The sequence below is a fragment of the Lemur catta genome, chromosome 1 (assembly GCF_020740605.2).
Source record: "Lemur catta isolate mLemCat1 chromosome 1, mLemCat1.pri, whole genome shotgun sequence".
In the NCBI taxonomy this organism is placed as follows: Eukaryota; Metazoa; Chordata; class Mammalia; order Primates; family Lemuridae; genus Lemur; species Lemur catta.
Window position 1 is genome coordinate 163,392,832 of NC_059128.1, and position 288,358 is coordinate 163,681,189.

The 288,358-nt window shown below is 37.6% G+C and overlaps 3 protein-coding genes across 10 annotated transcripts; 2 read left to right on the forward strand and 1 right to left on the reverse strand.

The window, feature by feature from the left end:
- Nucleotides 1-8,564: 8,564 nt before the first annotated feature.
- On the forward strand, nt 8,565-185,183 carry ANKRD28 (ankyrin repeat domain 28). 4 transcript variants are annotated; one of them, XM_045538353.1, is made up of 28 exons: nt 8,565-8,974; nt 71,546-71,629; nt 105,264-105,342; nt 121,612-121,682; nt 126,875-127,075; nt 128,706-128,793; nt 136,063-136,205; nt 139,533-139,745; nt 145,853-145,931; nt 146,872-146,986; nt 148,123-148,205; nt 149,964-150,027; nt 151,437-151,505; nt 153,519-153,659; nt 160,141-160,252; nt 161,195-161,221; nt 161,581-161,655; nt 164,613-164,814; nt 167,752-167,839; nt 168,058-168,175; nt 168,887-169,106; nt 173,859-173,946; nt 174,039-174,122; nt 174,754-174,899; nt 175,547-175,629; nt 176,057-176,139; nt 177,188-177,279; nt 181,975-185,183. In XM_045538353.1, exons 1-28 carry the CDS (start codon nt 8,948-8,950, stop codon nt 182,259-182,261), a joined length of 3,162 nt encoding a protein of 1,053 aa, XP_045394309.1. In that variant the 5' UTR covers nt 8,565-8,947; the 3' UTR covers nt 182,262-185,183. The 4 variants fall into 4 exon arrangements, with proteins under 4 accessions (XP_045394309.1, XP_045394290.1, XP_045394299.1 ...); XM_045538334.1 differs by lacking the exon at nt 8,565-8,974 and adding an exon at nt 68,767-70,435; XM_045538343.1 differs by lacking the exons at nt 8,565-8,974; nt 174,039-174,122 and adding an exon at nt 68,767-70,435.
- An 11,680-nt stretch (nt 185,184-196,863) lies between these two features.
- Nucleotides 196,864-226,329, reverse strand: BTD (biotinidase). Of its 3 annotated transcripts, XM_045538409.1 has the most exons (5): nt 225,909-225,955; nt 214,584-214,809; nt 204,595-204,859; nt 199,367-199,516; nt 196,864-198,375 (listed from the first exon to the last, which is right to left on the reverse strand). In XM_045538409.1, the coding sequence occupies exons 3-5, from the start codon at nt 204,841-204,843 to the stop codon at nt 197,203-197,205; spliced, it is 1,572 nt and encodes a 523-aa protein (XP_045394365.1). In that variant the 5' UTR covers nt 204,844-204,859; nt 214,584-214,809; nt 225,909-225,955; the 3' UTR covers nt 196,864-197,202. The 3 variants fall into 3 exon arrangements, with proteins under 3 accessions (XP_045394365.1, XP_045394354.1, XP_045394373.1); XM_045538398.1 differs by lacking the exons at nt 214,584-214,809; nt 225,909-225,955 and adding an exon at nt 225,979-226,329; XM_045538417.1 differs by lacking the exon at nt 214,584-214,809 and having other exon boundaries at nt 225,909-226,012.
- On the forward strand, nt 225,969-259,260 carry HACL1 (2-hydroxyacyl-CoA lyase 1). Of its 3 annotated transcripts, XM_045538368.1 has the most exons (17): nt 225,969-226,352; nt 226,558-226,662; nt 231,546-231,586; nt 234,051-234,131; nt 235,583-235,655; nt 237,601-237,678; nt 239,191-239,285; nt 241,057-241,169; nt 242,943-243,078; nt 247,228-247,333; nt 248,761-248,844; nt 249,792-249,893; nt 252,383-252,537; nt 253,325-253,483; nt 255,346-255,453; nt 256,723-256,909; nt 259,106-259,260. In XM_045538368.1, the coding sequence occupies exons 1-17, from the start codon at nt 226,140-226,142 to the stop codon at nt 259,136-259,138; spliced, it is 1,869 nt and encodes a 622-aa protein (XP_045394324.1). In that variant the 5' UTR covers nt 225,969-226,139; the 3' UTR covers nt 259,139-259,260. The 3 variants fall into 3 exon arrangements, with proteins under 3 accessions (XP_045394324.1, XP_045394341.1, XP_045394331.1); XM_045538385.1 differs by lacking the exons at nt 225,969-226,352; nt 226,558-226,662 and adding an exon at nt 227,771-227,774; XM_045538375.1 differs by lacking the exons at nt 225,969-226,352; nt 226,558-226,662; nt 231,546-231,586 and adding an exon at nt 233,441-233,843.
- The last annotated feature ends 29,098 nt before the right edge of the window (nt 259,261-288,358 follow it).

Consider the following 288,358-nt stretch of genomic DNA (forward strand, 5'->3'; position numbering starts at 1 on the left):
CCATATTGTGGCATATGGCAGGATCCCCTCCTTTTTACAGGATGAATAATATTCTACTACATATATATATACACACACACATATATCACTTTCTTTATCCATTCATCCACCAATGGACACTTACATTATTTCCATATCGTGGCTATTGTGACTAATTTGTTTTCTTTTTTTTTTTTTGAGACAGAGTCTCACTTTGTTGCCTGGGCTAGAGTGCCATGGTGGCAGCCTAGCTCACAGCAACCTAACTCCTGGGCTCAAGCAATCCTCCTGCCTCAGCCTCCCGAGTAGCTGGGACTACAGACATGCACCACCATGCCCAGCTAATTTTTTATATATATATTTTTGGTAGAGATGGGGTCTCACTCTTGCTCAGGCTGGTCTCGAACTCTTGAGCTCAAACGATCCACCCACCTCGGCCTCCCAGAGTGCTAGGATTACAGGCATGAGCCACCGCGCCCGGCCTATTGTGAATAATTTGTAATGAACATGGGAGTGCAGATATTTTTACAAGGTGGTGATTTCATTTCCTGTGAAATACCCAGAAAAGGCATTGCCGGGTCATATGGTAGTTCTATTTTTGTTTAGAAACCTCCATACTGTTTTCCACAATGGCCATACCACTCTACATTCCCACCAACTGTGTATAAGAATTCCCTTTTTTCCAACCCCTTGTCAACACTTGTTATATCTTTTTGGTAATAACTACCCTAATTAGTGTGAGGTGGTTATCTCATACTAGTTTGATTTCCATTTCCCTGATGATTAGTGATGTTGAACATCTTTTCATATACCTATTAATCATTTTGACATCTTCTTTGAAGAAATACCTATTCAGGTCCCTTGCCCATTTTTTAATCCGTTTGTATGTTTTCTTGCTATTGAGTTGTGTGAGTACTTCATAATTTTTAGATATTAGCTCCTTATCAGAGATATGGTTTGCAAATATTTTTTTCCCAATCTGTAGGTTGCCTTTTTATTTTGCTGTTTCCTTTGCTATATAGAAGCTTTTTAGTTTGATGTAGTTCCATTTATTTATTTTTGATTTTGTATCCTAAGCTTTTGGTGTGATATCTAAAAATCATTGCTAAGGCCAATATCAAGGAGCTTTCCTCCTGTGTTTTCTTCTAGGAGCTTTATGGTTTCAGGTCTTATGTTCAGGTTTTTATCCATTTTGAGTTGATTTTTGTGTATGGTGTAATATAAGGGTCCAATTTCTTTTCTTTTTTTGCTTGTGAAAATCCAGTATTCTCAGCATCATTTATTGAAAATACCATTCCTTCTCCATTGTGTCTTCTTGGTGCTCTTGTCGAAAATTAGTTGACCATGTATGTTTGGATTTATTTCTGGGTTCTCTATTCTATTCATTGGTCTATGTTTCTGTATTTATGCCAGTACCTTACTATTTTGATTATTATAGCTTTGTAACATAATTTTAAATCAGGAAGTTGGATGCCTTCAGCTTTGCTTTTTTCTCAGAATTGCTTTGCCTACTTGGGGTCATTTACAGCTCCTTAACTTTAGATTTTTTTTTTCTGTTTCTGTGAAGTATGCCATCTGGATTTTGATATGGATTGCATTAAATCTGTATATTGCTTTGGGTAGTATGGACATCTTAACAATATTGATTCTTCTGACCCATGAGCACAAGATATCTTTCTAAATAGAAATAATATTTGTGTCTTCTTCCATTTCTTTCATCAATGTTTTATAGCTTTTAGTGTACAGGTCTTTCACCGCCTTGTTTAAAATTACTCCTAAGTATTTTTTTTCTGTTAATGTAAACGGGATTGTTTTCTTATAAAATCTTTACATGTGATGAATTGTCTATTTCTCTTTTCATTTCTACCAGTTTTGCTTTATCCATTTTGGGGAGACAGTTTTTACATAACATTTATAATGGCTGTATTTTCTGGTTGTATTGACCCTTTATCAAAATGTCTCTACCGGCCGGGCGCGGTGGCTCACGCCTGTAATCCTAGCACTCTGGGAGGCCGAAGCGGGTGGATCACTCGAGGTCAGGAGTTCGAGACCAACCTGAGCAAGAGCGAGACCCTGTCTCTACTAAAAATAGCAAGAAAATCATATGGACAATGAAAAATATATACAGAAAAAATTAGCCGGGCATGGTGGCGCATGCCTGTAGTCCCAGCTACTCAGGAGGCTGAGGCAGTAGGATCGCTTAAGCCCAGGAGTTTGAGGTTGCTGTGAGCTAGGCTGACGCCATGGCACTCACTCTAGCCCAGGCAACAGAGTGAGACTCTGTCTCAAAAAAAAAAAAAAAAAAAATGTCTCTACCTTAGCCGGGTGTGGTGGCATATGCCTGTAGTCCCAGCTACTCAGGAGGCTGAGGCAGGAGGATCACTTGAGCCCAGGACTTTGAGGTTGCAGTGAGCTATGATGATGCCACTGCACTGTAGCCCACGCAAGAGAGTGAGACCCTGTCTCAAAAAACAAACAAACAAATAAAATTGTCTCTACTAATATTTTTAAGTTTATATTGTCTGATATTAGTATAACCAATCCAGATCTCCTATGGTTACTGTTTGCACACTATATCTTTCCCATCTATCACTTTCAACCTACTTATGTCTTTAAATCTTATATGTATCTCTTGTAGGCAACACAGAGTAGGGTTTTGCTGTTTTATTCAGTCTGATATTTGCCTTTTAAGTGGTGGTGTTTAGTTTATTCACATTTAATGTACTTATTGATCTAGTTAGAATTTCTTTTCCCATTCCAATAGTTTTTTTCTATATGGGTCATGTCTTTTTTATTCCAATGAAGTAATGGAATCATCAAAAAAATTAAATTTATATAAAAAGCCAATATACCTGGAAACTACTTAAATGATTTCTCACTAAAGAAAATATGCAAAATACAGAAACAGAAGAAATAACTTATATTTCTGTCATTCAGACATAACTTCATTTAATATTGTGGTATACTTTCTTCTGGTCTTTTAGTTTTTTCTATTAATAGATAATTATTTTTTGTTTGTATAGAGTTTATATCATACTATGTATATAATTGTTGCATATTTTTTCTTATGCACTCTATTATATGTATTTTCCATATATTTCAAACACAGAAAAGCTGTCACAGCAGAGAGATACTTGTAGCAGTTAAGTAGAGATCCTCTCAAAAAAGCTTTTGTGCGGTGGTGGGAGAAAGCTTTTGAAGAAGTGAAATGGGTTCTGAATGGGCCTAATGTTGAAATAACTGCACTTTCAAAAATTGGATGTCCAAGGTTTGGGTTGGAACACATGGTGTCTGAGAAGCATCTGCTGCATTAGGAGTCTTGGTGCTAATATGAATACATTTGGTTTTGGTTTTTCTACTTTGGGAAACAAAATAAAGGAAAAGCATTTTTCTCTCGTAAGTTTGATAAAATTCACCTGTAAAATGGCTGGACTTAGTGTCTTGGGGGAATGGTGTAGACTTCTTTTTTTTACTTTTGATTATATATGTGTGTGTGTGCATATAATCTCACATGATATAAAGTTTATTGATTTTATGGTATTCAACCCTTTCTCTGCTTGTCTATTAGTTTTGATGGTACATTTGCCAATTTATCTAAGTAGCTCAATCAAATTTTGCTTTATGTGATTAAATACACACAAGTTCTTGACTGTCTATCTTCTTGGTGGTTCTTTCTTTTATGATTACTACATATTACTTGTTTATTCCTATAAATATTTCTTGCCTTAAATTCTTATGTTTGATATTAATATTATTTAGACGAACAGTCTTTTGGTTAATATTTTCTTAGTATATAGTTCTTTTTTAATCCCTTCCCTAAACTTTTTGACAATCTATTCTAAGCACGTATCTCATAAATAGCACTAGCAGTTTTTTTTTTTTTTAAATCCAGTCTGAATGTGTTTGTCGTTGTCACAGGTTTTGTAGACAGATCTAGTCCATTTTTATTTATGGTGATTAACAATATACTTGGACTTCTTTCTACAATCCTACTTGAGTTTCCTACTTACCATGCTGTTAATTTGCTTTTCTTTTTCTTCTTTTTTCCCTACTAATCCATTAACTAAGTTTTCTATAGGCCATTTTCTTCCCTCTGTTGGTTTAGAAGTTTTACATTGTATTTTTCTTATTTTTGTGCACACCTTTAAATGTTTAACATGCCTATCAGTAAAGGACTCTGTCACATTCGAGGTTGCCATGATCTTTTAAATAACCCTTCTATATTTGGGATAATTCCCTGGATATAGGTCCTTTCTCCCTGGTATAGAATCGAGATTTAAATTTCCTGCCTCTCTTGCAGCTAGGATGCAGGACTGTGACATAGGCTCTGGTAACCAGAAGCACGCATGGAAATATAAGGCATGTGAGGACACAAGCTCTGCACACAGCTTCCACTTCCCTGGTTGCAAGTTCCTGACACAGAATTAGTATTGATCCTGGCAGCAGGGGCAAAGGAAGAAAAGGTGAGTTTCTGATATTTGGTGCTTGATGAGAGCAGCAGCAGTTTCCTTATCATGCTAGTTTTGAAATGTTTAGGGCATTTTTTCTAGTTTAGCTCAAGCTTGTTTTTCTAGTTCTTCCAATGACTGTTATCATTTTAAGAAATTCCTGCATGGATTCCGTTATTTACAACAAAGAATCTTAACTAATAACTTGTCAAGTTCTAAAGTTAAGGAATATTTCAGTCCTTCTGAATAAAAGTCTAGAATACTTTAACTCAGAACTCCCTCCTCCCATCATCTACATATTTTTAAGGCTTAATATTTTAATTTCACCTGGTTTTTAAATTCCAAAATGCTAACACTTAAAAAGTACTGATTTAGATTCACCAAAAATTTGCTAATTTATTTATCCTTTCTTCTCCCATTTTACTTCTTTCTTTTGGGTTCAGCTTTTTTCTTGCTGGGAGTATATTCTTTAGGATTTCTTTTAATGGGTATATGTAAGTCCAAATTTTGAAAATGTGTTTATTTTGTTCTTTCTCTTGAAAGATGATTTAGCTAGGTATAGAATTCTAGTTTCTCAGTAATGGTTTCCCAGTAGTTTGAAGATATTTTCTATCATCTTCTGTCACTTATTGTTGCTGATAAATCTGCTGGCAGGATGAGAGTCATTCCTTTTAGAGTAAAATTTGACTTCTCTCAGTGGTAACTTCTAACTTTTTTTTTTATTGTTTATTGTTCTGTAATTTCACTACTATGTACAGGTCTCAATTTTTAAAATTTATTCTGTTTGAGACTTAGCATCTTCCTTTGATCTGATTACTCATGTTTTTCTTCAAGTCTGAAAAATTCTCAGACATCATCTCTACGGATATTGCCTCTCCTCCGTTCTCTATTTTCTCTCCTCCAAAAACTCTTTTAGATATATGTTGGGTTTTCTAATTCTATTCTCTAAGTCCCTGAACTTACCTTTGCTGCTTTGGCAGTCTATCATATGCATTTTCTATGTATTTCAGGCCCTTTGTAAAACTCATTTTTATAAGATAGATTTTTATAAGATTATCTGGCTCAAAAGCCCTCGACAGTTGTCTATTTCCTACCACAAAAGCTACTCTACTGGCTTTCAAGGCCCTTATGCCTCCAGGCCTGGCCATTGATTAACTTTGAGAATACCAGGTAACTCTGGGAACACTTAACTTCTCTGAGTCCATTTCCCAACATAAAAAGATTAACAAAAAACATAAATGAAGTAAAGCAGATAAGGTGTTAAGCAAGTACCCAATATGTAATAGCACAGCAAATAAAATTTGGTGTGGCTGCCTGGCTCACAGTAATTTCCCTGGTGGCCACATTTGTATGACATCTTTCCTTCTCTTTCTCCTTCATGTCTACCTTTTAGACATGAATTCTGAATGGAGGGTCTTATCAACTATAGTACCTTGCAGTAATTATTGTCTGAGGTATGGGCACATGAGTCTAGCCCAAGCAATTAGTCATTACTTGAGATCTGTCAGGAATATTGGCTCATTTCTTTTTATGATTGCAGAGTACTTAAAATGTGTGAGTTGAGCTGCTGGCTGTAGTAAGGGTGAATAAAAGTGACATGCAGAAAATAGGAAATAGGTAAAGAGGGAGAAAAACAGATTACTGACAACATTTAAGTTTCTGGCCCCCCTGGCTTTGATGATATGGTCATTTTTTGTGCCATGGATTCCTTTAATATTTGAATATTTTATAATAAGCAGGAATAACCTTATAATAATGATTTTAAAATATTATCAGAATTTGAACAGGGTCCTTATTTTATTGCTTGATTATATAAACTTTTTATTCCTATTTTTCAAAATAAATAGCTGTTACCCTCTCACCAGCTATGGAAATGTAGTTGCTGTAATAATAATATTAAATTTGAGTGGTACTTCAGAGTTCCCACAGCCTTTCATATCATTATCTTATTTGACTGTGTAAGATGAGTAGGCCAGGTAATGTTAAACTTAGTTTTTTCTGAATGGTGAAACTGAGACACAGAGAGGTTAAATGGTGTTCAGGGTAGAGAAGGGTGAGAACCCAGCTAGGTCTGAAGCATCCTCTATCAGGAGAGCTCAGAGCCTACTATAATGCAGAGATGGTACACTATGAAACATTTCCACTAATTTTTGTTAATTAGAAAATTTCAGAAGAGCCTTGAAGTTTCATTAGCTTCAATCATAAAACCTATTAAAATGCATATTCAGTCCATAATTTAAATTCATACTCTCAAAAGCACTTGCATTCTCCCAACAGTTAATCTTTGCCATGTTCCTAATCAAGTTCCTGTTGTGCTTTTAAATTCTAAATTTTAACCTACAGGACAGATTATTGGGGTGGGGGAGTATGTATTAATTCCTAGCTCAAAATCCATAGTGCTTAACAGGCTTAGGTATGAATGACGGTAAATTCTTACACTCCTTAACTAAGCTAGAACTCTATTGGATACAGCACATGGGTAATCATTTACAAAGGTGACTTGTAATCACAAAATAGTAATATCACAACACCTTTGTTTTAGAGAACTCAAACGCTTTCACATTAACTCATTCAGCCTCACTGAACTGATAAGGAGTGGGGTGACAAATAGTATCCCTATTTTATCTGTTGGAGTTGAAGTAAAGGGGAAAGAAGTACTGAAGAGAATGCAAAGAGCACTGTGACTTCCTTTTTATCTCATAATGATTGTTAGCCCACAGTTATGGGAATTCCTCCATTTTAAGTAGAAGATATCATTTATGATGAGGAATATAATTTTAAGAAACTGTTTCAATAAAATCATAGCAGGTGTATGTCAAAGAATATCTGAAGGGTTGCAGTATTTAATATTAGTTAATCAGCAATGTTTTTGATCTCTCACTCTTCATTTTCACATGGTTACAAACAAGTTTTTTGTTATAAGTGCAGCATTACAATAAACTGACAGTCCTGACATAGATCCCCATTTCTCTAGACTGCCATCAGGCTCAGATCGATTTTCTAAATAAAGTCTGTCCCAAGAGACACAACTGATGTAGCAAAAGGGGGACTTTTAAAACCAAGCCTGACGTCACACGTTTGCTTCCTAACCATCTGTACCTTTTATAAACCAGGGGCTGGAGCCGCCCGGGCGCACAGACAGGCGCGCACCACAGTCTTCTCCCACACAAGCCTGGAATGGTAACAGCGCGCGGCTGCCTGAGAAAGAAAAGCCGTTTTAGAGCTGTGGGGTGGCGTGGGCGTGTGTGGGGCAGGGTGAGGGAGTCATTCCTCTTCTCCTACATCCAAGGATGCTATTTATTGGAAATCCTGTACATCTTTTTTTAAAAAATTGATTCTCTCGAGTGGGAGGCAAACCCCTTCAGAAGCCAAAGAAGAAAGAGGGGAGGGGCAAAGCAACCCTAGCAGGATGGTTTTCAAGGGGAGAACCACACACAACCTTGCTTCCGATTGCGACTGCAGGCAGATAAAGGCTCCGGCGTCCACAACCTGTTCAGCTGCAGAGACGACGCCCTTCCGCCCAGAGTGCCGACATCACCCGTCCTTCCCCTCCAGCCCTGCCCGCCGCCGGGAGGGCAGCAGCCCACCCTGCGACCACATCTTACCCCTCTCCCTCGGCTCCTTCATCCTCCCCACACCCAGGGGCGCATTCTTACTCTCCCTCCGCGTGCGATCCCGCTTCACCCCTCTCCCCTCGCCACTCCCAGGAAGACAGCAGCCCCCAGGTGCCCGGCTCTCACTTTCCTTCCGGCCCCCAACCTGGCTCCTTAATCCTCCCTGGGCTTCGGGAAGCGTCTGCACTCTACCTCCACGTGCGAATTCCCGGCCGTTAGCCGCCTCTCTCCCCTTTCTGTCCCCCACCTCCAGCCCCGGGCTCCGCCCACCACGCCTGCGGCGCGCGCCCAGGAGCCGCGACACCTGGGCGCCCCTCCCCGGGCCGCGCTCCCCTCCCCACTCCCCCGCCCCGCCCGCGCTGCGGCTCAGCGCCCACCCCTCGCCGCTTCCTCCTCCCCGCCCCCTCCCTCCGCGGGAGGGGGGCACGAACGAGCGCGGCGGCGTGGCCAATGGGCGCTCGGCTTACTCTGGCCTCTCCCCCGCGCGGCCGCCAATCGCGGCGGACGGTGGTGGTAATATTGTGGAGTGGAGTTTGGATGCCGCTGCTGCCGCGGGCTGGAACGGCGCGGCCGCGGGGGCTGCCAGGGTATTTCGGGAAGGGGGCGTGAGGAGGCGGCGGCAGCGGCGGCGGCGGGGGCTGCGTGGCTAGGCTGCCGAGGGAGAGAGAAAGAAAGGAAGGAAAAGGGCGGGGAGTCCTCGGAGGAGGAGGAGGCGGGACCGGCCGGGCTCCTCACCTCTCGGCGGCGGCGGCGGGCGGCCGGGGAGGCGGCGCCGCCCCCTGCCCGCGGTCTCTTCAGGGCAGCCGGCCGCCGACCCGCCGGCCCCAGGCAGCGGCCGAGGCTACTGGGGCGGGAGCGGTGGGCCGGGCGGCGGCGCAGGCTGGAGTGGGCACGGAGGCGACCGCCATGGCGTTCCTCAAACTCCGCGACCAGGTAGGTGAGGGGCTGCAGGGCGGGATCGCGCAGCCGGGGGAGAAAGGGAAGCAGGGCGGAGGGCAGTGTGGGCCGCCTGAGCGCCCGCTCGGCGGGGTGCGTGCGAAGGAATCGGGGGTCCTGCCCTCCGGCGCTAGGCGGCGGGCCGGGGGCCGCGGACGACCCGCCTGTCAGAGCAGCCGGGCCCGGGTGAAGCCCACGTGCCGTCGGGGGTCCAGCCACTGCAGCGAGAGGGGCGGGTTCCAAGCTAGCCGCCCTCGCGTCCGGCGAGCTGCTGGGTAGGCGCCTCCTCTTTCCTGCCAGGTGAGGCTTTGGCCTAACAGGTGGCTTCCCGCTGCTGGGCGGGAGCGGTGCTGGCGGCCGTGACCTAGGGTCACGACCTTGCTTTTCTGTTTGCTTCGCTGGATTGTTCGAGGCACACTCTCTCCGGGTTAAAGGCAGTTGATTCTGCTTAGGGAGTAGTAACTCAATGTGCAAGTTCCGAGACTTGTTTTCGTTTGTCATTTTGTGCACCATCTTGGTTACTTTTCTTGACTTAAAAAGAACTGGTCAAAAAATACAAAGTGCCAGAAAGACTTGTGACACTATGGGAATGAAAAAATACTTTGTGTATAGGAACAAAATCGCAGCTATATTTGAATGATTCGTACATCTGAAAACAGGGTAGATAGATAATAAGGCTTTCAGGAGGCGCAGAAGCTTCCAAACATGGTTTTCTCTCCTTTAAGGAAAAGGAAAATTAACGTGTGAAATTTACCAAGTCGCGAGGAAATTATTAGTACAGAGAACTTATTTTTGCCATTTGTTTTTCTGAACAGAAGATATTGAACAGATTTGAAGGGAAAGTAACTTGCATGCTTTGGGAAACTGAGTTGCTGAAAGTGAGTACCCCTTTTGCAAAAACAGTGGGGAAAAACTTGAGACATACTTTTTATATTATCTCGGTAAATATTGTACCTTAAATTCTGAATCTAATATTATAAATTTTCATTTCATAAGTGAATTTTATTGTATGTTTAGGCTGATCGTTGACTTTGTGTATCATTTGGTATCAGGAGGGTTTTAGCTGGTTTTAATATCAGGGCATGATACTTTCAAAAACTATTCAGTCGAGTTTATACCTTGTATTTGAAATTATAGAACTGTGCTGTCAAATAGCCACTAGCCACATGTGGCAATTTAAATTTAAATTAATTGAAATTCAGCTTAGTTCCTTAGTTTTGCTAGCCACATGTCAAGTGTTCAGTAGCCACGTGTATCTATTGGCTATTTTATTCAGCAGGACAGACATTAGAACATTTATGTCATTGCAGAAAGTTCTATGAGACAGCACTGGTAAAGAATAAAAGGTAAAGCTTAGTTAAAGCATAAACCATATCCTGCTGATCCCTGTACTATTAATGTATGTTATACTCTTAATGGTGTGAAACTCGAGATCTAGGTTTTCCACTAATCTTTACCAGTCTGCTTCCATTATTAATGATTGACGTAATGATTGCTTGTTTTCCTTTTTTTCTAGTCCTACATTTTTGAAAAAGTTATTTTTGTGATTTACATTACTGTGCATAAGGAATTTGGTGAACTTTTAGGGAGCATCCTGTTTCATTCACCATCAGGTTTAAACACAAACAGGATTGTTTTCAGTTGGACATTAAATCTAGTTGCACCTTTGCATTGATATATTTAGGAATTTAAATTATGAAGCAATTATGGTGCTACTCCAGTTTTATATAATATCCATTAATACTTGGGTAATATTGAGCTTTAAAAATGTCACTTGTAAACTCGAAGATACTTGGACAAGTTAATGAAAGAGCATGGCTCAGAGGAAGAAAAAGAACATTGAGGTTTACCTCTAAACTACTAAGTAATTGGCCCATCTGGTCTGTTTTTTTGGAAAACTGCGTGATGAGTTTGGTTTTGCCTAGTTTAAAGGGAATAGCTGTGTTTAGAAGGCATCTTATATGTTGATGTTTTGTTTGCCATTAGAAGTGATGGTAAAAATGAAATGGAATGCAAATACACTTAACCTTTTCCATCTACAGGAAAAGCAGTTCAGCTAGATGAATTACTTTATTTGGAGTAAAGGAGAAGATCTGGAAAAGTACACAGAATTTTAAAGCTTGAGGTACTTAACGTAGCTTTTAGCTCAAAAGCCTTATATACACTTGAGATAGGAAGTAGTAAACTCTTACTTTTCAAGGTCTATTTCCGTATTTACCTTGTATTTTGTTTTCTTCTAGCTTTGCAAACTAGAGTTTAATACATAGAAGCTACAAATGAGAAGGGGTTGGTTTTTTTTTTTTTTTGCGTAAACATCAGGAAAGTTCTAGATGGTTTAAATATAAAATCATTGATCAGTAAATGAAACAATTTGTTCTCATATCCAACCAATAACTTGAGTTTTTTTTCCTGAATTATTTCACTTTAGTTTATGCAACATGAATTTGTACCAATAGCAGGGTTTTTTTTTAAACAGGTATCACTGTCATTTTTGTCTTTGCAGTTAGTAGAAATGTAATGATCCATGATTACATTTTAATTTATCAGCAGTACATCCTAATAAGAAAGTTAGAAAGTCTTTATTTAGATTAGGGATCACAAACTCACAACTGGGAAGCTAAATGGCAACTGACACTTGGCTTCAGTGTTTAGAAGACAATAGGGAGGGGTAGAAATCATGGCAAATAGGATCAGGTATGTTAGTTGCTGCTCAGCTCCAGGCCATTGTTGCAGTGCAGGTGTGCCTAGTAGTTTTAGAAACAAGTGTGTTTGATTTTTTAGAAAGTCAGAAATCCAGATTGTTATGCAGCATCTATCATTATAGGTGTTTGTAAATGTTTGCAAGTTGGTAACTACAATTGACAACAATTAACACTGTGGTTTTATTATTATTATTATTATTATTTTTTTTAGAGACAGGATCTTACTCTGGCCCAGGCTAGAGTGTAGTGGTACAATCATAGTTCACTGTAACATTGACTTCCTAGACTTACGTGATCCTCTCACCTCAGCCTCTCAAGTAGCTGGGAGTACAGGCACGTGCCACCATACCCAGATAATTTTTAAGATTTTTTGTAGAGACAGATTTTCACTGTGTTACCTAGGCTGGTCTCAAACTCCTGAACTCAAGTGGTCCTCCTGCCTCAGCCTCCCAAAGTGCTGGGATTACAGGTGTGAGCTACCACGCCCAGCCAATACTGAGGTTTTAAAAAAGGGGGCTAGTAAGGAACCAGTTTGTAACTGCTGTTTTAGATCAGTTTGCAGAAACAAACTACAAAATAAGATTTCCATTAAAAAGTTTTCTTTGAGATAAAATACCCAAAGAGGTCATATACTTTAAAAAATTGAGGTAACATTTACATACCATAAAATTCACGCTCCTAAAGGGTACAGTTCAGTGGTTTTTAGTGTATTCACAGAACTGTGCAACCATTATCACCATCTAATTCCAGGGTATTTTCACTACTACAAAAACAAACCTCTTATCCATTAGCAATCACTTTGCATTTCCCCTCCCCCCAGATCTTGGCAACCACTAATCTACTTTCTGTTTCTATGAATTTATCTATTCTGGATATTTCTTATAAATGGAATCATAAAATATAAGGCCTTTTGTGTCTGACTTCATTCACTTAGCATATGTTGGAAGTCCACATTAATTTATTAAATAGCTGTAATCAAATAAGGCCATATTCAAGAAACTTCAATTAGATATACTTCAAAATGTACATTATTTTGTAACAATCTAACTTACTATGTACTTAATTTCAAAAAATGAAAACTATGTTAATTTTAAAAGTAACCTTTTAATGACTTTGTTATGTCTGCTTTTTGTTGGAAAACATTTGAATATTTGGTTGCAGCATGGAGGTCTGCAGTTTCAATTGATTCTCTAGATGGGGATCAGTCATTTGTGACTTTAAGAATGTCTTGATTTGGGTTAGGTAGGAGAATGTAGATTCGTAGCAATAAGTGGTTGAACGGCAAGAAAGCATTTTTTGGGATATATTGTCAAAGGTTTGGGTATTCTGCATTTTTCCACATTTCAGTTGGATCTTTCTTAGCATCAAAACAATCGCTTTAAAATGTCATCTGCCTGCAATAGCCAGCTCACTTTAGAATGATAAGGCAAATCCGCACTGAATACCTCACAGTTCAATTTTAGTATGCTACTAAACAATGACGCAGTGTTGCATTTGCAGGAGTATAGTTAACAATACTTATAACTTGTTGCAAAGTGTCACTTAAAATAATAGCTTTAGCACAGAGATTTTGCTGGTGCAAGATAAAATGAAAAGAAATGAGAGCATCTGGATCTGTTAATATTAATACTTTTTTTAATCTGTGCAATAAACCCTTCATATTTTCCTGTCATGGAAGGTGCCCCATCTGTACATACACTCACTAAATTTATCAAATTCAGTCCAAATTCATGACATTTATCTTGAAAGTTGTTGAAGGTATCTATTTCCCATGTTCTGTTTGTAAGAGTGCCCAAATCGAGTAACTCTTTGTAGCAAAGAAAATCTTCTGTTATGACCAGAATGAGCCAAGTTACTATCAGTTGATTTGTCCAAAGCAATTGAATGATGTATATTTTCCTTTTGAAGTATTCCACGAAGTTGTTCTGTTAAGTGGAGGCCTAATTCATGCTGTTGATCATTTATGGTTCTCCTTGAGAGAGGCAGTTGTTTGTACTTTGAAATGTTATCAGGGTCTAAGCATCCTACAACTTTGATGGTGCATTTTTTTCACAACTTCTACATCACTGAATGGCTTCCCTCCGCCCCCTCCCCCCAGTATATAAGCTACTTTATAACTTGCTTCAGTGGCATCATTTCTAGGTCTTATTGCTGCTTGAAAGAATTGTCTTTGCTTTTCATCTTTTAATTTCTGCAGTACAACCTTTTGCACCACTCCCTCTAATTTAAAATATTTGTGTTCCTTAATAGTGTTACAATGCTGATGAGCATTGACTTTCTTTAATATTGATACTGCAGTATCACAAAGCAAGCAAATCATCTTATCTTTAGCAGAAGCAATATAATACTGCAATTCCCAATCCTCATTAAAAAATATTTTCTTCAGCGTTCTCTTGGTTGTCTTTGACAGAATGGGCTGTTAAGGAGACAATTAAAAAATACTGTCGAGCTGGGCAACTGTTCACAAATTCCTCTTCAAACAGAAACACAGTGCGCTGTTGTCAAAAGCTGAACAGACTGGTGTACTCGACCCCAATAAACTCTTGCCAACCAGCCTCGTGCAGTAGTGGTGCTAGTCAGGTGGGGGAAGTTAGAACTAAATCATGAGTGTAGCAGCCATCAGTTTAGTCCTTATGGTTTACTAATGTTCTGATTGTGCTGGTCAATCTGGGAGGATTATTTTGTTGAATCTTATCTTATTCTTTGGTATTTTAAATACATTCATTTAAAAAATAAAATAAAAACATACAAAAGTATATTCATAAAAATAAAAGGATTTGTTCTGTAAAATTTGGATTTGTTCAAAAGGCTACACTTAAGGACCTAGAAGGCCACATGTGGCCTTAAGGCTGCAGGTTCCCCACCGCTGTGCCAGTTGCAAGCCCCAGGCTGTTTTACTTGTGCTTCTGATGAGTGGCTATAAATTGGGGTTCCCATTACCCTATCCTTGGATTTGATGAATTTGGTAGAGCAGCTCACAGAATTCAGAGCAATGCTTTATGTTTACTCATTATAAAGGATATTACAAAAGGATACATATGAATAGCTAGATGGAAAGGGGTGCATAGGGTGAGGTATGGGAGAAAAGGCAGGAGCTTCCCTCCCTCTCTGGGCACACCATCCTCCAGGAACCTCCATGCATTCAGCCCTGGAAGCCCCCTGAATCCAGGCCTTTTGGGTTTTTATGGAAGTTTCATTATATAGATGTGATTGATGAAATCATTGGCTATTGGTGATAGGCTTAACCTTCAGGAAATGGGGAGGAGGACCAAATATGTTTCACAGTATCACCATTACTGAGTTGTAGGAATTCTTTATATATTTTAGATACAAGTCCCTTATCACATATGAGATTTGCAAGAATTTTCTGCCATTCTGTAGGTTGTTTTCCTACTTTCATGATGGTATTCTTTAAAGCATAAAAGTTTTAATTTGTTGAAGTTTAGTTTACATATTTTTTCCTTGGTTGCATGTGCTTCTGCTGTTATATCTAAGAAATCCTTTCCTAATCCAAAGTTAAGAAGCTTCTGTGTTTTCTCCTAAGAATGTAATGGTTTGAATAGTAGCTCCCCCAAAAGATATGGCCAAGTCCTATCCACTGGAACCTGTGAAGGTGACCTTATTTGGAAAGTGGGTCTTTACAGATGCAATTAAGGTAAGGATCTTGAGATCATCCTGGCTTAAAGCAACCTCTCAATCCAAACGGCAAGTATCCTAATAACAGAGACAGAAAAGGAGAAGGTAGACACAGACATGTAGGGGAGAAGGCCATGTGAAGATGAAGGCAGAGATTGGAGTCATGCTGTTCCAAGCCAAGGAATTCGTGGAGCCACCAGATGCTGGAAAAAACAAGGAAGGATTTTTCTCCTAGAATGTTTTAAAGGACACCTTGATTTCAGACTTCTGCTTTCCACAATTCACAATTGTGAGAGAATAAATTTTTGTTGTTTTAAGCCACAGAATTTGTAGTGGTAGCCCTAGGGAACTAATACAAAGATTTTTATAGTTTTAGCTCATACATTTAGGTCAAGTGATGCATTTTGAGTTAAGTTTTCTATATACTATAAGGTGGGAGTTCGAGTTCATTTATTTTGCTTGTAGAAATCTTGTTGTCTCAGTACCATGTGTTGAAAAGACTGTTCTTTCCCCAGTTGAATTGTCTTGGCATCCTTACCACAAATCAGTTGGATATAAATGTGAGGTTATTTCTAGACCCTCAGTTCTATTCCATTGGTCTGTTATGTCTGTCTCTATGCCAGGTACCACACTATCTTGATTATTGTAACTTCATAGTAAGCTTGAAATTGGGAAATATGAGTCCTCGTACTTTCTTCTTGTTTTTCAAGATTTTGGCTTTTATGGGTCACTTGCATTTCCATATTAATTATAGCGTCCACTTGTCAATTTCTGCCAAAAAGAGAGTTGAAATTTTGATAGGTGTTGCATTGAATTTGTAGATCAGTTTGGGAAATGTTGCCATCTTAACAATATTAAGTCTTTCAGTCCATAAACATTGGATGCTTTCCCTTTGTTAAGGTTATTTAGGTGATATTTTTCATTCAGTGATAGCTTGTAGTTTCCAGAGTACAAATTTTGGACTTCTTTTGTGAAATTAATTGCTATTTTTTAATGCTATTTTATATGGATGTTTTTTCTTAATTTCATTTTCATATTGTTGATTGCTAATGTCCAGAAATATAGTTGGTTCTGTATATTGCCCTTGTACCCTGCAACTTAGTTGAGCTTGTTTATTAGTACTAATAGTTTTTTAGTGGATTCCTGAGGTTTTTCTATATAAAGATTATATTTGTGCCTTGAGATAATTTTTTTGTTCTTTCCAAGCCAGATGGTTTTTATTTCTCTAGCTTACTTGCCCTGACTAGAACCTGTAGTATTAATATGATGTTGGGTAGAAGTGGTGAGAGTGGACATCCTTGTCTTGTTTGTGATCATTTGTCTTTCAACATTAAATATAATGTAGCTGTGATTTTTTTCATAAGCTTTTATTTGGTTGAGGAAATTCCTTTCTTTTCCTAGTTTGTTGATTGTTAGTTTCTTAAACATGGATGTTAAATACTAGTCCTCATCTTGGGCAGTGTAGCTATTTGAGTATAATAAAAGTTTAGGAGGAAAAATCCCTGGTTTCAGCCAAAGATGGTATTATTGTCAGCAGTGCTTCATTCTCACGATTTCCAAAATATTGTTTCTTTTATGGTGATTCCTAAATCTGTGGCTCAGGTTTTGGGTTTTCACCTAAACTCTAATCTCTCTGACAGTCTGTTTGATAGTTCCAGTTAGCTACATGTGTGTCATCCCAAATGCAACATAACTGCTTATACATTCATTTGACTGACTCTGATTTTATTGTGCATCGAGTGCCATATCAGACTCCAAAGGATGAAAGAATGTCTTTGGAGAACTGTCAAGAAGTAAATATAGTGGCAACACGGGAGCTTGGAGTGTCAAGAGATGACCCTGTTGGAGAGAGGGCCCAGATCATGAAGATCCTGTGTGCTGAATTCTAAGGAGTTGGAACTTTATTCTGAAAGCAGTGATGAGCCGCTGAAAGATCCAAAGCAGGGAATCAGTGCCAAATTTGTATTTTGAATGAATTCAGGAAGATAGTGTAGAATGTAGATTGGTGTTGAGGGTGAAGCTGCAGGAAGGGGAACTGGTGGGAAGTTCTATCCATTCGAAAAGAGAGGGTTTGACCTAAGACACTGGCAAAGGGGATGAATTTCAGAGATATTTAGGAGGTAAAATTGTTGGAACTTGCTGACTGGATTATAGGGGCTGAAGGAGAAGAATGAATCTTTAATGACTCCTAGGGTTTTGACTAGAGGGTCTAAGTGGAAAGAACATGCTAGAAGAGGAGCTGGTTTAAAGGTGAGATGAATTCAGTTTTGGATATATTGAGGTCCTAGTGGGACATCTAAATGGGGAAGCATTGTTATAGTAGGCAGTTAAATGTGAAGCTGGGCTCAAAGAAAAGTGCTTTTAGGTGGTAATTAAAGCAAACGATGTCACTCAAAGAATGATAAAAGCTCATAGCCAAGCAGGGTATAATGGAGAATATGGAGTAAGTGGAGGAAAAAAAGCCTGAGAAGAAGCTACTGGAGTTAGGAGGGAGGCCATGAGTGACTGCTATCACAGGCCAAAAGCAGGAAAGAATTTTCCAAGTTGCACCTGTATTCTCTAAGGCATGAAGCCTCACTTTCTCATCACCTTATAGTTTTCTTTTTATCTAATATATTGTTTTAAACTTTTCCATGGAATTGTTTTTCCTGTTTGCCCCAAGCTCTTTACTTTCTAAGCCACTATTTCCTAACTTGGGTGTATGGTGGAATCACTTGGCAAGCTTAAATAGAGATTCTTGGGGTCCCATTAGACCTGCTGAAAGAGGATCACCTGGGGTAATGCCCCTGCTTCACAAAGCTTGTTTCCTTTTCTCCCAGGACCCAACTCACATTTACCAGCCCCTCATTTGGGATAGCCATATCATTGAAATCTGGCCATAGGATATTAAGCAGGAGTGTTGAGTATTACTTCAGCTTTGGCAAATACAAACCTCCCTTGAGAGATCCTCAATTTTCCCCACCTGCTGGTTAGGTGGTGTTTGCCAGAACAACTCTGGAAATGGTAGACCAAATAGAGCTGAACTTCTGTCAGCCTGAGTTGTCTCTGGCCGCCTCACTATCCCAGTTGATCATTAATATGGATTTCATGGACTTCATGTAAGCCTGAAATAAAAATAAACTGTTGTTTTGGGCTTTACCTATTACAAAATCCACTGTTAATCAGTGCAGTTCCATTATACAATGATCAGAATTTGGGAACCACTGCCCCTGGTTTATACTATTTATATTTTTAAACTCTATGGTAAGTCTTCAGCTGTTGACTTCCAGACGTTGTATATTTTGTTTTCTTTCTAATAATTTGAATGGGAATGGTTGTAATTAACATCCTGGCTATTTTATTACATAACGAATATTTGCATATTTGCTACCTGCTGGTCTTTGATACTAGGGTTACATCTATATATATAAAACAGGTCTCTGCCTGCTAGAATGGAATAAGATAGAATTCTTTTACCTGTGCTTTAGGAGCATCAAGGGAGAAGTGGCTAATTGAACCCAAGGATGAATTTGGGGGTTCCCTTCTTGAAGTTTATTTTAATGGGATTTTATTTATCCATATTCTTCTTGTGTAATATTGTTCTCTCTCATCGATGGTGGATGGGAGGCATATGTAGCCTATATAAAACATCCTTTTTATTTTTATTTTCATTTTTTAGAAACAGGGTCTTACTCTGTCACCCAGGCTGGAGTGCAGTGGCACTAGCATAGGTCACTGCACCTTCAAACTCCTGAGGTTAAGCGATCCTCCTGCCTCAGCCTCCTGAGTAGCTACAACTACAGGTGCGCCCCACCACGCCTGGCTAATTTTTTAATTTTTTGTAGAGACAGGGTCTTGCTATGTTGCCCAGGCTGATCTCAAACCCCTGGGCTCAGATGATCCTCCTGCCTCGGCCTCCCAAAGTGCTGGGACTACAGGTGTGAGCCATGACATCTGGCTGAATATCCTTTTAGAGAAGCTAAAACTGCAAGTATGTTTTTAGTAGATTTGTGTTACATGGAGTATTTTGTTTTGAGTGTGTGCTTTTTTTAATCTCTACCATTAAGAGAGAATCAAATATGTACTTTATTTAGAACTGCAAATCTTAGTCTTGATGCAGATTATATTGTTAAATTTTTCCTGTGGTTAACTAAAGTTTTTTAAAAATGAAATATCTTGTTGATTGCATTTCCTCTTTCCCTCTTTTCAGGGAAATTTTGGATTAGAAGTGGTGAAAGAAAGGACTTACTGCCTTTAGTATTGTACTCTTATCAGTATAAATTAGGGTAAAATCAGATAATTCAAACAAGACTTCATTTTGTGTGTGTGTGTGTGTAAATGGGTAAACAAGAACCTTCTATATTGGATAGTTCTCTGAATGCTGAGGAGTTTCCTTGTTTTTTGAAAGATTATATGTTAGGCAGTGTGTAGTTCCAGAGTATCAGACTGGATCATGCCCAGAGTGAGGAGTGTTTGTGTGAGAACTATAAATAGCAAGGCAGATGACAACCACATCTTGGAGAAATAGGTATATTCTTAGAGTTAGCTGGACTTGAGGGTTAATAACAGGTGGCTTTTAAGGGATATATAAGCAACCTTCAGCATCAGGGTGAGCAGTGAAGTTGGAACCAGTTGAATAAATAGATCAGAATAGCAAGTGTGATATTAGTCAAGTAGATCCGATAAGTAGCCTAATCCAAGGTATGGGCAGGTAGTTAGAAGCTAGCATGTCTGTGAGAGCCTGAGTGATTCAGATAGAGATGTGTGAAATCAAGAGACTTCGATAGATAAGGCCAATGATCTGTAGCCTTCCAGACATCCTTTGGTGCTGTAGAAGGGACAGTGAGGAAACCTGGTTGGAGTATTTCCCAATTGAGAAGCTACTCAAGGGGAGAAATGAAATATGGTATAAATGTACTGTACAAATGTTCTAGAAGATTGTGTATATGGTAAGTAACAATCTACTAACTTAATGGGCAACTTTACTATTAAGAAATTTATCATAAATTATTTTAAAGAGTCCGTTAATAAAGCAAATTCTAATTCAGCTTATCTTTTATCATAAAACTGAATTTCTGTATATCCCCTTCACTTAAATTTAAATGTACTGACTCCCTAACTATTATAGATGATCAGTACAGATATTATTTTGCATATCTTCGTGTATTACTGGTTTCAGAACTTCCTATGTTTTAGTTATTGAAGTATTGCTTTTTAAATGTCACTAATCTGTCTATATTTTCATCTCCTTACTAATAATATTGCACCATCTCAACCTTCCAGATTCTATTATAAGGTCAAATGAACTTACCTGCTCATCTTGTTCCCTTAGCTCCTAGGAGCCATAGTTTTGAACTCGAGATTTCTTTTTTCTGACCACAGCTGCTTTTATTGTTGATTCTCCCACTTCGTCACCTACAGTGAGTCTGAACTTTACCACATATTGATTGACACTTCCTTGTTCCCAGTTCAGATAGGTGGTAGGTATGGTTATCCCATGCCTGCTTCATTCTCACTTCCCTCTGGCCTATTTGGGGGTCTCCAAGCTCACTCTTCAGCAACCCTTCATATCAGCCATTCTATAGCTTTATTCTTCAGTTTGTTCTCTTCAACACCCATTCCCCTTCCCTTTAAATATCACCCCACTTCTACCCATCTTTTAGCTTTCATTTCTGCTTTTCTGCCTCATCCTCCCTTTTTTTATAGTCCTTTTGGCCCAACCTCTTGAGCCTTAATTCCTGACTTATACATACCTTCAATTTCCTCCCCTTCATCTCAGTCTTCTCTGTGCCTTGCAACTTGCCCATTCTTTTAGTCTCCCCACTCCCTAATTTACTAAGAAAAGAGAAGTCTAACCTACTCATGTAAACTTTCTTATTGATCTCCTTCCTTGCTACAGATTATTTATTTCTACACTTTGTTTTCTGTCTCTTTTTTTTTTTCCTTATTTTTGGCTCAAACTGTACTCCTAATCCTATCCTTATCTGAAATTTAGATGTATTATTTATCTCTTATTATCATTTTATTGATTTTTTTGCACTTCTCCTCCTGCCCCTACATATTGTTATATTAATATATTGGTGTCTGGGCCGGGCGCGGTGGCTCACGCCTGTAATCCTAGCCCTCTGGGAGGCCGAGGCGGGTGGATTGTTTGAGCTCAGGAGTTCGAGACCAGCCTGAGCAAGAGCGAGACCCCGTCTCTACTAAAAATAGAAAGAAATTATCTGGACAACTAAAATATATATATAGAAAAAATTAGCTGGGCATGGTGGCGCTTGCCTGTAGTCCCAGCTACTCGGGAGGCTGAGACAGTAGGATCGTTTAAGCCCAGGAGTTTGAGGTTGCTGTGAGCTAGGCGGATGCCACGGCACTCACTCTAGCCTGGGCAACAAAGCGAGACTCTGTCTCAAAAAATAAAAAAAAATAAAAAATAAAATATATATTGGTGTCTGAATGGATACTACCTATTAGGTAAGACTCTAATACTCAGATCGGGCAAAACCAGGTAAGCAACACACATTATAGAATTTAACCTTAGCAAAGCTTGTTTCTGTTTGAGTGTCATATATTACAATATAATTTTTAAAATCTTGTTTCTGTCAGTGCAAAACAATAAATCAAAGTCATTTGAGTTGAATTTGTTTGATTAGATTAGCGAAAACATTTTGCTTTCCATTGTCATATGTCAAAAGTTCAGATATATGCAATGTTCCAAAAAGCAAAGATTTTTTTGTTCATATATATTTTTTATTATTAACCCTGGAGACAGAAATCTGACCCACTTTTCAGGTAACCTTCTCTCTGAACCACATTGATTCTAAAATGTGCTGAGCTTATATAGTTTTCATTGGTTCCACATTCCTATGTGCCTAACCAGCCTGTCAGAAAATGTTTCCTTTTACCCAATTTAGTTCTCTCCAGCTATACTTCACTCATTCATTTTCTGTTGTGTTGTCTACAACTAAGATCCTGGATAGCTGATCAACCTTTCAAGTTGGATTAAGGGAGTTTATGATTGGTTAGACAAATCACTTTTTTGTTTGTTTAAATTTATTTAGGTATAATTTACGTACTGTAAAATTCACCTGTCTTAAGGGTACAATTCAGTTATGTTTAGTAACTTTAAAGAGTTTTGCACTCATGATTACAATCCAGTTTTAGAACATTTCCATTATCCCACAAAGATGCTTTGTGCCTATTTTGCAGTCACTCCTGTTTCCAGCCCCAGGCCACCCTTGATTAGTGGTCTGTCTACCTTCTCTGGACATTTCATAGAAATAGAATCATATGTGATCTTTTTGGGTCTGTCCTTTTTTCATTTACTATAAACGTTCAGGTTTATTCATGTTGTAATGTGTTCATTTTTCATTGCTGAATAGTATTCCATTGTATGGAGATACGATATATTGTTTGTCCATTCATCAGGTGATGAAAATTTGCATTGTTTCTGAAACATTTTTAAGAATTATGAATAATTCTATGAATATTCACATACAAGTCTTCGTGTAGACATGTGTTTTAAATTCTCTTTTGAAGAGTCCTGAGAGTGGAATTGCCAAGTCATACGGTAAATGTTTAATATTTTAAGAATAGCCAAACTGTATGATTCCTGTTGTATATTGTTGGATTTACTTTGCTGATATTTTGTTGAGGATTTTATATCTCTGTTCTTGTGACGTCTTTGTTTGGCTTTAGTATAAGGGTTATATTGACCTCATAGAATGAATTAGGAAGTGATTTCTATCCAAATATAGAGATGTTTCTCAAGGGTTAATATTGTTTCTTTAGTGTTTGGTAACATTCACCGGTGAAACTGTGGGCCGGGGCTTTTTTTTGTGGGAAAATTTTAATTACTAATTCAATTTCTTTATTTGGTATAAGTCTATTCAGATTTTCTATTTCCTCCTGAATCAATTTGAGTAATTGATGTCTTTCTAGGAATTTGTTTATAGCTTTCTAAGTTGTTTACATTTGTTGACATAAAGCTGTCCATGGTATTCCCTTAAAGTCCTTTTAATTTCTCCAAGGTCAGTAGTGATATCCTCTCTTTCATTCCTGATTTTGGTAATTTGTGTCTTCATTCTTGGTTTGTTTTTTTTTTTTTTTCTGTTTAGCTAAAGGTTTATCATTTCTTGGTCTTTTCAAAGAACCAATTTTTGGTTTTGATTTTCTCTACTTTTTCTTTTTTCTGTTGTATTGATTCTTCCTCTCATTTCTCATTTCTTTCCTTCTGCTTGCTTTGGGTTCTTCTTTGTCTAATTTCTTAAGGTGAAAGCTCACTTGAGAATTTTCTTTTCAAATATTGGTGTGCACAATTATAAATTTCCCCTCTAAACACTGTGTTAACTATATCCTGTAAGTTTTGGTATGTTTTGTTTTCATTCGGCTCAAAATATATTCTAAATTCCTTTATGATTTCCTCTTTGACCCATGAGTTATTTAGAAATGTTTAATTTTCAAAGATTTTTGGATTTCCCAAATTTCTTTTTGATGTTGATTTCTAACTTACATTATGATTGAAAAACATTCTTTGTATCATTTTAGTTATTTTAAATTTAGGACTTGTTTTATGGCCTACCATATGGTCTATCCTGGAGAATGTTTCATGTGTGCTTGAGAAGAATGTGTATTCTGCTGTTGGTTAGATAGAGTCTTCTGTAGATGTCATTTAGGTCAAGTTGGTTAAGAGTGTTGTTCAGATGTTCAGTATCCTTGCTAATTTCCTGCGTGCTTGTTTATTCATTATTGAGAATGGATTATTGAAGTCTCTAACCATTACTGTTAAATTGCTTATTTCCCCTTCATTCCTGTCATTTTTTGCTTTCACTGTTTTGGGGCTGTTTTGTCAAGCACATATGTTCATATTTGTCATATCTCCCTATTGAATCAGTTTTAATATGTTAAAATATTTTGTATCTAGTAACATTTTTTGGTTTAAAGTCTATTTTGTCAGATATAATGTATAGCTACTCTGGTTCTCTTATGGTTATTCTTTATGTAATGTATCTTTTTCCATTATTTCAAACTATTTGTGTCTTTGAATTGAAAGTGTTTCTTATAGACAGCATATAATTGGATGTTGCTTTTTAAAATCCAGTCTAACAATCTGTCTTTTTAATGGACTGTTTAATTCTTTTATATTTAATGTTGCTTTTGAAATAGTTGGATTTGTGTCTCTCATTTTCTATTTGTTTTCTATACATCTCATGTCTTTTTTGTTCCTATTTTATCACTTTTTGTGTTTTCTGTTTTTAATTTCTTTGATTTAAGAATTTTTTTCTTCGTGTTTGCTCTAGGAATTATAGCACGCATCTGAATTTATCACAGTCTACTTCAAATCAATACTAATAATGTTCTAGTATAGCCCCATTTTTCTCTCCTTTGTGCTATTACTGTCATATATATTATGTTCATTTACGTAATAAATAAACCCAATAGTACAGTGTTTTAATTATTGCTTTGTACAACGTATCTTTTAAAGAAAGGAGAAAAAATATTTATAGTCTTTTATATTAGCCTATATATTTACCACTTCCAATACTCTTTATTTCTTCTTGTGGATTCGAGTTACCATCTGGTGTCATTTCCTTTCTCTAGTGTAGTTCCATTCCCTTTTCCCTTTTTTGTGCTATTATTGTCATATTATATCTTTATATGTGACCAGCTGACAATACAATTTTATAATTGTTTTATATAGCTACCTTTTAAATCAAGAGAAGAAAAAAGTTGAAATTATATTTGTATGGTCTTTTATGCTGTCATTTTTCCTTTACCTATAGTTACCTTTACCAGTGCTCTTTATTTCTTCATGTGGATTTCATTTACTATCTGGTGTCATCCTTTTGTCCTGAAAAACTTCATTTAGTATTTGATTTTAATCTGTATCCCCTGAAGAATACATGTTAGAGTTAGCCAGCTCCCCCCATCTTCTCAGTTGGGGATCATATGCCTTACGATCTTGTACATGGTATTAGTTGAGTGAGGATTAAGAAAGGGATGGCATGAAATGAAGCTGGAAGGGAAGCATACTCTAGGCCAATTCCTAGAGTATCTTGTGTTGCAAGCTATGGGACTTGAACCTTATTCTTATAGCTGTGGAGCAACCATTAGAAAATTTTATACAGAATTCTGTCATCAGATTTAAGCCTCGAGGAAAAGACTTTTCAAAGACTGGATTCTGAATGCTTGTTTAGAGATGGTAGCAACAAACCACAGGATCCAAGAGGAAGATGATGTGCATTTTTCTCTGTAATTCTTCCTTCTCTATTCTTTTGGGCAATTAAAAGCTGTTTATATCTAAGTAGCTACTTCCTTGCAGGCATAAAATATTTACAGATTTGTGATGGAGTGCTATATATTATAGTTTGTAGTGGGAAGCATGGGAGCTCTCTGAGGTTTGTGAAACAACAGTTTGAGAACCATTGTTACAGGATGAACAGATTGCTTGCTCTTTGTGTATATGGAGTAAGGTGGTATGTATTGAAAGATTAGATAAACATCCTGGCATCTGACCTTTCTTTTTTTTGTGTTTAATTCTTAAAGGAAGGCTTGGGTATGTATCACTAGTGCTTTTTAGCATTTTTGACATTGACAGGGAAGTGTTTGATCTTTTTTTTTTTTTAATTATTTGGTACCCACAGCTTTATTATTATTTTTTAATCCATAGAAAGGATATATAATAGACTTTATTTTTTTGCTTTTTATGAAAAATTGATGAGCAGAACATTTATTTCTGGATTTCGCTACTATTATGGCTTTTCCTAGAAATGTAAAATGAAAGGGAAAAAAGTCCCCTTCTCCACTCTTGCTGTGAACAGTTCTTGTGATGATTAGCTTGTCAATGGATTTTCTTTTTCTTTGAGTGACTTCTGTAGGAGAATACCTTGTTTCTGGACTACCTTCACTTATTGCCTACAATTGCTTTTGGGAGTACAGAAGCTATTTTTATTCTTACTCATAAAATCATTAAATGCTTGTGTTTCTTGAGTTTAGCATAGTGTTTTCTTTGAACTGATGGAAGTTAGAATTGAAACTCTGAGGTAATTTACCTATTAATATGTTTATGGTCTTCCTCTACTGGAATATGAGTTCTTAGAGGGCAAGGACCATGACGTTTACTGCAAGGATCTGATAGTTGCTGCTGTATTCCCATGACCCATAACAATGCTTTGCATATAGTGGATACTCAGTTACTGGATGGATAATGAATTCTGATTAGGTGTGTCTAAGATGGGACCATAGCACCTATATTTTTTTAGAAATTACCTCAGGTTATTTTTATGTGCATTCCCAAGGTTTAGAAACACCATCTTCTCCCTGTGGTGTGCAGTAATGTGCATAGGATACGGAAGGATACATATGTATCCTTACTGAAGTATCATTGTTAGAGGCTTCCTCTCCCCTCCTTGAAACTGGGTATCTGATTGAGTTCCTTAGAAAGAAGAATTCACCACTGTTATCCAAGTATTGTTTGAAAATAGGACTCAGAATGTACAATTGCTTTCCATCATCAAATAACTTTAGGAAAGGTGGTAAGATAGAGCCAAAAATAAGTTTATTCCTTTTTTTGTAAAAGAAAAAAAGTCAAGGTTAGACCCTCCTGGATGATTTTCCTTAAAAATAGTGATTCTCAATGTTGGGGGAAGGGGGATTTTGCTCCTCAGCAAATATTTGGCAATGTCTGGAGACGTTTTTGATTGTTAACAACTGGGGAGGAGGTAGGATACTGCTAGCATCTATTGGATAGAGGCCAGGGATGGTTTTTAAACATTCTACAATGAACAGGACATCCCTCCATAACAAAGAATCATCTGGTCTAAAATATCAATATTGCAGAGATTGAGAAACCCTGCAGGCTTCTTGGAGAAAGGGCTAGTGGTTACGGGGCAGTGCACTCTGGATCTATGCATCCTGCGCATACACCCTACCCCGCCCCCATTTTGGGCCCTGGGAAAAACTGAATGTCTTGTGTAGAAAAACCTGTAAGTGGGGAATTGGCTTTTATTTACTCAAGAGTCTCATTGTGACTAACCTTGTGTGGTTTGGGAGATTGTGCACTCTCAGATTCAATAATTTGCTAGGAGGACTCACAGAATTCATCAAAGCAGTTAAATTCCTGGTATGGTTTATTGCATCAAAATGATACAGATTAAAATCTGCAGTGGGTAAAAGTGCGTAGGGCAGGGTCCAGCAGAGTTCCAGGCACAAACTTCCAGTTTTGCTATCTTGAGAGAGGTGCAGACAGTACTTACTTCCCCCAACAATATATGGTAAAACACATGGAGTATTGGCAACCAGGGACATCAGCCTGAACTTTGGTGTCCATGGTTCTTATTGAGAGGTCAGTCACATAGTTATGGCTGACTACTCCAGTGGCTGATCTTAGTCTCCATCCCATCCAGAGGTCAAGCTGATACTGTGGGGCCTAGAGACCCCACTATAAATCATTTTGTTAGACTATCTGGTGTGGACCGAGACTTCCAGGTAAACAAAGATTCTGTCAAGCAGGACATTCCAAGTGCTTATAGGTACTTCCTAGGGGCTGAACAAGGGCCAAACCTTTCTTGGGCCAGTTAATCCATTACTGTACACTTTGGTCAAAACTTTTCTTGTAATAATAATAATTTTTTTTTTTTTTTTACATTTGCACAATGGTACAAATGGTACTTCTGATATCTTATTAGGAATCAAGACACTGGCACCAAACTGTCTAGTAGTAGTCTGTGTTTCTCACCGCTCTGTACTCATAGTTAGGTGGAAAAAATCCTATTTCCCTTAAGACTGTATTTAAGTATAAATTATTTTTATTGCACTTGACCCTTAGGTATCTGTATGATAAAGTATGTGCTACACAGAAAAAAAATTGTGTGATTGACTTACTAGCTGAACTAGACTTTTAAATACAATACTTTTGACTTGAAAGAACAACTGACAAACTATGATTATTCAGACTTGGACATTTGGCAAACACTTTCTTGAAAATGTTGCTTGAAAAGGAACAAAGTGAACTTGTCACTTGAAGGAAAGCAACTGTAAATATTTGTTACTAATGATAAAATTCGAGTTTTCAAGCAAAAATTAAAATTTGTGAAAATTGGCCTTGGCCACCTTGAGCTTGATAACTAGCTTTACGTATTTAAAGACTTTCTTGATGATACCAGTTAGTGATATTAATAAATGTGACTATTTTGGTTATATATATAATGAAATATGTCAATAATTGGAAGGCCTGCATAACTTAGTGAACCAGCATTTTCCAAATGACTGATACATGACATTATAAAATCATAGTTGGGTAAAAGACCCATCCAAAATGCAAGTGAGACCAATGGATTTTAATGTGAAAAAGTATGAAAAGTTCACTGATATGGCTTCCTATTTCACATTACAGTTAACTTTTAAGAGTTTTGATGTAGTGCCCAAAGAGATTATCCACAATATTCTAAAAAACCTTTTAAAATATGCTACAATTTTCTGTGTAGTTATGAGTACAGATTTTCTTCATATACTTGAATCAGGATAACTTATCACAGCACATTGAATGCAGAAGCAGGTATGGACTCCAACTCCTTAAATTTCTTTTTTCTTTTCTTCTCCCCTCCCCGTCACCCAGGCTGGATTGCAGTGGTATGATCATAGCTCACGGCAGCCTCAAACTTCTCAGCTCAAGCTGTCTTCTGACATCAGCCTCCCCAGTAGCTGGGACTGCAGGCACATTCCACCATGCCTGACTAACTTTTTTATTTTTTGTAGAGACAGGGTTTTGCTGTGTTGCCCAGGCTTGTCTTGAACTCGCCCTAGCGATCTGCCTGCCTCTGTCTCCCAAAGTACTGGCATTGCAGGCATGAGCCACCACGCCCATCCTATTTTCTATTTCCTATTAAGCTATTTGCTATTTTCTATTAAGCCAGATGTGAAAGAAATTTGTAAAAATATAAAATAGTGCCATTCTTCTCACTTGATTTTTAAAAATAATTATTTTATAGTTATTTATATTGATATGTACTAGATATATTAAGTGAATTAAAAATAAATACTTAATTTCTCAGTTTTAATTTTGAATACAGTAGTCACCAACAGAAATAACCCTCATAAGCAAAACTCTCTGGGCTCTTCAATAACATAAAAGTGTGAAAGAGCCCTTAGACAAAAAGTTTTTAGAGCAGATAGCCTCCTAAGATTGGTCTCTCAGATATCATTGAGCCAAAGTTTGTCTTTTTTGTTGGGTTAGGCTACCACAGACTAGGAGATTCAAATTCCTTGAGTTTTGATGAGAAGTTCTGGCTTTACATTTTGGACCTCTGAATATACCTTTAATGTATAAAATGTATGGCAGAATTTAATATGATGGTTAGATTTTTGACTTCCTATGGCTAGAAAAGCATTACTTGTACATCAGTAAGTCGAGAATTATATCTGAAAGAATGACAAAGAATTGCAGGAAATGGTAAATTATTTTCTAGAGGTCGAAATGGGCAAACGATTGTAGAAAAAGCATTATCTTTTAAAGTCTTAGAGAAATGATGAATTGTAACAAACACCTTAAATGTAAGAGATTGCATAACTAAAAAGGGGGTATGGTATGATAGGAACATTTTAATAATTCACACACTACAGCTTTATTTTAACCTTAGAGAAATAGATTATTTTCTGCTTCTATAAACCCTGAAAATAAGCTCTTTGGGTTTGAATGAATTGGTAGGTACTATGGAAGTGATTTCGGGCAACATTTAGGAAAGACTTACTGAAAGTGATTTAGAGGAAAAGAGACTTTCCACGTATGTTTTCTTACACATACAAAATTCATCAGAGTTGCCTTGATTTAGTGTCTTGGTCTTGGTTATACCTTTGTAAAAGGTAAATTTGGTTTGTGTTTAGGTAAGGCTTTGAGAAACATCTGTGAAGTCATTGACCAAGTGCAAGGTGGGGCAAAGCAGTGGAGGATCCAGAGGAAATCAGGGAAGAAAATTTGTCAGGGATCAGGTTTGAATTGTAAAAGTAATGATTTTACCCACTCTAGATATTTATATTGTTGTTAAGCTGATGTTGTAAATATACTTTTTTATATGCAGTACGTTAATCCATGGGAGCCTTATAACCCATGGTCACTTTATGGGGAAAGTTAGCAACCTAGAATATTTGAAAAACACCATAATTTTTAGTTGTGTTTTTTTCAAATGCTAGAACAAATACTACTTACCATTGATACTTGTATACTTGAGTGTTTTTCACTAGTTAAATGCAAAGAAGTTCTGCTTAAAAACTTGCCTTGGAAACAAGATTTTTTTCTAATCACCAATGTACTTTTTGAAACATTTAAGTAAATATATTTATCTTTTTAAATTCCATGTTAATTTTACTAGCTTTTAATCTCTGCTTTCCCTGTTTGAGATCAAATGATATATACCTTCATTCATATTCTATATGAACAGTGACAGATATTTAGGGGCATAGGGCTTCATAAATTTTTTTATATGTGTAATAGAATCCATTGGAACACTGCTTTACCTGAGGTGTTAAAAATTTTCATCCTAAAAGTAATCAAACAAAAATATGTATTCTAAACTCTAAATTATCCATTTATGTACTAGGAAAAATATTTTTGTTAGTTTTTTTATTGTGGTGAAATTTAACATAAAATTTATTATTTTAACTGTTTTAAGTAAATAGTTCAGTGGCATTAAATACTTTCAGAGTGTTGTGCAATTACATTACCACTATCCACCTCCAGAACTTTATCTTCCCCAAATTAAACTCCATAGCCTTAAAACAGTAACTCCTCCCTCCCCCACCCCCTAGCAACCATCATTCTACCTCATAAGTGGAATCATATAATATTTGTCCTTTTGTGACTGGCTTATTTCACTTAGCAAAATGTTTTTAAGGCCCATCCATGTGGTAGCATGTGTCAAAATTTCCTTTTTAAAGCTGAATAATATTCCATTGTATGTTTATACCATGTTTTATTTATCCATTTATCCATTGATGGATACTTGGGTTGCTTCCCAAGTGTCCTTTTGGCTACTGTGAATAATGCTGCTATGAACACAAGTATATAGATATCTATTTAAAGTCTTTGCTTTGAATTCTTTTCGGTATATATCCAGAGTGTAATTGCTGGATCATATGGTAATTCTATGTTTAATTTTTTTGAGGAACCACTGTAATGTAATGTATGCATTAATGGTCATTTTACATTTGCACTAGCAGTGTGTGTTTCAGTTTTCCCACCTCCTTGCTAACATTTGTTATTTTTTAGGTGTTTTTGTTTTTTTAATAATAGACATTCTAATGTATGTGAAGTGGTATTTCATGGTTTTGGTTTGCATTTTTTTAATATATTAGTGATGTTAAACATCTTTTCATTTGCTTATTGACCATTTGTATATCTTTGGAGAAATGTCTGTTCAAATCTTTTGCCCATTTTAAAATTATTTTGTTGAATTGTAGGAGTTCTTTCTATATTCTAAATGTTAATCCCTTATCAGATATTATTTGCTTGTGTTTTCTTTCATTCTCTGGGTTGCGTTTTCACTTTGTTGATAGTATCCTTATGCACAAAAGTTTTAAACTTTGACAAAGTCTAGTGTATCAATTTTTTTTTTCTTTTGTTACCTAGGTTTTTGGTGTCATATCCAAGAAATCATTGCCAAATCCAGTGTCATGAAGCTTTTCCTCTATGTCTTCTTAAAAGAGTTTTATAGTTTTAGCTCTTACTTTGAGGTCTTTGATCCATTTTGAGTTGATTTTTCTATATGGTGTTAAGGTAAGGATCCAACTTCATTCTTCTGTATGTGGATATCTAGTTTCCCCAACACCATTTGTTGAAAAGACTGTTATTTGCCTCATTGAATGGTCTTGGGACCCTTGCCAAAAATCATTTGATCATTTTTTGGGCTCTCTATTCTATTCCATTGGTCTATATGTCCATCTTTGTGCCAGTTCCAGTCTGTTTTGATTGCTGTAGTTTTGTAGTAAGCTTTGAAATCAGGAATTATGAAATCTCCAAGTTTTTTTTTCTTTTTCAAGATTGTTGTGGGTATTCAAATGCCTTGAGATTTCATGTGAATTTTAGATTAGATTTTTCTATTTCTGTAAAAAGCATTCACTGGGGATTTTGATAGGGATTGTATTTAATCTGTAGATTGTTTGGGGCAGTATTAACGTCTTAACAGTGTTAGGGCTTCCATTGGGTGAACACAGGATATCTTTCCATTTATTTGTGTCTTTAATTTCTTTTGGCAGCATTTTATAGTTTTCAGTGTACAAATTTTTTGCCTCCTTGGTTCAGTTCATCCCCAAATAGTTTATTCTTTTTGATACTATTGTAAATAGAATTGTTTTCTTAATTTCCTTTTTGGATTGTTCAGTGTTAGTGTATAGAAACGCAGCTGATATTTGTGTGTTGATTTTTGTATCCTGTAACTTCGCTGAATCCATTTATTCTAATACTTTTTTTGTGGACTCTTTAGGCTTTTCTACATAGAAGATCATGTTGTCTGCAAACAAATAATTTTTCTTCCTTTCTAATTTAGATGCCTTTTATGTTTTTTTTTTTTTTTGCTTGTCTTAGCTTTAATTCATGGAGAAATTACACGGTTTTAACTTTGAAATTTGTTTATCCAAAGATTTACTATGGAAAATATACCTTGAAATTTTTTCATGTTATTCTCCGGAAAGCTGTGGGATTTTTATTTACAAAGTAATAAAAGATGCTCTACATTGCAATATTGAACTCACAGTTTCTAGATTTGTAACAGGCTTTTTGGGGGGGCCAGGGGAGCTGTCTCAGAATCACAGATACAGTTTTCTTGACACTGCAAGAAAACTTTGAGTGCCTTTTCTTTCTTGACACTGCATGCCTTGTGTGTTTTCTGTTGCTTTAGAAGGTAATTTTTACCATTTAACTTTGGAATTTTTGTTGTTAAAGATGTGTGTTTAAGAGATGCCTATAGTTGACATTATAGCCATATAAAATGTGAAGTCATTAAAAACAGGTCATATACTGGAAATAAATTTTTAGTCATCTAGTTCAAATCTTAGATGAGAAAACTGAGGCCTGGAGAGGATTTAACTTATACAAGGTTCTACAGTTATCATCAGATCCAGGACTAAACCTTTTTGGGGGATTTGTCTTAATTTTATTGTCTTATTTTATTGATACGTGAATCATGTTGAGTATGTGTTTACAGATTTTAGTTTCTCCGTATGTTGGGCACCTGCTTGAGATTATCAAGGTAAAAAAAAATTTAGACTACTCAGATTTAAGAAGCTTGCATTTTTGTATTGTACTTGGAAAGTGGGAAACTTTAAGTGTTATCTTTTGTATAATATGATCCATTTATGTATTCAGAGGATCTACCGTTCAGAAACCTTCATGTAGATCTTACCTGACAATTTTGTTTGTGTTTGTTTTCTAATTTCAGTCCTTCTCATTTTACTCTGCATGTTTTTTTTTATATTTTCAGTGATTATATAAATAATGGCTTCAAATCTTTGTGTATCTTGACTCTCAAACTTAAGATCCTGGATGTCCCTCTGCTTTCTAGACCTCTCTTACTGTATGTTTCATATAATCCTCAAACTTGACATGTCCCAAGTTGAATTTCTGCTCCTTCCTGAAAATTGCATTGTCCTCTGTGTTTCCCATCTTGGTGAATGGTCCTGTCATCTGCTCAGTTTCATGAATTGTAAATCTAGGAGTCATTCTTAACTCTTATCTTTCCCTTATTCTCCCAAATTCAGTTTGTCACCAAGTTCTGTTGATTCTCTTTTACCATGTTAGAAGTCCTTCCCTTTTTCTCATCTTTTCTGCCTAGCTGAACCATTGATTACTGCAACAGCCTTTTAACGGGTATTCCAGACTTCAGGCTCATCCTTTGATCTATCTTGTTACTGGATCCAAAGTATAATATTTCTAAAATACAAATTTGATTGGTCATACTCATGTTTAAAATTCTCAATTATTAACCATTACCTTCAGGATAACAGTAGCATTAGATATAGCTAAGTCTATTACTTGTGTTGTCTGATTTAATTTTTCAAACAATCCTTTGTTATTTTTTTAATGCCACTTTTACAGATAAGGAAAATGAGACCAGGAACTAACCCCAGGACTGATTTCAAAGTTTATGTTCTTAAGCATTCTGTTATACTACTTAAGTAGGGCATTCAAGACCTCTTGTGTTGTGGGGCTCTTACCTACCTCTGTAGTGTTCACTTGATATTTTTAACTGTTCTTTGAGGGTAGAGATCATGTCCCAGACCAAGCAATTGCCTAATATATAGTATTTGGTAAATGTTTTTCGAATAGATTGTTAGCAGTGAATAAATAGCAGAGGACAGTGAGAATAGCCCACTGAACATTACATGCATATTATTTCTGAAGGAAAGGATTCCTCTAGCTGGCCACGTTCATAGTCGGCCTTTGGGTTAGAGCAGAATAATGAGAGGGAAATGAAATACAGAGGGGTGCTTAAAGATAACAGCTGCTTGTTTCTTATTTGAATGAATTATATCCTAGGGTTGTAAGAACTTGAAAATGAAATTTCTAAATAACTTGTGTTTTTAGGCCTTGTGGAGTTAAGGAGAGATGTGCCTGAAGACTAGAGACAGGGAAGAGTTACTCCATTATTCAGAAAAGGGAAGAAAGTAGATTATAAAGCTTGATGTGGCTCTCAGGTGAGATTCTAGAATAAATTATTTAAAGGGTGTTTCCTGGAGAGGTAAAGCACTAATAATTAAAAACTAGCCTGAATTCATTGAATACCAACCAAAACAGCCTAACTTTTATTTTTGTGGATGGAACTTGCTATCTTCAGTGGATTACATGAGATTTAAGACATATTCATTAAATCTGCAGATGGCACAGATATGAGAGGAGTAGTATATTAGCCAGGAGGAGCTAGATTTTGCTATAGTAAATAACTCTCAAATCTCAGTTGGTTAAAAACAAAAGTGGTTTATTTGTCATTCATACTGCATGTTCATTCTTAGGTCAGTATGATGCTCTGCTCAGTGTTGTCCTCACACAGGAATCCAGACTAGAGATTTTTACCTTCTGGAACATTGCCTGTATTCGTGGCAGGAGAAAGGGAACCTGATTAATTGCATATCGACCTTCAGAAACTTCTGTCACATCACATCAATTCATGTTTAACTGATCAAAGCAAGTCACATGGGCACACTCAGCCTGGGTGTTGGATGGGTAGGGAAGTATGATTTTACCATATGCTTGAAAGGAGGAGACCCAAAAATATTGGTGAATAGCATTATTGACTACCTAAGATAGTGAATACTTTGGATGACAGATTAAGAAACTAAGAGGATCAATTTTGATAGGCTTATATGGTCAGCTGAATCTGACAAAGGGAAATTGAATATGGAAAAATGTAATACCCTGTCCATCCATCCAAAAACTAATTCCAGTAGCACGCTTTATGTACTTAATAAACATAAATCCTTCCCCATCTTTCTTGGTGGAAGGAGGGGCACATCTTGCTGGCTTAGCAGCATGTGACAAAAAGAATTGTAGTGGTTAGTACTAGGGTAATGACAAGGATGCTTCTGTTCTGATTATTCCACACCTGAATTATTACACTTACTTCTGGTTGCAGGTTAATATTCAGAGGGAAGATACAGTTTGAAATCATGTTATATGGAATGATTAAGGCAATTAGGAATGTACATTTGAAAAAATTAGCCGGAGGGGGGGACATCATGGCTGCCTTAAATATTTTGAGGTCTATCATGAAGCAGGAATGGACTTTTATAATATGTCAAACTAGGAACTAATGGATGAAACCTACAGGAAGTGATTTCAATTCACTGTATGGAAGAACTTATTCTAGTATAGAGGTGGCATAGAGTACTTCTGTGCTGGAGATAATCAAGCATCAGATTATTTCAACTGAAATTTTATGATTCTGAATAACAGAAGAATGCTTGTTCTGTACCAGAAACTTTCTTAAGCATTTAATACAGTGAATGTGAAAACATTTAAATAATTATTTCTAACTTTACTGGTGGGGGGGAAAAAGAGATTGAGTGAATTTTGGTGATTTAAAAAACATTTCTACCTTTATGCCTGTTATATACTGGAACTATGCTAAGAATTTTATGAAATTTTTCTTCTAAATCTTATATTAGTCTCATTAGTAGATGAAAAAAATAATTCAGAGATTATGACTTGCCCAAGATTTACTGCTGGTTAACTGATCAAGTAAGGATTTTAATCAAGATCCCCTGGATTCCAAAGTTGCTTTTTCTACTGTCCCACTATAGTAACAGTCATATTGTTTTGCCTGCCTACTATGTTTTTGTGTCTTATGGGACAAGTACGCCTTCCTTCGTTTAGGATTCTATCTCTTCATCCCTCTATCCCTTCCCATTTAGTTCTAATGGGACCTCTCAAATTCTTCCATTACTTGGTCATTCCCCTATCTCCCTTCATATAGGCAAGGCCAGTTAGAATTCCCTGGAAGTTTTTAACTGAAACTGGAGAAGAGAATCATCTCTCTCTGGTGGTAGGTGTGGTAAGGTATAGCACATGAGAGTTATCCATGGTCATGTTTGCCATTTCTTGTTTATGAGACAGCCCCAGTAGCTTTCAAAAAATTCCCCTTTTGCAGAAGCAAAAGGATCAGGTCTTGAATAGTATTGGTCACTTTTGACAGATGACGTGTGCGTTATGTGCTGGGCAGACCCTCTGACAGGGAAGAAATGAGCCGTTAAGGAATAACCTAGTGGTTCTTGAAGATGCAGTTTTTGTATGTATGTGTTTGTATTGGTGAGATTGTCAATAATGGCAACTTTTCAGACTTCATTTTTTAAAAAACTGTCGGATCCATTTTATCAAATACAATCTTGAGGTATACCAATGTCTTATGACAAAGCATAACTGTTCTGGTTGAGTGATGTTTGGAGCCTGGGCCTCTTCTCCATATACCTCTTTATCCCCAGCTTCTTAGCTACTCCCCAAGGCCACCTTTCTGTGATTTAGAAAGATTTTTTTAACTTGGTGAGTTTTACTCTTCTGTATTGGTCCTTAAAGACTAAAGACACAACATCTACTCTGGAGAAAGATAGGGAAGGATTTGTGTTTGTTAAGTACTTAAAGCATACTAAGTGCTTTATAGGAATTTGAGGTAAGTGGCTTTATTCTTATTACACTTAAGCAGATTCACCCTCAGAGAGATTGAGTCACTTTACCAAAGTCACAGGACTAATTCTGGATCTGCTATAACTAAAAAATGTGACCATTTCATGTAACTACTAAAGAGTGTGTTTACCTGTATAGTTTTTGTATGTAAGAATAGAGTTAGTTGTATCTGACTTTAATAAAAGACAAAGGCAGAGCAAAGGTTAGAAGCAGGAACAAAATAAGAAAAATAATTCTATAAAGGACTAAAAAAAACCCAATAAAAATGATGGTATGTCAATATTAATAACTGATTGAACTGTACTCAGTAGTACCAATGCCCAGAAAGAGTATCTATCACACCACTGAACAGTGAATCCTGGGTCAGCCAAGGAGCCCAAGTTATATAATACCTACATCTTTGCCTCTAAAAATGAATGATTCCCAAGACTGTAGAAAACTTTTTTTCTACCTCAGAGTTAACAGAAACAAACTATTTTTCCTTCTCCCAAATGTAATAAAAAGATGTGTTCAGTTTCTCAAGGGCATTACCTTGGCATTACAGACTGAAAAGCAGTTCTGTATAAGCACAAGTAGAGCAGAGGGTAAAGTGAGTATATTTTTCTTTCCTTTCCTTCCCTTTCCCCCCCTCCCTTCCTTTTCCTTTTCTTCTTTCCTTCTGCCTTTCTTCCTTTCTTGAGTAAAGTCTCTCTTAAGCAGTTTACTCTGATAAGCAAACAAGTGTTCATTTCTGAAAGTTGCAGTACCTCAGTATTTAAAAAAACAAAACTATACATAAAAATGGCTGCAGAGACTTAGCATATTTTTGGAAATTGTCTGAGAGCAGTAAGTTTTGTATGGTGTTTCTCAGCATCCTAGGGTCTTTTCTTTGCTTTGTGATAGGAAGTAAGGTAATGATTTGGTAGACCTCTTGACCCACATTCTCTCCTTAATCAAGGCTGGGTCTGTTTGGGTTGTCATCTGTCTCTGTATATTCTCATGAATGTTTGTGAATATATATGCATGCACATATATATAAGATGGAATAGTTTGAAGTATTCCTTTTAATGATAGGATACTCTCAGATTCAAATTACATGTATCAAGACGTTGTTTAATGGATATTGTACATGTCTTTTTGGAATTTGTAATGTTTTTTTTACCTGTAATTCCGTTTTGGGTCTAATGTTAATGACTATTGAGACCCAAGTTTGAGCTGCTGTTATGTCTGTAGAATTCTTTTCAGGTGATGACTAGAGATGATGAATTTTAGACTTTGTTTATAAGCTGACAGCTTTAATGTGATAACACAAATAGTGGAAATGACAATTTTGGTGTAGGCTGACAAGGACATGCCTTTGGTCCATTGTGTTAGTATAATAATACACACATGATAATGCTATGAATCAGATTTAATAATAGTACTGCAGAATTTCTGGATGGAGGTTCCTCAGGCTTTGAGTTTTATTAATTAATTTTATAGAAAGGCAACCTAATTTCACTAACTATAGAAAGTGATGTAATTGAACTTGAATTTTTTGAGAAAACCCCAAAGTCGAGCTGACATGGGGGATTTTTTTTTTTTTTACTTAACTATAGTCACCATGATGAACTGTAGAGCTCTTGAACTTATTCCTCGTAATTGAAATTTTGTATTCTTTGACCAGTATCTCCCCAGCCCCTAGTAACCACCATTCTATTCTCTGCTTCTGCAAGTTCAGCTTTTTTAGATTCCACAAATAAGTGAGATCATGAGATATTTGTCTTTCTATGCTTGGCTTATTTCATTTGATGTTGTATTCTCCAGGTTCATCCACGTTATCACAAATGACAGGATTTCCTTCTTTAAGGCTGAATTGTATTCCACTGCGCGCGCGCGCGCGCGCGCGCGCGCGCGCGCGCGCGCGTGTGTGTGTGTGTGTGTGTGTGTGTGTGTGTATGTGTGTATCACATTTAGTTCATCTGTTGATGGACACTTAGGTTGATTCATATTGTGAATAATGCTGCAATGAACATAGGAGTACAGATACCTCTTTGACATACTGATTTCATTTCTTTTGAATACATACTTCATAGTGGTATTGCTGAATCATGACAATTTTATTTTTAATTTTTTGAGGAATCTCCATACTGTTTTCCATAATGGCTGTACTAATTTACATTCCCACCAATTCCACATACTGGCCAACACTTAATCTTTCATCTTTTTGATAATACGGCCATTCTAACAGGTGTGAAGTGATGTCTTGTGATTTTAATTTGTTTTCCTGCTGACAAGGGATTTTGAGCATTTTTTTCCCGATATACCTTCTGGCCATTTGTATGCCTTCCTTTGAGAAATGTGTAATATAGGAAGATGACCCACAGGCATACCATATTTGCATAACTACATGAAGAATTCTCTAGTCCTAATTCATATGTATGTACATAATATTGATCTTTCTCCTTCACATTTTCATGGTTTTAGTTCATGCTACTGTCATTTCTTACTTAGATTAATGCAGTGTTCTCTGACCTGTCTACCCTTCTCTAGTCTTGCCCTCATTTCAGTTCATCTTCTACACTCAAGCCAGTTAGAATGATCCTTTTTGAAAAATATGTTTTTAATTAAATTGAAATGTTCAGACACAACAGGATAAAATAAAATATAATTCATTAGAAACCTAAGTGTCTATCACTCAGAATAAACAGATGCCAATATTTTGCCATATTTGCTTTGTGTCTTGTAAAGAATAAAATATTTACATATATAGCTAGAGCTCTACCCCTCTCTTTCTCTAGGTAATCATCTTGAAAGTTGGCTTATATCATTCAGATTTTTTCATTATACTATATTTACATATATATAAACAGTATCATAAACAATTATGTACTGTCATTTTTAAAGTTTTCTAAAATTTTAAATGATAGATTTTATGTACCTTTATAACATTGCTTTTAAATTCTTTTTTTTTTTTTTTTGCAACAAGATCTCTTCTTCAGGCTAGAATGCAGTGGTGTCATCATAGCTCACTGCAACCTCATACTTCGGGGCTCAAGCAATCATCTTGCCTCTTAAGTTGCTGGGACTACAGAGATGTGCCACAACACCCAGCCATTTTTTCCTATTTTTTGTAGAGATGATGGGAGTCTGACTATATTGCTCAGGCTGGTGTCCATCTCCCAGCCTCAGGCAATCCTCCTACCTAGGCTAATACTGCTTTTAATATTTATCTATGTTGATACATTTGGTATAATTGCTAGATAGCTCATACAGGTAAACCAGTTTATTTCTTCAACATGCTGCAGTTATAGAAATTCTGGTACAGTGTATATCTTATGTACAGTTTCTCTGATATTGATATGTGTAAGTAGAGTAGCTGGCATAGAATATGGCCATGTTCATCTTTACTATGTAATTTATTTTCTTCAAAGTGGTTTTACTGATAATATTGCCCCAGCAGTTGTATAAGAGTTACTCTTTACTCTCATACTTGCTGATAATTTGTTTTAGTTTGATTTTAATTTTTGCAAACTTATGTGAATGAATGGTATTTTAATTTGCATTTCTCAGATTTCTAGTAAGATTATATTTCCATATATTTTTGACCAATTGGTTTTTTGTGTGTGTGAATTGCCCATTTTTTCCTTACATTGCAGTGATAAATATATATCTATATCTACCTGTATATAAGCTATGAATCTTCTTTTGGTTTTGTTACATTTCTCAATATGTGGCTAGTCTTTTCACTTTGTTAGGGGTCTCTCATCCAGAACTTTTAAATTTTAATCATACTTGTCAATATTTTGTGGGGTTTTTTTTTCCTTTCTTGTATAAGAAACTCATTAAAGTCCTAAAAATATATTTCTTCTAAAGATTTGAAATTTCTTTTTCCACTTAGTTTTTTCAGTGATCCAGAATTTTATTTTTGTATGTGATGCCAAGCTCAACTTTTTCCCCCCAAAATTGGTCCTTTGATTGTCTATATCATTTTTTTTTATTTCAAAGTACCATGAAAGCTGTTGAGCTTAACTGGTATTCCATTGAGATTATGGATTTAATTTGGAAACTTGACATTGTACAGTATTGAGTCTGGAAAAACCAGATGATTCTAATGCAACAGCCACTTCAAACCTTATACCTGGCCTGTTTGTGCATTTACTCACACTTGCCATCAGGCAACAACAGCTTCTCCTTCTCTTCATTTAATCTTGTATGAGTGTCCCTCAGTGGCAGACACTATCCTTCAATCAGTCATGAAAAAGAGATTCTGGGAAATGTAGCTCGAGGTTTCTGTGATACAGAGCCTAGAGAAGCAGGTAATGGTGATACATATTTTATAATAGACAAGCCAGGCATATGCAAATCTATTCTTATTTCCCCCCATCCTTTTAACACACAAGCTGGCTTATTTGATTATTGTATACTCCTGCCCCCTCTCCCCCCATTGATATATTTTGGAGAGCTTTTTCAGTGGGATAATTTTGCTGGTGATTGCCAATTGCCTTCCACATAGGCTATGTTAATTTATATTTCCTGCAGTGGTGTGTCACTTTCTATTGTGCTGCATCCTGCCCTCTTTATTAACAATGTCTTTTTACCAATGAGTTTAGCCAGTCCTTATTGTTTAAGACTATTAAGTCATTCTGGCAGAAGTGGTAACTGATAACATGCATGTGTACATGCACATGCACACAGACACATTCAGTCCACTCTACTGGAGTGAGTTAGATGCCCTTTCTCTATGATTATATAATGTGTTTCATTATTTATAAATATTTTCTTTGTGTCCCTTTCTAGGCCTAGGCTTTCTTAGTAAATTATCAGAGCTATTTTTTCTCTAAGTGTTATTTCTGGTGCTTTTGGATTGTACATTGCTAGTGTATAGAAAGACAACTGATTTTGTGAATTGATCTTATATTCTGCAACTTTGCTGAATTCATTATCTTTGATAGTTTTTTAAAAGTTATTTAGTATTTTTATATATAAGATCATAGCTGCAAATAGAATATTTTTGTTGTTCTTTTGTTTTGTTTTACTACTTCCTTTCCAATTTGAATGGCTTTTATTTTTCTTACCTAGTTGATTTGGCTAGAACTTGTAGCACAGCGTTGAATAGAAGTGGCAAGAGTGGCATCCTTTTCTTGTTCCTGATGTTAGGAAGAAAACATTGAGTTTTTTGCCATTAACTATGATGTTAGCTATGGGTATTTTATAAGTGGTCTTTATCATGGTAAGGGAGTTCCCTTCTCCTAGTTTGAGTGTTTTCATCATGAAAGCGTACTGGATTTTGTCAAATGCTTTTTTTCTGCATTGAGATCATCATGTGTTTATTCCTTTCATTCTATTCATGTAGTATATTGATCTTTGGAAAAATGTTGAACTACCCTTACATTTCTGAGATAAGTCCCATTTGATAATAGTGTATAATCATTTTAATATAGTGCTGGTGGTTTGCTGGTATTTTGTTGAGAATTGTTATACCTATAATCACAAGGGATATTGGTCTATAGGTTGCTTTTCTTGTAAAGTCTTTTTCTAGCTTTGGTATCAGGGTAATGCTGGCCTCAAAAATGTGGATATTCAGTTGTCCCAGCACTTTGTTAGAGGTAGTGTTCACAAATTCCCTCCTCTTGTATTTTGAGAAGAATTGATGTTAATTCTTTAAATTTTGATAGATTTCATCAGTGAAGTAAGTTGGTCCTGTGCTTTTCTTTGTTTGGGAGGTTTTTCATTATTGATTCAGTCTCTCTGTTTGTTGTAGGTCTGTTTAGGTTTTCTGTTTCTTCTTGTGTCAGTTTTGATTGAATGTTTCTAGGAATTTTTCCATTTCGTGAAAATTATCTAATTTGTTGGCATACAATTATAATCTTAATAACAGTAGTAACCTTTTTTTCTCTATAATGTCAGTAGTAATGTGCCTACTTTTCTTTCTGATTTTAGTAATTTGAGTCTTTTCTCTTTTTGATTGGTCAGTCTAGCTAAACATTTGTCAGTTTTGTCAATCTTCTTGAAGAACTAGCTATTTTTCATTTCAATTATTGTATTTTTCAGCTCCAGAATTTCTATTTCGTTCTTTCTTGTAATTTCCATTTTTAATTGATAATCTATTTGGTGAGATATTGTTCTGGTTCCCTTTAGTTCTTTGAGCATATTTAAGACAGTTGATTTAAAGTCTTTGTCTAGTAAATCCAGTATCTGGCTTTCCTCTAGGACCGTTTCTATTAAACTTTTTTGTTATGAATAGGATATACTTTTGTTGTGTTTGTGTGCCTTAAGGGTTTTTTTTTGTTGGAAACTAGACATTTTTAATATTATAGTGTAGTTGGAAATCCAGTTCTTGCCTGTCCCCAGGGATTATTATTGCTGCTTGTTTTGAGTTGTTACTTGTTTGTTTAATGACTCTTCTGAACTATTTTTGTAGTCTGTATTCTTTATTGTTTGTGACCACTGAATTCTCTGTTCCATTCTCTTAGTGGTCCGCTATGATTTGGCAGAGATTTTCTTAAATGCCTCAATCAAAAAACAAAACAAAAACAACTCAGACAAAAACCAAAAAGATTCTCCTGGTCTTTGCAAATTGATTCTTTGTTGGGGTACTCAATGCTTAGTCAAGCCTTACTACTCTGCCTTAGCCCTCACTCCCTGCTTCCACAGAGCTGAAAGATGAGCCAGAGGTGAAAGTTTAGGGTCTCATGGAGTCTTTTCTGAGTATATGGCCAGTCCTTGGCATGCGTGTGGCCTTCTAGATTTTGCAGTGTATGTGGGAGCTTTGTAAAGCTTTTATTTCCTCAAGGATGTCTTTCCACAGCTTCTTCCTTTCCATGCTTTTTTAGGTCTGCCAGTTGCTTGACCTAACTGTTATCTCTTATCATGCATGGCTGTGGCTATTTACCTTTAAATGCTTTTGACAGACACTACCTGGGAAGCTGCTTCAGGCCTATGAATCTTCAAGCCAGGTGGAACAAAGACAAGCCCTTGAGCCAGTCCTTCAGGGAGCCACCACATAGTTCCAAACATGCAGCTACATTCTTTGAGAATAAGGTCCATGTTGGTCTTTTTGGTACCAACAGTGTACACCACTGTGGACTGCTATTATTGTGGCTATGGCCATGTAGGGGACTTAGGAGTGGTAGGCAGGTAAGTTAAAATTCCATAGGGCTTTTTAACCCAAAACTCAGCTTTTTTCTTTATTACGTGTTCCCTTAAGATTTTGATTAGATTCTAGACTTATGAAAATGTTGATTCTCACCATTTTTGCCAGCTTACTCATTGCTTTTTTTTAGAGAGAGTGTTCTAGAGTTCCCTATTCTGCCATATTTTGAGATGTCATTCTCACTTTTTTGAATGAGCAGAATATAAATGGATATAATGTTCATTATCTTGAATCATCTTAAAAGCTAATTTTTTTTAAATATTGTGTTTAAAAATAAGGAAATGCGCATATTTACATTTTTTAAAGATAAATCTTTGTTCATATATATAAGTATTGGTGTTAAGATGGAGAAAATACCTGTCTGTTACTACCTAGTCTAATGCTGCTTTATTCAAGTTGTTTTTTACCAGATTCTGAGGACCATAACCACTAGGTTCCTTTAGCTTTTTATTTTTATTATTATTTTTTTAGAGACAGGATCTCTAAAACAGGTCTCTTGTCAAGCTGGAGTGTGGTGGTGAAAGCATAGCTCACTGTAACCTCAAACTCCTGGCCTCAGGCAGTCCTCATGCCTTGGCTTCCCAAAGCACTGGGATTATAGGCGTAAGGCACTGCACCCAGCATTCTTTTGCTTTTTGTAGTAAACTCACCATTCTAAGAAATCATTAATTTAAATCAGTGTTTCTCAACCTGGGGCAGTATTGCTCCCCACGGGACAATTTGGCAATACCTGGAAACATTTCTAGTTCATCACAATTTGGGAACAGATTATGCTACTTGGCATCTAGTGGGTGGAGGCCAGGGATGCTGCTAAACATCCTCCAATAGATAGGACTGGACTCCACAACAAAGAATTGTATGTCCTAAAATGTTGGAAGTGCCAACATTGAGGAACCCTGATTTGGATTTATCAGATCTCCCAGATTCCTTAAATTGGCTGATGTATGTGTTGCTGTAAAGTTTAGTGACTGAGTTAAATTTGCATTACTTTCTCTTTGTGAAACATCACTACAAATTGATTTTAATTTTTAATATAACTTAATTCTTAAACTTTCAAAGAGAAAAGACTTTAATAAACCTCTATGAATTGATTACCCAGCTTCAACAATTATTAACATTTTATCATTCCCCAATGTTTTTGGAGTATTTAAAGCAAATTGAGTTTTCATTTCATTTTCATTTTCTTTATGTCAGATGTCTTTTGAAGGTTAGTTTGTTAGACTAGATCTAAATAGTTTGAACATTGCATGTGATTAAGTCTTTCTATAACAGGTTCCCCCTCCCTTTTTAAAAATCCATATATTTGTTGAAGCACTTGTGCCATTTGTTCTGTAGAATGTCCGACATTCTGGCTTGGCTGATTGTATCTTTGTGGTATCATTTAACATATTCCTCTTCCTCTATTTTTCTCTGTAAATTGGTAGCTTTAGAGATTTGATTAGATTCAGCTGGGTTTTTTAAAAGCAAGAATGTCAGTATAATAAAGCAGGTATTAACACACATATAACCACCTATCACTTTATTCTATGTCATGTGTGTTATAGGTTGATAATATATGTATATAATAGATACAAATATGTAAACATGAACATATACATATATAGATCCACAGCAGGTGGGCACATAACAAGTTCCATTCTTAATAATAATACTGATCTGTGCAAATGTTGTCAATTTGATCCATCATGTTTCCATCAGTCTTTTACCTAATGTTTTCATTGATGATTATCAAAAATGATGATTGGTCTTAAATTATTTCCTCTGTAATTCTGTGTGGCCAAATTAATATTCCATGTGCAAATCACTGTATCTTAATCTTTTGCTTTGTGCCTTTGAGGGCAGGGGATTTTTTTATTTTGTCAGCTCAGCTTGGCTAGCATAGTACTTTACACATGCCCTATCAGTGATTCTAAACCTTGGCTCTGAATTAGAATCACTTGTTTAAAACTATGGATTCCCAGGTTCCACCCCTAGAAATTTTTAATTTAATTGGTCCAGCAGCCTTTGTGTTGGAGGAAAATAGACTGACAGAGTAAAATGAACCTGTCTTTATACATTTGAGCTATTTATTGAGCAAGCATTGTTCTAAGTACATTAGTATGCATCTAATTCATCTGTGTAATAAAAATTTAATTTTAATAGGAAATCTTATGGTTCATGATTTAAAAGGAATAAAAAAGTTATAAAGTAAAAATTCTCTTCTACCTTTATCCATATCATCCCCAAGTCATCTGGTTCCCTTTACTATAACCAATCAAAATTATTTTGTTTATACCTAGAGATTTTACAATATTTGCTTATATGCAAATATTTTTGTTACTCCCATTTTCCAAATGGATTATCCATTTGTTCCAGGACCATTTGTTGGAAAGATTATTCTTTCTCTGTTGAATTGCCTTTGTACCTTTGTCAAAAGTCAGTTGACCAAATATATGTAGATCTGTTTCTGGACTTTCTGTTTCATTCCGTTGGATCTGTATGTCTGTCCTTACTCCAGAATCACTACTGTAGCTTTCTAGTAGCATGCATCCTCCAACTTTATTCTTTTTCAAAATTGTTTTGACTCTTCTAATTTCTTTGCCTTTCCATATAAACTTTTGAATTAGTTTATTTTTATAACAAAAAGCACTCTGGGATTTTGATTGGAATTGCATTTCACCTATAGATTCAATGAGGAAAAATTGACATTTTAAGAAAGTCTGGCTGGGAGCAGTGGCTCACGCCTGTAATCGTAACACTCTGGGAGGCCAAGGCAGGAGGATCGCTCGAGGTCGGGAGCTCAAGACCAGCCTCAGCAAGAGGAGACCCCATCTCTACTAAAAATAGAAAGAAATTAGCCAGACAACTAAAAATATATAGAAAAAATTAGCTGGGCATGGTGACGCATGCTTGTAGCCCCAGCTACTTGGGAGGCTGAGGCAAAAGGATTGCTTGAGCCCAGGAGTTTGAGGTTGCTGTGAGCTAAGCTGACACCATGGCACTCTAGCCTGGGCAACAGAATGAGACTCTGTCTCAATTTTTTTTTTTTTTTAAAGTCTTCCATCTGCCAGTGTGGTAGTTCCTCCTTATCCAAGTTTTTGCTTTCTGCAATTTCAGTTACCTGTGATCAACCATGGCCTGAAAATATTAAGATATTTTGAGAGAGAGACTATATTCACATCACTTTTATTACAGTATGTTGTTATAATTATTCTATTTTATTATTACTTGTTAATTTCTTACTGTGCCTAATTTATAAATTAAACTTTATCATAGATGTGTATGCACAGGTTGAGTATCCTTTGTCTGAAATGCTTAGGAACAGAAGTGTTTCAGATTTGGGGTTGTTTTCCCCCAACTTTGGAATATTTGCATATATATAATGAGATATCTTGGGGATAGGACCCAAGTCCAAACACAAAATTAATTTTATGTTTCATATATACCTTATACACCTTGCCCAAAGGTAATTTTATACAATATTTTTAATTTTGTGCTTGAAACAAAGTGTGTTAAGTACTTAAGTGTGAAATTTTTCACTTGTGATGTCCTGTCAGTGCTCAAAAAGTTTCAGAGCTTAGGCCGGCTGCAGTGGCTCACACCTATAATTCCAGCACTTTGGGAGGCCAAGGTGGGAGAATCACTTGAGGCCAGGAGTTGGAGACTAGGCCAGGCAACATAGCGAAACCTGTCTCTACAAAAAAAAAAAAAAATTAGCTGGGCCTGGTGGTGCGTGCCTGTAGTCCTAGCTATTTGGCAGGCTGAAGCTGGAGGATCATTTGAGCCCAGGAGTTCCAGGTTACAAGTGAGCTGTATCCTGCCACTGCACTCCAGCCTAGGTGACAGACCAAGACCATGTCTCTTTAAATTAAAAAAAAAAAAAAAAGATGAAGATCTTGCAGCATTTCAGATTTTGAAATGTATAGGAAAAAACATAGTATATGTGGGTTTCTGAAGTTTCAGGCATCTGCTGGGGGTCCTGGAACATACCCTCTGCTGATAAGGGGGACAGTTGTGTCTCACGTCGTTTAAATTGTCTTTGATTTCTCTTGCTGATATTTTGTAATTTTTGGCATACAGATTCTGTACATGTTTTGTTAAATTTATTCCTTAGTATTTCCAAGTTTTTTGCTTGGAAAAGCAAATTATAACTGGTCCAAACTATTATAAATGGTGCTGTTTTAGGTTTTGATTTCCAGTTTTTCATTGGTAGTATGTAGAAATAATTGGAATCTATGACTTTGTTAAACTTACTAGTTCTAGGAATTTTTTTTTGTAGATTCTATGGAATTTTCTATAGAGACAATCGTGTTGTCTGCTAATATAGGCAGTATTCTTTCCTCCTTTCCAAATTTGCATATCTTGTATTTAGTCTTATAACCCTATTACAGTGCTAGATCTTTCAGTATGATACTAAATAGGAGTGGTAAGAGCAGACATTCCTGCCTTGTTTCCCATCTTAGGAAGAAATCAGTCAGTGGTTTTCCTGATACTTTTATATCTTTCTAAATATGTAAAGCTCAGTATAGTGACCTCTTAGCAAAGGAATCTTATTTAATTTTATTTTCCAGGTTGGTCTCCAGTTTTTCTCATATCATTTGTCATATCATTGAGAACCTATGGATCAAAAATATTATACCTCCTCTCCATCTATAATTTACAGTGAAAAAAACACTATACACAAAAAATTAGAGTAAGGAAGTTTTATTTTTTCTATTATGATTGCCTTAATGTCTTTCTATTCTATTTCAATATCAAATTATTTCAAAGGACAAATGTTTGGTGTCCTTTATTTACTACCCTGTATATCTTGTACCTGGTATATCTTGTAATTCCTAACATACCAGATGCATTAGAAATCACAGGATACACTGTGTATGTCTGTCTCCCTCTCTCAAACACACACACACACACGCACACACATACATACACACACATGTGAACTTCTGTGAAATCACTGATTGTACTACTTCGTTTACTTTTTACTTATCTTTCTCCCTTACTAGACAGTGAGCACTTAGGGGAATGAGACATGGTGCCTATCCTCTGCTAACTTATGTTGTAAACAAATGATACTAGGTTGGACCATGTGAAATTGCCAATGTTAATTTATAACCTATAAAATCTTGTATCTAATTAGAACAAAAATAAAAAAGGAAAAACCCATTACTTCTGCTGACAAGATACAATCATTAGTATGAGAAATTGTTCATCACTGTTATGTGTTAAGCAAAATCATAGAGCTGAATATACTGACAAGGTGAATGAGACATAACCCCTACCCTTAAAGGAGATGTTCTCTGTGGAAGACTGGACCTTTACAATATTCAGATGTGTTTAACTCTGATTAATTTGTTGATATATGTACAAATTTAGTCTCAGTTTGAATCCACATGTGATGGTGCTTCACAGTGTCTTGGACTATAAGACACTTTGGCAGTAACTTCTATAGATAAATTAAGTTTCATATACTTTGTTATGTGATACTAGTGTGTGAAAAGATGCTCTATTAATACATACATTTTTCACTTTTTGATGTAAATTAAATATTTCAGTCACTTAGTATCTAGTGGGTTGAATAAACAGGGTAGTAAATAAAGGACACCAAACATTTGTCCTTTGAAATAATTTGATATTGAAATAGAATAGAAAGACATTAAGGCAATCATAATAGAAAAAATAAAACTTCCTTACTCTAATTTTTTGTGTATAGTGTTTTTTTCACTGTAAATTATAGATGGAGAGGAGGTATAATATTTTTGATCCATAGGCTCTCAAGCTGGTCTTTACTACCCCATATTACAAATCTGGGAAAAGGAAATAGATGAGAGATTTTGTGTAAGTTCCATGAAGCCAGAAACGATTTCTCATGTTCAATGCTGTATTCCTTACACTTAGCACATAGTAGTATTAACAGACAGTTGTTAAGTATTTGTGGAGGTATGAGGCTAGGTTAGCTGGATTTGGTTGACATAAGAAAATGTAGGCCGGGCGCAGGGGCTCACGCCTATAATCCTAGCACTCTGGGAGGCTGAGGCAGGTGGATCGTTTGAGCTCAGGAATTTGAGACCAGCCTGAGCAAGAGCGAGACCCCATCTCTACTAAAAATAGAAAGAAGTTATATGGACAAATTAAAAAAAAATGTATACAGAAAAAATTAACCAGGCATGGTGGCTCATGCCTGTAGTCCCAGCTACTCGGGAGGCTGAGGCAGAAAGATCACTTGAGCCCAGGAGTTTGAGGTTGCTGTGAGCTAGGCTGATGCCATGGTACTCTAGCCTGGGCAACAGAGTGAGACTGTCTAAAAAAAAAGAGAAAGAGAGAGAGAGGTAAATTTTAGTTAATAAAATTAAAGTCATTGCAATTACATGTTGCTTGATAAGCATCAAGAGTCACATAGTTTGAGGCAATTAAATTGTTTTGGCCAATGCTATTGTTACAGAAGGCTATTTCAGTCAGAAATTTGTTCATGATATTGTTTTGAGCTTGACCTTTAGTATAACAAGATATTAAAATATAATTATCAAAACCTCCTCTTTCGTTTGAAACCCTTGTTTAAAATACATGACTCAGGGAAGACTTTACATTTGTATTGATAATACAGTAAATAGAAGTGCTCAGGAAATTTATTTTCTTTTGTATTTGCTGCCACCAAATGGCAAATTATATTACCGTGTCTGTTATATGCTGTAGAACACACATACTAAAAATAATGTCCCTTTAATATTTTTTGATGAGGTTGATTTGTTCATAGATAATATTGACAAGAGGAGAAATAACAAATTTTATTATGTTTAGAACTACAGCTAGCCTTCTTCCACCAGAATGTATAAGATAGTTTATATCTTCTAACATTTTGGAAAGGCATATTAGGACAATAAGAGTAATTACTATGATAAAGATGATGATAACTGATGATTCTTCCAGACTAATAAGAAATGTGGTTGGTAGCATACTTTATATAGGGAATTTAATTCTGACATTTGTTCTTTCTAGGTCATTGCACCTGAGAATTATGGCTCCATAATTTTTTTATTTTTTTATTATTTATTTATTTTTTTTTTTGAGACAGAGTCTCGCTTTGTTGCCCGGGCTAGAGTGAGTGCTGTGGTGTCAGCCTAGCTCACAGCAACCTCAAACTCCTGGGCTTAAGCGATCCTACTGCCTCAGCCTCCCGAGTAGCTGGGACTACAGGCATGCGCCACCATGCCCGGCTAATTTTTTCTATATATATTATTAGTTGGCCAGATAATTTCTTTCTATTTTTAGTAGAGACGAGGTCTCGTTCTTGCTCAGACTGGTCTCAAACTCCTGACCTCAAGCGATCCACCCGCCTCGGCCTCCCAGAGTGCTAGGATTACAGGCGTGAGCCACCGCGCCCAGCCGGCTCCATAATTTTTTAGTCCTAATTTTATTTATTTGAAGACATACCATTTCACTAAAGTTAACTGATGAGAAATTTATTTTTATCCTGGGAAAATTATTGTATAAGAATATATAATATTCTTAGAAAAAATATATAAGAATTTAAAAATAGATGAACCCAAATTTTTAATCTTAGGAAATTGGCTAAATACGATATTACTTTCAAGTGGAATTTTACATAGTCATTCAAAGTGTTTTAGAGGAATGTTTAACGACATGGGTAAGATCCACATTAAGTGGGAAGAGATGGGGAGAAGCAAGTTACTAAATAATATATATTATTATATTATCCTAATCTTTTTAAAAGTACATATATAGAAAGTAATTATCAGAGTTTATCTTTGGGAGATAGAGAGATTTCTTAAGTTTATATATTTCTCAAATGAATATGTCTTACATATTCAAAAATTATATAGATTGAATATTTTATATTTAGTACTTGAATATGTTATTATTAGTGAATATTTGAATAGATTTTGTATCTATGTTGAAGATTTACAAGGGCAACTTGTTGCTAGCAATTCTAAGAAACAAATCATATTTTTTGAGTCTCTTCTGGGAAGCCAATTTTGTTTCATATATAAAAAGCCTTTAAAAAAAAGTCTTATTACACAGACTAGTAATTTTTTTTTCTTAGCAGAAGGATAAAACTAAATTCCAAATTAGTAAAATCCAAAGTAAATGCTTGAATATCATCTAATAATTCAATGTTTTGTCAAGGTGTACTAGTTATTTATAACATAGCCCTTCATTTCTAGGATCAGCATATTCTTGCTTTTGATATGTGTTTTCTGCCACAGGGCTGTGATTGGGATTGAAACAATACAACTACTGCTTCTACCAGAGGAAAATAGTATGGGAATTCCTATTATGGTAGGTTATTTTCTAGTAGTCTCTCTGCAGTAATATAGGCAGCTCTTATAATACATCAGTTTGTTGCTATTTATGCCTCCTCATACCTTAAACTTGACTTTTATGTATAACTGTGAATAAATACTTAGTGTCAGCCAAACTTCTTTCTTTACTGTAGACATTTTGTTTAAAGTAGTGGGCCCTGTGTTAGAGAAAGACTTAGTATAGCAAATCAATAATTCAAATAGATTTCCAGGGGAAGGGCTTATAAATCTGATTTAAAATCACTGTTTTGGAGAAGAAAATATTAAGTAACTGAAAACAATGGTATTGTAACTAGTTTTGTGCTGAAAAACTAATAAATTACTAGATGTTTTCATAGATTTGTCCAGTTACATGCATCACTTTGCTCATGGCTCATTCTCTTACATATTAAATGTTTGTGGTACACACTTTAAACATTATCAGCATTCAGTAGTCACTGGGGAACTTCAATTATATGAGTGACTCCTATGTTTTTAATGAAAGTAGTTTTTAAAATCTCATAAACCCTACAGGTGTTGGACTGAAGACACTAGTTGAAGACAGTATAAGCTTGTTTGATATCATTAGTATTTGTTAGACTACTTATTTGAAATTCAGACATATTGAAAGATTCTAGTGGTCCCCAGCCTTTTTGGTAACAGGGACTGGTTTCATGGGCAACAGTTTTTCCACAGATGGGGCAGGGGTGGGTAGGTGGGGGGAGGTGGAGCTCAGGCAGTGATGCAAGTGATGGGGAGCGGCTATAAATCAGATGAGGCTTCCTTGACTCACCCAGTGCTCACTAACTGCTGTGCGGCCCCCCATCTCCACCCCTGGTTCCTAAGTTTCATGGAAGACAATTTTTCTGTGAGGGGAGAGAAGGAGGCGGGGCACAGCAGAGCTCTGGGACCTGGTTCCTAACATGCCGCAGTCCGGTAGTGGCCTGGGGGTTGGGGACCGCAGTAAGGAAGAAAACTATGGCCCAGTAACTGTTTTACCATTACCAAGCTGCAATATGCTGTACTTTTTGTTAACTAAATATCTTATGATCCCAAATAGTAATACCATTTGATACTAAGTAAAGTGCATTGGTGGTATAGTGGTGAGCATTGTTCCCTTCCATTTGATACTAAGATTTGATGCAAAGTTGTTTCAAAATGAAAAATCACCCTTACTGGGTTTTTGTTCTGGTTTGTTTTTAGTTGTATTAAACTTTTAATTAATTTATTTATTTTAAGGAAGAGGAAGTGATTAAAAAGCTGTTTTGTTGGAAACTGAAAGATTTTATCCGTTTTCTGGTGGGAGAGGAGGTTATTGGAAACACACTATTTAGCTGGTCATTTTCTTTAAATTGGAGTAAATATGATCACATTCAAGATTCATATTTCCTTTAGAAATCCTGCATTCTGTATGAAACAACTGATTGTGAATCTTTACCTGGCTGTTTTTCAGGAAGATCTAGATTAATTACCTACCAAATGTTCACTTTTTTCTTTTAAGTACATAGGCTGACTCATTTATTGTTACTTGGGGGATGGCTGTTGGTGACTAGAATTCCACTGGAAATTCACCCCCTCACACACTATATTCCTGATCTTTATAAACCATTTTCTAGCCTCTGACTCAGTAAAAGCTTTGGATGCATCGTAGTAACACTCCTATCCTAATTCTATTCTCAATCAAGCATTTGGGTAATGGGGTGGGCAAGACATGGAAACAAAAAAATGCCAAACATAAGATAGTAAGGATAAGATTTGATTAGGAAAATGGTGACAATTAGCAGAGACCATCAACATTATATAGCCCATTTATTTTTTTCTCTCCTGATAATGTGCATTGGGGAAAAGGCAGAGTCACAAAACATTTAACAACTTTTGCCTTTATCACAGTATAAATTGTAATTATCATCTTTTGCCACTGGATGGTGCTTTTGCATTGGTTACTGCAAACTCCTTCTAAATTTACATAAGGGAATCATTTGAAAATTCATCATAAAGAACAATGAAATTCCGATAGTGGTATAGTTGGACATACAGATAGGCAAATTCAAACTATTAAAACATAACTATCACTTGTGATATAACATGCAAATTATATATTTTTAAAAGATAAATCCTTGTATATGAATAAAATTGGTTAAGAGCTATACCTGGCTGTATTTTCTAATATAATGTTTTGTTGTTATTGTTGAATACTTAGGTCTGTAGAGTTTATTTGAGATTATAACAAGATTATGGAGATCTCAATTCAGAGAAATAATAATCTCATGTAATAAAATATTCTCTTTTTTTTAAAGAGCAAAATAAGTACAGACTCTAGAATATTAATGTTCCTTAACAGCTTATTCTGAGGCCTTCTTTCTCTAATTCTGCCTGTCATTATTTTCTTCTCTGCTCTTCGACGTGTTATTTAGATAAAAATAAAGTTGTAAAAACAAGCATTTTAAACTACCTCCTTCTTGTAGTCTGCTTTTCATCACTAGCTATTTTATAGCTTTTTATTTATGAATTTAGAGGCTGTTGTAGCCCAGCAAGTTTAAAGTCTCAGCAGCTTTGGTCTGCCTTCAAGACCCAACTATTCTAGACTCTGAAGAGCTGTGGGTTAAATGAATTTGTCTTTGCACATTTGCTTCTTGGCAGTGAGTCTTCATTGTAGGCAGTGTTCAAGTTTTGGTCATAACTCTCTGAATGTGAACTTTTGTTGTTTAACCTCCCTATGCCTTTTTTTTCTTACCTATGAAGTAGTGATTGAATTTAGCAAATAAAGATCTTGGTTAAGGAGTAATGTTACTCAGAAAAAAAGAAATATGTGAACAAATTACGCATAATCCTACCTCTAACCTAACAGATCTACTTTGCTGCTTTAAAAAATTTTTAAACCCTTTTATTATTAACATAATTAAGATTATGTTGTATGTAGTATAGTGTTGTGTTCCTCGTAACATTTTTATATTATCCCATTTTTTAGAAATTCTCTAAAAATTTGGTTTCTAAATAGCAGATACAATTTCACTATATGAGATATACTATATTTTAAATCATTCTTTTGTTCAACATTTAGGTTTTCATGCTTTTGTTATAAATGATGCTTAAGTAAAATCTTGATAAATATATTTTGTGAGCCTCACATTATTTCCTAATGTTTACATTCTTGCAAGTGGAAATGCTGTTTAAAGAGTTTGAAATGCTTATCAATGCTATTGATAGCTATTGCCAAGTTTTGTTTTTTTTTTCCTAGAGAAGTTGTCCCAATTTATTCCTTTCACCACCCCAAGTGGCCTGTGGCTTAGACTATTGCAATGGCCTACTAATTGTTTTCTTTGCCTTTAGTATCACCTCATTTTTAGGTCACCCTTCATGCCACATCCACAGTGAGTCCTCCAAAATATGTCTGATTTTGTCACATTTTGACTTAAAATTGTGTAGGTTTAAGTGTATATACTTTGATGTGTCATTGAAGGCCCTTCATGATTTGGCTGCTGTCTAATTTTCCACCTTATTTTGTGCAACCCTACTGTATATTTTGTGAATAAGGAGGTAGGAGGGGAATATTCCAGGCAGAAGGAACAGAATATATTGATACAACGACACAGCTGCATGAAATGGCATGGTGTATTTGAATTGCAATAAGCACATTGATATATGTGAAACTTAAAGTGATAGAAGTCTTTAGTGTACTTTAATAAAATTTAGTTGACTAAAAGTAGACACACAACATTTTATCTGTGATTTAGAAAAGTACTTGGTAGTATAGAGAACTATTAATCAGGATTGTTGGTTACCAATGATGGAATTCCAATTCAAACTGTCCTACACAACAAAGGAAATTTTTTAGCCAGGCAGTGGGGATGGTCAGGCAGAGTTAGATCCAGGACTTGATGATAATGTATTCCCCATCCTCCCCACCCTTTTTAAAATGTGTCTTTGTGGGTTTTTTTGTTTGTTTGTTTGTTTTGTTTTGTTTTTTATCTCTCCTTCTGCAGGCAGTTTAGCTTACTGGGATTGTGTCCTTATTCACAATCAGAAAAGAAAAGAGTATGTTTCCTGATAGCCTTGGCAGGAAGTAAAGTCCTGAGGAAGACCTTGTCTGGTTTCAGTCATGTGCTCATTCCTAAACTAGGCATGTGGCTAGGGGTATGTGGTACTCTGGCCAGGCCTGGGTTTCTTGTAAGTCTCTGGACCAGAGGCACTGCTTAAAGGAAGGGATTCTTGTGAAAGAACCTGTATCTGCTACAAGCATGGATAGAACTAAAGGGAGAAAAGTCAAGAGTTAAGAGACTTGTTAGAAGGCAGATAGAATAGCTTAGGTGAGGACTGAAGTGGGTTTAAATTAGGTCACTGTGAAGGAAGAGTGTTCATGAAGCATTTAGGTAGAATGAGTAGAACTTGGTGACTAAAAATGGGAGATGAAGTAAGGGAAGGCTACTGTGTGTTGGGTTACTGTTCATATGGTGATGCCATTATTGTTAACCAATGTGAGAATTCAGAAAAAGAATGCTTTGAGGGAGTGAGCTAGAGATGATAAATTGAATTTTGACATGAGATTGTCCAGAAAAGAGAGAAAAGCAGTTGAAGAGAAAACAAGTGTTTTTAAGTATGGGCGGTACAAGAAAAGCCACGTGAAAAGAGCCAAAAAAAGATTTAGAAAAATAGGTGAAAATTTTATGGAAGCAACAAGAAGAGAGTTGGATAACACCCCTCTAGCATGCTTAGATAAAGCACTGCTGTGAGGACCCAACGGGAAAATAGATGTGAAAACATTCTTAAACTATTAGGAAGTATTGATGCTAATGGAAGGAAGTAATACTTCATTTTTAGCATCTTAATTTTGAACAGGACTTCAAATCAGATGATATTTGGTTCTTACCAGCTCAAAAATCCTGTTTGCTTCCTTAACAACTGCTTTTTAGGTATGTCATATGTGGGAAGAGTTGGGGCTTTGGAGATGGATGGGCCTGGGATAGAATCCAGTTTTCCTTACTAGTTAGCCTTATGATTTCTAGTATTTAACTAGTCCAACTCAGTTTTTTGTTTGTGAAATTGGGGTTAAAAACTACTTTGTAGGCATGTTGCTAACAATTAAGTGAGTGTGCATAAAGTGCTTACAACCATAGTAGCTATTTAGGTTACCTGGAATGTTCATCCCTACCGCAAAGAGTAGCCAACCTTGTTACATCTTCAGATTAAAAAAATGCTGGATAAACGTACTGTCTGATATTGAACCAGATTTTGTCTTCCTGTGTGTTATTAATTGCTTCTAGTTGTTATCTCTAGAGCTGTGCAGTTTGATATCTCTTCACAATGACAGCACTTCAAATATTTTAAAGCTATCATACTCTCCCTAACTCCTTTTCAACCAAAACATCTTCAGCTTTATCAACCCTTAACGACATGGTTTCTAGATTATCCATTATCCTGGCTGCCTTCCTTGAATTTGTTCTAGTTTCATTACTCTAGATGTGATCTGCCCAGTGTCTAGTAATTAGCCTTTTCATAGAGGAGAAAAGTGAGATTAATAGGAAATATTTTGGTGGTAAAAATTTCATTTTAACTGGCCAAAACTAAGATGTAATTTTACTGTTTCATATTCTTAAGTATATTGTTTTCTTATGTTTTACGTGTTTCTTGTTATATCAATGCCATTTATAAAATGATTTAGTCTATTTTAAGGTGGATTACTGATTACTGATTTTTTCCCCCTTTTAAAAATCTCTAGGGCTCTCAAAGTGTCATCTAGTACTAATATGTTGTGATTAATTTATAGTGATGGGAAAATTAAATTACTGTAAGAAAATGCCAAGGTTTAATTTTTCTATGTAACACTACATAGCATCTTGTTGATTGTCTCGTTATGGGCCATTACCCTCTTCCTTCGTGCATGCTTACCCCCAGTTTTGTTTGGGAAATCATGACTAGTCTAAGCTAATCATGGTAAAACTGTTTTGCCTAGTACTAATTTGTTTGGGAAGGGACATGTGATCTCAGCTTGACCCTTTGCATGTTAGGGAAAGTCAGCAAACTTCTAGTAAAGTCTTCCTTGCACCTAAAAAGGGACAAGGAAACAGAAGGAAACTCCCACTCCTACTGGATGACAATATATGTTTTACATGATGCCATGAAGTATGGTTAAGTATCTTGTGACTATTAAGGGAGTTATCCTAAGGTCCATGCTGAGTCTGAAAGAGGAAAAAGCTGAAAGAAGGCTAGGTCATATGTGATAGCATTGAATAACTGAATCAGTCACCCTGTTTGTGATGATGATCCTTTTACTGTTGAAGCCAGTTGAATGTAACATGTTACTTTTATAAAATATTTTCAATTTAAGATAGCCTTAATAGTAAAGAACAGATATATTTAATAATCTATTACATATTTTGTGGAAGGTTCACTAAGATATAATGATGAACCTTATAATTTTAAGATCAGCATATTGGGTTAAAAGTTTTATAAGTACTCTTGCAATACTGGATGTCCTGAATATAAACAAAACAAAATTTCTATAATACATATGGTTTGTAGGTTTAGCAACCCTTGTTAGTCAGGAATAGGCTAGGTATTAATTCTGACAGGGCCTCTTCTTCACATTTAAGAAGTTTAAAATTGACTACATCTAAAGGGATTGACATTGTTTTACTCTGGATTAACATTAAGTTATTAGCATGTTTTTTTTGAGGTTTATCAAGGGCATGAAAATCTATTTATACAAAAAAGAAACTCCACATCTGAAACATATTAGAAACACAGTTTCCTTCTTTCAGCAATAGAAGTTGCTATATAAAAATTACAGCACTCTTTGATAAAAGGAATGAAGGAATATGAAAAATGTTCTAAACTATGAGTCATTACTTGAATTTTAAAATAGTTATGTTCATTCTTTTTGTCTCCACCCTTCCATGGTTCAGAAAGACATGAGTCATTTTGTTTAGTATTTCCCAAATGATAGCTACTTTGAAACGGAAGTGATATATGCAGTCAGGTTCAATATGTATATGAAATAACCAGTATGTACTTCAGATACTGATCTTACTGTACTTGTGGGAGTTCCTTGGATGTCTCATGTAATTATTGCTTATGAAAGTAAACATTGTGTAACTATAGCAACTTATTTTTAAATTGAGAATTTTCTCCCTTCAGCTTTTAAAGTGCAGTAACTTGATACTACATTTACCCCAATGTCACCATATTATAGAAACCAGAATGAATTGCAGATAATTTTTCCTCAATCTATTTTTTAAGAAGGGCAAAAATTCAGCCTGTTTAAAATAAAAATTTTATATTCCACTGATTTGTAATATGTGCGCTAAGTTGTCTTTAATACAGTTGCTGAAAGACAGTTAACTGTGGAAATAATAATATAATTAGATTTCAAAGAATGTGTTTATCCTGGGCCTGATAGAACATAAATCATATGCCAGGGATACCGCTAATCACATAAATCCTGGCTAAAAAAATTATACTAATAACTGACAGATTGAACAGGATATTTGAAAGTAATACAACTTCCAAAAAAAAAAAAACACCATGCCCAGCCCTCAAACTACTTTTCAGAGTAATCAAAATTATGAAGAAAATCTAACTTTTAAAAATATTACTTAAATATAGTACTACATTCTTGCTAACAGAGTAGTTTTTCCCCCTTTTCTTCTTAGTTTTGATATATTAGGTATATTCTAGAAAGCTAACCTATATGTTGGGCTTGTTGAATTTTTTTGTGTATATTCTTTTGAAAGGAAATAGTTCTTTCAAGACTCAAATCTGAAAATAGTCATCTAAATACTGATTTAAACCTTACGTTCTTATGTATAACTACATTGCCTCAGAAAGTCTATTTCATCTCCTGAACTAAAACTCGATATTTTTATAAGTACATGCTTCTCCAGAGGTCTTCTCAAGTGTTAGCTGTTCCTTTGCTCACATCCAGTATATCTTGGGAGTGTGTGTGTGTGTGTGTGTGTGTGTGTGTGTCTGTGTGTTGGGAAGAGAGTGGAGGGAGCAAGTCAGCATTCTATTCCCCCATTATAGTCTTAAAATGTTACTAGTCTATCTATCTATAAAAACCTTCCTTCTTTTGAGTCACATGCCATCTGGCTAGGTGACCCTTCTATTTCTTGTTGCTATCATCTATCAAATCTCACTCTCCAGTTCTACATCTGGATCATATTTGTCTCAGTCATCCAGGGGATTTCATTTCTTCATAGATGACATTTGGAACATCATACTTAACTCCACACTGGTGCTCATCTCTACTTGGCTTTAACCACGCCAGTGACTACATCCACAACTTGAATCTCGTCTGCTGAAACTACCTTCAGTTCTCTTTGTTCTTATGCAGCCTAGACACCATGATCACTCATACTCTTTCTCAACTTAGTCTTTTCTCTTCTGCTCATTAATTTACCCACACAACCCTTCCATCTGATTTCAGAGAAAGAAGGTTCATAACTCAAGATAATTCTTCTACTGTAAGACCCACCCCCCTTTCCTGCATCTTTGTGATTTTCCTTCACCAGTTTATTCCCCTTTCCTACATCTTTTCTTTTTGAAAATAAGTTCATTATCCTTCAACAATGTTCATCTTCATCTTTAAAATAAACTTTTAGGGAGGTGGGGGTGAAAAAAAAGAAAGAAAGAAAATAAACTTAAAAAAAAACTTTTCTTCAACAATTGCTCAATTTATTCTGCCTTCATAGTCAAACTTCTTGTGAAAACCTAATCTGTGGTCACTACCACCTCATTTGGTACTTCCCTTTTGTTAATCAATCTACTCTTAACAGAGAAAAGGGACATAAACTTAGAAAATGCTAGAACTGAAAACAAATAGAAAAATAATTTGATCAGTTTCATTTTTAACAATAAAATGAAGATACTTTAAAAAAATGAAATAATAGGCTAGCAGATAGGTAGCTGACTTTTGTTAACTTCAATTTATGAAACCTATATGGATCCCTAATGTATGTGAAGAGGCAGATCCCTGAATAATGAAGAACATGTTGGCTATGAAATTGGTGCAGTTTGTTTTGTGAGAAAATATGGTGTCGCTCTCAAGCCATGGTTAATGTTGTAATAAAATTTAAAAGGGGTGTGTGTGTTTTAAGGGAAGACACAAGAGAGGGAGAACTAATCAGCCATTCAAGTTAGGGGAGAAATAGGAAAACTCAGCTAAGGCCATTAGTTGCTAATGTGGTTATTGTACTATAAAGTGATCTAACAGTGTATATTCATATCATTGACTTTGGGCCACCATAAAAACCTAAAGCATGCTCTTTTCCTTGAGACAGTGATGTAGATAGCACATTTTAGATTTCTGTCTTGAACAGTTAAACTTTGAAAAAGTTGGTCCTTACAGGACCAGTCATTGTTGTGCAATATGATAGTTACTACTGGCCAAATGTTGATAATTAATGTAACTGAAGAACTGAATTCTTAATTTTGTTTAATTAATTTAAATTTTTAAAAAATAGTTGATAGTTATTGGAAAACTTGCAAGTATGTTTGGAACAACTTGGGCACATATGTGTACTTCCTCAACTGTAAATTTTATGAAATCTAAATACAGATTAGTTATGTTCAATGAAAATATAATATTCATGTTGAGATATACAATAAGTGTAAAATACATAACAAATTTTGAAGACTATTAAAAATGTAAGATATATAATAACTTTATATTGATTATAAGTTGAAATAATATTTTGGATATGTTGGGTTACGTAAAATATTGTTAAAATTAATTTCATCAGTTTTGTTTTACCTTTTTAAAATGTAGTTACTAGAAGGTTTAAGCTTATATACGTGGCTGTCTTTATACTTCTAGACCATACAGATCTAAACTTTGGGTAGCTAAACACATATTCATGTATTATAAATAATAGTTTTACATTTTCAATCATTTTCTCAAAAATATAATCTAAAGTAAGATTTGATATGAAATGTTCTAACTAGGAGACCATTGGTTTCTTTGAGAAAGTATCTTTCCAGTTTTTCGAAAGAGGAAAAAGTAACAATGAAGTTTATGGGTAGCTTTATAAAAATGTCCTTTTTTTTTTTTTTTTTTTTTTTTTAAAGAAAATGGACAGTTAGAGGTATCTTTATATGTCAATTACAATTAATAAACTTATATGCTGCACTCTTTCCATGATGGAATTAGTGGCAGACATAGTCTATATCTAGTATTTAGGCCTTCAGTATACACTGCCTTTAGTATTATATCTTTTGTGCCCTTACCTTGTGCTGGTTAAATTTTTTCATGTGTAATATAGTGCCCTATTTAAGTTGCATAAGGTCTTTGAAGGTGATATATGATACTTTATAATTCCTTGACATGGCATGCATAGTAGAAATATGAATACTAAATGTTTGCTGAGTCAGTGCTGTGGTATTTTTGGTGAATGTTTTAAAAATAAGGTATCCTTGCCAAAAGGTTTTTAGATGATTTTGAAGTACTGGACTGAGTAGAATTGAGCTAGGTTTCACCATTCTTCATGAACTTTTTAATCTTCACCTAGGTTTAGGCAACATTGAAATTGTTAAACACTTCATTTTGAAATCATGAGGGTAGATGCTAAGATACGGGCTTGGATTAAGATTTAAAACCGACTTCTAGACCTTGAAAGGAACCTTAGGTATTGATATAACAAGTCACATTCCTTATTATACAAATTTGGAAACTGAAAAAGGCCCAGAGGGAATTGTTTGTGGTTATCATCTTCTCCCTCATCAGCGTGTCCTATAAATCCTATTTCTAAAATATGTCTCTATCTTCCCATCTACATACCCAGCATCCTAGTTCAAATCACTCTATTGGATTACTGCAATAGTCTCTTAACTAGTCCCTTGGCTTCCATTCTTTTACCCCTTTAATCCATTCTTTACACTGTAGCCACATAAATCTTTTTAAAGCATAATGCAAATCATGACTGCCTTACTTAGAAATCTTTAATAAGTTTGCAATCACTTAATAAAAATACAAACTTTGTAACTTAGCTTATAAGGCTACTGTATAACATAACTTTACCTGTTTCTCCAACTACATGTGTTATTGTCTCTCATGATTCCTTGCTCCAGCCACATGAGCCTGCCTTCAGTTCCTTGCCCTTCAGAAATTTTTTTTCTTCTAGAATTTATCAGTTTGCTGTTAGATAGTATTTATTTGTGGTCTATTAGAACAAGGATTGACTGTGTATTCATAATTGTGTTTTCTCTGCCTGGCACAAAGACTGGTACATAGTAGATGATGAATGAATACTAGATGAATGGGTGGGGTGGGTAAGTGATTGGGTGACTGGATGATGCTGAGCCTTTGTTTGCCATATATAAATTAGATAAGAGTACCCACCAATGGTGGCTAACAATTCATTAAGAATATTTGTGATAACTATTTCCTTTTCCTTCCTCTGATTTCGTTCACTTACCCAGGATAATACATGAATTGTTTTCCAAGCAGATTTCTGGTCAGTTACTGTTTCTGGTACAATTTGTTAGAGCTAGTGTTTCTAATCCATCTTACTAAAAATTTAAGTAGCTATGCTGTACTGGAATATAGATGGTGGAAGAACAAGGCAGGAGGGATATATGCCCACTCATAGATAATTAAAGGAAAAGTAAGATTATCGCTTAAAGTTAGGTTCAGCTCCAAGTCCCAGAGACACAAAATTACAGTGACTTAAATAAAGCAGAAGTTTTTATTTCTGTCTAACATAAAAGTCAAAAAGCAGGCAGACCAGGACTTGTATGGCAGTTCTGTTCCGGTCCTTTCTAGCCTTGTAGTTCTACTACCCTAGACTTGGTTTATGATGGTGGCCAATCATCTGTGTTCCCAGAAGCAGGCTGGATATACCAGTTGGCCTTTAAGGAAGTTTTCTGAAAGCCACATAACACCTCTGCTTAAAATGCTGATCAGAACTTTGTCATGTGGCTCCTAGCTACAAGAGAGGCTGAGAAATGTAGTCTTTATTCTGTGAAACTCTGTATTTACCTAAAAGCTGATTATTATAGTTCAGTGGAAGACTGGAAGAATAGATGCAAAATACAGATCTTTGCAAAGAACGTGTGTAACATTAATGTGTGCTAGCGATCTGCAGAATACAATAATATTCAAAGGGTTAACAATGTATTACCATTGTAACGTACTGGTGGGATCTTCAGATAACATTGGTTATTAACAGTTTTTGAAATATGACTGGGTAAACATTTTTTAAAATGTCCTAGGTCATAAATATATTACATGTAGAGAGTTAAATCTGATCTATTTTGAGGATTTTGTGTTCATTCATTGTGTTTTAAATATATAGTGAATTCTTACAGTGGCTCTGCTAATCCTGTAGTTGCATAGCTTCTGACCTGTAGCCTAGAATGCAGCAGCTATTTCTTGATTTTTCTTTTTCCTTCTCTTACTGTCCACCTCATTTTCTGTAAGCTCTATTCATAAGACTTTTTTACTTAAAGTATATGGATAGATAGATGAAGCATAGCTCAAGAAGATTGTTCAGGATTCTTAATCTACCAGAAATGTTTTCTGAAACATAGTTTGAACCCACTTCGTTATCTTTCACCACAAGCTTTTTATTTTTTAATACTCAGAGACTAGTGTGGCACTTTGCACAGAGAAGCCACTTAATATATCCTAAGTAAAGTATTTTATTCTATGGTAATCATTATGGAGCTCACAGATGCGTAAGATATAAGGTGAGGTTTAGGTTGAATCTCAATGCAGAAGGGAAAAATCATTTGTGTCAAAAAAAGGAATTTTGGTGTAACAAAATTAGGAACCTAAAAAGAATCTTTCAGAGCTTTGAGGTTTTTTTTTTTTTTTTTTTAATCAGTAAAGGTTTAAACTGGCATAGCCATTATGTAATCCTATCAATAGTAGAATAAGCTCTTGGTAGGATACATTTTAGTATAAAGAATGGAAGGATTATGAAGTTGTCAGTGGTGAACTTGTTAATTTATTTAAAACTTAATCTAATTTGGCCTAAAAGAAATAAATGCCTAAAATAAAAACCACATCTTTTTGCTATTTCTCTAACTGGGAAAAAAATGTTGAACTTCCAGTTTTTACAATCTTTGTCAGTAATTTTTCATCTGAGGTACTTTCTCCATTTTTAACTTCTTAAATAGTTATTTACCTCTCTCCTTTTCCTTTAAGATGTGAGTTCCTTTGAGGGTAGGGGCTGTCTTAGTAGAAGTTAAGAATATACAAAATAAGGCTATATGGTGCTGCTAATTTAAATAATTAAAAATGGAAGTCTTTCCCATCTATTTTTGATTTTATAATATACCATGGGCCAGTAATTTCTACCCTTTTTCTCTCCCTAAACTGTAAAATACAGTGAGTGTGGAAGAATGGAAAAGCTTGTAGACCTTCTTGCCTGAATTTAATGCGCCCTGCCCGCAATAACACTTGTCTGGTTACTAGAGTCTAAACCAAGCTTCTAGCAATCTCTTTAAAGAAAGGCTCTATAAAGTGTGGGGACTTAGCAACTGAAGGGAACTCTAGACACTGGTCTAAATTACCTCAATGGTACAGGGATTGGGAGGAATTCAATAGCCTTTTATTCATTTACTGGCTTCACAAGTGATTTCATTCAACTACCTGACATATCCATAATATTATAATCTTGTTTAAACTTTACAACACTGTATTCTGTTAATAACATTTAATAGATGTTGAACACAGAGAGGTTAAATAACTTCTTCAAGGTCACAGGGTTAGGTTAGTTAGTGGGGAAGTCTCGATTAGAACTCCAGGCAGTTTGACTACAAAGCCTCCACTCTCATGCACTATGTTACTGTATTTCTCCTGATAAAACTTTCTGGAGATGATTATTCTTGTTTTGTAAGTGTCAAGGAATTTAGGCTCAGGGAATTTAAGTAGCTTACCCAGGCATACATCTAGGAAATGATAGAATCAGAATTTCAACTTCAAGCAGGCTGATTTCTGAGCCCTTCATTTTAGCCATCACTTTATATCCTGTCAACTTCTGAATTTTAGTTGTTCCCTTATTAAAGGTACAAAACTCAATTTGTTGCACCATAATGCTTCCTATATTTTCTGATTAAAGTATATCAACACCCCCCCTCAATTGTTTTTTATAATTCTGCCACTCTATTCCAGAGTCTATGACATATAGAATTCATTTCAATAAAATTATTTACAGGCGGAAGAAAATGGACAGAAACAATATGTATGTAACACGGTCCGTGCCTTCAAGGAGCTTACTTTCTGGTTGGGAAAGACCTAAGTATGGAGGTTGACCTAGAACAAGAAACAAGATACACCTGCTTAAATCAAAGTGGTTGAATTTATGCACTAGATACTTTGGAACAGGATTGTCTATATAAAAGATTTTGTTTTGGTGGGGTGGGTGGACCCTGAAGATGGAATATGGGATATTGTTGCTGTAGTGGTTTCATTTTCAGATATTTCAGCTATTAAGATGATATTTTTGATACAGTCATGTGGAGATGAATAACATCATTTGTATATGTTAAAACATTTGCATACCTTAATTTGGCTTAAAAGCATTTTATATATTTTAAAATATAACTAGTGAATTGTTAGCATATTTTAGTTATCTTGGTACAGATAAACTAGGGTTATAGCTTTCATGAATTGATATACTGTAGCTTTCAGTGTTTTTTTGTTCATAAATTCTGGCATTCTTATCTATATCATGCTGGTTTTTTTTTTTTCTTTTTATGGTTTGATAAACTAACTTAAACACATGAGGTAAGACTAGCTCTAACATAACCATTTAAAAATAACGTGTTTTGGAATATTGCAATAAATAATATATTCCTTTGTTACTGAAACTTTTCATAACTGTTTAGGGTACCTGTTAAGCTCACTTTTACAAGCTAGTTTTATAGGTTGCAAAAGATCTGGAGAGTGTGTGTGTACTCAGTGGGAGCAGAATAGCTTAGAAAGAGCATGTGTTTGGAATTAGATACAACTTTACTAATTTGCATAACTTTGAGTAAAATACTTCATTTCTGAGTTTGTTTTTTCCTCTAGTAATATGAGAATATAGCAAGGTTATTGTATTAGATGAGCATGTACAGCACCTAGCACATCATAAATGTTAAAAAAAAACTTATTGATGAAAATACTAGTTAATAGAAGAAAGAACACAGATTGAAGGGGGACCATGGTATTTTCTTTGTAAGTTTTCTTTTGGGAAATATCCTCATTGTTGAGTAAACAGAGAAAAGAGGAAAAAGCCAACTAGAAAATGATTGGTTTTGACACTTATTTGTAGCTTTGGGAAAATAATTTTATAAGGAGGGAGGTTTTTTGTTTTTTTGTTTTTTTTTGGCATTACCTTATGCCCTTTGACATATAAATAATTCAGGACCAAGGACAATCATTTCTTGTAGCTATTCTATAGATTTTTAAGGCTTTATTCCATATCCAGATGGGAAGGTAAGATTATTTAATTTATTCACTGAAAATTGTAGAATTTTGGTTACGATTTCTACATTATGGAATTTTTATTTTTCACTTTAAAAATATGAATCAATGATTGGCTAAATGTACCAATTTAAAAATTGTTAGAAAATCTTAAAAGTGTCTTTGCATTCTAGAAAATAACATCTGGCAGATTAAAAATGGTCTTGGTAAAAATAAAACTCAAACCATAACTTAGTTCCATGATTTTTATAATCTCATAACATATTTCTCTTTCGTTTCAAAATCTCTTTTTGAGTTCACTGCACACGTTCTTAACTGCATTTGTCATTATAGGGTTAAACATTTGCTATATTGTAACATACGAAAGCAGTTAAGCTGTTTGGAATTGTTTACTTGCTAAAACCGGTGTTAGTCAGCAGAGGCAGTACACCAGATTTCCTTGTGGCTTTTAGTGGAAAATCTTAAAAGCGCACTCATTTTTCAGTTATAGAATTTTTCAGTTTGATCTGGATTAGTCACAGAACTGGCATGAACCTTCTAATTGTGAAGGCTGTCCAAATGCACTATTTTTTTCTTCTGCTAGAGGAAGTTACATCCTGAGCAGTAGCTCAGATCTCTGGTAAGTGTAACATGTGAGCATTACTAGGCATTTCATCCTGCGGGTCTGCAGTCGTCTTTGCTCTTCAGACTGTTGCTCAATTGGAATGCTTCTGTGGGTCCGATCCTGAGGTTCTATAGATATTTTTAAGGATCTACTCACTCGGGAATGTCAGTGGCGTTTTGCAAGATCATCTGATGAACAGGAAAGCATCTGAAATCTACTGAAAAAGGATAACTGTAGCGGTTTTCACAGGGGAAGGAAACTATATTGGCACAGAAGCAGATGATTGAATAAAGTAGTTGGCCCAGAAGATGCACAGTCTGCTGTTTTTTCCTCTGAATGAAGACTATTTAATGGGAGCTGTATTCATGTGGAGATCAAAGGAAACACTGGAATGATAAACTACTGGGGTTTTTTTTTCTTTCTCTCTCTCTTTTTTTTTTTTTTTTGAAACAAAAAGCTGAAGCAGTAATTTGAGCTCAGATGCCTTCTAATTCCTTCGCAGCCTGCTTGTTGTATTAGGATTCTCCACTAACACCATTTCTGCCTGGTGCCTGTGCCCTTTTGCTGGAGCAGCCACAGACAACTGCCTGAGGGAGAAAGAATGAACGTTCTGCCTTGCTTTTGCTATCGATGGGAATAAAGCTATCTGTGTTTCTTCTATTATATTGGAAATCTGGATTAATCAAGCTGTATTCTAGTACCAAGAGTCCTATTGTCTCTTGTGGTCTGACTCATCACATGTAAATGTACTGCAGCTTTGCTATTAATGCAGAGTGCTTTTTTTTTCCCCTTTCCTAAACACAGAAAGAATTGTCAACCTCTGAGCTTCATTTTCAGGATTTGTGCTGAGCTCTAGATCTTTTTTTTTTTTTCCTGGATACTATCTGTAATAAACCAGTGAAGCTAAAGGAATGAAGACAAATTAGAAGTGGAAACAGAATAGTGAGATTTCATTTTTATTTTCAATTATAAGCAAGCCAGCTTCTGGTAACTATATGACCTTGCGGGCAAGAGTGGGTATAGCTGTGATCATCTCTGTCACAGCACTTATTTCTCATTTCATTCTTCATCGGGTGGTGTTTGGGTCATCAAAAACAATAATCATTTTGTCAAGTAAATTTCAAAGATAGAGCAATATGACTATTTTGGTAGGGAAAAATATTTTTAAATGAGCTTATACTGGACTCAGTTTTAATTATTGACATATTGATGTGAAATTTCTTTTAAGTATTGCAGTAACCCAATAGAAAAGAATAGAATTTTACTATTTTTAGGAAGTTACAAGTTATGTAGTCATAATTTTAAACTTCAGTTTTTCCAGTAGTACTTAACTTTAAAAAACCAGCTGCGCTGTTCAGAGAATGTTTATAAGTATTGTACAGAAGAGGAAAAACTACTTGTGCTCTTCCAACTGTGACTTTTATCACATAGCTTGGAATTTAGCATTTTAAAAGAACGAATGAGTCGAGTGTGTATTGTTGTTTTGGAGGAGGTAGAAGATGAATCTCCTGCATTCATTTCTAAATTGCCACAGGAAAACAAATCCCTACCTTCTCCACCTTCTGAAAATGTATTGGTAAGATATGAGAGTTTATGTTATTGTATTCTGCTGAATTAGTGTTAATCTTATTTTTTAACAATAAATATGTTTCCACTAGTTTCATTACAGACTCAAAGCAATGTGTGTGTGAATATGATGCAATATTATTTGTGTATAAAAAGCACACATTTTTTTTTTACTTTTTCAAATGCTTAGATAACATTTCAGACTTTACTATGTCTTAATCTCTTAAGATTTTTAAAAAATAATTTGAGAAATAGTAGTTACAGCAACCATGTTTCTGTTTTCATTTTGTGGTTTTAAAAACTGATGTAACAAGAATCAGGAACTCTGCATATTTTAGGAAAAGTTGCCCACTACTACTACTACTTGGCCGTTTCTGTAATGAATTTTATGTATTTGCATGTAAGACTTTATATGAAAAAGAATCTTTATATGATTTATTCTTCATCCATAACCTTGTTTTAATGCTATTGTCAACTGGCTCCTTACTTGACTAGTATAATATGATACCTTATCAGAGAAGCTGTGTCGTTGATTAGGAAGTTATATTTAGACATGCATGTGTTTGTCTTCATGTTATTCAGGCATGTAGTATTTTTTGATCTTTTAATAGTAGTTATTTTCATCAACTGCCAGATTTGCTTTCTTGGGATTTATGTCTTTATACATGTAATGATAATCCATGCAAAGTTATTTCAGTGTGAACAGACCTTTTCAAAGGGTCCTTTCTTCATGGGGTGGGAATTTCTTGACAAGTTCTATCTCACAAGTAGATGTTGAGATGTCACGCTTGTATTTGGAACAGTCTTTCTTTTTACCATATACAAACAAAAGACTTCCACTTATAAGAAATAAAATCTGATCGTGTTTATTATGCTACCGAATTTTGGTCAAACTGAATTGATTTTTTTTTTTTTTGTAAGGTTAGGTCCTCTTTTTTTTTCCTAAGGAGGAATCCTGTATTGTTATATGATTTGGCTTCATGAAACTTCTGGTTAATGTCAAAAAGTGATTATTGCTGCAGGGAAGAACACTTTTAGATTTAGAAGTTATATATAGAAATATCTTTAGAATCATCCATGTGGGGTGACTTAATGTTTTTATTACTCTCTTATATTTTAGCCATCCCTGGTCCAAGCAATATTTAATGGAGATCCTGATGAAGTTCGAGCACTAATATTTAAGAAAGAAGATGTTAACTTTCAGGTAAAACAGTTAATTCACTACTTTTTAAAATTCTTTCCTAGAATCATGATTCTTGTTTTTAAAAAAACGCACAATTTTGTAACAGTTGTTTTAAATAAGGACAGAAGGGTATTGAGATAAAAAGGAAAGCATTGGACATATATTCAGGGTAACAACTAAAAATATAAGAGTTCTAGAAGCCAGTTAGGTTCCTTTGTTCTCCCAGCTGTTTACTTTGAAAATTTTCAAACACAGGAAAGTTGAAAAAAATACTCTTGACTACCCAAATACCCTATACTTAGTTCGGCTTGATAATATTTTGCCATATTTGCCTTCTCTTATATTTACACAGATTTTACATATATGTGTATTTTTTTCCTCTTTTTCTTTTGCTGAACCCCACTTGACAGTAAATTGAAGAAACCATGACACTTCACCATTAGTTCAGTGTGTACTTTAGATGAGAGTTCTTTTTGAGTTAAAACATATTTAACTTGATTATTTATAAGACAAAATTTGCTTTCTGTGAATAATCATGGTGAGCGTTTTGCAAAAACTCTTGATTAATTTTTGTCTAAGTAGTCTCAGTGTATACATATTGTTTGAAAAGTTTTCAAACCTAAAGATATAGTACATTTAATATTTAGGACTGACATGTGGGACAGTTTTGGAAAGAGTGGATATATGGATAATCTTCTCTTTTATATGTTTATTCAGTGGCCAATAGTTTCTTTAATTTACTAAACTGTGGCTGAAAGTACTTAATTTACTAATGTATATATTTTTTACTGGAAACAAATGTACCCCTGAGTTACTGAGGGGATAAAGACTCATGATTCATAAAGTTGCTATAGCAACACCAAAACAAATGACAGAAATGACTGTAGTTCTAAGAAAGCACCCCGTGCAAGCTCATTTTGAGCTCTCATCTTTCCTCCTTATTTTCATACAATACTAATGTGACCATTTAATGTTAGGTAGATATAGAAAGTTTTTACCTTATTTTTAAAATATGGATTATGTGAATAGATTTGAATCGTTGGCTGAAATAGTTAATTCTAACATTGGGTAGTGACCAAAATGCTATCATTACATTTTTTTTCTTAAAACTTTTCTAAGTGAATTGCTTTTAAGTTTATATTTAGTTGGAAACATGCACCTAATTCAGGATTTATTTATTTGAAATGGATCGCTTTACCCAGGGTGTCCTGGAGAGTCTACTTTTCTTAGAACAGAAAATAGCTACAGGGGTATAGATTTATGAAAATATGGAAAACAGGCTTTCTGTTCTGTTTAACTCTGGGGGTTTTTGTTTTTGTTTTATTTTAATAGTACTAACAAATTTTATCCTGGTGAGAAAGTTTGAACTATGATCCCACCTACCGGGACTAATTTCTCCATCATTACAGAGTTCATTATAGTCAACATTGCTTTTCTGCTATATTTAATCAAATTATACTAAATTTTAAAAAAATTATTCCATTATTTGAGCATCACTTTATTCATCAGTAGCACCTTCCTGAGGGTAACCTTTTGATAGTTGTCTTGGGTGGTGATAACAGGTTTTTGACAGATAATTTTATGATTGCTTTTAGGCCATTTCCCTTGTGACTCTTAGTAGTTGAAAGTATTGCCATAATGTTAAGATTTGTTAAATCTTTGGTCGTTCTTCTAATTTAAGATGGCAAATTTTTTTCCGTTTTAGTCCTCCATGATAAGGAAATTATGGCATTTTAAGAAGCAATGGGTGTTTGGAGTGAAACTTACACTGTTTTGTCATGTAAAATCCACTGACCAGTAATGGATAATAAAATGTTAAGCTTTGTCAGTATGATGATACATTTTTTTCTAAAATAAGTTTATTTAAATAAGTATTTGAATAATAACATGACTTTGAGAATCAGCTTTCTCATAAGTTTTTTAAAGTTTTTATAAACTTTTAGAATGGATATCAGTTCAAATTTGTTTCTATATTGTTAAATAGTCATTATTTAATTTTATATTCTTTTCTTTAGTCAAATCCTGAAGTTTTGAATTTTGTAAACCACTAAACAGCATTTTTCTTATAACACAGCTGATTTTTAACAAAACTCTAATTTTTAAGATTATCTTGCTTTGTATGAGGCAAAGTCTTCTATTGTAGAAGTTAGGTAAGATGATTTCACTAGAAAATACTGGAGTTTTATATTTGGAGGCTTTTGGTCACAAATAATTAACTACCTGACTAAATAGAGATTTATTGCCTGTGTAATAATTCCCGTTTAGGGGTTGGTTAAGATAGAAATATCAGAGCTTCTTTGTGAGACTCTTGGCTTTCTCCTCATGGTAAAGAGATGACTTGGCATCATGTAGTTATGTCAAACAACCAAAGAAAGTGGAAAGGGGACTCCTATACATTTCCTTTTTTTTTTTTTTTTAAACCATGAAAAACATCTTTTCCAGAATCCCCATGAAACTTCCTCCTGAGGTTTCATTGATTACAGAATCAGTCTAAATTAATCCTCCAGCAAAGTAGGATGGGATTAGCTTTTTGCTAGATCAGTCATGGTTCATCACCTGGTTCATCCCTTGGAGCAGGAATAAGGGTTCATCTTCGTTGACTATATTGTCAGGAGTAAATCAGGATTTTCATAGGAAGCAAGAAAGGGAAAATAGTTGTTTGGATAGGTAACCTAACAGAGGAAGATTATTGGTTGCCTAAAAATAGTGATACAGCAAACTTTTGGAAAAATAAGTCACCTTGGATGTGGGGAAAGCACTATAAACCAAGAAGGGGAAATATAATCAATTTTTGAAAGGTAGAGTGGTATATATGATGTAATGAACAACAGTTAGACTATAAATTGAAGGGCCTAGGTTTTCATATTTCCTTTTTGTGTTTGTTTTTATTTTGTTTTTTGAGGCCAGATCTTGCTCTGTTGCCCAGGATAGAGTAGAGTGGCATCATCATAGCTTACTGCAGCCTCAAACTCTTGGGTTCAGGTGATCTCATACCACAGCCTCCCAAGTAGCTGGGACTGCAGGCACATACCACTGCACCCTGCTAGTTTTTCTGTTTTTTGTAGAGACAGGGTCTCACTCTTGCTCAGGCTGGTCTCAAACTCCTGACCCTAAGCAATCCTCCTGCCTCAGCCTCCCAGAGTGCTGGGATTACAAGCGAGAGCCACCATGCCCAGCTGGTTTTCATATTCCTTAGCCTTGTATACAGCTTGAGCAGATCCATTTAACTGCTTCAGCACTCATTTTCTTTTGTTGTAAATATATGGGTTTAAATTATCTTCAGGGTCTTTCCCCACCCCAAATTTAGGGTGCTATAAAAGTTCTCAATGACCTTGAATGACCTCCTGTCCCATAAGCTTTCATTTGTGTTTCTAGATTTATTTGGCCAAAATAATAATTAAATGCCTTTCCCTAGGATTTACTAGAACTTAATGCTATGTAATGGAACCCAAATAATATAATGTGAAATATTAATGATCTCACATTTCTTCTTTATAAGAAAATTATTTTCTATAAGTAGAGTCTTTTTTTAATCCAGAGTGATAGAAATTATTAATACTTCTGAGATAGACATATTCATAAGCCTTTTTATGTTACTCAGTTTAACTCATAGTACAATCTTGTAAAGTTAGTAGGTTAACATTTCCATGCCATCAGTAGGTGACAAAACTAAAATTCACAAAGGCTATGTCTGCAGGATCAGTAAGTATAGTAGAACAGGAATATGAACCCTTGTCAGACTCAACAGTAATTGGGGAAATAAAGCATATTGTTGAGAGGAAATATTTTTTCTTGTGCTAAATGATACTATCAGTAATCATGGTTCAAATACTGATTTTTTTTCCCCCTAAAAGTTATGTCTATGCCCTATGGACACCTGTCTTTTAACTGTGATACAAATGTAATCCTAATTTTCATAATACCAAATGCTGTTAAATTTTAACATCGGAAACAAGGGAATACCCAAGACTCCCTTAATGCCATATTTTTTGGGTGGATAAATAAAAGTCATTCAAAGTAGTATTATACTAGGGATAATTATAATCCAGCCAAACTGTTTTTAGTGTTTAAACAAAGGAAGGCTTAGATTTTGAGTGACCCTTTTTGAACTCAAAAGAGTTGATTTAAGAGCTAGGCAGTAGATCTTAACTGTATCATATAACTTAATATTTTTTTTGAAAATGCTACCTTGTATATTTTGCTTATTGGCTTCTGAATTTATATGTACTTTATCATTCAAGAATGTTTTGGGATTGCTTTTGCCCAAGTAGTTCTTCAAATTATTACCATCCCTTAAGTTTTCAAAAGTGCTTTCTGGGATCATTTTTCAGATGAAGTGCTCAGCAAATATATTCATGAATACGTACGTACATGTATGTGTCCAGTATCATTAATTTTCATTTTTACTGTAATAGTATTGTTGGCACTTAACATATCGCAGTAAACCCTAAGTTTCCACAGGTTTCCTTAGTGCCACTTACCCTCATTTTTCAGAGTCCTTTAGCCTTTTCTGAAAATTAGCAAGAAGTACTCACCAGCAAATCTTTCTTGGTGACCACATGTCACTTCTGTTGGCTGTCAGGATACCAAGCTGTTGATGTTTCTGAGCTCTTAAAACCTTTTCACTCATTACTTGAGGTTATGTGCACTCTCTGTGCTATAACCATACGTGTGTACATGGTCTTCTCTTGTAGCTATTCACAGCAATTAATATTGGAGCCCACAGCCCTGTATCCCCATGTCAGGTGTATCCACCCAGCTCCCAACTGGCTTGTATGGAACATGGAGTGGTCCATCAGGAAAGAAATAGCACCTCTCAGCAACTGTACCCAGTGCCTCTAGATTCCAGCTTCAAATTTTTAAATTTTCTTCATCAGTGTTCAGGTTTTCCTCCAAGATCAATAAATCGGTGTATGTTATTGTGACTAAATGACTATGATGGTGGTCCTGAAACGAAGAAGATGTTATTCACTAGGACCAGCAGTTTTGGCAGCTAGAAACTGATGATGACTTATTTTTATATTCCATTCATGTATTTTTTAGTTATCATGTTATATGTGTGTTCTGCATTTTCCTTTTTACATCCCCAGTATATTTTAGGAGTCAGTCCATATTAGTCTATTAGGGACCTTCCACATTCTTTATAGCTACATAGTATTTTATTGTGTATTTATGCTAAAATTAGTCTTTTAGAGAGCATTTGATTTGTAATTAATCTTGTTCATTGGTAATAAATGGGATATTTTCATTAAGTAAACAAAAATTCTGTTTCAGTGGACAAGCAAAAATTTTAGAATGTTTGTATTTATTATGAATTATTAACTTTGTTACCAATTTCCCAGATAGACTATGTGTCCTCTAGATTCTGTGTTTAAAGTTGTTTTAGTGGACATGTATATACAAATTGGTGGTGGGTAAATAATGGCATTTTTATAGAGATCAAGTATCAATACTTGCATACTTAGAAATACTGATAATTATGTTTATAATAATATGTAGATAGTGATAGTTATGTAGTTTAGCAAAAATACCATAAATTATGTACTAAATTTCGGACTGAACTGAAGTTAATTTGGTCTGAAAGGTCTCAGCACCTCAGCCTATTTTTTAACACTTTTATTGAGATATAATTGACATAATAAATTCATATATTTAAAGTATACAATTTCAAAGTTTTGATATATGCATATTATCTGTGAAACCATCTCCACAATCAAGATAGTTTACATTCCCATCACTCCCAAAGGATTCCATTTGCCCCTTTGGAATACTTTCCTTCCTCCGCTCCCCTGATAACCCTGACTTGGTTTATGTAACTATAGTTTGTATTTTCTAGAGATTTATATAAGTAGAATTTTACAATATGTCCTTTTTTGTCTAGCTTTTCTTTTTTAATAGGCTTTATGTTGTAAAGCAGTTTTAGGTTCACAGCAAAACTGAGAGGAAGGTACAGAGATTTCCCATAACCCCCTAGCTGCCACATATGCATAGCCACCCCCATTATCAACATTCCCCAATAGAGTGGTACATTTGCTACAACTGATGAACCTACATCAACACATCATTATCATGCAAAGACCATGGTTTATTTACATTATGGTTCATTCTTGGTGTTGTACATTGAATGGTTTAGACAAATGACTTATGTATCTACCATTAAAGTTTCATACAGAGTAGTTTCTGCTGTAATAATGCTCTGTGCTCTGCCTGTTCATTTCTCCCTCCAATCTCTGGCAACCACTGATCTTTTTACCGTCTCTATAGTTTTGCCTTTTCCAGAATGTCATATAGTTGGAATCATAGTGTGTAGCCTTTTCAGATTGGTCTCTTTCACTTACTAATATGCATTTAAGTTTTTTCTGTGTCTTTTAATGGCTTGATAGCTTATTTCTTTTTAATGCTGAATAATAGTCTATTGTCTGGATGTACCACAGTTTATCCATTCACCTACTGAAGGACATCTTGGTTGCTTCCAAGTTTGGGCAGTTATGAATAAAGCTACTATAAACATCCATGTGCAGGTTTTGTGGGGACATAAATTTTCAGCTTCTTTGGGTATAGTCAAGGAGCATGACTGTTGGATCATAAGATAAGAGTATGTTTAGTTTTGTGAGAAATTACCAAAGTGGCTATACCAGTTTGCATTCACACCAGCATTCACACCAGCTACGAATGAGAGCCCCCTTATTCCTTCACATCCTTACCAGCATTTGATGTTGTCAGTTTTCTGGATTTTGGTCATTCTGATAGATGTGTAGGGGTATCTCATTATTATTTTAATTTGCATTTCTCTGATGACATGTGATGTGGAACATCTTTTCATATATGCCATCTGTATATCTTCTTTGGTGAAGTATCTGTTAAAGTCTTTGGCCCATTTTTTAAACAGGTTGTTTTGTGTTCTTATTGTTGAGTTTTAAGAATTCTTTGTATATTTTGATATATCTTTGATATATCTAAAAAGTCATCACCAAACCCAAGGTCATCTAGGTTTTCTCCTATATTATCTTTTAGGAGTTTTATGGTTTTATGTTTTTACAGTTTTGGGCACAGGTGCCTGCCATGGGGCTGAGGGTTGGGGGGATACCTGGCTGCTACTGTGCTAAGAGCTGAAATTGACTGAAATTAGTCACAATTTACCATGACCAAAATAAATCATGATTTACCTCTGTAAGTCTTTCCCTGACAGTTTCAGGCCTTCAGTAGACTACAGAGTTTCAATATAGTTACTTTGGGCAGATTGTGCCCATATAATTCTTTTCTAGTTGGGGAGACAGATTCCTTGTGCTTTTCAGTCCTGCATATTCCCAGAATCCTTTTCATCCGTTTACTTCTAACCTGTCTTTATATTTAAAATGGATTTCTTATAGAAAACATATAGTTGGATGTTGTTTTTTGATCCAGCCTGACAAGCTTTGCCTTTTAATTGCTGTCTTTGGACCATTGACAATCAAAATGATTATTGTTATAGTTGGATTACAGTTTATCATTTTGATACTGTTTTGTTGTATTATATTTGTTGCCATTGTCCTTTGTCCCTGTGTTGTCTCCTGTTCTTTTTCTGCCTTTTGTGGTTTTAATTGAGCATTTCATGTGATTCTATTTTCTTTCTTAGGATATCAGTTATACCTCTTTTAAAATTTTTTTAGTGTTTGCCCTTCAGTTTACAATATACATTTACATCTTTAGAAGTCTATTTTAACATAACACTATACTTCTTCATGGGTAGTGCAAGGACTTAATAACAAAATAATGCTAATTCTTCCCCCTCATTCCTTTTTATCATTGCTGTCATTCTTTTCACTTATATATGAGCTTATTGAATTATATTGCTGTTATTTTGAACAAACATCTGTTAGATCAATTCAGAATAAGAGAATTATTTATTTCATCTTCACTTATTCCTTCTCCAATGCTCCTGCTTGTTTATGTAGAATGGAGTTTGACTATAACATTTTTCTTCTCTCTAAAGAGCTTCTGTTAATATTTCGTGTGGGGCAGTTCATCTGGCAACAAATTCTCTCAATTTTTGTTTGTCTTAGAAAGTATTTCTCCTTTACTTTTTGGAGGCAGTTTTGCAGGATACAGAATTCTAAGTTGGTGGTATTTTTTCTCTCATTACTTTAAGTATTTCACTCCACATTCTTCTTGATTCCATTGTTCCTGAGGAGGTCAGGGGTAATTATTATCTTTGCTATTCTATGGGCAAAGTGTTTTTTTCCTCTGGCTTCTTTCAGGGTTTTTTGTTTCTTTTTTAATTTTCTGCAATTTAAATATGATATGCCTAGGTATATTTGGGGGGACATTTTTCTTGCTTAGTTTTCTCCTGGATCTGGTTTGGTGTCTGACATTCATTTGGGAAAGTTCTCAGTCATTATTGTTTCAAATATATCTTCTCCTTTTTTCACTCAGCATAATTATTTTGAGATTCGTTTATCCGTGGTGTATATTAATAGTTCTTTCTGTTTCTGGGTAGTATTCCATTGTAATGATATACACAATTTGTTTATCTACTCCTCTTATAAGCATTTGGGTTGTTTCTCTTTTTTATCTATTACAAATAAACTTAGTATGAACATTTGTTTAGACATCTTCATATGAACATGTGCTTTCCTTTTTCTTGGGTAAATATCTAGTAGTGAAATTGCTGGACCATATGGTATGTGCATGTTTAACTTTTTAAGAAACTGCCCAACTGTGTTTTCCAAATTGGTTGTGCCATTTTGCATTCTCATCAGCAGGATATAAGAATTCTAGTTTTTGCACATTCTCACCAATATTTTGTATTTTGTATGACATTTTAATAAAAGCAGTATCTCTTTGTGATTTTAATTTACATATCTGTAATAACTAATGATGTTGACCATCTTTTCATGATCTTCTTGTCAATCTGTATATCATCATTAGGGAAATGTCTTTTCAAATATTTTTTGCCAGTTTTTTTAAATTATTTTCTTGCATTTTCAGTGTTCTTTAGATGTTGTCCATACAAGTTCTTTTGTGTTTTCGTTCTCTTAGTGTTTTTGAAGAGCTCAGGTTTTTGTTTTGATGATGTCCAATTTAACAATTTATTCTTTTATGCATCTTGGTTTTGGTATTGTATCTAAAAAATCTCTATCCCATTGTCACATAGTTTTTCTCGTACCTTCTAGAAGTTTTATAGTTTTAAGTTTCATAATTGTTAACACATCCACTGAAAAGGAATTTATTTTAAAAAGGAAAGAGATTTTATTCCATTGAACAGTTTGCAAATGTGGGAGAGGCATCCTTCAGTACAAAACAAAGGTGCATTCAGAGAGAACAAAGAGAGGGTTTATCAATTTATCTTTTATAAAGTTCTTGTCTGTGTTCCCACTCTGGTCGCTTATGCAAAGGAGGCATACAGATTTGCTTGGTCCTGATTGGTTGGTGCTTTTTGAGTTCTGATGGTTTGACACATGTCACAGTCTCTATTGGTTGATTCAGGCAGCATAAACAGGAACAGACAACTATGAAAGTCTCAAAGTTAAGCAAATACGGAGATTTTCCAGGAATACAGAGTACATGTGTGACCTCCAGTCAGCAAAGGGCCGCTAAGCTCTAGTTTGAATTCAGGCCCCATCTTGAAGGGGCTCTTTCAGGGTTCACATGTATAAATATACAGTCATATTTTGACTTAATATTTGTATATGATGTAAGGTTCATTCATTTTTCTCACCAATATTTTGTAGTTTCATTGTGTATATCTCGTCAGATTTATCTGTATTTTATAACTTTTATCCTAATGCAAATATTAGTTTATTTAACCTAAATAGCCTAATTGGCCAGGCATGGTGGCTTATGCCTGTAATCTCAACACTTTGGGAGGTTTAGGAGGGAGGATTGCTTGAGGCCAGGAGTTAGAAACTAGCCTGGACAACATAGCCAGACCCCATCTCTACAAAAAAAATTTTTTTTAATTAGCAGGGCACAGTGGTGCACACTTGTAGTCTCAGCTACTCAGGAGGCTGAGGCAGGAGGGTGACTTGAGCCCAGGAGTTCAGAATTACAGTGAGCTACGATCATGCCACTGTACTCCAGCCTGGGTGACAGAGCAAGACCCTGTCTCTTTAAACAGAAAAAAAAAAGAAAGGAAAAAACTAGCCTAATTATTCTCCACTATTGAAACAAGTTTCTCCTGAGTAGTCTACCCCATGCTCCAAGTGTTGAGTTTTCCCTGCCTAGCTGATTAGAACAGGGCACTTTGTTCCCTGTGATCCATCCATTCTCATTGGAGGTAGTATCACTCCCAACTGAGCACAAATAGATTCTTTGTGGGCTTATATGGATGAGACTAATCTTACATTTTCCAATAAGTTCTGTCCCTCCAAAGGGCCAAAGTATATAAATTAGAAATACATTGGCATTAAAATTTCATGGGGAAATGATTAGGAAAAAAATTATCTAAAATGGATAATAAGGAAAAAAGTTTGACAAACACTACTGTAATTCTTTTAGGATGATTCTTTCACCAGCTCAGGTAGTATTTTGACACACAAGTCCTAACCAGTACTCAACTGAGTACTTGGGAGATATTCTACAAATCTTTGGAATTCTCTCCTTACACTACTCTCTCCTCTCTGTTACTCTGTCCTGAGAATTCTAGCTCCTTTGTTCTCTCCAGATTGTCTCCTAAACTCAAGGAATTAAACAAACAACAAATAACCAAAACTTTGTATAGAGCATTAAGAATTTTATTGATTGAAGCAGCTGAATGAGATTTCACCGAATGCTTTCAGACCTACAGATTACATATTTTGTGAAATGGCAATTTTCTGTTGTACTCTAGCAGTATTTTTGAAAAAGAAATTCTGTACGTTAGCTTTAAAATTATCAATATTGCATTTGATAATTAAACTTGTCCAATCATAGGTGGCACCACCTCTACTTTTTTTTTTTTTTTTTTTTTTTTGAGACAGAGTCTCACTCTGTTGCCTGGGCTAGAGTGCTGTGGCATCAGCCTAGCTCACAGCAACCTCGAACTCCTGGGCTCAAGCAAAGCAATCCTTTTGCCTCAGCCTCCCAAGTAGCTGGGACTACAGGCATGTGTCAACACGCTGGCCAGTTGTTTCTGTTTTTAGTTGAGATGGGGTCTTGCTCTTGCTCAGGCTGGTCTCGAACTCCTGACCTCAAGCAATCCTCCTTCCTTGGCCTCCCAGAGTGCTAGGATTACAGGCCTGAGCCACTGCGCCCAACCTCTACTTCTTATTCTTTTATTATTATTAATAGTTGACAAATTGTAATTGTATACTTTTTTTTTGAGAAAGAAGTAACATTTTAATGTGGAGCTTGGTAATCACCTAGAATGAATGGATATATGGTTTACTGCATCCTCTAATGTGCAAAGGGGGCAGGACGGCAATACTCATTACAATCTTAAGCAAGCCAGGAATGTGCTAAAAAAGGTGGGTGTTGGCTAAATTCAAAGGGGGTGGGGCCCAATTCACTTGGTGGCAGGCTCTAGATGACCAAGAGGAAGGGAAAGAAATCCTTTGGTGGGTGCAGGCTGACTTTAAAGGCAGAGCCTGTGGCAAGTGTGTCCTAGGCCCGGAAAATCTAGAAAATCTACCGTGGGGCTCCACGGGCTTGGGTAAATAAGCCCTTCAGGAAAGGGCTCCCCGAGTGCAAATCGTTCATTTTGTGACTAACTGTGGAGCCCAGAAGGAGCTGAGACTATTCACCCTGTGGCCAAATGTGGAAGGGAAAGGGAAAGTGGGCTACGGTGCAGAGAGGAAAGCTCAGGCAGTAGGTTTGGCCTTCACAGGCTCCAATTGGGCCCACTGGTTTTCGAGGCCTTAGAAAACCAGAAGAAACCCAAGCCTTGTGCCCAACCTCTCCCTCAGTCTACCCTCCCCACCCTAGCCCTTTGGCAGCTGTCCCAGCTTTTCCTTCTTTCCTAGCAGAGGTACCCTGTCTCCTGTTTTCCATGTGGTGTTCAGGGGCATGAATTCACCGGTACTGTTTTTCACGGCCTTGTGTGATCCAGGTTACAAGTGGGCTCCTACACCACTTGCCCAGGAGTCTGGTTCCAAAGCACCTACTCACACAGGCTGCAAAACCCATAATTGTATACATTTTTGGAGTACAATGTGATGGTTTAGTATATGTATACAATGTGGAATGATTATATCAAGCACCAACATCTATTACCTCACTTAACAGTTTTTGTGTTGAGAACTTTAAAATTTACACTCCTAGCTATATTGAAATATACAATATTAATGAGAGTTGAGATATCTCTTTGGCATATTGATTTCAGTTCCTTTTTTGTATATATCCAGACAATTGATAGATCATATGGTAATTCTGTTTTTAACTTTTTGAGGAACTTCCATATTGTTCTCCATTGTGGCAGTTTAACAGTACACAAGGGTTCCACTCCCACATCCTCATCAATACTTGTTATCTTTTACCTTTTTGATAATAGCCATTCTAACAGGTGTGAGGTGATATTTCGTTGTGGTTTTAATTTGCATTTGCCTGATGATTAGTGATATTGAGTATTTTTTCGTGAGCCTATTGGCCATTTACATGTCTTCTTTTGAGAAATGTCTGTTCAGGCTTTGTATTAAGCGTTCTCCAGAAAGACAGAACCAATAGGCTATATAAAGGTAAATAAAAAGGGATTTATAAGGGGAACTGGCTTACATGATTATTGCATTGAGAAGTCCCACGATAGCCTGTCTGCAAGCTAGAGAACCAGGGAAGCCAATGGTGTGTAACTCCAAGTCCAAGACTAAAGTCTCAAGAGAGCTTGGGGACCACCTAGTGCAAGTCCCAGAGTCTAAAAGCCAGAGAACCCAGGGTTCTAACATCCAATGGCAGGAGAAGGGTGTCCTGGCTCTGGAAAAGAGAGAGAGAGAGAATTTGCTCTTCCTTCACCTTTTTGTACTGTTTAGGCTTGCTCCCATAGAGGGTGGATCTTCCCCACTCGGTCCACTGACTCACACTTCAGTCTCATCTGGAAACACCCTCACAGACCTACTCAGAAATAATGCCTTACAGCTATTGAAGTATCCCTTAATTCAGTCAGACTGATACCTAAAATTAATTATGATGGGTCCTTTGCCTCCTTTAAGTGGGTTGTTGTCTTGCTATTGAGCTGAGTTCCTTTATATATTAATATTTTGGACATTAACTCCTTATCAGATACATGGCTGAAAATATTTTCTCCCACTCTATGGGTTGTCTTGTCACTTTGTGTATTGTTTGGAGTGTGTTTAGTATTTTTGCTGTGCAGAGCTTTTTGGCTTAATGCAGTCCCATTTGCATCTTTTTGCTTTTGTTGCTTGTGCTTTTGGGGTCATACCTAAAAAATTATTGCCTGTACCAATGTGGTGGTGCTTTTCCCCTGTGTTTTTTTCTAGTAGTTTTACAGTTTCAAGTTTTACATTTAAGTATTTATTTTGAGCAGATTGATGCATATGGTATGAGATAAGGGTCCAATTTCATTCTTTTGCATCTGGATATCCAATTTTTCCAACACCTTATATTGAAGAGACTGTCCTTTTTACACTGTGTGTTTTTGGCACCTTTGTCAAAAATAAATTGGCTATAAATGTCTGGATTTATTTCTGGACTCTGTCGTGTTCCATTGATCAATGTGTCTGTTTTTATGCTAGTACCATGCTGTCTTGATTACAATACCTTTATAATACATTTTGAAATCAGGAACTGTGATGTCTCCAGCTTTGTTTTTCTTGCTTACTATTGTTTTGGCTATTTGGTGGGTCTTTTATAGTTCCATATGAATTTAAGGATTGTTTTTTCTATTTTCTGTGAAAAAATGACATTGGAATTTTGATAGGGGTTGTGTTGAATTTTTAGATTGCTTTGAGTGTACAGACATTTTAACAATTTTTTTTTAGTCCATCAATAAGTATATCTTTTATTTGTGTTTTCTTCAATTTTTTGCATTACAGTTTTTAGTATACAGATCTTTCACCTCCTTGGATTTATACCTGAGTATTTTTTGTTGCTATTATAAATGGGATTATTTTTTTAATTTCCTTTTTGGAGAGTTTGTTATTAGTGTATAAAAATGCTACTGATTTTTTTATATGTTGATTTTTATATCCTACAACTTAATTTGTCAGTTCCAACAGTTTTTGGTGGTGTCTACAGGATTTTCTATGAAAGATCATGTCATCAGCAAATAGTTTTGCTGCTTTCTTTCCTATTAGGATGCCTTTTATTTCTTTCTCTTGCCTAATTCTTCAGGCTAGGACTTTCAGTGCTATGTGTTGAAAAGAAGTGGTGAGAGTAGACATCCTTGTCTTGTCCCTGATCTTAGAAGAAAAGCTTTTAATTTTTCACCATTGAGTGTGATGTTATCTATGGGCTTGTCATTTATGGCCTTTGTTGTGTTGAGGATATTTCTTTTATACCTAATCTGTTGAGAGCTTTTACCATGAAAGGGTGAAGAATTTTGACAAATGCTTTTTCTGCATCCAGTGAGATGATCATATGGTTTTTAATCGTTCATTCTGTTAATGTAGTGTATCACAGTATGCGTAGCACATATTCCTTTGCATATATTTGAACTATTTTTGCATCCCATGGATAAATCCCACTTGATCATGGTGAATTTTTTTTTCTTCTGAGATAGGGTCTCACTTGCAACCCAGACTGGTCTCAAACTGCTGGGTAAAGCAATCCTCCTGCCTCAGCCTCCTGAGTAGCTGGACTACAGGTGCACACCACCATGCCGTACATGAATGATTGTATTAATGTGTTGTTGAATTTGGCTTGCTAGTGTTTTGTTGAGGATTTTTGCATCTGTGTTCATCAGGGATATTGGTTTGTAATTTTTCTTTTGTATTGTCCTCATTTGGCTTTGGTATCAGTGTAATACTGGTCTTGTAAAATGAGCTTGGAAGTACTCCCTTCACTTAAATTTTTTGGAAGAGTTTGAAAAGGATTCATATTAGTTCTTTAAATGTTCGGTAGAATTCAGCAGTGAAGCCATCAAATTGTTGGCTTTTCTTTGATGGGAGACCTTTTATTTTTTAATTACTGATTCAGCCTCCTTTCTTGCTAAATGATCTATTCAGATTTCCTATTTCTTTATGATGAGTCTTGGTAGCTTGTATGTGTCTAGGAATTTGGGTGTATAGTTGTTCATAGTCTTTCTTATGATCTTTTGTGTTTGTGTGGTATCAGTGTAATGCCTTCTCTTCCATTTCTGATCTTGAATCTTTTTTTCTGAGTCTAGGTAAGAGTTTGTTGATTTTGTATATATTTTTTTTAGAAATCTCTTAATTTCGATTTTTTCCCTCTATTTCATTTATTTCTGCTCTGATTTTTATTTCCTTTCCTCTACTAACTTTGGGCTTAGTTGTTCTTTTTCTAGTTCCTTGAGATGTAATGTTAGATGTTCACAGTTTCTTGTTTGTTTCTTGTTTTCTTGTTTTGTTTCTTTCTTTGTTTTTGATATAGGCGCTTATTGTTACAAATTTCCTTGCTAGAACTGCTTTTGCTGCATGCATTAAGTTTTGGTATGTTGTGTTTCCATTTTCATGTGTCTCACAGTATTTTTTTATTTCCTTTTTGATTTCTTTGACCTATTGGTCATTCAGAAACATGTTGTTTAATTTGTACATATTTATGGATTTTCCAAGATTTCTCCTGTTATTAATTTCTACTTTCATGCCATCGTGATTGGAAAAGATACTTTTTTCTTTTTTTAAGAGACAGCCACAGAGATATGAAAGAAAAGATACTTGATATGTTTTCAATCCTCTTAAATTTGTTGAGACTTGTTTTACGTGATCTATCCTGGAAAATGTTCCATGTCCACTGGAGAAGAATGTATATTCTGTTGCTGTTGGTTGAAGTGTTCTGATATGTCTGTTAGGACCATTTGGTTCAAGGTGTTATTCACCTCCATTGTTTCCTTATTAATTTTCTGTGTAAATGATCTATCTATTGTTGAAAGTGGAGTATTGAAGTCCCCTACTGCTATTCTATTGCAGATTATCTCAGATCACTTGGTAATTATATATTTAGGTGCTCCCATGCCAGGTGCATATATGTTCACAATTTGTATATCATTTTGATTAATTGACCGTTTTATCATTATATAATGATCTCTTTTGCTTCTTTTTATTGTTTTTGTCTGATAAACTATAGCTGATACAAGTTTTTATTTGATATAAATATAGCTACACCTGCTCTCTTTTGGTTCTGTTTGCATGGTATATCTTTTTCAGTTCCTTCACTTTTAGTCTGTTGTATCTTTTTTCCCTCTTAAAAGACAGGGTCTCACTTTGTCACCCAGGCTGGAGTGTAGTGGTGTAATCATAGCTTACTGCAGCCTTGAACTCCTGGGCAGAAGCTACCCTCCTGCTTCAGCCTACCGTGTAGCTAGGACTACAAACATGCGCCACCAGGCCTGGCTAACTTTTGTTGTTGTTGTTTTGTAGAAATGGGGTCTCACTATGTTGTCCAGGCTGGTCTCGAACTCTAGGCCTCAAGTGATCCTCCCGCCTTGGCCTCCCAAAGTGCTGGGATTATAGGCATGAGCCACCTTGTCCAGCTCTAGGCCTGTGGTCCCCAAACGCCAGGCCACGGACTGGTACTGGTCTGTGGCCTGTTAGGAGGTGGGCCACACAGCAGGAGGTGAGCAGTGAGCAATCAAGCGAACCTTCATTTGTATTTACGGTTACTCCCATTGCTTGCATCACTGCATAAGCTCTGCCTCCTGTCAGATCAGCTGCTGCATTAGAGTCTCTTTTTTTTTTTTTCTTCCTTCTTAGGAAACTGGGAAACCATTAGATTCTCATAGGAGCACGAACCCTACTGTAAACTGCGCATTCAAGGGGTCTGGGTTATGCACTCCTCGTGAGAATCTAATGCCTGATGATCTGAGGTGGAGCTGAGGCAGTGATGCTAGTGCTGGGGAGCAGCTGCAAATACAGATTATTATTAACAGAGAGGTTTGACTGCACGGTAAATGTAATGTGCTTGAATCATCTGGAACCACCCCCCACCTCCGTCCATGGAAGAATTGTCTTCCATGAAACTGATCCCTGGTGCCAGAAAGGTTGGGGACTGCTGGCTCTATATGTGTCTTTACTAGTAAAGTGAGTCTCTTGTAGGCAGCATATATTTGGGTCTTGTTTTTTCTTCTTTAGCTATTCAAACACTTTGTGTCTTTTGATTGGAGAATTTAATTGATGGTAATTATAGATAGGTAAGGACTTGCCCATTTGTAATTTGTTTTCTAGTTATTTTATAGATCCTTTGTTTCTTTTTCTTTTGTTGTCCTTTGAAATTGGGCAGTTTTCTGTGCTGGTATGCTTTGAATTCTATATTTTAGTGTTTTGTGCAATTACTTTAGGTTTTTGCTCTTTGGTTACCATGACTCATACTGATAACAGGCTATTCTAAACTGTTAACAATTTCACTTTAATTGCATACAAAAACTACACTTTTACTCATATTTTATGATTTTAATGTGAAAATTTACATCTTTTTGTAATTTATATTGCTTAACAATTTATTGAAACTACCATTGTTTTTAATAGTTTTGTCTTTTAACCTTCATATTAGAGATAAATTGCTTTATGTACCACCCTTAGAGTATCAGAATATTTTGAATTTGACTATGTATTACTTATACCATCAACTATTTTACTTTCTTATGTTTATCACCATTTCATTTTAGCTTTAAGAACTCCTTTTAGGCTGGGCACGGTGGCTCACGTCTGTAATCCTAGCACTCTGGGAGGCCGAGGCGGGTGGATCGCTCGAGGTCAGGAGTTCGAGACCAGCCTGAGCAAGAGCGAGACCCCGTCTCTACTAAAAATAGAAAGAAATTATCTGGCCAACTAAAATATATATAGAAAAAATTAGCCGGGCATGGTGGTGCATGCCTGTAGTCCCAGCTACTCGGGAGGCTGAGGCAGTAGGAACGCTTAAGCTCAGGAGTTTGAGGTTGCTGTGAGCTAGGCTGACACCACAGCACTCACTCTAGCCTGGGCAACACAGCGAGACTCTATCTCAAAAAAAAAAAAAAAAAGGAACTCCTTTTAGCAATTTCTGTAAGGTAGGGCTAGTGATGGTGAACTTCCTTAGTTTTTATTTCTCCCCCATTTCTGAAGGACAGCTTTGCTGGATAACGTATTTCTGGTTGGCAGGTTTGGTTTTGTTTTGTTGCTGTTGGCACTTTAAATATGTCATCCCACTCTCTCCTGACTTGCAGGGGTTCTGCAGAGAAATTCACTGATAGCTGTATTAGGACTCCTTTGTATATAATATATTTTTTATCTCTTGGTGTTTTGAGAATTCTATTTTTTTTTTAGTTTTTGATAGATTATGATGTGCCTTGGGGAACTCCTCTTTGATTTGATTTTGATTGGAGAACTCTGAACTTCCTGTACTTGGATGTTAGCATCTTTTCCCATATATGGGTAATTTTCAGCCGTTATTTCCTTAAAAATGCTTTCTGGGTCTTTTTCTCTCTTCTTTTTTCAACTCCTATTATAGAAAAGTTAGTTCTCTTGATTGTGTCCCATAATTTCCATAGTCCCTCTTCATTCTTTCTCTTTTATTCTTTTTATTCTTATGACTGGATAATTTTAAATGTCCTGTCTGTGAGCCCAATATTTCTGCTTGATTCAAGTCTATGAGTGAAGCTTTCTGCTGAATTTTTCAATTAGTATTGTATTCTTTATTTCTGTGATTTCTATTTGTTTTATTGTATTTTTTCTATTTCTTTGTCCACCTTTTTACTTTCATAAATTATTGTCAAATTTCATTTGATTTTTTATTTGTACTTACAGTTCTCTGAACTTTGAGGCTTATTCTGAATTCTTTGTCCTTCCTTTCCTAGATCACCATTTCTTCAAGGTCTGTTATTAGGAACTTTATTAGGTTCTTTTGTTAGTGTCATATTTCCCTTATTCTTCATAATTCTTGCATCCTTGTGTTGGTATCTGAGCATTTGAGGAAACAGACACATCTCCCAGCCTTTGCAAGTGTTCTATGCTGGTGATAGATCTTTAGTATTTAGCCTGGGATTCTGGATAGGGCAGGTATTAGCCACCATGGGCAAGCAAATCCTGCTGTTGGGTTCTCTATTGGGCTGGGCCGCTTTGGGACCTAGGGTATAGGGTTAAGTAGAGCTGCTGGCTGTGTTCTATGGTCTGGTGACATGGAGCTACCAGCTGGGCTTTGTGACCACCTCTGATTGGCCAGAGTTGCAGGCTATTTTCCCTGGCTGAGTGGTACTGCTGTTAGGAATCTGTAGTTGGGCAGGGCTGCAGGCTGGGCTTTAAGGCTGGGTGAGGTTTCTGGGGGTCACTGCTCATCCATTGGGCCAGCCAGGGCCACAGGCTATGCTCTACAGATGTGTGGATGTGGGCTTGCCTCTTGGCCTGAGGAAGCCTTATATAGAGCTCCAAGGTTGGGTGGGGTCCCTGCTAGGCCCCTGGGTTCAGACAGAACCAGATGCTCCACTATGTAGATATTTACAGCCATTAATTTGCCCTCCTGGTCTGGGATAGCCATAAGCAGAGCACTGAAACTGGGTGGATAAGCTGGCTTAGGGACTCAAGCCTGGCAGATCTGTTAAACATGCTTGCAGAGTGATGCTGTTGGCTAGTCTATCTTGCGGAACACCTCTGTTAGCCAGAATGCAGAGAAATTGCCAAAGTCCTCATGCTTGTTGCTGTGATGTCCATCCCCCTTCATTGTAACTGATCCAGGTGATCTAGGCTTGTCGGTACCCCCAGTGTTCCCCATGGGGCAAGACAGAAGTCAACCTTCTGTGACAAATCCCAAGATGTTGGGAAGCTGGATGTTTGCCTCCAGCTCTCTTCCTACTGTAGAAACCATGGGCCCAGGAAAATCCTTTCTGTGTGGCACTGTGCCAGCTTAAAGGAGAGGCGATGTAGTCAAAATGAAACTGTTCCTCTTCTAATGTGCCTTTTCTAGCTCTGTGGTCCAAAGGAATGTCTCAGCCTCACTCCTCTGAGTTTTGGGATATTTATTAATAAAAAGATATTCTTGTCTATGGATAGTTGCTAGTTGGGTTTCTGTTGAGGGGGACTGGAGCTGGGGAACTCCTATTCCACATTCTGACAGATGATACTCCTGTTTCCTCTTATTCTTCCAGGACCTGTTTTTAATGTATAATTTTGGTGTTTTATTTTGTATTGTAAGAAGTGAGTAAACCTTAGGAGTATCTACTGCTAAATTTGTAGAATGGAATAATTTCAGTACTAAAAATAGGATGCTCTGTATTTGTCTTTTTAATATTATTAATTATAGAGCAATATCTAAATTACAACATGAATTAATAACTAGATTCTAAAATGCCCACATGGATTTGTCCTAGGGCAAGAACCATACCTTTCATTTGTAGGATTAGCAGCACTGGAAAGCAATCTTAGAGATGAGGTAGTTAAATCAACTCTATTACAGATGAAGCAAAACTAAGGCCCTTGGAGTTACTTGATTTGGTCACTTCCATTTAGCAGAGATCTCTTGTAAGAGCCCAATTTTCTTTTGGTCAAGTTTAATTTTCTGTCTATGTTGTAACCCCTGGCATGTCACCTCTAAATTCTGTGTAGTAGCTTAGCATTATAAAAAATCTCTCATCTTTTCTCTTGTAACTATAAGCATATAAGCTCTTTAGTAAATACTTGCTTGTTTAATTTGGTACTTTGATTCATTCTGACAAATAATATACACCAATTACCATGTTGGATCCTGGGATGGCAAGTCCAGTCATACATACCAGCTTTCTTCCACCTGCCCTTGGATGTTATTTCCTTACCCCAGATGTCATTTACACCCACATTTTCTCCAACTCCTTTGCCTCATCTTAAACTTCTGTGCATTTTTTCAGGCTGCTGCTTATGGTAGGCAGAATTTTAAGATGGTCCCCTATACAAGTTCTGACACTGTAAATATCATGGGATAACATTCCCCATTATGTCATCGGACACAGCACATAGTTTACTTCAGGAGAGTGAGATTATCCAGATGGGCCTGCCCTAATCACACGAACTCTTTAAATCTGAATCTAGAGTCAGAAACAGAGAGAGTAAGAGATTAGAAGTATGAGAGGGATTTGATGTGAAGGATATTCTCTGTTGCTGGCTTCAAAGATGGAGGGAGTCACGTGGCAAGGGCTTGGGCAGTCTAGTCTCTAGGAGCAGAGGATGACCTCTGGTTAACAGCCAGGAAAGAAAGTGGGGGTCTTATTCTTAGAACCACAAAGAACTGAATATTGCCTGAATGAGCCTCAAAGTAGATTCTCTTTAGTCAGGCCTCCAGGTGAGAACACAGCTCTTCAGCACCTTGATTTCAGCTTTATGGTGACCCTCAGCAGAGAACCTAATCACACCATGCCTGAACTTCTGCCTTACAGAACTGTGAAGTAAAAAAAATGACTGTTGTGTCTCATTAATTTGCAGCAGTTCTTTATATATTCTAGATAAAAGCCCTTTTTGAGCTATGTGTGTTGCAAATACCTTCTCCCATGCCAACTTCCCTTTTCAAAACTCCTTATGGTTTCATTGAACATGAGGTCTTAATTTTAATGTCCACGTTTTCAGTGTTTTCCTTTATAGTTAATGGTTTTGGTGTCTTAAGTCTTTCTCTAACTTGAGTCATAAAGATAATATCCCATATTCATATCTGAGAGCTTTAAAATTTTGCTGTTTACATTTAGCTTAATAATATACTTGTAGTTAAATTATGCATATAATGTGAGGTAGTGGTTTGGAGTTTGTTTTTTTGTTCTTGGCTTTTTCTTTTCCAAATGAGTACCAAATTGTCCCAGCACAATTTAATTTCCCATATTTTGTTACGTGATTTTCTTATTTTTGAGTTTTGAGAGTTCTTTATATATTCTGAATTCAAGTTCTCTGTCAGATATGTGATTTGCAAATATTTTCTCTCAATGTGTGTTTTATCTTTTTATCCTCTTAACTGTGTCTTCCTCAGAACAAAATTTCATTTTGATGAGGTTTAATTCATCAGCTTCATGGATTTTGCTTTAAGTGCTACAGCTAAGAACGTTTTGCCCAACCCACAATTTTCTCCTATCTTCTAAAAGTCTTATAATTTTATATTTGGGAGTTAGGTCTATGATCTCTTATGAGTTAATGTATAAGGTGTTAGGTAGAGATTGAGGTTCATTTTTTTGGCATATAGATATCAAGGATCATTTGTTGAAAAGATTATTTCTACATTGAGTCACCTTTGTACTTTTGTCAAAAATCAGTTGATCATATTTGTGTGTTTATTTCTGGACTCTATACTGATTATGTCTGTCCGTTTTCTCATATCCTGCCTTGATTATTTCAGCTTTATGTTAATTATTGAAATCACACAGTGTGAGGCCCCCAACTTTGTTCTTTCTAAATTGTTTTGGCCATTCTGATTTCTTTGCCTTTGGACATAAATTTTAGCTTTTTCATATCTATAAGGAATCCTGCTGGGATTTTGATTGGGATTGCATTGAATCTATACATCAAATTGGGGAAAATTGGCATTTTAGCAATAATGAGTCTTCCAATCCATGAATATGGTATTTCTCTCCGTTTATTTAGGTCTTTGATTTGTTTCATGCATAGTTTGATTAGTTTTCAGCATACAAATCTTGCAAGTTTTTGTTAGATTTATACTTAAGCAATTCTTTTTCTTCTTTTCTTTCTCTCTCTGCTTCTTTTTACACTTTGGTGCTATTGTAAATGGTACAGTTTTTAAAATGTTTGACTTCCATTTGTTAATTCCTAGTCTGTAGAAATCCAATTGCTTTTTGTATATTAACCTTGCATTCAGCAACTTTTCTAAACTCATTCTAGGATTTTTTGTCAATTCCTTGGAATTTTCTAATAACATGCCATTTTTTACTAGAGGCAGTTTTATTTCTTCCTTTCCAATTGATATGCCTTTTATTTCTGTTTCTTAACTTATTTTACTGACTATGACTTGGAGTGACAAGAGTAGACATCCTTGCCTCATTCCTGGAAGGAAAGAATTCAGTCTTTCACCATTAAATTTCATGTTAGCTGTAGGCTTTTGTAAATACCCTTTATCAGTTAAGAAAGTTCCCTTCTAAAACTGGATAGCCACATGTAAAAGACTAAAACAGGACCCACAGCTTTCACCTCTCACAAAAATCAAATCACGGTGGCTAACAGGCTTAAATTTTAGGTGAGAAACTATTAGAATTCTAGAAGAAAATGTAGGAAAGACTCTTACACACATTGGTCTAGGCAAAGAATTTATGAAGAAAACCCCTAAGGCAATCACAGCAACAACAAAAATAAACGAATGGGACCTGATTAAATTAAAAAGCTTCTGCACAGCCAAAGAAACAGTCACGAAAGTAAACAGACAGCCTACAGAATGGGAAAAAATTTTCACATACTGCACATCAGATAAAGGTCTGATAACAAGAATCTATTTAGAACTCAGGAAAATCAGCGAGAAAAAATCAAACAACCCTATCAAAAAGTGGGCAAAGGACATGAATAGAAATTTTTCAAAAGAAGATATAAGAATGGCTAACAAACATATGAAAAAATGCTCAACATCCCTAATCATCAGGGAAATGCAAATCAAAACCACAACGAGATATCACTTAATTCCAGTGAGAATGGCCTTTATCAAAAAGTCCCAAAACAACGTATGTTGGCATGGATGCGGAGAGACAGGAACACTCATACACTGCTGGTGGGACTACAAACTAGTGCAACCCCTGTGGAAACCATTATGGAGATACCTTAAACAGATTCAAGTAGACCTACCATTCAATCCAGCAACTCCTTTATTGGGCATCTACCCAGAAGAACAAAAGTCATTCTATAACAAAGACACCTGTACCCAAATGTTTATAGCAGCACAATTCACAATTGCAAAGATGTGGAAACAACCCAAATACCCATCAATCCACTAATGGATTGGTAAACTGTGGTATATGTATACCATGGAGTATTACTCAGCTATAAGAAATAACAATGATACAACATCGCTTTGGTTCTCCTGGAGAGAGTTGGAACCCATTATATTAAGTGAAGTATCCCAAGAATGGAAAAACAAGCATCACATGTACTCACCAGGTAATTGGTTTCCCTGATCATCACCTAAATGCACATCGGGGAAGGATACCACTTGGATATGAGACTGAGATGGGGGGAGGGGATGGGTGTATGCCTACATGATGAGTGTGTTGCGCACCGTCTGGGGAATGGTCATGCTTGAAGGTGCTGACTCCGGGGGGGGGTGGGGGCTGGGGGGGGGTGGGGGGGGTGTAGGTACGACTACATGGTGAGTGCCAGGCGCCCTGTCTGGAGAATGGACACGCTTGAGGCTCTGACTCAGGGGGATGGGCGGCACATGGTCAATGTATATAACCTGAACTTATGTACCCCCATGTTGAGCTGAAATAAAAAAAAAAAAAAGTTCCCTTCTAAGTTTGCTGAGACTTTTTAAAATCATGAGCAGATGTTAAGTTTTGTTAAATGCGATAATTATGATTTTTTTCTTATTTAGTCTGCTAATACATTGAATTATGTTAGTTGACTCTAGTTGAATGAGACTTGTGATCACAGAATAAACCCTAGTTCTGATATGTTATCCTTTTCATATATTGCTGAATTCAATTTGCTAATATTTAGTTGAGGATATTTATGTTGATGGAGAGGATATTTGTCTGTGATTTTCTTATAATATCTTTGGTTTTGCTGTCAAGGTAATAATTTTGGTTTTCAGAATGGAAATCTTCTGTTTTCTAGACGAAAATGTGCAAATTGGTATTATTTCTTCCTTAAATGTTTGGTAGAGTTTGCCTTTGAAACTATTTGGGTTTGGAGTTTTCTTTGTTGGCAATTCAGTTGTATATGGATTCAGTTTCTTGGATAGTTGTGAAACTTCAGGTTATCTATTTTTTTCTTGAGTAAGTTTTGTCTTGTGAGGAATTGTTAGTCTTTTTCATCCAAATAGTTGAATTTACATATATAGAATTGTTCATGATATTCCCTTAATCTTTTTATGTATTTGGAGTTTTTACTGATAATCTCCTTTTTGTCCAGATACTGGTCTTTTTCTTTGGTTATTCTTAGAGGATTAACAATTTTATTGATCTTTTTGAAGAACCGGCTATTGGAGATTCATTAATCTCCTTTATTTTTCTATTTTCACCTTCGTTGATTTCTTATCTTTATCATTTCCATCCTTTTGCTTGTTTGGTGGTTATTTTGCTCTTTTTCTGGTTTCTTAAGTGAAAGCTTAAATTATTGATTTGAGACTTTCTTTTCTAATACAAGCATTTAATAGATAAATTGCCTTCTAAATATAGATTTAACTTCATCCCACAAATTTTGGTATGTTGTATTTCATTGTCATTTCATTTAAACTTTTTCTAATGTTCTTTGAGACTTCCTCTTTACATGGATTATTTAGAAGTTGTTTTCTACTTTTATTCTACTTTACTACTGAAGTATTTGATTTACAAATACTTGGGGAAAATTTTTCTAGGTATGTTATTAACAATTCTCTTATGGTCAGAGAACATACTTTATATGATTTCAACTTATTCTAATGTGTCAAAGTTTGGGTTTGGGCTCAAAATATGGTTTATCTTGATGAATATTTCAAGTGCAGTTGAAAATAACATGTATCCTTTTGTTGTTAGGTAGAGTGTTCTATAAATGTTGATTGGGTCCAGTTGCTTGATAGTGTTGTTTCAGGTCAACTATATCTTTGCTCATTTTTCTACTTGTTCTGTCAGTTACTGGGAGAGAAATAATGAAGTCTCTGTGTATGATTGTGGATTCTCTATTTTTTCATTTATTTCCCATTCCATCCTGTTTCATCCTATCCTCGTAGGCTCAAGTGATCATCCTGCCACAGCCTCCCAAGTAGCTGGAATTACAGGCACGCCCAACCCCACTGGCTCCCTGTATAAGTTTTTCTTGAATATACATTGAAGCTCTGTTATTAAGTGAATATATTTTAGGATTGTCAGTCTTTTTGGTGAATTCACCTGTTTCCTATTATATAATGTTCCTCTTTATAGCTCATAATTTTCCTTGTTTTGGGTACTATTGTTGTGGTTTTTTGGTTTTTGTTTGTTTGTTGTTGTTTTTTTTTTTGAGACAGAGTCTCACTCTGTTGCCCAGGCTAGAGTGCTGTGGTGTCAGTCTAGCTCACAGCAACCTCAAACTCCTAGGCTTAAGCAATCCCCCTGCCTCAGCCTCCTGAGTAACTGGGACTGCAGGCACGTGCCACCACATCCCAGCCAATTTTTTCTGCTTTTAGTAGAGACAGGTTCTCACTCTTCCTCAGGCTGGTCTCGAACTCCTTAGGTCAAGCGATCCTCCAGCCTTGGCCTCCCAGAGGGCTAGGATTACAGGCGTGAGCCACCATGCCCAGCCAAGGATTCTCTTAATATAGCCACTTTAGCTTTCTTATGATTAGTATTTGCATGATATCTTTTTCTTTCTTTTCTTTTCTTTTTTTTTTTTTTTTGAGACAGAGTCTTGCTCTGTTGCCCAGGCTAGAGTGCCGTGGTGTCAGCCTAGCTCACAGCAATCTCAAACTCCTGGGCTCAAGCAATCCTTCTGCCTCAGCCTCCCGGTTAGCTAGGACTACAGGCACATGCCACCATGCCTGGCTAATTTTTTCTATATATATTATTAGTTGGCCAGACAATTTCTTTCTATTTTTTAGTAACTAGAGACGGCGTCTCGCTCTTGCTCAGGCTGGTCTCAAACTGCTGAGCTCAAACGATCCGCCTGCCTCGGCCTCCCAGAGTGCTAGGATTACAGGCGTGAGGCACCGCGCCCAGCCTTTTTCTATCTTTTAAACTTTTAGCTTAGCTATATCATTATATTTAAATGGTTTCTTATAGATAGTATATAATTAGGTCTTTTGTTTATATCTAGAATGAGAATCTGTCTTTTAATTTGTGTGTATAGATCTTTTACATTTAATATATATATTAATATGGCTGGATTTAGGTCTATCATTTTATTATTTTGGTTGGTTTGTCCCTCTAATTTTTGTTTCTCTATTCTCCCTTTCCTACTTATGGGACATTTGGATATATTTTTGTATGTATTTTAAGTTATTTTTTGGCATTTTGACTATGTATCTGTTTATTTTCCTAATAGCTGGTTTAGGGAATATAATATGCACATTCCTTTGGGAGGCTGAGGTAGGATGATCACTTGCAGCCTGGAGTTCGATGTGTAAAGATGAAAATGTGCCATGTATTCTGTTAATGGAAATTGACATTTGTGGTTCCAGCTATAGGTTAGTGGCTTTTGAATATCAGGTTCAGGAGGTAGAATGGAGATTGACGATCATGATGACAGCCAATAAAGGTGATTGAGCAGAACAGCAAATGATATAATGAAAGTGAAATTGTTTTCCAGGTTTAACACATTGCCACACTAGAAAAAATATTTTTCCTTGGGGCCATGGTATTTTATTATGAAAATAGAATAAAAACTTCAAAAACGAAACAATGCTTTTCTAATTTAATGAAAAATGAAATATTTATCAACTTATATTCATTTAATCCACATTTTTAGAATTAATTTGTCAGTGTTAATTATAACAATAAGAACATCAACAACTAAGATTTTCATGAAAAAATCTGCAGGGTTTTGTCCAGGTTTTGCTTCATGAGGCCTCAGGCTCCAAACTAGCGTGAGTTAAATACAACTCACATGGCAGTTAATGTGTTAAGCTGCCAGCACGTAAGCCAGTTGGATCTCTAACGTGGTTTGAGAATGAAAGGATAAGGTCCTAGAAGGTTAATAGTGAATTTTAAAATGAAGTTAACAAAAAATACAATCTAAGGATTCTCCCAAATAGCTGTACGAGTACAAAGCATCACTTCTGGACTAAAGTAAGCCATAGTTCTCTTATTTGAAAGAGCTACAGATATTCATCAGTATGCTACATAGCTATATCCCCAAGGCTGAGAGTTCACCATAGGGCTTCCCTGAGAGTGCAGATCTTGAGAACAACTGGGCAATCCTAGCTTGTTTTACAAAGGGGGAAGAGAAGAGTGGCAAGTCCTAGACAAGTCTGCCTTAGTTCTGTGGACCATAACCTGCAGATTGATGATGTGCAGATATTTAGAGGTAAGTTTTGCTCTGATAGCAATAGGAATAAAAGAAAAAGCCAACATGATAGGTGCAAGAAAGAGAATGATCATTAAGTGTAAATGGGGAATATAAGAGAAAAGAGAGAAAAAATTACTGAGAAAACTGTGCCACCATTGGTAAGAAAAAGTGAAGTCAGACCACAGAATCTTTTGAGGGAGAATGATTAGTTTTAAGCAGACCAGGTTTAAACAGTAGAGCATTATAAATAGAGGTGGCATAATATATTCACAACACACACCCTGGAGCCCAATTGCCTGTGCTTGAATCCTGATTCTGCAACTTCCATATCATTTTGAGTAAGTTCCTTAAACCTTTCTTTGTTTTGGTTCCTTATCCATAAAATAAGGAAATGCATTCACATACTTAACCCTATGAGGTAAAGTACTTAAAGCATTCCTACCGTAAAGTAAGCACTAGGTAAGTGTTAGTTGTTGTGGCTGCTGTTACTACTATTCTTCCTCAGGAGTTATAGCTGACGTATATGAACACTTTCAAGATCTGGAGAAAGGTAGAATTATAAAATTAAGTCATTGCTATAAAGGTTTGTGATTAAATCCATGTAAATGGTTGAATTCTCTGAGTCACTTTTAAGTATTTTGTCTTGAACAAATGTTCTGTCTTGCTGTCACTTTGCCATTTGTAACTCCCTATTCTCCTGCTCTATATGTATCCTCTTATTACTTGATCTTGAAATCTGCTTTAAGATAAAGCTTCCACCGAAAATGTTGAGAATGTATAAGTGTAGTCTCAGTTCCCAGATTTGATTTAAGACACTACTTAGATCTAACCCTTTTCTGTCCTGTGCTTGAATCCACCATATTCTCTTCTTTCTCACAGCCTACTTCCCTAGTGTTTTGTTGCTTGCTTCCAGAGTTCACCGTAACACAACATATAAAGTATAATTCAGGGTGTTTCTGAACACTTTTTAAAAACTTACTTTGAAGAAATTATAAATTATCAGGAATTCCAGAAATGGTACATAGTAGTCTCGTGTTTGTATCAGCAAGTTTCCTTCAAAGGTGACATCTTCTAGTGCATTATCAAAACCAGGAAATTGATAATGGCACAGTGCAACTAATTAGACTACAGACCTTACTTGGATTTCAGCACTTTTTGCAAGCACTCATTGATGGTTGGTGGGCAGGGGTTGTGTGTGGTAATGTATTTATGTATAATTCTGTGACATTTTGGCTTATGTATAGATTTGTATAACCACTACCATGTTCAAGATACAGAACTGTTCCGTCACCACAAAGAAACTCTCATCTTTCAACTACTTATATAATTCTTTGGTATTGCACTGGCCCAGCTCATAACTGTGACCCAACTCCAGTGGTTGTGGTTAACAATTATTGATCTCACCGAACCCTTCTAATGTGTTTCATCTTCTGTCTTTCAGGATAATTGCTCATAAGAGCTAATGCTCTTTTTTGTTTGCTTTTATTGGGAAGGTAGGCAGGCAGTCACTTTTATGGTCCTAACCTAATATGTACAAAATATCTGTCATAGCACTTATGCAAGAACTATAAGAAAAATGTATTTACTGAAAATGTATTTACTAGAAAAATGAGTTTGAAAACTTAAATCTGAGTCTTATGTCTATGTATTTAATAATTCTAGTTGGGATTATTTTGGAATACTACATTGAGATGTAATGGTTTCTAAAATAAACTTACTAAAAAACAGTTTTTTAAAAAATGGGCACCTAGTGTTGTAAAATACCTGGTATAGGAAATTGTTTTTAGGATTTTTGTTAAAATGCTTCTCAGTTTATTGAAATAAGGTTTTAATTTTTCTTTTTACTTTTAAAAACATGTGTATGGTATGAACTGCAAATAGTACAGAGGACCACAAAGAGTGAAAAATAACTCTTAACTTCAAACCCTAGTCAACCATCTTTCTTCCTCAGAGACAATCACTGTATTCTTTTTTTGAATATTCTTCCAAAGATATTTTATGCATATTTAAACCCAAGTGTGTGTAGAACCTTTTATACACAGTGGCTCTGAGCCTGCATTTTTCATTTAACGCTGTGATTTTCGTTGATAAGAAACATTGAGATCTGCTGCTAATTTTAAATTGGAAGCGTAGTATTTCATTTTAAGGATGTATAACTATAAGACCTCTCATTGATGTGTTCGCAAGTGGTAGTTGGGAATCATAAAAAGTAAATCTCTAAACATTTCAGCGTGACTGTGTATTTACTAGCTAATTTTTTTGAAATTGGACCAAGGCTTTTTCATTGACAGTGTAGAGTCTTCTGACAAAGGAGTTTAATGTCCTCTTCCTTGCTTAGACCGTGCTCACAGTGCATTATCTGTAATTTCCATTTGGGTTCTTTAAGTGATGTGAGAAATTAGACCCTTAAGAGACAATCTTAGAGTAAAACTTCTAAGATTTTTACTGTTTACTGTTTGCCTTAGTGTTTCAATTGTATCAGCCATACCCAGTTCAGTAGCACTTTCATTTTTTTGGTAGTAGCACTTTCATTTTTTTGGTAGCTTGCTTTTACTAAGTCTTTCTGTAGTATTCAACCTAGTGATCACAGAAACAACTTGCTTTTTTCATTCCTATTTCATCAGTTTAACTGCTATTCATACAAATCATTCGTTATCATAGCAAATACACTTAGCACAAACAGTTGTGGTAACAACCACATCTTATCCTTAATAAACATACATCCTGTCATGGGAACAAAAATGTGTGGGCTTATTAGTGGTAGACTACTAGTCAAAGTATTTAGTATGCCAAAGTCATCATAAATTTTACTTAGAAAACCAAGAATATTGATTAAAATCAGTTAAGTTAAAGATTAAGAGCTTCTTGTGTTTCATAATTTTAGGTAACCATTTGGTAGCATTTAAATTGTTTTCAGGAAAAAAAATTGTTTCCAACATTTTGCTTCCCATAATGATTCAATAAATATGCTTAATCATTTTATCTGCACACATAAAGGCTTAAAAAAGCCTTGAAATGAAATTACTAAGTATAAGGAGATAGTCACTTTTTAATTTTAGTATATTTTGCTGAAAGGAATCTTAGATATTTTATTGCCTAATTTTTAATATTTAACTGTAATAAAATATGTAAATTTATTCTTTCAAAATTAACCAGCCTTATGTTCTCCTTTTTCTCCAATTTGATTTGTAAAGAGAAAAAAAAATGTTCCTATGAGTCATAAAACACATTACGAGGCATTGAGTCATAGGATTCCAGACATCTCTCACACACAAATGATTTACTTTCTGTGTTGTCATGCTGTGTGTGTGGTTTATCCTGTGCAATAAATACAGTTTCTCAATTCTACTAGGTCTGGTCATATTTAAATACTCTAGGAAGTTTGGTATGAAAATAAGTAACACTGAAAAGCCTAGGCAAAGGATCCTTTTTTTAGAAAATAACTAAATTAGGACACAGCTTATATCCTGTTATCTTAATGGTTCTGTGATAGTTTTTTTAACAACTATTTGTTGAATAATTTCTGTGCAGAACATTCTGTTTCCTGGGGTATATATTGGAATAAAAAGCAAGATCATGTGTAAATTATGATTAGACAATACTCAGCTTACTAAACAGTTTACCATTAATAGCACTTTACTAACCTTTCTTTACTGGAACACCTATTACTATTTTAAGGACAAAAATAATATCACAAATATATTAGAATTATAGGATGAAATGTTTGAAGAGATCAGTGATAATTATGTTACATACATCTTTATAATACCTCTATATACTATAGCTCAGCCTTTTTTGTATTTGGATATTTAACCCCTCTTTTGCCTGACAGGTTTCTTTTTTTCCCCCTTATTTATTTTCAGTGGCCCAACTACTCTTAGAGTAATTAAGGGATTCCCAAACTAGAAAATTATTACAAAATGAGGTACATTTTTCATTGAAATCTTGAAACTGTAATAGTATTCTAATATGGTAAAATATAGTACCCGTTAAGTTTGTTTCTCTTAATAGTCTAGAAGTCAGTTGTCCAAGCTAGTGGGACATCTTTGTTCTGTAAAATCATTCCTGGAACTTGTTTCTTGACAGTGTGCCTACATCAGCATGACCAAAGCTGGCTCAATTTTACATCTGCCTCCCAGCCTGAGGGAAATGAGAAAGGTAGTCCAGCTCCAGAGTAGTTGTCTTTTAAGTTGAAGATGACCTGGAAGTTGTGTCCGTTAACTTTTACTCATATGCCATTGATCAATACAAAGTAAAATAACTTCAAGGGAAGCTGGGAAGTACTTTCTCCTTGGGTACCTAAGTGACCAGCTAAAATTTTATTCCTATGGTCAAAGGTGGAACATAGTGGAAAACAACAATTAGTCACAGAAGCCTTCATCAAAAATGAAGGATGTAAATTTCAATATAAGTATTTCTAAATAAATAGTTTTCTCAAATGCACCCAAGTCAGCAATACTCTATAACTGTAGATAGGGTGTAGGTGTGAACTAAAAATCTTTAAGACTTTGCTTCTTAAACCGGAGAGCACTGTTGTTTTTAGGGACAAGGTCCATGAAGCTGTGCATTAAATATAGCTTCTCTTCCTGAAAGAAGATTTGGAGGAATATGTATTTTTTATATTAAAACAGGCATAAATATATTTTAGAAATAAAAGCAAACTGGCATGTACATTAAGAAAAACCTTAAGATGCTTTAAAGGATAATTTCAAATCCCCAGAAATATTTTATGTTTTTGCCACTGTACAGGTACTCCTGTGGAAACATTGTGTTAAGCAAATCTTTTGTTTTGTTAAAATTTGTTTTATTTAATTAGGTCAACAGTTCTAAACTGTAAAATTGTGGAAATATATTGGCAAAAAACAGTAATATATGAAGTAAAAGAAACTTGCCTAGGCTGCTGGTATATATATATATATATATATATATATATATATATATATATATATATATATATATATCTTTATTCAAATAAAGTCTAAGAAGCTATTTCTTTGTCATTTTAGATTTTTTTTTTTTTAATTCTTTGTTGTACTTTTTTGAGACAGGATCTTGCTCTGTTACCAGGCTGAAGTGCAATAGCACAATCGTAGCTCACTGCAACCTCGAACTCGGAACAACCAAAGCAATCATCCTGCCTCAGCCTCCTGAGTAGCTAGGACTACAGGCATGGACCACCATGCCATGCCCGGTTAACTTTTTTATTTTTCGTAGAGACAGAGTCTCACTATGTTGCCCAAGGTAGTCAGTCCTGGGCTCAAGCGATCCTCCTGCCTTGGGCTTTCAAAGTGCTGGGATTATAGATGTGCCACTGCACTGGGCCTTTGCTGTACCTTACACCAGTATTTTGAGACCAAAATTTTTTTTTAGGTTTTTCTCCTACCAAGGAAATGCCCTATATTTTATTAATGAGACTTGCATATTGGACTAGTGGAAGTAATAAGTTGATAGTTCATAATGGGTTTTTTCCCCCCCATTTAAACTGTATTAAAATTAACCTTATCTTAAAACTTACATTCCACCTTTCCTTATCATCACAGGACAATGAAAAGAGAACCCCATTGCACGCTGCTGCCTATCTTGGAGATGCAGAAATCATTGAACTGCTTATTTTATCTGGTATGGTAACTTCTGTGTAATAAGGACACATATATTTTTGTCATAATTAATGTTTCTCGATCATAATTGACTTGCATGATGTGGTTCTTCATATTTGTCTCATAAGCTGCCAATCACATATTCTGTTCTGGGTGCTTAGAGTACTTTAAAGAGCAAAACAAAAATTGCTGCCCTCTTGGAGCTTTATACTCTGATAAGGAAAAACAGGCAATCTAATATGAGTAAATTTTATAGTAAAATGGTAAATGATAAATGCTTTGGAAAAATGAAAGGATAGATCAGGATAAGGGAATGGGATAAACATTATGTAGGGTATTATATTTAGTAGTTGTAGTAGGTCTCATTGAACACAGAGTTTCTAATTCTCGAAAGAGGAGGTGATGGTGGTTCAGACTAAGTGCAACAGTGGAGGTAGTACGAAATAGTCTGATAATAGATATATTTTGAAGGCAATGTCAGCAAGATTTCTGCATTTTAAATAGCTGTTATCTAACCTTATTTGAGGGCCTATAAAAATACTTTTTTAGGAAATTGTACTTTATTTTTTAATTTTTTCTAAACTGTTTATAAGTCTTTACAAATGAAGTAATGTTAGAACTATCTCTTATAGAATAGCTCCTGTTGCGGTAGACTGCCTACAGTCCTAAAACAGGTAGTCCAATAGAGCTTAGAAATATTTTCTTTTACCCAGATTATTGTGGTGACATTTATTGGGAAAGGATATATGTAGTTGAATTGAGCTTGTGTTGCCAGATTGCATGGATACGTGCACAACAAAATTGGAGAAGTAGTATCATTCCTTTGGTATTTTGTGGGAAGGAGGGCTCAGAAGGAGAAATTTCATATGAAGATCTCGCTAAATAGTAGTCCAAGTGGAATTTTGCCATTGCAAATTCATAAAATTTTTAAAATGTTTTTTTGTTTTTTTTAAAAAGTTCAGTTTCTATTACTATAATGGAAATGTCATGATCATATAAAATTAAATATGGTTAAACATGGACCCAGCTAATATCCTATTAGTTTATTTATCAATAATTTCACCTTGGCCGGGCGCGGTGGCTCATGCTTGTAATCCTAGCACTCTGGGAGGTGAGGCGGGAGGATTGCCCGAGGTCAGGAGTTCGAGACCAGCCTGAGCAAGAGTGAGACCCCGTCTCTACTAAAAAATAAAAAGAAATTAGTCAGACGACTAAAACTATAGAGAAGAAATTAGCCAGGCATGGTGGCGCATGCCTGTAGTCCCAGCTACTCAGAAGGCTGAGGCAGAAGGATTGCATGAGCCCAGGAGTTTGAGGTTGCTGTGAGCTAGGCTGACGCCACGGCACTCTAGCTTGGGCAGCAGAGTGAGACTCTGTCTCAAAAAAAAAAAAAAAAAAATTTCACCTGTAATGTACTTCCTTGAAGATGTCTGCTCCTCTGTGGATGCTAGCTCCTCACTACTTTTCAGCTGAAAATAACTAGAGATAAGAAAAATCTTATTTGCTTTAAATTAAGGCATCTTGTGTTTAATAATAGGAATTGATGGGACAGAGGCTTATATATGAAATTTTTTTCCCAAACATTCTCCAAGAAACAGATACTTTTTATATGTTAAAAAAATAGCTATGCTAGAAACAGTACAGTTGCAGTTAGTTTATGTCTAGGACTTTGGATAAGAACTCCGCTGCTGTGTTTTTTAATTTTAACACAGAATTCTGTTTTTTTATTTTCATTTTGTCATAAACATATGATACAATGTGGAGGGGTTTTTTTTTTCCATTTTTAATTTTTATACCCAAGAGAAACTTTTGAAGCACTCAAAGTTGACTTAATCCCTTCCTTTTCAAAGTGAATGTTTGCAACAAGGTTTTTGAGTGAGTTGTAGGTTGACATCCTGATTTTTGTAAGTATGATAGTCAGTCAGATGAGCCTTACTGATGAGTGTGATAGTGTCGAGGTGTCAGCTTTGAAATAAGCATTTGAGAGAATGCTTAGTTTCTGTTGAATAATTCAAGTAAAAATCATGTATACAAATAAACGTGGTACATGGATGAAAAGCTGTTTCAACTTGCCTTTGAAAAATACTTATTATATTGCATCAATTTCAAGAGATTATATAGCTATTTTTCAAAGGAAAAATAAAGTTCTAAATGAATTTAGTTATTCACAGTTCTCAGAATAAGAAACTAAATTTTTACATTAGCCTCAAGGCTGTACATTATCTCCTCACCCCAAATTTCTATTTCAATTTCTCCTTTTTACTTCTCTTCTCTAACCCCACTGGCCTTCTTCTGTCTCTAGGTCTTTGAACTGTTTCCTTAGCCTCAAACTTTCTTTCCTCAGACAGCCACATGACTCATTCCCTCACCTTTTCCATGTCCTTGCTCAGATGTCACCTCATCTGTGAAGCTTTCCCTGATAAGTACTATGGCCACCCAGTCCCCTTCTCCTCTTATCTTTTTTCTTAGTGCTTATTGTTATCTGACATCCTTTTTAAATTATATTTACTTGTTTACTGTCATTCTCTCCCCACTAGAATGTAAACTCCAAGTAGGCAGGCAGGCAGTGTACTTGGCCTCCCTAGCATATTTATTTACAGTGCTTAGAACAGTGCTGAATAGATAATAGGCTCTGAGTGAATACTTGCTGAACAGATATATAATTACAGCAATTTAAGTTTAGGGTCTGTCTCCTTTTCAGAATTTTTTTAAGACAAGAGTCTTGCTCTGTCACCCTGGGTAGAGTATAGTGGCATCATCATAGCTTATTGCAACCTCAAACTCCTGGGCTCAAGCAATCATCTGCCTCAGCCTCCCAAATAGCTGGGACTACAGTTACACTACCACACTCAGCTAATTTTTTCCATTTTTGGTAGAGATGGAGTCTCGATCTTGTTCTGGCTAGTCTCAAACTTCTGACCTCAAGCAATCTTCCTGCCTTGGCCTCCCAAAGTGCTAGGATTACAGGTGTGAGCCACTGCACCTGGCCTCTTTTCAGAAAATTGTTCATATTTTGGTCTCAGTTTCTCAAATTTTTAATGGAAGTGAGACTGGGAGAGGTGGGGATGGGATATGAGTTTAGGGCTGAAGGGGATCAGATAAATGAAAACGGAAAGAAGGCAAATAATCTGTTTTATAGATGCAAGTCAAGCTCGTCCTTATACTTTGTTTTCTCTTTAGACTTACCAGTTAGGCTTTGATTTAAGAAAAATAAATAAAAACTTAACTTGGGTTTGGAGTAAAATGAGCTAGAGTAAAATCCAAGACTAGATGTATATTAAACTGGAGCCTCAGTTTTCTACTTACAAATGAAAAAATAAAGAAATGAACCAGACTTTGTGTTGCCATGAGAGGCATTACAAATTGTTGTAAAGAGCACAGGCTCTTTGGGCAGACAGATTTGGATGCACATCATGGCTCCGCCTCTTACTATCTCTGTCATCTTTTGGAACTTCTTCAATCCCTAAGCTTCAGCTTCCTCATCTAAAAATGAGAATAATATAAATTTTATAGCCTTGAAGAAGCAAATGAGATGATGTAATTCAGATACCTAGAAAAGCAGCTGACATATAGTACTCAAAATTGTGGCTATTTTTTAAGCAACCTTTGTTCTTTTTCCTCAACTTTTTTGGTCCTCCTGGATAAATAATTTCCTTAATGTCAGAGATTATCATTTTTCTGATTTTTAGATAGGCTTCCTTAAAAATTTTTCTCTACAAATTTTTAAATCTAATTACATTCTGAAATGATAAAAAGGAGAGAATGAATTACCTATTTGGGAAAGGGAATGAAGAAGAGTTTATTTCCACAACCTAGATAGACAAAGATTAAAGAAAATAGACTGAATACTCTTTGTAGATAAGTGTATTCTGATTTCAAAAATTCTAGAATCAAGAAACAGTCTTTTGAAAGCTTTATACAATATATTAATAAGTACCTTACTGAACAGGGCCAAGAAACTGAGCAAATAGTAAGTGCTCACATAATTTATGGATAACAGAGCCCTAACAAGTAAGAAGATAGGTAGTAATGAGAATGTGTACCTAACTTTTAAAGTTGACACTGTAGAGAATAACTGCCATTGCCCTCTATAAAAATACTCTTTATAGGCCAGGCACAGTGGCTCATGCCTGTTATAATCCTAGCATTCTGGGAGTCCAAGGTGGAAGGATCACTTGAGGTCAGGAGTTTGAGACCAGCCTGAGCAAGACCCCATCTCTACAAAAAGTAACAAAATTAGGCATGGTGGCATGCTCCTGTAGTCCCAGCTACTCAGGAGGCTGAGGCAGGAGGATCACTTGAACCCTGAAGTTTGAGGTTGCAGTGAGCTATGATGGCACCACTGCACTCTAGCCAGAGGGACTTGAGCCCAGGAGTTTGAGGTTGCTGTGAGCTAGGCTGACGCCATGGCACTCTAGCCCGGGCAACAGTGAGACTCTGTGTCAAAAAAAAGAAATGAAAAAGAATTCTGAGTTATATGTTGGAAATAGATTTCCAGAATAGCAAGATAGTGGAAAGACTAATCATATCCAAATTTTAGTTCAGAATAAATATCAGAAGAGTAGTCCTCAGACAATATAAGTATATAGACTCATAAGGCTCTATAACATTACTTCAGGGGTTCTACTTAAATTTGGTTTGAATGCTGTGGTTGCTGAGGCCCAAGTTAGACTCACTGAATATCCATACCCCTGATTTTAAATTCTGGGCTCATCAAAACAGCCTCATAATGAATTTATAAGAAATTGAGTTATAAATTAGAATAGAAACTAAGTGTTTGACTGATCAATTCTCTAGGTAAAGAAGAGAACAAAATACGTGGAGAGAAAAATAGGCAACAAAATTAGGCTAATTTATTTGTACTTAGTAATGAAAACCTAGTATAGGAAAGTTTAGGATAGATTGCTCTTATATGTCATGTTAATCATTATAATAGTACAACATGTTATAATAGTAATTAGGTCAACCTTAACTGATACAATCTTAAGTAAACAACATGAAATAACTCCCATTCAGCTCTTGCATTATATGAAAGTCATGATATGCTTCAATAAGAACATGCAGGCCATGTGGAGTAGCTCACACCTGTAATCCTAGCACTTTGGGAGGCCAAGGTGGGAGGATCACTTGAGGTTAGGAATTTGAGACCAGCCTGACCTGAGCAATAGCAAGACCCCATCTTTTCAAAAACAGAAAAATTAGCTGGGCATGGTGGCACACAACTGTAATCCCAGCTACATGGGAGACTTGAGTCAGGAGGATCGCTTAAACTCAGGAGTTTGAGGTTCTAGTAAGCTATGATGATGCTACTGCACTCTAGCCCAGGCAACAGAGCAAGACTCTGTCTAATAAATAAATAAATAAAAATGCTATAAAGTCAATTACTATAATTTTATATTTTAAAAGCTACTTTGGCCGGGTGCGGTAGTTCATGCCTGTAATCCTAGCACTCTGGGAGGCCAAGGCAGGTGAATTGTTTGAGCTCAGGAGTTCAAGACCAGCCTGAGCAAGAGCGAGACCCCCGTCTCTACTAAAAAAAAAAAAAAAAAATAGAAAGAAATTAGCTGGACAACTAAAAATATACAGAAAAAATTAGCCAAGCATGGTGGTGCATGCCTGTAGTCACAGCTACTCCGGAGGCTGAGACAGGAGGATTGCTTGAGCCCAGGAGTTTGAGGTTGTTGTCAGCTAGGCTGACACCATGGCACTCTAGCCCGGGCAACAAAGTGGGACTCTGTCTCAAAAAAAAAATAAATAAATAACTTTGATATCCATGGAAAGGTTTTTATGTTCTCCAAATATATTTCTCTAAAATGAAAAATGAAGACTATAAAAAGGTTGAGATCATTCTATGGGGTCATTTCCTCCCAAGTTCATATTTCAGGATTTCATTGTGTCTGACTTCCTACAATGAAAAGTTAGGAAACAAGGACATTTATATGTTCTCCAGTCTGTTTCACTCTTTTGTGTATTTATTGTCAAGAATTAGGACTTTACATTCTATTCTATAATCATAATTCTCACATTTTCGCACAAATGTGTGCACACAGTCCTTATCTATAGCCTCCCTATTGCCAAGTTTTTGTTGTTTTTTTAATCTCTTGGTTGAATGGAAATCATCAGGTAGTTTTGTTTTTACATTTTCAGTAAGAACTTATGGAGGTCATATTCCCTGGTATCTTACTTATTTAAAACTATTGCTTTTTTATTTAACTGAAGGTTAGATTGGCTAGTTTTAAAATTCTTTTGTCACGTCCCTTCTCTCAATTTTATAGCTGTTACTCCAGTTTTCTAGCATTAAGTGAAAATGTTGGATCAAGCTGTTCTCAGCTTACCATGTTCATCTCTCCATGCTACCCCCCTCTGTGACAATGACTTGCCTCTTGTGCTTGGATGCCTATAGGAATCAATTCTTTATCCCTGAAATTCAATACTAACTTCCCTAGGCTAAATGTATTGATTATTTTTACTGAGACATAATGTGAATGTGCACTTTGTTTTGAAATTCAGATTTTTATTTCATTTATTATATCTTCTGTTAAATATTTGAATATTTTATGTTCATGTGTGTTTCTGCCAATAATGTCTAAGTTGGAGCTCCTTCATTTGTCTTTATCAGCTTTCCTCTGATTGTAATTTTGTCTTTTCCATTTAGTTTTAGGTTATTTCCTCATACCTATTTTTCATTCATTTAACAGTTTGGTGAGTATGTCTATGTGTCAGACACTGTTCTAGGTGCTGAGGGGTACAACAGTGAATAAAATAGATGAAATTTCTGCTTTTGTGGAGCCTATGTTTTAACTGGGGAGATAGTAACAAGTAAATATATTAATATAGTTTGTCTTACAGTGATAATTGCTATGGAAAAATTAAAAGAATAGTATGTGGGATGGGAGGCAGTTGCTGTTTATATTGTGTTATCAAGAAAGACTCAGTGGTAATAAGACATTTGAGCTGATAACTGAAAGAAGTAAGGGAGCCAGCTTTCTATACTAGGCAGACATTTGGAGGAAACTGAAAGAAGAGCAGAAATGCCATGCATGAGGTGGTAGCATGTTTGGAGGCAAATGAAAACTTGTTAACTCTCTGCTAGCTCTCATTTTCTCTTTGCATTGCCTTATCTCTTCTTTTTTTATAACTTTCCTTTGCGGTCTCTTCCGAACTTAATTTCTCCAAAGTTGAATATATACAGTAACTCATGAGTTCATCTTCTTGTTTCCTGCGATAATTTTTTTCAACTGTATTTCTGTTTACCCTACTTCATATATTTTTGTCCTGGTCCTGTGATGCTTTCAGATTCTTATATATCTTTGAGGACTATGCTTCTCTCCAGAACATTTGCTAAAGAGTAGGAAAGGAGCAAAAGGTGAGCATCAATTATGTTTGTTCAAATAGCTGTCAAACCAAATATTTTTCTCTTATCCCTAGCAGTGTAGCTTCCTTTAGTTATTGATGTACTACAGATAGTTAGGATGGCTCAGTAGCTCCTTAGATCAGTAAGTTCTTACGTAGTGATCTGCTGGTGGTTAGCTGTTACCCTCCCTCATCTGGCTGAAAAATATTGAAGGTGCTTGCTTGATTCCTACTTTAGCACTGCTCCACCTTGTTCATCTGTAGTGTGAGGTTAGAATTCTATAGGAGGCTTTGCCTGTGGATTACCCAGACAGCTGTAGATCATCTAAAAGATTGTTAAGGACTTTAGGACACAGAGAGAAAGGAACAAATGGTCATGCACACAAACATGCCCTTTTAGATCACTTAGTAGTCTTTCTAGGATCTGAACAGGCCTCAATGTCCTTCCTCATTTGGGTGCATCGTTATAACTCATAGAAATTTTTCATGGTTTGGCTTGTGGTTGTAACTGTTTCCCTGTTGTATTGAAAGTGGTGTCTCTTCTCATTCTCTATTACACTTTGATGACTTGTTTTAGAGTAAAACTACTCTCTTGCAGTCCAGAACTAAATTCAGTGGAAATCAAATATTTGTACATGATACAACTCCAAGATTTGTGGATAAGGGGTATTGTATTTTACGTGGTACATGTAATCAAACAAGTGAATGCTTTACTTCTGTAGAATCTTTAGTAACACTAAAGTCCACTAGAATTAATTTTATGGTTATTATGGAATGAAGTGACATAATAATAGCAAACAATGAGTACTTATTACATCTTCAAATACTGTTAAATTTAGCGTTTTAATTTATCTCATTTTATCCTTTTAAGTCTATGAAAGTATTATTATAGGTAAGGAAACCAAGGCATTTTAGCTTTTACTAGCAGTACAACCGTTAGCTTAAAGTCAAACTTTAAAAGTTGTTGTAATGTTGTAGCTAAAAGTTGTACTGCTAGTAAAAGCTAGAGCCAGAATTCAGACTGAAGTAGTCTCACTACAGAATGTATATTTTCTTAACTCTGCCATAATCCGAATCTCCCTTCATCCCCACTTCCCACCTTACTTCCTCCTCCACTACCTACTTAGCATTTAGTAAAATTTGCATATGTAATTGCTTTTATTGAATAACTTCTATTTTAAAGACTCGGTTTTCTGGCCACCTAGGGATAGATACTAATATTTTGTTTGAGAGCTTATTCATTTATGCTTGTTTTCAAAACCATATGTTTAGTCAATACCTCAGACTTCCTCCAGCACATATTGTTGTTAAATGACTGCATCGTGGAAGTCATTAGTCAAAAGTTCATTTGATTGACCTTTTATAGAAAATATCTTTAATAAAGAAATGAGAATCTGATATTTCTGGTGTTAAAAATTAAACCTAAAATATATGTGTCCCTTGAAAGACTGCAATGCTGGTGCATTAGTTTGCTGGGGCTGCCATAACAAAGTACTACAAACTGGGTGGCTTAAACAACAGAAGTTTATTTTCTTGCAGTTCTGGAGGTTAGAAGTCTGAGATCAAGGTGTTAGCAGGATTGCTTCCTTTTGAAGGCCATGAGGGAAGGATCTATTCTAGGCCTCTTCCATCGGCTTGTATTTATTTATTTATTATTTATTTATTTATTTTGAGACAGAGTCTCACTCTTTGCCCAGGCTAGAGTGCCGTGGCGTCAGCCCAGCTCACAACAACCTCAAACTCCTGGGCTCAAACAATCCTACTGCCTCAGCCTCCTGAGTGGCTGGGACTACAGGCATGTGCCACCATGCCTGGCTGACTTTTTCTATATATATTTTTAGTTGTCCATATAATTTCTTTCTATTTTTTTAGTAGAGACGAGGTCTCGCTCTTGCTCAGGCTGGTCTTGAACTCCTGAGCTCAAACAATCCACCTGCCTCGGCCTCCCAGAGTGCTAGGATTACAGGCGTGCACCCAGCCCCATTGGCTTGTAAATGGCTGTCTTTTCCCTCTGTTTTCCCTCTGTCCATGTCTGTGTCTAAATTTCTTCTTACAAGGATACCAGTCATATTGGATTAGTGCCCACCCTAATGACGTTACTTTAACTTAATTACCTGTGTAAAGACTGTATCTCTAAATAAAGTCACATTCTGAGGTGCTCGGGGTTAGGACTTCAACATATAAATTTTGGGAGAAACACAATTCAGCCCACAATAGCTGGTGTCCGTAATATTAGAAGATACAGTGCGGCCACCATTTTTTTTCAGCATTATAGGTGGAAAAGTAGAAATGTAGTTGTTTTTTGCTCATTCCACTCCCAGCCTGAAACCAGAATCTGAAGCTTTTGCCACTACTCTGTTAGACAGCCAAAGGAAGGCATTATTTCTAGTTTGGAAAGAAGGATGCAAGTACTTGGCACCTGGCCTAGCTCACTGGGTATGGACTCTTTCCTGTGTAATTTAGGAGCAGAGAAGAAAACAATTCTCTATAAATAGAAGTTTTGGAGAATGATTAGGGAGACTATGTATAATTATTATAAACACATATGAAAATAGAAAGGTTTTCTTCATCCATTCATACTGTTGTAACAGAATGTCATAGACCGGGTAGCTTATAAACAAGAGAAATTTATTTCTCTCAGTTCTAGAGGCTAGGAATTCCAAGATTAAGGTGCTAGACGATTTCACGTCTGATGAGGGCTCTTGTTCATAGCCAGCAGTCTTTTCATTATTACCTCATATGCCAGAAAGGGTGAGGGAGCTCTCCTGGGCCTCTCTTGTAAGGGCACTAATCATGACCTAATCACCTCCCAAAGGCCCCACCTCCTAATACCATCACATTGGTGTTAGGATTTCAACATAAGAATTTTGGGAGAATGCAGACATTAGACCATTCAATAAGGTATTTAACAAGTATGTATAATAATTATTCTGAGTATTTCAAAACAGCATGGAATATTATAACTGAAAATGGATCATAAGAATCATTTAGCACAATCCCTTATTTTACAGGTACAGTTCAGCCTTGAACGATGCAAAAGTTAGGGACACTGACCCCCACACACAACTGAAAATCTGGGTGTAACTTTTGACTTCCCAAAAACTTAACTACTAATAGCCTACTGTTGACCAGAAGCCCAACATAAACAATTAACACATACTTTGCATGTTATATGCATCATATACTGTGTTCTCGCAATAAAGTAAGCTAGAAAAAAGAAAATGTTACTAAGAAAATCATAAGGAAAACATTTACTATTTATTAAGTGGGAGTGGATCATCATAAAAGTCTTTATCCTGGTCATCTTCACATTGAGTAAGAAGAAAAGGGGTTGTTGTTAGTCTTGCTCTCTCTGGTGGCAGATGTGGAAGAAAATCCATATGTAAGTGGACCCACGCAGTTCAAACCCATGTTTTCAAGAGTCAACTGTAATTGAGGTTCAAAAGTCAACTGGCAGAATTTTGTGACTGATTAGAGAGAAGGCAGGTGACCGGTTATCTTGCAGAGTGAAATCTAGAGTCACATGGGATACTCCTGGCAAGAATTGCTGACTGTAGAACTCACTTTGCAGAAACAGTACCTGGTGTTGTTTAAGCCTAGGGCCCACCCTCGTTCCATACATACTCATAGTCTCTCTCTCATACTCGTAGTCTCTCTCTCTTTCTTTCACTCTCTCTCCCCCTCTCCCTCCCTGTCCCCGAGAGACAGACAGACACACACACACCCATAGGAGGCAGGGACTATGATTAACAAAATGAAGATCCAGTCTCCAGGGAACAGTTCCAGGTCACACAGCCTACTGGTTACAGAGTCATTATTAGATCACAAGTCTCCCATGCACCTGGGTTCCTGCCCCTAAACCCTGTCTCTTCACAAAGCCAGACCTCTCTTTGGCTACATTGCTGTCTAGAGCCCAAAACAGACTAATGTAAGTGAATCAAATTGTTTTTTGATTACTTTGTGGTTTATTTCCAATAGCTAGACATTTATTTTTTGAAATCTCACTGTAAGTAACCTTTTATTTTAGAAAACTATTGTTTCAGAGTGCACTTTTATGTAGGTGAATTGGTAAATGAAAAGATTGGGTCAGAGGAAGCTGGTTAGCTGAATTTTTCTGCATAATCTAACTGGGATGTCAGTTAGATACAACCTGTTGATCCTGCAGTTGATTTTTGCTTGTCTGTGTTGTTGTTGCACGTAATATCAGAAATCAAATCACATCTCTAGCCTGGAAAGGTGAATCCAAATTCAGATATTATGTTGTGAGTGTAGACTCTGGCTTCTTACTTAAGGGAAAATTCAGTTGATAATACAGAAATTTGTGGGGGGAAAGGAAGACTTGTAAGGAAAATATTGATTATACAGTTGGATATAACCATTTTGGATTTAATGAGATGTGGTCCTGGCACATAAGAGGTTTTCTGTAAAGATTGGTTTATAGTAGCCATCAATGAAATCTTCCTTAAATTGCTACCTGTATTGTCTCCAGTTTCTTAGCAGCGCTTTCTCCTACCACAGAGTCTACCAGTAACCTAACTTTGGCAGTTGACATAGGGCTGTTATTTTATATTATTAATAATTATTTTCTGTTTTAATGAGTAAGTAGTAAAGGAATTAATCTTTTCATGGTGGCTTAAGGTCATCCTTAAAAGCCACAAATATTATCTTCTGCCATATGATGATCACCCCAGAGGTTGTTACATTTGGTTTTATTTCTCTCTGTGAAGACTGTTTTGTGTTTTAAGTAGATACTATTTCTTCCCTCTTCTCCCCTACCCCTATCTCCAATCTTCATTGTTAGCCTCTGTGGATGGTTTTTTTAATACTCCAACTAGCTATTGGACTAATTAACTGTACTTTGGAAATGTCTTTTTCCATTACTGGAATGACTTTGCGGTTTAATGTGTATATGAATATGTAGCTAACTTTGAAGTGTTCTGTGTAGAACTGAAGTGTATTTATCTTCAGAGAGTTCATTGAAATGGGCTCTGTGAGTCTGAACAATCTGAAGTTTGTTGCCAGGTTTGTTGTTCTCAAACTATTTTCATTTTACAGGAACACAGCCAATTACTGCTCTTGTAGTGTGCATTGCTGTGTCTGTTAATAAGTGAATCACATGCTAATTAACCAATGTGGGCAGGGTTTGTTTCATTGGTGCCGTCAGAGAGGTAGCCTGATGATTTCTCATATCGTTGACCTTTATTTTTCAAAGAATTAAGATATTTGATTAGGCTGTTAGAAAAAGGTATGCTTTAATAAAAGATTAGATGACTGTCTTCTGAGAAAGATTATGGTCCATTGTGCTAATCTTTAGACTCAAAAGAAGCTGAACTTTTTTTTATCAAATTGTCGATTAGTAACAAGTAACAGTATGATATATTCTCACTTAGCCATTAGTGGATTGTTTGTTGTAGTCACTTATGTGGGTTTTTTGTTGTTGTTTCTTGTTTTTTGTTGTTGTTTTTGAGACAGGGTCTCACTGTGTTGCCCAGGCTAGAGTGCAATCGTATCATAACTCACTGCAACCTCAAACTCCTGGGGCTCAAGCGATCCTCCTGCCTCACTCCTGCCTCAGCCTTCAGAGTAGCTGGGACTACAGGTGTGACCCACAACACCTGGCCACTTACATGTTTTGATAAACTAACTTTATGTTATTACAAGTAAATAGAAAGAAAGACAAATTAATTGTCATAACTTAAAATGACAGAATGAAGCCATCAGGGTTTTTTACTTGGGTCTCCCAAATACACCATTGAATCGTCAGTTGTACATCTGAAAACCCATATCCAAAGAAAGAATAAAACTATCTTTACCCTATTCCTAGTTACTTTCCTATTTTTTTTTTTGTTTGCACTTGAAACCAAATTCTTGGAATGTTTTCTATGACCACTTCTTTTATTGCCTCTTAAATATATTTTATTTTTTTGAATAGGCAATGTTTCAGTTTTGTTTAAAAATTACTTCTATAGTAAATATGTGTACATATATATAAATTTAAAGGTATGCAGCATTCAGTGAAATTGCCCCTCTACCCAGTCCCCCCCAGTGTACCCAATTTTCAGTATGCCTCACCACCAACACAAACATTAGGCACCCACTCTTATTAATGTCTGAGCATTCTTATTTTTTAAAGGACAAGGTCTCACTCTGTCACTCAGATTGGAGTGCAGTTATGCAATCGTAGCTCACTGTAACCTCAAAATCCTGTGCTCAAGTGATCCTCCCGCCTCAACCTCCCAAGTAGCTAGGATTATAGGTGTATGCCACAGTGCCTGACCTCCTCTAGGGTTTCTTTATGCATATAAAGCCAATATAGTAGTTCCCCCTTACCCAGGGCAGATATGTTCCAAGACCCCCAAGTGGATGCCTGCAACCTCAGTTAGTACCAAACCCTATATACCATGCATGAATTTCTTTTTCTTTCTTCACAATTTTGCAGATTTGTTCTCACTGTAGACCTTAGCAACTTCAGCACACACTTTCTTCCCTTATTAATCCGAGAACTTTCACCTTTTCACTTAAAGGAAATACTGTTTTCTTTTGGCACATTTGACATTCCAGCATCACTGCTCTTGTGCTTTGGGGCCATTATTACATAAAAGTAAAGTTAAGGGTTGCTTAACACCAGCACTATAATACCACGACAGTTGATCTGATAATCAGTATGGCTTCTAAGTAACTAATAGGCACGTAGTATATACTGGATATGATGGACAAAGGGATGATTCATGGCCTGGGTGAAGGGACCAAGATAGCACCACATTTTATCACACTACTCAGAAAGGCGAGCAGTTTAAAACTTAGGAATTTTTTATTTCTGGAATTTGCGTTTAATATTTTCGGACCATGGTTGAACAGGTAGGAAACCACAGAAAGTGAAACTGTGGATAAAGGAGGACTACTGTATGAAGATAGATACTTATTTCTTTTTTTCTGCATAAAACTAAAGTATATTATTTGTACAGTTATTGCTTTTTTTTTTTTACTTTGTATCAGATCTTTATCAGTACCTAGGGAGCCTCCTTTTTTTTTTTTTTTTTTTGTATTTGACAGCCACTTTCTATTCTCTTGTTAATACCTTGAATCAGACTTCTCAGGTTTCTTTGTGAGAGCTTCTTCTTTTTTGCCTTTGTTGATCCAGGATACTGTCTCTTCTGGGTGTCTGTGTTAATAGCCTTTGGGCCTTACTACCAGGGCTTGCCTGGCATATATATCTATCTGTATATGGATATATATATATGTGCATATAAATACAAACCTATAGAAAGAGGCACAGGGATTAAAGAGAACCATTGATGTTCTAAGCAGATAAATGGGAGAATGAAGGACCCTAGATTCTGTGTTGCCTCTTCATTATGTCTGGGGCTCCAGCATTCCAGCTGGTAAACATTTCAAATATTTGTACTATCTACCTTCTACCCCAAACAAATGCTGACGTTACTGCGGTCAGGCAAATCACCTTAGTCTCCACAGTGCCTGGTAGATAGTTGTCCAAATGAATATTACCATGCTCTCTAGCTGGTTCTTTATTTTGCTGACTTCCTTCCTTCGCCTAAAGCCTAGCTCTGAGCATTCTTGAAAGACTAGTTGGCTCTTGATTCTTTCGTTGTCCTCACTGCCACGGTCCGCAGAGAACATAGCAACTTTTAGAATTTCAGCTGCTACATTTGTGGATGTTTCCTACGTCCCCATTTCATTTATTTTCTCTTATGTTCAGGGCTTTTAAATCTGCCTCTAACACATCTGTGCTTTGTGTACTAGGTATATTTATTATGTGTTAATCTTTGTATCAAGGTATTATGAAATCTTTTTTATAGATGAAGAAACTTATGTTCAGAGGGATCACATAACTACTTAGGGACCTATAGCTAGTAATTTTTGGAGCCATAACTTGAAGTCATTGTACTTGACTATTCCCTGGACCCTCACACTCAAAACATAGAAATAATGTAAACATCAGAATGTATGAATTCTAGCCTTGGTTCTGCTGTAGTTGACTCTGATGTTGGGCTATTTGCAGTACCTACATTTCATCATCTAGAAAATAAGGAGTTAGTTAGGATTTGGGATATAAATCTAAGATTGTATATAGGACAGGACTTGTCAGCCAGTTCATCTATACTTCTAAGAGTTCTAAGAGCCAGGGCTGTTGCTTCTCTACTTAGATATACATGGAGTGATCCTACCATGCGCTACTTTTATTTGGTTGGGACTTTGGTACCAAACCAGTGGATTTACTTGGGAGATAGATTCACCTCCCCTCCAAATATGCAGTTTTTTGGTCTTACTAAATGAGTTTGTCCATTGACTCCATGATTTTTAAACAACTGTACAAAGTTGATTTGTATTTAAAAATTTTCCTTTTTTAAAAGTTAGGCATAACCCAGAAAGTTATATGGGTTGATTCATTTTTCTTATTTTTTTTCCTAAGTCTATTACCATGTATCCATGTTATACAACAACTATAGTACTAATGTATTTTTAATCATGGCTGCAGAACTATTTTGATATTATTATATTACTTTATGACATGATACATTTGTTAGTAAAGATTGTAATAAAGACTTTGGAATAGTCTACATTTTATCTCTGAGTAAATTCTTGTATTCATTTATTTAAGTATTTGAGCTTTTTAACATTCTAAAGTGGGGTCTGATTTTTACCTTGGATATGCTCTGTATAAAGGTGGCTTTTCTAGCCTTCATATAAAATGTTTATTTTATTTTTAATAGAAAGCTAATACTTTTATTGGATAATTACATCAATATAAAAGGATAATCTTGTTTTATAATTTAAGGATAATTTATTAGCAGAAAGTATAAAATAAAGTACTTTTTAAATTGTCATTTATCCAATTTGGATTACATATAACTATAGGAGATTTATTAAAAATATTTTATGTAAAATATTTCAATTTATTTTTTTCTTCTTGTTGCAGGAGCTAGAGTTAATGCCAAAGACAGCAAATGGTTGACACCTTTACACAGAGCAGTTGCATCTTGTAGTGAGGTATGAAATTTCTTTTAGTAAATATATTGTATATAAGAACATGAAATAAGTAGGCCTGTGTATGAGTCCATATTCAAATTATGTGTTTTCATAGTGGAAAAAGCTACTGAAATACCTAGACTGGTCATTTTACTTTAGAATTTGTACAAACCAAGTTAATTGTTCCATTTCTCCTTTCGTGTATAAAGCATCTTGGAGAGTCTAAAGTAGCAGAAAATAGAAAAAACACTACTTCTATTCCTTCTACAAGGGAATTATTTTTCTATCTTAATTCTTCTCAGGGCTTTACTGGTTCACAATAGCTTGTTGCAAAGATTCTGCTGATTGTGATCAAGAAATAATCTCATCAGTATATAAGATTAATTGAAATATTATTTAAACACTGAAATTAGTTTCAAAAACATTACTTGATTGTACATTTTACCAGTTCTAAATATAGAACCTTAAAATATGTGAGATGTCTTATACAGAAGAATACTTCCTTCTTGTTCACATCCCTGTATATTGTTTGCTAATCAAGAAAATGAACCTTTTTAGAGAATGTCCATTATTGCAAGCATTTTTATATTTTTCATATCTTCTAATCCTACACTTGATCTTAGCCAAAAGGCCGAGAAGCGGTCTCTTCTAATCCTAATGACATCTTTATAGGACAGATGAAACTATGTAATGATTCACCAGAAACTACTCAACTTGAATAGAGATAGAACAAAAACCTGGACCTTCTTTTTTTCTGTCATTTTACTGCCTTTATAAAATATATTGGGTGCTTTTCTAAAATGCTGTGTCCAAAGCACCCCTCTTACCTACTTTATTATAGTTAGTACTTGTTGCAAATTTTAAAAAATTAAAATATAAAAGTATGTGATTGTATAAGTTAATGTTAGTCCATTGTTTCTTCAATTGTCAAATTGTGAGAGACAAGAAAAGAATTCCCAGTGTTGCTACTGCTCCTTCTCTCCATCATGGGACTAGGTAGTTCTGGAGAAGGAACAGGAGCTCTAACTGGTGGGTGCCTCAGGAGAAACTAGGGGAGCTTCTGCCTCTTTGTCATTCTTTCTATTCATTGTGAACTACGTCTTGAACCTAGAACATGAGCTGGGCAAGTGAAGAGACGTAGAGGGGAAAAGTGGTTGGGAAAGATTATAATCCTTATGATGTGACAGAGGCAATCTGTTAGCTGTAGCCTCCTAGTTAGGAGGAGGATGGGTACACCTGAACATGCAACCCCTGGGTCCTTAATGTCCTATGGCTGATAAACTTAAGAGAATTTAAATTTGGAGACACTAGCTTCAGTTAACTAGTGCAGCTGGTTCAGTTAGCACCTGCAACTTTTTAGCTATATGGTGTTGGACAAATCTGGGAGTTATCATGAAAACTAAAACATATTTGCGAAAGTACTTTGAATTCTGAAATTCCATGATAATGCTGTTAATTCTGTGCTATTAATTCCATAAAGATGTATCTTTAAATACAAGCAGTTAGCTGGGTGCAGTGGCTAAGGCCTATAATCCCAGCAGTTTGAGAGGCTGAGGCGGGAGGATCACCTGAGGCTGGGAATTCAAGACCAGCCTGGGGAAAACATAGTGAGAGCACATCCCAAAAAAATAAGAAAAATGAGCTAGGCGTGGTGGTACACACCACACCTGTAGTCCCAGCTACTCAGGAGCCTGAAGCAGGAAGAAGATAGCTTGAGCCCAAGAGTTCGAGCCTTCAGGGAGCTGTGTTCACACCACTCTACTCCAGCCTGGGTGACAGCAAGACCTCATCTCTTAAAAAAATAAATACATACATACATGCAGTTAAAGAAGATAAACATTGCTATTTTTGGAACCTATTAATATTAGTCATATCTACCCATTTTTCAGTATGACCCTTGGAAATATGGCTCTTAAAATTAATGGAATTTTACCAGATTAAATCATTAGAAGATACATTTTGTATATGTAGAGGTTGTAAAACAGACCAAAAATTCTTAAAGAAAAATCGTTAGAAAGAGATGGCAAGTTTCACTAGATATGGAGCCTGAATCTAAGGGCAAGCTGTAGGTTAGAAAGCAGTAATACTAGTAAGTTTCTTAAGTCTGCTCTATAGCCTAAATTTCTAGGCTATGCAGTGTTGATACTCTTTTGCAATATTATGGGGAAGAGCTATAAAATGTGGCTGTTCCATGCAAATATAACTTGTATAAACAGGGTATCATTTTTCTTTTAGAAGGAAAATCTCATAATTAGCAAAACTGCTAGAAAACCTAGACTATACTTATTTCACTTAATAGAAAACATAGTTGAGGCCACAGAGAAATATGTAAAGAGATGGGTCTTTCAAAGGCAAAATTTTAGGTAGCTTTTGGTTTATGTTTTTGAGATCTATCATGGGAGAAGTAAACCCTATACAAGTTAATTGGAGTGACTATTTTCTAAATTCCCCCAAAGACATAATAGCTAACACAGTGGTAGATGTGTATGTAGGAGAGAAGTTAATTTATCAGACACAGTAATGCCTTAGGGCTTAATTCCCTCACTGAATCTGGGTTGAAAAAGACTGATTAATCTGGTTAAATATCCCAGATTCATTTCCTAACTCTCCTTCAGTGACATGGTTTACACACACCACATCCTACTAGTCACCTGCCTCAATCTATCTACACCACTCTGATTTGTGACTTACCATTCCTTAGAAGTAGTATACTGGCAGGGTACAGCGGCTGACGCCTGTAATCCTAGCACTCTGGGAGGCCGAGGCGGGAGGATTGCTTGAGCTCAGGAGTTCGAGACTCGCCTGAGCAAGAGCGAAACCCTGTCTCTACTGAAAATAGAAAGAATTAGCCGAGTGTGGTGGCACGCACCTATAGTCCCAGCTGCTTGGGAGGCTGAGGCAGGAGGATTGCTTGAGCCCAGGAGTTTGAGGTTGCTGTGAACTAGGCTGACACCATGGCACTCTACTCAGGGCAACAGAGTAAAACTCTGTCTCAAAAAAAAACAAAAAAGCAGTAGTATACAGAAATTATATTATCATGTGAGATGTTAGTGGTCCATCCAAACTTTATTTGTTTGCAAATATATTAGCCCTTCTTTTTCCTGTGCCTTGAGAGAGAGCTAGTACTGTGGAGTTTCTTTTAGATTGACTGCAAGATATTATTAAATATTCTTTGAGTATAATTGTTCAACCTTTTGTCATCACCCGCTATTTTATAATCTCATTTAAATTTGTGTCATGGAGTGTTTACTTAGCTTTTTTTTTCTAAAGCACACCAGCATTTTTTACACTCATCCTCTAATAACTGAAAAATTGGAATTAAAGTTATTATGGTAACATTTACTGTTAGTGAAACCATCTATGCCATTGGTTATTCCCACATTTTCTGTATGTTTATAATGTGCTGATAATATGATCTAGAATTAGACTAGGACATGACATCAGGTTTGTAGTTCTAGGAATTCACGTGTTCTTTTTAAATGTCTGCAGCCTTTAGAGATTTTCTTCAGTTTTCTCTGAATTTTCAAAGATCGCTGCTGTTATTATCTGACATGTATTAATATTACTCTGAGTAGGAAATAGGACCCAGGGTTCAAACTTTGATCTCTCTTGATATTCTAGAGCCTTAGTTGCTATGTTTACTACCTTTACTTACCATCTTGCTTTTTAGTGAAACAAAAGAATAGTCTTGATTTTCTTATTCTTCCTAATGGAACATAAATATTTCCCAAACTTTTCAGAAACTTTAACGTTTGCATTGTGAATTCCAGAGCAGGAATGAATAAGGCAAGGCTGGCATCTTATTCCTGAGTAATGTCATTTCACAGATGTACCACTGTTTGTTTATCCATTTTCCTATTGATGGCCATTTGCATTTCTGGTTTTTGGCTATTAGGAATAAAACTGCTATGAGCATTCATGGATGAATTTTTAAATTTCTTTTGGGTAACTGACTGGAGTGGAATTGTAGGGTCATATGCTTCCATATATCTTTGATTAGCTGGGTTACTCCATTACAGGCTCATAGATTACCGGACATCTCCCTAGTCTTTTGCCAAACCTATTAAATACTTGTGCTATTTCCCATATTTCAAACAGTTGTGATTACTTTTTAGTTTAAAGGCTTAAAAAGCTATGGATGATTCATGGCTAATAGTATTTTGTTGAATCTATAAATGTACTCTGCATATTTATAGCTATTTTTACTTTCTAATACTTTTCACATACATTAGTTTATCCTGCCTTATAGCATACTTGAGAAGAGTGGTGGGCAGGTAGTATTCCCCACCCCTTTTACAGATAAGAACACTGAGGGTATTTTTTATAAGACTTGAATAGTAGGCCTTATAAATAATACTATAGAATTGAGATGGAAACCCAGGGTTTGTTCTCAGTCTGGTCCTTTTCATTTTCATATGTAGGTTGTCATTCATCTACCAAAAAATAGTATTATCACTGTAAGGGGAAAATTATACTAAATTTAGTTCTGATTATATTATTTGATGTTGTTGGCATACTGAATTCCGTAGAATCTTTGCATGAGTCCAATTTATAGACATGGTAATGTGAGGTTTTCATCCTTCTGGGAGATAAATCCCTTTGGACAGTAAAACTCTTTTTCCTCCTCCCCACCTCCCTTCCACAAATTGGGCAGTAAAAGTTTTAAATTGCCTTAACTTTCCCACTAAGCAGCATTACAATAAATACTTTGTCTTTTTTTTTTTTTAGTTCACTAGATACTAGTGGTTTTTCATTTTGTAAAATATATCATGTATAATACTTTTGGAATTAGTATGTTTTTAATTTGTATATATTCAGTCCTTAAAACTGTTAAAGTATAAATTAATCGTATCTTGCTATCTCAAAAAACAAAATAAGAAGTGAATATATTTGAAGAATGTTTCTCAATATTTCTTCTTACACATTTAGATAGGAATTGCTTTTATTGGGAGGGTAGGGAAAGGGAATACTTTACAGGGTGGGTAAGGAAAAGGAATATTTTTTTCTTGATGTATCTTATATGACTCTGAGTACTGCCTTTACATTCAAAATATTTTGTTTTCTTAGGTAAATTCCTGCTTGTTTGTAGTAGGTTCTATCAGAACTTTTTATTTCCTTCATATATATATATATATATATATTTTTACATAGTATATGAATAATTTCTAAATCTGTTATCTCATTTGTATAACTTTTATCTTCATATGTTTTAGGAAGCAGTTCAGGTACTTCTGAAACATTCTGCAGATGTTAATGCTCGAGACAAAAACTGGCAAACCCCGTTACACATAGCTGCTGCTAATAAAGCTGTAAAGTGTGCCGAAGCTTTGGTACCTCTTCTGAGTAATGTAAATGTATCTGATCGAGCAGGGAGAACTGCATTACATCATGCAGCTTTCAGTGGACATGGTGAGGTAGGTGCCATTTAATTAGTGATTTTTCTCTTCTAACATCCATCCCTAGTGATTAATGAACTTGCCCTTTTTAGCCATTCATTAGTTCATGGTGAAAGCAAACAAATATCTATTATATCTTGCTAATTTTTGTCTAATTTTGCCTTTAGCAAACCCTCAGACATGTTTTTCATGATTTAACTTTCTCAAATTTAGAAATTTACTTAGTAGATGACTGCCCGTGCACTTAAAATTCATAGCCAACCTAGAGTGACAAAGGAGAACACTGCCAACTTAACACAACATAAAGAGTATTTTCTATAGTTGTAGAAAAAAATTATCTAGGAAAATAGAGCAATCTCACTCTTCTCCCAAAAGAATAGTAGCAAAGGAAGGCAGAGTTGGGAAAACATATTTTCTTATTGTTTATTATCAACATTTAGTCAAGAGAATTCTTCAGTGACAAAGCCATCAAAGAAAACAATTTAAGAAAATTAGTGTTTAGTTATCTTATACAACAAGCATTGCCTATGCTAGGTGTTGTCATAGTAAAGGTTGGGGTTTACGTGTACATAGAAGACTTAGGGAAGAACAAAGCAGAAGAACCTTTGAGGCCAACTTGTCTAATCCTTCACTTTTTTTGCAAACACAAAAACTCAAAGAGGTGAAGTGATATTCCCAAGATTCTGTGGCTAGGAGCTAGTGTTTTTTTTCATGGTATAGTAGGCCCCCCTTATCTACAGAGATACATTCCAAGACCCACAGTACATGCCTGAAATATCAGATAGTACCCAACCCTATATACATTTTTTTTCTATACATACATACCTACCTATGATAAAGTTTAACTTTAGGCATAGTAAGAGATAGATAACACCAATAATAAAATGGAACAATTATGGCAATATACTGTAATAAAAGTTAAGTGACTGTGGTATGTCTATGTATGTGTATCTCTCTCTCAAAATATCTTATTGTAATGGTGCTGTACTCACCTATTTTCACACCATGGTTGACCGTGGGTAATTGAAACCACAGAAAGTGAAACTGCAGATAAGAGGGGACTCTGTACTTCTCTGATTTTATGACATAAGGAATCCCTGTCTCCACTGCAGTTAAGGTCACAGATATCCCTATTTAAAATCTATAATGCCTTTTCCAGTGGAGAAACTGTTGTAAATATGGTTAGGCATTATTATTATTCTTGGTACATTATGAGGTAAGTAGCCTATTCAGTGACCTTCAGGTCTAATCGTACCTTAGATACTGTGTTGGTGGTTGAATTAAGTTTAGGACATTTTGAGATGAGAACACACTTTGCATTTCAATAACATTTTGGGCTACAAATAGGAATAAAACCTCTATTAAATATTCCAGTTTTAGACTTTCAGATTTGTACTTAGTTCATAAACTATCAGGACACAAAGTGGCATCTTAAAAAGATACCAGTGGTGCCTAACTTCAGTAATACCCACAGCTAACCCTTTTTTCATATTTTATCCTGTTATTATGTTAAATGGCTTTTAATATTTAGTCTAGCTCCTTCATTTCTACAAATGCAGACATGGAAAAATGAGTAGTTGTCACAAGTGGTATTAATAAACAATTCTACTTCAGAATTTTGGTGAAACTGTATTTACTTTTATTCCAGATGATCAAACTACTCTTGTCTAGAGGTGCCAATATTAATGCTTTTGACAAGAAAGATAGGCGTGCTATCCATTGGGCAGCATATATGGGTATGTACTTTTTTAATTTGCTTTTTGACATTATATATGAAAAATTGTTTTAGTTCTTGCTGTTTGCATAACATTTGTCTTTCAGGGTAGTATAAAGTTACACAGTATCTGAGTTTGCTACCCAGGTGAAACCAGCCTGATGGTGGGGGAGCTTTGGAGTACACTGGATCCAGTTCATCTAAAAGCTGTTTGAAATTAATTCTGTTTACCTATAAAGGGAGAGATATCCCAGACACAGGCCTAAGGTACATAATTTAGGATTGGTGTTTAGTAAAAGCCCATTCTCATACCCATCCTTGTTCTTATTTAAATATTAAGGTAGAAGTTATGAAGATACATTAAGGAGCCTTACAGTAATGTTACAGAAAGAATTTGAGGGTTGGAAAACAGGCTCTTCTGCTGTAACATGATATACATGTTCTTTAAAAATCTTATAGTCTGCAAAATTGTACTCTAAAACTAATAGAGCTCGTGGTAATAATAGGACTATGGTAGACTACCCAAAACCTATGCAACTGTGTGACAGGAGCACTAACAAAAACATTAATTGCTTCTTGAGATAACTTGGAGAGCCAGGGAGGCAGATCAGCCTATCAGGATATTTTAAAATACACAAAAGCAGCAGAGTAGAAATGCTGGCTTCTGGATGCTGGGACCAAGCAGATGAAAGTAGATCTCTAAACATGAAAGAAATACAACCTACCAGGGGTTTGTGGATTGCCTCTAATTGAGCTCCCAGAATAATTGTGTGTATCTCAGGGGGCCTAGAATGGTTTTGTTTCCCTGATCCACTAAGTGTTACTTTTCAGGCCTCTCAGTTGTGGTTGAAGAAAGCATTCTCTGTGTCTTGGACCTCACTACATATTTTCCTCCGTTGTGTGCTGCTATGACAGAATACTTGAGACTGGGTAATTTATAAAAAACAGGAATTTATTTCCTCACAGTTCAGGAGGCCAGGAAGTCCAAGATTAATGTACCAGCATCGCGTGAGGGGGCGAGAGGGAGCCAAACTCATCCTTTGTAAGGAGCCCACTCCTCAGATAATGGCATTAATCTGTTCGTGAGGGCAGAGTCTTCATGGCCTAATCACCTCTTAAAGGTCCCAACTCTTAACACTGTTGCCTTGAGTATTAAGTTTCCAACACATGAACTTTAGGCGACATATTTAAACCATAACACTGCCTATTTAATTTTTGAGCATAACCATTCAGAGATTCATAATTGTCCTTTTCCTTCCCTTAAGCATGGAAAAAGGTGAGTATTGACACACAACTTTTTAAAACTGTTCATTCAAGGGATACAGGATTAAGGAGTTAAACCTATGAAAGTAGAAAGATATTGACTGGTCACTGATCTTATAGACAAGCCTGAAGTCTAGGCCATTGTCACCTCTATGTTTTATTCAGAGAATTCATCAGTATCAGTATAAGAGACATTAGGGATTACATGTAGTCTCATAATCTATTTCTCACAGTCTTTCTTAATAACCCTGGCCTTTTTCCATCACCTGGTTGAGGCTCCCTTAATTTTCTCTTAGGCCCTACCTCTTAGGCTTGAATTCTCTGTCAGTGTTCTTTAGTCCCACCTCTTCCCCAAATGAATTGATCATTTTCTTCTCCCCACCCTGTGCTTGCTCCTGCCATCAACCTTCATTGAAATCTCTTTACATATTCATCTTTTCTGCTGCTCTCAATACTTCTAGCAATATCCATCCAAGTTCTGCCTCAAATTACCTTAACTGTGATGACTTGGACATAGAGGTACTGAATAAATATTAATTACCATGATTAACAAGCCATCACAGTATGTCTTGAAACAGTGCCTAATTTGAGTGGACGTGAGATGATGTTTTTTTCCCCTCCTCCTTTCCTTGAAAACTTACAAATTCTAAACATAGCTCATTTTACTTTTCTTACGCATTCATGAACAAAAGAAAAATGGAAGGAATTTTCCAGATTTCTGAAGGATAGTTATTACATTTATCCAATTCACATTGCATGGACATAATTTTTAAGAGGATGTCATCATTGACTCCTGAATAATGTATGCCAAACATGTTTGATAGATGCCATGCTAAAAATTGACCTAGATGAATTAAATGAAATCTAGTCCCCTTGGTCACATCATTCTGTAAATCGCTAAAGAAGACATACTTGTTTCTGCCAGGATTTACCTAGCTGGAATGATATCATTTATTTTACTCTAGAACTCTTATCTTTTTTCTTTTAAATAAGTCACCTCCAAACTGCATATGGGAAGGCCCCTTCTTCATATTTTTGATGGTCAATTAAAGGGATTTATCCATATTTCTGAAATGTGCTCAAATATTTGTCACATAGCCCCTTTTAAAATAGGGCGTTTTCAATGTTAGGAAACATTATTCTGCCTGGAATCTGCTAGTTTATACAAACAATCAACATGATCTGCACTTTTTACTTAGAATGATATGTTGGTTTTAAACAGTTAATCTAATGTTTGTATATGTGCTTTCTAGTCTTAAACATCAAGAGAACTTAGTTTCCTTTTGGCTATTAGTGAATAATATGCACTTGCTCTGTTTAAAAAGCTGTATTTATGTATGAGCCTCTTGGGCTTATAAGTCCTAATTGTCACTGCATTACTCTAAATCCAAATAGCTGTCCTTTTTGAAGCCATAGATAGGTATGTGTAGTGAGAGATCTTTTGTACCAGTTAATACTGTTATACTATAGTCACATTTAATTTGGTACCTTATGATTTGATAAATAGCCTTTTTGGTTTTTTTCTAGAAACATAGTAGTAGATGTTTCTTTTTCGTATTGAGATGGGGGAAAGAAGCTGAAAATATCCACTTTAATTGATAATTTGTATATAAACAACTAAATCTGTCTGAATCTTTATGTATCTTGCAGTATCCTGGCTTAATTTTTTCAAGGGAGGGGTCCTCTGTTTGAAAGCTTTGTTTTATAGTTTATTAACTTTATATACTCATTCTCTTTGAAGGAATTTTAAAAAATAGCATCACAAGCAATTTATTTAATGGAACAAATATATATTGTGTATTTGTTTTGTATGTAGCGCTGCTCTTGGCCCTATGGAATATACCAAGAAGTAGAATATACAACCTTTTGAAGGGATATAATATATTTGAGAAGTTAATACATAAAGAGTAATTAAAGGGTTAGTAACTAATGATTCAATTTAAGAAACATCACAAGGTTTATAGAGCTTCTAGGGAAGAGAAGTGACTGGGTTGCTGTGGGAAGACGGGGTCTAACATTAGTAGCAGTGATTGGGAGGAGACGTCCAAGGAGAATGTTTCCACATAAAGAAGGAAATCTCATGAACAAAGAGGTAAAAATGGGAAAGGGAGAAAGCACTATATAATCTAATCTGGTAAAAAGTAAAGAGTCATAAAGGAGAATTGTGGTTCTCTCACCTTCTGGATATAGGGCTCCCTTTCTGGCCTCTTCGTGGGGTTGGGTGGGGCCTGAGACTAGTCCTGGCTAAGTGAATTGAAAGCAACATCACTTCCGAGTCAGAGCATTTAATTACTTATATAAGACTCTGCAGTCTGTTCTTCCTTGCAAAGTGATGGCCCACACTCAAGATAATGTGAGCAGCATGAGCCCAGGTTCTTGAGTGACTGAGCAGAGCCCTCTTGTTCACCAGTTACAGTGTGAGTGGGAAATAGAAATGTTCATTGTTTAAGCCATTGAGATTTGGGAGTTGATTGTTAACCACAGCACGGTATACCCTAGCCTATCCTGATTATTACAAGGGTGAGTAGCAAACAAAGTGGTTAAGGAGATCTAGTAGAAATAATAAAGAAAAAGGTTTTCAGCTGCATGTTTACAGACCTAACATTCTTAAGAAACAGGTCCAAGTCACTCCCAGATTTACAAGTTAGAAGATTCCAATAAGGTGAGAAATATAAACTGATGTCTTATATAGGCATACTTCAAAAATATTGTGGGTTTAATTCTAGATCACCACAATAAAGTGAATTTCGCAATAAAGTGAGTCACACAAAATTTTTGGGTTTCCCGGTACATATAAATATTTATACTATACAGAAGTCTATTAAGTGTTCAATAGCAATATGTCTAAAAAACAATGTGCACATCTTAATTAAAAAATACTTTATTGCTAAAAAGTACTAATGATCATCTGAACGTTCAACAAGTCTAATCTTTTTGCTGGTAGAGGGTCTTGCCTCAATGTGGATGGCCACTGACTTATCAGGGTGGTGGCTGCTGAATCTTAGATGGCTGTAGCAATTTCTTAAAATAAGACAACAGTGAAGTTTGCTGCATTAATTGGCTCTCCTTTCACAGATGGTTTCTCTGCAGTGTGCAATTGCTATTGATAGCATTTTACCCACAGTAGAACATCTTTCAGAATCGAAATCAGTCCTCTCAGACCCTGCCATTGCTTTATCGACTAAGTTTATGTAATAGTCTAAATCCCTTGCTGTCATTTCAACAGCGTTCACAGCATGTTCACCAGGAGTACATTCTGTCTCAGAACACCACTTTCCTTGCTCATGCAACCAAAGCAACTCCTCATCCATGAAAGCTTTATGAAATTGCAGCAATTCTGACACATCTTAAAGTTATACTTCTAATTCTAGTTGTCTTGCTCTTTCCACCACATCTGCAGTTACTTCCTTCACTAAAGTCTTAGAACCACTCAAAATCATCCATAATAGTTGGAATCAACTTCCAAATTCCTGTTAATATTGATCTTTTGCCTCCTCCCATGAATCATGAGTATTCTTACTGACATCTAGAATGGTGAATCCTTTCCAAAAGATTTTTAATTTACTTGGCCTAGCTCCATCAGAGGAATCACTATCTATGTCAGCAATAGCCTTATGAAATATATTGCTTAAATAATAAGACTTGAAAGTTAATATTGCTTCTTGATCCATAGGCTTCAGAATGAATGTTTTGTTGGCAGGCATGAAAACAACATTAATCTGTTCATCTCCATCAGCGCCCTTGGATGACCAGGTGCATTGTCAATGAGCAGAAATATTTTGAAAAGAATCTTTTATTCTGAGCAGTAAGTCTCAGCAGTGGGCTTAAAATGTTCAGTAAACCATGCTGTAAACAGATGTGCTGTCATCCAGGCTTTGTTGCATCTTAGAATACTGGCAGAGTAAATTCAGCATGATTCTTAAGGGCTCTAGGATTTTCAGAATGGTAAATGAGCATTGGCTTCAACCTAAAGTCACCAGTTGCATTACCCCTAACAAGAGAGTCTGCCTGTTCTTTGAAGCCAGGCATTGACTTCTACTCTCTAGTTATGAAAGTCCTAGGCCAGGCGCGGTAGCTCACGCCTGTAATCCTAGCACTCTGGGAGGCCGAGGCAGGAGGATCACTCGAGGTCAGGAGTTCCAGACCAGCTCTGAGCAAGAGTGAGACCCCGTCTCTACCAAAAATAGAAAGAAATGATCTGGACAGCTAAAATTATATATATAGAAAAAAATTAGCCGGGCATGGTGGCGCATGCCTGTAGTCCCAGCTACTCGGGAGGCTGAGGCAGAAGGATTGCTTGAGCCCAGGAGTTTGAGGTTGCTGTGAGCTTGACGCCATGGCACTCTAGCCTGGGCAACAGAGCAAGACTCTTGTCTCAAAAAAAAAGAAAAAAAGAAAGTCTTGGACGGCATCTTCTTCCAATAGAAGGCTATTTTGTCTACATTGAAAATCTATTGTTTAGTGTAGCCACCTTCATCAATGATCTTAGATCTTCCGGACAACTTGCTGTAGCTTCTACATCAGCACTTGCTGCTTCACCTTGCACTTTTGTGAAAACAGCTTTTTTTCTTAAATCTCATGAAGGAACCTCTCCTAGCTTCCAACTTTTGTTCTGCAGCCTCATTAACTCTCTTAGGCTTTATAGAATTGAAGAGAGTTAGGGCCTTGCTGTGAATTAGGTTTTGGCTTAAGGGAATATTGCGTCTGGTTTGACCTTAAACCCAGACCACTCAAACTTTCTCAGCAATAAGGCTCTTTCGCTTTCTTATCATGCATATGTTCACTAGAGCAGCACTTTTAATTCTCCTCAAGAACTTTTCCTTTGAATTCACAACTTGGAGAACTATGTTTTCCTCACTAAACTTTGTAAACTTTCCTCACTAAATAATTGTTTCTAGCTTTTGATTTAATGTTAGAGACATGCAACTTTTTTTCACTTGAACACTTCAAGGCCACTGTAGGGTTATTAACTGGCCTAATTTCAATATTGTTCTCAGTGAATAGGAAGGCCCAAGAGGAGAGAGACTGATAGGGGGAACAGAGCAGTAATAACACCCAACATTTATTAAGTTCACCATCTCATATGGGTGTTATTCATTGTGCCTCAAAATAATTATAATAGTAACATCAAAGATCACTGATCACAGATCACCAGAGCACATACAATAATAATGAAAAGGTTTGATATTGTAAGAATTACCAAAATGTGAGACAGAAACACAAAGTGAGTACATGCTGATGGAAGAATAGTGCCAATAGACTTGCTCAACACAGGGCTGCCACAAACCTTCAGTTTATGTTTAAAAAAACAAAAACCATGCAATATCTGTGAAGCACAACAAAACAAAGTATGCCTGAATTAGACATAAAAAGCTAACTTCAGAACTTAAGAATGTTAAATGTTAAAGAACTTAAAATAACCTTGGAGGAAAAACCCAAAAAGATCTAGGCAAAAGGAGTATTACAGATTGCAAGCTTATCACTGAAAAAAAATAATCAAATATATTACAGTTGTCCCTTGGTATCCTCAGGGGGATTGGTTTTAGGACCCCTAATCCCCCAATACCAAAATCTGCAGATGCTCAAGTCCCTTATATAAAATTGTGTATTATTTGCATATAAGCAATGTACATCCTCCCATATACTTTAAAATATCTCTAGATTACTTATAATACTTAATATGATGTAAATAGTTAATATACTACATTTTAAATTTGTAATTTTTTTAATTGTTTTTATTTTCTTTTTCAAATATTTTCAATCTGCTGTTGGTCAAATCTTCAGATGTGGAACCAGTGCATACAGAGGGCCAACTTTATCTTTAATATTAATTATTTCTACCAACATTTATCAAAATTATCCAGAATTCTTGTTTTCCTTCTGTCCTTTCTCAAGTTATAATGTGATTTATTGGTGACTTGTGCATCATCTAGTTAATTTGCATTTTTAAATTTCTTTAAAGATTTTCTGTATTTAATATTTTTCATATGCTCATTTCTTAATTTTTTCTTCAAAAACACGTTTTTAGGTCACATTGAAGTAGTGAAATTACTCGTGGCACACGGAGCTGAAGTGACATGCAAGGATAAGAAGTCTTATACACCTCTTCATGCGGCAGCCTCTAGTGGAATGATCAGCGTAGTCAAGTACCTTTTAGATCTTGGAGTTGATGTAGGTGTATAGATTGAACAGTATAAAATAATGAAGCATTTCATGTAATTCTGTTGTTGGCAGAAGTTATTTCAGGTTTAAAAGATGATTTACACAATGATTTTTGTGTTTTTTAACTGGATATCTATAGTCCTTTACTTATTCTCTAATGTACTGATTAATGATCAAGACATATATAATCAAATTATATTGAGGTAAAATAACTTTCAAGGGTGAATGATTAATTGCCATTTTTCCTTCTCCATCACATTCCAGGCCCTGTAGTTCCATTTCACCTGAGGGAACCAGCAGATCAGATACACGTGGATTAGACAGCCAGGTTATTGTTGTTTGCCTAGTTAGTCTAATATTCTCTTTAAATGACTGTAGCAGTTCACATTACAAGAGATTGGCAAGAGCTAGGCAGGAAAACAAGGCTTTTTGTCTACCAAGTATAAGTGTTCCTTACCATAAAATTCTCTTTGGTTAAAAAGAAATGTTGGCCGGGCGCGGTCGCTCACGCCTGTAATCCTAGCACTCTGGGAGGCCGAGGCAGGTGGATCGCTCGAGGTCAGGAGTTCGAGACCAGCCTGAGCAAGAGTGAGACCCCGTCTCTACTAAAAATAGAAATAAATTATCTGGCCAACTAAAAATATATATAGAAAAAATTAGCCGGGCATGGTGGCACATGCCTGTAGTCCCAGCTACTTGGGAGGCTGAGGCAGTAGGATTGCTTAAGCCCAGGAGTTTGACGCCACGGCACTCACTCTAGCCCGGGCAACAGAGTGAGACTCTGTCTCAAAAAGAAAAAAAGAAAGAAAGAAATGCTACTTTATCTGGATATATTTGATTTCTAAATTGAGATAGCTAAGAATACCTGGAGCTTTCACAGGACATTCCTTAAACACATGTACTTTACTCCCACTCTTTGTATATTGACTCTTATTTTAGGTACAGTTCTAACAAACTCATTGGTTCTTCAAAACAGCAAATTAGAAGAGAGTGGGTAAGGTTCTGCTAGAAATAAATAGCTGCAAAAAAACTAAGAAAAGTAGGTTATAGCCTAGTTGGACACAGAATACATGACAAAACTATAGAGGTGGACAGGCTCTTGGTTTAAGAACCATGTGAAACACTGTGCCTAAAACAAGCTAGCAATTATTGAACATGTGGGGTTCACAAGAAGTTACAAAAATCCATGCACATTGTTATGTAGGATTTTGTAGAGTTCAAAACAGATAAAAGTTTCATTTCAACTCTACAATTCCTGTATCTGTTTCAACAAAAGTAACATAATACCTTGAAAAACCCCTGATCTAAATAAATGAGGCAATCTTGTTTCTGATCACTTACTGAAGTTCATTCTAGTGCAATTCTTAAGACTTATTTTATTGACAGTAAAATAACATTTGTAAACTCTAGTGACAGTATATTCTTTGAAATAAGTGATCATTCTTAACAGTCTTTTAATGACATGTGGCCTCCAATTGTGTGGTTTTTTTAGTTTCCTGGGGATCTCATAGCAAATTGCCACCAACTGGGCAGTTTGTGGGACTTAAAACAACAGAAATTTAATCTCTTAAAGTTCTGTAGTATGGAAGTTCTCAAGGTGTCATCTAGGTTGGTTCCTTCTGGAAGCTCTGAGACAATCTATTCCCATGTCTCTCTTCTAGCTTCTGGTGACAAAATCTAGGTACTTTGATTAAAGTTAAGTGTTACTACTTTCAGATGTCTGTTACCAGTGATGGCAGAAAAGAAAATGTTAAAGTTGTGATACGTTGGGGCCAACTATGAGGTTATGGGGCAGAGTCTCTACACAAGTCTTATGACCAACTACAAGTTGTGGGTGAGGGGTTCTCAAAGCTACTTTCAGGTTTGATAATTCATTGGAAGGACTCACTAAGCGCTATATACGCACAATTACAGTTTATTGCAGGGAAAAGATACAAATTAAAATCAGCCAAGGGAAGAGAGACATGTAGGGTAGAGTCTGGGAATGTTCTAAAGGTGAAGTTCCCTTTGTTCCCTTTTCATGGATTCAGGACACATTACTCTCCTAGCATCAATGTGTGATAATATGCACAATGTATTTCTAACTAGGAATGGTCACCTGAGCTTCAATGTTAGTTTTATTGGGCTTCCACTACATAGACATGATTGATTGATTGCCCATGTGGTTCATTAGTCTCCAAATACACTGATACCTCATGACCCAAAACCCCTGCCCTGTATCACATAGTTGGTTTATATCTGGCATGGTCAGCCCCCATCCTAAACAAGGACACTTCTATCAGGTATAACATAGATTACCTCTCTGAAGCCAAGGGCAAAGTCCAGACCTCTCTTTGGATCATAATTCTTTTTTTTTTTTTTTTTTTTTTTCTTTTGAGGCAGCGTCTCACTCTGTCACCCTGGATAGAGTGCCATGGCATCAGCCTAGCTCACAGCAACCTCAAACTCCTGGGCTCAAGCGATCCTCCTGCCTCAGCCTCCCAAGTAGATGGGACTACAGGCATGTGCCACCATGCCTGGCTAATTTCTTTCTATTTTTAGTAGAGACAGGGTCTCACTCTTGCTAAGGCTGGTCTCAGACTCCTGACCTCAAGCAGTCCTCCCACCTCGGCCTCCCTGAGTGTTAGGATTACAGGCATGAGCTACCACGCCTAGCCGAATCATATTCTTTACTGCAGAGAAATCATGTAATCTTTAAAGTATTCCTTGTTTTATTTATTAGAAAGAAAAAGAAAAAACCTGAGTTGCATGAATTATTTCTCATTCTTGAGCACATTCTTTTGCCTTGTGATAAAATGCCAGCATATGAAGCTGGAACATACTTACATCCCAAGTTTGAAGCAAAAATGAATTAAATAAGTAGAACATGCCCTTCATTTTTAAATCCTGATCTGTACTTCATTACTAACTTAGTGTTGTCATTGCAAAGTGAAAAGACTGAAAATATGCATGCTATTGAATATACCTCGGAATCTTCAGTCTGTGTTTATTTTTATGAGTCTTAGAATTAATTCTACAGTAAATCCCTAATGTAAAATACATTAGTTTACATTTTCTTAAAATATTTCTTTTGGTATTATTCAGTTTTGTCATGAGGTAGACATTGTATATGTGAATTATATTCCCTAAATGTACAAAATCTATTTAGCTCCAAAATGCCTGTTAATGTTCATTTTTTTTAAATGAACTTCAGAATTATAAGCCTCAACTGTGTATTTATCCCTGTTACTGTTTCTCATTTTAATAATTTGATTGCAACCACAAGATTGCTTAAAATAGCTGGCAACGATGATAATTAGTGAGACTTTAACATTCACCGTTTTTTCCTTCCAATAGATGAATGAACCAAATGCTTATGGAAATACACCTCTTCATGTAGCCTGCTATAATGGACAAGACGTTGTAGTGAATGAACTTATAGACTGTGGTGCTATTGTAAATCAAAAGAACGAAAAAGGATTTACTCCTTTGCACTTTGCTGCTGCATCAACACATGGAGCATTATGTTTAGAGCTTCTAGTTGGCAATGGGGCCGATGTCAATATGAAGGTATGAAACAAAATCAGAATCCATACTTTATTTAGGATTTTACTATTTAAAAGAATATCAGTAGTGAATACTCTTTAGCAATAAAAAGGAACTACTAATTAACTCAAGAACATGGCTGAATCCTAAAAATATGCTGAGTAAAAGCCTCACACAGAAGTATGGATGCTATTTCCATTTATATAAGGTTCTAGAACAGATGAAATTCTACTTGTGTAGGGTTCCAGAATCTATAGTTGAGAAAAATAAGAGCAGCGGTTGCCTCTGGGAGGAGGGATCAACTGAGAAAGAGGCATGAGGAAACTTTATGGGGCAATGGTAATGTTTTGTATTAGGTTATTAAGTATGAAATGTCCGATTTCCTTTAGTACTAAGTTTGACAGTTGATAACTGTGACATTTCACTTTGACACTTGTTTTATTTGTATTGTGAAGGTACATTCTTATTTCAAACACACAGTTTGGCTTGTGATTATCTGTCAAATTTTTTTAAGAGCAATTTTTGTGAAACCATACATAAGTCAAAAGTTCATGTTATTTTCAAATATGAGTTCCATTGTGGCATCAATGCAGCACAGACAGCTCGAAATAACAATGAAGTGTTTGGGAAGGATGTGGCTAATGAATGCACAGTATGTAGTTGGTTTGATAAGTTCCATTCTGGTGATTTTAATCTCAAAAATGAGCCATGTGGGCAACTTGAGACCAAGGTGGAAAATGATGAGCTGAAAGCTACAGTGGAAGTGATTCCATATCAACCTGTGCGTGAATTAGCGGCAAGGTTTGACGTTACTATTCCAACAATATTGGACCATTTGAAACAAATCAGCAAGATAAAGAACCTGGATAGATGGGTTCCGCATGAATTAAACAAGCACCAGAAGAGAAATTGTCTCCAAGCTTGACTTTCTTTGCTGTTATAAAAGCAAACCATTTCTACCCTGTATTGTTACGTGTGATGAAAAATGGATTTTGACAGTCTCAAGTGCTCGGCACAACGGTTGGATAAAGATGAACTGCCAAAATAGCCCAAAACCAAATATTCATCCAGAAAAGCTAATAGTGTCTGTTTGGTGGTCCAGTGCTAGTGTTATCCACTACAGCTTCGTGAAACCTGGTCAGTTGGTTGCAGTGGATGTCTACTGCAACCAGTTGGACGAAATGATGAGGATGTTTGTGATGAAGCAGCTGAGACTGGTCAATAGAGACAGGCCAGTCCTCTTGCAAGACAGCACTCGACCACATGTCACACAAACAATGCTGCTTAAACTATAGCAGCTGGACTTGGAAACGCTGTCATCCAGCGTATTCACCAAACCTTCACCAACTGACTACCACTTCTTCCAGGCTTTGGACCACTTCTTGCAAGGAGAAATACCCAATTTTCAACAAGCTGTGGAAAATGCGTTTCGTGATTTCATCACCACTCACTCTCTAGGCTTCTTCGCTGCTGGAATAAATAAGCTACCATTAAGATAGCAAAACTGTGTCGAGAGTTTAGGTGCATACTTTGATTAATTGTGCTGTTTCTTGTTTGAGATATAATAAACTAAAATTTTAATTCAAACTCTGACATTTCATATTTAATGACCTAATATTTTGGCAGGCTTTATATTATGTAGATAAGCATTTGTCAAAATTCATAAAGGACTACATTTAAGATTGATGGCCAGATGTGGTGGCTCACACCTGTAATCCCAACACTTTGCAAGGCAGATATGGGCTTGAGCCCAGGAGTTGGAGACCAGCCTTGGCAACATAGTGAGACCCTGTCTATACAAAAAACTTTTTAAAATTAGCCAGATATGGTGGTGTATGTCCTAGCTACTGGGGAGGCTAAGGTGGGATGATTGCTTGACCCTGGGGAGTTGGAGGCTACAGTGAGCTATCATGGTGCTACTGCACTGCCTGGGCAACAGAGCAAGACCCTGTCTTAAAAAAAGAATTTTTTTTTTTTTTTTTTTTTTTTTTGCCGAGTTGCCCAGGCTGGTATTCAACTCCTCACCTCAAGCAATCCTCTTGCCTCAGTCTCCCAGAATGCTAGGATTACAGGTATGATCCACCTCACCAGACCTCAAAATCTCAATTGCTTATGCTTTCTCACAGAATTATGCAGTAAAAGCATACTATTTTAGCTCCAGAATTCTCATGTATTTCTAAAATCCAAATGCTTACTCCTGAAAGTGTGACCAAAAAGCAACTATTCCTTATGTATAACTCACTGATATCGTGTTTTTTCCTAAAATTTCAAAAAAGACTTGCAGAGTAAACACCTGTATATATACCACCTAGATTCTGCCACTAGTATTTTACCATTGGTTGTTTACCGTATATCCATCCATCCATCCACCCACTCAGTTGCCCAATTATTTGATGCTTTTTTATTAGCTGGACACCAGTGATTGGATTGATGCTTTTTAAAGTTAGTCACAGACATCACTACATGTCACATCTAAACACTTCAGTACGCATACCATTAAAGACAGCACCAAATAAACTGAAAGATATATAACAGCTAATGATATAGGTAAGCCTTCATCATTTTTATGATACTTAATATTTAACACACAAAGATGATTTTAACTACAGCCATTTTATTATAAACAGGTCTCATAGAGACTGAAAAAATTTGGTTGTGAACTTTGCTTTTGAAGAATGTTGAGATAAATTCAAAATTCTTATTTTTTTAATTTTAATTTTATTTTTATTCTTTATTTTTTGAGACAGAGTCTTACTCTTTTGACCTGGCTAGAATGCAGTGGCATCAACATAGCATAGAGATTAGGCTTCCTATTTTATACACTGCCATTTAAGCATAAATATTTAATACAATTTGGTGATAATGAGTCACTTGATTCATGTCACTGTGATTATATTTTCAGTCTATCTTTCAAGAATCACTCCTGTAAGAGGCTCACTTAAAGTAAAATGCTCAGACCAATAAATGGTCCTATTTGAAGTTACCTCCTTAATTTGTAAAATTCATTGGTAGATTTCATACATAACAAGGGAAACTTTTAACAAAGGGGTTAAGATACATTTAAGTACATTTGAAGGCAACAGCTTATGATGTTGGTTTCAAAACAGATTTCATGAAAGTTGCCTTAATCTCCCCTAAGGTTATATGACATCTCATTTATATGCAGTTGTCCAATTATTTTATTGCCAAGTTCTACTGAAACATGTTTCCCATGCTGATGACTTCTAAGGTCCCTTCCAGCTCTGAAATTACACAAAAATTGTTAATTGTGTTTTCAAACAACAAGACTGTGTGCTCATGCATTCCCAACACATGTATTTCCTATATTTATCAAACGGGTATTTATTATTTGGTTGATTGACTAAGGGGCCTAAGTCCTTGACACTTGCCCTATGTTATAAAAATTTAAATTTGCTAACCTTCATGTTCTCCTTCTCAAATTATCTCTTTGTTTGTCCCTGCTTAATCTTTTCCTCCTATCACATTCCCCCTTTTTGTTTTTTCTGGCTTTGATTAACTTACAGATGACTAGGAATTGGAATGTGAATTTAAGTTTGTAATAATTCAATTTCTAAGATTTTAAATTAGTTATCCTACAGAATGGTAGAGTTAAAATTAATAGGGTTTAAAAGGCAGTATAGGTCTGGTTTAATATGAGTCTTATTAATTGATTTCTTCATTTACATGCACACGTTTTCCCACTCACACTGTTCTTTTAGAATAGATTTTGGTCAGCTAAGCAAATACACTAAATATTTGATTTAAAATTTAAGGCTAATTATTGTGAATTGTGAGCCTTATTACTGGTTTTGGTCACCTGTGAAACCAACTCTTAGAATTTTTGTTGGTTTTTCTATTTTCTTGTTTAAAACTCTTAGTTTGATTCTAAAATGATTTGAGGTGATTGAAAAAAAAAATTTACACAGTGTTTCTCCAGTTCAGAGAAAAATAAATGTGCCTTCCCCCTTCCTAACATGTCTTAAGGCAAACTTTTCAGTTGTTAATCTCAATCTTTTCCTTTTGTATATCTAGAATACATTTTATGATTAGTAAAGTAAAAATGTTAATACAGTTCCACCTGTTGGATTATAATAAAGGATACTATCGGGGCACAGTAGCACAAGCCCAGTCTCAGCTACTCAGGAAGCTGAGGTGGGAGGATCTCTTGAGCTCAGGAATTAAAGGGCAGCCTGGGCAACATAGCAAGACTTTATCTCAGAAAAGAGAAGAAATTATCACTCGTTAGTTATGAGGCCTGATTAAATTACTTAACTCCAGGGCCTAAGTTTCCTCATCCTCAAAACAACATTAATGGTATCCATCTCATAGGGTTGTGAGGATTAAATGACTAATATTTATGAAGTGTTTTAAACTGTACCTGAAACATAGTGCTAAATATATAAATGTTAACTGTAGTTATATCTTCCAAATTTCATCATTTTATGAATTCAAATTGGCGGGGGAGAATTGGTGGGAACAAGGTCTCAGTCTGTCATCCAGGCTAGAAAGCAGTGGTGACGTCATAGTTCACTTCAACCTCAAACTCCTGGGTTCAAACAATCCTCCTGCCTTAGCCTCCCGACTAGCTAGGACTACAGTTGCATACCACCATGCCCAGCTAATTTTTCTATTTTTGTAGAGATGAGGTCTCCCTCTTGTTCAGGCTGGTCTTGAACTCCTGGCCTCAAGTGATCCTCCAGCCTCGACCTCCCAAAGTGGTAGGATTACAGGCATGAGCCACTGCACTTGGCCTCAAATTTTCATTACAAGTTTCTCTTTGTTTTGTTTTTTTGTCTGTAAAAAATGACTATAGGCAAAAGATTAACATTAAAAATCAGGATTTGTCATATAGGGAACATTTGGAAAACATGAAAACAGAATCTTTTTGTTAAAAATGCTTTTGTGCTTTTTGTTTTGTTTTATTTTTCTGGTTGAAAGAATAACAACTAGCATATTAAAAAACAATGATTAAAATTAAAATGATATAACAAGTACTGGTATGTTACATGAGTGTTTTACACAAAAAGTTTATTGTATTTACTCTGTACAACAGAGACCTATGAGGTGTAGATGAAATAATCTTCATTTTCTGTTGAGGAAATGAAGGCACAGAGAAGTTAGGCAACTTGTCCAAAATCTTTCCTGGACAAAACTGAGAATCCGCACTCAGATTATTCTGACTCCAGAGCCCACACACGCATGCATTCTGTCTCTCTTCCCTTCCTTTCTTACAGGGTCTCCAAAAAATTGGAAATTCTTCAAGATTACTTGCCAGTTGTATAGTTTGTTTGTTTGAAAAAAATCATATAAAATTATGGAAACAAATACCTAAGTAGGTATTTATGATACTGCTCTAGTACTCCAATATCATAATGGCTTAAGGATTTCTTAAGGATATCTGCATTGTATAGTGTTAGTACAGACTTAGAAAAATTGTCACATTTCAGTGTTAGTACAGACACAGAAGGCATGCTGAATGTTGCTGTGACATTAGGAGCTCCAAAACAGTTTCTTTCCTTTGCATTGGTCACACGTATGTTTTGATTAACTAAAAGATTTTAAGGAAGAAAAGACATTACCTAACCCAGAAGAAAACATAGCACCTAATTCAGGAGTTGTTTTTCTTCATATTTGGAACTCTTTTAGAATTTCTATATGGAATACACACATGTCCAGCCAATCTGATTTATTATTTTAAGAGATTTGAGAAAATAGCTAACAATATTTATAAATAATTATAGATAATATACACAGTTTTTTTAATGAACTGTAGTGGCTGATGTTTATTCTGATACTCACTTTTCCTTGGTTGAGGAGGGATTCAGGGTTTCTTAAAACATTGAAGCAATGTGAAATTTTGAGTCTTAAATTTGGGAAGCACATCCTGACTATATCACTCCTGATTTATAAACTGCGGGCATAGAGTTTTTTTATATTTGTGCTTTATGATACACATTCTAAAAAAATTAGTTCATAATTTTAAACAACTCTTTTACCTACATAGGCTTCAATTAAATTTAATGTTTGTAATAGCTATAGAAAATAAAGATGTAAGAGGATATTCAGAACAAAACTAAGGATTACATATTATGGATATAACAGTAATTTAAAGTTTTTTTTGTTTATTTCAGAGTAAAGATGGGAAAACCCCACTGCACATGACCGCCCTCCACGGTAGATTCTCCAGATCACAAACCATTATCCAGAGTGGTAAAAAGTATTTCTGTTTGTTTTTTTTTTCCTAAATGTAGTAAAAAAAAAAAAAATCCACCAAACGAATGGTATTAAGGATTTGTCATAGCAGTCTGTATATTTTTAATATATGATTTCAGATTATATGAAAATCAAATATTAAAGGGTATAAAAGCCATGTATATGTATCTTTCATAATTTGTTTTTCATTTATTTTTGTTTTGTTTCCCTGAATTATAAATATTATTTCTTCAGCAGTTAGCGTTGACTTTGTTCAATATTACTAAATAAAAAACTGCCTTTCTACCACAATGTGTAGTATATATTAATGTATATACTCTATATACATTTATCATTTTCCCCTTTTGAATATTTTAAACTAATTCTATGATTTTAATTTCTGAACTTATATTCTTTTGTGTTTGAATTAGTACTAAGAAAGCTAGACTTTTAACTCAAAAGAACTTTTAAGTGTATTACTTTAAATCAATGTTTCCCAAGCCGTAGTCCAAGGAACTATTTTTTTAGTAGTCCTCTAGATAGTAGGTGCTAAGATTTCGCAGGTTAAAACTACAAATAGGCTCATGATCAAATAATTTTTGAAGCACTGCATGCAGTCTTGCTGACATAGAAGAGTATGCACGCTAAAGCTATGAAAAGTCTTGCCCTAAAGGAATGTGTTTAATTTTGTTTTAATACATCGGTTTCCAAACTTATTGGACCCCAGAACCCTGTTATCAGTTTAAAACCTCTTAAAATCTTATGCTTAATTCACAAAATTACTTTAAGTATAAAGTCTGTAATTCTAATTCCAGGCCCAATAAATATGCTATGAATGAAATCTAGTTAGGATTAGTGTATTCATTAGTTTGTGCTTGAACAGCATTTTTTTTATCTTACTTTCCATGTAATGGGTTTGACTTTGTATAGTCCAGTGTCTGACAGTCCTTTGTCACAGGAGCTGTAATCGACTGTGAGGATAAGAATGGAAACACCCCTTTGCACATAGCAGCACGATATGGCCATGAGCTGCTAATCAACACTCTTATTACAAGTGGTGCTGACACTGCAAAGTAAGTAGTACTTACCGAGGTGCTGATAGTTGTCACAGGGAAGCACAAAAGGAAGTGAACTGCCCTTTTTTAGGTATTTCATTTGGAAATGTGGATTATGATCTCTTTATTTTTAATATAGAAGTACTTAAAAGACTCAAAAGCTGTACATACCAAATCTTTTTTTTTTTTTTCCATCCAAATACTATCTTTAGATAATGGTTTTTCATACTGTGCTGTACAGAGTTCAGGGATTCCTTGATTGTTGCTACAAAGGATTTCTTGCCCCCCACTTTGGTCAGAACAGTTCACTTTTATTTATTTTATACATTAAAGTTTCCGTGTAAAATTTTGTTTGAAGGATGGGTTCTTCTGCATATGCTCTGCAAAAGTAAATACCCTACTTAAGTTGGGAGTTTATCATTCCTATATATGTTTTTATACTTGTATCACATTTCTATGTATTCATTAACAAATTTTAAACCTTTTCTTACTTTCTGTAAATGGTATACTACTGTACCTATCCTTTTGCAACTTTAAAAATTTTTTTAAACCTATTGATTTAGCCATGTAGATATAAAATTTGGTCCTTTTTCATATCTTTACATGTAGCTCTTAATTTTATAGACATTAATAAATTGATGTGTAAAGATTTCACAATTTATTCATTCTTTTTATTTGCAAACATAAGTTGCTTCCAGTTTTTCACTACTGTGGAATTACTACAATAAACGTCCTTAAACATATTGCCTTATAGATATGGTTTACAATGGCTGGTCAATGTGGTAGTGAATTTCTCTCCTTAAGCAAAGTCCAGAGACATTTTTGGTTGTCACAATTTGGGAAGGAAGACGTTACTGACATCTAGTGTGGTTAGAGCCTGGGGATGCTGCTGAACAGCCTACATGCACAGGACAGCCCCTTCCTCCTCCTCCTCCCACCCCCCCCAACAGAGTCTATAATAACAGTGGTGCTAACTAAGGTTTTAAAACTCTATTCTGAGAGAATAGCTGGGTAATAAGTTATGCCCACCTTCAACCTTTGGCCAAATGACTCTCCAAAATGTTAGCGATTTTGATTCATCTAGTTATCTTTCACTTAAGTGATCTATTTTTAATTTGTTTAAATGATTATATTTTTCTTGTGTTATAATGAAGGCGTGGCATACATGGAATGTTTCCTCTCCATTTGGCAGCCTTAAGTGGTTTTTCAGATTGCTGCAGGAAACTTCTCTCTTCAGGTGAGTGGAGCCTTTGCAGACCAGTTCTGTGGGTTGGTTTGTTTGCTTATGTCTCCCCAGACCCCCCAAAATTTTAAGACAATCTCTTTATCCTGCTTTTTCAAAATGACATAAAGATGGGTCCAAGTATGGATCATTCATGAACTCTTCTTAGAAGATGTTGAGTTCTTTAATTCTAAGACTCTCTTTTCTCTTTAGCTCTGGAAAATGTTTTCTTTTTCTAGTGATTTCCTCCCCTCTGTTCTGTTTGTTGGATGTTATTCTTCTTGGATTGTCCTTTGTATATGGAAGTACCATATCTTCATTTGCATTTCTTATTGGTCTTAGCTTCCATTTTAAGAACCAAGAGCCATTCTACAGTTTCTTTTAGGTTTGTGAAATTATTTATGCAGTATCTAATTACTAGTTTAAAATGCTATAATCATAGTTGGTTTGAAACAATAAGATTAATGGTTTTCTATAAATATTACTACAAAACTGATCCTTATTAAATGTACAAAATTACTAAACATATAAGATTGATTGATTTTAAATGATATTCTATTTCTCAGACGATTAAGAAAGTTGAACAGATTTTGTATATTAACATTCATACATTTACTGAAAAAAATATGAGAAAGTTCCAGTGAAAATTAACATTATAGAGTGAGACAGGCTGGGTATGCTGCCTCACACCTGTAATCCTCGCACTTTGGGAGGCCAAGGCAGGAGGATTGCTTAAGGCCAGGAGTTGGAGACCAGCCTGAGCAATATAGAGAGACCCTGTCTCTAAAAAAAAATTAAAATTAAAATTAAATTAAAAAGTTAGCTAGGCATGGCGATGAGCCTATAGTCCTAGTTACATGGGAGGCTGAGGCAGGCAGATCACTTGAGCCCACAACTTTGAGGTTGCTGTGAGCTATGATGACACAGTTGCATTCTAGCCCCGGGCACCAGAGTGAGACCCTGTCTACAACAGATAGAGAAACAGACACTTCTGAGTTTTTCTTAATGATATTTTTAAGTGAGTTAATTCTGTTTTGATTTTTTTGAAATGTGTGTGCATCCAGAAGTATTCACTTAACCTGTTTTCCATGAAAGAAATGTTAAAATCTCTTCTCAGTGGTAATAATAATTCACAGGTAACAAAGCACCTATGGCTTTTTTTTTTAAATAGCTTTACTGAGATATAATTCACATACCATACAGTTTACCCATTTAGAGTATACAATTCAATATTTTTTATCTATTCATGGGGATGCTTAACCATCATTATAATCAATTTTAAAACATCTTCGTCCCCTGTCAAAGAAATGCCGTTAGCAATTAGTCTCCATTTCTTTTCTCTTCCAGTCCTAAGCAACCACCAATCTTTCTGTCTATAAAATGTGCCTATTCTGAACTGTTCATATAAATGTAATCATGCCATGTGTGGGCTTCTGTAACTGGCCTCTTTCACTTAGCATAATGTTCTTAAGGGTCATCCATGTATCAGTATCAGGGCTTTATTTCTTTCGTTGCTAAATAATATTCCATTGTATCCTATGACCTTTTAAACAAGCACTTTAGTACTTGTCCTAAAACTCCCAATCTAATAGTGGTAATTTCTTTGTAATATTGTACATTATTAATTTATTTTTCTCTTCAATCACTTTGTTACCTATTCAGAACTCATAGTTTTATTTGGGAGGGGAAGATACAATTCTTGATATAATACTTCAGTGTAAAGTAATACATCTATAATATTATATAATAGATAAGGCATATTCATTCTTATAGGATTTGATATAGATACCCCAGATGATTTTGGCAGGACCTGTCTACATGCAGCTGCAGCTGGAGGGTATGTTAATAGTATTTTTATTTCTTTAAGAAAAAGGTAACTGGTCATAGCAATTTTTCTCTTACCTTTGTTCTTTATTAGTTCTGGGCTACTAGAAAATAGAAAACAAAACAAAACATAGCAGGAATGGTTTGGGAATAGAAAGTCCAAGGTGGCAGAAATTACTTTTTTCATCCTCTTCCACCTAAGTCATAGGTTGTGAGTGGGAGGGAGAGAATTAACCTACAAAACTAAGTATTATTGCTTTCTGTAAAAGAATGTAATCCCTGGATCAGTGAAAAACTAATAAAATGATTTCTTAAAAGTATGTCCTCAACATGAGAACATAAAAACACTGGGATGTTCTGAATAATACTATAATACTACTCTTTAAGTGGGGTTTTTTAAATCATATTTTCAAGGGGGGAAAAATGATATGTTTATGTCTTACCTTTACTAGGAAGAGGAAATTTGAGATTGGAAGATTTTGTACTAAGTTTTAGTGCTACTAGGGTAAACTAGGCAGTTGGTTCAAATGAATGACAAACTTCAACTAAAACTCTTGGTCTCTGAAAGCATGCTGCTAATCTAATGTTTCTGATGATTTATCTGTGATAAGCCATTTGATTCATGATTTATGAAAAGAATATTTTACAAGAACTTTATTCCCAATGATAATTCCTTAAAAATTTTAAATGATTTCAGAGGACAAGTGTGCTGAGCCAAGAATACCACCAGGCCAGTCTAAGTTGTAGAGATGGATTGTGAGCGTGTGACTGGCTCCCTTGATCTTTCAAGGTCACCAGAGAACCTTCCAGTTAAAACCTAACTTCCATGTAAATTGCCTACAGAGAGAGGGACAACAGACTTGAGTGTCTGATCACTTGACAGTTACAGCTTTCATTGTAACATAGTAAGTTGATATTCAGGTTTATAAAAACTAAATTATAGAAATACCTGCATATGTAATGTACTCTCCTACAATATTAACTAAACTTACATCTAAGAAAACCATCATAGTATAGGAGAAGATAAGGGAAGGCTGACTTGGGATGTTACTGTATTTTTAGGTTTTTTTTTCAAATCAATTTTAATTTAGTATTAAAAACTACTTAAACTATTCAATTATAAGCATGTTGTTTCCTAAAAACTCCTCAGGATCTCTTTTACAAATGTAGTCTTCCATTTAAACAGTGACAGCATGACTTACTTGTTATTTCCTATCAGTGTGCCAGTATGTGTTTACATATAACTTTCTAAATTCTAGATAAGATGAATTTTTATGTTTTATTTTTCACAAAATGTAAATCATGCCATTTTGCTCATAGTTATCCTCATTTAAAAACATGCTTGTGTGCTTATTTAAACCTGCCAATATAATTATAAAATCATTGACAATTAAGTTTTTTAACTATATTTTCCCTCAATAGGAATTTGGAGTGCCTAAACCTTCTGCTGAATACTGGTGCAGATTTCAACAAAAAAGACAAATTTGGGAGGTATGATATGATAATAGTTCCTCTAGAGAGCCTAATTTTATTAATGATTTGCTCAACATTATAACTGGCTTCTGAGAATTAACTGAACAATTCAGCGTCTTTTGCATTGTGATCATAATTCACTGAGAGTCCCAAGTAAAGTCTGTAACTTCTAAATATTTGTTCTCATTCACAGTTTTCTTTTTTTGGGGGGGGTGGGGGGGGAGACAGGGTCTCGCTCTGTTGCCCAAGCTAGAGTGCCATTGCATTAGCCTAGCTCACAGCAACCTCAAACTCCTGGGCTCAAGCGATCCTCCTACTTCAGCCTCCTGAGTAGCTGGGACCACAGTTGTGCACCACCATGCCTGGCTAATTACTTTCTATTTTTAGTAGAGATAGGGTCTCAAAATTTTTCAGTCTGGTCTTGAACTCCTGACCTCAAGCCATCCAACTGCCTCAGCCTCCCAGAGTGCTAGGATTACAGATGTGAGCCACTGTGCCTGGCCCCTCTATACTTATCATTTCTCCCCCTCCCATAATTATGACCATGGAAATGTAAAACCCCGTAGTAGTTTTCCTTCAAGAGACTCATTATACCTAGAGCACAGTAAAAGAATTCTCCTTTCCCCAAGTAATTTTTTTTTCTTTTATTTTCTTTGGGTTTTTTGGTTTGTTTCTTTTTTTTTTTTTTTCTCATTTTTTTCTTTTTTCTTTATTTTTGGGCTTTTTTGTTTGTTTGTTTGTTTTTTGGGGTGGTTTTTTTATTGTTTTTTTCCCCCAAGTCATTTCTTTGTGAGAGATTCTACTATGCACATCTTGTTACAGAGCCCGTAAGAGGGAGGAAATAGGTTATATGTGTTAGTGTTTCTTTCTCTTCTTCTATATAAATCTCACATACACATACATCCACACATCCCACCGAGTATTTCACAGCAAGAAGGCAGCTGTGAAATGACAGTCTTTGTAGTCATTCAGCCAATGTGCTCTCTCACTGTTCAGTCCTCATTGTTACTAGCATTTGTGATAGCAGTATTTAAAGCTACATAAAGTTACTTTTAGTAGGAATTGACACAGTGTGCATTAGAACCATGCAGGAAAGAATTGAAGGCAGTTTGAATTAGTTTGAAAGATAGAGTTGGCGATACAAGCAAAATTATGCGTGTCAACAGTTTGAGGATTATACATATGAAAACCTAGGACAGGAAAGGGTGTATATCAGGAAGAAATGTATAAATGTATGTCAGTGCATGTGATTGGACCAGTTCAGAAGAGAAGTAAAAAGAATTATGTATGGTGGGAAATCAGAAATGAATAGAAGAAAAGAAAAAACTGGTTGACCCCATCATTACTTTGAAGAATAGACTGCTCTCATAAGCCTGCTAATGGAAAGAACTAATGACCCACAAAGTCAAAAGTCACTTTCTTTGGTTTTAAAATGCAACATTTGTATAGATAATTTGTTTTTATGATTATATTTTAATTCAGTTTATGTTAGTTAATTTGTAATACTTTGAGCATTCTATTATACAAATAACAAAGAGGGCTTTCTGAAACATTCTGAGTTTAGAGGCTTGGAAGTAATTCAAGGTTAATGGCTTTTAAAAAATATTTTTTCTATTTTTTTCTCTTTTATTTATCTACTAAGACATGAACAGAGACAACTACCTCTGTACTGTGGAACATTTTATTAGTATAGAGGAAACGTTGTTAAAATAAAAGTTTTCAAGTTTCTGAGCAGAATATGAAGTTTGTTTGTAATTCACTCAAAGGATTGGGATTGCTACTGTCTGGGGAGCATGAAATAATTTAACTATGTTTCCATCTTATTTCATATATTTGAAGGTTCTCTGCCACCTTACTTTCTCCTTCTAGCTTTATGTCCATCCCTCCACAAGACTTAGTATATGGCAGAAGTCAATCTAAGGCTCACTATACATATTTGTAATTGGGTGGAGTAAGAAAAGTCAGCTATGCTCTTGTTTACTAGTTCTGTCCCTGGCTTTTATCTTTCTTCTATTAACTTGGACACAAAAGATCTCCACTGCACTATGCTGCTGCCAACTGCAATTACCAGTGCCTGTTTGCTCTTGTGGGATCAGGAGCAAGTGTGAATGACCTTGATGAAAGAGGCTGCACACCCCTGCACTATGCAGCTACTTCAGACACAGACGGCAAGTAAGTATCATATGGGTGAGAGTAAAAGATTATTATTTCTATAAACTGGCATCTTCCATATGGATGGCTGTTTTTATTGAAAATTTATTTTTCCTTTTTGTATTTTTCGTTGATTATCTTTCTGTGGGGTCCCTATTTTAGGAAATAAATTGGTTTTGTAATTATTCCTAAATCACAGTTATTACACCTATTCTACTCAGCAACCTGCCTTACTGACTTATCTGGTAGAAGAAAGACAAAGTTCCCTTCTTGTCCTCCCTGCCAAAAGGACATCTTAATATCACTTCCATGTTTTCTTCCATCTGACTTCTCAGAGGTTGAAGCCTTGGGTATATCATGGGGAAAGGGAGAAAGGAGGGATGATGAACAATGTCATCAGAAGATTGAGAAGAGATTGGAATACAAGTATCCTTCAGAGGTAGAGAGTTAAAATTTGCAAAGAATCTTTATAAATTGGTATCAAAAAGATAGTAATTGAACTCACAGAATCTGGCACATCGTAGATACTAGGTATTGCTTAAATAAGTAAATTAGATGACAGAGTAAGTAAATGTTGGCCAAGAATGAATGAGTAAAAACAAAAGAATAAGTGGTGCATAAACTGTTTCATAAGTAATATCCACCTAAAGCTGTTAAACCCATTTATAACACTTTGTTTCTTCTTGGAAGAAAATAAACTCATTGAAGCCAGAAAAAAGCTCTTTCATGCCTGGTATTCTCCTTGTGTCTGGGTCAGTGAAAAGTAAAAATACCATTGGGAAAAATAAATAATGGTTTCTGGGAAAAGATGTTATAAAATATTCTTCAAGGAAGTTGCATTTAATGTAGAATTACTTCATTGGTTTTTCATATTTACTTTTTGCCCTCAAAATAAAAAGTATAATTCACTGGTATTATTTACAAATGTTATTTTATTATACATTCTGTAACTAATTTCAAAGCCATTTCTGTTTGATCATCTCCCCCGCTCTGAGACAAAGCCATTTTTATAAGTAACATATTGTTACATTGGATTTGTGGCTAAAATTCTAATCTTGAAGACACTAGTAAGATAAAATGTACTTTGTATTTGCAAGAATATATCATTTTATACAATTTCATATATATCAGAAAAGTTAGGTGTGGATAGGTTTTGGGAGAAGTCAAATTATTTGAAGTACGTTTTTGGATAGTAGCTATTTAAAGAAAATCTGTGTTAAAGACTATAAGTCAGAAAATAGTTTATTAAACTTAGATAAGTAGATTATCCTTAATTTATCAATTTCATAATTTCAGGATTTGATTTGTAGATTTTCTTAAAATAAGTTATACCTAAAATGGCATTTATCACCATCTGTAGTCCTTTACCAGTACCAGGATTTGATTTATAGATTTTCTTAAAATAAGTTATACCTAAAATGGCATTTATCACCATCTATAGTCCTTTACCAGTACTTCCAGATTGGTTATTGGGTACAATGATCTAAAGTCCACTAAGAGATTGTCTCCATACCTCTCTCCCGTCTCCCTCCCCACACACAGATTACACTGTGGTCCTCCTGCCCTTAGACACATGTATTAAACCTGAATTCTTATTAAAAGAAAAAAAAGAATAACATAGTGTTCAACCCATAGTGTTGGGGCTTTGTGGTTTCATTTTAAGCCAGTCTACTTTTTCTATACACAAGCACTAGTGCTAAAATGAATTAAATCACTAGTTTTTTTACATAATATAAACTGTTTTGAGCAAGTAGGCTAATGACTTTTATTATTGAAACATGTACTTCTCAGTATCTAAACAGCCTGATGTACTGGAAAGAACATGAGCTTTGGGATCAGAAAGGCCCGGATTAAATCTTAGGGTCTTGTACCTGTTTGAGCCTGAGCAAGTAATTGCTAAGCAAAAGTTTATTTGTAAAATTAAAATGAAACCTGCTTGTCAGAGTTTTAGGGAAAAGTAAATGAGACTGTTTATAAGAGAATCTAGCACTGTTCCTTGGATCCTCTGTTTCCTGTCTTTTAAGTATCAGAATCCCAGAGACTCTGTCTAATGCCAGCATTTATTGATTCAGTGATTTGTTCCTTGGGAACCTTCTGAAGGCATAAGTCATAATAACCATTCTAGGGTACCAGAGGCAGCTTTTTAATAAGCAGTTGTTTTGAAGGCTTAAATTTAGTGGCATTAAAGGATTGATTTATTTTTCCAAATTCTTAAGGATTTAATTCCCAGGAGTAGATTGGGTAATAAGAGAATCTGGCATGATTAAGTCATACTTCTGCCAAAGCAAGAGTAAAACATTTTTCTAAAAGAAGAAATGAATTCCCCATTGCTTCAAATTATTATTATTCAATACTATACATTTGCTTGTTTGTTTTTTAATGTTTTTTTACTAATCCCCTGTCAGTATCACAATTTCTGCCTTTTACATGAAATTTTACGTATTTTACATGAAATTTTTCCTGACTCATTATGCTCATTCTTCTAGTCACTGAGGTTTGTATTCATTCTCTGTAGACAATCATGAGTCAGCAAATCCTCTGAAGTGTCTATTTCACATCATGTAAGAACCTAGCAAACACATAAATGGTTGCTATCACAAGAAACATATTAAACATATTGAATATTAATAAATAAAGTTCTCTTTGCCATTTGAAGAGAAGTGGGGCTTGCTTTAAGCCAGATGGTAAGGGTCTCCCCGACACCTATGTATAGTATATATAAGAGAAAGGGAAGGTAGGGAATTGTTTTTCCTGATTATAAAAAGGAAGAAATCCTCCTCATACCAACTGTCCTGAGGTAACCATCACTAACACTTGTATTTCTGTGTGTGTATATAGGTCATCTCATGTCTCATAGCCTTAATCAGAGTTAAAGCCCTGTTATATGCCTTTCTATAGCTTTTTCTGTATCATATAATTTGTATGTGGTTTTTGCAGTGTGATCTCTAGTATGCCCCTCAAAACTTTTCCAGCCTCTATCCATTACCAAGTTCCAAAACCTCTTCCAAATTTTAAGACATTTGTTACAGCCTCACCCCTACTTCTCAGTACCATTTCCTTGTCTTAGTCCATTTGGGCTGCTATAGTAAAATACTAACAACTGGGTGCTTATAAACAACAGAAATTTTCTCACAGTTCCAGAAGCTGGAAAGTCCAAGATCAGGGTGCTGGCAGATTCAGTGTTTGCTTTGACGGCTGTAGTCAGTGTTGAGGGAGTATTCTTGCTGTGTCCTAATGTGGTGGAAGGGGTAAAAGAGCTCCCTCAGTCCTCATTTACAAAGGCACTAATCCCATTCTTGAGGATTCTGCCTTCATGACCAAATCACTTCCAGAAGGCACCACCTCCTAATACCATCACCTTGAGCTTGGAATTTTACCATATGAATGGAGGAGGGGAACACATAAACTTTCAGACCATAGCAGCTCTTATGAAATGGGATCATATTTTGACTTCTAATAGCGTTGTTTATTTTTGTCTGTTTTCTAACTTTATATAAGTGGAAATATGCAGTTTTTTTGTGTAGAGATTTTGTAATCCTTAGATTTATTACTATGTGTTTGATATTTCTGTTGTCAGATCTGTCTTTAAATTTCCTTTTGTTTGTGGTGGTATATAGAAAAATATATTTGCCTTTTGTACATGACTTAAATTCAGCAGCCTTGCTAAATTCATATACGTGTATAAGACAACACTGTGTTTGATACAGGCTCTGCCTTTTACCGTGGGACCTTGGGCAAGTTACTTAACCTCTCTGGGTTGGGTTAGCTGGATTTCTAAAACTATGCTTCCCCACCCCAACCCCAAACAGAAACTGTTGTACACCATGGTGGAAGAGTAGAGAGGAGGGAGTGCCTCTGGGAATGACAGTGCCATATCCCTTTTCCTGGGCTGAGTGTTCCTTACCCAGGGCTCTGACCAGCCATGGGACACATGGACTTGAACTTGCATCAGAACTCCAAGTGAGGGACTGGAGGTGGGGGAGGGGGAAGAACTCAAAGTGGTACAGTTTCTTGAGTGATAGACGAAGAGCAGGAGAAATTTAAATAGGTTGAAATGCACTCCGATTTAACTTATGTGTTACTTGAGGTGAAGATACTTAATTTGTCTAACATGTTGATATAACAATAAGAATAGTTCATTATTTAGCTATAAATATTCTTCCAGATTTTGTATACATATTTTAACTTCAGGGGACAGAAATAAACAATGAAGAATCTTCATTTCTTAATTGGGTTTTATAAAATGAGCATATGTAAATATTAATAAATGTATAATCAGGAAAACAGTTAGAATAGACTCTCCTTTTTCCCCATTTACAAATTAAAATTGAAGCCTATATTTTCAAGATCAAGTAATTTTGTTCAGTATTTTATAAATACCTAGGTTAAATTATCACTGTTGTGCTGAAGCTTTGTGGGAGCATAGAAAAAACAATAGATGAAGAGTAAAAGACCCAAGGTTTAGTCCTTGATTCACCATATTCTAGCCAAAGGATTTGGGACAAGTCATTTAACTTTCCCGAATGTCAGTAATTTTTTTCATTTGTTAAAGATAATACCCAGCTTATCTCACAAAGTAATTATGAAAATTTATATTGCTTAGCAAAATCTAAAAGGCGTACAAATAGACATTTTATTAGTATAAATCAACTTAGATTTTCTTTTGTTACATGAGCCCAAGCATCTGAATAATGTGAATGTAGAAAATTAAAGAAATAATACAATTTGGTAAGAACTACTGCAGGAATAACAATTACATTCTTTTAAACCATTTAGCACTGTAAACTTGAAAGTAATCACTATAAATAATGTGTTGAGACATACTCTCCCACTTTAGAAAGTAAACATGAACTTACCTACTTGTTTTGCTTTCCTTAAATAAATCTTTTCTTCAGTACTCATGTATCAGTGAGTTATCTTAAAATAGTTTGTTCCACTGATAGAATCTGTCTTGTACTCAGGTCTCAGTAAGGGAGAACCATTTTTGTTTTATCACTAACATCCAGAGAACTTGCAAGATTTTTTTTAATGCCCTTGTGCCTATAAAGTAATGAAACCGTCCTACAGAGCTGCGTGCCTTTTCTGCATCCTAGTGAGCACTGTCCTGAATTGGGAACCTAAGAAGACTGTATAAACAGAGCTTACACACTGCCTGAAACACTAACTTTTACTGACATGCCCTCAGAGCTAGTTTTTGAAACTCCTAAAAAACCAGTCTTATTACTTTAGAGCCAGATTTGGGCTTTGCTTTGTTTTTTATCATAGTAATAACCAGTTTAATGATCTCATTTATTATGCTTGACTCCAGAGAATCTCAACTGTTCATAAATATCAAAATCTTGCTTAAAAGGATGAAAATTTGCTACCATTGAAGATATTATATTAATGTCTGAAAGTAATTCTTAAGAGATATAAAGGGTTTTAAGCAATTTGGCGTTGAAGAAATAAAGGTTAGCACTGAAAGAATGGCCCTCATATGTATATGAGACAGAGTTACTAAAAGATCAGTTACATTGCTTTAGAATTCCTTTTCATTTGTTTTTTATATAATAACTTCAGTGTGATTTTGGAAACTTGAATTTTTAACAAGGAGTATTTCATTGTAGAATTCTTTCCCCTGATAGTGTGACTAATTATTTGGGTAGACATATTGAAATACTAGAAAAATTATCACTGGATAACTATAGACTTGGAATTTGAACATGAGTAGACTTTAGATTATTAAGTTGGCTTTCCCACTCCCACCTAACAGAGGACATTTTACCATAAAGGGGAAATGATTTGCCCAAGATCACTGGTAGCAAACTAATTCTAGAGGCAAGTCTTTTCATTTCTAATTGAGTATCTCTTTTTTTGCTATGGTAACAAAATGTATTAAAATTAAAATAAATTGTGAGCCTTGTAGTGTTTTTTTATATTATTTTCCTCATTTTAATATTAATAGTACAGAAATGAAGTGTCTCTTACGGGAAGGCTGTTCATCTCACCTTCATACCACTTTTATTCTGTTTATACACCTTTCAGTCTTGTTATTTGGTTCATTGAATCCTGACCTTGGTTTCTTGGGGGTTGGTAAAACATCCTTTCTTGAGCTTCCTGATGAGAAATTATACTCATTCTGTGTTCTAGATAGATAAGCAGTAATGTTACCAACATTGTATGATCACCACCACTAGGAGTTTAAATCCTATCAAACATTGTTTGAATGGAGTAGGTGGTGCCATAGATAGTGACTATGTATAGAAGAGCCTTGGAGTATACTGAGCCTTCTGACAGACTTTAGAGGTATCCACTTTGAATCAAGATTCTTTATGAACATTTCATTTGTATTTTTATGATACTTTAATGTCATTTAATGACAGATTATTATAGTATAGGTATATTTATGAATTTTACATTATTTAAGCATAAGAAAAATTGTCAGTTTTAATTTCAGTCTCTCTCTTTATCATTGGTTAAAATGCAGGATTTAGAATTTGTACTATGTTGTTACTGTATATAGGTGCCTGGAATACTTACTAAGAAACGATGCAAATCCAGGGATTCGTGATAAGCAGGGATACAATGCAGTTCATTATTCAGCTGCTTATGGTCACCGTCTATGTCTTCAGCTGGTAAGATTACTGAATTCATGTGGAAGGACTAATGTGAGTTTATAGTTTAATAATGTAACAGAAATGAAAATAAATGGATCAAGAAACAAATTCTGTTTTGCCCTTTAACATATTCAGAATCTATATAGCTCTAAGATTTATACTTGCCTTAGTAAAATATCTCTTATTCCCTTTTCTCTTTCAAAAAAGAAAGGAGAAAGGATAAAAGTAGATCCCTGTAGAGGACTAATTATTAACCCATGTCTGTGTCTATAGCATTTACTTCTCCTACCCCTTTAAATAAATATTTTTCATGAATTTCTGAAGAACTATAACCATGTCTTATGTAAGAAATAAAAGTCCCTATGAGAGGAATGTCTCCTCCTCACATTTAGGGACGTTTGAAAGGCCCATTTATTCACAATCCCTTCTAATAAGGGAGACTCTACTTCTGCAAAGGAAGTTTTTATTTCAACTGTGGTCTCTTTTGGGAATATACATACCGTTCACCCCACTTTGCCAAACCAGAAGGAAAGTAAGGGGCGAGTTAAAAACTACTCACGTGTGTAACCAGTGCTTTAGGTTAAAGATACTCTTATTTAGACTTACCTTATAAATTATATTAAACTTTGCTTCCCTTCAAAGGGAAATAAAATTCAAGAAGAGTGTATATAAAAGAAAAAGAAGGTTGACATATTGAATATAGCACTTAGAATCCTACTGCAAAAATAACATATTCTCTTAGGTTATTATGGATCTTCAGGCTAAAATTTTAGACCTATGTATGTAGATTTGTGGTCTTTTGTAATGTAAAATTGTTTATTTAAAAGACTTAATATCCTTGGAGGCAAAGGAAGCACAGGTTTTGAATAGAAGTTAACAAAGCCCAATGTTAATTAGAGACCTTATATATATGAATACTTTCTAAACTAAATATTTTCATTTTTTTAACCTTTATTTCAGATTGCAAGTGAAACTCCTTTAGATGTTGTAAGTATTAGTCAATTTTTCCTCTGCCAGTTAGAATATTATATTTATTTCTTTGGTCTCATTAGAGCCACAGCTGTTTTTACATATCCATAGGTGCAAAGATAGTGACAGAAATCATGTATGCAGAGGGAGGGAAGGTGTTTACTTGGCGATAGTTAAATAGCATTTCCCCCAAACTTAGTTGATAGCACTTCCTCAAAGCTCTTATTCCATAGTCCTTACCACACTTTGGTGATGATCCTGTTTTATGAACTTGCTGAGTTATCAATTTATACTGTAAATGGATTTGAACTGGGAGGTGGGGAGAAAAATTGCTGAAGTATATCTTTGTGACATTTAAAATGCCTCTTCTTTTTTAGTTAATGGAGACCTCGGGGACAGATATGCTGAGTGATTCAGATAATAGAGCAACAATAAGCCCTTTACACTTGGCTGTGAGTACTACCTTCATAGCAACTTGATGGCTAGTTTACTGAAAATGTCTAATACCTATTTGTGTTGACTCAAACTAGTACCATGAACTTTTGGTGTGTGTAATAGTTATCATAGTTCAAAGTTTAAGAACTTTTTTAATTCAGAGAATTCTTAATGTACTGTTTTCTGGTTTTTGCGTTTGTATGTGTGTGTGTGTGTTGTGTGTGTAAACAGTGGTCTTTGGTCCTTGGTATTCCTTTGAATTTGTCCTCTCAGTGTCAGTCACTGAAAAGGTTAGGGAAGAGTGTGACAATTCTTTAAAGGGAATGAATTACCTTAGGAAATTTCAAGTAGAGCTCAATCTAGCTCTTTCTATATTGAAAAAATTTATTTTTGAAACAAAGCATATTACAGTTGGGGAGGGCAGAGGGGACTTTGAGAATCAGGAGACGAGGTCACTAGCTGTTTGTGAGACGTCTCATTTTAAACATAGTAAAATGCTTATAAGGATGTATCCCTAATTTAATGTAGATCACTACAAGTTCAGTGATCCATTTAATTATTTCTTTTCATATGTACTATTATTTTTTATCTTAATATTCTCCTTGCATATGTTCTAACACTGATACACATACATTGGATTATTTGTTCTTTCTGCCCCCTTCTCCCCACTAGTACTTCTTATCATGTTCTAAATAACTAAGAAGGCATTCTTGAAGCTTTCTGCTTCCTTGCCTTTTGAGTCCTTGAAAACACTGTCACCTCTCCTAGACTTGCATAGAAAGAAGTCTGAAAAGGCAAAGCCAGCATGGAGAAAATAGCTTATTGGTGGCAAGAAGTGAAGTCTGAGCAGATGACTAGATGTTCTTGCATGGTCATCATCATTCTGACCATAATAAAAGCACTGTCATTTCTTGAGCCACTTACAAGGTGCCAGATTATTTCCCCCTCGTGGAGATTCAACAAATAGCATGTTAAAGGGTCCCAAAAGTCTTGCAGTCTGTAGGACTCTCTCACTAGCTTAATGATGTTTCTTTAGAAATTTCACGTTTGTGGGCTCCGTACCCCCCAATTTGGCAAGTTTCTCTTTTTGTGCCTGTACATTAACAATGCACTCTACATTGATAAGTGGTTTTTTCCTCTCTCTCAATTACTTTTTTTTGGGGTCAGGTTTTTTCGTGTGGTGGTTAAAAAAAAAAAAAGCACAAAATTTACCTTCTTGACCATTTCTAAGTCTACAGTTAAATAGTATTAAATATATTCACATTATTGTACAACTAATCTCCAGAATCTTTTCATCTTACAAAACTGGGACTTTGTACCCAATAAACAAATGATTCTGTATTTCCCCCTCCCTTTAGCCCCTGGCAACTACCGTTCTACTTTCTGTTCCTATGAATTTGACTAACCTAGATACCTCATTTAAGTAGAATCATACAGTATTTCTTTTTTTGTGACTGGCTTGTTTCACCTGCCTTAAGGTTCATCTATCTTGAGGTATGTGGCAGAATTTCCTTCGTTTTTAAGGCTAAATAAATAATATTTCATTGTTAAGGAAATGCCACATTTTGTTTATCCATTCATCTGGCATTTGACACTTGAGTTGCTTCCATCTCTTGGCTATTGTGAATAAGTGCTGCTGTGAATAAGGGTGTATTGAATAGTGTTTTTAAGCTGAAATGGAAATTTTGTAATTTAGTAATTAGGCTCAGTGAAATGTGATTACGCCACCACTTTTGCATTTTGTATCTATCTCTAGGAGGTTTTCAGAAGTTACTTGAAGTAGTTTTTCGTTCCACATGCTCCCATTCAGGACAGCTCAGTGCAGTGAAAACATACTGGCCAGAGGCTCAGGGAAACTGGCCTTTATTCATGTCTTGCTTCTAGACATACAGGCTCCTCTCCATCCTATACAAGGACATTGTGAGAGGAAGAGTCCTATGGCAAATCATCATGGCTCCTTGTCATCCTTATTTTCTCTCCTTTTTATGCAGTCATCTACATATATTGTGGGGTTCCTCAGAGTTCATTCTTTTAATAGCATAATTTCATTGACCTGGTATTGAGGAGCAAAGTTAAATGTGGTCTGAGAACCGTAGAATTCTGTAATCAACAGTCACTTTAATCTTTGAGGTAGTCAAGCTTGTGATAGTCAACCCTTCTACCACAGAAACATCAAAGAGATCAGTAAGGCCCACAGCAAATTTATCTCTTGCTGGTATTTTCCATAAGAAATGGCTTTATGGTCCCTTGAAGCTTATTATTACTTCATGTCCTGCTCAGCATCTAGTCCAGTGTAAATAATATGTGCTCAGTTGACATGTTGGATTTTGAAATGAATTATCTGGGAAGCCCCTTTATCGGACTGGGTAAAGAAGGGGGCTTCAGTCTGACAAATCTTCAATCCTTACTCTTATATAGTTAGGAAAATGCCTGGTATGTGGCAGATACTCAAACAGCTCAGTTAATAAGTATTTCTTTCCTAAAAGAAATGCTTATTTTTGAGCTATAGCACATTATGAGGTGTAGGGGTAGTCACTTTAATTTGAAAAATCAGAAGATTCAAGCACTGACTCAACTCAAGTTGCTGGCCCTCTCTGGAGTTAATGTAGAGCACTGAACTGTGATTGAAAAGGTAGGCTTTGGTATCATAGACTTAGAATCAAAGCTTTAAATTAATTCATGTCACACATCCATTGAGTTTTCTGCCATGAACCAAGCATTGTGTATTCATAAAAAGATTACCTGTCATTTGAACTTTTATTATTTGAAGAATACCTGTTCCCTAACATTGTAGACTACTATGTTTATTGTTAGAAAAATGTATAGTTAACTTTCTGAATTCTGAGTACTGAAGTTTTGAATTATCTCAAATAAAATAATGTGAAGATAAGTTTGCTTATTTACAGTTTTTAAACTATTTGGAAAGTCAGTCTAAATATATATTTTTTTAATTTATATTTTTATTTATTTTTAGGCCTATCATGGTCACCATCAAGCATTGGAGGTGTTGGTACAGTCTTTGTTAGATCTTGATGTGAGAAATAGTAGTGGAAGAACACCCTTAGATCTTGCAGCATTTAAGGGCCATGTTGAATGTGTGGATGTACTCATTAATCAGGGAGCCTCAATTTTAGTAAAAGATTACATTTTGAAGAGAACACCTATACATGCAGCAGGTATGCCAAATATTATGCTTGATTTATTTGCCACCATCTAATATTCTTCTCTTTTTCTATTTCCAGTATATAGTATTGCTAGTAATTATCTTAAAGTTTTTTACTTTAAATGGTTGAATGATTGTGTTCTTGGGGGAAAATCAACAGCAAGACTGTAATCACTTAAAAAATCATTGTCTGCCTTAGAAATTACATTTATGTAATAGTTTAACTTCTGAAGTTCTTTAACAATTTATAAGCATTTTGACTTATTTTACCAGTGTACTGCATTAAACATTTATTCAGACAGACTTATAGAACCCCTACTTTATGCAAGAACTACTCGATGTTGTGATTTATGAAGTAGCAGATATATTATAAATGCAAAGATCTATAACCAAGTCATTGAAATGACTTGGTACTGGCTGTATATCACTAGTAGATGCAGATTCACAACTATCTACAGGAATTAATTACTACAAGGTAGTATTCATTTTAAATAACCAAGACTGGTGTAATTGAAGAAATCTTAGGCAAGTATTTTTCGTATCCCCAGTAGGCTATCTTTATGTGATTAGATTCAGTTCATTTAGTCTGTTTTTATAGAGTGACCTTAAGAATACATTTGAATATACATCTTGGATTTTATTTCTAGTTTTTTGGGGGAAGCTTGCATTTTAGAAGACTATTGATTAAACACACCCACCGTTGCTCCCAGAGCAGCCTTTCAAAACTATCAAGCAGGCTTCAGAGATAAATATTTTAATGATGGAGATATACACACACAAACACACACACACACACACACACACACACACACACACACGCGCACGCACTTCATGGTTTGAACAAGAGGTTAAAATGCTATCACTTTCTATTATCTTATTCTGAAAAAAAGTTGTTATATATCAGTCTACAAAGTTGACTTCCAAGTCCCAGCTACTTCCCAGCTACTTGGAAAGCTGAGATGGGAGGATCACTTGAGCTCAGGAGTTTGAGTACAGCCTGGGCAACATAACGAGACCCTGTCTCTAGAAAAATTTAAAAATAAAATATAAATACAAATATGTATATATCAGTCTACAACTAGAAGAATTATGTTGCAACAGATTATAGGCAGAACTAATTTAAAGCTTTATGGAGTAGTTATACTCCTAATAGATAAATATTGAGCTAAGACACTACAGCAGTAGCTGGCTGATGCCATATAGTCCAGCATAAGTCCTACCTACAAAAAGAGAGCCAGGATACTGTTAGTGCCTGCCTTTTCAATAAATGCAAGCCTTGGTTATATGGATGCCTTTCAGACTTGGAAGTCTGCTAGGGAACATCTTATTATTCCTAAGTCATGAAAAGAACACTGAGATTTTTTTTCTAGAGGTTAACCTTCACATCCCCATGGTGATGCTAAGCCTGGTGTTTGATGTTGAACTTATAGGACACAAATACTTATCAGTAGCTACTGTGCACTGTGATTTTTAAAATGATGGGCCAAATAGGATCTCCTTGAACCATCCCCAAGTTTTATAAGAACTGCTGGCAGAGTGCAGCATACAGATTGGGCTAGGGTGGGAGGGGTAGTGATTTTGAGCCACAAGTCATAATTAATAACTTAAAATTTATAATAATACAGCTATCAGAAAGTACTGTAGAGACCAGGCACAGTGGCTCATGCCTGTAATCCCAGCACTTTAGGAGGCCAAGATGGGAAGATCACTTGAAACCAGGAGTCCTAGTCCAGCCTGGGCAATAGAATGAGACTCGGTCTCTACAACAAAAGGAAAAAGAAAAGGAAAATTATCCGAGCATGGTGATGTGCTCCTGTAGTCTCAGCTACTCGAGAGGCTAAGGCGGTTGGATCCCTTGGGCCCAGAAGTTCGATGTTACAGTGAGCTGTGATTACACTACTGCACTCAAGCTATCTCAAAAAAAAAGAACTATATTAATAGAATATTCAGCACCTAGCTTGCTTTCACCAGTTTTGGCATCTTTTACTTAGGAGGAATAGTGATAGACATTGCTTTCTTCATCATTATATGCAAAATATATTTTTCTTAAATATTTCTTTTAAACTTCAAACTTCATTATATATGAGTAGGACCTGAATTTTGCAGGGGATTTATTTTAAAATTTTTCTGTTTTCTTTAAGCTACTTCTGTACTATTACCCATTTTATGCATTTGGATTTACAAATATATTCTTTAGATGTATCATTTTTCTTTTACTATATATATATATATCTCATTTGAAATTCTTTCAGCCCTAAGTAACAGAGTACTTTAAAAGTGGCTTAAGTGACCAGCATTTAGTCTCTCACGTAAAATGCCTGAAGATAGATACAGTTCCAGGGTTGGTTGATTCTGCAGTGGTGCCAGAGCTCTGGACCATTCTCTATTCTCTTGCCTTTGCATTCATGTCACAAATGGTTGCTGCTACTTTACAGGATCGTGTCTAAAATGAGAAAAGAAAAAGGGTAGGGGTTCATTGTCAGGGATAAAAGGATTTCCTAGAAGCCTTCTAGACTACTGAGCCTTTCAGTGGTCAGGTCTCAAACATGTGCTCACCTCAAAACTGATCACTGTCTGAGGCGAATGGAGTGGTTATGATTGACTTGGTCTAATCATGGTATCATCCCTTGACTAGAGGCAAGCCACTCTTCCTGACCACATTGCCAGAGAACTAAATAAAATGAGCATTCTTTGTTTAACAAGGCAGATGATTAAGGATGGGTGCTGTAAGCAGCCTGACTTCCATGATTTGCCATGAAGAATTTATATCAATTCAGTTTTAATAACCAAAGGCAATAGAAACCTTCTTTGTACCTATAGTTTTCATTCTTGCATACTAAATTCAGTGAAACTATCCCAAAATTAAATTCTAGAAGATATGCTCTCAGGTAGACATTTTCTATTTTATCATTATATATAATTACTGAAATTTTAAAATTTCACTTTACAGCAACTAATGGTCATTCAGAATGCTTACGGCTATTAATAGGAAACGCAGAACCACAGAATGCAGTAGACATTCAAGATGGAAATGGACAGTAAGTTTCAATAATTTTTAAATTATTTTTAGAATGATTGTTAATCTTCATACTTTTGCTCCTATTTTAGTAAGTCTTTCATAGTATGTAACTGAGTAACATCAAACATAGTTTTTTAATTTAAGTATACATTAAATTAGTGTCACAAAAGGCATATTTAGAAAACCATAGAATATAGTCCTAAGTGATAGCATAAACCTATTCCTGTTGTTTCTCAGAACGCCTCTGATGCTGTCTGTTCTTAATGGGCACACAGACTGTGTTTACTCACTGCTAAACAAAGGAGCAAATGTAGATGCCAAAGATAAATGGGGGAGGACAGCACTACATAGAGGGGTAAGCAAAATTATTCTCATTTCCTTTCAAAAACCTTTTCTGACCTCATATTACCTCGAACTGAACCTAGGTTATGTTTATTTTTCTCCATTAAATTTTTTATGAAGTAATCTTTACTATTTCCTTTAGTATCTTAGTTTTTAAATGCTAATTTTGAACAATCACAAAGTACAACTTAATCCAGAGAACGATAATGTTAGAACAAAATTTTAAAACCTTGAGTAGAATTAATGTCCGTTTGACTTTTTCCCATTATCTTACCGATTCTTAATACATTTTTATCTTTCTTACCTTTGAAATATTATTTTCATTGAATTACAAGTTTCTCTCTTCCTGTTTTTTGTACAACTTGTGTTTTGACAAAGTTGTTGCTTTAACTGAGTTTTTTTAATTTCAGGATATTGCAGGGGTACAAACGTTTAGGTTCCATATATTGCCTTTGCACTGCCCTAGTCAGAGCTACAAGCGTGCCCAGCCCCCAGACAGTGCACACTGTACCCATTAGGTGTGAATATACCCACCCCACCCCCCACTAACTGAATTTTTAAACCACTTCCAATAAAAATACAGAATTACTCAGAAAATGATAAATGGCCTTAATTGATAGAAGGGTATGGGGAGTATGGACTTGAAATTTTTTTAATTAGCTAAAGTTGGCATGTAGTGTTTAACATAATATATTTGACTAGATGTAAATTATTATTCTTTCAGGCAGTTACTGGCCATGAAGAATGTGTAGATGCATTACTTCAACACGGTGCTAAGTGCTTACTTCGGGATAGCAGGGGCCGGACACCTATACATTTGTCAGCTGCCTGTGGACATATTGGTGTTCTTGGAGCCCTTTTGCAGTCAGCAGCATCTGTGGATGCAAATCCAGCCATAACAGACAATCATGGATATACAGCACTTCACTGGGCTTGCTACAACGGTTAAGTATACAGATATAAACCTGTATTAAATCCTATTATGTGCTGAGAAGAGACAACTAATTATAATACATTCTGATATTAATGAGAATGACATATTTATAAGGCAAACTTAAAAGTTTAGATTTGTAGGAAGCTTAGGAACAATCTACTATATAGTTATAGCTCACTCCTGTTGTCATGCTTTTAAAACTGAGTAGTTGTCAAAGGTGTTTTGAGATAAGCCATGAAATACTTTTGAAGTTTTTCTTAGACCTTTATTTCAGCAAATATTTTGCCCTTTTAAGAAGTTTTTGCAATATTTCCACTGCTTTTATATAGAATGCTTATATTTTGATAATTGTTTTTACTTTGTAAATACACTTGTATTAGGAAAAAATGACCAACGTTAGGAGAAACAACGAAATGCATCACGTTCTAAACTGAAATCTCTGTATGTTTATTCTGAGTATATCACAATATAAGATCCTTACATAAACCCTAGTAGATCTTAGAATTAGAAATTTTAATGGGTTAACTTTGCTACATGGTTAGAACAGACTTAACTTTTGGCTTCCTTGAGGCTCACACTCACAGTAATCCCTTTTACAGACCTCACAAAAGGTCATTCAGGGAAACATAAAGCTCTTTTTAAGGAATAGATGTTAAAATGGAGTTTGACTTACAGAATGTCACAAATTAAAATTTAAATAATGAAGCAAATTGGGATACTAATATTTTCCTTGTGCAGACCCAGAGATTTTATCATCTTAGGAAACACTTAAATGTATTACATATAGTGCAAGCATCATTCCTATCAAAGTTTGAGGTCAAGGCTTTCTTTAGCAAAGAAATAAGAGGATTTTAAAATTTGTTTTGAATTTCTCTGTAGCTTTGAAATAAATGTTAAGTTATGACAGCATATCTACAAAGCTGTAGTCCACAGTTCTAACAACTTTCCCTCAAAATGTAGAGAAAATATAAATTGTATCTTCAGTTAAATATCTATTTGCTAAAATAGGTTAAGTATAGTAAGTATCTGTTCTACAGCCATCTAACTGCCTTTACCAGAGAGTTGAGGTTTTCGTTCTGTAGGATGCCGCTTCGTGGTTCTTTTCACTGGGAGCCATTCTGACAAATAATGTTGTTGAGTTATGGTGAAAGAGGAGAAATCTGAATCTTGCAGAATTACTATTAAATGTTTCCACAAGTATTTCTGATATATACTATTTTGATTTTCATATTAATCCTATGCCAGAGTTGAGAGTTCCATTCTTTTGTTGTGAGAAAGTTTTGGGCTTTTCTTAAAGATGGTCCCGTGACAACTATTGGTCATCTTCAACTGAGTACTGATGGTACTATAAAAAACTTGAATAGTCACATCTATTGCTAATTCAAAAAGTTTAGTTTACTTGGTTTCCATTTTACTACCTCAGATCCTTAACCAGTTTTGAAAACTATAAAACCTTTGGAATTTGACTTCTCTTTTTCCCATTTCAACTTAATAAACCTGTTTTGTTTGTTTGTTGGTTTTGTTTTGGTTTTTTTTTTTTTTTTTTTAGAGACAGGTCTAGCTATGTTGACCAGGCTGGTCTCAAACTCCTGGGCTCAAGCAATCTTCTTGCTTCTGCCTTCCAAAGTGCTGAGATTACAGGCATGAGCCACTGTGCCTAGCCTAAAACCTGGTTTTTAATGAGTGTAGTGAAGTGTCCAAACAGTGTTAAATCAAAAAAGATGCTGTATTTTGCTGTTGATATTTGATATGTTTTTATAGTGTGACTTAACATTTTACAAGTATAAGGAAAACCCAAAATATCTAATATAGTGGGAAAACATCCACAGATGTGTGATCTTTGTTTATAAAGTCAGTGAGATAAAACTATTTTGAAGCAAAGATTTACTCTGCTTGATTTTTTTAATATATCAGTGAGAATTAACTATCGGAAAAATCACACAGTGAAGTTTTTTTCCTCAGGTAGAGCATTTAGTTGTAAATATACTGCCATAACTGTCCTTTGGAGAATTGCTCTGTATTATAACATTTCTTAACAGGTCTATATGTAGAACACTGTTTCCCTGAAGTGAGTTCCTACTCTATTACTGCTAAATTTAGACTCTGTAAGGCATTTTGTACAAGAGAATTTTGCAGGAACTACATGCCTGGTTACCATTTGAAGATCATAACAGATGTGTCTAATTTTGAGACTGTAGCAAAATTGTGATTCTGAATTGAGCTATAAGGAGTTAAATGGTGTGTTGGCTACGTGCAATAAGAGACTATACAGACAGCCTAAAATTAATGCCATACTTATAGCCATAAGCCTATTTTATAATTTGGCATTCTGAAAGTAGAATATGTAAAATGGTTTTACTTTGACTAGTAGTAATTATTGTACAGCTGGAAAGAAGGTTGGAAGCACTCTCCAAAAGAACAGAAAACAACCTTTCTCCCAAAATTAAAATGAAGTGATAGCCAAGTTTTAGAAAAAAACAGGCTGAAGTTTAAAATTTTAGTTTATATAGTCATTATTCATAGAAATTGAGTACTCACCTTATTTGTTCCTTTTAAAAATTTATTAATTTTTATGAAGCTCTAAACATCTTCAGAAAAGCCTTCCAAAACATCAAAAGGTGGATGGATCAGTTGTATATTTCATAAACTATGATACAAAGTGATGAGATTGTCTGCTTGGTATCACCCAGTATTGATTTCTGTAGGTAACCAAGAGCCTGAAGGCTCCCTTTTTCTCAGTCTGACTCTACTCAGATAGTGGTTCTCAAATCCTTTGGTCTCAGGATCTGTAGGGTTATAGCTATTAATATTGACTGTATTAGAAATTGGAACTGTGAAATTTAAAAATTTATTTCTTTAAAAATAATAAATCTATTTTGTTAATATAAATAACATTTTTATGAAAAATAACTATTTTCTAGAACTTTTTTAAATGAGAAGAGTGGTAAATTCTCTTTAATGGCTAGTTTAAGAGAATAGTTCAATTCTTATATATCTGCAGCTGTATTCATGCCTTTGCAATATCATCCCAGGGTTCTCCAAGCCACACCTTAAGAACCCACATACGAGGAGAATGGGAGGCTCTTAAGTCAATACTGGATGACTTTCCATTGCTATCTTAATAATAAGTTAACATTTGGAAAGATAGAATTAAAGCAAAATTTCTCAACCTCAGCACTATTGACATTTTGGGCCAGATAATTGTTTGTTATGAGGGACTGCCCCATGTATTGCAAGATGTTTAAAAGCATCACTAGCTTCTACCCATTAGATGCCAGTAGCACTTTCCTATCCTCAGTTGTGATAAGCAAAAATATCTCCAGATTTTGCCATTATTTTTCTGGTAAAAACAATTACAGAATAAAGTTTAAGTTGAACTGTTGTTTGAGAATGTTAGGGTAATTATGCTACAGGTGGTGGCTTATTCCTGTAATCCCAGCACTTTGGGAGGTGAAGGTGGGAGGATCACTTGAGGCCAGGAGTTAGAAACTAGCCTGGGCCAATATAGTGGACCCTATCTCTACCAAAAAATAAAATAAAATAAATAAATAAGTAAAATAAACTGGCAAGTAGCAATACCTAAAAATCATTTATCATATACTGATACTGTGAAACTCTTTGGAACATTAAAGAATAACATTTCTATATATGCTCTTATGGAAGGAATAGATAACAATTCAGTAAAAGCAAGTTGCAGCCTTTTTGTTATGACAAGGGGTCCGTCCGTTTGTCATCTGTGGCTAATGTGTCTTGCTCTTGCTCTATAATCCTGTCCTTCTTTCCTCCATAAACCTCATTTCATGCTTAAGGGAAAAAAAGCAAGCTGCAGAACAAAACATGCCATTTCCATAAAAAATGAAAGTACAGGCTAGGCTCCATGGGCTCAGGTCTGTAATCCTAGCACTCTGGGAGGCTGAGGCAGGAGGATTGCTTGAGGTTAGGAGTTCAAGACCAGCAAGAGCAAGACCCCATCTCTACTAAAAAACAGAAAAAACTGAGGCAACTAAAAATAGAAAAAGTCAGCTGAGCGTGGTGGCACGCGCTTGTAGTCCCAGCTACTCAGGAGGCAGGAGGATCCCCTGAGCCCAGGAGTTTGAGGTTGCTGTGAGCTGGGCTGACGCCATGGCACTCTAGCCCAGGCAACAGAGAGAGACTCTGTCTCAAAAAAAAAAAAAGAAGAAAGAAAGAAAGAAAGAACATTCATTCCTTCTTATCCATGGGGGATTGATTCCACAACCTCCTGTAGATACCAAAACCCACAGATGCTCTCAAGTCCCTTATATAAAATAGTGTAGTATTTGCATATAACCTACACACATCCTCTGGTATACTTTAAATCATCTCTAGATAATTTATAATTCCTAATACAATGTAAATGCTATGTAAATAGTTGTTATACTCTATTGATTAGGGAATAATGACAAGGAAAAAAAATCTGTACATGTTCAGTACAAATACAGCCATCCATTTTCTCCCCCAAATGTTTTGTGTCTGCAGTTAGTTGAATTCATGGATGGCGGAACCCACAGATTTGGAAGGCCAACTGTATGTTTGTGTGGGTGCACTTGTATATGCCTAGAAGTTTTCTGAAACTATTTAATATTAAGTTACCAGTGGTTACAGTCTGGAGAGTGGACCGGGGAGATAGGATAGGGGCAGGGACTTATACTTCTTCCCTTTAAACACTTATATATATTTTCAATTTTTGCTAATACCTTTTTTAAAATTTTAATAGCTGGGGTTTTTTTTTTTACTTCTTTAGGTCATGAGACATGTGTAGAACTTCTTTTAGAACAGGAAGTTTTCCAGAAAACGGAAGGAAATGCTTTTAGTCCATTGCATTGTGCCGTGTAAGTAAATCCAAAATAAATCAGATTTGGTTTGAGTTTTTAATAAAAATAAACCATTGCTGTGAGAGTGATCACTTTGTTACCTTACACAGGATAAATGACAACGAAGGTGCTGCTGAGATGTTAATTGATACATTAGGTGCCAGCATTGTGAATGCCACAGATTCAAAAGGAAGGTAGGAATCCAGCTATGTAGGAAATAGTTTTACTTGAAACAGGAAAAAATTTTAACTACTTACCCTAGTGTGTGAAAATTTATAGAAAACCCATTATTAATTGAAAGTTGATTTTTGTGTTTACAAGTATAAATTGTTCTAAAATCTTATTTTTTGCATTATATAAAATGCTTTTCTGTTAATTTATAGTTTTTAGCCAGTCTCTCTTTTTTAAAACTATTTTTTGAAGGATTTCACCCTTTTTTAAGATGTTATATTTATTACCCAAAGATCATTGTTTAACAAAGTTAACAGTTTTCTAAATAGGAATAAAGGCTAGAAGAGAGTCCAGCAGTTGTGATAGGTGGCAATACTTGGATCAGGATTAATTTGCTTCAAATTTCCCTTTAAAAATGTAATGTTTATTTTAGCAATTTTATAAGTAGCTTAATTAAGGCCTGTTATGTTATTGAAAGTACAGATTTTTTGGCAGAAATTAGTAAGCTCCATTAAGCTTATTTGTATCCAGTGTTTTTATAGCCTAATATGTAAACCCTTAAAAATTGCTTGTCATAAATTAAAGAACAATTTTTTTTTGCAATGTACATAACATTCAGATTTAGTCGGGTATTTCAATTTCTCTATATCACAGAACTCCTCTTCATGCAGCCGCCTTCACAGACCATGTGGAGTGTTTACAGCTGCTGCTGAGCCATAATGCTCAAGTCAATTCTGTGGACTCTTCTGGGAAAACACCTCTTATGATGGCTGCAGAAAATGGACAAACGAATACAGTTGGTAAAGCAACTGTTTAAGAATTTTATTTTTCTAAGCATGTATATCACTTATGTATAACTTAGATCCCAAGCCTTCTGACTTCCACTAGTTATTGCATCATTCCTAAGACTTAAAAACCTTTTACCTGCTTGCAACCCGCATTTTCATTTAGGGACACAATGTTTTAATTTGCCCTTACTGATTGAAGAGTCTACTTTACCAAGGCAGTGTACCATAGTGGTTAAGAACACTGGCTCTGGAATCGGATTGCCTGAATGTGAGTCCTAGATCTTTCAGCTAAGTGACCTTATGCCTCAGTTTTTTCATTTATAAAATGAGAAAAATAACTACCTGCTTTGTACGGTTATTATGAGGGAAAATAAATTATTATAAATCCAGAGCACATGAAAGAGTATTTGAAATTTAGTGCACACCCGCAAAGTAAATGTTAATTGCTGCTATTAGTGTCTGTGATTTACACAACAATATAATTATCCTATAAATCTACTAGAGTATGTATACATTATATATTACAATATTTTTCTTGCACTTAAATTTTTGCGAGAGGGATATTTTTTGCTTTATATTTTCGTTTCTCTACAGTGAGTTATTGGTAATCTAAGAAACATGTTCATAAACATAAGAATTGATGCACTTTTTCCTCCCAGAGATGCTGGTTAGCAGTGCTAGTGCAGATCTGACTTTACAAGATAATAGTAAAAACACCGCCCTCCATTTGGCTTGCAGCAAGGTATGTACACATTTTAAAGACATGTTTTCATTGTTAATATTAACAGTGGCATTAAAAGTTTTTTCATTTCTCTAAAATCAACAGACCTAGGGGACCAAACCTCTCTAATGATTACTGGCATCAGGTTTCTTGAACAAAAATACTGACTTATTAGGGCACCATGGTGTATAAAAGTCTCCAGTTAGCCAAATAAGTTTTAGAACACAAGCCTAAACACAATTGTCATCTTTTTTTAATCTTATAATAATTCTCCCCCTACCTCTTCTCCCAACACGTTTGGACAGATATTTTAAAGTATTAGCCAGGAAGATTCATGGCATTTATATGGTGTTGTACATATTGTATAGACTAGGGTTGGGGATTACTGAGTGTGTAAATTTATATTTAATGGTTTAAGGTTTCTAAGGGTTATTTGCCACAATTTTAGGGTCATGAAACTAGTGCCTTGTTAATACTGGAAAAGATAACAGATAGAAACCTCATCAACGCAACCAATGCAGCCTTGCAAACGTGAGTACTTTCAGTGTCTAATGAAACTTTGTGACCTATAATTTTTTATAAAAAGGATAAATGGGTATTTTTTTAGCATGTTACTGTTGGAATAGGCCTCAGTCATAGAATCAGTTAAAAAGTAAAGAACAGGTTTACAACTGACAAAACTCGTTTTTAAAATCATCACAATTATAAAGGCATATTATTAATATTTTAAAAGCTTTTGAACTGAAACTCTATTACAATATTGACAATAATGTAATTTTTTCTTAGTCCATTTACCCACATAATTTTCAGAAGGAAAGTTGTACTATTGTATATGTTTTATGGAAATCAGCTGTAATAATATGTTATTTGACACTAGCAATATATGAGGTAAGAAATTGTATGTGTCTGTAAGCTAAAGAGGTTTCAGAAAGAATCAAGTTCTCAATACTGTGAGCAGCCAACCTCCAGCTTGACTGACAAGAGATCTTAGATCAGTGTCTCCCATCGTTCTCTCCCAAGTTTCATTTGCTGTTCCACTTTGAGACTTGATAAAGAGAAAAATCTTAGAATATTGGTTCCTGTTCTGGGATCAGTTAAATCCCTTGAAGGTCTAAAAATTAGTCATGGAGCTTGTAAACTTTTTTCAATGCATACAGTATATGCTATTGCAGTTTATGGTTTTTATTATATATTCTGTTATATATGTTTGCCAACTTCATTTCTTAACATAAGAATGCAGTTTCAATGTTAAAATCTTTTTAAACATCAAGTCTTAGAAGAAAAGTAACAAAAGGGTTTGGTGAAGGTGGGAACTTGCTGGTGGAGCCTATGACAAAGCTTACACACATTGGTACAGTGTGACAGTACACTGCACAGAGGTGCTGCTGTCCCCACACCCATCTTTGCTATTAGGACTAGGTGCCTCAAGTTTGTACCTCTGAGTCTTTACAACTTGACAGAAATGCCCTCTGACAGCCAGATGTGTGTGTGTGTGTGTGTGTGTGTGTGTGTGTGTGTGTGTGTGTGTAAGTACGTACGTAGATGCGCATACATGTACATGTATAATTTTTCCCCCCAGACCTCTGCATGTTGCTGCCCGAAATGGGCTAACAATGGTGGTTCAAGAACTTTTGGGGAAAGGAGCAAGTGTGCTTGCAGTAGATGAAAATGGTAAGTAGGTTCTTCCTGTATTCTTTTCTCTTCACGTGTATCTTACCAGAAGCTCTTACCTTTTGATGATCCGTATTTAAAGTAAAATAAACTTGAATATTTCTTTTTGGTCAAAGAGGAGAGCTGAAGTTAATATTGAATAGTACTTTGTGGCAATGGAATAAGGGCAAAAGAAACAGGAAAAGTTTATCTAACAGATGAAATTCTGAATTCATATATCATCTATTAAACCAAAGCCAGTGTTTACTATTTATATTTACCACTTTCATTTACCTTAGTAGCCAAAGATTTTGTTCTTTCAACAATACTCGCCAAGGTCCTACATAAATGCCGTATTCTTACATAAAGCCAGTCCTTCCACTCATGCACTAGGTCCCATGCACTAGATCCTGTCCCCTTTTCCCTCCTTGAGAATATCACTTTAACACATTCTTCCCTTTTGTGCCCTGCAATAACAATGTTTTGCTTTCTTCCTAGATTATTTCTATCAGTATATAAATGTTAGTTTTCTCATCTTAAAGAATCTTACATTAATCCCACAACTCCTACCAGCTACTGCCACATTTCTCTTTTCCCCTTTGCAGCAAAACTACTCAAGAACTGGCTCTCTTGCTGTCCCCAATTATTCTCCTCTCTCATTCTTTCATTCTCTTTTAAATGCTCTACAGTCAGGCCTTTGTCCCCCTCCCCCACCACACACACACACACACACACACACACACACACACACACACACAAACACACTCACTCACTCACACTACAAAACTGTTCTCATCAAGAGTACCAGCGACCTCCACTAAACTAAGAGTTCATTCTTAGTGCTCATTTTACTTGCAGTTTTTGGCACAACTGATTACTCCTTTTCCTTTGCTAAAGTTTCTTTACTTGGCTTTTAGGACCTCACACTTTCTTGGCTTTCCTTCTATATTACTAATTATTCCTTCTCAATTTCTTTTATAAAATTTCTCCCTCTTCTCCCCAACTTCTTAATATTGGAGGTCTCTAGGACTAAATCCTTGGTTCTTTTTGCTTTCCCTAGCTCTACATTTACTCCCTAAGTAATCTCATCTAGTGGTTTTAAATACCACCCATATGCTGAGAATTCCCAAATTTATATCTCCAGCCCAGACTTATCACAATCTCAAACCTAACATGTCCAGAACCAAACTGTTAGTTAATCCTTTTTCCCCCTCCCCTCACCAAACCTGCTGTTCAAATAGCTGTCCTGAGCTCAGCTGAAGACATTTCTCATCCTTATAGGTGCTCAGGGCAAAAACCTTAGAGTCAATCTTGATTTCTCTCTCTCATACCCAGTATACAGTCCATCAGCACATACTGTTGATTCCACCTCTAAAGTATATCCCAAATCTGCCCACTTTTTTCTTTACTGCTACTCCCCTGATCTGGATCCTTTTAAAATACATGAGAACATGTTACTCCTGAATCTTGGTTCACTTCTAGTCTTAAAGTGACCTACAAGGCCCTACATGATCTGTCCTCTACCCCATTACATTTCTTATCTCATTTTCTGTTCTTCTCCCTTCTCTCACTTCATTTTGCCATGCCAGCCCCTCCATAGCAGGGTTGTCCATGCATTATGATCTTTGTTCTGGCTGTTTCCTCTGCCTGGAAAACTCTAAGCATTTTTTGACTAAATCTTTCACCTGTTTCAAATCTTAGCTCAAATTTCATCTTTTCAACGAAGCCTATTCTGGCCTACTTTATTTGTCCTACAGCTTGCTATGTACCCTACCACAACATTCTCAGTCCTTGTTAACCTGCTCTACTCTTTCCTCTTTATTTTTTTCATTGAGCTTCTATTAATAACATACTGTATATAATTTACTTTTTTATTATGTTAATTGTGTGTCTCTCTAATATAAGCTCTACAAGAGCAGTGAATCTTTGTCAGTTGCATTCACCAGTGTATTCTGAGTGCTTAGAAGAGTGCCGAGACGTAGTGGAGGCTCAGTGAATATTCGTGATTCACTGAGTGAATGGGTGATTATACCAAGCATTGTGCTAAGTTCTGAGTATGCAACATGGAAGACATAGTCTTCTCCCTTGAGTGGAGATGAATGTGAGCAGGCTGTTACGATGCACTTGAAATAGTTTACTTGGAGTAAATCTAGAATGCTATGAGCATACAAAAAAGGGTCTTCAGACCACTTTTTGCAGGATCAGAGAAAGCATCCCAAAAAGTGACTTCTAAGTCAAATTGAAAGGACAAGTAGAAAGTGCGGAAGGAACTTTCTAAGCAGAGAGTGGCATTTTAAAGGATAAAACCCCATGCAGAGAACAGGAGCCTTGTTGTAGTCATATTCTGACTAGAAAACACTCCTGAGACATGCTTTTTTCCCCAACCCTACTCTCATCCAAGGCATCATGGCACGTCTAATGGGTTGTTCTTCCTGCCAGCAGCAGCAGCAGGTACCCTCAAACCTTCAGAAGAACCCTTAAAAGAACTGAGCAGTGAGGCACTCTCCTGGTTACTTTGAGCATATATGGTTTAATAAAAAATATGCACGTCCGTTAGCCACTCGGTCAAGCTTGGAGGAATATCAGTTGTTCCCTTTGACACTTGACAAAAAGGGAAATTTATGAAGAGGAAAAAAACTATTTTTTCTTTATCAAGGCTAATATAGCATAAATAAAAATATATAGGAGAACTGGAAACAGCATCTGCCCAATGGTTAAAATGTATGACTAAGCCATGGTACAATCACACATTGAAGTACTATGTAACAATGAAAATGAACCAACTACAGTTAAGTACAACACTGATAAATCTCACACACATAATGTTAAGCAAAAGAAGCCAGATATAAAATAGTACATAGTACATGATTCCATTTATATTAGGTACCAAAAAAATCAAAACTAAAATATGGTGTTTATGACTACAAGTAGAAAGGAAAGCAAGGAAATGGTTACCACATAAGTCAGGAATGTGTTTACCATTGTGGACAAGGAAAGGTATAGTGATTGGGTAGAGGATATGTGGGGCTTCTGATAGTCTGGTAATGTTCTTTCTTGATTTGGATGGTGGTTATTTGAATGTTTGTTAAAAGTCATTCAGCTAGTTAAAAAACAAATGTTTTTTATTTGTTTGTTTGTTTTTTGAGACAGAGTCTCGCTCTGTTGTCCCAACCGGAGTGCAGTGACGTCATGGTAGTTCACTGCAACCCAAACTCTGGGGCTCAGGCAATCCTCCTGCCTCAGCCTCCCGAGTAGCTGGGACTACAGGCACATGCTGCAATGCCTGGCTAATTTTTCTATTTTTAGTAGAGACAGAGTCTCACTCTTGCTCAGGCTGGTCTCGAACTCCTGAGCTCAAGCAATCCTCCTGCCTCGGCCTCCCAGAGTGCTAGGATTACAGGCATGAGCCACCGTACCCAGCCCAAAAACAAATGTGACTTTAGTTTAGTTTAGTTTAGTTTTGCTTTGCTTTGCTTTGCTTTTTTGAGACAGGGTCTTACTCTGCTGCCTGGACTAGAGTGCAGTCGTGTCATCGTAGTTCACTGCAACCTCAAACTCCTGGGCTCAAGTCAACCTTCCTGCCTCAGCCTCTTGAGTAGCTGGGACTGCAGGCATGAACCACCACACTTAGCTATTTTTTTTTAATTTTTGAGAGAGACAGGGTCTTGCTGTGTTGCTCAGGCTGATTTTGAATTCCAGGCCTCAAGCAATCCTCCCGCCTCAGCTTCCCAAAGTGCTAGGATTACAGGCATGAGTCACCCAACCATAAAAAACAAATGTGATATTTTAATAAATACATGCATATGTGTGTGAAGGCTAAAACTGGGGTAAATGTAGTAAGTAATAGGGAAAACAATGTCTAGATGTACAACAGCAAATGAATCTATAGACCAAAACCAAGTCATTTGCTGCTAAATACCTATTGACTTCACATGGCTTAAAATAATAAGTGTGAACTATTTTTAAGTTTCATATGGTATAATTAAAACTTCGCATCACACTTTGTGTTCAGCATCAAGACTGGGTCTTGTACCAGCAGAGGTACCAAATGTTACCTCCTCAGTTTGCTGTGTTGATACTTTGTGGGGCCTTATGCCTGAGATCAGTCATCTTCTGCTACAAAAGGGAACATTTACAATTCCTATTTGTTTTGATTTAGTAGTTTTTTGAGTTCAACTCTTGGTAGTTGATCTGCTGTTTTTCTTCAACGGACTGTGACCCCCTGAGAGAAAAGTTAAATTGACAACCAAGTGTCATTTCTTCACGTATCTTTTGAGCACCTGCCCAGTGCCTCATTCTTCAATCTGTACACATTTAGACTTCTCAGTATGTAAGGGCCTACTTATATAACTGAATTAACAGTAAGTCTTTACTCACCATTCTGAAAGAAGATTTATCAATCTATATATTTTTTCTTATTCTAGCCCAATATCTTCTATGAATTGAAATGGATATGGATAAGTTGTGAGATCTTGGGAAAATCATCCTTCTCAGTTTCCTCTTCTGTTATCTAGTCTGTAAGGTCTCCTAGATTTCTGTGGCTATTTTTTCTTTTCCTACTTATTGGAAAGTTGTGAGTCATCCTGGTTAAAACAATTTATTATAAGCTGAGTAATTTAAAATATGTCTAAAGGTGAATTCCTTAAGTTTATTTCCTTATACTTAGTGAAATAAGTCTCAGGATGTTTAATTTTTAAATTTTATCTTTAATTCTAGGCTACACCCCAGCTTTGGCCTGTGCTCCCAATAAGGATGTGGCCGATTGCTTGGCTCTCATTTTGGCCACCATGATGCCTGTCTCATCAAGTAGCCCTTTATCATCCCTGACGTTCAATGCCATTAACCGTTATACCAACACCTCAAAAACAGTCAGCTTTGAAGCTTTGCCCATCATGAGGAATGAACCTAGCTCCTATTGCAGTTTCAACAACATTGGCGGGGAACAGGAGTACTTATACACTGATGTGGATGAGCTCAACGACTCCGATTCTGAGACCTACTGAGAGGCTGAGCCGGGGGTCTAAGGGAGTTTGGACACTAAAACTGCAAACTGTGCTTTTTCAGGAAAAAGGCACTTTCATATTCACATACAAATTCAACCTAAGAGGAAAGATCGCACAGTGAGCCGATGTAAGAAATGTGATGACATTAGGAAGAAGAGTTTTAAAGGCAAGTTTTACAAAAGGAACTTTTAGAATCTTGAAATAGACTTGATCAGAGAAAAACACATTGTTATCAAATTGCTTTGTGGAATTGTTTAATTTGATTTTGCAGCGCCATGAATAATTTGGGACACTGTGCACCCTAACTTGCTTATACAAGCAACACTATTGTAAAAGAAGAAATAAGGACACTAGATTTAAATTTTATCAATAAAATTACAACTAAATTTAAAGGCAATAAAAGTTTGGTACAGTAGTCATTATGTGCACAGCAAATTGCCAAAGGACCAAATAACTTAAAGGTTTTTTAATAGAATGCCATTTTGTGGAAACCGAAGTAGGTAAAATGAAACATTACCTAAACCAAACTTTAATATTTCTGGAAACGAAGCTGAGATTTGGTTTTAAATGTTGATTTTTTTTTTTTTAAGAAAACATCTGAAAGCCTTTAATTCCATGAAAAAAAAAGCAGATGTATTTTTACATTTTTTTCTTTTACATAAAAATTTCAAATTTTTATAATATTAGAATTGAAAACCAGCTGACTGGGTGCAGTATGGGTGAAAATACTTGTGAAAGAGACACTGAGACGGATTGGGGTCAGGCTATTGCCCAGTTTTGAATGCTTTGGGTTTTAAATTGAACTATTTTTGTTTAAAAATGTAAGGAATTTCCTAGGAAAAAAATTCATGAATTCAGAAAGTAGATTATTTCACCCAGTTGCAGCTAAGTTGTAATGGAGTCTTCAAACCTTACTGCTTTTGATGGCACACATTAGTCACTTTACAGTACTTTTGTGCTCCCCAAAATGGGTGGGGGGTTTTTGTTGTTTATTTTTGTCTTTGGGTTTTGAAAAAGTGATGAATCAAAAGGAAAAAATAACTCTTGTTATTCATAAGTTAAACATCTTTAAGTCTCTTAGAAGGCATTTCTATATTGGGCAAGATTTAAAATACTGAAGCCTAGTCAGATTTAAAGTAGTATGTTTGGAACCTGTTAGTATTTAGAGAGAGAAACAATTGCCTGCCAAATTGAAGACTACCTTTCAAATAAAAAAAGAGAGAAAAGGCTGACATTTAGGCTTTTAAATAACAATCTGTGTGGTTCTGCTTTTACTGTAAGTGTCACTTCCCAGTAAAAATGATTTCACATGTGTAGGGATCTTGCAGGTCCGGATAAAGTTCATAAATTACAGCAAAATGATGCCCATTTTCATTTTATCCTTTTTGTATTGTGAAACTGGAAACTTTATGACATTGTAAATTATCAGCTGGTTTTTCTGAATATAAAGTGTGAAAACACAGAACAGTATTTTGATCTATTTGATAATTTTGTGGGTTTTTTGAAGAATTAATGAGCATGTACATAGAAATAGTGACTGCTTGAATACTGTATTTACTTGCACTCTTTCAGTACATCAAAATTCCTGTATATTTTAGAGTATAATAAAACACAGATGTGAGTTGTATTTAATGAACAAGTATTTGTATCTGTGCATATTATCTAAAAATCTATAAAGTTTCTAGGGCATTGACTACTAGATTTTAAGCATTTTTCTAAAATATTTACAGAAATTATAAATGTAATCTTCCATCTTTTCTTTGTAATATAAAGAAGTCAGAATGAACCCTTCCTGATTATTAGTGGAAGGTGAATATGCATTTTAAAGACAGTGGACTACTTTTCTATTGTACCTTTTAAAAAAAAAAAATTCAAGCGGATTCTAAAAGTATACATATGTGTGCTTTCTCTTTCCTTTTAGGAATTCTCTTCTGAATTCCCTGGGGGAATTTTCTAGAATCTCAGAATTGAAAGAGACCTGAGGTTCATCCACTCTCTAACCTCTTAACAAATGCAGGAGTTCCTTCTACAAGGGTGATCTTTCCACCTTGAACACTTCCAGTGACTCTACCTCACCAAGCAGTCCATTCAGTTGAGCAGCTCTAACTGTTAGAAAGGTCTTCCTTAGATGGAGTTGAAGCCTCCCTCCGGGTAACTTCTGTCCTTGGGTCCGGGTCTGTCCTCCGAGAGAACCCTGAGAATGTTGGAAGGATGAATCTTGCACGCTCTGCCATGTCTTCTCTTTTACAGGCTGTTTGACTCCTCTGCTGAAGTGATTTCCAGAAGGACTCATTTGGCACACTATTAGAGTTACCACATTTAATGAAATCCAAGGTGTAGCTATAAAGTAACGAGCTGTTTTAGTTTATTCTTATACATACCAGAACTTCAATCCTGCATCACTTATATGTTACTGATGCTATTACCAAAAACATTTGTGAGGTGATTCTTGAAATTGCCAGCCCACTAGGAAAACTGCACCCAATGAGTTGCAATCTTGAAGTGCTGTCCCTAATCATATTTGAACAGTACCAGTGTTGTTGGAAAAAGTACATGAACTACTTGAATGAACACAGCACCACAGTAAGTTCCTTTATAGTTACACCTTTGTATGTCAAAAGCATTCAGGCCCTGTTCTGTAGTGTTTTTTTACCCTCACACGGAGTAGAAAAGCCTGTTTGCTTTCTTTAACTTCTGCATGAAAGGTAACATCTGAAATATCTGATGTGTATTATAATAATACCAGCTTCTGCTCTAGAAGTACTTTGGGGGAAATGGTGGTAATAGCAAATGACTCCCTTTAACAAGGTACTCAGCTCAAACAGTGCCATTTAGTTCAGGAGATCTCTAAGTATAGCTGTAAATTTGGGGTTTAATTTGGCTTATATTGGACCTTTTAAAGAAATAAAGTTTTTTAATGCAGTATATCAAGTGTCTGTCTTTTTTACATACAGACTTCTTTTCCCTTAAACTGTCTAATTAGTGTTCAGTGATGGCATATTTTTACCTTTCTTTTAAAAACGTAATGACCTTTCAGTAAAGCTGTTTTAAATTTTAAGTGAACCTATTTGTGAGATTTTCAAATATATTTATTCAACAAATATTTATTGCTTGCTTACTGTATACTTAGGGGCAAGAATGGGCAGAAAGCCTAGAAGCTGTGGTCTTGTCTTGTAGGAGCTCACAATTTCATCATGGAAAGGTATAAATAGAAAGTAATAAAAGTGTAATTGAGGTAGAGGTGAATTGCTAAAGAGAGTCAAAGAAGATCATGCTGGGAAGGAAGATCAGAACAGGCTTCATGGGAGAGGTGGCACTAAGGCTGGACATTGAGGACCAAATAACAATTTGAGCAGGTAAAGGGGGCAGATGATATCCTATGTGAAAAGAACAAAACCAGCAGTTCTTAAAATGGCTGGTGGAGGGATGCTGTGGGATGGAGTGGATATTAGCACTCAGCATTCCTGAGCATAGAAAGTTTATGAAAACATACAAAACAGCTAATTATAAACATGTATAGAGATTAGATAACAGAAGTGAGAACAAATAGGTGATTGGAGGAACAAGTTGAGAGCTTTAATAACCTTTTTCAAAATCATCTTTATGCAGCTAATAATAATGGAAAATGTCTATACAGCATTTATCAGGCAACAGGCAAGTTGCAAGTGCTTGAAATACATTATCTCAATCCATACAACTGTACTGTGTGGTAGGAACTATTTATAGTACCATTTAACACATGAGGAAAGAGAGATGAAGTAACATTTGCCCCAAGGTCACCTGGCTGGTAATTCATGAAGCCTAGGTTCAAATCCAGGCAGTTATGTTCATAGTCTTAATCCCTTAATGACCACTAACGTGCTTTCTGGTCCTTGTCGAAATTGGTGATTTTGAAGTTGGGACACACACTGATGAGTAAATTAAGTAAGTGCCCTTTAGTTTTATTCTCCTAGGTCACTATTTTTAGAAGAAACATAAATCTGACTGCAACAGATGTTGATTGAACACCTGCTATGTGCCAGGAACTATGCTAGGCTCTGAGCGTACAGCAATGAGGAGGTAACACAGTTTGCCCTTGTGATGAAATGTATCCTGAAAGAATGACATCTACTTGTGTTTCAGTTGCTGTTGCTGCCTAACCACCCCAAATCTCAGTTGCTTAAAATAATCATTCTCACTGATGCCTTTGCAGGTTGGCTGACATAGGGTTGTGTGAGTGACTGCGTCAGACTGGGGCTCCGGCCGAGCGTGGCTTCCTGCTATCAGTTGGGCTTTGGCCTGCTCCATCTGTGTTCATCCTTGGGCCTGTAGTGAAATACAAACATTGTACAGAAGTTTTCACCGTGATGGCAAAAGCACAAGAAGGCAAGCTTGACCACACAAACATGCTTTGTGTCTCTCTGTGCACCACATGTGGTAACACTTCACTGACCACTGCAAGTCACGTGGGCAAGCCCTGCCTCAGTGGGATGGGGCAGTATTCTTTGCCAATTGGGGGGGAATAGTTTTGGTTCCATTTCATTAATTCACCTGCGAAATGATGAGCCAACCAATTTGTCACTGTTTTCCATTTTTTTCCTTGGGCATCCTCTCTTTTTGTGGTACCCTTCTGCTGTGGGTGGTCCAGCTATGCAACTGGATAGCAAAGATGTACTTTGAGTTGTAAAGTTCTTCCTTGGCACGGCAGGACTGATGGGTTAGTTGTTGGAGCTGTTCTTTCCCAAAGGTAGAGAACCAACCTGTTGCCTACCTCAGCCTCCAGAAGAACGCAGCAGCAGTCTCCTCTCTCCTGTATTCCTGTGCCCATCCCTTCCAAAGCAGATCATAATCTAAAGGAAGATAGAATGGAAGGCTTGGCCAGTGACACTTTTTAAGACACAGTTAAAAACTGACATGTAAAGCTCTCCACTCTAGATCAGTTCTCCATCTCTCCCTCTCTAGCATTTATATAAGTCTCCATCTCTACTTCATTCCTCTTTCTGTGTTATATCTCATTTCCTTGTGGTTGTCTCACTCCTCTTGCCCTTATGATTCTTGTCTATTGTCTTAATTAAATTTGAAGTATACGCTTAAGCCGTATTTCCTTAATTTGAAAAAAGAGTAATTTAATTTTAAAATACTCCTGCCTCTTCACCCTTCTGTAAACTTTAAGAAAAATTAAATTTTCATCTTTAAAACCTATTTAGCCATCTGGCAAACATTTCTTGAGTACATGCTCTGTGGCACGCACTGTTTGAAATATGGTAGGGACACAACAGTGATCTATATAAAGTCCCTGCCCTCAAGAAACTTAGGTTTTACCTACTTAACAGGTACAATGAACAAGATTCAGACGATGGGCACACTTACGGCCCTGACTAAAACATTATAAAGCTTTATAATCTAACAAAAACATTTGTACCCACTTAGTATTTTGAAATTTTAAAAAAATACCATACTCCAAAAAAAAAAAATGGGTTTTAGTCAGGCAGACAGTCAAGAAAAATATCTGATGATTAGTCTGCAGAGAAAGATTTGTGAGAATAACTGCATAGCTGTTTGAGTTCTGGTGTTTGGGGGGAGGTCCTTGAGGATACAAAGGCTTTTTTGCCCATATACGCACTAAGATTACAGGAACACTTCTTGTGTGAGGTGAGAAGATTCTGCTGAGTAAGTGGAAGAATGTTTAAGTAACAAACTAATAAAAGAAGGAAAGAATAGATAGAGATGGTGAGGTAATCACAAAGGCAAATCTGAGGAGTCTGTTCGTGAGGTTAACCCAAAAGCTTGCCATAATTTTACCCAGGCATCAAAATACAGAGGTGGGCTGGGTTTATCGAAAGTGAAACCTCTCTGAAAGCCTGCTAGCTCCATGACACCTAAGATGCTTCACCTCCAGCTACCAATAAAAATGGCACAATACGTGGTTTGGCAGGGTAGCGCTAAGCTCTTAGACGGGGGCTCTATGCTAATGAAATAGCCAGGGAAAAACAGGCAAAGTTGGTTCATTTCTGGTGCCCAGAGTAACAGCAGGTACTGTGGGTAATGTTGGCTCAGATCTAGTAGGAACAAAGTGCGTATTTCATATTGATAGTATTTCCCTTCACCTGCTGCCGCTTGTGTAACCTTGTACGAGCCCTCATTTCCGCCACAAAGGTGGCAGCACCCACGTGTGTGAGAGAAAAGTTACTGGAAGTTTTGGCGTTTAAACCTCAAAACAGTAAGAAATGCAAAAATCCAAGAGAACATGAAAATTCAAGAAAAGGGGGCTTCTGGAGGAGAGTTTTGTCTCTCCTGTGGCTGAGCAGCCAGTGAGCGTGTGGGGATACCAGTTGCCCGCACCTGCAGTTCAGTGACGAGGAGAAATAGGACCTAAGACACAGTAAATGGTCAAAACGCTTTTGTGTCACTGACACAAATGTCATTGACGATGGCAGAGTAAGGACCTCTGAAAACTGCTTCTTCATAAAAGCAGTGATGAAACTGGCAAAATTTGTCAGAATCAGCTGTCACAGAAGTCTGAAAATTAAAGGCTGTCAGCAACCTCAGGAGCATTTATTCAGGAGAAACTGCTGAATCTCAGTAACAAGAGCAAACTCTGGTGTTCTAACTTGCACTAGTTGTGTCCCTCGGCTATATCTCTCATCTCTGTAGTAGACTTGAAAACTAATGGCCCAGCGGTGGGTTTCAGACTGCGGCAGGCACCCTAGATGAGTTACGCCTCCTGGGGTAGGAGGTGTGTGAGATACCTCAACCTCACTGAGTGAGGATTCTTGTGCTCACACAGCGCTGGAGAGACCCTCAGCCTTTATGAACTTAATTCGAGCATTTACTGAGACTGTACTAGGTGCTGGGAACCTTGCTCAGCACCAGTCCTTGCCTCTGGAAGAGTTTTATCACCTGATGGAAAACTGGACATGAGGACAAATACGTATAGTCTGTGATCAGTGGGAGGCAGCAGGGCCATGTGGCCAAGTTCGTGAACTTGGGAGTCAGGCAGGCTGACCTGAGTGACTTGTGGCAGATTGCGTAATTTCTCTGGGCTCTCATCAACTCTGTGAAATGTGGATGGGAGCACGCCATGGTCCAGGTGTGCATTAGGTGAGTTGATGCCCAAAAGTATTCAGCAGGAAGGGAGTGACACACAGTAAGTGCTCAATGAAGTATCCTAGAGGAGAAATGCATTGAATACAGATTAGGTGGCAGTTGGTTTTCCCAGAAGGGTCAGGGAAAGCTAAAGGGGTAAGGTGGCATTTAAGGTGTACCTTGACCAGGAAGACTGAGCTCAGTTCCTGGAAGTGTCAAGCAGCCCTACTGTTGGGCAGGGCAGCCTTGCTCTGTGTGGGATTAGAGGACCTTGGATTAAAGGGGGTTTACTCAGTCTGAAGATCTGGTAAAAACTGGGATGCTTGCTGGAGCACAAGCCAGATACAAATGGGCTACATGTACAAAAGCTTTGCCTGGGTGCCTGGCAAGATTGCCTTGGTGCCGATTGCTGTGGCACCCAAACACTCCATTGTTCCCGTGGGGTAGCCTGGCATCACTTGATTCATAGGTGCTGGAAGGTGATGCTCCTCTTGTTAACCAGGCAACAGCTGTCCAGGATAGTGGTCCGGGGGCTAAAACACATGTCCAGTGCAGAACAGGGCTTGGTGAGTTGTGCCATCTGTCACGTGTCCACAGGAGCACCAGTGTAACTTGTATTCTCTCTCTGAATTACACCCTTCAGCTGTTTTCTTTGTTATACCCGTTATGTCCTGGGTTTCTGATACTAATTTTTTTTTAAATGCATGGTGACTTTGATATCGTTTGCAAGATTAATGCCTAGAGAGACTGACAAGGATTCCTATGGAAGGTGCCCTTGACCTGTCCCTCACTCAACTACGGACAAAATCTGGACCCATAGCAAAAAGGCAGCTGGGACCATCCCCACCTGAAAAGGGTGTTGTTTACCTGGAATATGGAAAGGCTACTTCCTTGCATAATGCTTATGATATTCCTTACCATTGCTGTAATATGTGAAGTTATCATAATAAATAGCCTAGTTAATTCATTAATTTTCCATGCACACATTGCCTATGTTTAAAACTTAGTTCACATACACCGGGGTGGCCCAGAACCAGTTCTTTAGCCTCTCTGTGTTTCAATTTCTTCATCTGTAAAATGGGGATAACAAAAATATCTATCTTACAAAATTCTTGGAAAGATTAAATGAGTTATTATGCCTGGCAATAGTAAGCACTCAATACATACAAAGTGATATCAGTATAGCAGCCTACTTTGAGGTTTTGAGGCTTTGATTCTTTTACACTCCTCCTGCTGACAAGTGGAGTCTGTTCCCTCCCCTTGAATCTAGGAGGACTCTGTAGCAACATTACTGATAGACTACAGCAGAAGTGCCACTGTGCCTATTTCTGGCCCCAGCCTTAAGAAATTGGCAGCTTCCCCTTGCTGCCTCTTGTCTGGGAACCCTGAGGTGTCCTGTTAGAAGTCTGCCTATCCTGAGACCAGCATGCTGGAAGACCACATGGAGAGGCCCGGAGGAGCCTTCCAGCTGGTCAACATGCTGGGAACATGAACGGGAGAAACTATCTTGGAAGTGGGTCTGCAGCCCCAGCCACTCCAGCTGGAAAGAGGCAGGCTGCGGAACTGAGCCCTTCCCAAATTCATGAGCAAAATAAAATGGTTGTTTCAAGCCATTAAGTTTGAGTAGTTCCTTCCCTTAGCAATAGATAATCACAACACTGATTATGAAAATCTAAACATATTAAACAAATGAATGAGTTGGGAGGGAGTGGGTAGCCTCCAGCTCAGGGTGGGATGATTCATATGACAAATTTAGTCTTTGTTTGTTTTACAAAGTATTCCCTAATAGCTCCTCTGCCATATGTGGATACTGTCTCCTTCCTTATTTACTATTAGAAAGAGCATCATTTACTATTAGAAAAGAATGAGAGTTTCCAAGTGTGTTTGAGCTGAAGTCATCTAGCTGAGCCCCATTTTGACAGATACAAGGCCTTAGGCCCAGAGAGGTGAACGCTGTGTGTGCCCAAGGTCACGGCAATGCAGGAGGAAGCTAGGCCTGGTCTCCGGACTCCCAAGCCAGTCCTCTTAAAATCTGTGTGTGTGTTTTTAACTTCTTGCTTTATTTACTTTTTTGTTATGTTACTTTGTAGGAACAAATCTGTTTTGTGACATGTCCATTTTTATGTATTTAACATACGTTGCCCCAAGAAAGGTCTGAAACAGAATTTTCAGGGGCCACGTTGTGCTATATTAGTTGCAGAACAGTAAAATTCTTCCCCTTTTTCAGATTCATAATGCCAAAATAGTAGCTTTTATTATAAGCATGTCTTTGTCTTTATATCCGATCTACCTAATGATGTTCCTTACATACGTCAAATTCCCAGCATGGTTCACCCCCCAGCACACTGCAGTTTAGATGAAATGCATGTTACGATTCAGAGGACACTTCCTTCTTTGTTCTTTTAATGGTTGCTGAAAAACTTGGATTGCAACCATTCTTTGAAGATGTGTATTTTTACTAAAAACAAGTGCCTTTCTGTTGTCCGTGAATGCAGGGGTTGTCCCCCTTGGTTTTGATATGTGTAATAGTCTTTTAAAAACTGATGCAGGACTGTATTAGAAAATGTTAAGCTTAAAAATGGATATTTAGAAAGAACCACGGCTCTTTTTTCTCCTTAAACTAAAATTTTAAAAATTGCTTACATTGCTCTTTATTACACCCCCTTGGTGTGACTTCATGGCTGGCCATCAGGTGGGACTGACTTAAAAGCAGGTGGGGCTTCTGAAAGCCTTCTGTCAGCAGCCAGAGGAATCATTTTCAGTGAGCAGGGATTCCCCTGCTTACTGCCCTCCAGCCGCTGCCCATGTAACTCAAATTCCTCCCACGGCCTGTAGGGCCCACGTAACCCACAGCTGCTTCCCTGTCCTAACTTCACGCTCCTCCCCACCTTCTAGGTTCTAGGTTGTTTTTGTTTTTGTTTTGAGACAGTCTCGCTCTGTCGCCCAGGCTGGAGTGCAGTGGTGTCATAGCTCACTGCAACCTCAAACTCCTGGCCTCAAGTGACCCTCCTGTCTCAGCCTCCTGAGACTATAGGCACGTGCCACCATGCACGGCTAATTTTTTATATTTTCTGTACAGACAAGGTCTCACTATGTTGCTTAGGCTGGTCTCAAACTCCTGGCCTCAAGTGACCCTCCTGCCTCAGCCTCCCAAAGTGCTGGGATTATAGGTGTGGGCCACTGTACCTGGCCTGTTTTCATTTTTAGTTGTTCAGCTGTTATTTAGATTTTTGTTTTACTTCAATACTAGAACACTAAAATCGGAAATTTTTCTAAGGGGAAAGAAGGTTTTATTGTTTTTTTCTCAGCCTGTCTAAATGTTTTAAACACTCTTTGTGACTACCCATTCATTCATTCAGCAGTCACCAAGTATAGAGCACAGAGCTTATTAATATAAGCCAAGGGAGCCCCACCTGGGGGCTGCAGATACAAAGATGAATAGGACATTGGCTCTGCTCTCAGAGGGCGAGTCCCTGCAGAGTCACTGTGCAGAAGATGCAAATCCCAGCATCAGCACAAATTTGCATGAGGGCAACTCACTAAGATCTCAGTGTCAGTTTCCCTCATCTGCAAGATAGCCATCGCAAACCTTCAGGGCTCACGGAGGTTAAGGGGGACCCTCCATGTGCACCCAGCACAGAGCTGTCACTACAGGGTGGCCTGCATTCTGGCAGGGGGACTCAGATAAATATTATAGCCCAGTGAGGAAAGGCTGTGGGAATTGGGAGTGGGGAAAGCCAGTTCAGTGGAGAAGATTCACAAGCTGTGATGAGGGAGTAACCTTGAAGGGTGGATAATTGTTCTCATCAGAAAAGGCCATTTCAAGCAGAGACAACAATGCAGAGGCCAGAGTGTGCTCCGCACGCTGGGGGAACGGGGAGGATTGGCCGTGGCTGGACCAGAGACCAGGGTTCATGGTGAAGGACCTCGTGTGGGCTCAGAGGTCAGGCAGAGGGGGACCTGAGCAGGGTGTGAACTTCAGGCTGAGGGATGGCTCCAGTTTCTCAGATTGAGGAGAGTGGGAGCCAGTCTCCAAGATGGCCCCCAGTGATCCCTCCATCCTAGCCTCTACGCCCTGTGTCCCTTCCCATGGGGAGCAGGGCTGACCTGTGTAACCCAATAGGCTGCTGCCAAGATGCTGCAGTGTGTCTTCTGAGACTGGCTCTCTCTTGGATCACTTGCTCCAGGGGAAGCCAGGTGCCACATCATGAGGACACTTGGCTATCCCTCGTGAAAGGGCCATGTGGTGAGGAACCGAGGCCTCCTGCTGTTGGCCAGCACCAACTTGCCAGCCACGTGACAGGCCATTTTGCATTCTGAATTTGTTTCCTAAGTCTGCCATAACAAAGTCCCACAAACTGGGTGGCTTAAAACAACAGGAATTTATTGTCTCACAGTTGCAGAGGCTAGAAATCCAAAACCAAGTTGTTGGCAGGGCCATGCTGCTTCTGAAACCTGTAGGGGAAGATCTTTCCTTGCCACCAGATCTTCTAGCATCTGGCATTTGCTGGCAAGCCGTCCTTGGTGTTCCTTGTCCTAGATGCATCCCTGCAATCTCCGCCTCTGTCATCACAGACCATCTTTGCCCATGTGTCTTGTCCTGTCTGCTTCTTACAAGGACAAATCATATTGGATTAAGGGCCCACCCTGTTCTAGAGGGTCCTCACCTTACATCTTAATCAGATCTGCAAGGACCCTATTTCCAAATGAGGTCACATTCTGAGGTACTGGTTGTTAGGACTTCAACATATCTTTTTGGGGGGTGGGGGAGACACAGTTCAACCACTGGATTCTCCAAATCCAGGAACACCAGCCCTGGCCATCTTAACCGCAGGAGGAACCCTGAACCAGCACGACCCGGCTAAACCACGCCCGAATTCCTGACCCACAGAAACTGTGTGAGTCAATAACATTTGTGCTAAGTGTGGGGTAATTTATTATGTGGGAATAGAAAACTAACACAAGAAGGGAGTCTTGGCAGGGGAAGAAGGCTGAAGCCAGAGACCAGGCCCTTTCTCTGGCCAAGAAGCAGCCTGGCCTCACAGCTGTCCTGCTCACAGGACTTCAGGTCGCTTTGGCACCTGCTTTAGGCCTTTATCCAGGCCCTTGTGCACAATACAGCATTTCATACTGTTATTGCCTTGTTCCTATTTTGCCGTATGCAAATCCACTTTGTTGAGAAATCATTTGTTCACCTGGTGATAATTTGCATTTGACCAGTTCTGAATTTCCTTGAGAATCAGCATGGCTGACTCACCGTTGCCCTTCCTCAGGCAGAACTTCTGTGCCACCCCACCGCCTAGGCTACCAGCAGCCCTCGGATTGGCTGGTCTCGGGCCAGGAGCCTCCTCCTGTTCAGTGTGCTGTGGCCAGGGGCAGGGGTCACAGGGACTGAGCAAGGCCACCTGTGGGGAAGGGGTGGCCCAGGTGAGTTTCCCCTGGCAGGGGCTGTGGACGGGCCACCCCTTGGGAGCAGGCGTGGTGGGCCCTGGGACTGGACAGTCTGTGAGGAGCTGTGGCTTGGGCTTCTGGAAGAACAGGGAGTTTTAGGTCCAGTGTGAACACAGCTCAGCGTGCCTCTCACTTCCCTTGTGAGAAACCACAGACAAGCGCAGCTGCACCTACATGAGAAACCACATAAACCAAGCTACTTCCCCCAAGTCTGATTGGGCCAAAAATACATTCGATTTCCTGCCTTTATGTTATGGTCGAGATTGCCACTTGCTTCCTAAATTTCATACAGTTGACAAAAGCATATCTCAACTATTAGTCATAGGTATGTTTTTTTCCCTGAAAATGATTTATTTTATTCATTTTCCCCTGAGCTCCACTTTGTTCTGCCATCTGGCACTTTTTTTAATTGTAAAAATCACTTTGTTTTACCACCATTATTTGCATTTCCCCTGATTTCTACTTCATGAACAATTCCTTCTAAATCGTTAATATGAAGTAATCTAGGGGAAGTTCATGGTGCTCTGCTCTGCTCTGCTCAGAATGTGGACCCAGCAGGTGCTTAATAGATGTTCATTGGCCGAATAGTTCCACCAAGTCTGTGTTTAGGACTGGCCTCTTTCTTTCTCAGGCTGATTTGAATCATCTTGGCGTAAAGCAACGATATGCATTTTTCAAGATCATTTCTGTCCGCCTGGGGTGTGGGGATGGGCAGCAGAGTGGGCGGGGGACAGCCACGTCTGCAGCCACACCCGGCCTGCCAGCTCACTCCTCCTGGCAGCTGGGCACTGGGAGGGCAGGCAAGCACCATCTTCTAGCGGGAGAGGTCCACTCCCATTCCAGGGGGACTTCCCAGGGCGCGAGGATCCCAAGTCTTCCTCAGGAATTCTGAGACGTTCCTGCTTATTCCCCAAAGACTTGACTCATCCCAGGCCTCTTAGAGGGAGCAGTGAGTCAGAAGGGCTGGCACTGGTTTTGCTTCTTTCCCACAAGGCTTAGTCAACACTCCACAAGTGAGAAGACTGGGGCCCACGAAGGGCTACCCAGGAAGGGTAAATGGCGAAGCTGTGAACATAAACGCCATCAGTCTGACTCAGGAATCCCAGCCCTAACAATCCTGCCGAAAAGGCAGAAACAGGTCTGGAAGACCACACTGCAGAGGAATGGGGAGAGACTTTCATTTTTTGCTTTATAACATTTTGTATTTTTAAAGCCTATACCATTTAAAAAAAAAATAATTTGAAAAGGAGTAAAAACTAAATGGCCTTAACATTTAAGTGGCAAATCACTGAAAACTAATTATCCATTCTGCACTTTAAAAAATGATCTAAACAGTTACTAGGCATGAAGTGAAAATCTTTTTTTGAATGGCTTTGAAATGTTGGATGAGAATTATAAAGAAATCAGTGGCCTAAAAATGTCTCCAGCATCCCGAATCTGATGGTTTTGCACCTGGAACTACTATTGAGGGAAGCCTCCACTCTGTACCTGCTGAGCTATTAAATCAGCGCATGACCAGAGCGGCCCAACCTCCACGGCAGTTCTTGATGGCTGCCGAGCCTCCCTGCAAAAGGGAGGCCCTCCGCGGGGCCGCAGACGGAACTGCACTGGCATCGTTCCATCCTGCACGGTTGGGCGGCTTGCCCAATTCTTGCCCACAGCCACCTCGATTTATTAAGGTCCCTGGAATCCGTGGATGGGACGCGTTGTACAGAAAGAATCCTATTACTCACAGCTTCCATCGCTGCCCCCCCTCGTTTTCCAGGCCCCATCCACCCTCCACCCGGAGCACTGCTCTCCTTCCAGTCATGCCAAGTCCTGCCTACACCTTCCGTTTACTGACAGGCAGACGTAAGAAAAACTTCTTTTCTATTTTTAAAGCTGTTTTAAAGCTGTTTAAAGCTGACATTGCTGGTGGCGCCGGCATCGCCGTTTCCTCTGGATAGCGTTCCCGTTTTCTGGTACAGCTTTAGCTTTTAGAGTTTGTTTCTTACCTTACAAAATCTTTGAGGCTTGTGTAATATTTACATGTCCTGGGTGTCACTTGATCAACAAGAGAAAAAAAAAAACCGAAACCACTGCTTTGTGGGTATATAAAATATAAACTGACGTTTATTTTTGTTTTAGCTCTTAAAACCAATTGTGTACTGAGAGATTTATTAGAGGCAGATGTGGCTTGAAAAAGACAAATGTGAACAGGAAATACCAGAGAATGTCTCAATAATTGACGTTTAAGAGAAAGAGACACTGAGGGAATCTGTCTCTCCTACTTCTTCCCACGGTTCCCAGGGTGGGATCTGGTGCCACAGAAGTGGGCTTCTGTCCCTAGGGCAGAGACGGTCCCAGTGCTGTGAGCTGCAGCCTGTGGAAGTGCAGGGCTGCCCACGAGACGGCCAGAGTCCACCCCACAGACCAGACGCTCTTCCTAGTCCCTCTCATACAACCGCCCGTAGAGAGCCGCCGTCACCAGGCCAGAGGACAGCTCACTCTTTCTCAAGAAATAGTGGTCATTCTCCCAGCCATGCTGGTCAGGGATTTCCAGGGTCATCCCTGAGGTCAGAAACAAAGGAAAGATATAGGACGTGCTGAAGTTCCCCCAGAGGTGAAACTCAAATATGCCTGTGGCCTCTGTGATCTCCTGGCCACAGGTGTCAAAGCCAAGACCCCCACACTTGACCAGGGCACAAACTTGAATATAGTAAGTGCCATGTACTGTGTGAAGTCCATCAAAGACCCCCAGCGCATACAGCTCTTTGGACAAGGTGGGCCTCCTGTAGAGCAGATAACAGCAGAGGCCATTTGAACAGACTTGAAGGTAGCCCTCCTTCCCCCAGACGGGCACCAGGGTGAACTTGTCATACATCATCTCAGAGTGAAACGTGGGAGGGGCATTCATGTTCCATGTGGTGGCTTCATCACAGTGGACTTCCTGGGCATCCTTCTCGCAGTATGGTTCACCTGATAAGATTTTTAAAAACTTACTATGGGATAGGTCCATTTTACCTGTTGCATTCTCTGTACCAATGAGACCCTGGGGATTTTTGGCTACCTGGGAAATTATAAGGTGACCTCTGGGGTTTTCCATGTCATGGTACCAAAAGGACTTCAGAGGGGTGTGTATGCCACTCCCTGTCATCCCTAGGAATGGGTGGTGGATGTTAGCTGCCAGAACATTGATGCCAAAGGCAACGGCAAAAGCTTTCTGAATCTCAATAGCTGCCAAGAGTGGGAGCTGGTTCATCCAGGCAGTCGGATAAACGATGTGCTTCACCTCAGAGTCTCTCAGGATCCTGATGGCAGGGTCAAAGAACAATATGTCAAAGCAAGTGAAGACACCAAACTTGCCAGCAAAGGGTGTATCGAAGGTGATGTGATCCACTTGAAGAGGGGTATCAAAAGCTGCCTCAAAATACAGGTTGTGTTTACGGTAGCGGTCAACAAGGGTTCCATTATTGCTGAACACAACATTTGTGTTAAACTGGTATCTCCCATCGTTTGGGCATGCTGGGTCACTGCTATGACAAGGCTGCTTCGTCGCAAGATTGGCCACCAAGAACATGTCTCCCTTGATGGCCATACAACTCAGGCGCTGGAGGACCTAGAGGAAAAAAGGTATAATTACATGGGTTTTTAAAATCCTTCCTTTGGCCTCATATTTTTAAGTAGAAAAGTACTTGTGTCCATTATATGTAAACAGCTATCACCAAATCAATAAAAAGCAATCACTACAGAAAACGTGCAAAGGATATGAACAGGTGATTCACAGAACAAATACAGATGCAAGAAACCTTTGCAAAAATGCTCAGTTTTTTTAGTAATAGGGAAATGCAAATTAAAACAATGAGATATCCCTTTTTTACCTTCATAAGATTGAAAAAAATTCAAAAGATTATTCTATCTTGCGTTGACCAAAGGGTGGGAAAACAGGTACTCATATCCTATTACAGCAGATGTACAGTGAAATCAAAGTTTTTTTAAGGGGTAAATTTGGTACTCTTTAATGTAATTTAAAATGTATATATGAATTCGATTTCTAAAAATTTTTTGAGGAATTCCATTTCTAAAAGTTTTATCTATAGAAAAACTTGGACATGTTTACAAGGATATTCATTAAAACACTGCTTATAATTAAAAGAGTTAAAAAAGAATAAGCATATAATGTGCTAAAAAAGAGGGTGTCAATTGCTATGAAATGCATAGAAAAGAATATAGTTGAATGCATATTAAATTGTTGATGGCAGTTTCTCTACAAGAGGAAGTAGGATGAGTGGCAGACTATAGTGAAAGTGGCTTTTCCTATTTTTACTTCTGTTTGGTTTGTTTTGGTTTGGTTTAAGTATATATTCACGTATTTCTTGTGCAGTTAATAAATGAAAGGATCCATAGATGCGTAATGCCTTATAATATCAGATATTCTGTAACCGAATAAATACGTGGCACACGGAATTTGGGGAGTTTGGGTCTGATTGTTTTGGATCCTAGGGTCTCCTTTCAATCTTAGTTAACATGTTTTGGCTTTTGGCCTCCAACTTGGTTCATCTCTGCGTGCCATCAGTCTACTGAGGAAGAAAGCCAGAATCCTCACACACCTCCGTGTCATTGAAACGGTGGGGCTCCAGGCATGGGTTCCACCTGACCAACTGGGGAGACGGCATGAAGTCCAAAAATGGGTAAATGGATGTTCTCGTAAAGTTGAATCCATGAATGCCATCTTCTGGAAACACTATGATCTGCACACCCTGAAAATCAAAACATCAAAGTATAGTTCTGTTATCAGATGATGGGAAGCACCACTTAATTCGTTTATTCTTTTGTTCATTCACTTGAAAACTGTCAAGAAGTTACTCTGTACCAGGAACCAGAGGTACAAAGATGGTGGCTCAACTCTCCTCAGAGATCTTAGTCTTGGGAAGGCTGCCTCACTTGACCTAATCCCAAGGGAACAAAGACAAAAAGTCCTCTAGGGGTAACCATTAACTATGCCAGCCAGGGGCATGTCAGGGAAGGAGGGAATGAATATGCTCCACTGGAAGGTGCAGGAGTTTGCCAAAGCAAACAGGTAGGAGGGGTTGGGAGTTCTTGGTGGTGCAACGGGAGTGGGAGCTGCCAGCAGAGGGCCTTGAATATTGGGCCCATTAACAGATGTGCTATCTCCAGTCTGGTGGTTTCAACATTGATTGTGCATTTCAGTCAGTCGGGGAACTTCTGAAAAAACACTGACGTTGGGGCCCACACCTAAAAAGTCAGATTCAATTGACTGCTGGTGGGGTCCTGGCAACAGTGTTTGTTTAACGGTCCCCCAGGTGATTCTAACATGCAGCCAAAGCTTCGACCCGCTGGGACCCACTGGGCCAGTGGCTAAGAGTCAGTGTGTTGATCTCAGCATAGAAACAGGGACTCGCTGGAAATCTCAGTTCCCCAGCTGGGAATTAGGAAGCTCCCTTTTGGACTCTGACTACCCTGAAGGCCTCTTGCCACACCTTGGGACACCCTGGGCTTCCCAGCTGTGCTGGCCTGGGGCTCCCTGTGATGTCTACAGCAATGAAGGAGATACACACACAGCAGCCCTCCGCTCTCAGCGCCAGGGCCTCATTCCTCTGCTGCTCTCTACTTCCACGGCTGAAAATGTCAAGCCTGGAGCACGGGCCCCAGTGTGGAAGGTGGGGAAGGCAGGCAGAGAAGGCATGAATCATCTCAAATAGCAGGCAGTTTGAGGCACTTATTTCTGGAATGCATTGCAAACTCTTTTTAAATTTTTTTATCTGGTTATAAAAGCTTCAAAAGTTCCACTGTAGAAGATTTAGAAAACAAAAATAAACAACTCATAATCCTATAACAAAGATATTTATTGTTAATACCTTGGTTACTTTCGTTATTTTTCTCTCTGTATTTTTGTGTATATATAATTGAGATAACAAAACATACATGGTTTTGCATCTTGACTTTTCTCATAAAGAACTTTCAAAAATATCATTTGTAATGGCCACATTATATTTTAGAGGACACCATAATTTACTCTCAATTATTGGAATTTGAATTGTTCCCAACTTTTTGTAATAAACAAAAAACTGTGATGACCCATCTGCATACAGCATGCTCAAAACATTTATTGAATGAGTGTTGTACACAAATCTTTGACTGAATCTCTGATTATGTCTTTAGACTAAATCTTACAAGTGAAATTACTAGGTCAAAGGGTATGAAAATTTTTTCAAGTTATTAACATGCATTGCCAAATAGCTTTCCAGAAAGATTATACCAATGTACACTCTGTTCAGCACAGTACGAAACTGGTCATCTCATTGCAATGACTGTGTGAAGAAAAATTATCACACACCTGGAAATGCAAGATGAAGAATGCATGCCTTTCCAAATTATACTGGAATACTGTTTAGCAGGCTCACTCAAGGATTATTTAATTATTTAGAAAATGTACCACTGACTTTGTTATTTAAAAGATCACCCCAAAGGTTATAATTGTCTTGCCCCATAGGACATTAGCCGGTTTTGTATCTATTAGTAAATTCATTTCAACATTCATTGGACTGATATACATATTTCCATTCCTTAAATTCTCCTTTGAACCAAATTTACCATCTTATTAGTTCCTTCATTAATTAATGAGTTAAATAAAAGCTTAATTCATTCTATGTTTGTATAAGAGTCATGTTTTTAACTTTTTGAAAATTATACTTGGACAAACATCTTCTTTTATTGAAAACAAAACTTTGAGGGCATTGAATGGTTTTTTTATGGAAAATGACATTTAAATCATGTACACATATTATATTAATATGAAAATTAAATTGCATTCCCTGAGCACATAGCCAGGAATGAGGAGAGGAAGCAAACCTGAGCTGAGGCAGAACTTTGGGTCTGACGTGATCAGTAATCCTTTCTAGGAAGTAGCCTGCATTACTAATAAATAGCTTCAGCTCAGGCTTTAATGAGATCAAGAACTCCTGGCCAGGTGCGGTAGCTCAGCCTGTAATGAGGCCGAGGCAGGAGGATCACTTGAGGCCAGGAGTTCCGAGACCAGCCGGGGCAACACAGCAAGACCATATCTCTACAAAAAAATTTTAAAAGAACTCATTCTGAGAAATGAAGGTTACTGACCTAAGTGACTGACCAGCCTAATCATCCTTAAACAGGACTCCTTTTTGCCCCTATTAATGCCTCTACCAAGAGAGAATAACAGTCATGTGCTGCATAACAATGTTTCTGTCAAAAACAGATCACGTATGTGACAGTGGTCCCATAAGATTATACTACTGTATTTTTACTGTACCTTTTCAGATACTTGCCATTATGTTACAATTGCCTACACTGTTCAGTACAGCAACATGCTGTGTGGGTTTGCAGCCTAGGAGCACTCGGCTATACCATAAAGCCTAGGTGTGTAGTGGGCTACACCATCTAGGTTTGTGTAAGTACACTATAATGTTTGCACGATGACAAAAATCACCTAACAACATATTTCTTAGAATGTAGCCCTGTCATTAAGTGACACATGACTGCATTTCGATTGGCTTGTTCAGGAACCCCTGCCCTTATGGCAAGTTTGATATAAAATTTCAACACAAGCTTACCATCAATTTGTCTTAGAAGTTGTTTAACACATATAACCATGTAGGGGAGCTGAGGTATCTGTAAGCACCAGACACAGTCACATCATTAGCTTCATCCCTGCTCCTGGACCACAAATAGAGAAGGAAGGATGCTATGCAGCTGGCATGGGTTCAGCAAAACCATGCTATGTTTCCTTTGGGGGCAGGTCAGTACAGGGGGAAGCAGGGCAGTTCTACAGTCGGTGTCTCTGGGTTTCAGCGTGGCGGCTGCCAAACGTCTGAGAATGGGCTTGAGGACAGAACAGAGAAGCAAGAGGTAGCTGGTGCTTCAGGGGCTGAACTCAGTGCCACGCAGGCAAACATCTCTATCAAGACAACGCCCGCCCTCAAGCAGATCAGTGTCAGCAGTAGGTCTGAGGGCACAGCCTGGGATTTTTTTACACTGACTTCAGCGTAGACATAAATGAGGTGTGTATCAAATGTGTGAATGACGTGAATGTAACTGATACTTGGATGTCAGTAAAGATCCCTAAATAGCCCAAGAGGCTGGAATGATGAAATTTAACAGCATAATGTGAAGTCTTGCTCTTAGGTTGAGTAAATCAACTTTATAAGTGCAGGATGGCAATGGCAGTATGTGTGCCTGTGTGTGTGAAAAGGGTACAGGAGTTTGGTTGACAGCAAGTGTCTTATGAATCCACAGTGAGATGTGTCTGCCAAAAGTTTTCCAGGGAAAACATCTAGAATGAGAGAGGTGAGAGCTCTTCACCCTGCCTTTGTCAGACAGAATCGGGAGAGCTGCAGACAGTTCTGAGCACAGAAAAAACCCAGAGTCTTTAGTAGAAGGGCTGGAAACCGAACCTCCAAAGGAACTAAGGGTATACTGCCTGGGGGAGAGATGCCAGGGGGCCCACGACAGCTGTCCTCAAATGCAAAGAAGATGGCATGCTGTGGTAAGGGCTCCGAGGACTCTACTCTAGTGGCAGTTCCAGGGAGGGCTGACTGCTGCTCATTGAAAGGAAGACCTTTCCAGAAGTTCCCACGGTTACAAGTGGACCCGTGAGACAGTGAGTTCTGAGCCACTGAAGGTGTACAAGGGCACAGTGGGAGTCAGGTTGGGACAAGAGAGAAGAGTCGCCCATCAGAAGAAGCTGGACCAGGTCTTTAAGCTGCCTTCCAACATCAGTTTTACATACACACACACACACACACACACATACCCTGACCACGCTGTTCAGAGCAGAAGGCTGTCTTGGGCAGGACCTGCAGGCAGGACTGGTTCTGCCCTTCAAACTCACAGAGAGCAGGGAAGTTCACTTCCTGTTAGGCAGAACAGGGCTTCCTCAAGCAGATGGGCTTGGTCACCCCACCACCAGAGCTAAAGCTCAAGCTTCCCTTTGGTTTTGGTTTCCCAGCAGGGCATTTTCTTAGGTAATATCTGGCATGAACATTTCCCTCTTTGCCCCAAGGGGCCCCTCTCCTTCATCCCCACCCTTCCTGGTGGGGGCTGGCGGGAATGTGGGCCAAGCAGGAAACCTTCACAAAGGCTGCCACTGGCCTCCCTCTGTCGGTGTGGGGTCAGCTCTGTCTGGGCTAAGGTCTCACACTGTTCATAGTCTGGCACAGAGACCAGAAATGAGCCCCAAATAATCCAAAGGCAGCAAATGGCAGTTTTGTGGACACTTACTATTTCTGTTAAGCTTTGAATACCTAAGAGAGCATAAGAGTTCATCATGCCCAGTGGTTTTCAAATTTTTCTGCACATTAGAATCCTCAGGGGAGTCTTAAAAACAATCCCAACGCCCAGTCCACACCCCATCTGGACCAATTACAATGGAATCTTTGGGGCCCAGGCACCAGGGTTTGTTTACAACTTGCCCGGTGATTCCCCCACACAACCACATCTGAGAGGGCCAGCGATCTAGCCCAGGGCTTCCCACACTTGAAGTGTAAAAGCATCACCCCGGGATTGTGCCCAAATGCAGATTCTGATTCAGTAGGTCTGAGGTGAGGCCCAACAGTCTGCATTTCTGGAAAGCTCCCAGGTGCTGTTAAGGCTCCTGGTCCGTGGACCACTCTCTGAGCAGTGAGACTCTAGCCAACTGACTAATTCAACTCAGGTTAACTAGCTGGAGTGATTTTCCAGAGGGGCTGTCGGAAGCCTGGGTTTAACACTGATCAAAGACTAAAGAGCAATTTGCTCTCTTCTATGACACAAACTCGGGTCCTAACCAAGGAGCCCTTCTTGCCTTTTGGGCTGCAGTCATCACTTGCTGTTCATAGACGTCGAGGTTCTGGTTCATGAGCTCCAAGGCCTGCTTGCGGCTGGTGAGAGCCAGTGGGTCTGGACTCAAGATGGACTGGTGCTCGTACACAGCAGCCACGTAATACTCGGTCTCCTGATGTGCAGCCACGCAAGGCCCCGCGGCGTGGACTCCCAGGGCAACCACGTAGCAGCCGCAGAGGAAAAGCGCAAGCTGACTGCCGGCTCCAGACATAGCGCAGACCGTAAATCTGGAATGTAACGGGGCAAGGGGAAAACAGCTGAATAAAGAATCCTGCCAGGAATCTTAACTTTCACAGCTGTGATTTATTAATCCCAGCAATTAAACTCACCCGCAGTGATACTGCAGCTCAAAGAGTTTGTTTCATGTTCCTAATAAAAGACTATGTGTTTCTCTCCAACCATGTAGCAAGCCACGTTTAAAATGGCTCACTGTGTTAATAGTCTGATTTTAGAACATTTCCAAACAGTCTCAATGTTTGCCGTGATTTTCTTACCCAGCGTTCAGCAAGGCTGTAGTGCATCACTGCTCGTTTTTCTAGCTGCGTGCTGAAGTTTTAAGCAATAGCAATTATTCTGATTATGTGACATAATTCTGTGATATACTTCACACTCCATACACACAAACACGCCGCTATGGCCGTCACGATATAGCTCAGCTTTCCTCGCCATAAAAACCAAATGGATTAAAATTCTCCCACATTTCTGTGGTTAGTAATGAATATAATGGATAACGGTCCCTTTATTCAGCACAACATTCTTTATTTGGTGCCAAGAAACTGCTGACTTCTACCTAAATGCCAATGTCTACTCTCTGTTACACACGGCAAAGAGAAGTCTCCCGGTCAGAGCACGGCTTCTTTTTTCTTCTTTGAACTTGAGAATTGTTGCACATCATCACTCTCAACCTTCATCTCTGTGACTCTAAAACTTTGGCTCAAAAGCATATTCGTTTGGAAATAAAGTCCTTTTTGTAGTGATAAAATACAATTTTCTAGAAAATAAACTAGAATTTTCCAGAAAGTAAACTCAGCTTTGTAACTTCTACCATAAAAGACTAGAAGTAAACGACACTTCTGTGTGTCTTCCCCCCTCCAAGAATAGGAATGTTTATTTCTAAAAGTTGTATGTGACTAAGTGTTTTAGAGTGAACAGTCCAATTCGGTCTTGAAAATCAGCCTGGCCTCCCAGCCGAAGCCCAACCCCTGGCACACGGATCTACCAGGGGGTGTGCCAGGGCCAGGCCACCTGCCCATGGAGATGTGCTGGGGCTGACAACTGCCCAGAATCCGGAGTAAACGTCAAGATAACAAAGACAAATCAAGGAATCACATTGCTGCCCTTTAAAAAGAAAACAACATCCTGTCCAAGTCTCAACTCATAACTCCTGTGTTTGTATTTCAAAACCAAACTCCCCAGGCTGCAAATTTCTTTTTATTTTTTGTCAAAAGTTCCAGAAACAAACCATAACTATTTTCAGCAACAGAATAAGGACTAGGGATGTTCATTCAGAATCCTGGCAAAATCCACTATTTCTCAGAACGGGAAGCATTCTCCCACCCCAACCCTGCCCCATCTCAAACTGTTACTTCTTTCTCCAGAAAATAAATGTGCCATCCAAACACCAAACTCCAGGACTTGTTGCCATTCATCTGGGACACTGTAAGCAATGTTTTAAGATAAGAACAACGAGCCTTTGAGTGAGCAGTCATGAGTTTTTGAGTAGAAACAAAAGTATAATTGATAAGCTTTCTTAATCTGAATTTTGCCTCTAAAGACAAGCAAGGAATAATTTTAAATGTGTCAAAAATCTACTTTCCATTCCATCTCTGGTTTCACAATCATAATAACAGGCAGTGGTTTAGGGGGAGAACTTTCATCTTCAAAGTCATATTGACAATATTTCCAAAGTATAAGGCAGTAGCCTCCCTAAGAGGTGTGAAAACAGAGGCCAGGAGAGGGGCGTATGACAGTCCCTGGTGGAGGCAGGTCGGGAGCCCCTGGAGTCAAAAGCGGCACTCACAGTACGCCCCTTTCTCAACTGAGAGCTCTGTACCACTGATCTGGGAGCACAGAACATTTGTTTAAGTCCCAGGGACTTGCAATCCAGCAAAACAAAGAACCTGCAGAACCTGCAAGATATCACATTTCTTTCTATTTTGAGAAAATAAAATTTACTTTACAAAAGAAGCTTGGTAGGAGAGCTGTACGTGGCAATCATTTGTGTGTGAACAAAGGTAGCTGATAATGAGAGGTTATGCAGATTTAACCAGGTATTCCTGCTTGAAGAACCAAGCTTAATGAGGTAGGAGAGATGAGTAATTACAATAAAACAGGTACAGTCAGCGGGTTCCACATCCCCAGATACAACCACCCCCAGATTAAAAATATTCAGAGGAAAAAAGCCCAATAAAAGTACCAATACAACAATAAAAAGTAATGCAAATTTAAAAACAATACGGTATAACAACTATTTACATTGTATTAGATTATTATAAGTAATCCAGAGATGATTTGAAGTAGATGGGAAGATGTGCAGAGGTTATATGCAAATACTACACCACTTTATATAATCTAAGGGACTTGAGCATCTGAGGGTTTGGGTACACAGGGGTCCTGGAACCAACTCCCCGGAGATACTGAGGGACCGCTGTACAACAGTCTCCCGAAGAGTGGTGAAACAGGAGACACTGTAACCAAATCAGCAAGCGCTGGTTTCTCCTCTTCGGCATCACACATACTGTCTCAGGAAAAACCCACAGGGTCTGAAGCAAGGACTTCGAAGGCTCAGCAAGCAGCAGTGGGGGTGCTTGGTTTTAAAGTGGCAGGACTGGAGGGGCCAAGGCATCCCCCAGACGCCGTGCAGTGGTTACCAGGTGCTGGCCCATGACAGCATACACAGGCAGACTGAGGTGTGGGGGCTCCCTGGAAACAAGGGGCTCTGGAAGTCACAGAGTTCTTGGAAATCCAGCAACTGATCTGTCTTTAGAGCCGGTCAGGACCTGGACCATATAGAAACTGGTGACTAGTGTGTGCCTCGTGTGACAGGTAGCAATGTACTCCCTCTCACTGAAGGGCATCTGACATAGGAGACAAAACTGTAGGAAGGGCCTGGTGTGAGTGCACAATGGGGTGACCATATGCTTGCCCTCTGAGGGCATTCTCTGCCCTCTCTGGTGCTGTGGCCCGTGAAGTACCCTGAACCCCACTGCCGGGAAACAGCAGAGCCAGGAGGGCACTCGCTTTGGACAGCTGTGCAACACCTGGCTGTGAGCCAGCCCCAGGGACAGACGTCGTGGGTGCAGCAGTGGACCAGATGCGTCTTCCCTCGTGGGGCTCCCACTCTGGGTGTGTGGGGAGACTGGCCAGGTCAGATGGCGAGAATGCCAATAGAAGTGAAGGCAGTGACAAGGGTGCTGGTGGGACAATTTGAGGTAGTGTGGTCGGGGAAGGCCAAAGTCCTTACAATGTGCCAAGAGGATGCATCCAGGAGATAGGAAATAGTTGATGGGGTGGGAAGAGAAGCCAGAGTGAAATCTTTGAGCAAGCATCCTGACCTCCGAACAGCCTTACAGATCTGCTTCTTATTTCATAAGGCAAAACATGCCCCCAACACCAGTCCTGATCAGGAAAGTTCTTTCAGTCTAAGAAAAGGAATCAAAGTCTAAATTACATGGAAATCTATTTCATGGAAATTTGGTAACATGTCAATCATTAGATATTTTTACACACAAGGGATTTTTCCCCCACCTTGCTAAATGATTCATCTTGATAATTACCTGTGTTTCCTTCCTAGCCATGCTATTACAATAGCATCTTTTGCAACAAAATGAAAGGATTATTATTAAGGCATTCTTAATAAGATAATTTCAGAGGCAGGTATATACATTTTAAAAATTTATATATAGACCTACTGATCTTTTTAATAAAAGAGCTTGTCACTCTCTACTTGTCAGGGAGAGGGAGAATAACAGTCCCACGGTTGGGAAAGGAGGCAGGAGAAATGGCAGAGGAAATGTCACATCCTGTGTAACAAAGCCTGAGGGACTTGCTAAGTCATCAGGAATCAGCATAGTGTACATTTCTATGTATACCTGACAGGATGCCAAGAAAAACATTGTAAAGTTCAAATAGTTTTAAAACTATTCTCATGAATTTTGTGATTTCCTTGTCTAAATTCTTTTACATAAGAAGGAGAAATAACGTCTATCTCCACTTCATTTACATAATGTGAATTTAAAGAAATCATAAGAGACATTTTATTTCCCAGAAAGTCTTATGGCTGCCTCTTGTTTTCTTATTGTCCCATCTGAGTGTGCTAGTCATTAGCGTGTCCATGCCTGGCCCCTGAAACAAGAAGCTCCACAAGGGTTTTAGCTTTGGCAGCTTTGTTCAAATCCACCCACCACCAAGACTTTTGACGTCTCAGTTGGAAAGGTCAAGTGTAAACGCTTGTGAGTGGCAACTGATGATTCAAGGCTGAACTCACAAGGAACAGTGAATAAATTACCACGTTAATAAGTCCTCTGAGTTGAAGTGGTAAATTGTGATTTCACTTTTTAGAAAATTCCAGCTATTATCTTCAAAAAAGAGAATGATATACAAAAGGGTAACTTTGCACTGTGCCTTTGATTAGGGCCAATTTCTGCTCCGTTGACTAGAATAATTTATCCTAGGAAACTAAATGTGCAATCAAAGGATCTTGACACTTTAACCTAAACATATCATCTTTCTTTTCCTCAAATGGGAAATTATCTTCACAGTTTAAGTCAAATAAACCTTCTTCCTGAAATGCCATGTTTTTAATGTAAGAGGTCTTTTTTTGCACGTGGTGTTAGTTCACTTTGATTGTTCAGACAGAAGGAACCCCTGCTGAGACTGCTTCCACAGGTTTGCTACTGCCACCCTGTGGACAAATTGAGTATCATCAACCCAAGTGGGTACACGTGTGAACTTAAGCATCACACTGACACGGTGATTCTTAAACAGTAAATGGATCCGGTTTTTCCCTTCCTTTCCTTTCCATTTCTAATACTTCATGTATCTCCTTTACAGTGAAAAAAATAAAGCATTTGATTTTCCAAGATCTGAGTTTCATGCAAGCTGTCGTTTATTCACCATAATCCCACAACCATGGCATCTTTTATATTCACAAGGTCTAAATTTGTTGTAATTTCATAAGATGGGACTGATTGTAAAAAGTGCTGCTGTCCATCCCCACTGTGACAAATACCCTCTGCAGGGGGAAATCTGGCTGAGTTAAGGGATCTACAGGGACAAAATTTTACATCAATGCTACACTACATTTTACACACACTGTAAATCATTTTAATATCCATTATTACTTTTTTTTTTTGAGACAGAGTCTCACTTTGTTGCCCAGGCTAGAGTGAGTGCTGTGGCATCAGCCTAGCTCACAGCAACCTCAAACTCCTGGGCTCAAGCAATCCTCCTGCCTCAGCCTCCCGAGTAGCTGGGACTACAGGCATGCGCCACCATGCCCAGCTAGTTTTTTTTCTATATATATTTTTAGTTGTCCAGATAATTTCTTTCTATTTTGTTAGTAGAGACGGGGTCTCGCTCAGGCTGGTCTTGAACTCCTGACCTCAAGCAATCCACCTGCCTCGGCCTCCCAGAGGGCTAGGATTACAGGCGTGAGCCACAGTGCCCGGCCCCCATTATTACTTTTTATCTTCCTGCCACATAAAGCAGTGAAAGCAGATGGTAAAATTCTATTTTCATGGGGAGGGACAACTCTAGGACTGGGGAACCAGTCCTAGGGCATGTTGAAGAACTGAGGAAATTCATTGGTCAAAACTTCAAAGACCACTGGGGAGTCTTCAATGTAGCTGCAGAAGTAAACAGGTATTTCAAAGCAGCACTCCCAAGGGAGATTCTGGGTAATTAGAACCGAGCAGGGGTTCTCAAATGTAAGCGTGCCATCAGAACCACCTGGAGGGCTGGAACACACAGATCCCTGGATCCCAGATCCAGTTTTGATTCAGTAGATCTAGGATAGGGACTGAGAATCTGCATTTCTAACAAATTCCCAGGTGATGTTGATGTTCCTGGTCTGGGTCACACCTGGAGAACCACTGGACTAGAGGATAAAAGTATGCATACCCTGTATGCTGGCTCCTACCTTTCCCTCACATCAAAGAAAGATATGAGTCAGAAACATCACCTTTACTTCCCAGGTGTCTCTCTAGTAAGGCTGATAGAACTTGGGCAGATTTCAGTGTTTCTACCATATTTGGTGAAGAAAAGCAGCAAAGAAACTATTTAAACACTAAAACTATAGGGAAAGGCCTCCGCCAAAACAATTTGATCCAGGTCAGTTAGAGAACTCAGTGCTCTTTTTAGCCATGACGGAAACACCTGAAGAACCAGGTTGTTACTGGATTTCATTTGTTTAAATAAAGTTCCTGATTTAAAAAAACAAAACAGGGGCAATATAGTAAGACTAGATATTCTGAAAAGTCTTCCAATCATATTCTGCAAAACTCTAACAGATTACTGTCAAGTGCACATCTGAGTTTGCAGGAAAGTTAAGGGAAATCTTGGGAGGTTGAAAATGAGTCGTGAGAAAGTAAGTCTCATTGATCAGAGACCTTGACCAGGCAGAAAGGAAAATACACACAGAAAAGGCTTTTCCAGTATCAGTCAGTCCTGGGGGAGAAGAATGGTAGGGGAACTTCTAGCTACTCTCTCTGAAATGAGCCTCAATGGGTGTCAGCAAGGCATTGTTTTCAAACACCTTTGGGAAATTTCTCCTCCATTTCCTTGTTGGACTATCTCAAATTAAAGTTAGCAGAAGAACCACCTTCTAGATAATGAGGACCTGAGGGCTGGACATCCAGGAGAAAAAGAACCAGTGCATACAAAATATGATGTCCTTCAGATAGAATCCCTTTTGTTCTCCTGGAGAGAGTTGGAACCCATTCTATTAAGTGAAGTATCCCAAGAATAAAAAAATAAGCACCACATGTACTCACCAGCAAATTGGTTTCCCTGATCATCACCTAAGTGCACATTTGGGAATAACACCAAGTGGGTATCGGACAGAGGTGGGGGGTAGGGGGAGGAGATGGATGTATACCTACATGATGAGTGTGATGTGCACTATCTGGGGAATGGACACCCTTGAAGCTCTGATTCAGGGGGATGGGCAGGGCATGGGCAATACATATAACCTAAACTTTTGAACTCCCATAATAAGCTGAAATTAAAAAAAAAAAAAGAAAATATGATGTCCCAGAATCACATGTCAACATTTTCAGGGATGATGTGCTCAGAAATGTGGGCAAAGTAAAATCGCTTTGTGATTACTAAATGTATGGTGGACACAATGTTAGTGTATGGTGGATGCAACCTCTCTAAGTGTACGGCAGACACAGCATCACTACTTTTGAGTCTCGTCTCCCTTGTACTCTTACCTGCCAGCACTCAAGAGTGAAACATGGAGCTGAAGCCGCCCAAGATGCAGGCAGTGGACAACAATGCACTGCGTAACAGAGGCAGGGGGGAACCATGTTCTCCAAATCAAAAGAACAATCCTTAATAGGACAGTCTAGAAACACTGCGACTAAACGATAGTAAGAATTGTAAAAGAAACAATTTTTTAAAAAGCTAAAGTAAACCATAGGACTAGAAATAACATGCCAAAGGCCACGCTTTCCTGTGGAGAGCTCAAGAGATATGTATTTGGGAGAGGCACAGCGTAGATTCCAAGAAACAAAAAGCAGGAAACGGGTACTGATGCTGTCAGTTGCTGAGCACACAGGGAGGATGCTCTTGACACAAGCACGGTGGAAGACGTGGTGACTGACAGCATGCTGCAGGCACTCAGGTGTTCGGTTAGAGGGTAGAGCACAACTAAGAATGACAGTGACCTTTTCAGATATATTCACAAACTTGGCAGTCATCTTCAAACATGGCATGGTAGATGTGTAGAGAAATGGTTAGTATCTCCACCCTTGTGCCTCTCTTCCTGGAGGCATATATGCTGTATATGCTATACGTGCTATATTCCTCAGCAACAGAGGCAAAGTAGAGGGGGATATTCTAGCTTCTTTTGGGGAAGCAGTTACTCTTAAACTAGAAGGGGATTGCTATCCAGAGCCAGGATTTCAACCAAACCTGTTCCATCCAAAAGCCCACACTCTTTTTATTCCACTACACTCAAAACAACAGAGGAGAAGGTTGATTGAATGAGTGATATTGGGATGAATGAATAACAATTTGAAAATAAACACAAAATCATCTGAATGTTAGGGAAACTAGCATAAATTAGAATTAGTTAACAGATACTTCAACAAAACAACTTTCTAAAATTTGAAGCAGTTAAAATCATGGAAGAAACAGGCCAGGAAGAAACAGGCTCCCGCCTGTAATCCTAGCACTCTGGGAGGCCAAGGTGGGAGGATCGCTTGAGGCCAGGAGTTAACTCTGTCTCTACTAAAAACAGAAAAAATTAGCTGGGCACAGTAGCACGCACCTGTAGTCCCAGTTGCTCAGGAGGCTGAGGCAGGAGGATCATTTGAGCCCAGGAGTTTGAGGTTGCTGTGAGCTAGGCTGATGCCACAGCACTCTAGCCATAGAGACAGAGTGAGACTCTGTCTCCAAAAAAAAAAAAAGAAAAAGAAAAAACAGATTGGCAAAATATAAACATTAAGACAACACTTATAAACAGGCAATGAACAAGAACAGATTTTAACAAGAAGAAAACAAATCATAAACAAACACTTTGGAAGACTTTAAACTTATGTACAAAATAAAAATTAAAATGGTACCATTTGGCCAGGTGCAGTGGCTCACACCTATAATCCTAGCACTTTAGGAGGCTGAGGCAGGAGGATCCCTTGAGCCCAGGAGTTTGAGGTTGCTGTGAGCTATGGTGACACCACTGCACTTTGGCCCGGGCAACAGAGTGAGACCCTGTCTCAAAAAAACAAAAAACAAAAAATAAAACCTGGTGCTATTAAAAATATTAAATTTGTAAAAAAATCATTAAGGGGTAAAGTAGTAAAGTGATAATAAATAGCAATGTCTTACTGGTATGAACAAGTTTGATATTTTGTGTTATGAGTCATAAACAGTCTACCTCTGGGACTTTATCATATTTAATAGTAAGTCATTATAAGCAAGGCAAAAAGGTATTAGTTGAAGTAACAGCATACCATGGAAGTAAAGAATACAGACTTTTGAGTTTCAACATGTCTCAGTTGAAATCCTGGTGCAGATACTTATTTATTACATGACCTTGTTATATTTAACATAACTAAGCTTCCATTCCTTCTTCTATAAGTTGAAATAAAAATATCTGCTGTAAAATGCCTAGTGTTCAGTAAGTTGAAGCTAGCTAAAACTGAAGGATGAGTCCTAATAGACAAAACCTAGAAACAAACAATATCCAATAGGAAGAAAGTTAGGAAAATTAATGTATATCAGCTAGGTAGAATATTAGCAAAAATTATAGAGATAATTATGAAGTCTTTGAAAATGAAATATGCTTAAAATGTGCTAAATACATTACGAAAAATTTTCTATATTTACTATAATAATAGCTAAGTAAAATATGTATGCATGTGAACAAAGACTGAAAAAATGTGAATACGTGAAAACATGCAAGCCATTTTTATGGAGATTTAAAATGCTTTCTTACAGATTTTTGTAAAAATAAATAAATAAAATAAAATAAAATGCTTTCTTAAATGTTACACAGTTTTTCTAATAAATGAAAACCATAAGGAAAAAATAAATAAAAAGCTGACTTCAGGCTTCCAGTCTGGCATGTAGGGAGCTTGTAAGTTGCCACTCCATTCTAACAAGTAAAAAGCTAAACAAACTGAAAACCAATGACTCTTCTTAGATATGTCAGAAAATTGAGGTCACAGGGCAAATTTCTGCCCCCAGTATTAGAGAGACAGGTGGATACAGAGAATCACAACTTACCAGAGCAGAAACCCACAAGCAGAACCTCCACGGGAATCAGCACCCAGGTAGGAACACCTAAAATGTAACTGATGAAGTGCTGGAGGCTCAGCACGGACAAGTCTATGAGTTTAAAACTCCAGTCTCAGATGGGTGCACCCACGCTTTTGTGAGTTTTACCTCTAGGAGCTGTACCAGGTTCTCACAAGGAAGACTGGGAAAAATCCCATCATGCTTCTGGTAGACACTGGGGAAAGTAAACAAAGTATTCTTTAGCAGGCCTGACCTCCAGAAAAAGGATTTTACCAGAGCCTAACCTATTGGGGTTTTATCAGAGCTCAACTGACCTGAGGGAAGGGAAACACCCAACTCTAGGCCCCTCTAGCCGTTCAGTTCTACCTGGTGGGGATGGGCACTGAGAAGCACTTGTGAAGCTCACAGTCCCGAGGCACAGGCTCCCTGAAACACTGAGACCTAATCATAAGACTAGAACACAACCCTTCCCGCCACACCTCACCACGCATCACTCAATGCCTATTTACTACAGTTCCTTTACCTAGTACATCATGCCTAGCTTTTAACAAAAAATTACAAAGCACCTTAAGAAGTAAAAAATAGCGTGAAGAGTGAGTGAACATCACAACCAGAGTCAGATATGGCAGGGATGTTGGAATTATCAGACCAGCAATTTAAAATAACTATGATGAACATGCCAAGGGCTCTACTAGAAAAAAGAGACAACATGCAAAAATAGATGGGTAATGTAAGCAAACAGATAGAAATTCTAAGAAAAAATCAAAAAAGAAATGCTTGAAATAAAAAACACTAACAGAGGCCAGGCGTGGTGGCTCATGCCTGTAATCCTAGCACTCCTGCCTGGGAGGCCCAGGCAGGAGGATTGCTTGAGCTCAGGAGTTCAAGATCAGCCCAAGCAAGAGCAAGATCCTGTCTCTACAAAAAATAGAAAAATTAGCCAGGTGTGGTAGCTCTCACCTGTCAAGAGAATGAAAAGACAAGCTATAGCCTGGGAGAAAATATTTGCAAAAGGCATATCAGATGAACGAATGTTATCCAAAATATACAAAGAACTCCTAAAAGTCAACAGTAAGGAAAAGAATAACCTGATTAAAAAATAGGCAGAAGATGTGAACAGACACCTCAACAAAGAAGATATACAAATGGCAAATAAACTTATGAAAAGACGCTCCACATCTTCTGTCATTAGAGAATTGCAAATTAAAACAACTAGATACCACCACACACATATTAGAAAGGCTAAAATCCAAAACGCTGACAAGAGCAAATGCTGTGGAGGATGTGGAACAACAGGAACTCACATTTATTGCTGGTGCAAATGCAAAATGGTACAGCTCCTTTGGAAGACAGTTTGGCAGTTTCTTACAAAACTAAACATACTCTTATCATATGACCCAGCAATCACATTCCTTGTATTTACCCAAAGAAGTTGAAAACTTATGTCCCTGTAAAAGCCTGTACGTAGATGTTTGTAACAGCTTTATTCATAATTGACAAAATTTGGAAACAACTGAGGTGTTCCTTCAGTAGGTGAATGGATTAATAAACTATGACATATCCAGACAATGGAATGTTATTTGGTGCTAAAAAGAAATGAACTATCAAGCCATGAAAAGACAGGGAGGAACCTTAAGATGCATATTATTAAATGACAGAAATCAAATTGAAAAGGCTACATACTGTATGATTCCAACTACATGACATTCTGGAAAATGCAAAATTACAGAAACAGTAAAAAGATCAGTGGTTGCCAGGAGTTAGGGGGGAGCGAGGGATAAATAGGCAGAGCACAGAGGATTTTTAGGGCAGTGAAACTATTCATATGATACTGTAATGGTGGATACATGTCATTATATATTTGTCAAAACCCCTCAAATGCACAACACCTGTATACCAAAAGTGAATCCTGATATAAACTATGGACTTCGGGTGGTAATGATATGTCAATGCAGGCTTGCCAAGTGTAACAAATGTACTACTCTGAGCAGGGATATTGATAATCTGGGAGACTATGCATGTGTTGGGGCAAGGAGTATATGGGAGCTCTCTGTACTTTCTGCTCAATTTTACTGTGAACCTAAAACTTCTGTAAAAAATAAAGTATTTTAAAACTAAAAACTAAAAACAAATAAATAACTGAGAACCAGAATGGTGAGGTGTTCCTGGGACATTTCACAATCTTGATACCTGAGGGAGTTCGACTTTAATGACCATACAAGACAGAAGACAAGATCTTGAGGTTGGAGTGAGATCTGTGTATGTAGCTAGAACCCTTAAAAAGTTATTCCCTCTTTGAAAGGATCAGCAAAAATAAACAAACACACACCTGTCTGTCTGCTAAAGTAACTGTCTGACACAGAAACTTGCATATCTCATCTTGGGCTCTAAGTAGGGGGGAAAAAAGTAGCCCTGGAAAAATCATAACCAAAGGTTTTTCCTTATGTGGGTTCCAAATTCTCACAACATACATGACCCTGGTAACCCCAAGTCAAGAAATGAGCACAGTGGTCTTGAGATGTTAACAGTCCTGAGATTCCTAAAAAAGCCAATCTACATCCTCTCTGAAGGAACTCTGCTCCAACAGAAACCACTCAGGAGCCTCATAAGTAGAGCTCAAATAAATACGAACTCACAATTCAAAATTACTAAACACACAAGGAACAAACTATCATGCAAGAAAGTCAAAAGAACACGGCAAAATCAGGCCCCCAACAACTTCAGATGACAGTATTACTAGTGTAAATTATCAAATAAGTACAATGAAGATGATTAAAGAAGTACCCAGTGGAATCTAAAACAGGTAAAAGAATAAGATGCTGTCAAATGAAACCAGATGGAGAGATTTTGTGGCATGGGAGTTAGAGCTGAAAAAAAAAATAGAATGTACCAAAGAGATGACGAAAAAGGAAAAAGAGGTTAAGAGACATAAAAGACATATACAACGTTCCATCACATTTCTAATTGGAATTTTGGAAGGAAGAAATACAGAAAATGACACATATTTGAAGGAATAAAAGTTGAAAATTTTATCAATGAAATACAGAAATCCATAGATTCAGGATAACCAAAAAGAAATCTAGACACAACATAAAGAAACTTCAGCACTCCAAATATTAAAAAACAAAAAAAAGTCTTCAAAGCAACCAGAGTGAAAAGAGATTACCATTAAAGACAAGGTAATCTGAATAACAGCAGGCTTTTCAAGAGCAACCATAGAATTAAGAAGATGATACCTTAAACGTGTGGAAAGAAAATAACTAAACCCAGAATGGCTTAGTTCACCTCCCACATAAACCTGTAAATAAACAGTAAAGGAAAAACTCACTCAAAAATGAGTAAATAAAAAGCTCAGGATATTTTGAAAGAGACTGTAAGAAAAGAAAGTGAAGATTACTCATCAGAAAATCGCCACAAAGCAAATAAAAATTGTGACAAAACATTCGGCAATGAATGAAAAAAATAACAATTGCTTCTATAAAACAAAAGCACAGAGTAGACCGGGACAAAAGAATTAAAAGAAGAAAGAGAAGGAGAAGGGAAGGAAGGAGATAGAGAGGGGGAGGAGGGGGAAGATGAAAGGAAGGGGAAGTGGGGAGCAGGGAGAGGGGTAGGGGGAAGAGAAATGAAATGTTCTGTGGCGAGGCTCAGGAAAGAAGAAGAAAAAAATTAAACCATCAAAGAAATTAAGGTAAATATGGAAGCAGCACAAAGGGATCAGATGATGCTGTAAATAAGTAAGTAACATGGACAGAAATACAGAACTGAAAAGGAGTCCAGGCCGAGTGCAGTGGCTCACGCCTGTAATCCTAGCACTCTGGGAGGCCCAAGCAGGAGGATCGCTCGAGGTCAGGAGTTCGAGACCAGCCTGAGCAAGAGTGAGACCCCGTCTCTACTAAAAATAGAAAGAAATTATATGGACAACTAAAAATATATATAGAAAAAAATTAGCCGGGCATGGTGGCACATGCCTGTAGTCCCAGCTACTCAGGAGGCTGAGGCAGGAGGATTGCTTAAGCCCAGGAGTTTGAGGTTGCTGTGAGCTAGGCTGACGCCATGGCCCTCTAGCCTGGGCAACACAGCAAGACTCTGTCTCAAAAAAAAAAAAAAAGAAAGAAAGAAAGAAAGAAAAGGAGTCTAGAGAAAGTGACAGATATGGAGGCTAGGTGAATGAGATCCAACATATACATAACTAGAAAATCCATAAAAGAAAAAAGAAATAATGTGTTGTGGACACACCCTAGGGTGACTCCTTATATAATTCTTGTTCCTTGAGTACAGGCGGAAATTGTGTTTTGCTTCTAGCCAATAGAGTATGGCAAAGGTGAAGGGATTTCCATACGTAATTAAAGTCCCAAACCAGTTAATTTTGTTACTCTAGAAAGAGATTATACCAGATGGGCCTGACTTAATAAGGTAAAAGCCTTTAAAAGAAGAACTGGGGTACTCCCTAAATTCAGACACATTCTTTCCTGCTGTCCTTGAAGAAACAAGCCACTGTGAACTCTACAGCTGCAAGGAAATCAATTCTTCCAACAATCAATTGGCCTTGGAAGAGAACTCAGCCTCAGATGACACTGTGGGCCTAGCTGACACCTTCAGTGTAGCCTTGTGAGATTCTGAGCAGAGGATCCAGTGAAGCCATGTTCAGACTCCTGACCCACAGAAACTCTGAGATAACAAATAGGTCTTGTGTTAAGCTGCTACATGAATGGTAATTTTTTATACAATAATAAATAATATATAATGGAACAGAAAAAATATTTAAAGATGTAATTGCAGAAAACTCACCAGAAATAAAAGCAGATTTGAATTTATAGATTGAAAGGACACAGCAAAATTCAAGAAAGAAACAAACAGAATGTCAACACCAGCAGATAGCCTAGTAATCTGATCTTCAAAGATAAAGAAAGAATCACTAGGGAAGCCAGATAAAAAGATCAAGGGTGGCCAGGTGCAGTGGTTCACACCTATAATCCTAGCACTTTGGGAGGCTGAGGTGGGGGGATCACTTAAGGCAAGGAGTTGGAGACCAGCCTGGGCAGCATAATGAGACCCTGTCTCTAAAAGAAAAAAAAAAAAAGATCAAGGGCATTTAGAAAGACAAAAAATCAGGCTGTCCTCAGACCTCAATGCTAGTAAAAGCCTATAGAATCCTTTTGGAAAAGAAAACATAAACCAGAAATTTTATACTATGCCAAGCTATGGTTGAAGTATAAAAATAACAGATAATAGGTTTGAAAATGCAAGAACTCAGGGAATATTATTCTCAGCGGCCTCATCAGCCTTTCTTAAAAAAATGAATACAGTACAAACTTCTGCCAACCAAAAAGGTCAATGAAAAAACTATGGCAAGAGCCTTGAATATAAAGCAAATATGAGGATTATGTTTATAGAACACAGTGAAAATGTTATAAACTCTGGGACTGTAGAAATTATAAAACTGACAAAAGCTCAAGAAAACAGAAGGGGCCAGGTGCTGTGGCTCACGCCTGTAATCCTAGCACTCTAGGAGGCTGAGGCAGGAGGATTGCTTGAGCTCAGGAGTTGGAGACCAGCCTGAGCAAGAGCGAGACCCTGTCTCTACTAAAAATAGAAAAATTAGCCAGGCATTAGGCTCGGGAGCTGAGGCAGGAGGATCGCTTGAGCCCAAGAGTTTGAGGTTGCAGTAAGCTATGATGATGCAACTACACTCTACCCAGGGTGACTGAGTGAGACTCTGTCTCAAAAAAAAAAAAAAAGAAAGAAAGAAAGAAAAGAAGAAGACATTTTTTTTCTTATGAAGTGAGAAAATTCTGATCACAAAACCTGACAAAGGTGGGAGCTCCATGATGTCATGTAGGACTCAGGATCCTTCTCTTTTTGTGCCTCACTCCTTAGCACTTAGCTTCCATCTTCAGAGTCACCTTGTGATTGCAAAATGATTGCTACAACTCCAATTACCATGCTATACAGAAGAAGAGTTGGAGGGTACCCGCCAGCTTCATGAGCTTGCCAAAAGTCCTGCCCAGTGACTTCCATTTAAGTTGATTTGGCCCACATGGGAACCATGACCACTCCTAGCTACAAGGAAGACTGGGGAATGTAAGCTACATTAACATCCGGAATCAAGATTGTGTCAGATAAAATACAGGAGGCCAAGTTAAATTTAAATTTCAGATAAATAAATATGCTGGAACATACTTATACTAAAAAAATGATTCATTATTCATCTGAAGTTCAAATTTAACTAAGAGCCTTGGTGTCTGGTTTTTTGTTTTTTTTTTCTCCCTAAATCTGACAACCCTTTTGTAATCAACCTACTGCCATCATGTGAAGAAGCCGGGGCAGCCTGCTGAATGACCAGAGATACTTGGCTCAGTGGCAACATGTCCACTACACCAGTGGACAACCAGTCAACCTCCAGTGGCAGAGCGACCTAGCTGACTGGCACTGACTACAGACACATGGTGAGCCCAGCTATGCACAGCCTTAGAACATAGGAACATAGGTTAAATAAGTGGTGGTTGTTTTAAGCCACTAAGTTTTGGGGTGGTTAATTATACTGAAAATATAATTGATACAGATATTATAAGAGAAAAAACTGGATTCCTACCTCCCATCACATATAGACTTAAATATAAAACATAAATATAAAAATAAAACTTTAAACTTTTTGATATAGAAAAAAATCTTCATAACCTCAGGTTAGAAAGTTTCCTTAAACAAGACACAAAAAGTATAACATGTAAAGGAAAATAATTGTCAAATGTGACTACAGAATAACCCCTTTACACCTCAAAAGTAACTATGAACAATGTTAAAAGACAAAGAATTAGCATTCAGAACATACAAAGAACATTTACAAATCAAAAAGAAAGATAATCCAATAAAGAAATGGGCAACAGATGTAAACAGGTAATTCACAGAGAAAGAAACCCCTATGCCCTATATACATACACACACACACACACACACACACACACAAATATAACTTAATTTTATTAGTAATCAGGGAAATGGAAATGAGAAGCCATTTCACATCACCAAATTAGCAAAAATTTTTAAAGCTCCACAATTAAGGATATGGAGAAAAGAGAGTTCTCATACACAAACGTTGGGAGTATAAATTGGTACAATGACTTCGGCAACCTGGCAATCTCTAGCAAACCTGGTGATGTCTTCCCCCACCCATCAAACACATATGTGAAAACTCTCACACATGCTCATACGAAGCAGCCATGGAAGAGTGTTCACAGCACACTGTTTATACAATGAAAAGCAAAAATGACCAAAATGTCCATCTCCTAAAGAATAAATAATGTGGGAATTATAAACACCAAATTCAAGATATTGGTTACCTCTGTGGGATAGGGAAGGAGATGAGAGGGGGAAGGGACACACAGGGGGCTTCACCATATTTGTAATGTTGTATTTCTCAAGATAGAGGCCAGATGAATGGGTGTGTATCAATCTCAGATCCTATTCATGTGTCTGAACGATGTCATAAATGTTAAACGTGTATTTAAAAAAGCAAAAACAATAAACTACAGATAAGCTCCAAAGAGGAACTCAAAGGTTATGATGCAAAAAGAAGTTTGAGGGCTTAGGTTCTTCATCACGAAGATGTCCCTCACCTGGGGTTACAATCCCAGCTCAACCTCACACTCAGAGGTTCTGCCTCAGAAATGAGTCTTTGTTTTGCTAACATAGAGGAGAGATTAAAATCAAAACAAAGCAATAGGTATAATTTAAAAAGCTAAAAAGCAAAGGGCTAATGCTAATGGAAAAACAGGAGAAATAACTGAAAACAGGAAACATTTCACTACTGGTATCATATTTCATGGCTGTCCTACTATGTGGGCCACCCAAGTGTTCTATCATATTGAGAAATAATATATTATGGTTTCTAAGCCATTTGAGATAAATCTCTTAAGTCCTCATAGCACAACATACAGTTGTCATCATTTCCTGGTGTATTTTACGTAAGTAAACATCTTTGTCAATAATGTAACGACTGCTGATGTCAAACTATTCCAAATTTGCTTAAAAAAACAAACTCACAATGGATGAACACAAAGCTAAGACAGGGAAACAATGTTCCTTCAGTTTTCTTCCCACAGCATTCCCTGTTCCAGTTCCAGGTCTCCCTTGGAAATCAAAGGCAAAGGGCTTGCCAGCCCACGCCAAAGGCAGGAATCCAGCCTTTCTCTAGGCCACAGAGTACCTGGGAAAAATGTCAACAGGCACTGGGAACTTTTATTATCAACCTTTTTGTTATTGAGTTACTGTCAATATCATTCCCTAGCTCGATAATAAAGTTGCTTTTCAATGGTTCTGCTTCAAGCCTATCAACGAACTTCGGTATTTTGAAGTCCACAAACTTAATGAGAAGCAAACAAAATCAATTTAACCCATTTTATTCAAAGAACCATTTTATTGCATTATTTTATTTCCTGCTCGATGTTGACATATTTTCTAAAGCATGTTTCCTGCTTTGTACAATTTTCAGTGTTGCTTTTAAAAATAGTGTTCTAGACGGATTTCCTTTTTTGCTATTGTTTCTGCCTTTTTGTTTTTAAGATAATCAGTTTTAGTTTTCTCTTATTTTAGCCAATTTCACTTTTAGTTATTCTATGACATATTGATTTCTTCACTTGATAACCAAACACTTCACATTCTGAGAAGACATGTTTGTAATAATATTTATCACAGGTTCAGCTAGAGTTATGCTTTTAAATAATCACAAGGATTCTTAGTGTGCTTGTTAGTTGACTGAAATTCAAATGTACTATCCCAATTTGGGGGGTTTAGGAGTTACTGCCTGTAGAAGCTTCAGCCGTTAGAGAGTATATTTTCTCCAGGCACTATATTTGCAACTCTTACTAAATTACCTGGTTGCCTGGATATCCTCTTCACTTAGATGGAAGAAAGTTGACAAATTGCTCTTTCTCATAATCTCAAATTCAGAACTCACAAATAGAGTAATTGGTATACAGACTCTTTGATGACTGGCTCTGCTCTTTGGAAAGCACGTTATCAATACTTCAGTATTTTCTTTTTTTTAAAAAAAAAAGGTTAGATTTATTCCTCTTGTGACTTTGTCCCACCAATAAATAAATAAACAAAACAAATTGTAATAGAATATTCAACAAATAAAATTCTATGTCTATTGTTAATGAAAGTAATAAAGAATATGGTTACTGCTTAAGACTTCTGTACAAAGGGCCTTGAATATATTACAAAAGAATCCTGAGATGCTATAATTACAATCTGATTAAAAAGGAATTGCTCTTTGGCTCTGCTAATGCAGGGCCAAGTCACTCCTGCTGAATCATCAAAGCCAAATTAACAGTGAAATGCTGCCTCCCTAACTGAAAGGTGTAACGGTGGAAGTTTAAACAATCTCAATTTTTCTCTTTGCTAAATGATAGAATCCAGCTAGTTGAGAATTTATCCTTTTGAAAAACCAGCTAACCTGCATTCTGGGGATTTGTTCCAATTCACAGTTCAGTTTTCACTGCATTTCATACTGAATGATTCTATCAGTGATTCCTTTGACACAGAAGTAGACACAGGCCTGGTGAGTTGACTAACTACAGGGTGCCCCAAAAGTCGCCATACATAGGGAAAATGGGAAATTGTACCTAACTGTACCTTTATTTACAAAATACTCATTACAAAATTTTTCCTTTGTATGGAGACTACAAAGGTTATTATCAATGCAGCTTGCGCTGTTAATGTCAAACCAGCCTTGAACCTGTAAACCCAAATTAATCAACAGTATTAAGTTGGTAACAGTTTAATCATACATTTAATTATTAACTCATGCTTCCAGCTGGGGTTCTCATCTCAGGGCTGAGATCAAAATCAGGTAGCAACTTTAAAAAAATACAGGTGCCTAACTTGCCCTAGGATCTGGAGTAGGGACCAAGCAGCTGTATTTCGAAAAAGCTTTCACAGTGATTCTGACGCAATAGGGGTAGAGACTGTCACAAAGGTACTGATATAAACAGTAAGCTTATGTGTTTTACAAACAGGGACAGGACACACTGTGCCAAGGATTATTCAAAACACACAAAGAACATTTTGCATCTTTCTGGAATGTCAATTTTCTTGACAAGTAAACAGTTTAAAATGTCATTTTTGTTTTGGGTGGTGGTTACATAGGTATACATGACTGTCAAAACTCATCTAACTGACATTTAAGATCTGTGCATTTAATTGTATGTTTATTCTACCTCAGTAAGTAAAATGCTATTTTTAAATTAAAATATGGATACATTCTGGAGTAGAATGCAAAATCTACATTTAAGATGAACTCTGAAACTTCAAAGAAATCTCTATCTTAGAGGGGCCCCTATATCCAGGGAAGCAACAATTTCACTCTCTTTTGCTTGGGGTGGGGTGAGGGTTTGAAATAGACCTTTTGGAACGGCCCAGGACTATGGTGTGAAAATGTCTGGGTTTAGAAATCTTTTCACTTCCAATGCTTCTCATTCGTTTCACTACCCATGACCCACTCCCCCCTGTTCTTGTCTCTCTACCATCCACATAGCACTGGTCTTTTTGCTTAACACTTGAAATCCTCAAAAACTACAGCGCCACTCTTTGTTATGATTGAAGATTTTAAGTTTATTGTTACTGAGCAGATAGATGGTCTAATGACTTTGAGTTGGTAGTCTTAGAAATCGCATATTGTAAGCATCTTTGTCACTCAAAATGTTTTAAAATGCTGTCGGGTGCAGGGGATGGTTGGTTATGGGCAGGGACTGAATCCAAGAATTATGAAAAGCCACATCTCCTGACTTTGGAAAGATAATAATGAAGAGTAACATGGGTTAGTGGCAAGGGCTGGGGAACATAGCGCTCAAAACTAAGTAGGTTCAAAGTATTGTGACCCAAGGGCTGAACAGTGTGAATACCAAACAGGATTCGGAGTCTGAAGCATGGCCTGGATCCAATGACTCTGAGTAAATTACTTTATCTCTTGCTGGGAAGCTCTGTGCCTTCAAACACAAAACGGGGATAAAGAGCACACATCTGCTTACGGATTTAAGTAACATGCGTTATTATGATTAGGGAGTGCCAAGCCATGAAGTTCTGAAAGTGTGAACCACAAAGCGTGTAAGTAAAAGCCTAGAAAACAGGACGCGGTAACACAAGACCGCCGAAGGGAAATTTGGCTCAACTTCACGCGCGCTCCAGCCTCCAGATCCCAGCAGCCCCTGGGAGGCGGGGCGGGGCGGGTCCGGGATCGCGCACGGCGCCACGCCTCCTCCCGCCCCGGCTCCCAGCCCGCCTTCCACCCGACTGTGCGCATGCGCCACTCACCCCTGGCGGGCCCTTAAATTCTTGGGAGTCCGAGACGTTGGCGAGAGGCCTCCGAGGTTCGGCTTCTTACCTGCTTGGCATAGGCCGCGGCCTCTTGCTGGTCCCACCTCCTTCTGGCACTCTGACCCCGCGAGTGGAGGAGCCCGGGACAGGGCACGGTTCTGATTGGAGAACGGGCGCGATTAGAGACTCCCGTCTCCCCAAGCGCGCACGGTTAGCCCCGCCTCTTTAATGCGGTTGGTTGCCCGCCTCCTGTCGGTCAGAGGCCCGCGTGTGCCTTCGGGTTGGTTTCGCAGGGCCTCAGCGTCAGCTCGGCTGTCAACTGCGACGGTGCCGCGGCCTTTTAGGTGGAAGATGCCGAAAAGCAACTTCGCAGAGCCCAGCGACACAAGTGAGGGACAGGTGTCTGGTGCTCAAGTCATCGCCCAGGCCCTGAAAACGCAAGTACGATCGACCCTCCTGAAGAAAAAGGCTCCTACGGAAGCCGGCGGGGACCGATATGTTGTCTTGGAGACAGACGCTTTTCTTGGAGTAGAACCGGGGGATGGCGGGAAGAGGGAAGGGAAGTTTGTGGGAGATTTTCCTTTTAGCGCGCCGAAGGGAGGGGAGGATGTGGCGATGTTTATTCCCCTGTTCTTTTGTCCCCCAGGGTGTGGAGTACATGTTTGGCATTGTAGGCATCCCAGTAACCGAAATCGCCTTTGCTGCCCAGGAACTGGGCATCAGGTACATCGGGATGAGGAATGAGCAAGCGGTGAGTGTGGATGCAGGCAGCCGAATGCATTACTGGGAATGGTCAGTGACAGTGGCAGTTATGCATTGCAAACACTTGTGCTTACCACTTTTCTAGTGCTTTACACATATCAGTCACTGTTGATTATTATTAACTGTTGTTGATCCTAGTTGACACGTGAGAAAAGTGAGACACAATTTAAGTAAAACTTGCCCGGGGTGATGCCGCTGGTGGTGGCAGAGCCAGGATTCGAACCCAGGTATTCTGGGTATGAGTTCATGCTCTTACTACTATACTGTATTGTGCTGGTGAAGGATGTCACATATGATAAAGTTGTGATTGAAAGTCAGATGTCCCAAATCCTAGTTTAGTGCTCTTTCCATCACATCGTGCTGCCACCTTTCTTAGAGGCATATTTGAAACAGGGAAAGGAGGGTATGACATTTTATCAACCCACTTTAAGTACATCCTCTGCCAACCCACTTCTCACTCTTCTCTCAGCAATGCTGGCTTAAAAGGTCAAGAATCCACTTCTGTGATGTCACATGCTGTCATTCTGTCTAAGGCTAAGTATTCCTGCTTTACACTCTCAACTATTGCCCTCTAATTTAGGCTCTTGCCCTCTTTTGCCCAGACAACTGCCTTGACCCCCTTACATGGTGCCCTTCCTCTGCTATCAGATATGAACTCCTGGAGAGCAGAAATTATGGTTCATTTGTTATCATATCCCCACAGTGCCTGGCTTGGTTGGGGTTTTTGCATGATGTAGATACTTAATATATTATTTATTAATAGAACGATATTCCTTATCTATAAAGTTTGAGATTTGTATTTTTTTTATCTTAAAGCTAATGGGTCTTGAGTTTGTGTTGCTTCTACCTTTTACTTAGTTGGAACAACATTATTTTCTTTCATCTGTGTGAGAAGATGACACTATTGACCTGTTATTGGGACCTATATTTTATTGTTTTCCAGAGGTGACATGTCTGCCACTGATTTCTTCTTCAACCAGCAGATATTTATGGAGTGTATGCTATATACTAAGCATTGTGCTCCATAACCTGTGGGAGAAAGGGATATAAAGAAGGAGTGAGGTTTAGTCTTGACCTTCAAGTCAATCACAGTCTAAGAAGGTGAGGGCAAAACATACAGAAAAAAACTTCCCTAGTATAATTCTCACAATAGATGTACCTGTAAGGAATAGTAGTAGCACAGAGGGGATGACTGGTTCTCTTTGAGTATGACAGGGAAGATTGCCTGTAGAGGTAATGTTAGTTTATACTGTTCTATCTAGATTGTTAAAGGCATGGTGGGCTGTGAGACTGGTAGGTAGGCTGAGGGGAGATGTGGAGAATCCTTTCTAACTGGAAAAGGAATTTGTACTTTTTTCCAGTAGACAATGGGAGACTGTAAAGGTTTTTCTAAATAGGTGGGAGACATAATTAGGTTTGCACTTCAGAAAGATGATGCCAGGTACAGTGGTGTGTGCCTTGTAGTCCCAGCTACATGAAACGCTGAGGTAGGAGGATTGCTTGAGCCCAGAAATTTGAGGCCAGCCTGGACAATATAATGAGACCCTGTCTCTTAAAAAAAAAAACAAGATAGGTGATATTCATGGTACCATGAATATGGAACAGCAGGTAGGAGCCAGAAGACAGACTCTAGCTTGAAGTTTTATTTCAGTCCCTATAAGCTTAGTTGACGGTTCTTTAGGTCCCTTGTGGTGTGTTGGTTGCTGGATGCAGAGATTAATGATAATCATTGCCTAGCCTTGAGGGGCTTATAACCTAGCTGTGGACAGAAACAATCAATCTTATTCTAATATGATAAGTGCTTGTGATAAAGATATATTCAGGGTGTTGTGAAAGCTTAAGAATTCAGAAAGTTTCCCACAGGAGATGATGTCTGAGCTGTCTTGAAGGCTCACTAGGCATTAACCAGCTAGGAAGAAGACAGGCTCTTCCTAAGTTTTGGTCTTGCTTGAGTGACTATGTTGATCATAGTCTCTCTGACCGAGATTGGGATTACAGAGGGAAGAGCCAATTTGGAGGGGAAAGGTGATGAGTTCAATTTTGGAGGTGCCTGTGGGACATCCCAGTACATATGTCCTTCAGGCAACCTGACTTTTTGTAGTAGTCAAAAGAAGACTTAAAGAGTACCTGAGGCCGGGCGCGGTGGCTCACGCCTGTAATCCTAGCACTCTGGGAGGCCGAGGCGGGCGGATCGTTTGAGCTCAGGAGTTCGAGACCAGCCTGAGCAAGAGCGAGACCCCGTCTCTACTAAAAATAGAAAGAAATTATCTGGCCAACTAAAAATATATATACATAAAAAAAATTAGCCGGGCATGGTGGCGCATGTCTGTAGTCCCAGCTACTCGGGAGGCTGAGGCAGTAGGATCACTTAAGCCCAGGAGTGTGAGGTTGCTGTGAGCTAGGCTGACGCCACGGCACTCACTCTAGCCCGGGCAATAAAGTGAGACTCTGTCTCCAAAAAAAAAAAAAAAGAGTACCTGAACTAAGAGTAGTGACAGGATAATTCAGAGGGAATATGAGAGCAAGCCAAGGCAACCTAAGGCATTTCTACTAAAGAGAAAGGTGTAGTTAGGTGTGACTTGATTGTCTTTCATCAGATCCTCAGAGTAATCAAGACAAATATTGACCAGTTGGCTGGCAAGTCGGTAGATTGTCAGCAAGTTAACAGTTATTGAAAGCTTACTGTGTGTAGGTGCTTATTCTGAGTGTTTCACATATATGAAACAGTTTCACCCTCACAGCAATACTTTGAATTTTGTTCATTTTATAGATCAGGAAGCCAAAGTGCAGAGCATCTTGCCAAAATTACACGATAGAAAGTAGGGGAGCTGGAATTGAAATCAAAACATACTGGCTCCAGAGCCTGCTCTCTTAAGTTCTCCGTACACTATTCTGCCTGTGAGTGCAGGTAATTTGGTAGAAAAACAGTTTTTATGGTTGTAAAACCAGTTACCTCTCATCTTTTGATACCTACTATGCTTTTTGTTATATGTTGTTTTGTATTTTGCATTGCATAGTAACATTTCTTATCCAGCTGTCATAAGGGGGCAATGCTTCTTAATGTCTAAATAAGTGTTCCTTTTATTTTTATTTTTTTGAGACAGGGTCTTGCTCTATCGCCCAGGCTAGAGTGCAGTGACGTCATCATAGTTCACTGCAACCTCAAACTCCTGGACTCAAGCAGTCCTCCTATGTCAGCCTCCTGAGTGGCTGGTACTACAGGTGCGTTCCACCACACCCAGCTAATTTTTCTATGTTTTGTAGAGATAGGGTCTCATTCTTGCTCAGGCTGGTTTTGGAGCCCCTGGCCTCAGGCAGTCCTCCCATTTTAGTCTCCCAAAGTGCTAGGATTACAGACGTGAGCCACAGCACCTGGCCTAAATAAGCATTCTTATACAGTAGGGATTTTGTTTTATGTACTCTCATTTCTCAGGAATCGTCTTATTATTGTCCTACGTGAATTGGGCCTCATGTGGAAAAGGGAAAAGAGACAGGGCCAGTAAAGAATGGCAACACAAAAAAAGAGCAGAGCCTTTGTGTAGTTTCTTAGTGGAGCCAGTTAAGATTATGATTCATAAACATTTATTTTATTTTTTTACATGTATGTCCTTAAATCCTTAACAAGGATTTATTTGACATCAGCATACTACTTCATTTAAAGCTGATTGAAGGCTAGAAAATACCCAATTTATTGTTATTTCTAAAGAAATGAGAAGAAATAATGCTGAAAAAAAAAATATCCCAGACTAAGAAGAATTTGAGAGAATACTCAGCATTTTTCCAGGTTATCTTGTATGTATTTAATTTAATTTTGCACCTCTTCTTTATTCCTGATTATGAGCCGAAGTGCCTTTAAAAAGTAAAAACTAACCATAGTCAGGCCATAAATCACCAAGAATTGAAAATGTACGGTATATGTAACTTCAGCATGTGGAATAAACTAGAACCCAATAACAAAAAGATCCCTAAAAAATACTAAACATTATGTACTGTGAGGAAATACCAGAAAAAAAAAAATACCAAACATTTGAAAATTAAGCAACACAATTTTTGATATTTTGTAAATATTTGAGATTAATCAGTAACCTTCAAGCTAGACTGATCAAGAGTAAACGAGAAAACACAGATTACCAATATCAGGAATAAAAAAGGAGATAGCAGTCACTACAGACCATAATTAGTCGATGGGTTGAAGAAGAAATCACAATGGAAAATAGAAAACATTTTGAGTTGAATGATAATGAAAAGATGAGTTATCAAACTTGTAGCATATTACTAAAGCAGTTCTTAGAGGGAATAGCTTTAAATGAATCTATTAGTGAAGATCAAAAACCAGTGCTGTAAACTGGTATTTCAAGAAGCTACAAAAAGAAAAACAAATCAAACTCAAAATGAAAGGAATGAAATAATAAATACAAGAGCAGAAATCAATGAAATAGTAGTCAAAGTTCATGTAGGGTGAAAAAAAAAATAAAAAAAAGAAATCAATGAAATAGAAACAATAGAGAAACACCAACAAAGCCAAAAATTGTTTCTTTGAAAAGATTAATAAATTTGATAAACTCATGAGACTGAGGAATAAAAGAAAGCACAAATTACCAATATCAGTAATAAAAAGGGGACATTTCTATTGATCCTGCACATATTTAAAGAATTGTAAGAGGATATTATGAATAACATGGATGTAAAGAAATTTCTTTAAGAACTAAAAATTTGATACCATTCATTATTTGAAATTTATGGGCAGAACATTTCTTTTTAAAATGGGAAATGTTCCAATTTCTTCTTTACCTTCTCTTAATAGTAAATTATTCTCATACATGTACTATAAGGATCCCAGTGTGCTTAAGTCCCAGTGTTCTTTCTTTGTAGGCTTGTTATGCTGCCTCTGCGATTGGATATCTGACGGGCAGGTAAATTAAAGTCTGTTTTATTTCAATTACTTTGATATTTTGGGGTAGAACTATTATATCTTTCAAATGAAGGATTAGTTGATTTGAAAAGAATATAGAAGATGGTATTAATAAAGAAAAATAATGAAATTTAGAACTTTTAAAGGGTCAGATCAAAAGGATGATAATACCAGGAAAGTGTTTTAGAGTGGAACACGTTGCCAGTTTGCAGTGTGAATCCCTGTTGACTAAATAGTGAGTTGACGTTGTACCACGTCTTGGATCTTGCAACTTTACCCAAGCACACTCAGTACAAAAATGCTTGGTCCAAAAATGTAATTGTTGAGGCTTGTTCTACTTGTTCAAATTTTTTATTGTATATCCATGTTACCTAACTACTCACCCCTCTTTTAGTATTAAAAATTAATATATTTTTTAAAAATGCCCATTTTAGAAAACTTGGAAATTATAGACAAGTATAAAGAAGAAAACTAAAATTACCTATGATCCCACAACTGTTGAAAATTTGTCATATTTTCTTTTGTTTTTTTCCCTACATACACACATATTTTTTAAGCAAAATTTATACTCCCACTATAATTTGTATCATACCTTTTTTATTTATGTTAGCTTTATTACATTTTTTTAACTTCCAAAAATGAAATTAGTAATTAAATTGCTAAGAAGTATAAACTAATGAGGTCTCAAAGTCTAGGCCTCACTGGAGTAGTCCTTCTTATCTAATAAGAAACTTCTGAATTTGAGCCTGAAGAAAATAGGCCATCCAAATTAGACTATCTTCACCATTTTCTGTCGCTTTATTTACATATGCAAAATATTGTAATCTTTTTGTTTAGCCTGAAAAACATTTAAATTATAGTCATTGACACCTTAATTTTTAAAATGCCAGAATGATTAGAGAATACTCAAAAGTTCATACTTTTAAAACGTGTTGCTATTTGGGTGAACTTGTGGAACTACACTGTCTAGTATAGTAGCCACTAGCTGTATATGGCCATGTACATTTAAATTAATTAAACTATATTTAACTAAACATTTAAACTATCGTTTTTCAGTTAGGGTAGACGCATTTCAAGTGCTCAGTAACCACATGTGGATAGTGGCTATAATATCAGACTGTGCAGATATAAAACATTTGTATTATATAAACATTTGTATTATATATATATGTGTGTGTATATATATATATACAGAAAGTTCTGTCAGATAGTACTGTTCTAGAAGTTTAGTTTACTTGGTGATAATTAAGTTTATTTTGAAATTTGTCTTAAGCAGAGTTTTTTTTTTTTTTTTTTAATTTCAGCTCATCATGGGGGTACAAAAGCTCAGGTTATATACATTGTCCATGTCCCGCCCATCCCTCTGAGTCAGAGCCTCAAGCGTGTCCATTCTCCAGACAGTGCGCCTGGCACTCACCATGTAGTCATACCTCCATCCCCTCCCCCCCCCACCTCCCTGAGTCAGCACCTTCAAGTATGACCATTCCCCAGACGGTGCACAACGCACTCATCATGTAGGCATACACCCATCACCTCCCCCCACCCTCTGTCTCAGTCTGATATCCAATTGGTATCCTTCCCCAATGTGCATTTAGGTGATGATCAGGGAAACCAATTTTCTGGTGAGTACATGTGATGCTTGTTTTTCCATTCTTTGGATACTTCACTTAATATAATGGGTTCCAACTCTCTCCAGGAGAACCAAAGAGATGTCGTATCACCGTCATTTCTTATAGCTGAGTAATACTCCATGGTATACATATACCACAGTTTACTAATCCATTCGTGTATTGATGGGCATTTAGGTTGTTTCCACATCTTTGCAATTGTGAATTGTGCTGCTATAAACATTCGGGTACAGGTGTCTTTGTTATAGAATGACTTTTGTTCCTTTGGGTAGATGCCCAATAATGGGATTGCTGGATCGAATGGGTTAAGCAGAGATTTTTGAGAAGTTACTTTATAAATGTAAAATGGCAAACTGAATTATATGGAGAATACCTTTTCCATGAATGCTTTAAGCTTAGAAAGTAAAGTCTAGAGTAAAGCCTTCAAGTTCAGTTTAAAAATATTTTGGGCAGAGCACTACATTCAGAATTCCTTTTCTGTCGAAAATCAATTGACATATTTATTAAGAAATGAAAAAGACTTTTTTATATGAAAATATACTCATTTTGCTTCTGTATGCAATCAGCTTGATTTCACCCAATTATAGGAGCAAAAGAAGAGGTTAATGGAATACGATGTGAAGATGATAGGTACTTTATTTCTTGTAAGAAGATTGATACCATCTTTCTCTTTTTTATATCAAAAAATATTCTAATAATTATTTTATGAATTATAGTAAAGACTATATGTTCTTCCTTTGAAGTCCAGGAAGGTTGCCATGTTTCACCCTAAAGTGGTATGCATCAGTTGTTACATTTGATCTGTTTTTAATAAAATAAATTCTGTTTTGCTTCTAGGCCGGGAGTATGCCTTGTTGTTTCTGGCCCAGGTCTTATCCACGCCTTGGGTGGTATGGCAAATGCAAACATGAACTGTTGGTAATCAAATTATTATTTTCTCAAAAACATTTTCTTAAGAATGTCACTGCATGATTTTACTGAGTGGAGCTACTACTGATCTAGGGTGGAAAGACTTGAAAAAAAAATTTGAATTCGTAGAAAGTAAAAAGGTAGTTACCAGGGGAGGGGACCAGAAGTAGAGAAGGGAAATAGGGAGTTGGAAGTCAAAGAGTACAAAGTTTTAGTTATGTGGGATAAATAAGCTTAGAGACCTAATGTGTAACATGAGGACTATTGTTAATAATATTATATTGTATACTAGATTTGCTAAGAGAGTAGATTTTAAGTACTTTTACCACACAAAAAAAGTAACTGTGAGATGATCTTTGATTTGCTTGACTGTCGTAATCATTTTACTGTGTATATGTATATCAAAACATCATATATAAATATGTACAATAAAAATAAAGTATTAGTAAATATATACGATAAAAATAAAGTGTTAGGAAGAAAATAAAAAACACCAGTGATTCCTTTACTTAGAGATAAACACTGTTAACATTTTAGAGTTTCCTTATGTATATTATATATGTGTATGTATATGTGTGTATATTTATGTGAATGTGTATATAGTTCTATTTACTTAAGTGAAAGATTATTTTTTAAAGATCCCAGCTCAGTATGTAAAATATGTCTAATTTTTCACCTTATTTTGTATGGTTAGCAAGACAATTAAAATTCTTATATTTATTGAGTTTACTTTATAAACTGCTTATTCTCTAACCTTGCCATTAACCCATCTCTGCTACTTTACTAGTAAGGTCAGGTTGAAGGGGGTTATGTTCTAATCAATTTGTAACATAATCTTCCTAGTGTGAAGGACATTGTTTACATTCTCGCCCTGTGTTTCTTGTAGTTCTTTTTTTCCTTTCTTTCTTCCTGGTCTTTCTCTCCCTTATCTACATTATGGTCTAATACATATTTTTAAACATCCCATGACAAACTATGGTCTGATATTTTTTGAGTACCTTAAGGTTTGCTGTATCTTTTTTTTCAGTTTGAAGGATAATAATTTTATTGCTGAGAAATGTCACACATTCTGCCATTTCCAAATAGAGTCACTTGGGAAAGTGTAAATTTTCTCTTCTCCTTATCCCAAGAATAATAGGAAAGATGTAAAAATTCATTTTATGTCACTACACCTAGAAGTTTAGCATCAGCATTTAAAAGGGGCAAGGGGAGAGGGGAAGGAAAAACATATACTATAAATTTTGTATTTTTCTGAAATTGAGGAAGGGGTCTCTCACGTCAGATTGCTTCCTAAATATTTTTTAATCTGCAGTTTTGAAGGGAAAATATAATATTTTTTCTCCCTCTCTGTCTTTCTTTTTACCATTTATTGAGTGTTTGTTATGCATTGAACACTCTGCTGAGTGTTTTACATGACGATTTCATTTGTAATTATCTTTTTAAAAAAATGACTGTTTCAGGCCCTTGCTTGTGATTGGTGGTTCCTCTGAAAGAAATCAAGAAACGATGGGAGCTTTCCAGGAGTTTCCTCAGGTACCTAACTCTTAAGATTTTAGCAACACGGTTACACACCATTAAGAGTTCAGGAAAAGAGAAGATATTTTAAAAACTTCTATCTGCAAAATTAAAATTAAAATAAATAAATTAGAGGTACTTGAGGTAATTTTCCTGAACTACTACAAGCCAATATCAAGGTAGATATATTAAGAAAGAGCTTAGGGGCCGAGTACAGTGGCTCATGGCTGTAATCCCAGCACTTTAGGAGTCCAAGGCGGGAGGATCACTTGAGACCAGAAGTTTGAGACCAGACTGAGGAATATAGCAAGACCCCACATCTAAAATTTAAAATAATTAGCCAGGTGTGGTGGGGCATGCCTGTCATCCTAGCTACTTGGGAAGCTGAGGTGGGATGATTGCTTAAGTCCAAGAGTTCAAGGCTACAGTGAGCTATGATCACACTACTGCACTGTAGCCTGGGAGACAGAGTGAGATCCCAGCCCTTAAACAAAAAGAAAGAGCTAGGGTGTGCTTAGGAATAAACTTTCAAGAAATATACCTTTTTGACAGGATTTTAAACTCTGAAGATAAGTTCTTCAAAGAGTCAAGAAGATGTAGGAATGAAAGTGATCTTAGACTATGCCTCCTGGACTTTAAGGGAAATAAAAAGTGGAGAGGAAAAGTCCTGCTCAAAATAATTATGTGTAAATCCTGGACAAATTTATTTTTATTTTAGAAGGAAGAAGGAAAGTATTTCAAAATTAGAAGAAATTTGGAAGAATTTATAAACAAAATGCTATAGTTTGAAGAACAGTTGTAGGAAGCAAATAGGTGACAGTGAATGATACTTAAGATGTAAACATATTTGAGCATTTACAGGACAAAGTTAAGAGCCAAGTTAAAATCATTAGACAAAGTCTATTGGTAAATCAGGAATCGTTGTTGAGAACTTCAAAATATAAGCAGTTTTATATATGATAAACTGATATAAAATACTGGACTCTCGGTTAATGCCAAAGTTATATTTTTATACTCTTAGAAGGAAATTGAAATTTTATTTAGTTAATGGTCGAAAATAACAAGAGTTATTAAATAGATACTGATATATTTGAAAAATAAGTAGAGCAGATGAGTTAATTAAAAGGAAGTTTAAAGTTCCTACAAAAACTATGTAGATGAAAAAAGAGAGTTTTAATGTCCATTACAAATTTTTTTCTGAAGTAGAAAATAATAGTAGTTTATTAGATTAAATTTAAAACCTGAAGAGAAAGATCACTAATTTGATTTGAAATCCAAATATCTGTTTCTTGTGGAACTTTAAAACTAAAGGACATGGACATAAACTGACTGAAACTTGGGAAGTCATCTTCTGTCATGCCTGCGGGACTAAGACTACCAGTTGTTCCATGGATTTCATACCGAGAAGTATCGAGAGAAACAGTTTCTATATAATGCTTCATGGTACATTAAACAGTGAAAAATTATCACTACTGAATTTATTCACATGTTCCAAATAGCATAGCAACAAACTATATAAAAGGAAAACTGGCAGAAATGTAAAAATAGATTATTCTTGTAACAAGATATAACAGATGAAGTTATGTATTCGTAGCTGTAGAATTGCTGGGTCCAAGGGTATGCTCATTTAAATTTTGTGTAGACACTGACTTCCTGTCCCATTTATACTCTCACCAGCAGTTTATTAAAGTGCCTGTTTTCCTGTGTTGCGGTAGTTGGTGTGTATTATCAAACTTTTTCATCTTTGCCAATCTGAGAATTGAAAATGGTGTCTTGTTTTGATCTGCTTCCTGAATCATACTGACGTAGAACATTTATTGAGCTTTGAAGAGGCTTTTAAGAGACAATCTAGGGAATACATTTTCTTGCGTCTAAACAGAAAGTAAGGACTTAACGTTTTATCTTCTTTCAGAAGAGTAATATGTATAAGCTGAATTTTAAGTGATTTTCACTTTCCATATAGGTTGAAGCTTGTAGATTATATAGCAAGTTCTCTGCCCAGCCAGCCAGCGTAGAAGCTATTCCTTCTGTTATTGAAAAGGTACAGTATTTAATAGCAAGCTTTCCAAGTCAAGTGGTTTTTCTCAGTTGCTTATACTTACCTTATTTTTATTCTCAATAGAATGAGAGACAATTAGGAATATATCCAAGCACTTAAAAATGACATTGTTAAAAAGCTATTTAAATTTTAATGTTCACTGTCATTACATTTAATTAGAGAAACAGAGAGGGTGAAGTAAGTTATTTTTGGAAAAAATTTCTCCTATGCTTTAGTTTTTAAAATTATCTTTTTAATTATACAGAAGTAAAGAGAAAAGTATAATGAACCCCTGGGTACTCTTTCCCTTAGGTTTTTGCAAAAGATTATTTTTGAAAATTGGGCCTAAATCATATAAGACGATCTCTTAAGGCCGGGCGTGGTGGCTCACGCCTGTAATCCTAGCACTTTGGGAGGCCGAGGTGGGAGGATCGCTCAAGGTCAGGAGTTCAAGACCAGCCTGAGCAAGAGCGAGACCCCGTCTCTACTTAAAATAGAAAGAAATTATCTGAACAACTAAAAATATATATAGAAAAAATTAGCCGGGCATGGTGGCTCATGCCTGTAGTCCCAGCTACTCGGGAGGCTGAGGCAGAAAGATTGCTTGAGCCCAGGAGTTTGAGGTTGCTGTGAGCTAGGCTGACGCCATGGCACTCTAGCCCAGGCAACAGAGCAAGACTCTGTCTCAAAAAAAAAAAAGACCATCTCTTAATTAATTAAACAGCATACAGTTTGGGTATCCTTTATCTGAAATGCTTAGGACCCGAAGTGTTTCAGATTTCAGGGGTTTTTTTATTTTGGAATACTTATGTATATATAATGAAATATCTTGGGACTGGGACCGAAGTCTAAATGAGAAATTCATTTGTTTCATATACACCTTATACACATAGCCTGAATATAATTTTATTTTTCCTTTGGGAACACTGAATAAACTGTTGTGGACTTGGATTTTGACTGTGAGTAGTCACATGAGGTCAGGTGTGATACTGGTGGCACCATGTGGGCACTCAAAAAATTTTGTATTTTGGAGCATTTTGGATTTTGCATTTTCAAATTAAGGATGCTCAGCCTGTATTATAAATTAATTAGTTACCCAGCATTTATATGTGAAATTACATTTGAGATGTTTCAAAACCATGAGTTATAGAAACCATTTGACACACATAATAACATTACAGTTTCTGAAAACTCTGCCAAATCATTAGGATTAGGAGGCAGGTAAAAGTACATGTTACAGTGTAAAATATTGGCAGGCAGAGCCTAGTGAGTAACATCTAAGACTAAAGTATAATAGAATAAGAATTTTAAAGCCCTAAATGAATACTTTTTTGTCTCTCCCCTTTTAAACAAAAATATCTTTAAAAATATAGACTCAATAGATTTCAATTTTGTTTTTTTCTTTAACTAAGCATGTCCAGAAAAATTAAAAATTGTGTTCATTTCACAGCTTCAAGTGGAATATGATAAGATTGAGATTTTAAAAATCTTTTCTTCTGTTTGTAATAAATGTAGGCAGTGAGAAGCAGTATCTATGGCCGTCCCGGTGCTTGCTATGTTGACATACCTGCAGATTTTGTGAACCTCCTGGTGAATGTGAATTCTATAAAGTGAGTAATAGTTATATTGGAATTCTTTCTTAAGTGTTACATGTATTATCATAATGCTTATCACCTTTTAAAAAAGAATTTACCTAGTAGTTTATAGGTTAATCTCCATTTGTCTTAACTTTTGATAATTTAGTAATTAAACTAAATCCTAGCCAAAGGGCTTAATTCTCATAATTAAAATGATATTATTTAGTAATTATTTTTGGATTTGATTACTAAATCAAATACTTAAAGCTTCCCGAACTCCTCATTTGAAATTATTCCTCCACTAACCATAATTATACATCCCCATCATTGTAGTATGGGTCCTTGGGAATCTTCATAGTGTAAGCCAAGAGGTGAAGTGATTTGTTGAAAATTTATTAGGATTCACCAAAAAGAATGTTTATGTAGCTGTCTCTGTGATTTAAAAATATTCCAAAACTGAGGTTTCTGTGATTTGTCATGTCCTCTTATTTCTTAAAGAAACACTAAGTGAAAATAAATAGAAAAAACACTTTTTCGGCCTGGCTTGGTGCCTCACGCCTGTAATCCTAGCACTCTGAGAGGCCGAGGCGGGAGGATTGCTCAAGGTCAGGAGTTCGAGACCAACCTGAGCAAGAGTGAGACCCCATCTCTACTAAAAAATAGAAAGAAATTAGCCAGACAACTAAAATATATATAGAAAAAATTAGCTGGGCATGGTGGCACATGCCTGTAGTCCCAGCTACTCGGGAGGCTGAGGCAGAAGGATTGCTTGAGCCCAGGAATTTGAGGTTGCTGTGAGCTAGGCGGACACCACAGCACTCTAACCTGGGCAACAGAGCAAGACTCTGTCTCAAAAAATAAATAAATAAATAAATAAATAAATAAAATAAAACACTTTTTCACTGGTCTCTAAGTCACCCCTGATAAGAATGGGTACTTGGGTTAATATATCAAGCTGGATATGATTTAGTACATAACTGCTGTTGTGTTCATATGGTTCTCTAGTGACTACCGAGAGACAGTGGAACTTACTGTACACTCAGTACACCACCGAGTGATTTCTATTTGGAACATCTATTCCGTATAATAACTGAACATGCTAAGCAAAATAATATTGGGAGTGAGGGCAAGCCTCAGCTAAGTTAACTCTATAAGTCTTCTTTTAAATTTTGTGAAGGTTGAATGTCCTTTTTTATTATATGTCCAAATTTTATACAATATGATTTTATTAATTAAAATAAATGAAATACTGTAATGTCCAGAAATACTTAATGTGATAGCTTTAATTTTTTTTTACTAATATATATTGTGATACTAAAATATTAACTTACCCAATGAATAGAAATATAGTAAAGTGTTTAAAAGCATACACTTTGGAGACAGTTTGACTGGTTTTTTTTGTTTTTGTTTTTGTTTTTTTGAGACAGTCTCACTTTATTACCCAGGCTAGAGTGCTATGGCGTCAGCCTAGCTCACAGCAACCTCAAACTCCTGGGCTCAAGTGATCCTCCTGCCTCAGCCTCCCGACTACAGGCATGCATCACCATGCCCGGCTAATTTTTTCTATTTATTTTTAGTTGTCTAGCTAATTTCTTTCTATTTTTAGTAGAGACAAAGTCTTGCTCTTGCTCAGGCTGGTCTCAAACTCCTGGGCTCAAGCAATCCTCCCGACTTAGCCTCCCAGAGTGCTAGGATTATATGTGTGAGCCACAGCGCCTTACCTTTTCATATATTTGAAATTTTTACAATAAAAAAAAAATCTTAGAGTTGGCCTCTTTTAATTAACCGAGCTCTTTATTTCCAGGTACACGGAGTGCTGCATGTCACCTCCTGTTAGCATGGCAGAAACCTCTGCTGTACATATGGCAGCATCTGTTATTAGGAATGCCAAACAGCCTCTTCTTATCATCGGGAAAGGTAGCATTGAATAGAACTCTAAATCTTGCTAAACTTTTGAAAGAATGTTTGATTCGGCCGGGCACGGTGGCTCACGCCTGTAATCCTAGCCCTCTGGGAGGCCGAGGCGGGTGGATCATTTGAGCTCAGGAGTTCAAGACCAGCCTGAGCAAGAGCGAGACCCCGTCTCTACTAAAAATAGAAAGAAATTATACGGACAGCTAAAAATATATATAGAAAAATTAGCCGGGCATGGTGGCGCATGCCTGTAGTCCCAGCTACTTGGGAGGCTGAGGCAGGAGGATCGCTTGAGCCCAGGAGTCTGAGGCTGCTGTGAGCAAGGCTGACGCCATGGCACTCTAGCCCGGGCAACAGAGTGAGACTCTGTGTCAAAAAAAAAAAAAAAAAAAAGAATGTTTTATTCTTTTTAGAAATGGTCTTCATTATTTATTAGCATCTGTCTAATGTTTGAAATTGGAATAAGAGTTCTCTTTGTCCATTTAACATTATTTATTAGTTTTGAAATTACAGAATTATCCTTGAATGCTCAGAGATCTTATCCGTTTGAAGAAGTATCACCTATTTATATTTCTTTGGTCTTAAGAGTGAAATGTGCTTTTACTCTTATAAACATTTTTAGAAAATCCAGAAAAGTAGAAAGAAGAAACCCCTTCATCCAAGGCAAACATTTTTAACATTTAGTACTTTTCTATTGCTTTTTTCATGCATATTTTACATATTATGATTATACTATATAGTTTTATAACCTACCTTGTTCATTTAACATTATATTTTTATAATATTTTTTCATCATCTTTCAATCATTTCCTAAATATAATATATATTTTAATGTCTGTTTATATGTACCTCAACACTTACTTTACTGGCACATATTTAAATCTTTTCCAGTTACTGTCTGTTTAGAGTAGCTGTGGCAAACATGTTTGTGCCTAAAGCTTTTTCCATATTTAGGATTTAAGGTAGAGCCCCAGAAAAAAAGTTAAGTTAAAAATTAGGAATATTTTTAAGACTTTTTGTACATATTGCCAAATTGCTTTCTCCTGAGGTGTTGTACCAACCTTATATTCTTGTCAGTAATTTATTGTAGTATCCATTTTGTGTTCTAGAACTGAGACTGCCAGAATCACCTATGGCCATGCTAGGCAATTATCAACTACTTAGGAACTAAATAAATAGAAACTAAAAATAGTTTTGATGAAAATTGTGGACAATAAAAAAAAAATTGAGGTCAGAGCTGAGTTGAATGCGTTATATGATGTATTAGCTCTGTGACTTTGGCAAATAACTGCTTTGAGTGTCAGTTACCTCACTTGTAAAATGGAAATATTAACTACCTCAGTAGAATATAATTAAATAGCAAAGTATGTGGCAAGCACTCAGTGGGTGCTATAATAGTTTTCATTCTTTCTTTAATGAACATTTGATGAGTGCTTATGATAAGGCAGGGATCGTAGAAAACATTCATGAGGGATACGGAGAAATAATGGTTCCCACCTATGGGGCAGATAGACCTGGTAACAACAAGTAAGTGCAATATACTGTTTGTGTGGTGTATACAGAGAGGGTGAGCTGGATTCTCAAGGAAAACAGCAACAATTTGCTTGTGTAGGTGGTAAGGAAAGACTATAATAGTTCACCTAGTGTACAAAGAGACCAAAGGCAAGGCAGGAAGAGAGAACTAAGTATACAAAGACATTGAGGGTAAGTCTCAATGTCTTTGTCACAGAGCCTGGAGCTTAACTGAATCATCCAGTACATTTGCATTTCTTGTAGGTGCTGCTTATGCTCATGCAGAGGAGAATATCAGGAAATTGGTGGAGCAGTGTAAATTGCCATTTTTGCCCACCCCTATGGGAAAGGGTGTGGTCCCTGACAACCATCCAAACTGTGTAGGTGCAGCCAGATCCAGGTGTGTGGCGTTCCAGATTTTAAATACAATGTCATGGCAGATTTTAGGGTAAATGATTTTGTAATATTAATGAATCCAGGGAGAAGTTCTGAAATAATCATGTAAGTTATGTTATTTGTAATATATTGTTTTTCTGACTGCTCCCAAGATTTTTCTTTATCTTTGGTTTTCAGTAGTTTAATTACAGCATATCTAGACATGGTTTTCTGTTAGTTTAGCCTGTTTGGAGTTCTCAAATCTTCTTGAATCTGAAAATTTATGTCTTTCTCCAAATTTGAAAGTTTTCACCATTATTTCTTCGGTATTTTTTGTACATCAGTCTTTTATTTCTCCCTTGGAACTCCAGTGATACAAATATTAGACATTTTGATATTGTCCCACGGGTCCCTGAGCATCTGTTCATTTCTTTTTAATCCTTTTCTCTCTTATATTTTCTATTTCTCTGCTGAGAACTTATATCTTTACACTTATTTCAAGAATATTTTTCCTTACTTCCTGGGGCATAGTTATAATAGCTGCTTTAAAGTCTTTGTTTATGAATTCTAACATCTGGGTCATTTTGGATTGGCATCTATTCATTATCTTTCCTTTTGAGAATTGGCCACATTTCTGGTTCTTTTCGTACTTGAGTAATTTTGGATTGTATCCTGGATTTTTGAATATTATGTTGTAAGATTCTGAGTCATATTAAAATCCTCTGCGCAATGTTGATTTTTGTTTATTTGTTGTTTTAGCAAGCAGTCAACCTGGTTAGGTTAGCTTCAGACTACAAGTACTCTTTTACTGTAGGCAGTAGTTCCAGGGTCAGTTCAGTTTCGGAGCTTTTGCTTTGCTGTTTTGGGTCTTTCTGCACATGCCCAGCTTACGGGTGAGCCCCAGATATGTCCTGGTTCATACCCAAAATTAGAGATTTCTTTTCTCTCCTTTCTAGGACTTCCTGGCTCCCCTCCCCCACCCCCATTCCCAGACATCCTGGCCTTTGTGTTTTTTTTTTTTCTGGAGACTGGGTGGAGAGTATTGTTTTTATTATTAATGATAAATCCTGGCCTTCATTGCTGCCTAGCATTCTTTGCTGCCTTATAGTACCACACAACTGGAGTTGCCCCCTGAGCAAGTTGCAAAAGAAAAAATTAATGGGGATTATCTCCATACTCATCAGACCACAAGAGTCCTTTTCCTGGTTCCTCTGCCTGAAAGATGATATTTCCCTCGAATTTTATAATAGCTGCTTGGGAGCCACCACACTACAGCTCTGCAACAGGGCTGCCCTCAGAGCAAGGCTGGGAGAAAAAGAGAAACAGAAAAAAAAAATCTGAATTTTTTCCCCCATACTCTCCAGCATGCTGAGGCCCCCTTTCTTGATACTCTGGCCAAAAAGACGGTTTCTCTCCATGTTTTTGCTGCCTGCAGTTCTGCAACTAGGGCTGCCCTTGAGTTAAAGCCAGGAGATAAAAGAGGGGGAAAAAAACCCTTGGAAACTAAATGTACCTAATCTTAGCTATCACTGGAAGCTTCCTCTTTTTGGACTTTTAAGACACACTTTGTGTTATACTGTACCTTGCTTTAAACATTTCTTGAAATTTCTTTATTATGAAATATTCTAAATATACAGACAGGAAGAGAGAATAATTTAATGAACACTTATATAACCACCACTCAACTTTATCAATGTCAGCATAAAAAATACAAAGAGACAAGCTCTAAGTAAAAAGATTTTATTTGGGAATAATATATAAGAATGAAGATCACAATCTGGGACATACATACATATAGACCAAGGGGGCCTACTGTATATCTGGAGAACAAAGGAAAAGGTTAGGGTTTTATTGGGGAAAGACAAAGTTACACAATTTGTTTTAAAAGAAAGTTGATTGTGTTTACAGTGTCTTTCAGGAGCTGGCAAGCCCTGATTGGTGAGTGGTGGCAGTTGCTAGGTCATAGGGGGCTATTTATTGGATTGGGCTTTTGAGACAGTATGTCAGGCAAGTGTTTTTGTATAAGCAACTAGCTGTCCTTGTGTGACTCATGTAGTAAACTGTGGCTTGGAAAAATTTCTTATGATAATTCCTGTTATCAGGCAAATCATTTATGAGAGCCCTCCCCTCATGGCCTTCCCCAGCTCCATTTGCCAGAGTTTGACACAAGTGAATCCATTTTAAATTTGACAACGTTTTTTTTTTTGAGACAGAGTCTCACTCTGTTGTCCCAGCTGGAGTGTAGTGGCGTCATTGTAGTTCACTGCAACCTCAGATTCCTGGGCTCAAGCAATCGTCTTGCCTCAGCCTCCCAAGTAGCTGGGACTACAGGTACACACCACGACACCTGGCTAATTTTTCTACTTTTTAGTAGAGACAGGATCTTGCTCTTGCTCAGGCTGGTCTCGAACTCCTGAGCTCAAGCAATCCTTTTGCCTCAGCCTCCAAAGTACTAGGATTACAGGTGTGAGCCACTGCACCCGGCCTAAATCTGACAAATTTTGCATCAGATAGTAACACTATATTATATTATGGATTCATTTGCAGTCCCGTATATATCATTCTGGACCCCTTTCCATCCTTCCCGCTTCGTAGTTCACCGCTGTCATGCATTTGGTGTTCTTCGTAATTTCATGCATGGATTACAATTAATTCTGAGGGTTTTTTAAGTGTAATTTTTGCTGCTCAATCTTTAATTGTTGCTCATTTAATGCTATTTTACTAGATTATGCCTTTACTTTTCATTCATATTAGTATACTTTATACAGTAACCAAATTAATTCATTAACTTAAAAAAATTTTTTATACTTTAACTTAGGTTGAACTGAAGTTTATTTTCCTTTTAGCCAAATTTTAAGAAGATAATGATATTAATAGTGTAAAAAAGATTGCAAGGTGCTATAAATAATTGAATCAATAATTTCAACAGTTTTAGAGTATCAGTAAGCAAATCTATCCTGCCAATTGCGGTTTTTATTTTTTTGTTAAATTGGGTCCCATAGGACTAATATAGTATATGAAGATGCTGTTTTCAATATATACTTTGTTTTTGAGTTTATAATTTCTGTGAAAATTGCATTCATCACTGAAGAAAACAAAAGTAGTAAATACAGATCCTGTATGACAAAAGATAGAAAAAATGGAAAACAGATATAAGAAGCAGAAAAATGAGAAACAAAAAGCAAAACCCACAGCAGTTATGATAATAAACTTTCCTGGACAAAGGCAGAGACATTCAGATTGGATTAATAATAACAAACTAAATGTGTTATAAGAGCCACATCAGAAACATAATTATGTAGCTTAAAAACAAGACTGAGCAAAGACATGTGAGTAAACAAAAGGAAAGCAAGGTGGCTGTGGTATCAAAGTAAAAATCATTAAAGATCAGAGTTATATTGACAATAGTATTATATAAAATAAAACTATTAGAAATATACTTGGTATAATATTCTGGAAAGCAATTCAGGAATATGAATCAATAGACTTAAAAATACCTGCTTCTAGAAATCAATGTGAAGAGTACATTAAGACTTAAGTATAAAGATATCCCACTCAGTACTATTAATTACAAAGAAAATATCCAGCAATTGAGAAAACATTAAATAAACTGTGATGTATGTGTTCAGCAAAATATGTAGCCTTTAAAAATTGTACTTAAGAAGAACTTAATAACAAAGGAAAACATTTATAATGAGCAAAAATGCATGAGACAGTATTATAGTATATAAGCTCGACTACATAAAAATATACTTGCATAGAAAAAAAGACTAGATGAAAATATGCCAGGATATTAATAATAGTTTATAAATTGACAGTATTATGGGATGATTTTGCTTTTTTCTTTACACTTTTTCTGTTTTTTCTGGGTTGTCTATAGTGGACTTGTATGAATTTTTCCAATGATAAAAAACTAATAAATAAGATACAGAATAGAGACAGTTTATGGTAATATTTTTTCTGCTTCTTCTTTTAGATTACTATTTAAATAGAATGGTTTCATAAATGATTTTAGTTTGAAAGATCAAGTTTACCCTAGAAGCTGATTCTGAAGTCTAATGTAAGCTCTAAATTATGTAGACTTTTAAAAATACTTTAGAAATTAATTTTAGAATAATTCACATAAGAAATATAGTTATTCTTTTTGTGTTATATCAGATGTTTTTTTAAATAGGGCTTTGCAGTTTGCTGATGTAATTGTGTTACTTGGTGCCAGACTAAATTGGATTTTACATTTTGGACTGCCTCCAAGATACCGGCCAGATGTGAAGTTTATCCAGGTATTTAGAGAGGAGAGATTTAAAATCAGAGCTATTTGCAGTTTATTGTTCTCCTTCTCAGCCATTATCAGCTCTGCTTTCTTTCTAACTTCTGTAAAGAACTGTTTCTCTTTTTATAAAAGTAGAATTTTATAAATTGTCTAACATAATTACAGGTACCAAAATAAGCTGCCTTCTCAAGCCTATGAAACATAATGTGCTGCTTTATTTCTAACCAGAAAACCTTTCAAAATCAAGTTTCAAATAGTTTGAAAAGTATAATTTACCTCTTCTTCACAGTTCAAGTACATTTAAAGGTAGAGAAAACAGATTTAAGTAGGATGGTAGATTAGAATGAAACATTTGGGAATGTTAAGAAGTGAAGTTATGTTTTCTTTTAGAAGCCAAAACTTTCTTTGATCTTTTGGTTGGAAATCTCTAAACTATACTGCTTTTATCTGTGTCATCAAACAGTGTCTGGAATATACTCTGACCTCTCTTTGATGACTCTTGTATCATTAGGATCCTCTTTGTAATCCAGTTTCCTTACTGGTGTGGAAAGTACTACCTACATAGCAACATGCAAACCTACAAGTTCTACATGATTGTCCCCATTCCATTGGATGTTTGATGACCCAGCTACAATTGCTGTCTTCTCCCAAACTACCTTTCATTTCTTAAGGAATCAACTTTTAATAGCCCCTTTCCCACCTGAGGCCATCGAGAACTGAAACCACAAAACAGCAAGACCTTGGGTTGTGCCTAGAAGATGCTGCTACCTCTTGGTTGCCCCTCTTGATTACAGGATAAACTGCATCCCCTTTGGGGTGGCTAAATTATTCCTCCTTGCAGAAGCCATTTTCACTTGGCCATGGCCATCCAGAAATGGAGCTTCTGCGTAAATGGGGGAAGTAATCACGTCGTGTTCATGGAGTAGTTCCCTGGGCCAGCAGCATTAACACTACCTGGGAAATCTATTAGAAATGCACATTTCCAGACCCAGACCTCTTGAAATCAGAGGCACTGAGGTGGACCTCTGCAACCTATAGTTTAACAAACCCACCAGGTGATTCTGATATATGCTCAAATTTGGTAAACCCTGCTTTAGATAGAAATTTGAAATCTAATTCAATAGAACTTATTGTTTAAATTCAAAACTGTAATTGATCAGGTCAAATATATTCCTGTAAGTATAATAGAACAATACCAAAATTCCTTACATTAGATTTTAAAATGAAGGAAGATGATAAGTGAGGTTCTCTATACTAGCTATGATACTAACATAGTTCTATGAACATTTGCTTTTATTAAGGAACTTCTTTTATTAAGGAATATCAAATCCTTATCATAAGTTATATATGCACAGTTCATTTATTCATTGTTGATTGACTTCTTAAAGATTTTTAAGAATAAACACGGGTTGTTGTTTAGCCATGTCTCATTTTTAGGTTGATATCTGTGCAGAAGAATTGGGGAATAATGTAAGGCCTGCTGTGACTTTGCTAGGAGACATAAATGCTGTCACTAAACAGGTAAGGACTTCTGCCTGGGCTTTAGTTTATGTGGATTAATCTTTAGGGAATAGTCAATTCTCGAAAATGTGTTAGTCTTGATTCCCTTGGTAACAGGTCTGTTAATATCTATTTTAAATAAAATTTATTATGGAAGACTTCTTAAATGTAACTTTGGAACTTGGTAAATCCAACTTCTTGTACATAGCTCATTTTTGGAAGGCGATAGAAAATTTAAAGTCCTTCAGTAGGTAAACAGTGACTTACTATACAGAATCTAGCTATCTGAAAAATTATAATACATCTTTCAAAGGAATAGAACTTACAGCCAAGAAATGGCTTACTCACTGGAAAAATTGAATTTAGTATTTCTTTAGGTAATAAAGAGCTTTTTACTCTTCAAGCTGTAATCAGTGACTTTTCCAGGTTCTTATTATTTGTACATAGTTTATATATTTCACTGTGAAAGGAGGTAAAACGTAGTGGCATTTATCACTTGATTTTGGATGATATAAATTGGTATTGTTATGATGACTATAAGATGTTAAGATGTAATCTCCATTAACATATTAAATCACTCTGGAGCATTTTTGGTCTGTATCATAGGAATCAATAGGTATTTGTTGGCGTTCCTGCAAGGGTTCTATGGAGAGGGTAGTTTTCCTTCTAGTGTCAAAGACTAAGGAGGGCTTCAGAGCCTCTGCCTGAGGTGTAGAGGAAGTAGCACTTCCCTCTGTCCTATGGGAATCTCAATATCTAGCTAAAATCCACACTGACCCAAACAAAAGCTTTCCTTGTTACCCATTTATCTTCTATCAGTTGTTTGCTACCTAGAGGAAAAACAAATAGGCCTAGTGATGCAAAGAGTATAATAGCATGGCAGTATTTTCTTCTTTAAAAGGAGATTTTCATGTTAATATGATTTAAGTTTATTTTCAAAAAGAAAGAAAAAATTTGTGGTTTTTTAGCTTTTGGAAGAATTTGATAAAATATCATGGCAGTATCCTCCAGAGAGCAAGTGGTGGGAAACTCTGAGGGAAAAAATGAAGAGCAGTAAAGCTGCATCTCAGGTAAGAAGGGACCCACTGATGCTCGGTTAGTTCTGCCATAATGTGACATATGCATTCCTAAAAATCACCTTGCTGTGCAAAATCATGCAATATAAATCCCAGGGCTCATGAGAAAAAGGGGTTAAGGGACATGACTCTTAAAAACTTTATGAAACCTAAAGTTAAGATAGGAACTTAATAAAAATGGTAGCAAAGTTTTAAACATGTTAAATGGTTAAGAAATATATGCCAGTAAATATAGCACTTTACCTTGAAAAAGACCTTAAGTGCGAAGCAGGCATTGGGAGGGTTGTGGCTTGTGAGTTACTGTGAAGTAGTGGAAGGAGGGTGATCTGCCATGGGATGGAAAGTTGTAGTAGTGGATGCAATGGATGTGGCTCATTGTTCTCAATTTGATGATGACGCAGAAAATCACAAGTGATTTTTTTGGAACCTTAAGTCCTGAGGCATGTCAGGGCATGTTTTTCTGCCTTTAACATATAGAACCTTCATGCTGTGTGTGGTGTCTCAAGGCTGTAATCCCAGCACTTTGGGAGGCCAAGGCAGGAGGATCGCTTGAGGCCAGGAGTTTGAGACAGCCTGAGCAACTTATTGATACCCCCATCTCTACAAAAAGAATTTTTAAATATTAGCTGGGCACGGTGGTACATGCCTGTAATCCAAGCTACTTGGGAGTCTGAGGCAGGAGGATCACTTGAGCCCAGGAGTTTGAGGTTGCAGTTAGCTGTAATGATGCCATTGCACACTAGCCTGGGCAACAGAGAGACCCTGTCTCAAAAAAAAAGATATCAGACCTTCAAGGCATGAGATTATAATAGATAGCTGTTTCATCAAAATGGAAAATTTGATCTAATGTACAGCCTTCTTTTTAATTTAACTTCTGTTACTGCTAGAAATTCCTTTGCAGCTCTCTCGTTTGAACTTGTGGCTTTGCCTGATAGCGAAGGCTTTGGACATTGTAGTGATGTTTGAAACCACCAAACCATCCAATGCTAAAGCACTAAAATGAGTCACTTCTGCAGGACTTGGCAATTTTTATGTAAAGTCTCTGTATATATGTGTAATGGCTTCCCTCTGATTGTGAGAAAGGTATTTCCTGATTTTTTTCATTGTTTTGTATATTCCTGTATATCTTGAGTCAGCTGGGTACAGTTTTCTGTGTTTACCTAGTGTTTCTTGCTGGCAGAATTATGCATAAGCAAATATGAAATTTGAATTATGCTTACTTGATTCCCTAATTTCAGTCACCTTGGAATAAATTCATATTTTTTGCACCAAGCATTATAGCAGAATTGATTATACATGAATCTTACATTGCAATTTTAATCAGTGACTGTTTTTCCTATCAGGAGCCAGTCTCACTTCTATTTCCTGAATCATATCATGACCTTCTTTTTCCTAGGAATGACCTTAGTTTAAGATGGAAGGAACTTGCCTCTCTTCTCTGGTACAGGAGTATAGGAAGGTCCCTCATCCATCTTGGGTATACCAGCAGAACAAAGTAGCACAAGAGGCAGTGCTGGGGCCAGATGGCTTTGTTGCTGCTAAAGTCGCCTGTGGCTTTCTCCTAGCTGTAAAAGGCATGTGGCTAGACAAAGGCATCTACCCTGCTGCTTTTCCCTCCATTCAGGTAGGGACTCTTTAGAATAGTGGGTGTAGCATATCTGCTTTACTCTCCATCGTGTGCAGGAGGAACCAGATTTTCAGATTGTTTTCTAAAATTATGATATTTTTATTTTAAGTTTAGGGCCATATTTCAGATGAAATTATTCTGGAATAAACGTTTTCCTTTTTCTAAGGCAATGTTTTCCTAAGAGTGCTCAAATAAGAATGTTTAGTTTTGTTTAACCCAATGTTTCCCAGCTATCTTTACTATAGGGCTTCTTAGTCTTTAATATGCTCCTCTGCATTGTGGATCTCCAGAAAGAGATTCCCTGACCTCTTCTCTTCTCTTCCCTTTCTTTTTCTTTTCTTTTTCCCCAGAGAGAGTCTTACTCTGTTGCCCTGGCTAGAGTGCCATGGCATCAGCCTCGCTCACAGCAACCTCAAACTCCTGGGCTCAAGCAATCCTCCTGCCTCAGCCTCCCAAGTAGCTGGGACTACAGGTGTAAGCCACTGCAACCAGCTAATTTCAAATTTTTTGTAGAGACAGGGTCACGATGTTGCCCAGGCTGGTCTTGAACTTCTGCCCTCAAGCAGTCATCCCACCTCAGCTCCCACAAGTGCTAGGATTACAGGTGTGAGCCACCATGCCTGGCTTCCCTAACTTACTTGACTTTGTTCCAAACAGGGGCTGTGGGACACATTTTTCTTAACATGTCCCCCACGACTGTTCATAGGTCAATTAACTTCTCAGAGTAGCTATTTTATAATCATTTTGGGAACCTTACATTTGCCTATTTCCAAGTAAGTTTGATAGTAGCTTATTGACATTGGTTATTTTCATTGTATCCCAATCTAATTTGATTATATTCTGGCCTACTTTTTAGGAATTAGCTTCCCAAAAATCCCTGCCTATGAATTATTATACAGTATTCTACCATGTTCAAGAACAACTACCTAGAGACTGTTTTATTGTAAGTGAAGGAGCAAATACAATGGACATTGGACGTACTGTGCTTCAAAACTACCTTCCCCGTCACAGGTAAGTCTTCCAAGAAAGAAATTATAATTAATTATAATGTGTTTAATTTTAAACTATAATAATACAGATTAAGAAAACATTTGAGAAATTATACATGTACAGTGTATGAGGACATATTTCATAAAAGTATTCTTAGGTGAGGTTTTGTAGACTTATTATGCTTGGTATGTCCTTGGTATCATGTGATAATTTGTATTCTCAATGTTCTAAGGATATGTTTACAGTATTCCAAATAGTCATGAGTGGCTTTTCCCTATCATTCTGCTTATTCTTGACAAATTCGTTCCTCATAGTCTAAAGATTTTATATTGGACAGGTGCAGTGGCTCACACCTATAATTCTAGGACTCTGGGAGGCTGAGGGGGGAGGATTGCTTGAGCTCAGGAGTTCGAGACCAGCCTGAGCAAGAGCAAGACCCCGTCTCTACTAAAAAATAGAAAGAAATTAACCGGACAACTAAAAATATATGGAAAAAATTAGCCAGGCATGGTGGCGCATGCCTGTAGTCCCAGCTACTTGGGAGGCTGAGGCAGTAGGATTGCTTGAGCCCAAGAGTTTGAAGTTGCTATGAGCAAGGCTGATGCCACGGCACTCTAGCCTGGGCAACAGAATGAGACTGTCTCAAAAAAAATAAAAATAAAAAATAAAGATTTTATATTAAACAAAAAGAGTGTTTTTATGGTTCTTTATTTTTTCATAAACCATGTGAATATGACTAAAAGGTTTGTGTCAACTCCACCCTCTGTGACATGCCCCAGAGTTTCATTTTAGTTTTGTTCCCCAACAGACTTGATGCTGGTACTTTTGGAACAATGGGAGTTGGTTTAGGATTTGCTATTGCAGCTGCTGTACTGGCTAAAGATAGAAGCCCTGGGCAGCGGGTCATCTGTGTGGAAGGAGACAGTGCGTTTGGCTTTTCTGGCATGGAGGTGGAAACTATCTGCAGGTAAAACAGCATCCTGAATCAGAGCATTTCATTCTCCAAAATATGAAAAATTATATATCCACTTGCCTAATAAATACTTACCAAGTGTTCAACCATGTGCCAGGTGCCCTGTGCATAGCACTGTGATCTGTCCTGAGAATACCAGTACAAGTAACCCACGGTCTTTCTCTTCCAGGACAGTGTCTTCTTGTGTTCCTGACCTCATCACTGTATGCTAAAAACCTATAAATCTGTGGGGGGTAGTTTTAAGGTTACTGAAAAAGAAAATGTTTTGGCCTAAGAGAAGCTTGTTTTCTTCAGGGAGACAGCGGAGTGTGGTGGTTAAGAGCATGAACTCTGGGACAAATGGCCTGGATTTAAATACTGGTTCTATCATGTCAAAACCAAGTGACTTTGGTTAAATCACTTAACCAAGCCTCACTTTCTTCTCCTCTGTAATAGGAATAGTAATAGTTTCTACCTTAGAGAATGGTTGAAAGGAACAAATGAGATAATCCAGGTAAATTTTGAGGTGACGTTCCATGAATGTGAGCCATTTGGATGCTGTTTGTAGTTATGAGGATTCATGGAGAAACTCATGAGTTGTAGATCCACTATGAAAGTATGGAGATTTCTTTTCCCCAACTGTATTTAAACTGTAGTAAAACCATTCTTTTCTTAGCCAGGGCTCTTATTAGGGTTTTTCTGAATCATGTTTGGGGCTTTCAAAGCTTTGATATATAAAACTTACAAGATTGGGGAAAAATATAGTTGTCCCCTCCCATGGAGGATCGATTCTAGGACCCTCCCTCAGATGCCAAAATCTGAAGATGCTCAAGTCCCTGATATAAAATGGTGTAGTATTTGCATAAAAGCTATGCACATTCTCCCATATATTTTAAATCATCTCTAGATTACTTATAATACTTAAATGCTATGTAAGTAGTTGTTATACTGTATCATTTAGGGAATAACAACAAGGAAAAAATCTACCTGTTTAATACAGACACAGTTTTTTAAAAAATATTTTTGATCTGCAGTTGGTTAAATCCACAGATGCGGAGCTCACAGATACAGAGGGCCAACTGTTTGTGTCTGTGAAGAGTGTCTATATCGATAACCAACTGACAAACAACAAAAAGGTGATTTATGAGGCAGTTGGCCTTCTAGAGAATGTTTGCCTTTGAGCATGGAGAGAAGTAGTTACCACAGTCCTGTTATTTAACAGCATGCAGTTTAGTTTTATTTTTACTACCTGCCATCAGAAATTATATCAGAAAATAAAGCCCACATTCTTTTTCAGTCATTAATAAAGATTAATCATCTTTTTTTGGTCTTTGCTATACTGTTTGGCACATTGTTAGACACTCTCTTTCTGTACTAATTACACCGTGTAGTGTGTTTCTAATAATGGGTGCAGTGGCTTGAGCGCAGATTGTGCATCTCCCGCAGCATCTAGTCTGAGCAGCTCAGGAGGTAGAAAGGCAGTTTTCAACTAGTACTCCTAGGAACCACCCAGAAGAGGTGCTTTAGAGGGTATTAAGTAGGGAAGGTGTCATTCATATTACTGTCTAGATCTATGAAAACCCAGATTCAGAAAAGCTTGGTGATCTGCCTGAGGTCCATAGCTAAATGGTGGTAAAACGAGGTCTACTAACTCTTAATCTTGCCTTCTTTCTACCACTTCATGATGTTTCTGATAATGATTTTATGAAACAGAAATCTTTATTAGGATAATACATGCTTAACTTTTAGTGTTCCTCTAAAATTACAAAAAGTTTATAGAAAACTTTATCCATTTTTAAGTTAAAATTTCAGCCCAAAGAAAAGAAATTGCTTAAGAATAAAGAATGATTTCTTTCATGTTTTACTTTCACTTTGAGGTACAACTTGCCGATCATACTCTTGGTGGTGAATAATAATGGAATTTACCAAGGTTTTGATACAGATACTTGGAAAGAAATGGTAAAATCTCAAGATGCTACTATAGTGTAAGTAACTGAAAACAATGTGTATTTACTTTCTCTCATCTATTTTAATCTCTCTTTACCAAGTCTACTGTATTAGAATGTACCTACATGGTTAAGTATCATCTGTTTTGATTGTCAGCCTTTATAAAGGGCAGGAATCCTGTCTTTGTGCTTCCTCTTTGCACAAATATCCATAATTAGGTGCTTCAGTAGCTTATAATCAGGGAGCCACGGAAGACTCAGATAAATGAGCATGACATCTGAGCCTTGTTAATGAAAGAGCTTATTGCAAAATGCTTCCAGTCATACTGTGTAGGAATATGAATGTTTACGTATTATTTATGATCCAGAAGTCTTCATTCCTTTTACGACTTAGCTAAATCTTGATCATCTGACAGCAGAGCCAAACTAAGTGTTACAGCTAGCCATAGAGTATGAGACAGTTGTGAATTTGTGAACCAGCCTGGGGGTGGAATAGGTTAAGGGTATATTTGTTTATGCCTCACTGACTTCATTTGTTATTTTGCTGTTATTTGTTGTTTTGTGATAACCATTTTTTAAAATAATTGTTGATAGTGTAGCTTGTGCTGTGTAGTATAAAATAGCCACTAGGCACATTGCAATTGTTACAGTTTGAATTTTTTTTTTTTTTTTTTGGTGACAAGGTCTCTCTTTATCTTCCCCAGGCTAGAGTGTAGTAGCATCATCATAGCTCACTGCAGCCTCCAATGCCCAGCCTTAAGTGATTCTCCTGCCTCAGCCTCCTGAGTAGCTGGGACTACAGGCATGCACCACCACATCCAGCTAATTTTTTTTTTATATTTTGTAGAGATGGTATCTTGCCATCGCCCAGGCTGGTCTCCAATGCCTGGCCTCAAGTGATCCTTCTGTCTTAGCCTCCCAAAGTGCTGGGAGTACAGGCATGAGCCACTGCACCTGGCCTGCAATTTAAATTTAAATTATTTTAAATTAAATGAAATTAAAAATTGAGTTCCTTAGTTTAACTAGTCACATTTCAAGTGCTCACAGAAACAAGTTGATAGTGGTATTGTATTGGATAGCACAGGAACAAACATTTCTATCATCTCAGAAAGTTCTATTAGACATTGCTAAATAGACAATAAAAGATATACAGAAAATTTAATGTACTGGTATCTCAGTTTAACTGTTGGAAATAAAAGTATGCCTTTTAGTTCAGCCTAAATTTTTTTATGGGTTATTTCAAGAATGGCTTTTTTCCTAAGAACTTTCAAGTTTTAAATTTCATTGACTTGTGACCTTGTTTTTCAGGGCCCCTCCAGCATGTCTTCTGCCAGACTCTCATTATGAGCAGGTCATGATTGCATTTGGAGGCAAAGGATATTTTGTACAAACACCAGAAGAACTCCAAAAATCCCTGACTCAAACCCTAGCAGACACAACTAAACCCTCTCTTATCAACATCATGATTGAGCCAAGAGCCACACGGAAGGCCCAGGTAAATGCAGTTGCTCAACAGAAAGCAAGAAATGCATCTATTCCTCCACCCCCTCCAAAGCGTATCTACCAAACAGTGCATGCTTTATTATTCACAGAGGTCTTTCTAAGCCGTTTCTGAGTTTGGCAGTTTTACTTTTTTGTTCAACGAATATTTGTTGAAATAATGTGTAAGGTATGTTGTCTTAGGTGCTAAGAGTAGCATGGTGAAGCAAAACTAGGCTCAGTCCTCACCTTCATGGAGCTTTCAGTCCAGTAGGGTAGAGAGACAGTGCGGTAACCTCACGACTGAATGCACCATGACAGAGCAAGGCAGTTATTTGGAAGGAAAAGAACCCAGTTCTAAGCAAACATATGACAAAGGAATCTGATGGTATTGGAAGGCTTCTCAGAGGAAGTGGTGCTTAAACTGAGATGGGAGAGATGAGTAGGGACTAACTTGGCAAAGAGGAGAGGGAAGAGATGTGCAAAGCCTCTGAGGCAAGAGGGAGCATGCCATGTCTGAGGAGTGACAAAGGCCAGAGTGGCTGGACAACAGAGTGGAGGAAGTAATGTGGGAGATTAGACTATATTCAGACAATTTGTGCTGTTACATTGGAAATCAGTGACTTCGACCTCTAAGGCAAAACTACAGTGTAGGCTACAGCAGTGAAATAAATGACTAAGTGTATAGCATGATCCTCTCCCATCCCAGATTAAGTTGCTTTTCATACTTAATTTTGTTCCCTGGTCCTGGTCCTGCCACTTGCTTCCTCTTATAACCTGTCTTCCATGCTTACACCTTGCATATCAGCCACTCTTCAGAGCCAATATTTTTCAAGTACTTTCCATCTTGGTTTTTACACGTGTCCACTGTGGGATCTCTTCTTTTTTTGAACAAGGCTGGGGACAAATTGGCAAACAGCCACCTTTACAATCAATGAAATATAAATTAACTAATTTGGAAACTGTAAAATATATAAAATTTTACTGAAATTCTGTTTGTGTAAAAACAGATATTAGAGACTCTGGCATTTACCTCAAGCAGAGAGAAGAGGTACTCAAGAAGAAGCTAGTGACGAGGAAGATAGGACTGTGCCAGGAGGGTGATGGGCAGGCCATCAGTGGGATTTCCTAGGAACAGGCAGGCAGGCTGTCCTGAGGTAGGGCTAACAACTTTCAGAAGCTCCTCTTCCCCTGTGGGCTTACTGATTGCCTTTTCTTTTTTTAAATGCTATTTGCCAAAATGATTTATACCAACCAGATACCCAATAGACAGGTTTTTAAATCTTATGCTGTTTTATTAACTTATGATTGGATATGTACTTTCCAGTGACAGGAATGGTAGTTTTGCAACCCAGGATGCCCCCCTCCTGGTGTCAGGCCATCAGAGTATTAGGGGAACTAAAGCCACTATGACAATCTTGGTGAATGCATACAATAAAAATAATCTTGAGAACTATGTTAATTATAGAGAGCCCTAATAAATTGTCCCCTCTCTGCTAGTGAGTTCACCTTTCTAAGATCTACTTCCAATGATCTGTTTTACAATTTCCCTATGAATTTTGTTTGGGTATTCCTAGAGAAATGGAAGTTCTTATCCTCCTCTATTATAATTCTGTGAGGATTATCCTTATATTTCTTGTATTTATCTCTTCAGCATTATTTATCTTCATTCCAGTGGAATTCTACACATATTATAGTTTCTAAGCTGTTGATTTTTGTCTTGTCTATCCATCTGCCATTTGTCATTGATTCTCAGTGTAGGCTGGCTGCTTTCTGCTTTGACACAGAGAATGCCTAGATCTGTGCAGTAGTCTGTGTCTACACCATATGTGTAGGATGGTGTTAGTCCTAGCAAAGGCCGTCATGCACAGTTCTTCCTACCCGTGTTCTCTGGGAGCTTAGCCTCTGTGGGCCTCCTTCACCTCCTCTCTCCTTTTGAGTGCACTTCTGGTTCTTTCACAATGTGGTTTTTTGTGCCCTGATTACTATTAATAGAAGAGGACCCAGAAAGCCATTTTAGATTGTTTTGTAGGACAGCCAGGTTCACTAATGGATTTTTTAGCTCCTTTTTGGGAAAAGCACTAGACCAAAACAAACCTCATTTACCCACCACTATGTGGGACTTTTAAATTTTAGAACAAGCCAAACAGTGAGGATAGAGTTTGAGACAGTTATTTCTTTTGACTGAATGTTTGTTGTCTTCTTTTTCTAGGATTTTCACTGGCTGACAAGCTCTAAAATGTAAATAAAGGTGCCAGTGGGTGGTCTTGAGTTTTCTCTTTCCTGCAAGATGAAATTTTATTTTCTGCAGCAAAATTACTATAATGTTAAAATTGTACAAGAAAAATAAAAAACATTTTTAAATGATATTTTATAGTAAAGGAATTGATTACAAACAGAAAAAGTTACCAGTGTTCCACTACAGAAATAACCATTCACAGATGAAAGAAGAGAGTTTTATTAAATATTTAATAATAGCATTTCAACTGCCTGACCACTGAGTTACACGTCAGTATGCTTTTATGTCAATTCATTCTTAAAGTTACTGCTATAGTTTGAATGTTTGTCCTCTAAAACCTCATGTTGAAATTTGATCCCCAGTTTTGGAGATGGAGCCTAATGGAAGTTGTTTGGGTCATGGGGATAGATCCCTCATGAATGGGTTGGTGCTGTCCTTGTGGTAATGAGTGAATTCTTTTTTTTTTTTTTGAGACAGAGTCTCACTTTGTTGCCCGGCTAGAGTGAGTGCTGTGGCGTCAGGCTAGCTCACAGCAACCTCAAACTCCTGGGCTTAAGCGATCCTACTGCCTCAGCCTCCCAAGTAGCTGGGACTACAGGCATGCGCCACCATGCCCGGCTCATTTTTTCTATATATATTTTAGTTGGCCAGATCATTTCTTTCTATTTTTAGTAGAGACGGGGTCTCACTCTTGCTCAGGCTGGTCTCGAACTCCTGACCTCGAGCAATCCACCCGCCTCGGCCTCCCAGAGTGCTAGGATTACAGGCGTGAGCCACTGTGCCCGGCCAGTAATGAGTGAATTCTTACTCAATTAGTTCCCATGAGAGCTGGTTGTTAAAAAGAGCCTGGCATCTCTCCACTCCCTCTCTTGCATCTTCTCATACCATGTGATCTTTGCACACACCAGCTCCCTTCACCTTTTGCCATGAGTGGAAGCAACCTGAGCCCCTCACCAGATGCCCAATCTAGAACCTTCCAGCCAACAGAACCATGAGCTAAATAAACCTCTTTTCTTTATAAATTACCCAGCCTTAGGTATTCCCTTATAGCAACACTGAACAGACTAAGACAGTTACCTGTCTTAGTAAAAACATCTTCCAAAGAAAAAGCTGTAAGACTTGTCTAATGTAGAGACATGTACAAGAAGTTGGGGTACATAGGCTCTTTCTAGTTCATATTTTATCTTTTGACCACTTCATACCTTAGTCTTCTCAGCATTTAGTGGGGCTTGTCGTATACTTCATGAGTCTTTTTTTTTTTTCCTGGAAAGAACTTACTGAGCCAAAGAAGTAACATCACATCCAAACTAGTAATTGCAAGGGTATATTTGGATTAACAGCCTTAGTTTATGCATGTCACATTGAGACCAAAAGAGTTAGCCGTACTATCTAAAGAACTCTTATAACTAAGAAAAATATTAATATACCAGTAGAAAAATAGGCACAGGGCATGCATGTATAACTCACAGAAAAAATACAAATGGCTAATAAAAGTGTGAGTATATCCCAACACTTTGGGAGGCCAAGGCAGGAGGATTGCTTGGGGAGTTTGAGGCCTGGAATTTGAGACCTGCCTGGACAACATAGCAAGACCCCCATCTCTACAAAAAATAAAAAAAAATTAAAAGTATGAGTATAAATAAATATGAATGTGTAAGTTATATTGAAAATTCTTTTTTTTTTTTTGCCTATCCACCTGCAAAGTGCTTATTAAATTATTCTGAATTTTGGTGAAGTGAAAGTAAAATAGTGAGGGTGAAGTGAAAATGGGGACTCCTATGCTGCTGGTTGGAGTTGAAATTGGTACATCTGTGTAACTCTAGCATTGCTTGTATTTGGAATATTAAAAATGTTCATATCCCATAACTTTTGACACAGTGAGCCCATTTAGGGAATGTATCCTCAAGAGATAATAAAATATTTGGTCAGATATTTATATAAAAGGCCATTCAGCGTAGTTTAGGAACGACACCAATGTTTTATATTAGGATATTGGTTACATAAATTACGGTCTGACTTCATAAGATAAAAATTTTGTGCAGTAATATTAATGGAGAAATAATCACAATATAATATGTGAAAACGGCAGGCCACAATATGGCATGGGGCCAAATAAGGAAATATACCCATACTCATGTGCACATGCATACAGAGAAAAAAGGTAGGCACAAAATAAACCAATATTTTAATACAACTTGGTGATAGGATTATAGGTAATTTTTATTTCTTCATTTTTCCTTCTATAAGATTTTAAAAATAATTATGTAATTTTATTATCAGAAACAGACATTATTTTAAATGACTACCAGAAATAGAAAAATGTCTCTTATTTTCAAGGCCATTCATATTTATTACCTGCAATTTCACATGAATTAGAGCATAAGACTTCATATCAAAATTCAGCTTGTTTGTACCACCTATAGCAGACTTACCTACACTGGGTAGTTTGGGGCACAAGTGACCACCACAGAGTGATAGATTCTAGCTTTAGGTGTGAACCCTAGAGAATGGGCCCTGGAAGCAGGCCACGTGGGAAGTACACTTAGGTACTTTTAAGCATACGATAGAGAGCGCGGGCTGCATAGGAGAAAGAGAATAACAAAGAGGAGCATTCAGACTGGGTAGCTCCGGTAACCTCATCAGTTCTCTCCTCTGCCCACAGATGTTTGCCTCTGACAGCCAAATGCAATATAAGATTTTTGCCCTAAGGTGGTTTTCAGGGCATAATTAATATTTGTGAATTGAACTATAAAAATCTGTTTCTAAATACTAGGTAAAATTTGGAGGAAATGCCCCTTCCTAACCATATTATCTCAAGAGAAAAAAAATGTTGGCAGGTTATTAGACTGTCCAGCAGAGGTCAGTATAAATGTGTAAAGACCAGATTAGTCCAGGAATACGTTAATTGACAGAGTCTACTGACTGCTTCTTTTGTAAAAATGATCTAGAAATTAGTCTTCTCATAGGGATTTTTCCTTAGAAGGATAAGATCTTAAGTAAATTTAAACTGAATCTATTGGTTGATAGTTAAAACTTACTTTGATAAAAAACATTTTGCATCTCCTAGTTTAAAATAATAAACACTCTTACATGATCCTGGTACATATAATTCCCAAATACCTCATAAAAACTGAACTTTGAAAGCTTTCTTAATTTAGGAAAACTCATAATCCAGGATTGAGATCAGTGGGAAATGATTTCTCAGGTTAGTTCCTCTGCTAATATTCTTTCCAAAGTATTTTATACTTCATGGGGTTATTTGGGGATTCAAAAAGCAATGCAGAAGCTCAGCCCAGTGCCTGGCATATAAAAGGCCCTCAATAAGTGCCACTGTGTTTTAGGAAGGTGAGACTTTCAAGAAGAGAACATTGACTGGAATCCCCCCTCTAGCATTGAATGTAAAAGTAAACAATAGTTTCCCTTTTCTCAAAGTAGCTCTTACTTCTCCAAGTAAATTAGACATTTCTTAGAAAAGAGGGGCTGTGTATTTTTTTTCTTACTTCATTAAGAAGCCACAGCGCTCTGCAGGGGTTCACTAAATGCTAGTTGAATGAGAACTCATAATGGTTAAAAACAGCTCAGTGGATATTTTCTATGGTTATTTCACACATTTGAAATAGCTCAGCTTATTATGTGAAATGAGTATTAATATATTTTCCTTAGGAAAAAAAGTCTTAAATCTGTTATAAGAAAATAATAGCACTTTTAAACACTGAAGGAGAAAGAAAATGAAAATAATATTGAATCCAAAAGTATTTGTGTTCCTTTATTATTTTCAAGACAGGTAGGCAGTGGGTAAGCAGTGCATTCCAACGAAGGAGTGGCCTGTGACTCTGAAATAAATGTACACATAAGAGTGACTACAGTAAATATCATATGAATGTATTAAAAAAGTGGGAAACTCATTAAGTTACAGATGAGAGTTATGACCCCCGAGAAACCCTGATAAAACTGCCTGCTGACTACAGAGAACGAAATGTATACAGGTGAAGTTTGAATTATCTAGTGTTTTCTGGTTGCGTTTGCTGCTGCTAATCTGAATAAATGAAGTAACATAGAAGGAAGAAATTGACGATCCTACAAATTCTACCCTTAGAAGAAAATTCTACCCTTAGAAGAGGTAGAGATAAAAGTACATCTTGGGTTCAGATCTGACAGACAGGACTGGCTACACCTCTGGTTTCCACTGGATTATCTTGCATCTTCCCTCTCCTCCAAAGCCCTCCCTTCCAGAAGAGAAGCTAGGTGGCCAGTGAACCCATGGCAAATCCAGGTTGTGTGGTCACCCCTCCAATCAGGGAGCAGAGAAAGGCATGGGCACAAACTCCTGGATCTCTTTAAATTTTGACTCAGGACCTAGAAATACCTGCAGAGGTGGCAAGATACATGATTTCTTTTCTTTCATCCAGTGGTCACTGGAGCCAACTCTGCGGGGTTACTAATCTGTAGACATGTGGTTCACTCCAGAGGTTCATTCTCCTGATCCCTGCATGTTCCTGGGAATTGTCTCCTCACTGCATGGTCAAGGTGGGCTCAGGAAGTCAGACTCAGTTTCACCTTAGCTCCAGCTTTGCTTGTGATGTTTCTGCTACGATGCTCCATGCACCCCTACCCATGTTTGCCATGTGGAATCAGCTATATCCTTCAAGGCCCAGCTCAACAGTCCCCTCTTCCATGAAGTCTTCCTCCTTCTGGGTGCTCCTGCAGTACCCTGTGCGTGCATACAGTGTTCGTGGTGAGTTAAATCCCCATCTCCGTGCCCTACTTGTCTGTGAGTGAAGTGAGCATATTTTCCTCAGTATATTTCCCTCCCTTGTCTGTGAGGAAGGTTTACCACCCCTTGTCTTCCAGAGCCTGTGTCCTCTTGCTCCTGTTTGGCAAGCTCCTCTGTCGGTTCCCTGCAGAGTCTGCTTACACATGGCATATGGAAATACAAACATCAAGGAAATTTTCCTGGGAAGGAGGTTACTCAGGAGGGGTTCATATCACAAAAGCCATGGCAGACAACTTTAAACAAGGATGCAGGGTGGAGAGATGAGCTACCAAGGATTAGAAGCCCACCCTGATGCCTGGGTATTAAATAAGCCTAACAGTTTTTAGAGCAGTGCTGGGGATGGGACTGGGGGCATGAGGCCCTGAAATGACTGAAATTTAGTTTCCATCCTGGCAACATGGAGGTCAAAATTAAGTTAAATTACTGAAAATAAATATTTCTTTCACGATTGAGTGTGGACTGAAATTTATATCGACTGCATTCATCAAACCATTTAATAGTTCGTAGTGCCATCCTGCCTCTCCATCCCCCATCAGCCACTCACCTGTCTCCTCCCCACTACCCTCCATTCTTCTTCTTTTTCAGAATTTCCCTTATTTTTCCATATTAACTTCTGTAGCAAAAAAAAAATAATCTGGTATTTTAGTTGGAGTATTTTAAAATAGAATATATTAATAGAAAATTTAAAGGTTCACTAAGGCCAACATATCAGGAGACTTGCTATTTATTTTTCGTATTTTTATTTTTTTATTCTTATTTCAGCATATTGTGGGAGTACAAAAGTTTAGGTTACGTATATTGCCCTTGCCCCGCCCCCACCCCCACCCCCTGTCAGAGCTTCAAACGTGTCCATCCCCTAGACAGTGCTCATCACACTCATTATGTATGTATATTTAAAAGATAGTTATTACATACAGTTCCCAAGAGGAGGGCTCAGTCAGGCCAGAGAGAGAAAGAGAACTAGTGGGCCAAAGCCTTTATTGTGGTTACTGCAGGAAGAAAGAGGTGTAAGGCAGAGTAAATAGATTTAGGATTGGCTCCTCTGAATAATGTGAATGGGCTCAGGAGTGGTGTAGGGGCTGTCCCTAGCTGTCTGAATGTGGCCCTAGGGTGAGTAAGGCAGAGGGGGATAGTGATGTGAGAGCCATATAAAGAGAGCCATGAAGTGGGAGGCTGGGGTTCTGAGCTCTGGACTGGTTGGTTTGCATATAAAAGGCGAGTTGTTTACCCTCGCCAGGGTCAGTGAGGCCCCAGTTGTTTGCTATCACTAGGAATTAGCTAACCCTGTGCTGGGCAGTCCCTCCAGGGTCAGCAAGGCCTAAATGTCAAAGCATCAGAATTATAGAAAGTAGGCCGGGCGCGGTGGCTCATGCCTGTAATCCTAGCACTCTGGGAGGCCGAGGCGGGCAAATTGTTTGAGCTCAGGAGTTCCAGACCAGCCTGAGCAAGAGCAAGAGACCCCATCTCTGCTAAAAATAGAAAGAAATTATATGGACAGCTAAACATATATACAGAAAAATTAGCTGGGCATGGTGGCGCATGCCTGTAGTCCCAGCTACTCAGGAGGCTGAGGCAGAAGGATTGCTTGAGCCCAGGAGTTTGAGGTTGCTGTGAGCTAGGCTGATGCCATGGCACTCTAGCCTGGGCAACAGAGTGAGACTCTGTCTCAAAAAAAGAAAGAAAGAAAGAATTATAGAAAGTAAAAAAGACATGGGTAATACAGAGTGGCAGTAAATGAATATTAAATATTCATATAAATATTAAATGAATATTTTGAGAATTCGATCTTAAAATATCATTTCTATTCAACAATAAGTTACCTTTCAACTGAAGTTCTTTTTCTGCCCTTCAGTGGGGTGGTTTTAAAGTTTTCATTAGGCTGGGCATAGTGGTTCACGCCTATAATCCCAGCACTTCGGGAGGCTGAGGTGGGAGGATCACTGGAGGCCAGGAGTTCAAGACCAGCCTGGGCAACATAGTGAGACCCCCCATCTCTACAAAAATAAATAAATAAATGAATAAATAGCCAAGTGTGGTGGTGGGCGCCTGTAGTCCCTGTAGTCCTGATCATGCCACTGCACTCCAGCCCGGGCTACAGAGCAAGACCCTGTCTCTTTAAAAAAAAGTTTGCATCATATTGACCCTACACAATTTTAAATTTGTTCCTAAACATTAATCGTTTCATTGCTATTGTAAGTTAGTTCTCAATTTCCACTATATTTTATAATTAGCTATTGTTTGCATATTCTGTATATTCTATACCTCATAAGTTATCTTAAACCTCTTTTCCTTTCTATCAAGTGTGACTGGCTAGTACTTCCAAAGCAATGCTATGGGGTATTGGTGGGGATGCACCACTTTCCTTCCAGGTGTTTTCGAATCAACATGTCCTTTATCTACTTTCCTCCTTCAGGAGGAGCAAGGATGACAGGAAAACCTCCCTATTAGTAGTTACTGAGGCTGCAGAGTTTGAGTGTCTTCCCCAAAAGCACATGACAAGAGCAGAAAAGAATACCTAGCATTTCGAAGTTGGGGCTAGTGGTCACCTGCAATGACAGGTGACTTCTTGGCAATTAGCCCTCTGTCAGGGCAAGTTGAGGTGTGGTGAATTACTTGTCTCCTAACTACCTTCCTTCATAACACTGAGACCAGTGATGAAGGCCAACATATTGAGAAATCTGTTCCTCCGTAACCTTCACCTTCAAAATCTCAGACAAGCTTCCCCTTGGTGAGTTGGCAGGTGACCTCCTCCCCTCCCTTTTCCCTGCACAGCGATGTGTGTCTGGTTGGAGGTACCATTGGGGAACAGCATTGCTTTAGTCCCAGTCTTCTGAGAAGCAGATGCCAAGATGGAATTAGATACGTGAGGACTTTATTAAGGGAAATGCCTATGTGAGAGAAAACAGAAGGAGCTGGAAAAGCTGAGAGAGCCATCAGACTGCAGCAGGTCAGACCCTAGTGAAGGAGAGAGGAAGGAAGCGTGGCAGAAGCATCCTGCTGCATGCAGTCTTAAGGAAGATTTGGCAAGGCTTTCATCAGAGGAGTCCCATACCTCCCAGGAATGGGCCCACCTTTGAAGGGTGTCCCTACTGGACTCAGACGTGCTGCACAATGCCTGGGAAATGTGACCTCAGCATAAATGGGGGTGGCAGATTTCAGAGCGTGGCAGTTGGGGCTCTAGGTCAGTTATGCTCCTGTACTTGGAGGCAGATTGTCATGGCTGCCATAGGCACTTTCCGGAGGTCTCCCTTGCTGCTCCCTTTAGACTGTTACAGCTAAAAAAGTGGGAGGCAAAGTTCATTCAGCAGGACTTAACATCCAAGGATCTGACCCAAGGCCATCTGCAGATGACCCTCTTGGACAGACAGATGGTGTCTCAGGAAAAGCATTGAGTATGATAAGCCTGAGTTTCCATCGTGGCTCTGCTTTGGTGGTTTGAGGCTCTCTGAGCCTCAGTTTTCTCATCTCTATAATGAGCATAATAGAATGCCTAAATCAGAGCTGTCTGGAGCATGTACTATTTATAGAAGTGCTTAGTATAAAACCCAGCTATTGCTCCTGGATAACCACTAGCCCCTCTCCCTTTATTGCCTCTTCACACTTCTGGCCCCCAACCCTCACAGAGTAAAGGGTCAGGAGAAAGCTAGCTTTGCTCCACTGTGGAACCCTCTGCTAAGAAAGGTCCCCACATCCATATAGTTACTGTATGCCATTGACAGCAGCCTATTGGTTGCCCACGGGGGAGCTGGCCATGGTCAACATTTAATTTGGGCATCTTCCTTCCACACCTCAGCCCAGGGCTGGGTTGTCAATGTCCACTCGGGAGAAGGCACATTCATTTAGGCCCAACTGAATTAGCCAGGCCAGTCTGCAGCCAGGAAGTCATGTGCTGCTTTCCCAAACCAAATAGAAATTATTTTTAGATTATTCACTGCTTGGCATTATCCATGCCACAGCTCCCTCCTATTAGAGCACATCAGAGAAAATTGGCTGCAGCCAATGAATGGATGTGCTAGTACTGGGCCTCTGTGTTCTCATCTGTGAGAAGCGTGATTGAAATTGACCAGTGGTTCTCAACCCTGGCAGCATGTTGAAATCACTTGGGGAGCTCTTAAACATCCTTCTTCCCAGGCCGTGCCTCAGACCAGTTACCTCAGAGTCTCTAGGGTGGGACTCAGGCTGTGGTATTTTTTAAAGCTCCCAGGTGATTCGAGTGTGCAGCCCAGTTTGATGACCAGTGAAGGACGATTTCAAAGCTTCCTTCCACGTCTAATTCCAGGAACAATAACCTTGAAGAGAGTATAGCCTACTTCTAATTTCATTCATTAAAATAGGAATTATAAGAATGGATATTCCAGCAATTTTATAATTTTATATTCTTCCTAAGTTCCATGCTTTCAACCATATTCCTCTTTGGCATCTTGGTCCCTCAGTGTTTAGACTCCTAATTAGTACTTTTTTCCTACATAATTATTTGTTTACTTCATGCATCAGTCATAATCCCTTGTTTTCATTTATATAATGCGTGGCAGGTATACATTTCACAGAATTGGTTACCTTTTCTTTATGACTCTATCGTAGAAGTTAACTCTTGAATGCCATTTCCACTTGGTATTGAAGTGTACAGCTCAATGAATTTTTACGTATGTATGTGTGCATGTAACCACTACCCAGATCAAGGTGTAGAACACTGCCAGCAATCCAGAAGGTTCCCTCATCCCCTCTCCACTCAGCTTCTCCATCCCCCAGAGGTAACCACTCTTCCGACTTCTAGCACCAGAGGTTAAAACTCAAGTCTTTTGAGTAATTCCTTAGTCTAATTTAGGCTCATTCGTCTCCACTGTTTCCTTCTCTGGGGATGACTGGGGGGTCTTATTAGCTTCCTGCCATCAGAGGCGAGGTCTGCTTCAAGAGTGGTTGGTTCGGTAATGGATTTATGTGTAACAAGTTATCCCAAAACATAGTGGCTAAATCCAAGATGTTAGTTTCTCACATTTTTGTGGGTTGACTGGGCTCATTGGGTTCTTCTGCTTATCTCGCTTGAACTCTCTCATGTAGCTTTGATCAAATGGCAACTGAAGCTGGGGTCCCCTAGAGGATAGCACTGGGTGAGAAGATCTAAGTGCCTTATTCACTCTGAGAAAGTAAAAATGAGCTCCGGCTAAGAGTGTAAAAAGTCTGCCCAGCCATTCATCAGGCTGGAATAAGAGATGTGAATAAAGCCAGATGCAAAGTTAGCTGAAGAAAAACTTTTCATCCCAGGGCACACTGCAGCTGTGAATGGCTGCCAGCTGCCTTTATTATTCACTAAGAAGCTTTGTTTTCTAAAATCATAGATTATTAGAAACTTTCATCAGTAAGAATGACACTGTCCACTTTGGCCTGGAAGAACTAAGTCACTTTGACACAGAGACATAGCCTTAATTTGCAACTCAGATGCAGAGGGTTTCTGGACACAGCATTCTACTTCTATCATGGCCTTCTAACATCCACGGAGACAGGACCCCGGGGTCCCCTTCATCATCCAGACCTGCTGCTGAACCCTTTACACGGAGCCTGCCTTGCTTTGAGCCCATCAACACTTGGATTCAATACTAAAAATCACTGAATTGTATAGTCTAAAATGATGACTTTTATGGTATGTGAATTCATGGTCTGTGGAATATGGTATCTCAATTTTTAAAGACAATAGATATTTAAAGACTTGGAATGCTTCATATGGCTTTGAATCTGTTGGCACTTCCTGGGCCAGCCAGGCACAGTGTTGTCTTATTCCTGTTACTTGGCTCCTAGGGGATCTCCATTGCTCCAATTTGTAACTGAGTTAGGATACTAAGGTTCCCTTAATCCACCTCATCTCCCATCCTTTGCACCCCCCGCATCCTTTTTGAACTTCCTTCTCATCTACATAATGCATATATATATTCTCCAAATGCTTTGTGTGAAAATTGCTTGACTATTAATGTCACCTCACAGTTTCCTTGATGACCTCAATTTATAAAATGATTTTCAATTCAATTCCACCTTTCCCCCAAATCCTATGCTAACTCTACTGTGCCTTTGGCGAGCTGCTCCAGTTCCTCTGGAGTGTGGTCTCCCTCGTTTCAGAAGGTCAATAAACCTGACTTTGTCAGACGACAGGTTTATTCCTTGACAGTCTTAAGCTGACTGGTCTAGGACAACTCTGGCACCTCGGTACTCCCTTATGTAGTCTCTCTCCACGCATGGTGTCTCCTTCCCATTTAGAGCCTCTCCACATGGCTTCTCTCTCCAGCAAGGTAACTGGTCCTGACTTTCACAAGGGCCAAAGTAAAAGCTGCCAGGCCTAGACCTGGCACAGTGCAGTGTCACTTCTGCTGAATTGGATTGGTACAGTGAGTGACAGGACCAACCCAGATTCAGTGTGGCAGGGGACTACTCAGGGATGTGACTGTTGGAAGGTGGGGTTCATTGGGGCCATCTTTAGAGACTAGCTAGTACAATTGTTCTTCTTCCTCGTGGCGTTCCCATCCTGAGGCTCTATCTGTCTTGGGTTTGAGCTTTAGGCCCTGCTAATTTGCTAATGAATCTACTCTTTGCAAGCAGCGCTCTTCCAGTTTGCTGTCTGCTCAGTCCCTTCCACATCTCTGTGGGGACGTGGGGAGTTTCTTGCAGCATTCCCCAACTATGCTGGGATGTGCAGTCTTTGCAGGTCTCTCTTAGGCTCATCTGCCTGGACTTCTCCCCGAGACACTGTAATGCTACTGCTGATGCCATGTTGGATACGAGCTTTTCCTTGAGGTCCACACTCTGGGAGCCAAACAAATGGCCTCTTCTGCTCAGGGATTCCCCAAATTTAGCTGTGCCCACCCACTCCCTGAGGGAGTGAATGCCACTGATGCAAGGAGTAGAGGGCTTTGGGAAAACAAGAAAAATCTTAGAGGAGAAAATGGCTAATGTTCTGTTCTAGGTAGCTATCAGTGTAGATTATTGGTATTGTTTTGATCTAGATTTGAGTTAATAATGATAATCAAGTTTGCATTAACTCTTAAGAGCTTTCATATACATAATTTTATTTACTCTTCACATAAAACTTTTGAAAGAGATGATATTATTATCCTCATATTAAGGTAAGGAAACAAGCTCAGGGAAATTAAGTGACTTTTCCAAGTTCACTTATTATGTGGTTTTATCATGAAGCGTGCAGTTAGATTTTTTTTATTTATTTTATTTTTTTTAATTTTTTTTTATCTCAGCATATTACAGGGGTACAAATGTTTAGGTTACGTATATTGCCCTTGCCCCAAAGGGTGCAGTTTGAAAAGAGAAGAGATTTGAAAGAGAATAAATGGGCCTGTACTTGTGAATGAGAACTTTTTGAATTTTTCCATTTTGATTATCTTGCAAAATACTAGGCTTAATATTTAGATGACAAAGCTCAGGATTAGCTAAAAAGCAGCAGTGATAGAGTGATAAAGAAATAGACCATAAAGTTTCTATTTAATTCCACTTCTGTTGGGTTGCTGTTGTGTGCCACACACTTTTCTAACCCTGTGTGTGGCAAGATGTGAGCCTGCAGATTGCTCATCTGAGAAAAGACACCAGACACAGTTCCCACCCTGGAATAGCTAATGGGGCCACCAGACAAACTGTGGGCTGAGATTTGATTCAATGAGATTTTCAAAGAAGAGGGCTCAGGGGAGTTGGTGCTTCTCAGATTGCAGGAGATGTGAGGTTGGCATCTCTAGGGACATAAGATTCAGAGCTCTGGCCGGGCGCGGTGGCTCACGCCTGTAATCCTAGCACTCTGGGAGGCCGAGGCGGGTGGATCGCTCGAGGTCAGGAGTTCGAGACCAGCCTGAGCAAGAGCGAGACCCTGTCTCTACTAAAAATAGAAAGAAATTATCTGGCCAACTAAAATATATATAGAAAAAAAATTAGCCGGGCATGGGGGCGCATGCCTGTAGTCCCAGTTACTCGGGAGGCTGAGGCAGGAGGATCGCTTAAGCCCAGGAGTTTGAGGTTGCTGTGAGCTAGGCTGACGCCACAGCACTCACTCTAGCCCGGGCAACAGAGCAAGACTCTGTCTCAAAAAAAAAAAAAAAAAGATTCAGAGCTCTGAGCAGTGACCACCTAAGGCATAAATCTAGCACCTGAGCAACAATAACGTGGCAGTGTGCCTGACAGTGTGCATCTGAATACTCACCAAAGACTGAGACTTTGGAGTCTCAAGTTTGAAAATTTCTTCCCAATAGATCTTTTAATATATCCTGTCATTATATAATCCTGTCATTAAATCATTATGCAATAAATGTTTTGCACTCATTTTTTTAAGATTTTATTTTTTTAAGGGCAGTTTGAAGTTCACAGCAAAATTGAGAGGAAGGTACAGAGATATCCCTCGTACCTCCCGCCCCTACACACGCACAGCCTTTCCCATTATCAACAACATCTTTATTTTTTAAAAGCTAAACTTTATTTTAAATAAAAATAGATTACTAGCTAGCTGGAGAGAGAAAGGTCACCAACAAAAAACAACGTTATATATTGATGTAGTTTTCTTTTTCCTTTTTCTATAAATATGTTTAAAATTGTACATCAGGACTAACAAGTTAAGGGTTATTTGAGTATAAACCATGTCAGCTTGCTTTGACAGTGTGACTCAACTGGAGCAAATAGGGTTGAGAATGATCCAGAGAAAAGGAAAACAAATTGGCTGTTTATGGAACCAACTGCTAACATAAATAGAAATGCTTTTAGCACATGTTCTTTCCAGGAATCTCCCAGACTGACTGAAACAGGGCAGAAAAAAAATGGAAAATTACTTTAGAAGGTCATTTGCATATTAGATGCTACCACTTATCAGTTGCCTTGAGTTTGTGAACTTCCTAATTTAAGTACTGTTTAGATTCAAACTGATATGTAAGGGGAGAATTGTAAAGGAAATTTGGAGCATGCAAGAAAAAGCAGTAATGAGATGTGTTTTTAAGTTGCCTCAATTCAAAATGTATTTTTGAATTTGCAAACCACAGGCCTTCTCCAAGGGGCCTGAATTCTGAGACTTTGTACCAATAAAGTGAAATACAGTTGTAAACAAAAACCTAAAAAAATAAGGTTATATATGCTTTCAGGATGGATATGATGGTTAAAGGGAGAGGAGGAACATAGGGAGAAGATAAGAAACCAGAAGAAAGTAGCCACAAAATGGAATTTTCCAGGGAAGTTGTAAGTTTGTCCAAATTTCCCTGCTGAAAATGGTCATCTGGATAAGCATGCCCCAGTAATTCAATCACTGTAGGGTCGTCTGGATGAGCATGCCCCCAGTAATTCAATCATTTTGCTCGCTTAATCCTTAGACCAGTGGTTCTCAAAAGTGTGGCCCATGGACCAGCAGCAGCATCACCTGGAAACATGTAAGAAATGGAAATCTCACCAGGCATAGTGGCATGTGCTGGTAGTCCCAGCTACTTGGGAGGCTGAGGCAGGAGGATCACTTGAGTTCAGGAGTTCAAAACCAGCTCGGGCAATACAGCAAAGCCCCCATCTCAAAAAACAAAACAAAACAAAACAAAAAACCAAAAAAAACTTCTCCCAACTCCCAAGACTTTCTGAGTTAGATACTCAGAAATCTATGTTTTAACATTCCCTCTGGGTGATCTTGATGCATGCTAAGATTAGACCTATCTGCTTACCTATAGGTTCATGTGTTTTTAGTTTTAGGTACCTATGAAAGAAAAGTTGGCTCATTTTTCTCCTGTCCATATTTGCGTGGATATTTGGCCTGTTTTCTGAAGCACAGGATGTCAGAAGGATAGGGGAGTGGGTTGGGGTATGAGTTTGTTCTGGGATACAATGGCATACAAATTGGAGGAAAGTGTGATGGGCTGAAGAGAAGAACCAGGCTGTGTGCCCTGTGCAGATTCAGGGGGGCTGGCAGAGAGGATGCACAGGAAACCAAGGAGCCCTGTGAAAAGGAAGTCACCCTAAGGAAAGAGAACATTCATATTCACAAACTCAACTCTAGAAGAGCAAATAAGTGGGAGAAGTGGTGGTTTTGAAACGTGTCTACAGATTCCTTAGTACTCCTCCCTTCGAGTGGTGCAGCTTGATTCTCCTCTCAAGTGTGGCCTGGACTTCGTGATTTGGCTCTAGTGATGGTGTGTCCCCTAAGGAGTAGGTCATCAAAAGGCATCGTGGCGCTTTCCTTTTCCTTTTTCTTGCTCTTGGATCACTTGCTCTTGGGGAAGCCAGTTTACATGTCATGAAGACACTCATGAAGCACTATGAGGAAGTCTGTGTGACAAGGAACCAAGATTTCTTCCAGCCCCAGCCAAGGCTTCAGATAACTGCAGAGACTGAGCAGACTGCAGCCTGACTCCGAGGGCCTGTCTCCACCCTCTGCTGCCTCTCATCACCCGCTCCTGCATTACAGCCCACAGTTTCAGTCTGGATTACACTTAATATACTTTTTAAAAAGTGCTTTGTGGGAGGTTTGGAGTTTTCTGTGGGACAAATGATAAAATAAGGTGAGATATAAAATTTTGTTCAAAGGGGATAACCTAATTAGGAGAGTGCTTTGGCTTGACTCATATTGTGGGAAAAGTTGGAAGATCTGGATTTTTGCTGCGTTGAAGGGGTATTGGAGATGTAAGACACCAAAGGGATGAGAAATAATAAATACTAATAACCAGTTAATTGAAAGCTTTGGGCTCTTAAACAAGCTTTTTCACATCTCCTTTTTGCAGATTTTGGGCTGTAGTTCAAGCAGGAATCATAGCTTTTACTGTCAGTTTCAGATATTAACCAACTCTCTCATTTTCAGGTTGAAAGACCAGCCTAGTCTATATCAGAATTTCAATCTCTCATCCAGTTCAAATAACAACAGGTGTTAGGTGCCTATATCTAAACACCGGTACTGACCAGCTCTGTATGCTTGATGCTAGATAGCCTGGCACAGTGGTAGGGAAATTTTTCTTAATGTTTCTGCTCCAAGCAGCCTTGTTTCTCCTTAGGGTGGGGCAGGGCTAAAAGGAGTCAGGAGCCCTCCTCCTCCCTCCCCACTCTACCCAGGGGTCCATCAGCAAGTTGCAGTGTATATTCAAGAGTCCAAACATTCCCATTTGTAGGCTGAGAGGGGAACTGGCATTCCTTAAGCACCCTCTATATGTCACCTACTTCCCACACAATCATTCCTTTGGTCCTCACAAAACCCAGGGGCCCCAGTTTGCAAATGAGGAAATAAAAGCTCAGATGGGCTTTGCAACTTGCCCATGATCACATGGCCAGGAAATAAATGGACTTGAATCCAGGTCCTTCTGACCCCAGAGATGTGTGCTTTCTCCCACAGCTGAAACCAATTAAGCTGGGTGTTAGGGGCTGAATTGTGTCCTCCCCAGTTTCATATGTTGAGACCTTAACCCCCAGTACCTCGTATGTGACTACATTTGGAAATGAGGTCTTTAAGAGGTGGTTAGGCTAAAACGAGGTCATTAGGGTGAGCCCTAATCCAATCTAACTGCTATCCTTAGAAGAGGAGGTAATTTAGACACATGAAGAGACACCAGGTATGCACATGTGCAGAGAGGTAGGACCACCTAAGGACCACAGCAAGAAGGTGGCCATCTGCAAGCCAAGGAGAGAGGCCAGAGAAGAAGCCAACTCTGCCAGCACCTTGATCTTGTATAACTAGCCTCCAGAACTGTGAGAAATAAATTTCTGTTGTTTAAGCCACCCAGCCTGTGGTACTTTATTATGGCAGCCCTAGCAGACTAATGCACTGGGCTAATGCATTTTCCAGACAGCATGTGGAGAATCACAGACTGTAATTGAGATTATGTCAACATCTTCCCATCTGAAGACTTATTTTTTGGTTGGCCGGTGACCTGGCATTTCCTGAAGCCAGAGCTGGGCCGAGCTAGTTCTTTCATTCCAGACCAGGTGGCATCCCTGATATGAGAGGTGTCCAGTACATTGTGGAGAGAGACTCGGGGAGGCAGGTGGACAGCAAGACACTCACCCAGCTGTCAACTCACAGAGGGGGCCCAGGAACTTCATATTCATGGGCCAGACTTTGTGCAAGGTGCCTTCCATGTGTCATTTCTTTTAAAGCTAAGGCTCTGCAGCTGCAAGCTCATGGTTCCCTTGGCAAGAAGCACATCTGTTCTGAGACTTCACAAAGGGAAGCTTGACCCAGGCTGAGTTATTTTTAAGGTTCTGGATGTATGCAATGTAGTTTGTCTATCTTGCATCTACCATGCAAATTAACTCATTAATTTATTCAACACTTACTGAATCCTACTGTGTATCAGATTTGGCACTTGGAGGAATATACATCGTCTTAGTTTGTTTTGTGTTGCTATGAGGAATACCTGAGGCTGGGTAATTTATAAAGAAAAGAGATTTATTTGGCTCAAGGTTCTGCAGGCTGTACAAGAACCATGGAGCCAGCCTCAGCTCAGCTTCTGGTGAGGGCCTGAGGCTGCTTCTCCTCATCGTGGAAGTAGAAGGGGAGCTGGAACATGTGGAGATCACATGGCGAGAGAGGAAGCAGGGGCGGGGAGGTAGGTGCCAGGCTCTTTTTAACAACCAGCTCTCATGGGGAACTAGTAGAGTGAGAACACACTCACTGCACCCCACAAGGATGCCATTAATCTCTTCATGAGGGATCTGCCTCTGTAACCCAAACACCTCCCATTAGGCCACACCTCTAACATTGGGATCAAATTTCAGTGTCAGATTTGGAGAACACAAACATCCAAACTATAACACACATAAACATAAGTACTCATGTTTCTGAACAGATTGCTTCTGCCACATGGCAGGGCATTCTATAAGGCATTTTAGATGCTGTATATCTAATCCAGACTATGGAAGAGGAGACCATTCTCCCCATACTGCTACCCTGGCCCATCTGCTTCCAAATCCATGCTCCCATGCCCTACAAGAAAAAAGGAGGTCTAAGTCTGTTTGGTCAGAATCCAGGACACTCATTGGGCCATTTTACTGATGGATGGGGGTCACTCTTCCATAATGATCAGCTCCATGGCCTGGGCCATGTTTCTTTCTCCTATGCATGTGGCCAGGAGGCTTCCTGTGCTCACCCAGGCCAGGACTCTGTGCCACCTCCCTCATTCTTAATCATGGAATGGAAGCAGACAGGAGCCCACGGAGGGACTGGTTGTCTCAGATTCCATGGAGAGGAAGCAGGCAACCCTGTGTGGCCTCCAGGCCTAACCCACAGTCCCCAACCCAGCTTTTCACAGACTCTGTTTAATTGTTACCACAATTAATAGGTGCCCTCCCATTTCCACGTGGCTGCTAAGGCTCTCAAGGAGCTCCCGAGTCAGAAGTCCTGAGGGGAGGAGGGCTGAGATCTGGGTAGTCCTCCTCCAAGGAGCCTCAGTGTTAACCTCTGATGCTTTATCAGAACCCCAGAAAGGAATATTATCTCATTAAACTCCGAAGAGTTTCCTCAGCTAGTGAGTGGCAGAGCCAGGATTTAAACCAGGTATTGTCTGCTTTAAACCACGGTGCTCTTGCTACCAAGCATGCTGCCCTCCAACTGCCAAGGTTGAAAAGCAGAGAACTCACTAGGAAAGTTCCCAGAAGGAACACATCCCTCCTGGCAAGGGCTGTGTGGAGGGGGAACATTTCAACTTGGGAGAATTTACTGGGAGGATTTGGACATGAAGGGGTGGGGACAGGAGATTTTCCAGGTAAGGAAGGAACAGGGATTCCAGAATAGGCTGTCAGGCCTGGGAAAACACAGGGCAAACTGTCCCTGCCGGCAGCTCCTAGCAGGAGCAGAAGCTGGAGTGCACTGAGCCCAAATAAAATGTCCCCCCAAATTTGACAGTGATGTTCTGATATGCTGGACCTCCAGAACCTGCCTGCAGTCTACCATACATGCTTAGCTCATTCTATTTCCCACCAAGGACTCCCGCCTAGAGGCCCTGTTGCTGGCCCCCACAGAGCATGATCATGCCTACTCTGTGCCCTGGGCCGGGGCAGGTTCTCTCACCTGCTCCTCGTTTCCCTACTGTGTCTGGTCCAGGGACTGAGTAATGTGGTGTAAAAGCACAGGCTTTAGGGTATGTGGGCTGGCTTTGCATTCTAGCTCTGTGGCCTTGGGCAGATTACCTAAACTGCGTTTTCAACCTCTGTTTTCTTGTCTGTAACATGGAGATAGTAACACCTACATCATGAAGTTGCTGTGAGGCTCAAGAAATAACATCTGTACGCGCATAATAGGTGTTTAATGAATGGTGGATGGAGTTGGTATTTTCATCCACCAAGAGTCAGAATTGACTCTTCCATGGCTCCTTCCCTGAGAACTGCAGTCAGAATTCATCTCTTACCTTCCTCAACTCCAGCACTACTCCTTCCAAATTCCTGTAACCTAGATGGCAGTGGGGCCTCCCAGATCACCTCTGAGCCCAGTTGCATAGCTCTGGTCACACCAACTCTCCTTCAGATTGCTCAAGATTCCAGGCAAAGACTTTTCTTCCCTGAAGCCTCCACTTTGTCCTGTGCCAGCCCAGAGGCCAAGCCTGGCACCTGCACCTGTGTCTGTGACAAGGCTTCTCACTGCAAGACCTTCCTGAGTTCTAGTAACTTTATTTAAGGCCTAGGGTGTGGGGAAGAAGAGACATTTGGCTGGGGCGAGTGTCACCTGGAAAACAGAGTTCAGAGGAGGGGAGGGGGCTGGGGGTCAAAGGAGGGGAACAGAGACACAACCTCTCATGAGAAGTGGCACCATTCCATTGTAAGAAGACAATGGAAGGCAGGGGATATAGTGGTGGGCTGTCTTTGGAAAATATAGTCTGCCACACTACCTTAAAAATCTATCCCAATATGATCATTATTCACTGCCTCCATCACCATTTCTTAGAAAACCAGCCACCCTCATCCAGCCTCAGTGTCCTTCTGCTGGGGCTCCTACTTCCCCCTACAGTCTGTTTCTGTGTTGAAGCCAGGGTGGCCCTGTCAGAACACAAGTCAGAGCTTGTCACTATCCTGTTCAAAACTCTTTACTGGCTTCCATCTTACAACAAAGTCCAAACTTGTTGTGTGGTCTACAGACTGCACATGACCTAACCCCAGCAGCTTCTCAGACCCTTTTTCCCTCACTCTCCCGCCTGCTTATTCTGCTCCAGACCCAAGCGTCTCCTTTTTGCCCCTCCTGGAATAAACCAAGCTTGTGGATGCCTCAGGACCTTTGTACCTGATGTTCCTTGGCCTTAGAATGCTTTCCTCCCGGATAGCTGCATGGCTCATTTTCTCAGGTCTCTGCTGCGATGTCACCTCCAGGGAGTGCCTCCCTGATTAATTATATCTCTCCATTATTCTGCAGTACACTGGGCACCGCTGTACGATTATATATGCCTCTGTCTTGAGACCCCTTTAGAATGTAAGTTCCCAAGGATAAGGAGTTTTGTACATTGTGTTCATGCTGAATCCCCAGCTCCTAGATCTTGGCCTGTGGTACATTAAGAACTCAGTAAATATTTATTGAATGAATGAATGAATGAATCCTCTGAACTCTCTCTTACCTTTCTGAATCATTGTTTTTCTATCTTCTCTAGTTTAGCCTTGTCCATCCGCTTCCTGAGGACACGAGTGTGTTTTTAAAACATCACAGTTACATTTGTAACTCTTTATGTAAGAAAACAGGTTATCACATAATCCATGATAGCTGGATGGAAATGGCTTTTTATCTCTCTAGTGCTTAAAAAAAAAAAAATCTTCCTATCCTAGACTGTGTATACATACATTTTGGCCTTGGAGATAAAACCCTTTCCCTGTGGCTGAGTGTTTTAAAGCACTTTAAGGCCGTAAGGAGTGGATTAAATACAGAACATACAGAGGCCGCAGGTTTGCACAACTTGTTCTACCACAACCTGCAGGACGGGGAGAGCCTCCTTGTCACAGGGATTACAGGGCCTCACGGGAGCGTGGGCCTCAAAGCGCCTGTGTATGTTCTTCTCCATCGCTTAGGTGGTTATTTCCTAAGCAGCCAGCTGCAGCCAGTCTGTGGTTCCAAATGCTTCGCCGCAGCTCCTGGTTATTGCACATATCAACCAGGATCTCCCTTCTCACAAGGGACATGGGAGAGGTATAATTACATGTGGCAAGGGCAGGGCCCTTTCTCTCCCTTTACTTTGGATTCTTGATCAGCATTAGCCCAGCAGTGCGTTAGGAACAGTCCTATTCTAAGGCCTTGCCAAACACAGCCACGTGCCCTTGATCTCCACCTGCAGCTGTGCACAGACTAGATCTAAGCGTTGGAAATTACCTTGGGCCAAATCAGATTGTTGGGTGGGCCTTCCTCCCCAGCCCACACGTTCTCCGGGAGGCATGTGGTGGAGGTGATAGAGTGAGGGAGTGGGGTTGAGGTAGGGTGCAGATGCTGGGGGGAGGGGGGAGGGAACAGGGTTGTGGGTGGTAATATTAGTATTACTTTAATAAACACATAAAAATAAAAGTTTGCAATTAACATGGAAGTACAAAAAGTAAACCAGGAATATGCATTTGGACTGGACATGTGTTTGCAGTGAATGTCACCTAGGTTTTCTGGGGTTCATCCTAGGGGAAATCTGGGGCGAACCTACCACACCACCTGACAGAGTGAGACAGATTTGTTCTGCCCACCAGCGGCTTAACAAATATTTTGAGCTTATTTATTCCTGTGAATCTTGAAATAAATAACATTAGGAAACTGGATTTGTTCAGGATTCAGGATGTTTTTCCTTCCTATGGGCTTTAGTTCAAGAGCCATCAATCCTTGGGTTGTCATAAACCATTTTGGGATCTCCTCTGAAGTCTCCGACCTTCCCTGGCTTCCTGTCTCCCTACCGAGAATGTGATTTCTTCAGAGCTAAGTGATTCTAGACTCACAGCCTTTCCGAGTCTGGTTTCATGTAAAGACGAGGTTGATTGATGTTCCATGGGGAGCAAGTCTAGCCCTAAAGGCCCCAGAGCACTGGCCAGATATCTAGCTTGGTTTGTCATTTGGTGGCCTGGAGGGTTCATGTTTAGTCTTGCCTCAGGTTTCTCATCTGTAAAATGGGAATTATAATTCTAGTTTTGCTGCCTCACTTGTGTCAAATGAAAACAAATGACAAGAGGATTTTATGAAAAATAAAGCCCTACATAAAAATTGCTTATTCACCACACTAGTAACATATGTTTAATACATACAACATAGATAAGAAAAAAGAGGGGAATTAAACAATAAGAATTAAATAAAAATGGGGCTGGGGGTCAAATATGTTTAGGTTTAAAGCAAAGGCAATGGGTTTCTTTACTGCAGGACTTCTCAGTAGCTTTAATATGCTAATATATATTGTAAATTTCCAAGGGTGACCTAAAAGAGGTTGTGTTTCCCAATGTCTGTGAACACCTCTACTTTTTAAAAAGAGACTATCTCTTAGAATGAGTGCATCTCCCAGCATAGTATGAGAAACATTGTATTGGATAGGATTATTGTCACTAGTGTGGTGATCGCACTCCAGATGGCTTAAGACCAGCCCAGTGCAACTCTCTGCCCTGAAAGTGAGAGAAACCAAGCTCCAGCCTTGGAGATGTAACTGCAGGCTAAATGCCTGGATGAGTCTGATCAGTCTTACAGAGCTCATTAGCTCTTCTGGCTCTAGGGCGAGGCTGTCCTTCGCATTGCCAGGCTCTATCAGTTCTGGCTTTAATTTAAGCTTGAATTGCCAGGGGGCAGTGCGTGGTGAGGAGGGGCTTTCTGGGGCTCCCCAGCTGCCCAGTCTTGTCCCCCGCCTGCTGATGCCGCTGCAAACTCTGCATAACTGAATCATCGTTAATTCCGGGCCAGAGAGACCAGGCTGAGAGCTCTGTTTCTCTGTTGGGATTGATCAATAGCTCTGTCTGCTCATAACACGTCTGCAAAGGACAAGTTGGACCTTAGACATGCAGGAAAGGTGCCTTGTTCCTTTCTGCCTTTTTTTTTTTTTTTTTTACTCCTAAGGTTACCAGAATTTGCTTTTGTAAAAAAAAAAAAGAAAGTGGTTTTTTTTTGTTTTTCTTTTTTTTATTTTTTGAGACAGAGCCTCGCTCTTGCCTGGGCCTAGAGTGCTGTGGCATCAGCCTAGCTCACAGCAACCTCAAACTCCTGGGCTCAAGCAATCCTCCTGCCTCAGCCTCCCAAGTAGCTGGGACTACAGGCATGCACCACCATGCCCGGCTAAAAAAAAAACATTTTAAATTACAAGTTAAATAATGCTTATTGTAAAAATTTCAAACAATACAAAAAAAATAAAAAATATGTACAAATTTAAAAAGGGAAGTCTCCCTTCATCTTTGCTCATCCCATATACAATGGAATGTATATCACTCTAGATCGTTCTTTTTGCACATATAAATAATTGATAGATTTGCTTGTTTGTTCGGAAATTTGGTCAAGTGTACTGCCACTTTCCTATTTCACTCAACAATATTCCACTGACAATCTTCCATGTCAGTGCATAAATGTGAACTTTTTCTTATTTTTTAAAGTCAAATTTGTTGACAGAAAATTTACATATAATAAAACTCATTCTTTGTAAGAGGACATTTGGTGAGTTTTGACATCTTCTTACAACTCTTAACGCTGGCAACCACGAATCTTTTCTAGTTCTATGGTTTGCCTTTTCCAGAATTCCATATAAATGGCATTATATAGTATGTAAACTGTTATGTCTGACATCCTTCACTCAGCATAATGCACTTGAGATTCTTCCATGTTACTTAGTTTATTCCATTTTATTGCTGAGTAGTTTTGCATTGTATATACATATACAATTTGTTTAACCACTTACCAATGGATGGTCATTTGGGTTGTGACTAGTTGTAGCTATTACAAATGAAGTGGTTCTGAACATTCGTGTACATTCTTTATGTGGACATATATTTCATTTCTCTTGGATAAATACTGAAGAGTGGAATTGCTGGGTTACATGGTAAGTATATATTTAACTTTATAAGAAACTGACAAACTGTTCTCCAAGGTGGTTGTACCATTTTGCATTCTCACTAGCAATGTATGAGAATTCTAGTTGCTCCATGTCCTCACCAACGCTTAGCATTGTCAGTCTTTTTCATTTTAGCCCTTCTAGTAGGTATGTAGTGATATCTCACTGTGGTTTTAATTTGCGTTTTTCTAATGACTAAAGATGTTGAGCATCTTTTCAAGTGCTTATTTGCCATTCATGTACCTTCTTTGGTGAAGTATGTATTCATATTGTTTTGCCCATTTCTTTTAATTGAATTGTTGATCTTATTATTATTGAACTGTAAAAGTTCTGAATATATTCAAAATACAAGTCCTTTATCATATGTATGTTTTGCAGATATTTTCTCCTAGTTTTTTGCTTGGCTTTCCAATTTAGTATTGTATTTGGAAGAGCAGAAGTTTTAAAACTTTTACGAAATCCAATTTAATATTTGTTCATTTAAGATTTGTACTTTTTGGCCGGGCACGGTGGCTCATGCCTATAATCCTAGCACTCTGGAAGGCCGAGGCGGGTGGATCACTCGAGGTCAGGAGTTCAAGACCAGCCTGAGCAAGAGCGAGACCCCGTCTCTACTAAATAATAGAAAGAAATGATCTGGCCAACTAAAATATATACAGAAAAAATTAGCCGGGCATGGTGGCGCATGCCTGTAGTCCCAGCTACTCTGGGGGCTGAGGCAGAAGGATCACTTAAGCCCAGGAGTTTGAGGTTGCTGTGAGCTAGGCTGACGCCACAGCACTCACTCTAGCCCGGGCAACACAGCGAGACTCTGTCTCAGAAAAAAAAAAAAAAAAAGATTGTACTTTTTGTATCCTATTTAAAAAATCTTTGCCTAACCCAGATTTTCTCCTACTTTCTTCTAGAAGTTTAATAGTTTTAGCTCTTACATTTAGGTCTATGATCTATTTTGAGCTAATTTTTATACATGGGGCGAGATAAGGGTTAAGCTTCATTTTTGTTTGTTTTGCTTATGGGAGTCCAGTTTTTCCAGCACCGATTTTTTGCAAATACTACCTTATTCTTTTTAATCACTGCATAACATTTCATTGAATGGATGTCCCATGATTTATTCTACCAATGTCATATTCATAGACAGTCTGTTTACAATCTGAAGTAGTAATGCACATCCTCGCACCCAAACCATCAGTCAGTTGAATGAATATTTCTGTGGAACTTCTGGGTCAAATGGCATGTGTGTGTTAAGTTTGACGGGGCCAATGGATGATTCTCCAGTATACACTCCCACTTACAAGGTCTGAGAGGGAGGGCTCTGACTTTAATTGGCTTTATTGGTGTGAGCCCTTCTCAAGTCTCAAATAATTTCCTTCTGGAAAAATCTAATGGCCCGCGTTATTAGATTCAGAAAGAGAACCCTTCCAGGAGAGTTTGAAGAAAGATGGTAATTTCTGCCTTGGTCATTTAGGGTAACCTCATAAGAAATAGGCTCATAAAATACACAGTACCTGGGGAAATGGAAATTTATTAAAAATTATTTAATAAGTATCAGGGGCTTATAAATACCTATGTGCTGGGGCCTCCCCAAAGAGTAGAGGCTCCTGTAGTAATTTCCCCTCAGCAGTGAATGGCTCCCCAGTGGCCTGCATGTATACATTTAGCCTCCCACTCTGCAGGTCCTAATTCAGGATGACTGTCCACATTCGTCTCACTCTCCCACCATACTCTCAAGCCCCTTGCTCTAAGCCCAGGCCAGCCAGCTGTATGCGCAAAGGCACTAAGGAATGCTGGGGAAGCCAAGTTGCGTAGTGTGGCTGGAGCATAAAGTTATGTTGCTTTTCCTAATTTTTTTCTTTTCATTCTTTCAAGTAGTATGATTTGATCAAACAGACTGACATTGTTGAGCATCTGTTAGGTGACAAGGACTGTCCTGGGGGCCTTGAGAGTATACAGAGCTGTGGGACAGTCCCTCCTCTTCAGGGATGTTAACTCAGGCTAAATAGCAACACAAAGTGGTTTAGAAGCAGTTCAAAAACAATAGCAGCAAATGTCACAGGCAGAACATACTGACATAATTTGTGCTAAGTGCATGGTCCATGCAGAACTCTGTGTGCTAAGAGAAGGAGAAAAATCACACTGGCTCCATAGAGGAGGAATCTAAGTGGATGGTGAAAGTTTCAGATTCTGTCACTGAATTACTCAAGAGTTACCTTCCTCCTGGGTAGACTGCACTTTCTCCATGCCACCAAAAGCCTGCTGCTGGGGCTGTAGGCTTCAAGAGTTTATGGGACCAACCTTGAGAATGTCCTGGTTGGGTTTAGCAAAAAACTCATAGCTCTTTCTTTTTCTTTTCTTTTTTTCTTTTTTTTTTTTTTGTGAGACAAGGTCTCACGCTGCTGCCCAGGCTAGAGTGCAGTGGCATCATCACAGCTCACTGCAACCTCAAACTCCTGGACTCAAGCAGTCCTCCTATGTCAGCCTCCTGAGTGGCTGGGACTACAGGCGCATTCCACCACACCCAGCTAATTTTTCTGTTGTTTGTAGAGATGGGTCTTTCTGTGTTGCCAAGGCTAGTCTCAAACTCCTAGCCTCAAGTTATCCTCCTGCCTTGGCCTCCCAAACTGCTAGGATTACAGGCAGGAGCCACTTCACCTGGCCACAGCTCCTTCTATTAAACATTTTGGGAGCAACTAAATGAGAGTACCCCCTCTTTAAGCTGTCTTGCATGTTTTGAATATAGTCCAAGTATATTCTTCATGCCTTCAAGTTGACAAGCTTTTCCTATCAACTCTGTATCAGTTAGCTATTGCTGCATAACAAATCACCCTACAGCTTAGTGGTAACAGTAGCCATTTTATATGCTGATGATTCTATAATCTGGACTGGGCAGTTCTTCAGCTGGTCTCACCTGGGGTCATTCCTATTACTGCTGTCATCTGAGATCTGGACAAGGCTAGATGATCCAAAGTGGACTTACTCACTCACATGTCGAATGCCTTCTCTGGGATGGTCAGAACAGTAGGGTCCTCCCCCTCCACGTGGCCTCTTCAGTAGCCTAGACTTTTTTACGTGGCAGCTGATTTTCAAGAAGAGGCAAAAGCAGAAGCTGCCAAGGCCTTTTAAGGCCTAGGCCTGGAAATGGCACAGTGTCCCTTCAGCCACGTCCTATTGGTCAAAGTAAGTCACAAGGCCAGCTCAGATCCAAGGGAGGGGAAATAGACTCCACCTCTTGATGGGAGGAGTGGCATGCACATGTGGGGATGGGAGGATTTTTGGTGGCCATCTTTGCACCCAATCTACCATGGCTCCCTGGGTTTCATTTGTGCTATCTCTAGACAAGTTCTAGTTCATGTAGGATTCACTCCATGTTACTTCATTTAAGCTTTCCAACAAACCTGTTGGAAAGGGAACATTGTCTCTGTCTCACAGATGAGAAAACTGAGGCTTAGAGAGTTCAAACAGTTGTGCACTGCCACTCATTGCTGAGAGACAAGCCCAAGTCTGGTGCTAAAGATGCAGAGTATTGCTTAATGCTATGCCCTGACCCGACTCCCCCTTCCCGCAGAAGGAGGATCAGTGCTCTTCCTCAAAGACGCCCACCCCAGAGTCCAGTAACTACCACACTGTTTCTGAATTAACTCCTGTGAGGCACCGGGAATATGTTAGGTAAATTAAAGCAAAGTGAACAACTTTGTGAATTGTTTTAATTATTTTAGTAATCTAATGATCTCTATAACAGGATTTATAAACTCATAAAAGATATTAAAAGTGCAATAATTTTTATTTGAAGAATTTTGTCTAGCCAAAGATCAAGTTAATGATGCTATTTTTCCAAATATAGTTTGATAAATAATCGTTCACTTTTCTATCCATTTACTGTTTTCATTTATTTTGCTTTGCATTGAATTAAAAGGTTGCAATTTCTAGAGAGAGAGAAACACTTTTTCACAGAGAAAGCGGTTTGAAAATATAATCTACCTTCCCCCTCCTTTTTATTCAAATGATTAAAGAAAAAAATCAAAGGTCAACTTTACATTTGTCACCCAGTAGGTAAAAATGTCACCGACTGGCAGCAGAGGGTTTTGTCTCCATGAGATTGAGTCTGAATCAGGAGGGTTAATTCTGTGATGCTGCAGGACACCTCACCTCCAAACAGGTGGATGATGGTGCATAGCCAATTAGGAATCTCTCTGCCCTTGAGGACTGCTTCTAGTGAACATTTGAGACTTGGCTGCCTTTTCGTCACCTCTTCCATAGCCACTTACTTCAGTCTCCAAAAAAGAAAATTCTGACATCTTAATTTTAATGTGGGCATTTGATACAGTGCTTGAGATAAATATAACCCTGTGTAGTATGGAGAAGGTTTAATGGGAAATGGTTGGCATTCTTTCTTAGTAAAGGCATGGGGGAGAGGAGGAGGGAAGGAGAGAGGGAGGGGGAAGGGGGGGGAGAGAGAGAGAGAGAGACACACGTACACACACATACACACACACACACACACACACACAAACAGCAGTGAGGAAGACAAAAGCAGAGATAAGCAAGGCTCCGCAGCAGCCTGCTCGCTAACGTGACACTTGCCAGACCCCGGCCAGCATGGTTGTCCTGAATCCAATGACTTTGGGAATTTATCTTCAGCTTTTCTTCCGCTCTATTGTGTCTCAGCCGACTTTCATCAACAGTGTCCTCCCAATCTCAGCAGGTAAACGGTGACCACAACTTTCCTCTGTTCCATCTGTCAGGGGCTAGGGGGAGGAAGAGAGACTGTTTTGCAGTGTGTCCTGGTATTTTTGCCATTCAGCTCTTGGCGGAGGGAGGCTGGAAGGGAGACGTTCACCCAGCAGCTTCCTGTCACCCGAGCTTGCCTCGGAAGCCCCTTCTGTCCTTGTGCCAGCCGGCCCCTACCTGGCTGCTCTAAGCCAGAGGGCCTTTGAAAAACGGTTTTCCCCACTTCTTGTCCCCATTTGCTGCATGATTTCATCTTGGTCAGGAATTTAGGAGAGCTTAGAAGAGACAGAGAAGTGCAAGTGAGCCCCAGATGTTTCTGTAAATACATCTCGGACCTTTCCGAAGGGGGCCTGCCTCACAGGGATGTGGAGTAAACATGCCTCTGTCCAAGTCTGGGCAGTATCCACTGGGGGGGCAATCCCGCCGGAGGGAAGGGAGCCCCCTGATTGTCTCGGAGGCCAGGGCCCCCCACTGCAGCCTCAGGACTAGGTTCTCTGCTTCCCCAGCCCCGTCTGCTTTCCTGCTGCGCTTTCTTCCTGGGGTGAGACTTTTCTTCAGCCTCAGACAAGGCAGCTGGAGGCCCTGGGAGAAGGGGAAGGGATTCCAGAGTGACAGCCAGGCCTGGAGCTGGGTGTTTCTGCCGGGTAGGGCTGCAAGATTTGGGGAAGGGGCTTTGCCTGCCAGCCTGTGCTGAGGGCACCAGGCTGCTGCCCTTGTCCTGTCTGACCTGGAGCAGGGGAAGTATTGGGTTACTGGTATGGCCTATTTAAGCCT

Bases quoted from the DNA above. Each gene is read 5' to 3' on its own strand.
- HACL1 (XM_045538368.1), top strand. From the start codon at position 226,140: ATGCGGTTGGTTGCCCGCCTCCTGTCGGTCAGAGGCCCGCGTGTGCCT. The intron at 226,663-231,545 runs GTGAGTGTGGAT...CTTTCTTTGTAG, and splicing joins GGATGAGGAATGAGCAAGCG to GCTTGTTATGCTGCCTCTGC. The intron at 231,587-234,050 runs GTAAATTAAAGT...TTTTGCTTCTAG, and splicing joins ATTGGATATCTGACGGGCAG to GCCGGGAGTATGCCTTGTTG.
- ANKRD28 (XM_045538334.1), top strand. From the start codon at position 70,319: ATGAGTCGAGTGTGTATTGTTGTTTTGGAGGAGGTAGAAGATGAATCT. The intron at 167,840-168,057 runs GTAAGTTTCAAT...GTTGTTTCTCAG, and splicing joins ATTCAAGATGGAAATGGACA to AACGCCTCTGATGCTGTCTG. The intron at 176,140-177,187 runs GTGAGTACTTTC...TTTTCCCCCCAG, and splicing joins ACCAATGCAGCCTTGCAAAC to ACCTCTGCATGTTGCTGCCC.
- BTD (XM_045538398.1), bottom strand. The intron at 199,517-204,594 runs GCAAGAAGGGCT...TTTGATTTTCAG, and splicing joins TGATGACTGCAGCCCAAAAG to GGTGTGCAGATCATAGTGTT. The intron at 198,376-199,366 runs GTGTGTGAGGAT...TTTTTCCTCTAG, and splicing joins ACCGTTTCAATGACACGGAG to GTCCTCCAGCGCCTGAGTTG.